Source organism: Mustela putorius, unplaced genomic scaffold (assembly GCF_011764305.1).
Source record: "Mustela putorius furo isolate JIRA1106 unplaced genomic scaffold, ASM1176430v1.1 tig00003834_pilon_pilon_pilon, whole genome shotgun sequence".
Classification (NCBI taxonomy): Eukaryota; Metazoa; Chordata; class Mammalia; order Carnivora; family Mustelidae; genus Mustela; species Mustela putorius.
In genome coordinates, this window is record NW_025421987.1 from 17818986 (window position 1) to 18107343 (window position 288358).

Here is a 288358-nt window from a genome sequence, read left to right on the forward strand (position 1 = left end):
TGATTTCTGGGCTCTTAATGTGAAGGTTAAGAAGATATAAAGTATAAGAGTGTGTGTGTGTGCATGTGTGTGTGTGTGTGGTGTGTCCATATGTATATGTAGAGTAGGGTAAAAATAATAGACAACTATTTCTTCTAGGTATGATTCTATTTTCCCCAGCAAGTTCTGAATTACTAATCAAACCTCATAGCTCTTAAAGTTGAAGTAACTTCCGATTTCCTTCCTATCTTTTGTGAGGCTGATTAAATTTAGCACTCATGATATATAGGCTTTTAAAACAGAAGAGCATATTTGACATTAAGCAATTAGACTAGGAAACACTGTATAGATTTCTTTCCTCACATTTTTTCCCACACACACCTGCGTTCTAATTTCTAGAGATAGATATCTTTTACTGAAAGGGCTCCATGGGCCGTGATCCTTTATTGAAGAAACAGTGAAAGTGATGGTATTGACCCCTCCTGAAGCTGACCAGGGATGACTGGCTTTCTGGTTTTTCCTCTTGGGAAAAGGTCCAGATCAGGACCAAGAGTCCTGAGACAATTTAAACTTCCACTTAAATGACAATAGAAAGAAGTTTAGGCCATATTAGTGGATACTTATAAAATACTATATATCCGAACATCAAGAAATGGATTCTTTGCAATTGCACATGAAACATACACCAAGCACAGACAATAAATCAACTCTTATAAGTTTAAAGAATCAAAATTTCATGGAATATGTTCTCTGACCATTACGCTATTAATTTAGAAATCAGTAGCAGAGAGATATCTGGAAAATCTTCACATATCAGAAATTAAATAATCCATTCCTAAACAAATCATAGATTTGTAGAATAAAACTCAATGAATATTTAAATGGTGTTTCTTTTTTTTTCCTTTTTTAAAATTATTATTGTGGGGGTTCCCTTATACCTTTTTAAAAATTCAATTAGCCAACATACGGTATATCATTAGTTTCAGTTGTATTATTCAAAAATTCATCAGTTGCATATAACACCCAGTGCTCCTCACATCACATGCCCTTCTTAACGCCCATCACCCAGTTACACCATCCCCCTACCCACCTCCTTTTCTGCAACTCTCAGTTTGTTTCCTAGAGTCAAGAGTCTTTCATGGTTTATCTTCCTCTCTGATTTCTTTCTATTCAGTTTTCCCTCCCTTCCCCTGTGATCCTCCACACTGTATCTTATATTCCACATAGCAGTGAAACCATATGATAATTGTCTTTTTCGGATTGACTTATTTTGATATATCTAAATAAATAATAATGAAAACTCAATATTTCAAAACTCAGGATTCCCAATTAGTCAATGTTTTGAGGGAAATAGATATATATAAGTATATATATATATATATATATTTTTTTTTCTTCTTAAAGATTCCATCCATTTATCTGACAGACAGAGACCACAGGTAGGCAGAGAGGCAGGCAGAGAGAGAGGAAAGGAAGCAGGCTCCCCACCGAGCAGCGAGCCCGATGCAGGGCTGAATCCCAGGACCCCGGGAATATGACCCAAGCCAAAGGCAGAAGCTCTAACCCACTGAGCCACCCAGGCACCCCAGAAATATATATATTTTAAATGCTTCTATTAGAAAAAAGGAAAGATGCAAAATCATGCTACTACTTTACAAAGATATTTTACAAAAAGCAAAATTAAACAAAATTAAAAGAAATAAAATAGGGCACCTGGGTGGCTCAGTGGGTTAAAGCCTCTGCCTTTGGCTCAGGTCATGATCCCAGGATCCTGGGATGGAGCCCCACATTGGGTTCTCTGCTGGGCAGGGAGCCTGCTTCCCTTCCAATCTCTCTGCCTGCCTCTGCCTCTCTGCCTACTTGTGATCTCTGTTTGTCAAATAAATAAATAAATAAATCTTTAAAAAAAAAAAAAGAAGGAAAAGAAATAAAATAATAATACCAGAAAAAATAATAATAATAATACCAAGGATCAATGAAATACAAAATAGATAAATAGTAAAATCAATAGCCAAAGTTAGTTCTTTGATGCAGTTAAAAAAATTATTAAATTTCTTGGAAGACTGATCATGAAAATAAAAATGAGAGAGAGAGAAATATGCACAGTACCAATATCATAATAAGAAGGAATTTTATTAAGTAATATTAATATTTAAAATATAACAATATTGTACCAATAAAATTGATAGGTAAAATGTATATATTCCTTAAAAATCACAAATTACCAAATCTGAATCATAAAAGCAAAAGAGGGTGCCTGGGTGGCTCAGTGGGTTAAGCCACTGCCTTCGGCTCAGGTCATGATCTCAGGGTCCTGGGATAGAGTCCCGCATCGGGCTCTCTGCTCAGCGGGGAGCCTGCCTCCTCCTCTCTCTCTCTGCCTACTTGTAATCTCTCTCTGTCAAATAAATAAATAAAATCTTAAAAAAAAAAAAAGCAAAAGAATTCTAAGTAGCCCTATATCTGCTGTTGAATTTTTTAGTTGAAAAAAAATAAATACAGGGGTGCCTGGGTGGCTCAGTTGTTAAGCGTCTGCCTTCAGCTCAGGTCATGATCCCAGGGTCCTAGGATCAAGCCCCACATCAGGCTCTCTGCTCAGCGGGAAGCCTGCTTCTCCCTCTCCCACTCCACCCGTTTGTGTTCCCTCTTACTGTGTTTCTCACTGTCAAATAAATAAATAAATAAATAATCTTTAAAAAAGATTTTTAAATGCCAAAAATTAAAAAAAAAATCCAGACACAGATAGCTTTGCTGATGAATCATACAAGGCATTTAAGGAAGATACAATATGGTATCATACAAAGTTTTGGGAAAACCATAAGAGGAAAGAACATTTCCCAGCTTGCTCTTTAGAAGCCCACTTAACCTTGAAACAAAAGTCAAGCCTTTTACAAGCCAAGACAAATGTAGACTGATATTCTTCATGAACATTAAAAAAATTACTAAATTCCAGCCAACAATACATAAAAAGGATAATATATCATGACCAGATAGGTCTTATTCCAGGATTGTAAAATGGTTTAGCACAAAAATCAATGAATATTATCTGCTACCTATATTTAAAAATCATATAATGACATCAATAGATACAGGAAGCATCATTTAACAAAATTCAACACGATTCACAATAAAAACTATCAGAAAACTAAGAAGAGAATTTCCAGATCAAAAAGTAGACAACCATAAAACAACCTGAAGCTCATATATTATTTAATGGGAAAATATTGAATACTCCTACATCTCAATATTGAGAACAAGAAAAGATGGTCTCCTTTTAACAGGATTTATGTCACATAGGTGAATTATGGATGTCTGGTGATGAAAAAGTGCAGCTTCTCTGGTTTTCTAAAATCCATGTTAATGGTAAACGATCTACAAGTTTAATATTTCCCATTATCACATGACTAGATCAATAAGCCTTTGCAAAGCACATCAAGCTTTATATAATTATATAATTACAACAGTATTCAAAGGAAACAGGTTAAAACTTTATAATCTCAGTGAATTGGATTTGAAATCTCAATGTGATACAAGATGGTAATTCAAAACATGTGCTTAGAGTATAACCATTTGAGGAGATATAACAGGATATTTTATGGCATCTGTGGAGTTTTATAATTGCAATTTTACAAAATATTATAGGGAGGCATATAGAAATCTGAGAACCGATGTGGCAACTATTTATTTTATAATAGCAGGAAAAGTTCCCACTGACAGTCTAGTAGGAATCTAAAAGGAAAGAAGGCGTTTGGGGGCACCTGGCCCAGCCAGTTAAGTGTCTGCCTTAGGCTCATGTCATGATCTCGGGGATCCTGGGATTAAACCCCACATGAGACTCTCTGCTCAACTGGGAGCCTGCTTCTCCTTCTCCCTCTGCTGCTCTCCCTGCTTGTGCTTCTCTCTCTCTCTCTCTCTATTTCTCAAATGAACAAACAAAATCTTTACAGAAAAATAAAAGGAAAGAAGGCATTTGAATAGCATTCTTCCTCTCAGATGAAAGAAGAAATAAATACCATACATAAGAAACAGCCAATAAACATTAATTGTAGTGCCTTTAAATAAAATTTGAAGAATAATTTGAGTTACAAAATATTGTGCTAATGAATTGGAAAGAGTGAGCAGTTTAATTTTCTGAGTGTGCTTTCCCAGTCTGATTAGGGTCATTCATTCATTTTCCCCTGAGCAATTAGTTATGGAGAAACAACCATATGCCTGGTACTGTGTTTGGTAATGGAAACTGGAAATAGAAAAGTAGAGAAGACATGGAATTTCTGATCCAGTATAAGAAATAGAGGAGACAATTGGTAAATTATTATACCAACACCATGTAGTAACTGGTGCAATTATATAAACAGATGTGGAGTATACAACATCTAGTTAACTCATGACTTGAAGAGGAAGGAGCAGTGTTACCACAGATGCTTTCTTATAAGCTTGTTTTCAAGTCAGGGTTTGCATAGAAAACTGGAAGTTTGCTATATGAGAAGGGGAAGAAAGTTCACTCCAGGCAGAGAAAAAAAAAAAGAAAAAACAAAACAAAACATTGCATTATTAAATGTTACCTTGCTTGTTTGAAATGTTGAAAAACTCAGAGAGATGGGGTCCATTATCAAAGGGATGAGACTGAGACAAAGTGAAAGTTATGCAAAGCTTTATTCTATGCCAAGCATTAGAAATCAGACCTACCCTCCAAAGAGAGCAACCTCGTCCTGATCTCACAGGCTGGTTTTATAGGGCATAACCACAGACCTCAAGGTATGTGGTTTTGGCTAATTGGATGTCTCTTACCTGTCTGGCCTTATTTAGGTGTGTGTTTTAGCAAAACGGTTACCCAGAACAGATACCAGTAACTGCTGAGGTGTTTATTAAACAACAAAATGGCTATCTAGGCAACATGGAGTCACTCTGGCTAAGCAGGCCCAGGCAGGCCCTAGGGGTTTAACAGGGTTTAACAGGTTTTAACGTGGAATCGGCCCCAACAAGAGTAGTGGGATCCCAGGTTGTACCTTGTAGCAGACAGGTGGAGAGGCTTGGGGAAATAGAAAGGAACAGGAAGCTTTAAAGAGAAGCTTAAGCAAGGGGGTGGATCACGTTATAGCCTAAGGCAAGGTGGAATTTTTTTTCCCATAGACAGCAACAAGGGAGAGTTGCTTTAAAACAGGAAGTTACATAACAAATTGTGTTTTTAGAAAGACCTTAAATGTGGCAATTTCTCAAATGGATCTGACTAGTGAGAAACTTACAGGATGGTAACCAGTTGGGAAGCTAAAGCAGTATTTCAGGGGAAAAAGGAGAAGCTGGACTTGTAGAGAGGTAACAATGGCATCTAAAATAGAATTCTGTCCTATTGCTATGTAGATGAGAGCTGCTGGTTTTTGTAATTAGGTACATTGCATAAAAACGTCTATGACATCTGTAATCCTTTTAGACGGTTTCTGTCTTTGTTTCTTTAATAATTCCTCTCTTTCCTTTCCCTGTAAGGCTAACCACGCATCCTTCACGCTAAAAGAGCGTAAAAGTGATCTGTGTTTGATTCCTCATTGGTGCATCTGAATGATTTAAAAAAACAAAATTCTAGATGGAGATCCTGAAATTTCTTTAGCATGTGCAGAAGCACTTTTTAGAGATAAAAATCCCTAATAATGCCAATTTTCCTCTCATTCTCTATTGATTTTGGTGAAGGAAGAAAATAAGAGGTTTATGATTTTCTCTGTAAGAATGATCATTTTATGCTCTTGCAAAAACAGTAGGATATATGTGTGTATTTGCGGAGCGGGGGCTTGCTACTGTTCATCTTACCAACATAGAGAAGAGATGAGATCAAAGATCCCAGCATTGAGGTCTGTTTTTTTTTTTTTAATTTGCATTTTTAAACCAAATTTTATCAGAAAAAAATTATATATCTTAAACTGCTGAAGTCGGTTTTTAAAAACTTTGCAAAGCACAATGCTTGGCAAAATGAATTGTATATAGTGATGGTCATGTTTGATGAAATAGTCTGTTTTATGATGAAATTTCAGCAACACCATACTTTGCTCAGAATTTCAATAGTTTGGTGGTCTGTTCCTCTCAAATTCCAGCAGATTCTCAAGTTGACAAGGGACTTAGGTCTGCTATTTTGCAGGGAACCACATTTAAGTCAGGTAGACCTGTTTATGTGCTCAGAGAATGTGCTATTCCTGGGGGTGTGTACAGCCCTCTAGGTAGAGATGTGAAGGATAAGGGAGAGAGGTGCATTGTCCCACTGAGGCTTATGACAGGCTGCTGTAACCTCCTGCTAGAGAGAATTGGCCGGTTCGTGCAGCCTGGTGACAACCCTTAGCCTTCGCATATATAACAGCTCAGTGAGAGTAGGGGAGACATCTTTCCCTTCTATGTATCTTACCACTTAAAATAGCCATGAATATGGTAGACACTTAAAAACTTTATTCAATCAAATGAGTCTAAATGCCCAACATGCTTAACGGATGGTACATTTTCCCTATCTTTCCAATTACAAAGTTATGTGAAAAGGGTGCCTCAAAGGCAAAACAAAATCCGTATTTTTTTTTCTGTATTTTTTTTCAATGTATTTTTTAATGCAGCCTTTGAGGAAAGTGTGGGGGAAAGCTGGGCCATGATAAACCTTTGATTTAACTATGAGTCCTGCTGCATACTAACTAAAAGCAAGTTTCCTAGCCTCACTCAACCTCACTTTCCTCACATTAAAAGTGAATGGGGGTGCTTGGCTGGTTCAGTTGGCTTGATGTCTGCATTTGGGCTCAGGTCATAATCCTGGAGTCCTGGCATCAAGCCCCAGTCGGCTCCCTGCTCAGTGGGCAGTCTGCTTCTCTTTCTGCCCCTCGCGTGACTCGGACTCCATCTTTCAAATAAATAAATAAATAGATAGATAGATAGATAGATAAATAAATAAATGTGATTCTTCCATCTCTTCAATGACACAGTTTCCTGGAGATTATGAATTGTGATCACAGACAAGGAAAGAGGGAACGTTAGTTTTGGGTACACACACATACACACACACACACAGAGGAGTATTTAACCGCGGGATGCTTTAAATAATGGAACTTCTACCTTCCTCCTACATCTCACCACCCACTCGCCTACTTCTCTGCCACAATGAAACATGATTCCATTAAGGACGGAAGTGCACTGGTTAAGATGATCACTCACCTCGCAAGGGACACAAAGTCAGCTCTATCCAGAGGCATAAGCTTCCATTCTCTTTGCTATTTCTGCATCGTGATTTTACTCTTCCGTCTCTTCATTTTATATCCGAATAAAGGTAAGATGGCTTGCGACATTGAAGATATAATTTGGCCAAGTATAAACAGAGCACCAGAAATTGCTGAACATGGGGATGATTACCCTGTCAGCTGAGATACGCGGGCAGGTTTGGGGATAACAAGTAATCACAGCAGTCACAAGCTGAACCTCCTCCTCCCTTCATAAGGAGCAGCTAGTGACATTTAACTTGTCACTTTGTTATGTCAACACTTATGTATTGGGTTTTTTTCAATGGTGACATGAAGTCTCTTCACCTTACCAGTATATTTTCACTTTATATTATATCAAAATTATAAAAACTGCTTATGTTACAGTTATTCTTTAAATTGGAATGCTTTACGGGTATACAGAAAAAAAGCACAAAACCAATGTAGATGGTACTTGCGAATGTATTTTTAATAACGGTTTTTCTGCCAACAAAGATAACTAGCAAATAACTATTCAGTGCTTTTAGAATCAAACTCATCCTGGAAGCCTCCACAAACCCGCTGTCACACCCTCAAGTCATGATTGACAATAAAGTTTCTAGGCGCTACTAGGACGTCTAAGAACTAGAAAAGTTTCTTGCAGCTTTTCAAACTATCCAGTTTCAAATCACAAATATTTATTAACACTAGAGACACTAGAAGTCTAGGGGTCTCCTGTGTCCTGGAGAAATCTCTGCAAAGAGGTGGTCTGCACCTGTGTTTCTCAGAATTTAACCTGTGGATCCTATTAAAATGCAGATTCTGGCTTCCTAGCTCAGGGATAGGGCCTGAGTCGGAAGCTCTAACAAGCTCCCAAGGGAAGCTAGTGCGAATGGATGGTGGAACACACTTTAAGTGGCAACCGTATAGACTCTTCCCTCCCCAGGAAACACTAACTGCTGGTGTCTTGCTGCATAAACCACATTAAAGGTGAAGTTGTGGAGGCCTCTTTTGGCAGGTGCTGTATCAAGTGATTATCTCTACTAGCATAGTGCCTGACATAAGTAGGAATTATTGCTTATTTGCTGAACGATTAATCTAGACTGTGAAGTTTGATCCAAACAAGGGCCCTGTTCATGTAGCTATCGCAACTACAGGAATGTCTGAACCGTGTTAAATAGTAAAGATAATAGTAAGGATGTGAAGAAGTGAGGCATTTTTTTTTTTTTTTTGCAATCTCTAACAAAATATCTTTTAAATGGAAAGAGTCACAAGATATTGTTCTCCGATGAATTCAGGCATTAATTCATACAGCATTAGGAGAAGTAAACTGAACTTTTGGAGTATGAGTGTGGAGTCTTTCAGTTATGAACTTATTTTAAATTTCTGTCATTTTGTTATGCAAAATGATGTGGCTCATGTTCGGTGTTGCCATGTGATTATTTTTGAATATCATTTAAATAAATATATGAATTTTTTTTTTAAGATTTGCTTTACTTATTTGTGTGTGTGTGTGAGAGAGAGAGAGAGAGAGCGTGCTTGAGTGCAGGAGCAGAGGGAGGGACAGAGGGAGAGGGAAGAGCAGACCCCCCCATTGAGCAGGGAGCTTGTGGGGGGGTAGCTGGATCCCATGATCCCAAGATCATGCTCTGAGCCAAAGACAGACACTTAACCAAGTGAGCTACCCAAGTGCTGCTATATGTGAATGTTACATACCACATTAATGTTATTAGTGGATCAACATCTAGGCAAACAGGTACTTTCTAGTTTTATTTCCATTTTTTAAAGAAACAATTTATTAAACACATTACACTCTATCAAAAGAGAATTTCCAATATACTCTCAGAGTCACCAATAAGACAAGCCATAGTTCTTTGGGAGATAGCTAGAACATAGCTTTTCATTTGACCACATAATGTGTATGGGGGCTATGAAAAGAAATCTGCCCCTTAATGTTAGTATAGTCTGAACTTCTTTTTCTTCTAAACAACAAGGTTAAGGAGATTAAATAATAATAATAATAATAATAATAATAATATGAAAAGGAGCAAATACTGGTATGATAGCTGTGTTCACATATTTTTTAGTATCATTGGCATTTCATAAATTTGAGGCAAGATTAAAAATAGGATGCATTTCTTAGTGAAGAACAACAACAAAAGGAATTACAAAAAACTTGATTTTTAATTTGTTTTGAAACATAAAAAGAAGTCAAACTGATTTAGGTGGTTCTTAATCAATTAATTAATTATATTAATTTAAAAAGGGACTGTAATTGACTTTAGGATTCTGCAGCAATTACTTTCATGAGCATCCACTACTGGTTCGACTTTAGACTGTAGAGAATGGCTCCCTCTACTGGTCAAACAGTTGGTGATGTATATGTGAAATAACTTGAATGACCCAAATTCCAAAACACTGAGTATGAAAAACATTTGGCACTTTAAGAATAGCTGTTGACTAAGTTAGTGTTATTTTAATGCTCTGAAAACAAAAAGAATTAGGTGTGCAGTAATACCATAAGTTCTTAACTTATTAAAAAAAAATGTGTTCTGTTTCCTATTACAAATTAACCAGAAGAGTGAAGATAGTTCTGAAAATAGTAAAGATAGATGGATAGCCAAAAACATTTATTTAAATATAAAACACTATATTTTGCAGCAATTGTACCCTCTTTATAAACTAAATGATATCACAGAATACCTACTTTTTTCTGAATTCAAATGTCTAGATTGCCTCTAACTGAATAATATTTAACTTAGACCCATACAGTTTGTCTTTCCAGCTAAATTATGCATTTCCTGAAAGGAAGAAATATTTTCCATATTCCTAACTTAATAGTCAAACTTTTAATACATTTAAAAGCCTTTTGTGACTTTTGAAAAATTTAATCTGGTTGGTTGCAGTTTTTCTTCTTTCATTTCCAAATTCTTTACAAATCAATTTCAAACCTGATGAAAAAAGAGACTTTCTTACTTCAGTGCTAACATATAACTACATTTTAGATCACATATAGAGCGTACTAAAGGAATTATTTTAAATTACTCTTATAGTGTATCATTTTTTCTTATAGTTTTCTCTTTTTAAATCTGGTTTTCCATAAACATCAAGATTTTTTAAAATTATACTAAAAAGTTAACAACTTAGTTATACTAAAAACTTAATAACTTGGAAGATCTCAAGCTTTTGTTCTACTTGCCAGTAACAGTGATCAAATTTTTTTTTATGTTGAAGAGGAAAAAAAAAAAAAGCACAAGCATGTGAAGTTATTGTCCCAGCAAAATTCACATAGTCATTACTTGGTAGATTGCCTCTTGAATGTCAAATCAGAGCTCATTCAAGTAGAACCATCTCAGTGATGCCTTTTAAGGTTTATAAGACCAAAGTTTTGCTACACCTGGCATCTTTCAACATTACCGCCACAAAAGGTATTTCTGTACTCAAATCCAGATTTTGAATTCTGCCTATCTTTGTGGAACTAATAATTTTCTTTTTGAATTATATTATTTTTTATTCTTTTTATTCTAGTTATTTTGCAATCCACCAACAGCTAAACTGCCAGAAAATTAATACATGTATTTTAAATTGAATAACATTTTCAATACAATCTTCTTGAAACCTTATAGATTCAGAGTTCGTGTCTTTCTCTAATCTCTTAAAAATATTATTACGGAGATTTTCACACTCTTCTCTTGCATATAAAACATTGACAACTATTCAAGTGAACATATCACATTAGGCACAACGTAAACTCATTGGTGTGAATACAAGTCAAAGTTGTAAAAAAATAACAAAATTGCAAATTCCTCCATTCACAATAAAGAATTGGGTTTTTTTTTAACATCACCCTAATAAAAGGATGTGAAAAAAACTGTGTTTCTATGTATAGATTATAAATCTATTTTAAATTGGAATGATCTTTGAGCTTATCTAAATGTAAAAGTATTACTATAAACTGTTCTCAAAGTGAAAAAGTATGCAAATGAAATATGTCTATAGAATTAGAACTTTGGAAGCAGGTGGCTAGTGGTATGACAAGTTTAACTGACGCTGAACATTTAACAAGAGAAGTGAATAATCTTACTTTTTTCTAAGCGTTTTCTGATGGAAGAGCAGGTTTAAAAGCCAAAAATGGCCTTTAATTTTTAATTAAATATAAACCTAAAAAACATGTGACTTAAAGACACTATGGAAATGACTTAATACCCCATTAATACTTGTCTGAATTTTGTGTTTCAGTTTTAGATACATTAATGGAATCCAAAAATTATCTTTAAAATATATGTAAACAAATTGATCTAATCTTAGCATTTTGAAGAATCCCAGAGGTCACCTAATGCAACCTTTAGTTAGTACATCAATCTTACACCATTTCTAACAAATTGTTATCTAGCTCATGCACAAACACTTTTATCAGTGGGTTGTGTAAAAGTTTTTGATAAGAAATTAGTAGGATGATACAACTTTTTAAAAGTTTATCTATTGAATGGGTAAAAATGTGGTGTGTGTGTGTGTGTATACATATATATATATATATATAGAGAGAGAGAGAGAGAGAGAGAGAATGGAATATTACTCAGCCGTCAAAAAAAAACAACAAAAAAACACGAAATCTTGCCAATTGCAACAACATGGATTGAACTAAAGGGTATTATGTTAAGTGAAATAAGTCAACCAGAGAGACAATTAACATATGATTACACTCATGTGGAACCCAAAAAACAAAATAGAGGAGCATGGAAAAAAGGAGGGAAAAATAAAACAGGATATGATCAGAGAGGAAGACAAACCATAAGGGACTCAACCATAAGAAACAAACTGAGCATTGCTGGAGGGGGCGGGGGGAAGGGTAACTGGGTGATGGGCATTAAGGAAGCTATGTGAAGTAATGGGCACTAGGTGCTATATACATCTAACAAATCACTGAACTTTACCTCTAAAACTAATACACTCTATCTTAATCAATTGAATTTAAATTTCCTAAAAAAAAAAAAAAAAGTTTGTCTATATATTATCTGAAAAAAAAAAAGTCTCCTTTTAATTTCTACCTATTATTTCTTTTTCTGTATCTTGGAAAGTGTTGGTGGTTTTTACTCCATAATTTCTCATATGACATAATCACAAAGTATTTTATTCTGAATACCTTTTTCTGAATGTTTCTTAGTTTGCTATTATTTTCCTAAAAGTCTACAGTCAAGAATTGATCAATTTTGGGGGGGTGCCTGGGTAGCTCAGTATGTTAAGTGCTTGCCTTTGGCTCAGGTCATTATCTCAGGGTCCTGGAACAGAGCCCCATGTCAGGCTCCTTGCACAGTGGGGAGTCTGCTTGAGATTCTCTTTCTGTCTCTCTCTTTCTTCCGCTGCCCCTCTGCACCCATTCATGCTAGCTCAAATAGATAAATAAAATCCTTTTTTAAAAAATGAGCAATTTTTCACGTAAAGTTAAAAAAATAGAACATATTAGAAAAATGGATTCTTCATCATCACAAAATATTTAATGTACATACATTATATATATTTAAATACTAAAATATATTTATAGCATTTTCTTATAAATTAAAAAATAAATAATGTCAAAACTTAGAACAGTTTATTGGTTATGTTTATAACATTCCACAAAAATTATGTGAAATGCGGGCTGTTGGGACAAAGCTGCAGAAATTGATAATTATAAAAGGTGTTGTGGGATTATTAAAGAGCTTCATCATTTCTTTTAATTAAATATGAGGCTCCAGACACACCATCTCCTTCCCAAAGTTCACTTTGACCAGTCCTTGTGCCTCCTTCCTGAAATATTGTAGCTACTGTTGCTTTATAAAAATGTTTTCTTTCATAAGAATAAGTGTTATATAATTGTGCATGTAAATATAGTATATGACGATGGGGAAAGAGGAAGTGGAATTATTTTTGCTATTTGAATTGCTTTCACTTTGACATTTAATAACTTCATGTACATAAGAAATAGTACGTTTACCTTTTAGCCTTTTCATTTTTCAAAGATGGTAAAGATAAATCTGTTTCCTGCTGGGAAAATTTTCAAAGAAGTTATAGAGTTTTCAAAATAGCTATAGCCAACAATTCTGAAGATTTCCTCCTCAAATAGTATGAGGTAGTTTGCAAACTAATCATTTGATAGAGATTATAGTTCTTTTCTATAGGAAATGGGTTTTTAGATTTAAATTGTCAGGGTTACACTGTCTTTATTTATTACTCTGATCATTTATAGATATTACAAATGCTCTCAGATGAAGAATTTCAAGAAGAGAGTAATAGTTTCACAATGAGTGGATGGACTTACAACTAGAGCCTCTAGAAGATTATATATACTAAGAAATGTACTTTGCTGAATTGATTTTATCCTTAAATAATTGTTGTTGAACACAACCTTTTGAGTAAAAAAGTGCCAAAAGTTACTCCTAATTTTTTGTTCAGTATTTACTCAATTTTATATCTAAAAGGAAGCTAAAGTTAATTGCTACAGCATGAAATGTCAAATTACAACTTTACATGTGCCATTGAACGTGTAAGATCGAAAAGATTTTCCTGATTTTTTAGATATTAGTATTGAAGACTTACTTTTTTGTTAAGCTACACTATTTTACCAGGATTTCTGTCTCTGTAATATAGGTAAATCTTGCTAGAATCCTCTTTTTGGAAATGGATACTATACATATTTATACAAAATTAGTCATTATATCATTGTTTTTTAAAGTAAACATTCATAATTTTTTAGTTTCTTGTAATTACTTTAAGGTGTTGTCACTATGTGAAGCTTGATTTTCATATGTGTGAAAAATAAATGTTGCTCAAAATGGATTATATACCTCAATGTAAAATGTAAAGCTAGGAAACTACTAGAAGACAGCACAGGAGAAAACTTAGATGATTTTGGGTATGATGATGTTAATTTTTTAGATACAATACCAAAAGCAATGTTCATGAAAGAAATCATTAACAAGCTAGACTTCACTAAAATTAAAAATGTCTGCTCTGTGAAAGACAAGAGAATGGGAAGACAAAGTCATAGACTGAAAGAAAACCCTTGTTGAAGATGCAGCTGATAAAGGATTCTTTTCTAATAGATACTAAAAACTCTAAAGACTCAACTATAAGAAAACAACCCAAATAAAAAATGGGCAAAGGACCTTAAGAGACACTTCAACAAAGATTTACAGATGGCAAATAAGCTAATGAAAAGAGATCCCACACCATATAGCATCAGGGAAACGCATATTAAAACAACAAGAAAATACTAATACACACTTGTTAAGATGGCGCAAATCCAGAACACTGACAACACCAAATGCTGGTCAGGATGTGTAAAGACAGGAACTCTTGTCCATTGCTTGTGGGAACGCAAAGTGGTAAGGCACTTTGGAAAACAGTTTGGCAGTTTCCTCCAGAGTGAAGCATACTCTTACTGTGTGGTTCAGCAATTGCGGTCTTTGGTATTTACCCTGAGGAGCTGAAAATTTATGTCCACACAAGAACCTGCACATGAATGTCTATAGATGCTTTATTCATAATTGTTAAATCATGACAGCAACCAAGATTTCCCTTAGTAAGTGAATGGATAAATAAACTCTCTGTACATACAATGGAATATTATTCAGCATTAAAAAGAAATGAGTTATCAAGCCAGAACGTTTTGTGGAAACTTAAATGCATATCACTAAGTGAAAGAAGCCAATCTGAAAAGGTTATGTAACTATATGATACCAACTAAAATCCTATTGTTACTTAGTTATAAAGCTTTAACATATTTAAAGTTCAACACAGGAAAATTATTTGAGAGGGGTTCTATCTAAAACTCAAATTAAAGTATCTATTTTCAAAATTGATTTTTTTTATTAAAAAATTTCCCCAAGACTAAAAATCCCTTTCATTTATAAAATCTCTTTTATTTATGAGGGAATTAATTTTCTTTTCCTTTACATATAATAGCAAAAATTAAATACTGACAAGTTGAAACATCACAAGAAAACCAATATTCTTTGAGTAATGTCTTCCAACAACAAATGGTTATGTATAAAATCCAGAAACTATATCATGTTAAATTTCTGAAATGATAAAACATTATAACTCTAATTCCTAAAGTTTACACTTCTATATTCCTTTGAGGATATGTATGAACATTATTATCCCTTACCTAAGAAGAATGGTCATTTTGAGGAAGATAAAGAATATCCATATAATAGGAAAAATCCTTCTTTAGTGGGATTTTTCCATATCTGATAATTATCAATAAACTAATAATTAAATTACCATCATTATTACCCATGATGAAAACCCAAGCTTAGAACAGGAAGGTGCAATAACCTCATACACTGCTTATCTTTGAGTGATTCATCTCACTCACTGTATTAATAACTTCATTTCTGGATGTATTACTTTCCTTGCATGAGCAGAGCTATAAGTGATGATCAAAGGCCATTGCAGTGCTAAATTGAGGAAAAGTTTTCTTGTATGGTCTTTCATTTTTTAGCTGATTTTCTCATGAAACCTGATGTCACTCCCTAGCCTCTCTCCAGAAATTAATTCCACATGATTGGAAACTCATCAGCATTTTGCATTAGCTGGGGCATGCCTGAGAATATTAACTATGGAAATACATATTACCTTTTTAAATCACTACCTTTTCTGTCATTGCAGTGAACACTGACTTAGTAGAATTCTCTCCTTGGGACTCTTAAAAGGCACTGTAGATACATAGGGAACCAAGAAAATTGTAAACTGAAAAGCTTCATACCTCTAACACTGCATATGAGGTGGCAGCTAAATGAAGGCATTTCTGTTCACAGGAGTAAGTGATGTTACTTGAATTATAGCTACATGGATGATGAGACTTCCATTTCAAAAACAGGTGTTTAAGTGTCTGCTGTGCTTGTTTTTGTTTTTGTTTTTAAATCCCTTCTTTTGGCAAGATTAAAAACATGGCTTCAGAAAATCATTTGTGTGGAATTTTTCAAAAGTTTTCATCATATGTATTGACTCGCATTTAGAATTTTCTAAATATTTGAAGATAAAGGGGGACTATCATTTGCATTATTCATGGGTACAGAAAAGAAACAAATTAAGATGCATGAATTCTGAGAAACAGGGAAGGAGACATTCAAAAGATTATAACATAGCAGTGCTAAATTTAGAAAAATTGATAGTATATAAATTAACTTTGCTTTTAAAATAAGAAGGAAACATCTTTTTCTCAGACTTCCCTTTAAAATGAGAAAGCATCAAACATTTATAAGAAATAATTTATGAAGATGATACTTCTTTAATAATGATGAACAACACTAATATTTGCCTTAAGATGCTCATCATGCCATAACCAATTTTTTTTATTAATCTATTTTGTTCTGGCATACATGATTTGCTTTTCATGATATATGATTATATAAAGGAATAAGGCATATTTTAAGAGACATTTATTATATTTCCAAAGTAAACTTTGAATACCATGTCAAGATAGAAACTGATGTAGTGCAGGATGAGTAACAGTGTAGCACAAACAAAATAACTATTTTGGCTCCAAGACTTTAAAAGTCTTTGAAATAAAATTTGAAGTTAGTTAAATCATAGGCTTATAAGATTTCAAGTATGTTTTACAGACAAGGCAAGTGTTTTTACATTTTTTTCTTGCAAATGTAATTTAGATATTCAATAGGGTGTAAGAATATTAAGTACTTATTTACATGGAAGAATTCACTAATAGTTTTTTAAAACAATTTAATAGACTTAAATTATTTTGGCTAATTTTAGCAATGTATAAGAACTGATGGTATGAGACAAATCAGAATATTTTAATTTATAGAGAGCTGAGCAAATCACAGAGCATTGTAAGGATATTTTTATTTGTACAAAAAAGAATATTTCCTATTATTAAAGCATATTTTTTGTCTTTAATGGACTATATGACACAAAAAATTATACATACTACACTGATAGGAAAAACTGAAACAGGGCAAAGAACCTCCATTAAATCCCATTTTGATAAACTTTTACCAAAAAAAAAGAAAGGCACACATTCCTTTTTCTCTATCTCTATTTCTCTCTATTAGAAGAGCTGAAGAGATTGATTTCCATCAGTAACGTCCACACATATCAAGATAATCTTTGTTATATATTTGGATTTTGGTGATGAATTGGGCTGTTCTAAAAATTATGTATTTGCGAGATTTTTCCCTCATTCAAAGGTCAACTATCTTATTCAAAATAGAAACACTAATTTGAAAAGTTATATGCTCCCCCGTTGTTATTGTGGCATCATTTACAATAGTTAATATACTGAAGCAACCTAAAAGTTCATCAACAGATGAAAAAAATAGATATGGTATTTATATATGTGTGTGTGTATACATACATACCATGGAATATTACTCGGCCATAAAAAATAAGATCTTGCCATTTGCAAGAACATAGATGGACCTAGATGTTATTAAGCTAAGTGAAATAAGTCAAGCAGAGAAAGACAGGTGTCATATGGTTTTACTTATATGTGGAATCTAAAAAACAAAACAACAACAACAACAAAAGCAGAAACAAACCTGCCACTACAGAGAACAAACTAATGGTTGCCAGAGAGGAAGGGTATGGGAAGATAGGAAAAATGGACTAAGGAGAGAGGAAGGTACAGGCTTCCAGTTATGAAACGAATAAATCATGAAGAGAAAACTACACCATAGGGAATATAGTCAATGGTACTTTGATAGTGTTGTATGGTCATGAATGGTAGCTATACCTGTGAGCATAGCATAAATTATTTGTTGACTCACATGTTGTACACCTGAAACTACTATAACAGTGTATAACTATACTTCAATTAAAAAAAATAAACAAAGAAGCCAGCTATCAGTTTACTTCAAAATGGTTCTAAGTGATTAAAGTCTATTAAATATCAGGATGAAATATTTTTACACTTGTTTGAATTCAATTTATCTCATTATCAAGAAAGGGATGTAGGATACTTAGGCTAATAGACTCCCTTCATCTACTTTAAAAATGTTTTAAAATAAATATTTAAATATTAATATTAATTGAATATAAACATCAAACAATTTTAAAAATCTTTTAAGTAGTTCAGCTTTATAGCACATTTTTTAAACAGTATGAGAGAATCTCATTTAACTCAAATTATTGACTGAGTGTACAATGTCAATGGTATTTTTTACTTCAGAGAGCCTTGCACACACGTCAAGGTTTTATACTTATACTTTCTTCAATTATGATTATACTTTCCTCAATAAATTCCATAACTTTCAAGGATTTCAGTTTTAAAGACAGTTACCTATGGAGAGCTTGACTTAGGTCTATTCATATATGCACAGTAGAAAAGGAGTCCTCTTATGATAGTTTCCATTTGAACAAAAAATGGATGCTGAAGAATGGTATTGACAGAAGGATAGTACAAATAATTATAAGATACTCTGGTTACAATCAAAATAGCAGTATGGTTAAAAAACAAACTCTGGAACCAGAGTCAGAATTATATTTTTAGAGTTCTGTGTCAACTTTGACCATCCACACTTCTAATCTCAATCACTTCTTTACTCTGTGACTTTGGGCAATCATTTAACTATCTGGAGTTGGTTTTCTCATTGATAAATGAGAAAAATAATAATAGTATCTATATTATAGACTATTTACAAGGACCAAAGGAAAGAACTTATATCGGTACCTGAAATATATTGTGTACTTAATGGTTTTAGGATTATTTTCTCCAATTCTGTTCTGTTTTGTTTTTCATTCCACCACCCTGAAAAATTTACCTAGGGAAAATGCCAATAAACTGCAACCAAAATAACAGATATCTTAAGTATTATTTTACAATGTACTTTAGAAGAGATTGCTTTATTGTCCTTTACTTGAAAAAAGACATCCTTAATATTAATTAAAAGTTATCATATATATACATAACATATGTATAATTTATATTTGGTACTATCCACAATTTCAAGCATCCACTGGGGGTCTTGGAACATATCCTCCATGGATAAGGGGAAAACTACTATATAAATTTAATTTAATAAATTAAATTTATTATTTATAAATGACAGGAAAACAATAAAGCTTCAGTATCATTAAGAATTCAAATAATAAATTATATTTGCCTTGTTCATTGTTATTCATATCATTAATGTGATATTTCCCGAAGTTATTTAGTTTCATTACTTTTACTGCTATTCATATAATGTCATCCTTTACTTAGTGTTATTCTGTCACAAGTGATTTTAACAATATGGTATCAATTACAAGCTATTGAGATTTTACTACATGTAGAAACTAAGCTTTTCCTTCATAAGAGGTTTATAAAACTAAAATTATAACATATTTTGGAGTTTGATCTACCTTCGATTCAAATAATAGAATATATGTTCATTTTAGTTATGATATCCAAGAGATTTAGTTATTCATTCATTCCAGCCAATCTACCTGGTAGTTTCACTTGTGGTGAATGAAAGAGATTTGGGATGTGTGATCTAAAGTTAGAATCCAGATGTGGGATCTGGATTGGGTTGCAGCATTAAAGACTCACAGTGAAACTGAAATAGCAGTTGCCTTTTAGCTCAACAAATTAAATTGTCAAATATTTAGCTTAGTATGGATTAACTATTTCCAGACTATATGTAGTTTTTTTTTTATTCCTCTTTCTCCCTTCTTCAACTCATCCTTTTAGAGGAAAACATCCATATTTGGAACACTTCTTAAACCTTGTCTGCCACATTGTACAGAGGGAGAGACAAGTCCTATCTTCTTTTCATACCTTGGCCAGGCTAATAAATGGAAATTTTGATGGTTAGTACCCATGTGAACAGGACATTTCCTGAGCTATGATTATGACTGATGTCATCACCCTTAAAAGCACAGGATCAGAGCACACCTACAATGGTACCATCTAATACCTTTAAACATTCTTAAATATCAATGATCTATCCCCAGACATTATCCATTGTCTTTAGATAATAGAGTTCTGAAGGCAGTCTTACATTTTTAATGAGAACCAATCAAGAGCTGTTTGATATAGTTTAGGAGAGTTTCTTTCTTTAAATGTGCTTAGAGCCATTTGTAATTTTCTTTGAAAATCTAAGTCACCAAAATAATTTAGCATAAGATAATAATATATACATATATTTACTTATAACAAATACATTTATATGCACACATATATGAATTATATATAATATATGCTTATAATGCATATATAATATATAATGTATAATACATAATGTATACATCTATGTGTTATATATTTTATTCACTATACATTTATATATGAATATATTCATTATATATGTATATGTATATATATATGAACTGAGATTTTAAAAAAACATTTTAAATATAAATTCCATGATTGTGCATCATATCCACTTATTCTATGTCTATAGTCTTGATTTGTGAAGGTGAATATACATAAAATGCAGATAATAAAGTTTATTATCCACCCTGAGTCCATGGGAGTCAGAGCCTAGGTCACTCAGTCAGTACTGCCTAAACACATACACAGGTGGATCCATAGACACATGTCTTTCACATAGATAAAAGTGTGTTGTGATAGTTACAGAACATTAAAAGAAGAAGAATAGCATACTTTTGAAGAATAATTAAATTTGGTCACATTCTCCTCCTATGGAAAAGTTATTTCTATTTTAAATATAAGGTTGTGGGGCACCTGGGAGGCTCAGTGGGTTAAAGCCTCTGCCTTCAGCTCGGGTCATGATCCCAGGGTCCTAAGATCAAGCCCCGTATTGGGCTCCCTGCTCAGCGGGGAGCCTGCTTCTCCCTCTCTCTCTCTGCCTGCCTCTCTGCCTACTTGTGATCTCTGCCTGTCAAATAAATAAATAAAATCTTTAAATAAATAAATAAGTATAAGGTTGTGATAATCCAGGCTGATCTCTTGGCTTCTGGTTGATGTCATTTTTAAAGATAGGTATAAATTCTCTGAAGAGTAGTTAGTGCTTAAATAGTAGAGTGTAAGCTAAGATGTCACTTAATGCAAGATATAACCAAGTAACTATCTTCATTTTTAATATATATCATGTTTCAATCACCAGGCCATCTGCCTATGAAAATCAGAGCTTCTGTAAGCATGTCACATGGCATCCTTCTCAATGTAACACATACTTAAACAGACCTGAAATGGAAGCTGTTTTTCTTAGTGGAATCTCCAGGGATATATTGTGTCCTACATACCTGTGGAGCCAACCTACATATTTGTTTAAATGTTCAAGAAGGCCAGATTTATCAGCAAATATAACAATCTTCAAAATGATAGAAAGTCTAGCTGAGAATTCATTTTTATTTCATGTATATTTAACGCTATAAAATTTAAAAATTATGACATGGGCAGGGTATGGGATAAGGAGCCATAAAATATGCTTGTTTTTAATGCTATTGTTACATACTGGAAGCACATCGTACTTCTCTAGGAATAGGCCACAAAGAATCTTGTCTAACTTTTATTGGTATCCTGTGCGTTGGGGCCAGTGCTAAACAGTGAATGATTCTTTTTGTCCCAGTCTCTTTGATTTGTACAAGAAATAATGGCATCTTTCTGCCCATAGACTACGAACTGCATTAGCTACTTGTACACATTATCTCACATAATTGTTAATACAATCCTATAGGTGTTGTTATAAGAAGAAAATAATATTCCAAGATTTTAGAGGACACAGATCAAGGTAACACAGCAGTTACAAGTGCTAAATTTGGGATTTGACACTCAAAGTTTCTCTTGTGCTAGATAGTATTTTTTTTTTTAAGATTTTATTTGTTGATTTGACAGAGATCACAAGCAGACAGAGAGGCAGGCAGAGAGAGAGAGAGAGGGAAGCAGGCTCCCCGCCGAGCAGAGAGCCTGATGCGGGACTCGATCCCAGGACCCTGAGATCATGACCTGAGCCGAAGGCAGCGGATTAACCCACTGAGCCACCCAGGCGCCCTGTGCTAGATAGTATTTCTAAGCGTTAATTTCTTTTTTCAGAGTTCTTGGTTGTCATATAGTCATCTAGTAATGCAACAAAAAGTCATGGGATAGAGACGAACCTAAACTTATATTTTAAAACTTTAAAAAAATTTCCTTAAGGGAATAAATCTTTCAATAATTGGCCTTTATTGATTGTCAATTATTTTATTTTAACCTTTATCCATTCAACAAGTAGAGATCTACTATATTCTGGGCAGTGCAGTATACACAATGATATATTTTTCTCTTAATAAACTTTATACTTTAACAGGAAAATTTTAAAAAATGACACAATGGCATTTTGTGATAAATGCCATGCTAGAGGTGTAGGTAAGATATTTAAGAGCATATGAGAAACTGTGGAGAATCTTTGAATCATTAGGATGTCAGTTCTGAAAGAAGAGTCCTTAAGGAGCAATAGGAGATAGCTAGATAAAGGTGGGAAGCAGAACCTTCCTGACAAAAGAGTAACATATAACAAGGACTCGCATTCAGAGAACAAGTATCATGGGTTATCTGGAACCCAGAATTTGAGTGGGTATGGTGAGATACAAGGATGCCACAGTGCTGTGGGGGGCGGGGGTGGAGAAAGAAAGAAAAAAGACAGAGAGAGATAGCAGTTCCATATTTCTCATCTTGATCCTTCGCTCTTGCTAGAGAAACAAAATAATTGGTCTAAGACAAGTTTTAAATTTTCAAATTAATGAGAATATATGTATTAGCAAGTGAGAGGCACTGTTTAGTTCAATGGATCTCGGCCTAGACAATTTTTTCCCCTAAAGTGCTTTTGACAATGGAATATTATAGAATAGAATGACAGAATTATAGAATGATTGTTAGGGAGAATGAAAAGAGCACTAAAGAAATCTCTGCCACAATGGATGATGATGATTTATATATTCATTCAATAATAACATATTAAGAACATAGTATATTCCCAGTACTAGGAATAAGAAAAGCAGGACAGAAAACTATAACTCAAAAAAAAATGTTCATTTTAGAGGACAAAAGCCAAAAAGTAATTACTATATGGCTAGTGGATACTTTAACTTACCCAATATCTGTATCTTCTTCCTCCATTCTAAACAGAACCCTGATTTCATTTTTTCCTCATCCATTAAGTAATGACTCCTGATGTTCTGATTAGAGTAACCCAGTGCTTCTCGGTTGGGGGAGATTTGTCCCCATGGGACATTTGACAATATCTAGAGATATTGTTGATTGTAATGATTTTTATGGGATGGCATCTAATGACTATAGGACAAGAATGCTACTGAACATCCTACAATACATAGCACCCCCCCACAACAACAACAAATCATTTGAATCAAAATGTCAATAGTACTGAAGGTGAGAAACCCTGATGTAATAGTTAAGAGCATAATCTGTCTGGTTTTGAATTCAGCTCTACATATGCTGGCTAAGTGACCTAAACCCTGAACAAGTTTCTCTTTTTTAACAACTTTAGTAAAGTGTAATTAATATACAAAGAACTTCACATACTTACTGTGTACAATTTGATGAGTCTGAACACATGCAAACACCCATAATACCAATACTCTAATTAAGGTTATAGATGTACCAACACCTCCTGGAGTCTCCTTATATCCCTTTGTGTTTGTTCGATTTCGCTTTTGTGGCAGAAACACAATATGAAATCTACCCTTGTACTGTTAATTATAGCCTCTACATTGTACAACAGATCTCTAGAACTTCTTCATCTAGTATTACTGAAACTTTATACCCACTGAATTTCTTAATGATATACTTAATATTTTATTGCTTTATTTTTCTCATCCCCCAAATTATAGTAATAGTTCCTATTTCACACAATAATTTTAAGTGACTGGCATACAAAGCACTCAATAAATATCAGCTAGTATTAAGTTCTTCAAGAATCAGGGAATGGGTCTATTTACAAAATGGTTCAAGGTTGTTTGAAGCATAATGTGCCCTTGACAAGTCAGGGTTTGTTTATTTGTTTGTTTGTTTGTTTGTTTTTGGTTTGCTTGTTTGTTTTAATATTTTATTTAGTTAGTTAGTTGACAGAGAGAGAGCACAAGCACGGGGAGTGGCAGGCAGAGGGTGAGGGAGAAGCAGGCTCCTGAGGAGCAAGGGAGCCCAATGCAGGACTCGATCCCAGGACTCTGGGATCATGACCAGAGCTGAAGGCAGAGGGTTAACTGACTGAGCTACCTAGGCACCCGACAATTAGTTTTCTTATTTGCTTCTCAAGGTCCTGGCCAGTATACTTGCTTATATTTGAAGTTTACATTTTGTTGTTTGTCCAATTTTTTTTTTCACTAGAATATACTGAGTATAGAAAAATCTACAATTTTTACTCATACACTAACTAAAGTTTGCAAGTACACTTGAACTAATTATTTTGGACATTTAAAATTGTGACTCTCTAGGGCTTGGCCTAACTATATCTTTCACATAGTAAGAAAAAAAAAGTTTGCTGATCATCCAAGATATCACTGGAGATATTCATATTTTTCAGGAGTTAAATTTTTCAACTTTTTAAAAAAAAACCTTGATATAAAATAATGTGCCAATTACAAATACTTCATCTATTGATCTATTAAAGCAAAATATCAAAGGACTTCTAGAAAAAAAGCATAACTTCCTTCCTATTCTTTATTAATTCAACATTAAAAAGACATTTCCCTGTATTATACATGAAATAGTAAATAGGAAATAGTAAATCTCTGCTTTACCTAACCAAGACTTTAACCAGAAAACAAACAGCTACGTGTATGTGTGTGTGTGTGCGTGTGTATCATTCTTTATTACCAATTTTGCAAAACAAATTTTAAAAGTTATCAAATGCAGACAGATGCTAAATAGTAACACTCATAATATCCTTACATGTATTCAGTATCTAGACATTAAAACTGTTATATTTTAACTCATCCTTCAGAAACCATCAAAATTAGATTTAGAAAATATTAAGAGTTTACATATAAACATTTGTATGAATATACTATTGTTTTCTGTGAGTATCATAATATTATCCAGAGAATTTAGTTTTAGAAATGATCTCAAATTACATTAAAAAATTTGGATTCAACTGTCAACACTGTCACTAAATAAAAGTAATTGTCAGTAAATAAAAGTAATTGCATAAATATTCTTTTTGAAACAAGTTTCAAACTTCAAGAACCAAAAATTACAAAACAAAACTGTGTGCCACTTAATATTTTTAACACTCTGAAATAGAATAATCATTTTTTGAATTTTAAAATTATAATTAAAGATCTTCGTACACACAGACACATATAATGATGCATAACTATATAAACAATGCTGAATAGCCATGCATTTTTAAAAGAATGGTTTTTTCCTTCTTTCTTCTCTTTTTTGGCTTTGCTTTTTTGTTCTTTTTTGTTATCTTCAAAACAGCACCATTCTGCACACTGCCTCTCTCAAGAACTTGTTAATCATGTAGTATGGACCCTTCTCTATTCTCTTCATGCTTAATCTTACAATAATAGGGATATGCTGTAAGTTTGGGCATGCATACACATACACATACAAAGGGTTTGGGGCCATTGGGTGCTTTAACACAAACTTGTATACTTCACTCTCCTGCATGTTGCTTTCTTCACCTGTGACTACTTTCTAGTTAACTCTTTCAGACTACTGTTACTACATTTGTCTTGTTTAATGGGCCCATAATATAGTTGCACCATGAATATTCCCTAATTTACTTCACCTTTTCTTACAGATGGTCATTCAATCTGTTTCCAGGTTTATTACTACCTACATACACAAATGTATATACTTGTATTTACCCGATACTGTTTTGTTTTCTACAACATAAAATCTCAGGACAGTGAAAACTAATCCAGAATTATTTAAGAGAGGTGTCTGTGAATATAATGAAAGTATTTACGAGAATTATTGAGCTGTCCTATGGAGTAAGAATGCTACACAGCTTCAAATAGATCTTAAGTAACACACACCTCACTGTATTCACAAAACAAATAACAAATGTGAGAACAGTGAAGTTAATCTTAAGTCTCTCCTTTAAGAAACTAGAGAAAACTTTCATTTGTCTTGTCTGTCTGGGAACAGTATTTCTGAGTCTTATGTTATCCACATTCTGCTGCTCCACTGTTCTGCTATTGGGGCATCCCTTTGGCTGTACCTCCACCCCCAGGATCATCTATACCAGTGCATTCTTTTTTTTTTTTTTAAAAGGGAGGAAATTCTAGATAACTTTTTTTTTAATATTTTATTTATTTATTTGACAGACAGAAATCACAAGTAGGCAGAGAGGCAGGCAGAGAGAGAAGGGGAGGCAGGCTCCCCGCCGAGCAGAGAGCGCGACGTGGGGTTCGATCCCAGGACCCTGGGATCATGACCTGAGCTGAAGGCAGAGGCTTTAACCCACTGAGCCACCCAGGTGCCCCTGCGCCAGTGCATTCTTACATTATTTACAGAAAATCTATGGCCTGTGTTTATATAACTGCCCAATGGTCATGCTAGGCACCTTACCTCTAGGCTGACATTTTGCCTCCCTTTAATACGCTCAGCCAAGCATGGAGGCCAGTTACTTCGGCTGAAGAACTTCCATTGCCCCTTTCGCCTCCCTTCTGCTCCCCTTTCTGTGCCTCTCTTACTCATTGCCTCTATAGTCTGCTTTTGCTACTGTAAAGGGAGGTATTCTCTCCTGCCAGCTTTTTACACAAAGAGTACTATTTTCCAGGCGGAGTCTGGACTGAATGATTTCTTGGTCAGACACAAACATGGGCTCATGCTTCCTGTGTACCCCCCATTACACAGGCCCCATAGCTGTTGAATGAATTTATGCTTACAAACTACATCAGCTTCACTTTCACACAATTTTTTAAGCTTTCTACCTCCTCCCGAAAAAAAAAATAATAATAATTTTGCCTTTTTCTTGAGTCGATTGGATAAGAGCAAATAATTATTTCCGGAATGAGTAAATGTTAAACAATTGTTTATTTACCTTTTCACATAACCTCTACCTGGGTTCTGTACTTAATAGAATAAACCTGTAATCTAGTAAATTAAGTGCCAAATCTGAACATAGAATCCTTTGCTTTTATCAAACAATGTCACAATTGGACATAGGATTACATTTTCTTACATTGTGTGGACGCTCAAAAAATGCATTTTAAAGTTCCATTAAATGCTGGGATTTCTTCCCAGCACTGTTTTAAAAAGACTGCAAGTGTGAGTGTGTGCGTGTGTGTAATTGTATTGAAAGATACAGAAGACTTAATATTTATTTTTATTCATAGATTTCAACCTGTACAATTCCAGAACCAGGGCCTTTGTAAACTTTGAAATTAGACTAGTATTGAAGTAATTTCCTAAAAGTACTAAAATTGATTCATAGGTGTGATGTCTTTGAGAATCTCAGATTATTTTTTAAGGATGGCAGTTTTACTCATTATTTTATCCTTGTGCATAGGCCAATATTGAGCACATAATAAACATTCCTTGAATGTTGAGAGGAAATTAATGAATACCATGATTTTGAAGGCTTGGATTAGCCTCTGAAACCAATTAGAAGGAAATTTTAAAGACCAAGAAACAGAACTTGGCATCTTCTCTCTTACCCATTTGAAGGCAATACTAAAGAAAATAAGATATACTCTCTGAATTTGTCTTTCTTACTGCTGAGATCAATTTCTTTCTTTAAATATCCAAGAGTCTGTCATTATTTGTTCTGTGGGCACACACAAAGGGGTGTTATGGCATCTACTGCTAACGCAAGTTAGAGATTGCTTAAAAGAGGCAATGTCCTCATGTTTTTTTTTTAATGCTTTTAGGGCATATGTGCCAGGCACAAATGAAATTCAATCATAGTCCTGTTACCTTTGCAGAGGCAGGTTCAGTTGGCAGTTTTCTCTACCAGACCCATGAACTTTCAGATTAATAGCAACTGGGGCAAAAATATTTCATGAGAATTTTACAAGGCTACATGATTATTTCTTTTTGTAGTATTTATAATTTTTAAACTTTTTGATACTTTTATTTATAAATACCACTGTTTTCCCCCAAAAAGACATAACCAGAAACAAATTATTAGCTGTTCTGTAAGAACCAGAGGTTTGTATGATTACAAAGGAGAAATAGACCAGGAATGTCACAAACAAGTTTTGTATTCATTTATAAATTACATTTATAAAATAGATGTATTTCTAAAAAATAAATATATGAATAAAATTTTCTAAATCAAATCATATTTTAATGCTCTTAAGGTTCTTGTTATTAGAGGTTAGTCAGGAATGTTTTTGTAGCGCTGATTATTACTTCACTTATCTCCATTTATAGGTGGATGTATTTGTATACTAGATTTCATTAAAAAATAAACATGCTTATACATTAAGTCTTGCACCCCCCAAGTAATATAATTGTTTTATGTATTATTTTTAGAAAATATAATCTCAGTATAATCAGATTAATTATATGTTGTTATGGCCTCATGATTTGATTATATTAACTTCCTTACAAATCCATAGTTTGAAGCCAACTACATTGTAAGATCTAAAAGTTGATGGACTATCATAATTCTAGATCTCATGTTGCATAGAATGATAAACTATACTTCGTAGGTGTTTATTTCATATTTGAGCTAAACTTTATTTTACCTTCAGCAGCATGTCTGGTTCTTTCCCATGGCTTGGAAAAATAGTGACTCAACTCTCAGACTGAGGAGAGTAAGCTATCATACTCTAACAGTTCAGAAAAGAGGGAAGATCTGCTTGTAACCCTATCAAGGTCAAGAAAAACAATTCCTGCTTTTCTTTTAAAAATCTTGTTTGCTTTTTTTTTTTAAATTTTTTATTTTTTATAAAAATCTTGTTTGCTTTTGATGAAGTCCCAAAAGTTCATCTTCGCTTCTGCACAGCAAAGGAAACACTCAAGAAAACAAAGAGGCAACCCATGGAATGGGAGAAGATATTTGCAAATGACAGTACAGACAAAAGGTTGATATCCAAGATCTATAATGAACTTCTCAAACTCAACACACACAGAACGGACAATCATATCAAAAAATGGGCAGAAGATATGGACAGACACTTCTCCAATAAAGACATACAAATGGCTATCAGACACATGAAAAAATGTTTATCATCACTAGCCATCAGGGAGATTCAAATTAAAACTACATTGAGATATCACCTTACACCAGTTAGAATGGCCAAAATTAGCATGACAGGAAACAACATGTGTTGGAGAGGATGTGGAGAAAGGGGAACCCTCTTACACTGTTGGTTGGAATGCAAGTTGGTGCAGCCTCTTTGGAGAACAGTGTGGAGCTTCCTCAAGAAATTAAAAATAGAACTTCCCTATCACCCTGCCATTGCACTCCTGGGTATTTACCCCAAAGATACAGATGTAGTGAAAAGAAGGGCCATCTGTACCCCAATGTTTATAGCAGCAATGGCCACGGTTGCCAAACTCTGGAAAGAACCAAGATGCCCTTCAACGGATGAATGGATAAGGAAGATGTGGTCCATATACACTATGGAGTATTATGCCTCCATCAGAAAGGATGAATACCCAACTTTTGTAGCAACATGGACGGGACTGTACGAGATTATGCTGAGTGAAATAAATCAAGCAGAGAGAGTCAATTATCATATGGTTTCACTTATTTGTGGAGCATACAAAAAGCATGGAGGACATGGGGAGTTAGAGAGAAAGGGGTTGGGGTAAATTGGAAGGGGAGGTAAATCATGAGAGACTATGGACTCTGAAAAACAATCTGAGGGGTTTGAAGTGGCGGGGGGTGGGAGGTTGGGGTACCAGGTGGTGGGTATTATAGAGGGCACGGATTGGATGGAGCACTGGGTGTGGTGAAAAAAAGAATGATAAGTGGCGGGGGGTGGGAGGTTGGGGTACCAGGTGGTGGGTATTATAGAGGGCTCGGATTGGATGGAGCACTGGGTGTGGTGAAAAAAAGAATGATTCTGTTATGCTGAAAATAAATAAATGAAAAAAAATTTTTAAAAGATACAGAAATGGTCAATAAATACATGAAAAAAAAATCTTATTTGCAACAGTGAGGACAACAAGTTGAATATGTCCATTTTGGGGGATCTATTTATATTTGTGGAGAACCAGTATGACTTTGAGAGGTAAAATTTGATATATTCCATCTTCCTTAAAAATATATTATATTAAAAAACAAATAAAATACTGAAAACTAATCACAATTATGTGAACTAAAAGGGTAAGAAGATTAGGAGAATAACCAGAGTCTGTATCCTTGAGAAAATTTACATTCTCTGTGATTTTTATGGTGATGTATGCTGTCATGTTTTGGAATACTTAGCTCATGCTTTAAACCTGATTAACCCCATAATATTATTGACCCCTTTGGCTTAACTCTAGGAATAGAGCTAAGAGATAAATCCATATTTCATATTAGAATGATCTCTGAGGGTTCATTGAAGCATTCATTTCTTTTTTTCCTGCTGTTAATGACAGGCAACTAAGAGCACAGATTTCTAGAAACATCTGCCATGAGGCAAAACTTTAGAACAGGGACCTAGAATCAACTTAGCAATTCTTTAGAATATTGGAATTGACCAGAATAGACTTTAAAATTGTGTCCAAACTTGAATTACAAAAGTAGTTCTAAAAATCATTCAAGGAAATTATTGAAGGAAGTAATTGAATGAAAGTTCAGAGAGAAGAAAGATATATTCTCTTTGATTGAAACAAGCAAGACTCTTTGTGCTATTTTTGAATAAATGAATGAAAAAAGGTGAATAAGCAAATGAAACAATATTTAGAATCAGATGTTTGAGAAACCAAAGAAATAACTCATGCTGTGATTTTGAAGAAACTTCTTAATAAAATTAATGAGTTTTCTTATCATAACTTTAAAAATCTAAGATGACAAAAATAAATGTTCAATGTGTCTTTAAAGAAAATAGAAGTATGTAAGGTTAAACGCAACAAGAGTATGAGATATTGAAATATAATGAGTTAGAGCTTTGTTAGATTTCTTGGTATCCTCAAAGGACAGTGCTATTCCTAATGATGATCCCCTTCCTTTAAATTAAAACTCCTCTGCAATGGAGGCAAATTGTTTTCAGTGAAGTTAAAGAAATCCTTTTAAAGTAGTAAATTTGGGGGAACCAGAGTGGCTCAGTGGGTTAAAACCTCTGCCTTCAGTTCAGGTCATGATCCCAGGGTCCTAGGATTGAGCTCCGCATCGGGCTCTCTGTTCAACAAGGAGCCTGCTTCCCCCTCTCTCTGCCTGCCTCTCTGCCTACTTGTGATCTCTGTCTGCAAATAAATAAATAAAATATTTCTAAAAATAAATAAATAAATAATAAAGTAGTGGATTTCTTTTCTATAATACAGTATTCAACAGGCAACCTCTTGATCTTCACTTATCTGAATAAATCTTTCACTTGGAAGGGACAATGGTGAGCAGATGCCAAGTTCTCCTACCCAGCTGTAAATTATTAGCATTCTGGCTTATAAGTCAATCTCTTTTAAGTATGATCACCAAGAATGAGAGACTGATCACACTTGGATGTACCAACAAAGTGACCAGCTGAATCAGGAACCCGGGTCATGGTGAATCTGTGATAGTGTTAACTCCCCAGCAAGTCCTGGCCTGAAAAATCAGCTGATTTGAGACATCACATTATTATCTGGAGGTCCAGAGAGCCTGCAAATTTCAAAGCCATGGCCTGGATTATAGAATGGTATCGAAACCTGTCCCACACTGTGGATGTATGGAGCTAGTAGACTACAAAATTTTAAAGCCCACAGCTTAATGAGCAAAGTAGAGATTGGAGGGAATGCATAAATGAGCACAGATAAATATCCATGGATTGCTTCAAATGACAGATTATTAAAAGCTTTTAGAGAGATTTAGTGAAGATGATGGCATAGAAAGACCCTGAGCTTACTTCATTCCACGAACACAAATCTACAGTGACATGTCAAACAATCCCCTCTCAAAAGAATCTGAAAGCTAGCTCAAGAGCTCCTCTGCAACAAAAGGGAAATGGGCCACACTGAGACAGGTAGAAAGAGCAGAGACATGCTCTTGCAAAAATCTCACTCCCCACAGTGGGGAAGGATCTCATATTGTGGCGCTTGTCCCTGAGAAGCAAAGCATTTGTGTCCCACATCAGGCATCCCAATCCTTGGAACTGCACCAGAGAGATGAACCTCCAAAGTATCTGGAATTAAAAAGCTATGAGGCTTACTTCCAGGAGAACCACAGGGCACAGGGAATAAAAAATTTGTTCTTAATGGGCATACACAAAGACCCACTCACCCTGGGATTCAGTACAAAAACAACAGTTTGAAAAATGCCTAAAACATAGGCTAAGGCACTTGTTTTCTTAATGTGTCTGCTGAAGAGGTAGGAATCTCTTGGGACTGTCTCTGGGGCTGGAGGCAATAGTGGGCACCATTTTTTGCATTCTCCCCAGCTTTCTTGGTGCCAGTAGCTGGAGGATGCCATTTTTTGCACCACCCCTGACAACTAGCCTTAGTGGAAGTCTACCCCCACGCACCACAGCTGCAGCCTACACCCTCACCCCAGCCAGCAAGCACCTGCAACCCACACAGGGCATGATCTATTAGCACCTGGCTATTGTGGCCAGAGAGGATTGTGTTTCTAGAGTTCAAGGGTCTAAAAATAAACACGGAGAGAGTCATTGGCAGGTTACTGTCAGGGCACTACACAAACATTAGACTGAAACATACCCCCAATCTTCATGTGAAAAAGGCCTATTTTCCTGTCCTGGAGTTTCAGACTGAGGGACAGCCCTAAAGTCAGCCACACATCCAGACACTAGTGAGGCACCTCTGGCCCAGAGAATGTGGGCAGGGAGTCACCATATTAGTGCCTTCCCTCAGTCTCTCTGCAGTTTGCTGATACTTTCCAGAAAGGGGCTAATACACACAACAAAAGTCACAATTTTTGCAAGTGTCTCCCAAGGGACATTTCCACATCTCTTGGTCTGGAAGTTAGAAGAGCTTACAGTTGCAGACTTCTACTTTAAAACTACTGCCTGAGGGTCCTGCTTACAATTAACCTGAAGCTAGACACTGTCTGAGATTCTTTCCTTCAGAACAATGATAGCACTTGGCATACTCTCAACAACTGAGACCTAACAAGAATAGATCAGACTACTTTGAAAATCACAAAGGGCCAAGAAACAGCAAAAGCCAGGGAAAGGTTGAACAGTAAGTTTGGAAGATAAGGAAGGTATTATATAATAATATATACACACACAATGAACTACTACTCAGCCATAAAAAAGAATGAGACCTTGTCATTTGCAACAACATGGATATTAAGGGTATTGCGCTAAGTGAAATAAGTCAGGCAGAAAAAGATAAATCATGAATGATTTCACTCATATGTACAAACAAAACAAATAAAACAAAAACTCAAAGATACAAAGACGGGTCCAGAGGGGAATAGAGTTAGGGGGACAGGCAAAATAGGTGAAGGAATTCAATTTCAAGGTGATGGGAGGTAACTAGACTTATGGCAGTGATCTCTTTGTAGTGTATACAAATATCAAATTATAATGCTGTATACCTAAAACTTATTTCCTATTATATGCCAATTTACCTCAATTAAAAAAGAAAAAGGCTATGAATGCCTGTGGGATGGATAACTTGTGTAAAGAAAGAAAAGCAGGACATTAAGCACTGAGTAATAAAGAAAGCTGGTTTGATTTTAACATAATTCTAAATATCTAAAGTTGATATTTTTTTTTCTTCTCAATTCCCTGATTAAGGCAATTTACAAAGTCATTTTGAATGCCCTAGTACATTCAGTTAGATTTTTAAGTGCAACATTTTCTATTTTAAAAGATTCTGAGGGCACCTGGATGGCTTAGTTGGTTAAGTGTCTGCATTCAGCTCTGATCATGATCCCAGTCGAATCAAGCCCTACATGGGGTTTTCTATTTAACTGGGAGACTGCTTCTTCCTCTCCCTCCCCGCCCTTCCATCTGCTTGTGCTCTCGCTCTCTCTCAAACAAATAAATAAAATATTTAAAATAAGTAAATAATAAAAGAATTCTGTACCTAGGCTTTCCATTCTGATCATAGAAAACAAGCAAGCAGGGGCGTCTGGGTGGCTCAGTGGGTTAAAGTCTCTGCCTTCAACTCAGGTCATGATCCCAGGGTTGTGGGATCAAGTCCCACATCGTGCTCTCTGCTCTGCAGGGAGCTTGCTTCCTTCTCTCTTTCTGTCTGCCTCTCTGCCTACTTTTGATCTCTCTCTCTCTGTCAAATAGATAAATAAAATCTTAAAAAAAAAAAACAGCAAGTTATTCTTTTTAACAACGATGATGAGAAAGTTATTGATATGATATCTCTCCTGTCAGTTCTTAACAGTGTTTACATAAAACAAAACAGAATGCTTTATTTTGGGTTGCAAAATCTAATTATGAGTGTGACTCCATAGTTCTATGAGAAAAGTATAGATTTGGTTTCCAAGTTAAAGTCACGTTAAGAGTGACATCGTTCATGTTCACTGATACTTAGACACAAAGTTAATCTAGAGAAGACACTATAAATTTCACACCTCATGTAAATAATATGATAACACTTCAGAAGTGTTCGGAAATGATCATTTAATGCTATTGGACTGTATATTTTGAACTTCAAACAGGCTACTGCTTTAACCAAAAAATATGACACTGTTTTGAAACAATTCAACAATAACTTTTAAGAATGATTATTTTTCTATTTTAACTATTTAGAGCATATGGTTCAAAGCCATAGTGATATAACAAGAAAGTTCTTGGTCTTCTCCAAGCACAGGTCTAGCATAAAGTAGGTACTAAATTAGTGTTTGTTGAGTCAATAGATATGCCGTATTTGAATTTTGATTTGACCAGTTTGTGGCTCTATGTGACTTTGGGAATCATGATACTCTATAGGAGCCACCATTTTTCCATCTGACAGTTTTCACACTACATGGAAAGAATAAATAAACTTACTACATTAAACTACTTTGAAAACTATGAAATTATGTATCTATATATTTGAATATTTTCAAAATGCTATCTTTAAATATTTGCATACATTTTAGAATATACCTAAAAATAACTACCTATTTTGAAAAAAAAATAGAACCACAGAGGTTCTGTGATTTTTATTTGTCATCCTGTTGACATCACAGGAGATTGGTAGGATTCAAACACTTAGGGTCTCCCTGCTTCATGTACTTCTCTTCAAAGCTTCTTCCTTACCTGAAGTGAGCAATGAATTTTTTTTTTTTAGAAAATTTGTACAGTGTCTTTTATACTAAATATAGCAGACATCTAGCTGCATTCTATGTACAAAAGCAGTGACAAGTATGATGTATAGAGCTAAAAGTTCACCCCCTGGGTTGAAATCTGTGCTCTTTGTCTTATCATAATAGTCTAAATTGTCATGCAAGTAGTTGGTATGTGGACCTAAGGAGGGAAGATTTTCAGAAATAGGACACCTCTTGAGGATACAAAAATCTGTTTTTCATTCTTTGGTAGTGGGGGTAAATGGAATCTGGTATATGCTCGGAATTGTCACAATGTGAGAAGATGACACAGCCGCTACAGGAAAAAGCTTTGGTTGTGATTTATTATTTAACACATTTGATATGGTTGAAGAGTCAGACACAGTTACATGAGTAGAAAATAAAATAAACCTATGGAGGCAAGAATGTGAAATCTAAACTAGGTCAGAGCATGGAGCCTGGCCCGGATGTGTGAGAGGGTAAGACCCAGGAGATCAGCCCACCTCAGAGGCTGGGCTGAAGTTGTGTCTACAGGTGCAGTCCAATGGTCCCAGAGGTACTAAAAGGGGAAGTTCCAGAACACTGGTTACCAACGGCAGTGACATTTTCATTACATAGAAAGCCCTGTGGTGTTCAGTAAAGGTTTGGACAGGGTAAGTTTAAAGGTCCTTTCACATCTATAAAGTCCATATTAATAATAAATAATCTCTCCTAATATTGTTTCTGCAAGACACAGCTTGTATCTGGAAGGTCTTTCAATAAATAATCTCTCCTAATATTGTTTCTCCAAGACACAGCTTGTATCTGGAAGGTCTTTCAAGTAGAGCTTCTATGATCAGATTTGTACACTACATCTGCATACGTATCAATCCTGTCAGTCTCTAGCATTGAACCAGGGGGAAAGCACAGCCTCCTATCTGAGCTTTCATGTATCCCATCTACTCATAAGAGGTGCACATCTCCATGGCAGAAATGCCACCCCAAGTGTCAGGTCTCATCAAGACTGATCCAATAGAAGGACATGTACAAAGTGGATGGTCTCACATCTCTGAAGTGGTGCTGCTGCTCTAGCCACAGAAGACTGATTTTTAAATTTCAAAATGTGGGTATCTCACACAATAGGACATTGTTTATTTCTATCTGTCTTTCTCACTCTTTTCATGAAGTTTTTCACTAGGCCATGAAATAAAAGGATTGTGCCTAATGTCCTATATTAGTTTCCTGGGGCTGTTGTACCAAGACATCAAAAACCAAGTGACCTTAAACAACAAAAATTTATTGCTTTACAGTCCTAGAGGCAAGAGGTCTGAAATCAAGGTATCAGCGGAGCCTTGCTTCCTCTAACAGCCTAGGGGAACATCCTTCCTTGTCTCTTCTGGCTTCTGATATTTGGAGTAATCCTTGGCATTCGTTGGCTTATAAATGCATCTCTCCAGTCATAGGGCTGTCTGCTCCCTGTGTGTCTCCCTATCATCTCTCCTGTGTGGATGTTTGTCTGTGACCAAATTTCTCCTTTCTATGAGGACTCCAGCAATACTGGATTGGAGCTTATCCTATTGACCTAATTTAACTTGAGCTTTACCTCTCTAAAGATCCTATTTCCAAGTAAGGTCACATTCTGAGGCACTGGGGCTTAGGACTCTAATATATCCTTTTGGGGGGGACACTAATCAACCTAAAAGAGCCCTCCATGCAATTTGTGTACTTCTATGGTCATATGCTATTTTTGCACACTGGTATCTCACTTTGTGGGTGCTTTTCACAAGATTCCAATGTGGTAAAGTAACTGTGATTGAGTTTAGGAAACTTCTGCCTGAGGATTTACAATTCCATGGGTAAAGACTGACTTACAGGACAGAAACACATTTTTTTTTTCCTCTCTCATTTGGCTTGTGAAGGTCCAGAACACAGTTTGTATTTTTTCAGGGTGCTATACTACCAACATACAAGTCAGTAAAAATAATGTTTAAGTCACAAGATATAGCAAAATGAAGGAGGAGACAGACTATGAATAAGGTTTGTTCAAGGAGTACTTCTGTCATTCTGTTCTTACTGTGTTGCTACTCAGACAAAATTTCTCTTTTTGCATCAATTTGGCACCTTTGCTCAAAAAGGAAGTCTGACCTGACTTTTAAAGTTACTATGAAGAGAACTTTGTTTTATGTTATACAAAAACGGCTCTAATATTAAAAGATTAATCCCTTTTGCCTCTAAACATATGATTAACCATAAATTATCACACTAGACCTGATCACATCTTTCAAAAGCCTATTAAAAAACAAATTAACCTTTTCTCTCTAGTCTGAACTCCCTTGTTAATATGAAAATCAGGAGCAATTCAGGACTCTCAGCTTTTGTTATCCCAACCATATTCCTTTGTGTTTTTCAAGTTGAGTTGTGACTGGAGAGTGAGTCATACCAGCTTAATTAATTTAGTTAAGAACCAATTAAAAGCAGTATTTTGTGCATGAGAAACCTTGTCTGAAGTGTTTTGAATTTCATCAGGAGTTTGCTCATTACCCAGGCTTCCATATAGATAGCTGTGCCATGGGGTTGTGGGGGAAGGTGGTGGACACACTTCCATACTGTGTTAGACTTCCTTTAATTCATACTCATAAGTGAGTTTTCAATTCTAAAGCAGGTACAATTTATATTTACACTCACAAACAAATTGCACACATCAAAAATTATTACCAAATTTCTTATTGTGATAATAATGTAGCAAGGTTTATGAGAAACTAACTCATATATTTTCTTCCTCCAGTAGACTAAATGATCTAAACATGCCCTGTAAGAAGATTAAAGGGAGATGTGTTCTTTCTGTATCCTTCCCACCTCATTAATTTGCAGAGGAACAATGTGACATAGTATATTTTTAAAGTAATGTGGTTTAAGAATAGTGAAGTTTAAAGCAGTCTGATCTTCAGATTTTTGCCCTATGGAAGCAGATGTGTAGACAAAGCACTAACACATGAATCTTTTTAGAAGTTCTCTAGGTCTCTGTGTATTATTTGTACCTATTTTTGAGGCAAATCCAGCAAACAAAAGCTGTGTATTTGGAAAGAGTGGGAAAAGTTTTGGACAGTGAACTGGCTGATTTAATGCAGGAGTCAGAAAATGTTTTCCAAAAGGGACTGACAGTAAAAGTATTTTAGGCTTGGTGGACCAGATGTCTCTGTATTTGTTCTCTGTTATAACTAATCAACTCTACACTTGTAGCATGAAAACAGCCTTTGGTAATATGTAAACTAATGGACATGGCAATGTTCCAATAAAACTTCATTTACAAAAACAGAAGAAAGACTGAATTGGACCTGCGGGCCATGGTTTTCCAACCCTTAATGAAGGATATAGTAATGGCACTGACCCTTAATGGGTGGATAAGTCTCCTCTTGCTAGTGTTCAGTTTCCTCATCCTAAAATGAGGTTAGACTAAGGAAGTCAGAAGGACTCTCCAGCTTTGCATTTCTAGGTTCACATAGAGAAATGGTCTCTAGAGATACTTCCAAGCATAGCTCTAGGGTTAGGAAGCTGATTCTCCAGTGTCCTCTTTGCCAGGATGGAGGGGTGGGAGGGGGTATGGGGAGGGGAACTTCTCAATAAGAGAAAATATAAAGAAACTTCTTTTCTTTGTGTTCTTTGTGTATGGGTGTTACCGAGATTAAACATGAGAAGTGAAAATGGTTATGCCTTTAATACTTTTGAGTTCTTTATTCTCTAGAAGCCATAGCTCTGCTTAGGATAAAAGGTAGATATAACTATTTAGAAAGATTTCAAAAACACTTGCTTTGGAGTTAGTTAGCTGTGGACCTTTCAAACTTGAAGATGACAATCTCAGTATTAGAGGTTTCAGGGCTGGTAGACCACAGGCTAAAAAGTGGCTTTCAGAAACCTTTTTTTTTTTTGAAAGGGTAAACGTCACTGGGAAAATTCTCTTTGTTCGAACACCTCATTACCCAGCAATGCAGAATAAATGGGGCATTGCTCTCTATTGATTTGCCACCACAGCCTCTGTAACTAAACATGACCTGAGGCAGTTCTCCAAACAAGAGGTTCTCTGTTTAATTGTTGCTTGAATAATTTTTCATTATCATTACTCGGGGATTAGAATTTCTATTTTTACTTGGTGTTATTTTAAGTGTACCCTTTGTGTAGTGTATTTTCCAGCATATTAGAATCAGTCACCTATTACAAGAATATCATCAAATGTACACACTGAGAGTAATTCCACCGCAGTGTTCTCAGAACTATAAATACACAAATAATCAGCCCTCATTACTTATTTCCACTGGGTTAAGGTAAGTGCATGTATAAATTTCACATGTTTAGACTGTATTCACCTTTATTTTGAACCCCATTCTTAATGAAGCCCCTGTCCTAGCTCAGAGGAACAAGAATTCTATATATTTTATCTGCAGGTCTCCACATGAGCTGGAACTGTTCTCAATGAAATTATTCAAATAATGGCTCAAGTGGAGTCCATTTGCAGAACTTTTCCTACCTTGGGCTTTCCTTTTTCTTTTTCTTTTTTTTTCCCTTAAATCATTTCGAGGGATACAGCAGAGTTAGTTATGTAATTTGATCTATCTCTTTATATTTGTCAAAAGCAGCATATGTAAAAACAAATTAAAATGTAGTTACTAGATACTTAACCAGACCAGTAAATACTGAGTATTCATGGTATCTTGAGTTTTCACAATAAGGAAGAGATACAGAGAATAACTGAATTACATGGCTACTCTATGGTTTGTTTTTTGGATAAGGTTAATGTGACTCAATTATATAGGTCACAAGGTTTGGTTCACCTCCCAAGCCCTCAAATATTATAAAATTTGATATCATTGCCACTTTATCAGATAAATGTCTCTGGCCAAATCTAGATCCTTGTTCTAGCAGAAATTTTTCTTTAATTTTTTCTTTAATTGATTTATTTAATTTATCTTGCTAATACCTTCGGCTTATGACTGCTATCTCTGGTAATACTTGAAAAAGTGAGATGGTTTATAGGTATCTACTCAGCTACTTGTTTCATTTACACAGCTGTTCAAAGGCTTGACTCCCATAACCTTAAAACCCTGGTTTTTTGGGGTACCTAGGTAGCTGAGTGGTTAAGTGTCTGGTTTCAGCCCAGGTCATGATCTCAAGGTCCTGGGATCAAGCCCCGCATTGGTCTCTCTGCTGGGCGGGAAGCCTGCTTCTCCCTCTCCCATTCTCCCTGCATTTATTCCCTCTCTCACTGTGTCTCTCTCTGTCAAATAAACAAAATCTAAAAAACAAAAACAAAAACAAAAAAAACTTCTGGTTTTTACTAACGTCTCAGATGTAGGACAAATATAGGCAAATTTATAAATTTTGAAATCATGATAAAATATTGTATCTCTGTAAAGAATGTCAAGTTATTTGAAAGTTATTTAAGAGAGCCTAAAATTCTTCAAATTGTTCAGTCCATTTTAATTTTATAAGAATTCTTTAAAGATTGTAAATTTCTCTTGAATATCCTATTAGATGGAGAGGGTACTGTTAAAGTAAAAATAGATGAGAGATAGATAAGAATTACAGTAAAAATTGAATCAAGCTAGCAAGGGGAAAGTAAAACAGTAAAAGTAGAGTGAGGAAAGCCTCACCAATTTTTTGTTAAGGAATGTCCTTAATATTGTCCATGAAAGCAAATTTACTTCAATTCACAAATCTATTCATTCTTCCTCAGCTTCATAAAAAGTAGTGACTTTGGCCTGATTATATAATTACATCATATAATAATTGTTTTGTATTTTGATATACCTGTAAATAAACCACCTTCACACCCCCAGAGATTTTAATAATCCAATATTTGAAAGAAGGAGAGAGAATAAAACAAAGGGAACAAGTGATTCAAAATTCTTATCTTCTAGACATCTCTAATTTTATACTGCTTTAGTGTGTGTATGGGCTTGTGTGTGTGTGTTAATCTTTCACAGCTTTTAGCTGGTAATCTATCTGGCACTCTGACTGAATTGACCAAAAACTGTACACAACCATAAATGGAGAGGATGAAAGGCAAAGTGAGATTTACAGCCTTGATCTTGAAGATAAAACCAAGGAGGCTGAGAAAAAATATTGTCTGTTAGAAAAGGAATTATTTCTTTTGGAGTATATCCTTTATAAGAGGTATTTTTATTCTCTCTATTAAAATTGTTCATCACCAATGCTCTTTGGGATTATATCACCCGAAAAAACAATGCTCGCGGCAAAAGGTTGAAGATTTTCTTAACAAGAAAAAGGCACTATGAGATTTTCAAAGGAAATACAGAATGTTTCTCTAATAAACACATTAATAACTTGCAAATGTGTTGTCACATTTAGGGCAATAATTTATAGTACATTTCTCCCTAAGTATAAGATTTTCTGCATTAATTTAAGGAAAATGTAAAGAAGAAATAAAGCAAAATTACTTGAAAACAGTTTTAAACTTAAAACTTAGTTGATTCAGTTCTTATACTGACTACATGTTGACAGTTTTTCATAAACTATTCAGTTACTTTGCACATATGCATATATCTTAATTCAGCTTTTTGAATTATTTTATGTCCCTTTTTTAACCTTTTCATTGTTATACAGCAGTTGGTTTATCACCCAATTCCATTGTAAATTTGCATAATAAAAACTTGCTTATAAGCAATTCAGAGTATCTTACATGTTGACACATATCATCATACTATAGAGAAAATAACTCAATTCTAATACTAAAAAGTAAAAATAAATTAAAATTAATAATAATCATCAGCGCTAGAAGGATTGCTGCTGCTATGACTACTTCGTTATTTTTCGGAGGCATTTAAAATACTGTGTGTGAAGTACACATTAGGAGAATTTGGGTTGCAAGAGTCAAAAACCAAAGACAAGCAGGATCAAGAGCAAGTGATGTATACTGAAAGGATAACAGTATGGAAAGGATTACTAATGGTTGTTTAGAGTTTCAACTCTGCCATTTACTTTCTGTATGACTTCAGACAAGTTAACAAACACTCTGTGTGCCAATTTCTTCATGTGTAAAATGGAAATAATAGTATCACCTATCTCATAAAGTTTTTGTGACCATTAAATGATCTTGTTTTTCAAAAGATACAGAACAGAGCTTAGATGTTTAGTGCTATATGATTGTTTATAATAAGTTCTTGAGCTATTCTTGTTCTTGTTAGGGCATTTCTAAAAATCAAGAGGGGAAGTATGCAGCTGGTCTTCCAGAAAGAAAGCAGGGTCAGGAGTGATACAGGAGGACCAGGAGTGAACAGAGCACTGTCTCCTACTTTCTGTCTCTCTGCACATCTATTTTAATCTAGCAGATGTTATTATTCCCATTTTACCACTGGGAAACTTGAAACTTACGAGAAGCTTAATACCTTTCCAAAGTCACCCACTAAGTGCTACAGATGGGATTTGAAGTCCTGGTTGTGTAACTCTAAATCCTTGTTACTAAAAACTACACTAGACACATCAATCAAGATTTCTTAAAGTTTCAAGTAATATCAAATGAGGATTTGTGTACTTTTTCCATTAGTTAATCTTTAATAAATTGTTAAGTACTTACATAGGATATGATCAGATCTTCATTAGTAGGACGTTCAATTTAGTTAGGTTTGCAGGAAGGAGATGGATTTGTATCACTGCATGAATTCAGATTCTATCTCTTGGTGTCTTTGATGCCACCGGTCTTTGCTGTAACAACATAGTCATCCCATTATCTAAAATAATGAAGGAAACGTGGCTTTTAAGGATAAAACACACATTGTACACCATATTAAAACCATGTTATCTACCCTTAATCTAAGGAAGTTAGGATATAGGAAGATGACAAATTGGCTAAGAAGATGAGAGAAATACCTAACTTTATGACCAAAGGATCCTTGGCACTTTCGACAAAGGACAAAGAAGAATTAAAACATTATGAAGAAAAAAATTAAGTGATCTGTCAGAGTTATAGAGAAAAACAAATAACAAAACCCATCATTTTAGAAGGTCTTTGGAGTGGATCTGGGTCCCCAAATTTTTAATTTTAGTCTTAGAGAAATATTAGAAGATTAAGTAAAGTAGAACCTTATAGAGAAAGATACATGGATTTCTCAATACTCAATACTAAACCATTAAAGAACTTGGAATCAGCTCACTAATTAGAAAGTGACTTTGGAAACCCACAAAGGGGAACGAAAAAGGGAGCAAAAAAATAATTCTTTTTAACATGGGCTAGGTAAAGAGGTATAAAGATCTCTTCATGTTCAGTTTTCCCTCCAAGATCTATCCTTTTAAAATAATATTTATTAGATTTTTATTAAAAGAATAAATATATTTTCTGGATATTTGGAAAATATAGACATGTAATGCTTTAACATTAATTTAAACACCAAACAAGGGAAGCAAAGAGAAAAAGCCATTAACATCTTAAAGACTATCAATAAAATATATATCAGTAATTTATGACACAAATTTGCTGTCTTATCATCAGGTAAGAAGCCTTAGGCAATTTATTATATTAAAATTAAAAGTTGCTTATTACATATTAAAATGCCAATTTGGGAGATACTTACCTGTTATTTAAAGTGCAGATAGCATATCTTCTGATCGTTTTAAGATTTTTTAGCTTTGTGTTATAATATTTAATATTTTAAAATATTAAACTTAATATTTTCAAATAGTCAACACATTTGACATTATGGTTATTTTAAATGTTTCTCTAAAATGTAAATCAATTTAGACTTTGTAATCCAAAGAGACAATGAGACTTTAAAATTTTATCAGTAATCTTAACATAGTTTTTTATTGCTAATTTGGTTCTGATATATTAAACTACATAATATTTCTATATTTTCTTAAGATGCATTTCCAATGTGTTTTTTAAAATATTTTAAAGTAAGCCCTAGTGGAATATAACAAATGAAAAATATTTATTTAAGAAAATCTTCTGGGACGCCTGGGTGGCTCAGTTGGTTAAGCAGCTGCCTTCGGCTCAGGTCGTGATCCCAGTGTCCTGGGATCGAGTCCCGCATCGGGCTCCTTGCTCAGCAGGGAGCCTGCTTCTCCCTCTGCCTCTGCTGCCACTCTATCTGCCTGTGCTCGCTCTCTCCCCCTCTCTCTCTCTAATAAATAAATAAAATCTTAAAAAAAAAAAAAAAAAGAAAAGAAAATCTTCTAAGTCTTTATGAGAACTACAAAAGTCTGCATTGTTTCGAACAAATCCTACACTCTCCAGCCTCCCAGCTCAACAAAACAGAAACTCCAGTTGGTATAGCCAAGAACACAGGGCTCTCTCTCCTCCCTGCTCCCAGTCAGAGGACAAACCTCCTAAGATAGGCGGGGCATCAGCAATTCTCACCTTCCCCCAGCTACCTGTTAATGAAGCTAAGTTCTGTGCCACTATAGCTGAGGGTTAGGGCTCCCTTCATCCACACAGCCCTTACTTGTAGTTAAGCACTACTTTGACAACAGCACTGCCAAGAACAGTGGAGTCCTGAAAGCCCTTGACCTGACTAGTGGGATAAGGGTGACACACTGGGAGAGGCAAACAGAGACTGGGCGCTGCTGCCGCACCCATCTACCAAGTGCTCCTGAAGTGGGATGTCACTCAGAGAAAAGTATACCATGGTTCTCATTACCAGCATCAGGGCAATGGGTCAGAAATTTTGCTCCGGGAGGAAAAGCAAACTGTAGAAGAGAACCCCAATCCTTCCCCAAAGAAAGTGGACTTAATTTACAATAGTACATGGAAAAGATCAACCCTAAGGACACTCTCAAAAACAGTGAAAGTTGTAGTGAAAAGCAACCAAAGGAGATTGATCAGCTGTAGGCCTGTGAGTCTGTGGAAAGAAAGAATAAAAGAGATGGATGAGAAGAGCCTTCTTGGGGTCAGATAAATCAGAACCACTGACCTCAGAAACTATCCCTTCAAAACCTGGATCAGTCTCTGAATCAATTTGTGCCTAAAGGCATTGTTGAAAATAATAGAACAATCAACCAGCAAATCTTGGGTTTAACTGTTGGGTATGGTCAGGGGGAGGGAGCTCTGAGACAAAACCAGCCCAGTGAGGTAGGGTAGAGTGGAGGTCAGAACACAAGGTTGTTGATTCTCATCATTCATCGTAGTTATATTTCACAAAGTCACTGCAAACACTGTACTGGTGAATATGGAACCTTTTGCTCATAGGGGAAATACAGGGCTAAATTCCTGCACTTTCAGGCTCTTGTCACAACATTTTTGTCAATGCATCAATTCACAAACTTATCATACATGTGTTTCTGTTTAAAGACCCTTTATTATATATATATGTGTGTGTGTGTGTGTGTGTGTGTGTATATATTTAATATCTATTTTTGATTCATAAACATTGAACTCACAACCAACATGCCTGACCAGAGCTTATCTAACACATGTATTTTCTCCGTAAGATGCATCACAGCCTCCTTCAGCACTACGCTTGCAGCCATTTTAAGAGCAAAAATCACCAGCACAAAGCACAATAACAGCTCTAAATAGATTCTGAGAAGGACACTTGTTTATAATATGAGAGTGGAAACAGTGAAGGAAGAGCATCAATCACCTTGCTCAACCTCAATTGGGAACACGCACATTGGGTGACTCAAATTTTTCACTGCCCTGTGTATATCCATGAGTGATCACAAAAGCACAGTGAATATTGATTTTAGGTTACAATAAATTTTAGTGAAAAGATAAATTCACAAATACTGAATCTGTGAATAATGAGGATCGACCATTCATCTAAAATGCCCATTTTCCAACAACAAAACAATTGTAAGACATACAAAGAAACGAAAAAGTATGTCCCATACACCAGAAAAAAAGCAGGCACTAGAAACTGCCTGTGGAAGCAAACAGATGCCACATTTAAAATACAAAGCCCTGTAAGCCACTAAAAGTATGTTCAAAGAGCTAAAAGAAACCATGACTGAACAAGCAAAGGAAGTTGTGACAGCAATGTCCATTAATACTGGGTTGTAACTGAGCTGAAGATAAATACATGTCTGGATAGTTTCATTTTGTTTGCTAAGAATAAGTTATGTTTTAATTTGTAGAGCAGATCACTGAAAAACCATTCATTGACATGAATTTATTCCAAACAATATATGATCTAATTATATAACATATGTGAATGATGATTTTTTTCATTAAGCCTAATGAAATAAAGCGAAATAATTCACAATGTTGTAAGAATGCATCACTATGCACATTAATATAGCATGAATAAAATGTTGAAATGGAGCCTGTTTTCGTCTGTTCAGGCTGTCCTAACAAAAATACCCTAGACAGGGGTGGCTTACACAACAGACATTTATTTCTGACTATTCTGGACGCTGAGAATTCTAAGATAGAGGTACCAGCAGCTTAGCTTCTTAGTAAAAACATCCTTCCTGGTTTGCAGAGGGACACCTTGCTGTATCCTCACATATTGGATAGAAAGAAATCATCTTTCCAGTTAGTAACTCTGCCAATAAGGGCACTAATCCTATTCAGAAAGGTCCACCCTCATGACCTAATTATGTCCTAAAGTTCCCACTCACTAACACCATTAGGACTTCAAAATATAAATCCAGTTGGAGGAGAGACACAAATGTTCAGTCCTTAGCAGAGACTATCAAACATCCTGTAGAACCAAGGAAAAGAATTATGATGACAACTTAGATGATAACCCTTCTAGTCTAGAAACAGCACACATGTACACACACAGACTGAGAGGGTCTTAGTTCCTACTGCATTCCAAAAATATTGCTTAGCTTTAAAGTTGCTAATGAGAAAGAGATTATCTGTTTTCATGGAGCTTTTAGTTGCCAGGAAGATAACCATGAAGGAAGTAATGAGTGTTATACATGTTAGGAATCCTGCAGGGGAAAAAAAAAAAAAAAAATCCATTAAAAAAAAAAGAATAAGAATAATTGAATTAAAATTTTAAAAAGTTAAAAGAAAGAAAGAGAAAGGAAAAGACTGGTATAAAGGCTTCATCACGTCCCACTAAATAACAATTTATCACACTCAGATACAAAATATGCATCTCTCTTTTTTTTTTTTTAAAGATTTTATTTATTTATTTGACAGAGAGAGATCACAAGTAGGCAGAGAGGCAGGCAGAGAGAGAGAGAGAGAGGAGGAAGCAGGCCCCCTGCTGAGCAGAGAGCCCAATGCGGGACTCCATCCCAGGACCCTGAGATCATGACCTGAGCTGATGGCAGCGGCTTAACCCACAGAGCCACCCAGGTGCCCCAAAATATGCATCTCTTATATACCATATGCAGATCTTATATTTAACACCAAAAATTAGTGTAATAGGACAAAATTAGACTTGTCTAAGTTTTCATTGAATTTCTCATAAATACTAAAAGAAAATGACCACATATTTTCAGGGATTTGAGGAAAAAAGTTTTGATCCAATAACTTACTCTCTTTGTGCACAATAGAAAAAGATTCTTAAATATATAAAGGTTCAATAATTACTACCACCTATAACCCCCATTTTAAAAGGAACATGATATGGGGGCGCCTGGGTGGCTCAGTGTGTTCAAGTCTCTGCCTTCAGCTCAGGTCATGATCCCAGGGATGGAGCCCCACATCGGGACTTCCTGCTAAGCTGGGAGCCTGCTTCCTCCTCTCTCTCTGCCTGCTTCTCTGCCTACTTGTAATCTCTGTCTGTCAAATAAATAAATAAAATCTTTAAAATAAAATAAAAATAAATAAATAAAAGGAACATGATATAAACATAGCTAATTGAAATATATATTTAATCTATTAATTAAGAATTGGAAAGTTCATGGTATAAGATAAAGTCTTGTAAAACAGTATGAAATTAAAATATTATATACCTGTTCATCTTATATATTCAAAAAGTTTTAAATTACCTGGGAATAATAACAAAGTCTAACAGGTATCATAACTTCCTATGTGCCAGCTATTGTGCCAAATATTTTACATGTATTATTACTTCATTTAATCTTTATACAACCTCATTTTGGGGTTTCTTCATTTTACTTTTTTTTTTAAAGATTTTATTTATTTATATGACAGACAGAGATCACAAGTAGGCAGAGGCAGGCAGAGAGGGGAGGGGGGAAGCAGGCTTCCTGCTGAACAGAGAGCTCAATGTGGGGCTTGGTCCCAGGACCCTGAGGTCATGACCTGAGCCAAAGTCAGAGGCTTAACCCACTGAGCCACCCAGGTGCCCCGCTTCATTTTACTTTTGAGGAAACCAAGGCACAAAGAAGTTAAATAAATTGTTCACCCATGAATATGGTGTTTGAACAAAAGTAATCTAACTCCAGATATCTACTCTTCACTATTTCTCATAACAGGCTAGTATGTGAGAAAAAAAATGCAGAACACATTACTGTACATATCATATAATTTCCATATCATTTATTTAAACCAAACTTGATGTAGACCTGCAAAGAGTCAAGTACAGTGGCTATCACATTTTAAATTTTGTACAATTAGAATATGTTAACTGAGAAAATGTTTTAAAATAAATGTATTTATAAATACATTTATATTTATAAATGTATATAAATATAAATAAATAAATAAAAATGTATATAAATATAAATAAATAAATAAAATGAATACATGTATATAAATAAATATAAATTTATTAATTTATAAATAAATGTATTTATATTAAACAAAAAAGTATGGTACAAAACACTTTGAAAGCTTGTGTATCTGTCGTAATTAAAAGTGATTATCTCAATTCTAACTTTATATAATTTTTCTTTAAAATATTACAAGGATGAATACCTACCATCTGTATCAACATGGATGGAACTGGAGAGTATTATGCTAAGTGAAATAAGTCAAGCAGAGAAAGACAATTATTATATAGTTTCACTCTATGTGGAACATAAGGAGTAGTGCAGAGGATCACAGGGGAAGGGAAGGAAACTGAACGGGAAGAAATCAGGGAGAGAGACAAACCAGGAGAGATTCTGGACTCTGGAACACAAACTGAAGGTCACAGAAGGGAGGTGGGCGGAAGGATGGGCTAACCAGGTAAGGGGTAGTAAGGAGGGCATGTGATGTGATGAGCACTGCGTATTATGAGCAACCAATGAATCGTTGAACAGTACATCAAAAACTAATGATGTACTATATGTTGACTAACTGAACATTAGTCAACATATTTTTTCTTTCTTAAAAATGAAAAAATAGGGGTGCCTGGTGGCTCAGTGTCATGATCTGCCTTCAGCTCAGGTCATGATCTTAGGGTCCTGGGATCGAGCCCCACATTGGGGGGCTCTCTGCTCAGCGAGGAGCCTGCTTCCCCCCTCTCTTCTCTGCCTTGCCTCTCTGCCTACTTGTGATCTCAATCTCTCTCTGCCAAATAAATAAATAATAAATAAATAAATCTTTAAAAAAATAAGTAAATAAATAAAATTTTAAAAAAATAAAATAGAATATTACAAATAATCTTTAACTCCATTCTTCCCAGTAAAATTTTAATTCTATCTCTCCATAAGGATGAGGAGAGAGGGAGAGTTGGGCAGTCATACTTTAACGTAATACTTTGTAATCCTTGTATTCATATTTTGTCTATATGTAAATATTTCTATAAATACAGAGGGATTGTTTACACATTATAAAACTACATGAAATCCTTCTGCAGCTTGATCTATGCACTTACTTCATTTTCTTGAGATATAGCCAAGTTGATGCATGTGAAACTACTTTATTTTTTAATTTCTTTGTACAAAATATTAAAAATATGCACTATTATATTCTATCCATTCTCTTACTGATGGGCATTTTTTAAGTCATTTCTAGGTTTTTTGAACTTTAAAAAATGCTACAATGAACAACTTTGTACGTACATTCTTGGACACATCAGGAAAAATTTCTCTAGAATATAAATCTAAAAGTTGGATTTCAGGATCATCAGAGACATGCAGTGTTTTTCAGTTTATTACCTATTGCTCATATCTGGTTTCCAACTCCATATATAAGGATCCTGATAGTCACCACTCCATCCTAACAGTAGGTTTAAAAAAAAAAAAAAAAGTTTGGTGTACTGAAATATCTACAATCCTTGGATTCATAAAAGAACAGAGGACACAGGGCGAGCAATGCCGCTGAGACTCGAGTGACGTATACACAAATACAGGGAGGCATAGCTTACCTGGAACAGAGACTCATGAGAAAAAGCCACCTTGGGAACAATCCCACTGCAGTAGGAAAACCTGAACTCGTTTGACAAATAGCTGGAGGCTCAGTGTGGACAGATTTGAGAATTAAAAATTCCAGGGAGACCAAGTAATTTAGAGACCCCTACTATACTGGAACATTTATCTCCAGAATCTGGACCAGGTTCCCATAGTAAATACCTGAAAAATTTCACCATGGGCTTCTCACAGGGGCCAGGGACAAGGAACCATTTTGAAATATGCCAGAGCCCTCTGCTTTTCTTTTCCAGGTCTACCTCCAGGGGAAACTAGTTAACCAAACCCTAATGCGCACTATCAGAGCCCAAGTGACCTGAGGAAAGAAAATCACCAACTCCAGCTGGCTCTAGTCTTCCAGGTGGAAGGAGGGAAAACCTACCTCCAACTCACTCTAGCCGCTTGTCTCTCACCTAAGTGAGGTGAAAAATGAGAAATGCTTGTGAGACTTGCAGTCCAGAGACAAAGGAGACAAAGGCCTAACAAAGGATTACAGAATACTTTCCTCCTCCACCACCTCACCACATTGTTAAAAGGCCTATTTATGGCAGTTTCTTTGCCTGATCGCTCATGTCTGGTTATAAATACATAAATAAATACAGGGTTTACCAAAGACAAAAAACATACTTTGAGGAAAAAGAACAAGTATCGGAACCATACATAACAAGGATGTTGGAATTATCAGACCTGGAATTTGAAACAACTATAATTAATATGCTAAGGGCTTTAATAGATAAAGTAGACAGCAGGCAAGACAGATGGGCAATGAAGCAGAGAGATGGAAATCCTAATAAAGAACCAAAAATAAATGCTAGAGATCAAAAATGCTTTAACAGAAATGAAGAATGTCTTTTTTATGGGTTTATTAATAAATAATACTGGATACTGCTAAGGAAAGAATCCCTGATCTAAAGGAGTATATATGGAAAGAATTCCCAAAAATTAAAAAAAAAAAAAAAAGAGAGAGAGAGAGAGAGAGAGAGAGAAGGAGAGAGAGAGTGAGAGAACAAAGACTAAAACAAACAGAAAACAAAAAACAAACAAAAAAAGAGAGTATCCAAAGACTATGGGATAACTACAAGACATATAAAATACACACAATGGGAATACCAGAGGGAGAAGAAAAAAAGGAACAGAAAAAAAAATTTGAAACAATAATGATTGAGAATTTCCTCCAAATTAATGTAAGACCCTAAAACACAGACTCAGGAGGATAAACGCCAGTACATACACATATACATATACGTATACGTATACATACATACATACATACATACCTAAAATTACACCCAGGCATATCATTTTCAAACTGCAGAAAATCAAAAATAAAGAAAAACTCCTGAAGAAAGCCAGAGGAATAAATACCTTACCTAGAGAAGAAAAAAGATAAGAATTGCATCTAACTTCCCCGAAACCATGCAAACAAGAAAAGAATGAAGTATTTAAAGTGTTGAGGAAACAAACAAGCAAACAAAAAACTCTGATGTAGAATTCTGTACTCTGCAAAATTATATCTCAACAGCAAAGGAGAAATAATGATTTTGTCAAACAAACAGAAATTGAGGAAATTTGTTGCCAGTTGACCTGCTTTGCAAGAAATATGTAAAATTCTTTAGAAAGAAGGACCTCTATTATAGGTCAGAAACCCAGATCTATGTAAAATAATGAATAGCATCAAGAAGAAATAAGTGAAGGTAAAATAAGAACTTTTCATTTTATTAATCTAGCATAACAGTTTATTCAAATTAATAACAGCAATGATGTATTTGACTATGCATGCTTATGTATATAACTTATGCATATATATTATGTGCATACATACATATATATGCTTACTTGTGCTTTTATATATAAATGTAATGAATGATAGCAATGTTTCAAGGGACGGGAAGGAGGGATAAGAATTATTTTGTGATTTTAAGATATTTGTGCTAACCGTGAAGTGGTATAGTTTTATTTAATATAATACCTTAAATGTATTTTGTAAATTCTAGGACAACCACTAAAATAATGCAAAGAGTATAAATGATACCCTAAGACGGGAGAGAAAATAGAGTCATAAAATGCTTACTAAAAAAAAAAAAAAAAAAAAAAACACAAAAAGCAGAGGAAGTGTAAAAAACAAAAATAGAAACTAAATGCACCAATTAAAAGACAGAGACCATTAGAGTAGATCAAAAAACAAGACCTAACTATATGTTGTCTATAAGAAACCCACTTTAAATATAAAGACACATCTAGACTAAATGAACAGTGATTTCAGACAGAGCAGACTTCAAAGCAAGGAAGTTGAGATGGAAAAAGAAGCAATATCACCAATGAGTTTAAAAGTTTGTGCCAGTGTAGATACCCACCAAGCACTAAGTCCCAGTTCTCTGGGTTGTCAACTCTGGGTAAGTCGTAAGTCGTACTTCTAGATGTTAAAATTTAATCTTTTAAAATTTTCTGTCTTTTTAAATATGCATGAGGTTGAACCTCATTCTATGTACCTACTAGCAGTTCCAATTTCTTCTTTGAATAACCTTTTCAGTCTGTTAGTCCACTTGTACAGGATCATTTCATCTTAATTCTTTATTTTTGGAATTCTTTAGACATTGTGTATACCAATTTTTGGTCAAAATATCACAACTGTCGGGGCGCCTGGGTGGCTCAGTGGGTTAAAGCCTCTGCCTTCAGCTCAGGTCATGATCTCAGGGTCCTGGGATCGAGCTCCACACCGGGCTCTCTGCTCAGCAGGAAGCCTGCTTCACCCTCTCTCTCTCTGCCTGCCTCTCTGCCTACAAATGATCTCTGTCAAGTAAATAAATAAAAATCTTCAAAATATAAAAAAGTGGGTTAAAATATCACAACTATCTTTTCTCAGTCTAATTGTTTTAATTTTTTTAACAATACTGCCATACAGAAAACTGTAATTTTGTTGTTATGCATGTTTTATATTATTATAAAATTATTCATGTTTTTCTATATGTGTTATCTTTTGAATGGGAGGGTGTCTTATTTCAGGTTTTTTTTGTGTGGTTTTTTTTTTTTTTCCTAACCTGAAATCTTTCTGCTACATTTTCTCCTACGTTAGCTGTAAGTTTGACATTCCTTTGAAAGTAGTGTATTTCTTTGTGTATGGCTCTGACTTTATTTTTTCATGGAAAGCCAATGGACCCCAAATTATTGATTTAAAATTCCTTTTTGGGGGCACCTGGGTGTTTCGGTCATTAAGCATCTGCCTTCAGCTCTTGTCATGATCTCAGGGTCCTGGGACGCAGCCCCACATGGGACCCCTTGCTCAGCGGGGAGCCTGCTTCTCCCTCTGCCTGCCCCTCTTCCTTCTTGTGCTACTTCTCTCTCTCTGAGACAAATAAATAAATGAAAATCTTTAAAAAAATAATAAAATAAAATTGTCTTTGTTGTTGTTCTTGCAATTCCTATACATTTGGACATTATCCATGTAATTGCAGATTTGTTCCTAAGATACATTTTTCATTTGCTCCTTGAGACAACAGTACCCTGTTTTATACTATACGTCTCCATATCTGATATCGCAAATTTTTCTTTTAAAAATTTGTGAATATTTATATTCCTTCACTATTGTACCAGTGAATTACCTTAGTCACAGACAACGGAAAACTGAAAACAGGAATTATCAGAGATATTAGATTGTGTATGAGATATCCAGAATGAGCAGGCAACTTCACTTGGATATGCACAACCAGAAGTAAAACAGTCAGGGAAAATGTCTCATTAATGTTTTTGTTTGTTTTTTAACCTTGGGTTAGACTGTGTCACTCATCTCCCAAAACTTAGTCATGGCTCTATCAGAAATACTGGATGCTTTGTACCACGATGTTTGCTACATAGCCAATCCTTTTCTGAATAGTTGACTTCACATGTTGTTAACTTAGATATTTTGTGCAGGTTTGGCTGCTTGTGGGTCTTAAGCTTCTAATAATTTTGAGCTAAATAGTTCTGAGGTAAATAATACTGAGGTAGGGACACCTGGGTGGCTTGGTGGGTTAAGCCTCTGCCTTTGGTTCCCTCTGCTTAGCAGGGAGCCTGTTTCCCCCTCTTTCTCTGCCTACTTGTGATCTCTTTCTCTATTGCAAATAAATTAATTAATTAAAATCTTAAAAAAAAATAGTACTGAGGTAAATAGTTCTTAGCTTTCTAGTCTTCATAATAATGTATGACTATTTAGAAAGAGGTTAATATTCATGCAGGCCAAGTCTCCTTTATGAGAACATAGAATGCATTCATAGCATTTTCTCTCCTTTTTGAGGTATAATATAGTAAGATACATGGATCTTCAGTGTATAGTTTGAGGAATGTTGACAAAATATATTCGAGGGTGCCTGGATGTCTCAGTCCTTAAGTGTCTGCCTTTGGCTCAGGTCATGATCCCAGGGTCCTGGGATCCAGCCCTGCATCAGGCTCCCTGCTCAGCAGAAGCCTGCTTCTCCCTCTCCTACTCTCCCTGCTTGTGTTCCCTCTCTTGATCTCTTTCTCTCTGTCAAATAGATAAATAAAATAAAATATTTTTTAAAAAAATATATTCTAAGTAGAACATTCTCATATCTTAGAAATTCTCTCAAGGAAATTTCCACTTAATGCCCCTACCCTCAGGGCAGAAGCATTCACTATTCTGATGCCAATCACCATAAATTAACATTGGTTAATTCTGAAATTCACATGATCCATGTATACTTTGTGTCTGGCTCCTTTCTGAGATCACTTTTGCTTTTTAGGATTTATCAATGTTGATGTTTATATGTTATTATTTTACTGCTGAATAGTATAAATTAATGTGCCCAAAATTTTAGCATTATGAATAAAGCAACAATAGGCATGCTTGCACAAGTTTCTCTCTTTTTTTGGTAAATATATGCTTTTATTTCCTAAGTGTTTTGATGTGAAATTGCTGAATCATGAACAAGTCTAATTTTATTAGGAACTAACATTTTCCAAAAGATTTGTATACATTTTTAAATACTGATAAGTGAAAATTTTAAATTGTGATTGATCCTCTCTAATATTTCACATTTAGCCCTTCATAATTTGATCTACTTCATGTGTGTATAGTTATATCTTATTGTAATATTAATTTTCTTGATGATTAATGATGTTTAGCAATTTCTCATACACATTTTAACCAGTTGTACATGCTCTTTTGGGTGTAAGTCTTTGGCCTGTTTTTAGTTGCATTGTTTGTCTTTATAATTGTGATAATTATCTATATATTCTGAATGTGAGTTCTTTGTCAGATATATGTATTTTTAATATTTCTCTGTTTTGATTTTATTTTTATAAGAAGCTTCAAATAAGTAGACTTTTATGTAGTACAATTTATTTTTTTATTTTTGAGATTAGTAATTTTTGACTTCTGAATAAGACATTTTTTTTGATGAGACGAAGTTCCCAAAGATATTCTGAAAAATTCCAAAGACTTTAAGTCTACAATTTATCTCCAATAATTTTGTGTATGTTTACGGGGCTATTATCAAGTCTCAATTTTTTTCCATTTAGATTTTTTTGTCTGTGTTTATGGACTATTATTGTCATTTTTTTGCCCATTTGAATATTGTTCCAGTGTATTTGTTGGAATGACTTTTTGTTTGCTTATTGCATTGTCTTGGTGATTTTGTGCTTCTGGTCTTTTGAATTATTTGTTAAATTTATTCCTAGGTATATGTTTTTCTGATATGTTCAATGGTCTTTTTTTTTTTTATTTAAAGATTTTATTTATTTATTTGACAGACAGAAATCACAAGTAGGCAGAGAGGCAGGCAGAGAGAGAGAGGAGGAAGCAGGCTCCCCGCTGAGCAGAGAGCCTGATGTGGGGCTCTATGCGGGGCTCGATCCCAGAATCCTGGGATCATGACCCGAGCAGAAGGTAGAGGCTTTACCCACTGAGCCACCTAGGCGCCCCTCTTCAATGGTCTTGATAGAATTCACTATCTGGATTGACAGTTTTGTGCCAATTACCTTTCAATGTACTGCTTCTCATCTTCTCAGGAACTATTCCTGGCCCTGCTTTGTGATGTGGAGCTGGACCTGGAAGCCATTTCTTCTTAATGGAAGAAGTCCAAAGTCTGGACCAATGTCAGACTTTGCCAACAGAGTATGCTCAAGGACACTATAAGGCACAGTAGTGGAAGGGGATTTTTACCCTGGTTTCGGGGTGGTTTTCCTCCTTTAGTGCCAGAGCTGCCTGCCCCATGCAGGAAACCTGGTGATACTCACGTTCCACTGAGTTTTTACTGCACTGCAAAGAAGTAGCTTCTTGTGGATCAACTCCGAACTTCTGGCACCCCAGTGGGTGAATTCCTGTGCACCCCAGGAAGTGGCTAATAGCAGAGGAGCTCTTGTTTGTAGTGCCTTAGCACACTTCATCATCCTGTGAGCTACAGTCATACTTTCTCCAAAGACGTGAATTTCAACCTTGTGGGAGCCCTACTTCCAAGTATTTGCTTCCCTTGATGTTCTTCCTCTGTCCTTGAAGTAGTAGCTGCTCCCTACATTCATTATGCCTTACAATTTAGAATCCTCTTTTATACCTTCTTAATAGCATTATCTCCTTTTGCCAGTTAATACTGCTTTATATTTAATTTTCTATGTTCAAATTGCTAGTAGGATTTCTGTCTCCTGATTGGACCCTGATGTCCAGTATACTTCATTTGGAAACTTTAGTTATGAATTTAATGTCTTTATAGATATAGGGTTATTTGGATTTTATATTTTTTTCATGTGTCAGTTTTTTAGATTTATTTTTTGATAAGTTTGCATATTTCACCTAGATTTGCATTTTTATTGTAAAATGACTTAAAATATTCTTTTGTTATCATTTAAATGCCCTTGAATAAGTGGCAAAAAGTATTGCTTTCATTTCTTAAGTTGAATAAAATGACCAATTTTTTCCTGTTATTTCTATGTTTTTATACATTTTTGATGGTATTGTTGGCTGTATACAATTTTATAATTCTCACCTTAAATTCAATTTTGATTGATTTTAATATTACCATAAGAGCTTTATATTGGTTAGCATTTGCTGGTGAATGTATTTGTAACTTTTACATTTTCATATTTTCTGTTAATTACATATTTGTTTAGGGTATATCTTTAGTAATCATTATGTTGTTTAGATATAAAAAATAAGTTCTGATAATTTGTTTATTTTAATTAATAACTTAAAATCTGTTTTACCTTGTGATTACTCGTATGTTTAGACTCATTTCTTTTATCTCCTAATATGTTTTATCTTTATTATCATTTTTTCCTTAGATGTCTTTATAGACTACTCTTGGATTTTTTTTTCTTAACTGATTTGGATATTATATATTTTATCTACTATATTTAGCATTTTATCAAACATATTTACCTTCATAATTTGTTGGATTTAAGGATATTCAGTACATCAATCCCCCTCTTAAAAGATGTGAATCTTATCTGTCTTTAACTCATTATCTACTAAGTATATTTATTATTATTATTATTATTAAATTCCTATTTTCCAGCTTCTTCTGACAAATTTTTAGCTTGCATTGCCTCTGAGTTAAATTTTTAGATTCAGGGTACCTCAGTAGTTCTTTTTCTGGAATCTGTAAATGCTAAATTATACCTGAAAATGTTGCCATTTTTTAAAATGGGTGATAGTTTAGCTAGGATTTAGAAATTAAATTGACTGTTATTTTCCTTCATCAATTTGGAACTATTAATCCATTATTTTTCTGTAATAAATTTTTACTAAGAAAAAATCTATTGCATAAATGACTTATTTAGATTATCTTTTTTACCTCCTGAATAACTTTTTTTTTGTAATCAATTATTTTCAATGCAAAATTTCTGAGTTTAGATGTATTTTTACTTTTTTTCCTTAATACTGGATGTGTATTTTCTCTTTTAGGATTTAAATTTTCTTCCAATTCTTGAAAACTCTCAGGCATTATCTTCTTGAGTAGCACCTCTGTGTTCTGTGTTTTCTTTTCTACTTCTGAAACTTTTATGAGACATCTGTTGGGGCACTTTAATCGCCTCTTCATTTCTCAAATTTGTTTTCATATTTTAATTTTCTCATCACTCTTTATAATTAATTCTGTTTGCAGCTGTGACCAATCCAACCTGTGTCTCTTCTATCATATTAATGATGAATTTATATCTATTGACATATAGATAAGATAGACATAAATAGATATGTCTGTATGTATATCATGTCCTATTTGCTTCTTTTCATTTTTCTCTGGTCTTGATTTATGTCTACTTTTAATTGCTTTATAAACTGTGATTCTCTTTTTTTTTTTTTTTTTGGCTATTATTTCCACTTTTATATCTTTGGGTTCATTATCATACTTATTTTATGTCCTTTTCAGGTGGTTCATTGGAGTTAAGGCATTGGAGTTAATTCGTTGGACTGAATCAACTCCCCTATTGAATTAGTTGGCTTTTGTTCTTTTAGTTTTTTTAGTATATTATGAAATTTAGATTGCAAGCTCATCTTGAGAGTTTCTTCTCATTCTTCTTTCCTTCCTCTTTTTTATTAACTATTTCCCTCCAACCTCACAATATTATGACATCCCCTTCGTATCTAAAAGAATGTTTTCCTCCACCATATAAGTGTGGTTTTCCATTTCAAAATCTGACTTTATATTGTTAATACAGGGCTCTCATTCTATGAAGATATTATTGATCTAGTTTTTTCGACTATACTTGGCATGATGATGAATGGTCCTCATTGTGTGGCTTTCCCTACTCTTCCTGTTACTGGAGCAGTGGCTTAAAACTACATAGAGACCTAAGCAATAATTTTAAGTAGTTCATGTCCTTCCATAGACAGAAAGAACATACACCAGCTCCAGCTCTTCCCAGTGAGCCTGGTTCTCCTCCTCACCATTTGTGAGATGTTTCTGCATTCTTTTTTCTAATCTGAAGTGTAGCAGATCTGTGGCTTCTGCTGTTTCTCACTGTTCTGTGTCTTATGTAAACAAATGTATCTTATTTTATTTTTGACCATGGTAATGTATTTTTTAAAAAATTCTTTGGCATATGTTTTAGCTACCACTGTTATAATTTTTCAGTACGGGTTTCGGGTATTTCTCTGTGAATTCATAATCTTGACAGGAAGTGTGCATGTTTTTATAATAGAGGTGCAGTGGCAATGGCTAGAGAGAAAACTAAAAAAGATATATGATCAGAAGGCACAAGGGTTCATAATATTTACATCTCTACATATGTTTTCTCTTTTAAATTGTACACTCCTCTGTAAATTATCCACCAAGGAAACTATTGATTTCAGATTTCATTTTCTAAATTATCATCACTTCCTGGTATAATATACGATCTTTTGCACAGCAAATCATTTTAAATGATAGAGATTAAGGAATAGAATTTCAGAATATGTCACTGTACTATATTCAATATTTATTGTCTTTGGGTTTTTATTTCTTAACTGTCTGTTCTTTTCAATGACACAAGCATCAGTTTTAGAAACTTGAAACACATTTTCAGTTTATCAAGTAAGAGTAGATTCTGATGAATAGTTTCATGCAAATAAAATGTTAAAATAAATGATTGGTTAATTATCCAGAAGAATTATGCATTAATTCATTTTGAAAACTGTAATTGCAAAGTAGACCAGAAATTTGTATCAACTCATTAGCTAGCACACTTCTTTCTGATTGGGAATCCAAATTAAGATGAGGAAACTGTTAAGCCAGTAAATATTTATCAAATAAAATTGAGGTTTTTACTTCTTTTGTTTTACTTGTATGATTAACTGCCAAGCATATAACAGTTGGTTAACAAATATTTTTCATTGTCCTTATTTCACCACAATCATTTAGTTTTTAGAGTTTACATTAAAGTTCAATAATGATTATCTAAAAAGTCAGATGACACAGCACGAATAAAAGAAAACACCAGGGTCAAAAGAGTTTTGAAAGTTTGTCTATCTCAAGTTACAACCTGCCATCTTGAAATAAAATGGCAGCCCAATTTTTTTGACAGTTTCTAGTAAATTTTAACTTTTTAATAAACTTTTGTGCTATATAGATTGCAGTGATAATATGATTTCTCCTTATGGAGTCTCTAGTGAATAAGTCTGATAGTTAAAAATAGGAAACCAGAAAGTTTTAAGAGACATATGGTGGCATAGTTATCCTTCCTTATCCTATCTAGTAGTTATACTTTTTAAAATTACATATGGGTTCTACCATTTTTTTTGAGTAGTGTTAAAGTAAAAACATAACAATACAGAATAAAAAACAAATTCTTTGTATAAGATTTGCATAAGCTTACAGATGGCATTCAAAAATGTTAGATAAGCTATTTATCATCATCATTTGGGTTAGAAGTCTGCCTGTGGTGTGTTAATTTATACAGATAGAAGACTTCTCTCCTCTAATATTTTCTTCATTTCTTTTTTCTATTACCCTTAGAATTGATTCACATGAAGTAATTTTGTTACCTTAATTTGTCAACACCAATTCTTTGGAAGAATTTGCAGTAGAATCTCACAGTTACACATACAGATTATTATAAACTATGGACCAAACCATGCTTCCTACCAAAATACGATATTTGCATGGCTCGAGAGCAGATATGTGAAATATATTTGCAAATAGTGTGATACCAGTCATATTTCACTGATCTCCACTATAAAAAATGTACTTGTTTTATATTTTTATTGAATGTTGAAAATTCAAACAGGAAAAAAACCTAATATATTGCAGAAAAAAAATTTTGAATACAACTTATTTTGTTAATTGACACTAGTAAAAAAAATTACTTTAACATTTGGGTGGGTTTTGTTTCTTTGATTTTTTTAATCTCTTATTTTAGACTCAGCAACCTCCAGATTTCATAGAGTTGATTGCTTATAATTTCCTAGAGTTAAGGTCCTTGGAGAAAGATATCATCTAAAGATCAGTTTCTAACTATATGTTTCCCATAGCCATCAGTTGGAGGGGTATTATAATGATTACTACTACAAATACAAAAAACAAAATATTGTAATTTACCACTGTATCAAAAGATAAGATTTTCTAACTTAAATGCATGTTGTGTTGACAAGTTCATAAATTTCTGAGACATAGAAGTACTGCCATCTTTAATATGTTAATTATTAGATGAAAAATAAATTCCTGCTTTTCTATGTCAACCGACCATATTATCTGAAGAAAAGGAAATGTCTCTTTCATAAAGGAATGTTAAACTATTTAAATAGACACAGAAATAATCTCTTTGTCTCTCGTGTCCAGTTTAAGAATTTCTTCTTCAAATTCTAATAAATGATCATTTAATGTGTACTGGAGCACTTCCAGAGATGTGAACTTACTAGTCTCTCTCAGATAGTAATTTGAACCTCTCTCTTTATTTTATAATTTTATTCCCTGTGAAATATATTAATTTACTCAACAGATATTTATAGAACACTGCTCTAGCAATAAATAACTACAGAGTTTGTTTGTAAGCATCTGTAGTCAAGTGGCAAAATTCACTCATTGCTATTAATTTTGATCACTCTATAGATGTAGTCTTATGGCATTTAAAGGGATGTGTGCACCTAAGTTCCTCTGTTCTAAGCTAGAAATCTATGGGTCAATAAATTGTTCCTTGAGTGGCTATTTCTAGATATCATTATCTTTTGTAGTGTTACTTTAATGTTTCTGGTTTGGCCACCCTTTTTATTAGACGTGGAGCCAATACTTAGTCTTGGAACTTGAGTTGTGTACGCTCATGTTGTAAATAAGTGGAAATAGTTATTGCTTTGATTAGTTTAACTGGGATATAGACCCTTATATTTTCTCCTTTAATATATTCAATATTATTATTTTGAGTCTATTGTTTTATATGACCAAAGATATTTTAATTTATCTCCTCTGTCCAGAATAGGTCATTATAGTTTTGCTAAATTGTTTTTTATTTATAATTTGATATATTTATACAAACAAGGGAGGGTCAATGATAAAACCTAAGCTACATAATTATAGATCTCTCTTGATCAGGATGTGGAGCCTATCGGGGAGCAAAAATGGTGCATACATTTTTTTAAAGAAGGTTATTTGGAACTTTAATATGATATTTAAATGGACCTTGAGACTCCACCTATCCCCAATATATTTAAGAACCTACTATTTAAAAAATAAATCAATAATCAAATACATTGTATCTGAACTTAAACTAGTATCAATCCATCTATTGTATTATATGGCTTTCTTTGAGGTATGATTTTAGTATTATATTTACTACCCACAGAAAACAAATGCCTTACTTAAAAGTAAAAAGTTTCACAGAAAAGAAACACAATGTAGAATGATTTGTTTAAAAACAAAGAAAAACAAAATAAGAATACTTACTCCTATAAGGTATGAAAGTGCTTTAATTAACCTAAGAAAACCTGTTTGAACTAATGGATTCATTTATACATTTTTAATGAATCCATGCCCCCTTAATCACAAGATCTGAAGTTGGAAAATATTTTTGTTTAAGTTTTATAATATTCTTTCAAGAAGATATGTAACATCTCAGTAATCAAAATCCTCAGCGTATCCTTATAAATTTTACAAGTAGTTCTGTATTTTAATTTTAAAATATACTGTTTTGGTAATAAAAGCCTAACTTTGATGCTAATCTAGGTTATTTACTCTTCCTTATTTGATTTTTTGTTTGTTTGTTTCCATAGAAACTTTCTTGTTTATTGTAGTTCTTAAATCTTGTTTGTCTTCTACTTTTAGTCTATATGATCTATGATGTCACAGACTATTTTTACCTCATTCTCTATTATATCCCCAAATAGGAGCAGAGAGTGTAGCATATAATGCAAGAACAATCAGCATTTTTTATTGGATTTCAGGACAATATGAATATGAAAGATTTGGGAAACAGAAAACAGAGAACTTCAGGTCACTAAGTCTTGATTTTGGCTACATTTCCTTACTGAGAAAATGACAAAGGTAGATGAAATCATTTCTAAGGTGCAACTCAGGCCTGGGGTTTTTATTACTTCACTTGTGAACTAAGAATTGGTGTACTAAAAATATGTAGAATGTCCTCTACCCAAAGACTTCATTAAATTTTAAGCCAAGCTTGACAGACATGGGTGTTAGGAGAGCCCAGGTGCTGGCTTCAACCCTATATCCCTTTTCAACAATATATGAGCTGCTTTCCACTGCAAGGAAACATACTACAGCCCTTCACAGTCATCTTCCCACAGCGGAGGGGCGGCCGGGCACTTCCTGGAGAATGAGCCCAAACTCTGCATTGGGCACAGGGAGCTGGCTCAATTCTATGGGAATTAGGAGTAGGTACAGTCTCGCTGTGTTTAAGGCATAATGGATTCCTTTAATTACACATCTCCAGGGCTTCCTTAGCTGCTAGGAGACCCCACTCAAGTGTTCAATGAAGGAAACCCTCTTGATTCAAAGATTCAGGATATGCGGATTTGAATACCCACTGCATCCTGCCCCCCTGGTGCCACTCTAGCCCTCTGTTGCCTGCAGATGCCCGGCCTGGCAAACACTTTCCTTGTTCAAAAGGAGATTAGCAGGTGTTAAAGACCACTGGCTCCTAATCAAGGATTTCCCCTAATGTAATCAGAAAATGAAAGAACATGGGAAAGGAAGGTTACACATAAAGAGTAAGCAGCTGCTTGAAGCATTTTATGTAGGAAATAGATACTCATGGATTTTTGATGCACAGAATCCCTTAGAAGCCTTTCTGTAAAGACAGGACACTTCCTGTAATCTGAGTATGAGACTTCACTTGCCAGGTCTCTTGTCCCCCTGAATTAAACTATTGTACAATTATATAGGCTAGCATTCATGTAAATATAAATTGGCAATAGGATAATCAGCAAAATTATTATCCATTTCGGGTATCAGAATTGAATATCTAAGCAAGAAGAAATGCAGAGTTATTCAAAGTAGACACCTTATCTAAATGTAATTTATTTGAGACTGAATTCTCTGAGGGTGTTAGGATTGTTTGCAATGATAATTTGCAGCCATACCCAAGTAAAATACAAGTAATTTATACCTGGCATTACCTTTCTGTTTACTCTTTAAAATATTAAGACTCTCCCCCCAAATATGCTTTTTCATACACCAATGCATCTTAGAAGTGTTTTTCAGGTGAAGAGGAAATTTTGCTTTGGCTTAAGAGAATGCAAGTGTATTTTCAGAAAGGAGCACTTATTTTTAAGACTCTTATAATTAAATAATAGAATGAATGAGGGAAGACAGTTGTTCAGAATCCATACTGCTCCCCACCGGCAAATCAATATTCTTCAAGTATTCTTTTCACAGTGATGTTCTCTGAATATGGTTTATCAGTATTTCTCTTTGACAACCTTATTAAATTAAGCTCATCTTCTTAGCCCACAAAGCTCTCCATAATATGACCTGTTGCCAGCTTTTTAACCTTAGTCCTAATACATTTTCAATATTATTCTTTTGCTCTAGTGAAATTTGCTCCTTTCCATTCTACACATTACGGTCATATCCACCAAGATAATTTAAGAATGCCTGTGGCATAGCTTAGAGGAAAATGTGACAATTTTTTATTCATAAACGAAGGATTTAAAATCATACCAAATATATTTTCTTTCTGCCTCGCTTATGATGTTTGATTCTAAGATCATATATAAAGAAGATTAAGATAATCAGGAGAGAATCAACCTGGTTCTGATATGCTTCTGGTAGAATTCATGACAGAATGTCTTCAAAAAGGTGACTGACTCTCATATACATTGTGCCTCATGGAGAACTGCAGAGTAACATTTCAACTGTCACTTGTCCACTTAGGGAGGCTTATGACACAGTTGAATAAATTGTGTGCATTCTACCTTTTAAGTAGACAAAGAACCACAAATCACATTTTTTAATAATTTAAAAAAACTTTTCAATGTCTAACACATAACAAAATTTCCTGTGGGAAAAAAGTATTTTATATTTACTTGTTGCCACTCATTTTGTGATTATGTGCATTTCTTTAAGAATATATTATACAGCGTTTCTTCATTGTGAATAGGTCATTTTTTCAGTGCATATTAGATCCCAGACATTTCTTTGAGGACACTTATTTTAATAGTCATATTTTCTGATGTTGTAGATATTACTATACTCATTTTATAGACAGAAATCATGTTCTAGGAGTTGATGTAGATTGTACATGTTTGCCTATTCGTTAAATGTCAATGCCATGATTAATGTGAGTTAACTCCAAAGTTTGTATTCTTTTCGATATGTTAACTATTAACATTAAAAACCCTGGTTTTATAAAATAGAGTTGATTTAATGTTATCAATAGAAAGAGTTGATCTCAACCCTGCTGAGTAGAAATGTTTTGTATTTTATGGCTTAGCTTCTATTTCTTGATCTTATTCCTTAAAGGAATAAAATATCATAGCTCCATAAAATGCAGTGCCATCCTATGGCGATTAAGAAAAAGACTTCAGCAATGCAAGAATCCCATAAACCAAATAAACATCTCCATGCATATACTGTTTCTTCTGTTATCTAAAGACATTGTATGCTACTTGGTTTTTTTAACTGTGTGATTAACCATTTCACATGACAAAGAATAGCACATTTCATGGTTACCAAAGTGCACATATCAAAATTCTCTTTCCATGGAAATAGCTCTACAAATTTTCTATCAGTCAGTATTAATATTGCATCAAAAGTAAATCCTACTTTTCTAGACAGTGGTATTTAGGAACATAAGTCAATACGATGACTGTCATCTTTAAAATTTGTGTGTGTGTGTGTGTGTGTGTGTGTGTGTGTGTGTACACGCACCCATGCACAGGTGCACCCACAGACATGTGCACATATCTATTGTTATTCTTAGTGATTCTCTAGACAGCTGTTTGATGACTATACATATATAAAATACATTGGAAATACGTTTTACCCTATATATGATTAAACTATGAAACCTACTGAGAGTCTGCTCAATCTGTATTTTAAATGCTTCTTTTTTGAAATTAGTAGATAACTGTGAATAATGGAATATTGAGAAAATCAAGAACACAAATGTGTCATTAATGAATAAATCTAATTGTTAACAATACCTCTAGTCATAATTGTGTTGGTGTTTATTAACAGAGAAAAGGAAAGTGATATTTTTAAAATGTTCTTTGTAAAAAATAATAATAAAATAAATTTAAAAAATAAAAAATAAAAATATTCTATGTAGTTACTGAAAATGTTAGAAGGTATCAGTCAATGGTGATATCTCCTGGATTCCTGATTTTTTTTGTTGCTGTTGTTTTTAGTTCATCTGTACCATTAAATCTTTTTAGTAGCTACTAGGCTTACGTTTTGACAATATTTCAATAAACCTAATAAAATGCTAAGACCCCACTACATCAGATAGTTTTTCAGTATACTTTTTTCAGTACACTGTTTTTCAGTAAACAGTGTACTGTTTTTCAGTATACTTAATTATTTTCTTTTTTTTCTTCTTTGTAATATCAACTTATTCATTATAGTTTGTTGTTCTTTAACTCTGTAATATAGAGCCTCTGTATTTCTCTTGAAATAAATAAAAAGTAGATCAGATGCTTCCTTTTAAAAGCATGAAAATAAAAATCCTATACCTCAATAAATAGCAATCACTTTCAAGTCCTGTGTCTTAGTCAGTTTAAGCTGTCATAATAATTTGCCATTGACACAGTGGCTTAAATAATAAACTACTTTTTTCATAGTTCCAGGCACTTGGAAGTCCAGGATCAAGGTGTTAGTAGACCCCATCTCCGGTGAGGGCCGATTTCCTAGTTTGCAGATAACCGTCTTCTTTCTCATTGTATCCTCACATGGCAGAGAGCAGACAGAGAAGCCAATTGTCTCATGTCTCTTTTGACAAGGTCCCTGATGCCATTCATGAGTGTTTTACCTTTATGACCTAATTACCTCCCAAATCTCCTAATATTATCACACAGGAGGTTAGTATTACAACACATAAATTTTGCAGTGTACTAAATCTTTAAGTCCATAATGACTGTAATAATAATAAATATCATTTTGAGGTTATTATAATTATGTAACATTTAAAAGTTCAAGCTCTGAGGAGCATCTGGCTGGCTCAGTAAGTGAAGCCTGTGACTCTTGATCTTGGGTTGTGGGTTAGAGTTCCAATTTGGGTATAAAGATCATATAAAAATAAAATTTTAGAAAAAGAAATAAAAGCCCAAGCTCTGAAATTTATGCCAGGGTTCCTTTCTGGATTTGTAATTTACTATCTTGGCCTTGGACAAGGCACTTAACCTTTCTGTGATTTAGTTTTGCTTTCTCAAATGAGAAGTATTAAATGAGTTAATATGAATTAAACTCTTAGAACAGTAATTTTGAAAAATATAAGCACTCAATAAATACTTCTTATTATTACTTATCATTTCTAATTTTTTTTTAAGGAGAATGAGGGAGAAAAAAGGGGAAGTGACTGGCCTTAGTTCCCATACTGGATACTCAATTAAATAGTTTGTCAAAAATTTTATCAAGTGTTGTCTAAAACTTGGGTCTACAGTGGCAAAATGAATAAGTAATAAACTGAAATTGGGTATTTTGGAAGCAAAATATCCTGATTCCTCTTGATGTCCATCATATATACATTTTTGAATTCTGTATCATTCTGTAATATTCTGTGTACATAAGTTTATACTATCAACCTCAAAAGTAAAGGAGCCAGTTATTTTGCCAGTAAAATGCTTTTGTCAGGAGTAGCAATTTAAGACATGCAAGTTATGACAAACCAAAAGTCAGTCTGGAGATAAAAGGAGGGGAACATTTTTTTTACAGAAAAAAAAAAAAGGAATTTAGGAAGGGCTCTTCTGAGGGAAAGTCCATTGAAAGAAAATGAAAGTTCAGGATGGTGGTGGTTTCTCATCAAGTCATGACTGAGGTATGATATTTTCTTATTGGCTAAGCTTGTTGCTGGGCAAAAAGAAACTCTTCCTTTCTCCTACTGGAGCAGTAAAGTAAGCTTCCTCCTGTTGAGAATGCAAGGTACATCCACAAGTGGTAGGGCATGAGAGCACCTCTTCTGGCCTCCTGTCTCCATTTTAAATGAGGTTTCCTTCATTCAGTTTTATAAACTATACTGATGAGATCAATTTCAATGCTCTGATCTTTAACATCAGAAGTGTCAGTATGGGGGCGCCTGGGTGGCTCAGTCGTTAAGCATCTGCCTTCAGCTCGGGTCATGATCCCAGGATCCTGGGATCGAGCCCCATATCAGCAGGAAGCCTGCCTCTCCCTCTCCCCACTCTCCCTGCTTGTGATCCCTCTCTTGCTGTCTCTATCAAATAAATAAATAAAATCTTTAAAAAAAAAAAAAAAAAAAAGAAGTGTCAGTGTGTCAGATGGAGGCTTCCTTTGACTGCTGAATGGAGCCAACTGAGATACGTTTATATTAGAGTAAAAACATGAAAGTATGGCCTATATATGGAAGTCAGTATGGAAAAAAAGAATGAAGGTGAATGTCATTAAACAAAGTAAAGGCTGTGTGGAGGACTCACAATGGTATTCCAGAATGAGGCAGCAGAGTTGTAACTAAAAGCTATATCACCTTACAAAACAATGTGAAAATTTAAGGAATAATAGCAAAACAATATCAACTAGATTTTTTTATATCTCACTATAAGTTAGTCACTGGGCTACACACTTGTTTTACACTCAATATTTAAATTTTCCTTCCTAGTAAGCCTGTGAGGTAGCCATTTTATAGACTATGAAACCCAAGCACAGAGGCAATAAATGGCAGAAGTGAGATCAAAATCCAGGTTAAACTAACATCAGACCATCTCAGATACTTTAAGACCACAGGAGTAGGTTAAAAGAAATGTCTAATTGAACAGGTCAATTTCCAACAATGCAGACTTACAGATGGGACATATAAAAGGTCAATCAATGGTCAATTATCAAGGTAAGCCAATAACTGGAAGATCAACTTTATATCAGTAAGTGTATTTGTCTCCTATTGCCACTGTAGTAAGTTTCCACAAATGTAGTGCTTTAAAACAGTACAAATGTATTATCTTATAGCTCTGGATGTCAGAAGTCTGAATTGGGTAGCACTAATCTAAAACCAAAGATCTAGAGGCTCTCAGAGATAATTAATGTTATTGTCTTTTCTAGCTCTTAAAGGTTTCCTGCATTCTTTGAATCATGACACCCTTCCATCCTCAAAGACACCAATGGCCAGTTGACTCCCAACTCTTATCCAACACTGACTACTGTTTTTCCCTATTCCACATTTAAGGATACTGTGATTGTATCTGATCCTGATATTCTAGGATAATCTCCTGTTTTTAAGGTCACCTAACTAGCAAACTGGATTCTATCTCCTACCTTAATTCCCCTTTCCATATAACATATTCACAGACTCTAAACATTAAGATGTGGACACTGTTGGGGGCATTGAGAAGAGCATTAATCTTATTACCACAGTGAGGAAGTCACAAAACACCATGGGCAGCAGTTGCCAGGACCCAGGCCTCAAGAAACTTAAATTGGTTAGAATTCAGCAATGTCATATAGGCCAATATAGGATATTCAAAGGGTGCCTCCACATTTCTCTGGGGTAAGTGACTGAAACACAACTATTACAGCTTTGTTTGAAGACTGAAAGAAAGATTAGCAAACTAGAAGTCACCAAACGTGTTCTGTTGTGTCCTATCAACACTTCCACATTCAGGTTTCTGGTTTCTCTGTTTAACTGGGATCTGTGTCTACATTTCTATAATTCTCTCACTTTGTTTGAGCTGAATAACGATGGCTTCCTTTAGATGGAGCAGGTACTTCCTCTGAGTTCCTACTATTCCCCTACTGTTTCCTGAAGCAGTGGCTCTGTGTCAGTTATTTGTGATCACTCTTCTTACATTTACATTTGTATGCAGTAAAGAAGTTATCTTCAAGAGCAGAGAAATGTGGAGTGATCCAAGAAAGCCATGTGTCTCATGAAAAATGTTAGAGCCCATTTCTCTATCAATAAAAGTGAATAATAAGCAAAGAAGACGTAACTTACAGCCAGTCTGTCTCTTTCTTCTTCTTCTCCTTCTTCTTCTTCTTTTCTTTTTCTTTCTTTTTTTTTTTTTTTTGTTTATCTGTTTTTGTCATCTTTGTCCTAAGTGATATTGTTAGCTCTTGTTCAATGAGACCTGTATTCCATGAGAATGCTGTTATCCCTAAGATGTGAAAGGTTTTGGACAGATGATTTTGTTTACTTCCTCAAGAACCCTAGGGAAGTAAATGTTCTGTTTTATGTTGATTTCTTGGCTTGGGTTTCTGCACCATACTGTAATATTAATTTGGAACCTGCAACTCTGCATAATACAGGACTAGACTTCAATTTCTCACCAGTGATTTATTTCTCCCATACATGGCTTTGATAGATGTTAAATGTCTTTGTTGTTCACCTGGCCTACAAGCAGAGCTTTACAAGTCACTTTTCATGGTGGGACAGCTTCTCAGAATATAATTGTAAGACCTGGCAACCATTTGCCAAACTGAAGATGCATGCCCTGTCTTGGGCTAAATCCAATAGGGCCTAGGCTCAAGTGTAAGATTCACTGGGCCTTCCTGGCATCAACACATCTCTGGTATTGTCTTTATTCTTTGTTTTGAAAGCTGTGTATTTCCATTTATTTTCTCTGAAAAATGCATTTAAATGTTGATTTATTTTTTTCATAAATTACTAAGCATTACTATTAGTGAATGAATGGGCCTGTTTATAGCAAATGTAATTAACCAGTTGCTGAAGCTCCTAATCTTGTTGATTCTTATTAATTTATATGTGTTTTTGAGCTACCTCCAATAAGTTAAATGCTTCTGGTAATTAAATTGACATTTTATTTATATACTCCCATTATAATTATTTTAAGAAAGAGTTAATATAATTCAAGAAATGAAGCAGTTGTTTTCTTAAAGTTCTGACATATAATTTATTAACAGTATTTTGATGTCCCTGGAGCCAAATATATAATGATATAAACTCTTTCTGTATCAAAAAGTTCTATGAGATACTGTGTGACTTGCTTTGATATTCCCAGAACAATAAAGAACTATACAAATTAGGACTCATAAAGAGTCAATGAAGTTGCCATAGGTAAGTGGCAACACTCTATGATATAGGCATCAGATTACTCTGGTTTACTGATAACAAAGATAAATGTAAACTGTAACTTTAACTCTTAATCCTTCAAAAAATGTATAAATACGTGCACATTCATATATCTACAGGTAGGTCTTGGAAAGACAGATTTCCCACACTCTCTATAAGTAGAATGCTCCTATAAAACTTTTGTAAGGAAAATGGTAGAAACAGAGAGTATCTCCTGCTTTCTGAAAGTTCACATTATGCCACTTTGCTTTTATAAAAGACCTACGTTAATATCTGTTTTCAATAACCTAAAGAAATCTAAGAAGGACTTTTGCTTTTAAGAAAAAAAGATCTACATTATTATGCTAATGGATTTTTTCTTAAAAGTGAAAATCCTCTTCAGATTTCTTAGGTTATCGAAAACAGGCAGAATGTAGGTCTTTCATTAAGCAAAGTCTCATAATGCAAACTTTCAGAAAACAAGGAATACCTTCTTAATGGAATTGCCTTAAATCAGCATTAATTTTTTTTGGGGGGGTGGGGTTTTAGAAATATCAAAGAAATGTTGTATTTGAACTTTAGACTATTACAACTCTCTTCCCATTTGTATCATTATAGAACTTCCCTTCATTTCAAACTCTAGTCAATTTTCTAATAAATGATGCTCATTTAGAAGCTATGTTATATATCATATAATTAAACTAAGTTTCACATAGTTAAAGCATGATATGATTTAAGCCAAGTGTACTGACAGTTAATTGTAATACATATTTTTAAAGTAAGTGTGTCCTTTTTCTTCCTCTACTTTCCCATAAGTTTAGACAAGATTAAAGGTAAAAAACAAAAACAAAAACAAAAAAAACACTCAGAAAGCTAATTGGAAGAACTATAAAGTAAACCAAACCCAAATTCTTATTAAGTTAGAAGTAGTCAAATCTCTCCATCTAGAGAAAAGACTAAAGGCTAAGTAGAGGGATCTTGAAGTACCCTTGACACTAAGATGCCCTCAAGTTCCAGGGACCAAGGCTGGGTCCATGTACATAGATGTAAATGTTAAGACCATTACAAGCAGATTTCTTGCCATACAAGAAAACCTTATAAATCACTTAACACTCCTTTTTATATAACCCTAAATATTTTTTAATACTAAGAAGAGGTTCAAGCTGAATTAAAAGGCTTTATTTTCCTCAAATCCAGAGATAGAATAAAGATTAAACAGTTTAAAAATGACTGAAGCAAGTACCTATATATACACAGTTATTTGGATTTCTTCAATTCTCAATCTAATCATGCGTGGTTTCATACATATGGTGATAGAATGTCACTGAAAAAAGAAAAAATGATGTCACAGAGATATGTTCTTTCAAGTTTTATTTATATAGAAAAACCATCAGCAAAAAGAATGCTATGTTAATCAAATTATTTGCGTATCATCCCTGATAATTTTCACTCCACATGCATTAGTCTTCAGGTTTCTGAAATTATACACACACACACACACATACACACACGTATTATAGCATCTCCTGTATGCATATGAGCTTACTAATTAATAAATTTGAACAGGTCATGACTTCTTTGAGTCTTATTTTTTGTACAAGCATGTCTCATTTTACTGTGCTTTGTTTTATTATACCTCACAGATACTTCATTTTATACAAATTAATTAAACCTTTAAAGGTTTGTAGCAACCCTGAATGAGGGAAGTCTACCACTGACATTCTTCCAATAGCATTTGCTCACTTTATATTTCTATGTCACGTTATGGTAATTCTTACAACATGGTAAAATTTTTATTATTATTATAATTGTTATGATGATCTGTGATCAACAATTTTTGAGGTTACTCTTGCAATTGTTTTGGAGTGCCACAAGCCAAACCCATATAAAACAGTGAACTTGATCGACAAGTTCCAGCCTTCCCCCACCTCTCTCCTTTTCCTTGGGCCTCCCTATTCCTTAAGACACAACAATATTAAAATTAGGCCGGTTAATAACTTTATCATGGCCTCTAAGTGTTCAAGTGAAAGGAAGAGTCACATGTCTCTCACTTTAAATCAAAAACTAGAAATGATTAAGCTTAGTGAGGAAGGCATGTTAAAAGCTGAGATAGCCAAAAATTATACCCCTTGGACCAGTTAGCCAAGTTGTGAATGCAAAGGGAAAGTTCTTGAAGGAAGTGAAAAAGTGTTCCTCCAGTGAACATACAAATGATAAGAAAGCAAAATAGCCTTATTCTTGATGTGATGAAAGTTTGAGTGGTCTGGGTAAAAGATCAAGCCTGCCACATCATTTCCTTAAACCAAAGCTTAATCCAGGGCAAGGCCCTAACACTCTTCAATTCTGTGAGGGCGGAGGGAGATAAGAGAGCTAAGGAAGAATGGTTTGAAGCTAGCAGAGGTTCATAAAAATTAAGGAAAGGAGCTGTCTCCATAGTATAAAAGTGCAAGGTGAAGCCATAAGTGTTGATGTAGGACCTGCAATAAGTTGTCCAGAGACTTAGCTAAGATAATTAACAAAGGTGGCTCACTAAACATAACAGATTTTTCATTTTGGATAAAATGACCTTCTGCTAGAAGAAGATGTCATCTCCAACTATCACAGCTGGAGAGAAGTCAAGGCCTGGCTTCAAAGTTTCCAAAATACAGACTGACTCTCTTGTTAGGGCCTAATGCAGCCAGGGACTTTAAATTGAAGCCAATACTCATTTACCATTCAAAAATCCTAGGTTCTTTAAGAATTATGCTCAGTCAGGGTGCCTGGGTATCTCAGTGAAGACTCTGCCTTCAGCTCTGGTCATGATTTCAGGGTCCTGGGATCAAGCCCCGTGTTGGACTTTCTGCTCAGCAGGGAGCCTGCTTCCCCCTGTCTCTCTCTGTCTGCCTCTATGCTTACTTGTGATCTCTCTCTCTGTCAAGTAAATAAATAAAATCTTTTAAAAAAAGAATAATTATGCTTAGTCTACTCTGTGCTCTATCAATGCAACAACGAAACCTGGATGACAGTACATGTCTTTACATGGTTCGCTGAATTGCTTACTTCAGCAGCACATATACATGGTTTATTGAATATGCTAATCCTACCATTGAAGTCTACTCAGGAAAAAAAAAATTCCTTTCAAAATATGACTGTTCATTGACAAAGCACCTGGTCATCCAAGAGCTCTGATGGAGATGGACAAATGGATGAATATTGTTTTCATGCCTGCTAACACAACATCCATTCTGCAGCCCATAGACCAAGAAGTAATTTTGGCCTTCAAGTCTTATAATTTAAGAAATACATTTTATAAGGCAATATAGTTGCCAAAGATTGTGATCCCTCTAATGTATCTGGGAAGGTCAATTGAAAACTTTCTATAATGGATTCACCATTTTGGATGCCATGAAGAACATCTGTGACTCACAGGAAGAGGCCACAATATCAACATGAATAGGAGTTTGGGAGAAGTGAATGCCAATCCTCATGGATGGCTTAGAGGGGTTCAAAACTTCAATGGAGGAAGTGACTGAAGATGAGGTAGAAATAGTAAGAGAACTAAAATTGGAGTTCAAGCTTACCTAAAGACGTGATTGAATTGCTACAGTCTCCTGATAAAACATGAGTAGATGAGGGTTGTGTCTTACAGACAAGCAAAATAAAGTGGCTTCTTTATAGGGCATATAAATATATCTCCCTGTGAGATGCTGTGAAGACTGCTATTATGACAACAAAGGATTTAGAATATCATACAAACTTAGTTGATGAGGCAGTGGCAGAATTTAAGAGGATTAACTCCAATTTTGTAAAAAGTTCTACTGTGGGTAAAATTCTATCAAACAACATCACGTGTTATAGAGAAGTCATTCAAGAGAGAAAAGTCAATTGATGCAGCAAACTGTACTATTGTCTTGTTTTTGGGAATTGCCACATCCACCCCAGCCTTCAGCAGCCACCGACATTGAGGCAAGACCCTCACTAGCTAAAAAATTCCAACTCACTGAAGGCTCATATGATGGTTGACATTTTTTAGGAATATTTATTAATTAAAGTTATCTACACTGTTTTTTAGACATAATGATAGTGAACACTTAATAGACTGTAATACAGTATGACACTTGCTTATACTAAGAAACCAAAAAAATATTCATTTGACTTGCGTTATTGCAATATTCACTTTATTCAAGTGTTCTGGAGCTGAACCTTCAATATCTCCAAGGTTTGCCTGTAACAGATTTCTTAGCTTCTAATTCATGAGTAGCTAATATATTTCACCTCTAAGATTTGATGTGATCTCTAATATTCAAACTGGAGAGTAATCGCTGAATTCTTACTCATGATCTTTCACATAGTCATGGCGTTTTTCAATAAATATCAGTTGAATGATTGAATGTTAGGCACCGTTAGATATTGGTAATCAGACATGAAAGATAACCTCCTGCTCTAAAAAATCCTAGAAACAAATGGCAGAGGTGGAGTAGTAAACAATCTTTTACACTGTGATGGTTTCTACAATAAGGAATGTATAGAGAAATGAGATCACATTAAAAAAGAACTTCACCGAGACTGTGATAGGGTACCAGGGAATGAATAAGGGACCAGTCTTTATCAAAAGTCTCTAAGAGGAAGAAATTATTAAACACAGACTTGAAGGCAAGTAGAACTTTGCTAAATAACAGAGACAGAAAGGAAGTTTCACATAAAAGAAACAACTCCTAAGAAAGCATGAAAAAGCCAAGTGGGTTTCTGTAAGCGATTCTATGTGGTTGGACATGGGGAGAAGTATGAAAATCAGAACAATGGAATTGCAGACATAGGCAGGAGGCATATCACGAAGAAGCTGATAGATAATAAATGGGAATTTGTTAAATGAATTCATTAAATTAATTTTAAAAAAGAATGACAAGATAAGACTTTTAATTTGTAAAAAGATAATTTTAGTTGCAAAGCACAGACTTTAAATTTAGGGGAAAAATAAAACTGGAAATGGGAAGCAACAGATTTTAGATAATCTTGGCAAGAAATGACAAGAGCATGACTAAGGCAATGGCAGGAGAGACCACACTATGGATGGTGTCATAAGGGCTTAGGGAGAAAGGAAAGACTCAGTTTTCAATGCCTAGATTGCCGGTAATGCTATTCACAAAATATGGGATATAAGAGTAAACAGAGATTTGTGGTAAATATACTGTATTAATTAGAATTATTTTTGGTGGGTCGTGAGTGAGGGCTCAACACAATAGTGATTTAAAGAAGACAAGAGTTTGTTTCACATCAAAGTCCAATCCTATATCCATGGCTGGCTAAGTTTTTCACAAGGGTGAGAGATTAAGACTCATTTGATTTAGTTGCTCTGTTTGCACGGCCTGAGTTTCCACAACTATCTCATAATCTAGTATATTTATCTAGCTCCATGTCCAGCTATGAAATGTGCATTTCAGCTAGCTGGGAGGAAAAACAGCAAGGTAAGGGAAGGCTTGCCTATGTTGTTCAAAGACATTTCTGGGAAGTTACACACAATTTCTTCTTCCATCCCATTGTCTGACACCTAGTTACAAGGCTAAACCTTTCTTCAAGAGGGTCTGGAGAATGTAGACTTTATTTTTGTTGGTTCCATGTCCAGATATAGTCCAAATATTTTTATTACTGAAGAGCAAGAGACAAGTCACTATCTTTACCCCAGCTAATCAGTTCACCGAAATTTGACGTCTTATGGCAGTCTGGCACAAGATTCTATAAAGATGCCTGAACATGAAGGTCCAGAAGTCAGGAGAGAGATCTGGGATGAAGATAACATATATGTGGTGGTTGAAGAGACAGAAGTTAAAAAGATAACAAAGAAAAAGTGGGAGAGGGATGTTGACAAAACCAGAGAATATTAGCTAAACAAATTTCTTTGAAATTCTCTAAAAATTTCTGGGTCTCTGTTTTCTGCTGGTTCTCTTGGCTTAGATTTCTTTTTCTTAATCCTATCTTGTTTGTTGAGAGTGATTGTCCCAGAACTTTCAGTGCTTGACTCTCTAATCTTCTTCAATTACATTTGTTATGGTGGTGTGTATACTCGAGTGGATTTAACTACCACCAATATGCTGATGACTCTCCTATTTCTATCCCCATTGATATAATCCTCTCCTTCAGAGGCTATGTAACATCTGCCTAGGATATTTCTATTCAGATCCCTCATCTCCATCTGAAATCTAATATGCCTTTTTAAAAATCTTTTTCTTGTCTGTCTCAGCATATAACATCACTTCCCTAAACTATTTATAGCCCATGCACAATTCTCCTCTAACTTTGTGTTTCAAATAATTGTAATATTCCCTTAGACATTAATTTTTATATCTTGCCAAACAAGTTGAAAATCCCTGTGGGAAGTGGGGAGAGTGATAACTCTTATTTCATTTTAGTCTTTAATAGGTTAAATATATAGCACATACACAAAATAAATACCAATGATTATCAAATAAAATGACACAAACATGGATCCTAAAACATTGTACAAAAAAGAATAATATCTGGTAAATTTCTATCTGAAATCACCGGGCTGTCATAGTAGAAATAACATATATCTCTCAGTAATTAGTTCATCTGGGATTCACATTTATTTGGATTCATTTTTCATCAATATTAATCCATCTCTAAACATGCACTGAGCATATATAAGCTTTTGCATAAGAGCCTAGGAAGAAAGCCTTACTAAAAAACCCTCATACTTTAGGAACATTCAGTTTGTGTAAGAAAAAAAAGTCCACAGGGAATATAACCTTAGTTTATGGTGAGAGATGTATACAGAGTAAGTAAGGCAACAAATTGATGGAGAAAGTAATCTCTGTGGGTTACAAACACTTAACCAAAATGTGAGGTGGAACTCAAACTAAGGTTTTTGTTTGACAGGGATTGCAGAAAGGGTCTTCCAAGAAGGACAAACCATGTGAATTAAAATGTGAACACAGTAAAGGAAACTAGTCTGGGAAGAGTGACTCAATGGAGAGGAAGTCATGACTGCCATTTTGTGTGCAATGTTTAACCAAGAACACCAGTTTTTTAAGATTTTAGTACTTTCATCTTTAAATCAATAATGACATTTCTTTGAAAGAGGACAGCTTATACAGTCTGTGAGAGTCTAGAAGGATTTTAAAAAATAATGTTTTCCATACATTTATGAGTTTTCTTAAACATATGTTGTGTGTGTGAGAGAGAGAGAGAGAGGGGCAGACAGACAGAGAGTACGCCACTGCATCATTTGTAATGAATATTGGGAGACAAAACTTTAAAAAATGTTTTCTTTGCCTGATTGTATGGCATCAGAGAAAAAGAATGATGACACATCTGAAATACGGTGAGTGCACATCAAAAATACTTAATTATGGAAAGAGGCCATGCAAGGTAATAAATACTCTTTAAATGAAAATATTAAAGATATTGTCAGCCAAGTTTCATTATTAGTTAATTCCACATGACTCTCTGGCAAAATCAGCTACTCATGTGGAACGTCTATTAACTTTAGCAGGTGTTATGCATAACTAGCTTAGGGCAGATTCTAGTCCACTGAGTGCAAGTATAACTCTTAAATTGATAAGCCCAAGTGGAACTCCTTGCCATATTAAAAGGGATTTATCAAAATTAATTAGAAATTTCATAAAAGGGCTCCAGAGTCCAAGAGATTGTTTTCTTTTCCCTTAGTTCAAACCAAACTACATGTACATGTAGTATTTTTATAAAAATGCAAAACTCATGCCTAAGCAGTAATGTATTTCTATTCCTATTTGACCATAAAGTTCCTAGAGCTAATCTCAGTTAAAATTGATTCAGCCTTTTTTAGGCTTTGACTCTTCCCCTACCTCAGTGATAGCTACTATATGAGTTTTAGTCCAATATCACCACCCAACATTTTAGCTTTGCTTCTTAAAATTATCAAAGTGTTTTGGTCAAACATGAAAGGAGACACAACACACTTGGAGTTGAACAGTTTTCATGATTTTCTAGGCTCTGTATTTAGTCTGGAAAGACATTGACAATATTTGCAATAGGAGGCTGGCAGATATATAAGAGAATAAGAATACAATAAGATAGATTTTATATGTGACAAAGCATACATAATAAATGAGCTATTTGTCCTGTAGTTTAATTAAATTCAGTCTCCTACATAATTTGTGTTATAATTTTTCAAATTTTCTATCTCATTTTTTCTATTGCTAGCTGTTAAGTTATTTATTGAATACCAGTTAGCTTTAAGACACATTTGATCATATGGAATCAATAAAAGAAATATAATACAAAATCTATTTCTTCTGGAAGTTTAGATATAGATGGGAAACCAAGGCATGTATTTGGACAAGTTCATTTTGGTGCTATTATAAAATGCAGTGTGAGAAAAAACTGCTATGATTATAGAAGTTATATGCATGTGGATGTAGGAAACCTTGATTTTATTTGCCCTAGCATAATTAAAATTTATTAATTTAAAGACAATTGCAGCCTATTTGCTATTTTATAAATCTTGTTCATTTTGATATTATTTATCTACATTATACATTAATGGAACAATTTGAGAGCAGTTATTTTTAAATCTGAGTTTTAAAATAGCAAATTAAATAGCTCTTTTAAATATCTCCGGCATTTTTTCTCATGTTTATAAATTTAGGTTCCAAAAAATAATTGCAACCTAGTTTTTATTTGGCCGTTTTCATTTATTATGTAATATCTTCAGAACTGTTATGCTTTAATGCTAACTTATTTTTCAGCTGAAGGGAAGGGTTGAGCTACTTTGTTAATGATAAAAAAAAACTATGATTATTTTGCATTTTTAAGAAGTGCATACAAATCTTTTAATCTCTGCCTACACCCATCAGAACAATTGCCTTCCAATGTAATTATATTCAAAATGCAAGCGAGATAATAAGTATCTTGGAATTTAACTTGATAAATATTCATTTGCCTTATAGGGAAAAGTAATGAACATTCTGATATAATTAGCTGCATATTTTTAAACCATGCTTTTATTGAGTTTTTTTAGGTATATTTTATGTATGCAAATCTGCTAATTTATAAGGTAAGGGAGGTAAAGAGGATGGAAAAACAGGAATCAGAAATCTCCATTCCCATTCTGCCATCCTTTCTGGGGAATAGATTTCCTCATTAGAAGAGAGAAATCATTCCTTCCTCCCAATTCAAATGCTTTGTTTTAGTGAACCTAAGCCGATCAGAACCCTTAATTATAAAACCAGACTTTTCTTCATTGCTATAGAAAATCCTTGCCTTGGCTTTTTCTTTTTCTTCTTCTCTTTCTTCCTTCCTGACTTCTCTCCTTCCTTCCTTCCTTCCTTCTTTCTCCTCTCTTCCTTTCAACTCTACATGCTTTGAAATCAGACACTAGTAAGAGGAGGCCCCTCCAACCTTGGGAGTTGTCACAGGGGCACACAGTGTCTTCAGAGATTTGAAGTCCACAAACTTCCAGCCGGCACTTGCAGATGTGCTGGTAAGCGAAACTGTACATTCTCTGACCTAGGACACGACTATTAAGACACGAGTGTATTCTCTTTCTCAGTGGGGTGAAGACTAGACATATGATATTTCATAGTTAACATTTTTAAAGCGTTAGCAGTTTGCAAACTGTGTGTGCGCCTGTGATCAGATGATCTCCCAAGCGGCCAGGAGGTGTGTTTACCAGAGGGTGCTGAGTGGTTGGATGAGTAGCCAGAGAACTCACCGTGGGCTCGATGGGACTGACGGTCCGGGTCCAGGGCTTTCCACAGTTTTTTTCTCTCCGGCATTGCAGCACCAAAATATTCTGTGAGAAAATTGCTTTTACAAAAATTGCATCTATAATTAATCAATTTCTTATGAAATTATGAAAAAATGATTTCATGGGGAGGAGATGAATCTTTTTATTTTCCAGATTTTTATAACTTCTCCTTCCATGAGCTCTATAAATGTCTCAATTTGCTGCAGCTTTATATTTCAACTGTCCTCAGATCTTATTTTGCTTTCACCAGAGTTATGACTGATGACATTTTTAGCACCCTCAAAATTTGATTAGAGTTATCATCATAATAGATAAATTGACGGATATGGGGCTTGTAGGTATTTATTATGCCTAAATTATATTTTATGAGATCAAATTAGTTATTGATAAAATAAATTAACATGAACTATCTATGTGCATATATTATAGATTAGGGTTAATTCTGAAATTATAATTTAAAGAGTATGTACCCTAAGAACATTTTATTAAGCTCTTTTTACTTGATAAAAGAAAAATAGGAGTCTGTTTCCCGGTAGTATTTCACTGTGGAAACTTAAATACTCTCCACCCTGAGTGGATAGAAAATTAGTCTCAGAAAGAGGATTCCACTACTGTATTATAAAGTGTCTGATTTTAGAGGATTGCACTCTCAAATTCCAAGCTTAAGCTCAGAGATTGTTGGCTTTTACTTTTAATGAAAAAGTCCTTAGAAGGCTTGTTTGTAGTGGTGGTGAAAAACAGATTGGACTAAAAGTACTTTATTCCTGCCGAGCTGAGATCAGCACATGCATTACTCTACCCATCTATCCAGAAAATGATATGTCCTACTCAGTCCTGCAACTTAATAACATTCCCTCCCTTCAGCCCCATCCCCACCCCTGTGGCTTCCTGGGCACCTGAACAGGTTTCAAGCTCCTTTTATCAGCCTCTGCAGTTAAGGCGCTTTGGTGAGACCCCTCAGAGCCTAATGAGCCTGAGAAGGGAAGCTGTGATTCCAGGTCGAGATAAATGGAAATATTTTCAGACTATGAGTTGCAGTCAGAGTAAATGCCGCAAACGAACAAAAGAGTCTTCAAATTGACAATCTTCAGGGTGGGAAAGAACACACTTTAAGGGTGAGATTTCATTTCTACTACTACTTGGATCTGCTTCATTTTCTCTGACATTTTCACACAGTCTGCAGTGACATCTGCTTGTTGCAGTGGTAACAATGGTCGCTGAACCGCTCAGTTAAATTGCACAAACCCGGCATTGCCTCCACGCGCTTTCAAATAACATGGCTGGAATCTGCTGGAACTCAGGAGATTGCTGTTCTTATGACAATTATTATTATCATTATTGTATGTGAAAGTCATAACTTTCAAAGGCTGCGCACACAAAAACGCAAGCTGAACGCCATCTGGAGTACAATAACGCAGAAGTCTCTAATTTTTCTTTACATTTAAATCTTGCTTAAATGTTCACATTTCTGACATACAGCTTTTTGTGTTATTTGTTTTCATGCTTTTTTAAGAATATTCATTATTGAGAAATTTGACAAGAAAGGCACAGAGGAAGAAAATCATTCCTAATCCCACCACCCAGAGATAGCAACAAAGAGTTTTTATTTTTATCCTTCCAAAGATTTTAACTAAATGTTATTTTCCAACTTGGACTCACTCTTTGTTTAAAGAAACATATTTGAAACTTGTGAATTACACAGATAATTTAGTGCATTTGGTAAAGAGCGGGAATTTGGGGACATATTAAATGGTATATTAATTATAATAATATCAGAAAAATTTCTTAATAAGGCATTTTACCTATAAGGCAAGTCCCCTTGCTCTGATAACAATTCTCTATTGCTTACAGTTTTGCAAGATATTTTACTCTATAGAAGATAAAATGTTCATCTCTTTTTTCCTTCTTTATGATAAGGCCACATAAGACTATATCAAATAATCCTTGTACCACTACATTAATAACAATTCTGAAACAGCCTTCAAACAATCTCACTCCCTTGGTACCTGTCAGCTATTTCTGTTTCTTTTTCCTGCTTCTCTCATAAAAAGGCACTACTCTTGATATGTGGAATGGAGGATTCTAGAAAGAACTTGAGAATTCAGGAACTCAATGCCTCCTCTGTTTTTAGGGGTAGGACCTCTGTTATGCCTATAGGGTAATTAAACAACAACGGACGAAGGAAGGAAGAAGGAGAGAAAGGAAGGAAGCAAGAGGGAGAGAGAGAAGGAAGGAATCCCTTAGGGCTGCTGAAGGAAAGGGCCCCCATGTGAGCTCAGGTCTTGGCAGGTTATCTCCTTGGCTTACTGGAATTTCCAGACTGAAGCTTCCAATACCAGTGACCAGCTACTGATCAAGCTGGGTAGTTAGCAAAGGTTGGCAGCTTGAGGACTCCTCTTACTAAGGCTGCACTCTTAACTACCTTCTATAGGAACAGTCATCAGACCCACTCTTCCTGCAGCTTCGGCATCTGCAACTCTCTCTACCTGGACCACACTTTTCTGAGATTCGCATCACCTACTCCCTTACCTAGTTCAGGTCTCTGTCAAATGGAACCTCGTTGGGAGGTTTTCCCAGCACCACTAAGATTTCAGCTCTCTTCTGTTGTCACTTTCTATCAACCATTCTTGCTATATTTGTCTCTTAATTACTAAAATGTATCTAACCTACATTATATTTAAGTATTTATCATGTTTACTGTTTTTTTTTCCAAGAAAATTTCTAAAGGCAAAGATCTTTGTCTATTTTGTTCAGTGCTATATGCTCAGAGTTTGGAAAAGTAAGTCGCTTTAGAATGAATGAATAAGTAAATAGGATTTTATGCCTCATTCCTCTGAACGCATACCTACAGTTAACTTCGTAATATTGCCACCAAAGTGCCACAATTGTCTTTTATTTTAAGCAAAATTGAGATTAGTTAAGGAATTATCAATGAATGATTTTTGTCATAGGTTCTTCTTACAACCTAGTCCTATAAAAAGTTCAGAAAGTCTCTTAAAGATTGAGGCACATACTGGGGCGCCTGGGTGGCTCAGTGGGTTAAGCCGCTGCCTTCGGCTCAGGTCATGATCTCAGAGTCCTGGGATCGAGTCCCGCATCGGGCTCTCTGCTCAGCAGAGAGCCTGCTTCCCTCTCTCTCTCTGCCTGCCTCTCCATCTACTTGTGATTTCTCTCTGTCAAATAAATAAATAAAATCTTTAAAAAAAAAAAAAAAAGATTGAGGCACACATTTGGATGGTTATTCAATGACCCAGGAAAACTAGTACTATACAGCAATTTAAAGTGGAAATATCAAATATTCCTCCTAAATAGTTATTGTGTATCCTCATTAATATTCATTATTAACTATTTTCTTCCTCCTAAAACTGAAATGTTACCTGCCAATCCAGTCATTTACACTCATCATCACCAGATACGTCATTAAAAAAAGGAATGAAAATAACCAGCTAACAATCATTATAGGTCAAATCTAACCTGAATTGAGTTTGCCAGTATGCTATTCTCTGTGCTAAACATACACACATATACACACACGGACCTTAATCCACACAACAAATACCACATTAAGTGAGGCTATTATTATCCTCATTTCACAGCTGAGGAAACTGGAGTTGAGAAAGATTAGGTAACTTCCCCTAAATTACCAAAATGCTCAAGAAGCAAACTGAAGGTTCGAACCCCAGGGTCTGACTCCTAAAATTCACACTTCCTCACCAGGAAATACATTAAGTGATTAATATGTATTAATTCACTTCATAAACCTATTTTCCCGATGATGTAGATATATTCCAGATGAAATTGAGAATTCAGAGGCATTCATTAATTTGTATGAAATTACATAAATGAGTCTGCTTTAGATCTGTGTTCTTTTCACCACCACACCACGCTAACTCTAGGGGGAAGAGGTTTCTAGCACAGTCCTAAGTTTGTGTTCAGCCTGGAAACCAAGGGAGAAGAAATTTCGTTACTTGTGTTTTATGAAGCTCTTTACTTCTGCCCCCGCTGGTTTTTCCCACTATGTTCTGCTGTGACACTAGCACCATCAAAACATCAGCATGGAACATAATTCCTGCTTTTCCAATTGTTGTGAAAGATCATGGGTGTGAGGATGGCGTCCCAAAACAAGCACCTTGTTTCCTTCCACAAGAGTTGTGTCCAGGAGTACCACTCTATTCCAAGCCTTCAGAGAAAAAAGAAATACCTTTTTCGGGCCTGGATGCCATCATACTATTCATTACCGTTAGATTTATATTGACTTTTTCAAGTGAAAATTGCATACTTTGGAGAATATTATTTTTAGAATCATGTATTATGAATGCATAACTGACCTCAGGTGGATGTTCAAAGCCTTGGTGAATTAGAAATATTCCATGAAGTTAATGCCGCTTTGGGCACAGTAAATAATTCATGATATGTTTTAATAGTTAGTTTTCTCTTTAGCATGAATATTCATAGTGTATATGATGGGGAAAAGAATCAGTTACATTTACTCAGACCTCCTGGGAAAAGTAGATAAGACGATTGTTAGAAAGAGGTACTAAAGCATTAATTCCTCCATTATTTAAAATAATTATATAGGTTTAAGTGTTGGTGAAATCATCAATACTGTAAGTCAGGATATCTGTCACTGTCATCAGTTTGTTGCTTATAGCTTAGTTGTTATCAACCTTAATTTTTTAATGGGAAACACTAAATGTTATTTAAAAATCATTTTATCTAGCTCCTTAAAATAATTTCCTGAACTAAAGTGTTATGAGAATGTAATTTTAGATATTTGAGTTTTCTCTAATGTAAAAGATAAATAAGTAAAATTTTTATATTGGTACATTTTGTGCACACACACACATGCACACACAGCCACGATGTAAAAATCCTTACTTATAAAAAATTAAAAAGTTTACTAGCCGCTACCACAATTGTGATTTTATTGGACAAAATAAAAATCTGTGTGTGATTTGATCAGGATTTAAAAATGGGAAAAAGATGGGTATTTGTTTTGTTTTGTTTTGTTTTGTTTTGTTTTGAAGTAGGTTCCATACCCAGTGTGGGTGTGGAGCCCAAGTCAGGGCTTAAATGACCCTGAGATTAAGACCTGAGCTGATGGGGCACCTGGGTGGCTCAGTGGTCATGATCCCAGGGTCCTGGGATTGAGCCCCACATTGGGCTGTCTGCTCAGCAGGGAGCCTGCTTCCTCCTCTCTCTGCCTGCCTCTGCCTGCTTGTGTGATTTCTGTCAAATAAATAAATAAAATCTTTAAAAAAAAAAAAAAAAGATCAGAGCTGAGATCAGATCTGACACTTAACTGACTGAGCCACCTAGGCACCCCAGGAAAAAGGTTTTGATTTATAATTTGATTAAACCAAACTTCATAGGCTATTTATTAACTTCGTGGTATTTTGTGAAACACTAAGACCATCTATATGAGTAACAAATACCACCTATCCAGAATCAGCTTATGTTGATGACTACTCGTTTACTCCGTTGAGAAGATCATCCAATAAAAACTGAAAGAGACATAGATATTCACAAATTGTAGATTTATCAACCTAGTTACAAGTAACCAATTCAATATTGTCTACCAATTCTTTAGTTATTTTCTTATAGATTCAAGAACCTTGCTTTCTTAAAAAATATTTTTACTTAAAAAGTACTTCAATTATTTGTCTTTCTACTTACTCCAGTCTATTCAAAATCTCAGGAGAAGCTCTTGTAAAAAAGATTGAAGTGACATCATGACATATTGGTCTCATAACTCCTTTTATGAAAGAAATTCAAATGTTACCTTTTATTTTCATTCAAAAACACTTGCTAACTTTATTTCACTTCGATTGATCCTTATAAAATTTATTCTAAAACTCATATTGTCACTATCATTTTCTTTATTAGTTTTAAGACCAATTTTTTTAATGAAAACAATTTGATCCCAATTTAGATTTCTTATCAGTTACTATTATTGGCATTGCATGAATTATAAAGATATACAAGAGATTTTAAATAAATACTAACTAAAATTATAATGAATGGTTGCATTTTAAACTATGCAGGACTTAAATAAAGTAGAACAAAACATGACTGTGGTGAATTTTAGCCTCTTAAGGATATAATGAGAAGGGTATAATTTCCTTTTGTCTAATAGTAGAATTGCCAGGCAGAATTAAGTCATTTGAGATAGCAAGATAATTCCGAATTCTCTGAAAGTGACACAAATCACTATATCAAGCAGTGCTTATGGAATGACCTTTTGTACTAAGCACCTAAATATAGTATTCATGTTAAAAAGCATTCATCCAAAACTAATCTGAAAATCTATTCCATGGAGCACACAATGTCTGTGCTCATTCTTCATGTTTTACTTCAAAGCGCACTTGGTGAAACCTTATTTAAGTAACATTAGAATCAGGAAAGACTGAAGAGAAATCTGAGTGAGCATAAATGGGATCTATTTCATTTTGAAGTATGACCTCCATTTTCCATTCTGTTTGTATTCTGAGAACATTTCCCTGCATACCAATTATATGATGTTGTATTTATTTTATCTTTTTTTTTTGAACATGTATAAATATGTGCAAAGTACCACTCCAGGATTTTTTTAACTAAGTATTTTATAAACTCTGTTATTGTGTTATGCATTTTATTAGCCTGTACCTTCTGGTCCCATCAGAGGTTAGTTCATGGTCTACCCCATTTCAGCATGAGTGAAGCTTCCTAGATTAGGTATTAGCAACTGACTCATCTGGAAATATGGATACAGAAGTGGCAGATATTCTTCAGAGAATGGAAGCAAACTTTCAACATGTTGTATAGAAGACAAGAGAATGAGTAAAAACCATAAACAAATCCATTAATGATTTCAGATTCAATAACTCAAGTAGTTAATAGAATAAAAAGGATGAGGTATATAGGATATTTGGTGTGTCTACAAAAGTATCCCCAGTTTGTTGTAATAAAATCTCACTCAGCTACAAGGATATATAAAAGCCTCCACAATATGTTTGAAGAGATATATTTCACCAGTGAAAACAATTGAGAAATAAGGGGCACTGTTGGGAATTCTATCTACCCTTTAAAATTTCCTTACAATTTCTTAGCATCTAGATATGTCATCTATAACGATTCAAAACACCTCTAGGTGTCTGTGTCCTCAAATTCCAGTTTCCAATTGTGTTTCCCCCACTGAGTAATTTGGATGTTTTTTTGTTTTTTTCTCAGAAAATATATCATTTTTTAAATGGCTTAAAGCTTGTCCAAGGATGATGAGAAAGCTCTTACTCTTCCATCAAGGAAGCTTTGTTTCATTTCTCTTTTCACCTGGGTCACTGGCCTGAGGTCTGTAAAAATGACTTTTTTTTTTCTTTTGTATTTGAGGTAGTTGAAAAAAATCTGACATGAAACTTCTAGGATCAGGAAACAAAGAGTGTGTGTGTGTGTGAGTCTATAAACATGCATAGATATATCTAATAACACTGTACACATATATGCATGTTGTTTTATTCATATTCAATTTATTGTAGTACAGGTAAATTAGAATCTTGCTTGCAAGTTTTTAACATAGTTGCTCCTAATTAGAATATTAAGTGAAACAACTGAATTTAATGATTAATTTCTATATGCTTTCTACCTGGATTGTTGGGGGGACAGGTGGAATTTATCAGTTTCCCCTACAATTGTCTCTCTTAACAAGTGAAATTTTCAAAGACAATTTTGAGTTATTTAATAATGTCATGACATTATTATTACTACTTTTATTTTGTCTAATTTTTAAATATTTGCTTCCCACATCTTTTCCGTGCAACAGTGGATTTGGGGGTACTTTTTATTCTATAATTATCATGAAATCACTACTCTCTTGGGGAAAAGTCCCAAGGAGGTCCAATTTGTTATTATAGAGCAAAGCCTTCTAAATTAAATTTCTTTCATTGATTTATCTTTCAGGCTTAAAGTGAAGCAATGTCAATGACATCCTACTAGGATGCAAATTCCATACTCACCAGGAATTCTGTTTCTGTTTCTAAATCTCAACACCTAGAACAGATCTGTGCACATGGGATAACTAATGATAAACAGTAGTTATATTATTGAATAAAACTTTAGATCAAAAAGCTGTATTCTCCAGAGGGAAAAAGAAACAAATATCAATTTGTTGAAATTTTCAAATTTCCTCATTCTCCTCTTCAGCATCTTAGAGAGAGAGAGAGAGTGTGTGTGTGTGTACTGAGTGTTTTCAGTTTCTACTTACTGATGAAAGCAAGATGACATTTACCATGATCTCCCATATTCTTTCATCTTTCATAATCTTTGGTATTTTTACCTTTTGCACTAGACTTTCCTTCACCTCCATGGATTCTAGCTAGCTAAATTAATCTCTCTTCTGGTCTATCAAAATAGCTCCCTAACTAGTCGTTCTGCCATTTCAAGCTTAATTTGTGTGTTAAAATATTTCCAAAATAAAAATTATTAATTATATACATTTCCTCATTAAAAAGATGTTTTGGTTCTCCAATGACCACAGTATTATGTCCAAAATACAAATGACATCAAAACCTCTCTTTCCAGATTGCCCACCTGTCTTTCTCAACCCATGCTCTGATAGGTAACTAACCACGGTTTCTGAATGAGTCATGCACGTTTGTTGTTTGTTTTGTTTTGTTTACTTGACCACATGGAGGTATACTAGGTACCCTTTAAAATCTCAGCTCTAATGCCACTTCATCTGTGGCCATCATTCCTTCTTATACTCCGTAATACTTTTACATACTCTCTGCCAGCACACCTCACAATGTCCTTTACATTGCTCTGTGCACCAGATTATATGATGGGTCCTCTGGGCAACCTAATGGTCTATGACCCAGGTCTCATAGCTTATGGGTGTTATATATTTGTAGAATCAGTGAAAATATAAATGTATTTTATTACATATGTTAAATAAAGTATACACAGAAAAATTTTTTGTGTATTACATATAATACTTCTAATCTATTCATATAAAACATGAACATGTTTTATGAAAGCATCATGAAAGATTTATAGCTTGTTATTTCACCTAAATCCAAGCATAAAGAGAGGACTAGGAAAAGTCACATGCTTCTTGGTTGATGAGGCAAAGTTGCATTATTCTAGACCCCTTGCCTTCAAAAATTTACATGTTGTGGACTCCTTTAACTTTAACTAATATTTCCAGCAAATCCTTTGAGACAATTTTTAACACCAAAAGTATTACTGTCTTGGAAGCAACAGGAGAGAAAATATATGACTTTAATTTTCCACTTCAAGCAAAGGCAAGGAAAATGTTCATGGGTTTATTGTGGGTGAGGTAGGGAAACCAGGTAAACAAGTAAAGAAGCAGAGATACTTGTTGTAAGGTTTGTCATTTTAAAAAATGCCTACAAATACATGTACACAGCATATGTGCACATGCACACACACCCCAAGCACAGAGAAGAGTTGAATAACTTACCTGAATGTAAGTTTCAGTTAAATGGATTTGGGGATGATAAAATATTCAGCTTTCTTTTTATTTAGAGATAGTAAATGAATCATTACTTACTATTACTATCTGCCCCATCTCAATACAGGCTCAGCAAAGTCTTCTGATGCCACAGTGGTTCATGCGTTGCTAGCCACCACAGATTAAAAGGGATCATATGCAGGGCACAGCCTGAAATAATGTGAGGCAAAATCATTACCTTATAACAGCCATGATCCAGTCCTTCTGCACATATACTGTGAGCGGGGCTAACTGGGGGCATTCATTTGTTACAGTGGCCATTCCTTGGAAAACTCAAGATGTTGTACCAATCTTAATATTCTTCCCTACGGGCAGAAGCAGTCTGTGCGGCTGAGTAGGACACAGAAGCTTTAGGGAGAACCAAAGACTAATACATTTGTCTTTGAAGAAATTGTTGACAACTTCTCTCACATTACCACCTCATAGACTATGTTCGTTTTAAATGAACTGCTTGACATTTTATCAAATGACAGTTTTCCTAAAGACTTATTATTCAGTATAGATAGAAATTTACTTTTCTGTCTGTCACTACAGTGATATTTATTTATGGAAAGTGGATGAAGTTTCTCAATTTCAATGAGTAAATTCTCAGGAGTAAACCTTGTCCTGTGTGTTTAAAATCACAGACCTGTACCCCTGGGGATAAAAATATATGTTTATCAAAAATAAAAAATTAAAAAAAAAAAAGTCCTTGAAAGTTTTCTTTGGAGTTAGTTGTTAACCTATTTGATAAATTGTATTAATATTGTGTGATTATACTTCAAAGATTATTATAAAATTTATATTAAGTCATTAAATAGAGATCAGCTTTCATATAAGCATGAATGATGGCATGTTAAATGCATGTTCATGTTGATATTTACATTTGATGTTCTACCACTCAATTGCTATATATATCTATAGAAGTAATCCATATCCATTACTTATACATGTATATAGGTAATCAATTGCTATATAATTAGAAGGCCAGGACTCTGAGCATAAATGTGGGAGGTCTGAGAGAAGAGGTAAGCAGGGCAGCCTGTTGTTAAACATTTGCTAGCATACCACTGAATGTGTCCTATTGAAGAGTTTTCTCAAGTTGAGAATCACTCTATGTTATACCATATTATATTTTGTCACATTTTGTTACATGTTGTTTTAAACATAGTATTTCAAATCACACATACACACACACACACACACACACACAATTCTTAAGTATCATTAATACTCACTGTTTTGAAGGGTCAATGCCAGCAGCAACCTAGAAGAATTTCCTGAGCACCAGCCACATTCTGGACCTCAGAGACACACGTTTTGTATTTGTCCACAAGGATTTGATAGTTTAGTGAGCAACTGCAATTTACTTCAAGATTCTAATAAATTCCCTGGGTAAATATTTGGGGAAGGATGAGCTTTCTAAAACCAGAAATGTGCGTGAACATCAATCTATCCAAATCTCAAAAATGATGCCTAAACCAAAGGTTTCCCTTTCAAGAAGTATTAGGTAGGATTTTGACTGACTCTAAACCATAAGTCAGTTTGATTACCATAAGTCAGTGTTTTCTATTTGTTGATAGTAAATTGTTTTAGGGGCACCTGGTTGACTCAGTCGGTTAAGCATCCAACTCTTCACCTCAGGTCAGGTATTGATCTCAGGGTCATGATTTAAGCCCTGCATGGGCTCCACACTGGACACGGAACTCACTTAAAAGTAAATAAATATATAGTAATAGTAATAATACAGCTTTATAGTTACACATACAATTTAGAAATAGTGTGTTGACATGTTTTAAAGTTAGCTTTCATGGAAAGATCACCAAATAAATCGGAAAAACCTATACCTCAGATACAACAAAATGGCATCATCAAGACTTCAGCAAAGAATAATTTTTAATAACAGCTATGCTTTTCAAACAATATAAATCATTCAAGACATAATAAAAATGCTCAAGCAGTTCTGTTCCAATTCTCTTTAGTATTTTGTAAACATGTTCTCAGCATTTTGTTTAATGCTTAAATGTTATATTATTTTAGAACAAATTAGGATTGAAAATAAGATCAATTTCTTATAACATCTATATACCTTTTTTCTTTTAATTTTAACATAATATTCTATCACATCTTATAAATTCATTTTAATTAGAGTTTAAAGATAGAGACAATAGGGGCACCTTGGTGGCTCAGTGGATTAAGCCTCTGCCTTTGGCTCAGGTCATGATTTCAGGGTCCTGGAATCAAGCCCCTCGTCGGGCTCTCTGCTCAGCTGGGAGCCTGCTTCCCCCTCTCTCTCTGCCTGCCTCTGTGCCTACTTGGGATCTCTCTCTCTCTCTCTTTCTGTCTCTCTCTCTCTCAAATAAATAAATAAATAAATAATCTTAAAAAAAAAAAAGAAGAGACAATAGATCTGTCCTTTGACATGGTGACAATAGCTTTGAGCAAAGGATTAGAGGCTTAAGATCATTCGTTTTAAGCACTATTCCTCTGCATTACCAAGCACTTGAGAGCATTGATCTTGGGCACATAAGCTATTTATCTATCTGTTTATCTATCTATATGTATTTAAAATATGGTATAGCATGGCATCTCAATAAAACTGAGGCAAATAGAATTCATTAATGAGAAACAGCAAATGCATTTGTTTTTTTTATTGTTTTTTTAAAATCTGAAACAAAGGGAGGTATATCCCTAGAATTTCATATGTGCAATCATAATCTAAAGTATGGGGGGAAGTTAATAAGAGACAATACATATTAATATGCTTTTCCCTGTTTTTATTTTTGGAAGAAAAGAAACATAAATGTTCAAGATATTCCTACAATATGTCCAAAATGGAAAGAAGTGGTCAGGGTGTGAAAGGGAGAGAAAACATTTAATTCATTCAAGCTATCCTTGTGAAGTTAAAAAGAAAATTGATCGTGGTTTATTAGTGCTTTCCAATAAACACTCAAGAGTTCAGCTAACTGAAAGCAATTGATACTAGTGGAATCAATGGTGCAGGAGAATACCCTAATGGGTATTGTTGAAACTTTTCATTCTCATTATGTAGTTTATTTCTTCAAAGGTTATTTGATAGAATTATTGTTGATGAGTATATCTGAAGCTTTGCTGTTTAAATAATTGGTTTATTGAGTGACTTTGCCCTATTTTAAATCAATTTACAGATGTCTGCTTTGTGATTCATGCAAAAATATAAGCACAGGGGTGGGGGGAAGCACATAACCTACATAGTGCTTAAATTCCTTTTGCTCCTTTCTAATTGATGGAATACATCTAAGCTCCAATGACCATGTTTCATTAAAAGTGATTGTAATTAAGAATTTCAGTAGGCTAACTTGAGATTGAATCACTCAATGAGCTGCTTGTATGTCATGTAAGATTCAATCCAAACTGTGTTTAGTTACACCCTCCTTGTTTGTATTTTCACTGCCAGTTATTTAAAATGAATTAGAAACAAGAGTTATCTTTTATAATTCACATATACATATCCCCAGCTTCATCTTTCTGCTTTGAAACAACTGTACTTTTAGAGGTAAGAATGCTTCTGTATCAGAACAGGCAAGAGGAAAAATTACAGAAGCAGCCATACTTAATGAAGTTTGAAAAATCTTTAAGAAGACTCAAAGAGATGCATAATTTACTCTTTCTCACAGTATGCTTTTATTTAAAAGTAAATATACACACACATATCTGTGTATATACATTTTTAATTAAATATTTAAAAATAAGCTGTTTAACAATTTCTTAAGGATTTAAATGACTATAGAAGTTTAACCTAGTAGATTTGTATATTCTTACTATCCTTCCATTAATTCAAAGACAATCTGAGGATATCAAGGTGTAACTATAAGGTATCCTTTGGAGAAAACTGTGAAACCTTATAATTTTGTTAAGACTATCCTCCTCAGATTACTTTACCATTCAGAAAATGAAGCCCATTCAATCTGTCCTTAGGTGATGCCAGGAATCCCCTATTACAGGAGAAGTGAAAGTAATAGTAGAAAGAAATCCAGGCAGGGAATCAGAAGATAGGGAGTTTTCATGTTAGCTGCACTGGTTATTACCTGTTCATCTCTGGGCCACTCACCCAAGAAAGCATCTGTATTCTGGGAATCACAAAGTTCTCAAGATCAAATAAAATCTTATGTGAATGTGCTTTGAAAACCTTTGTATTTGTGTTAAATGGTAGTATTTTGTTATTAATATATTAGTAATAATTTACAGGGAAAAGAAAAAGTCTTCATATTTCTGAAGTGTGACTATTGGCTTGGTGATTGAAACAACAACATGACTTCTAATATGTCTGAGTTTGGGATATCATCCTATTTTTGGCCTCGTTTTCTTTTCTGCAAACAAAGGTTAGTGCAGGTGCCAGCATATTGTGAATAAAATATGCCTGATTTAAATTGTGAAATTTATATTGTTTAAATTGAGAAGAACACAATATAAAGATTTTATTTCTAAATAGCATTGGTATATATCTAATAATTAAAATAAAGATGTCTAATGTGCTAAAACAAGCTCAATATTTAACAAGAAAGACATTATCATAGGTATTATTTACTGAGTCCTGGCCACATGCAAGACACTATGGTGACCACTTATGTGCATTTTTTTATTTAATCTGCATCATATCCCATTGATGTTTATAACATAATATATAACCTCATTTAATATTTATATTAACTCTATGAATGTGATAGTATCATTATACCAATTTCATAATTATGAGACCATAACTTAAAGAATCTAAATAACTTTCTGAAGGTTATAAGGCTAAGGTTCATTTTGAGTATAAGTATTTATGATGCAGAAGCCTAAAATCTTCTCTAGAACTAAGGTCATGAGCCCTTGTCAAAAAAAAAAATAAAAAAGAGAGAGAAGGAGCTGGATGACTGGGACAATTTCAAAAAATTTCAAAAAATTCACCTTATTTTCTGTGACAGGTAACTTTTACCAACTAAGAAAGCATTTGATAGGATAAAAATATACTCTTTTTTACCAATCTAGTATGTTAGTATTCAAATGTAGTAATAAAATACAGGAACAAGATTTAAGTATGCTGAAATTCATTTTTTAAAATGCTCTCGTGTAATCAAGACGGTGTGGTATTGGCAAAAGAATAACAAAGTGGATCAATGAAATATAATAGACTCCAGAAATAAACTCATGTAAATATAATCAACTGATCTTTGGCAAAGAAGCAGAGATAATACAATAGCGCAAAGATGGTCTCTTCAACAAATGGTACTAAAACAATTGGACCTCCTCATGGAAAAAAGAAAAGAATCTAGATACAGACCCTATACCCTTCACAAAGATTAACTTAACTGGATTACAGACCTAAATATAAAATAGAAAACCATGTAACTCCTGGAATTTAACATAGGAAAACATTTAGGTGATGACTTTTTAGATGCAACACTAAAGGCATAATCCATAACAAAAGAACTGATAATCTGGAAATTAAATTAAAAGTTTAAATTTCTTCTCTGTAAAAGACCCTATCAAGTGAATGAGAGGACTGAGTCATAGACTAGGAGAAAATTGCAAAAGATACTGACAATAAAAGACTGTTATCCAAAATAAAACAGGAACTCTTGAAACTCAACAATAATAAAACAATCTGATTCAAAGATAGGACAGAAACCTTAATAGAACCTTTCTAAAAAAAGATGTACAGATGGCAAATAAGCTTATGAAAGAATGCTCCACATCATATGACAACAGGGAAATGCAAACTAACACACTACTACACACCTATTATTATACCCCAAATCTGGAACAACAACAACAGCAAATGCTGAAGAGGAGTTGAAGTCCCATACATTGTTGATGAGAATAAAAAACAACACATCCACTTTGGAAAACAGTTTGGTGGTTTCTTACAAAACTAAACATACTCTTACCATACAATCCAGTAATTGTACTTCTTGGTATTCACCAAAAGGAGTTGAAGATTTATGTACACACAAGAGCCCACATAAGTATGTTTTTAGCAGTTTTGCTCATACTTGCCAAAACTTGGAATCAACCAAAAGGCCCATTAGTAGATGAATGGAAAAAATGGAGATATCCAGATAATGGAATATTACTCAGCACTAAAAAGAAATGAGATATCAAGTCATGAAAACAAATGGAGGAAACTTAAGTGCATATTACTAAGTGAAAGAAGTTACTCTTAAAGGCCTACAAACTCTATGATTCCAACTCTATCTCATCCTGGGGAAGGCAAAACTATGGAGACAAAAATATTAGCAGTTGCCACGAATTAGGGATAGAGAGGAATGAATAGGCAAAGCACAGAGGATTTTTAGGGCAGTGAAAATACTCTGTATGATATCATAATGATGGGTACATATCAATATATACTTGCCCAAACCCATGAAATTTGAAACTCAGGAATGAGCACCAATGTAAACTATGTTTTGGATGATTATGATGTATCCGTGTAGGTTCTTTGATTGTAATAAATATGCCACTCTAGTAGGGAAAGTTGATAATGGGAGAGGAATGTCTAGAGGAAAAAGATATATGGGAAATCTCCATATCTGCCCTTTAATGTTGCTGTAAATTGCTCTGAAATTTAGATTAAAATATTAATTCTTATTTTTTTAAAAACCTTAGTAAAAGTATTGTGTAACATGCATGACATGAGAAAGAAAACCTAAAATTTGGCTGAAAGTATCTCTCATGATATACTTTCATACTGACTAATTTCATTAGATTCAACTTCTCAACAATGTTTACATCCATGCAAGAACATTTTTTTTTTAATTTTTTATAAACATATATTTTTATCCCCAGGGGTACAGGTCTGTGAATCACCAGGTTTACACACTTCACAGCACTCACCAAAGCACATACCCTCCCCAATGTCCATAATCCCACCCCCTTCTCCCCAACCCCCTCCCCCCGGCAACCCTCAGTTTGTTTTGTGAGATTAAGAGTCACTTATGGTTTGTCTCCCTCCCAATCCCATCTTGTTTCATTTATTCTTCTACCCACTTAAGCCTCCATGTTGCATCACCACTTCCTCATATCAGGGAGATCATATGATAGTTGTCTTTCTCTGCTTGACTTATTTCGCTAAGCATGATACGCTCTAGTTCCATCCACGTTGTTGCAAATGGCAAGATTTCATTTCTTTTGATGGCTGCATAGTATTCCATTGTGTATATATACCACATCTTCTTGATCCATTCATCTGTTGATGGACATCTAGGTTCTTTCCATAGTTTGGCTATTGTGGACATTGCTGCTATAAACATTCGGGTGCATGTGTCCCTTTGGATCACTACATTTGTATCTTTAGGGTAAATACCCAATAGTGCAATTGCTGGGTCATAGGGCAGTTCTATTTTCAACATTTTGAGGAACCTCCATGCTGTTTTCCAGAGTGGCTGCACCAGCTTGCATTCCCACCAACAGTGTAGGAGGGTTCCCCTTTCTCCGCATCCTCGCCAGCATCTGTCATTTCCTGACTTGTTGATTTTAGCCATTCTGACTGGTGTGAGGTGATATCTCATTCTGGTTTTGATTTGTATTTCCCTGATGCCGAGTGATATGGAGCACTTTTTCATGTGTCTGTTCGCCATCTGGATGTCTTCTTTGCAGAAATGTCTGTTCATGTCTTCTGCCCATTTCTTGATTGGATTATTTGTTCTTTGGGTGTTGAGTTTGCTAAGTTCTTTATAGATTCTGGACACTAGTCCTTTATCTGATATGTCGTTTGCAAATATCTTCTCCCATTCTGTCAGTTGTCTTTTGATTTTGTTAACTGTTTCCTTTGCTGTGCAAAAGCTTTTATGTAAAAGTGGAGTTTCAACATTTTGTTACATCTCAAATAAAATTCCAATTTTCTGTAATTTATCTAATCTTAATCCTCTGGAACTTCATTCCAGATGCACATGTAAAACAAAACAGAATTTGCTGCCAAATCTTTTTTTTTTTTTTTTAATCTAATCAGAAATGAGCCTATCCTGGGAGGCTCTATTGAATATACTGTCTATATCTTGGTTTTTGGTTTTGCCTGGCATCCATGGAATTCTAAAAATTGATCTAGAGATTCTACACTGAAATAACATTAAGTATAAGTAAAATAATCTAATCCAGATAGCAAATAACCCTATGGGCTCTTCTACGCCAACTCTGAAAATCTGGAAAACAATTAATTTGCCTCAGCCACACCCATTATTATTTGCTCTGAATCCCTCAAGTTTCAAAGTTTGCCTTATCCATGGAGAGTATGGCTACTGAAAGCAGTTGGCCCGTGCAATGGTTATATAACAACTAATTCGAGGCAAGAGAAGAAACCAGAAAGAACATTTGAAAGGCAGTAATCAATTGAAATCTCTTGGACGTCATCTTCTCTCCTTCTCACTTCCTCTTTTCTAGCCATATTAGCCTCCTTTCCGAGCCCGGGGAACCCAGCAGGCCACACCAGCCTAAAAGTCTTTGTACTTGCTTTTCTTTCTAAGATACACTTAACCCAGAAATATATATGACTTTTATATCTCGTTTAGATGTTTTTCAAATATCATTTTAGCCATTCTGTCTCAGGTACATTCCAGATTATTTCTGTGCTCTCTATTCTTTTTCTGTTGCCTTACTTTCTCCAGCTGCAACCATGTTACGTATTATACATTCTCCTAAAGCACTTGTTTATTATCTCACTTCCTCCACCAGAATGCAAGCTTCATTAGGGCAGGAATTTTCCTGCTTTATTCCCTGACTTATCCTCAACACCAAGAATAGTACCTGGGACTTCTTAGGCTTTTATAAATATTTATTGAGTGATTGAGTGAAAGATACTAGCTTTACAAACATGGAAAAGAAAAAGTGAATGAATCAATATTTCCTTTTCTGAAAGTTTGATGCTATATTTAATGAATCTGGCTCTTCGTTACATACAGAAGTGAAATGTGATATTCTAAATTATTTGTTTCCTTTTTGCTCTCCATAACTTCTACCTCAAATACAGATTTTTAAGAATAGGAAGTTGCAATTACTCTTAAAATCCTAGAAAAAATAAAAAACAAAAATAAAATCCTAGAAATGTTTATAACAAATTATCAAACCCTCCAACATTTAAAAAATTACTTCCCAATTTTCTTCTATTAACTATAGTAACTTAAATGTTAACAGAAGTTTATATATCATATATATGCGTTTATATATAAAATATACATATAATTATATATGTGTATATATAACATGTGATATATAATATATATTGGAATATAATATACATCCTATATTCAAGTTATATTCTCTTTAAGAACACCACGAGAGCAATACATTTATATATTTTATATAAACTTTTTAATATAATCAAGTTGATAACCATTCAACTTGGAATTAGTACACTTGTTTTATACTTATGACACTACCACAAATTATCTATCCTCAAGCAAATCACTTAACCTCTCTGAATTCAACTGACTCGTGTAAAATTATAGAAACAGAATTAATTTGCAACATCTTCCAACCTAAAATGCTTTGAGTCTATCTAGATTATTGTGAATGACTATATTTTATAATTTATTATGTTTTTTAAAGATTTTATTTATTTATTTTAGAGATAGAGAGAGCAGGGGGGAGGAACAGAGGTAGAGGGACAAGCAGACTCTGCAGTAAGCACAGAGTCCAGTTCAACGCTCAAGCCCAGGACCCCGAGATCATGACCTGAGCCAAATTTAAGAGTCAGATGCCTAACCGACTGAGCCACCAAGGTACCCCAATAATTTCCTAATTAAACCTAAAGCATCATAGTGTAGTGTATTTCTAAAAGTAAATGCTAATATACAGAATAAGGTTTCCATGCTGTCTTTGTTGTTTGTTTTTGTTTGATTCATATGCACCATTGTGAACAGAAACTTTAAGTATTTTGTCAATTATATTTTGAAAAGACTTTTCAGAGTAGAAATTATCTATCTGCAATGATCACCATGGAATAAATATTTGTAACTAGATATTGACCATTGTATTCAATATGACACTGCTCTGTTAATTTGATCTAAATGTATTTAGCTTTCTAAACAATGTTCCTAAAGCAATCAAGAGAACAAGAAGTCATATTGTACTCTTGAGTGAAGACAAACAAGCAAAAGCAGCAAATAAACCCCAGAAATACTGCTAATTAGTTATGGAAATAAAATAATTGTTATGGGGGCAGCTGGTGGCTCCATCCTTAAGCCTCTGCCTTCCACTCAGGTCATGAACCCTGGGTCCTGGGGTCGAACACTTCATCCGGGCTCCCTACTCGGCAGGAAGCCTGCTTCTCCCTCTCCCACTCCCCCTGCTTGTATTCCCTCTTTCACTATGTCTTTCTCTGTCAAATAAATAAATAAAATCTTTAAAAATAAAATTTTAAAAAATCACTGTTATGACTTTATGTTATGTCTGACTCATTGATCCAGATGTCAAAGGAATGCATGTGTCAATAAGACAGTTTTTTCCTTCTACTTTCAAGGTCCCAAATTGTCATTTCTAATTCTTTATCAGTTTTGTTGCTAATTAGTAGTCCTCAAACCATTCTATAGCACATTTCTTCATTCATTTGCACAGATATTTGATAAGTAACTGAGTTAAGGTGACAGGCTCTGAATCTTTATTAGTTGTTTAACTCCGCCTGAAGTTTTGTAAAGAATAATAATGGAAGAGAGCAAATAAATTAACTCAACTTGCAAATTTAAAATGTATAAAAAAGACTTCCTTAATAAACCTACAGAACACATCCCAATTAGCACCAGCGGAAGAAGAGAAGCATCATACCTTACTTATATTGAAGCAGAATGACCAACAAATCAACAGCAGTGTTACACCTATGGCCAAATTGTAAAACAACCCCACTCCCCACTGATAGATCAATGGTATAGACAGTGATTCTGAAGCTTTCCAGAGCTTCAGAGTCACTTGGAGGGCTTATTAAAACCCAGATCACTAGGCACTGCCCTAGAGTTTCTGATTCAGTAGGTCTGGAGAAGGACACAATATCTGTCTTTCTAGAAACTTCTTCAATGATGCTAATGTTGCTGGTCCAAGAATCACACTTTGATTATCAATAATTTGAGTTGTGCAGTCATGGCTTTGAAAAGATCCTAAAGGTATTTCATCTAGTTCTGTAATTCAAATTTTAATCATTCCTGATGGTGAATTCATTGTTACATATAAGCAACTACCATGTGTTAGGTATTGAGCTAGACGCTAGTAATACACTGGTTAATAGTCCCCTTTAAGAGGTCCATGGTCTTGGGTGGGAAAAGCATATGCAGAGGTTATTATTATGCAATGTTTTCATAGAGAGAGGCACAGAAGATTTGACCCTGAATATCTGTGTAACAGCAGAGCAACATGGTCAAGATTGAATTTATAAATTTATCCCTCTGGTCTGGTAGGAAGCAAGGAAATGAGTTAGAAAATAATCACAAAAATCCAAGTCAGAAACAACGACGGTGTGTAAAACCCTTCAATATTTCCACACTGCTTTTAACATTAAATCTCACTGTTTGAAAATGGTGAAAAATCATTCTGAATGATTGGTACCAACACAATCTCATCTCCTTGATTTTGCCTGTACTCCACACTTGATAACAACACAATATTTAAATTAAGTCCTGTGGGATCTTTTTTAGTCCCTCAAATTCACAGTTTCTCTCACCACTAAACTTTTTTTTTTTTTTTAATTTGAGAGAGAGAGCGGAAGAGAGGGAGAAGCAGACTCCCCTGATGAATGGGGAACCTGACCCCAAGACTCCAGGATCTCAACCTGAGCCAAAGGCAGACCTCACCCAACTGAGCCACCCAGGTGCCCCCATACCAAAACAACCCTTTGTCAATCTTTTCACCTAATCATCACTAATCACTAGGAAATCACCAATTTTATTTCACCGTATATGTCTCATCTGTATGGATCCATTCCTCATCCTAAACCTTCCTATCTCCCTGGTGGGTGCAAGAGCACTTTGTACATTTTTTCACGTATTTCATTACAGAAGCAGCCTCTCCAGGGCAGAGGCTGGGATCTTTATCAGTATTTTCCAGAAAGCCCAACTCATCATAAATGCACAATAAATAGAAGCAGGTTTAGTGAAGGAATAAGAGCCTGTTAAGGGGACAAAGGAATGGGAAGTCAAAAGAAAACAGTCGATTGCAGTATCATGGTAGCTAAAAGTTGGAAGGAATGATTAACGGGTACAGAAAAAATATGGACTTAAAAATATCATGTAGTTTTATCTATGAATGCTGTTGATGATCTTATAGACAGGGATAATAAAGCAGGGTTATAAAGACAAAGTCAATACTAGGAATTGGAGATTTCTGCACATTTTTATGTAACATTTAGTTAGTTCAATATTTACAATAACTGTGTGAGATAAAACCATTAGTATAATTTTACAGATGAAGCAAGTGAAGCAGAAAAATACTTACTGGCCAAAGTTTATAAAGCTAGAAAATGGCAGGGAACCCTGCTGACTCAGTCTGTTAAGTGCCCAACTCTTGATTTTTGGCTCAGGTCATGATGTCAGGGTCATGAGATCCAGTCCCGCATAAGGCTCCACATTCAGAATGGAGTCTGGTTGTCCTTCTCCCACCACTCTCACTTAAATAAATAAATAAATAAATAAATAAATAAATGAAGGTTTTTGTTTTTTTGTTTTTTTGTTTTTTTTAATAGAAAATGGAAGGGTTGAACCTGGAACCTCTGATTCCAAGAAGCAAGCTTCAGTCTAATTTGTGCAGTTTTCCCCTCATCAAGCATAGACATACATACACACACACTAATAAATAAAGGAATAATGGAAAGGAGACACAAGTACTCATACTGAGCCTATTACTTGGCACCAGCTACAAATTTCATTCAAACCATCATGGATTGCATTAAACAATGAGGGTAAACTCCACGTTGCACACTGACTTGTGTTTGACGGCTGCATCCATGCCTGTGAACAAGGGAGGTTGTTACACTTTGGATTCATTCAGCATGTGCACTAAGAGGACTGTAGTTTAAGTTATTAATTTATTTGTTCTCAGATTTGGAATTGAATAAAGTGTACAAGCATTAGACAACTTTTGCAATGTTAGCATGGTTCTAGAGTTACGTTTTGGATGGGTTTTATAAAACAGACCCTTACTTCTTAGAAATAAAATGGCTATTGTGGGTATTAGAATCAAAAGGAAGTTCTTTCCTTCTTTCTTCTTCTTTTATATGGCAAATAAAATAATCAAAAAAAAATCTAAACTCACAAAATTTTTCAGGATCCAACTACTGAAATGATTTTAGATAATCCTATTCACACATGGGTGGGAAAGGGGGCTTCAGGACAAAGTTGGGAGGAGAGTGTGAAGACAAGCATGAAGGCCTTTTGTACTGCGATCTTTCCACTAGACGTCCAGGGATAACGGAAAGGGAGGTTGTGTTTAAAAGTAATCTTGATAAGTGATTTTTTTTTAATTGGTAGGTGGGGATCATTGAGAATAAAATGAAAAATCACTAGAAAAAAAGCTACAGACTCTTGGTGGAGACTGAGGAAAATATAGTCAGTGACCAGAACACAACAGATACCAATAATATTAAGACCTTGAAAGAAGGTATGCAGCCCATGAAGCTCTGAAAGATGAAAGGTTCAATCTAATCCCTTTATGAAATCAGACTTTCTACAGAGAGGAGATTTTAGTCCTGGGAGAATGAAACTTATATAAAAAAAGAAAATGGTGCTATTTCTCCTTATATTCTTCCACACCATTGCCCCACACTGTACCCTGAAGATAGGTAAAATCTCTGAGAACCTAGGTAATATCTAACATGATATAAAAACAAGGTGATATAATCAATTAACATCTTTACTTTATATTGAAAAAAAATACATTTTCCAACATTATGTTCCATCATGCTCACCATTTAATAAGTAGTTGAGACTTTGCCTAAAATAATATTGCTGGTAAGAGAGAATTGCTAAAAAATAGTACACTTCAGTATCTGTTTTCAAAAATCCTTTGCAAAGTTAATTTCCCACTGCTCTCAATATGAGCGACATTCACTCGACCACTTACTACCCTTCAAATAAAAGTTGACACAACTTTATTTGCACAATTTTTATATTGAATGATATTCCTTTCAAATCAGTCTTTGCTCTTCCAACTATTCTGTAATCACAAAATATTTTTTTTTTTCTTTAAAACTCATGTGACTCACAGTGACACATGGGTGGCTCAGTCAGTTAAGAATCTACCTTCAGCTCAGGTCATGATTGCAGGGTCCTGGGATCAAGTCCTGCATGGGGCTCCCTGCTCAGTGGGGAGTCTGCTTCTACCTCTGCCTGCCGCTGCTCCCCCAACTTATGCTCTCTAACTCACTCGCTCTCTCTCTGACAGATAAACACATAAAATCTTAAATAAATAAATATATATATATATAAGAATAAAACTCATGCTCTCACAGCCAGAACCAGTCATTGGGCAAGTAGAAAGTAGGACTTGTATCATCAGTTACCTTCCAATGTCTGTATCCCATATTCCAGTCAGAAATCCTTAACCCCAACTTTATTAGTTGGTTAGTGACTTATAATTAAGGAGCAATGAAATATTATATATTTTTTTAATTATTAATTTTTTATTATTTATAAACATATATTTTTATCCCCAGGGGTACAGGTCTGTGAATCACCAGGTTTACACACTTCACAGCACTCACCAAAGCACATACCCTCCCCAATGTCCATAATCCCACCCCTTTCTCCCAAACCCCCTCCCCCCACCAACCCTCAGTTTGTTTTGTGAGATTAAGAGTCACTTATGGTTTGTATCCCTCCCAATCCCATCTTGTTTCATTTATTCTTCTCCTACCCACTTAAGCCCCCATGTTGCATCACCACTTCCTCATATCAGGGAGATCATATGATAGTTGTCTTTCTCTGCTTGACTTATTTCGCTAAGCATGATACGCTCTAGTTCCATCCATGTTGTTGCAAATGGCAAGATTTCATTTCTTTTGATGGCTGCATAGTATTCCATTGTATATATATACCACATCTTCTTGATCCATTCATCTGTTGATGGACATCTAGGTTCTTTCCATAGTTTGGCTATTGTGGACATTGCTGCTATAAACATTCGTGTGCACGTGCCCCTTTGGATCACTACGTTTGTATCTTTAGGGTAAATACCCAATAGTGCAAACATTTCTGCAAAGAAGACATCCAGATGGCCAACAGACACATGAAAAAGTGCTCCATATCACTCGGCATCAGGGAAATACAGATCAAAACCACAATGAGATATCACCTCACACCAGTCAGAATGGCTAAAATCAACAAGTCAGGAAATGACAGATGCTGGCGAGGATGCGGAGAAAGGGGAACCCTCCTACACTGTTGGTGGGAATGCAAGCTGGTGCAGCCACTCTGGAAAACAGCATGGAGGTTCCTCAAAATGTTGAAAATAGAACTGCCCTATGACCCAGAAATATTATATTTTAATTTGATTTTAAGAAATGCTTCTTTTGTTAGATTTCTTTGTCTTTCTGTTCTAACTTAAGGATTTAGACTGAATGCTTGTGTTTCCCAAAATTAATATGTTGAAACCTAATCCCCAATGTGATGGTATTTGGTGCTGGGGCATTTGGGAGATGAGTAAGTCATAAGGCTGATGCCCTCACAAATGAGATTTGTGCCCTTATTTAAAAGATGTCAGAACATTCCTTCCCCATTTGACATTTGAAAACCTTCTATGAACTAGGAAAAGAGCCCTCAGCAGACACTGAATCTGCATCATCTTGTTCTTGGACTTCCCAGCCTCTGAACTATGAAAAATATATTCTCTCTTTTATAAGCCTCCTACTCTATGGTATTCCGTTACAGCAATCCAAAGAGATGCAAATAGAATCTAAAGAATGACTTGTTAACTTTTACATATTTATTTTAAACAGTAGCAGAACTTAGAAATTGACATTGGTATAGTCCAGTGACTGTATTCAGATTTTATTAAATTTACATGTACTCATTTACATATATGTATTGTGTGTGCATTTAGTTCTATGCAAATTTATTACATATGTAGATTTATGTAACCACCACCAGAATCACGAGATAGAACTATTTCATTACCACAAGGATGCCTTTCGATAGCCATATCCTTCTCTCCTTCCACCTCTTAATTTCTGGTAGCTACTTATCTACTTAGTATCTCTATAATCTGATCAGTTCAAGAATTTTATAAAAATGGAATCACACACTATGTGGCCTTTTGAGATTGGCTTTTTTCACTCAGCGCAATGCTGTTGAGTTTGAGCCATCATCGAATACATATGACACAAAATTCACTTTTTGTTCAATATAAAAATAATAAATAATATTACACAAAAATTCACTTAAAATTGATCACAGACTTAAATATCACACTATAAAGAAAAGAAAGATAAAGATAAAATTTGGGGGAACTCAGGTTAAGTGAAGAGATCTTAGACTTGACAACAAAATTGTGTTCCATAAAAGGAAAAAAAAGATTATTTGAACATCATCAAAATTTAATACTTTTGTTTGGCAAAGATCTTGTGAAGAGAATGGAAAGACAAGCTACAGACTGGGAGAAAATTATACAAACTGCGTAACTGACAAAGGCTTTATATTTAGAAATTACAAAGAACTTTAGAATTTTCAAAGCTCCATAGTAAAGAAACAATGCTATTAGAAGATACCAAATTACATCAACAGATATTTCAATGAAAAGAGTACACAGATGAGAACTAAGCAGTGAAAAAAAGGTATTCACTCAACAGTATCAACCATTAGGTAAAACCACAAGAACATAAGACTATGTACTTATGAGAATGGCAAAAATAAAATCTAGTTAACTCCAAGTGTTGCCAATGATGAGAGAAACTGCATCATTCACACACTCACGCTGGGAATATAAAATGTTAAAGCCACTCTTAAAAATAGTGTAGCAGGGGCACCTGGGTGGCTTAGTGGGTTGAGACCTCTGCCTTTGGCTCAGGTCACGATCTCAGGGTCTTGGAATTGAGCCCCGCATTGGGCTCTCTGCCCCATGGGGAGCCTGCCTCCCCGTCTTTCTCTGCCTGCCTCTCTGCCTACCTGTGATCTCTCTCTCTCTGTTAAATAAATAAATAAAATCTTAAAAAAAAAGTTTAAAAAAATAGTGTAGCAGCTTTTTTGGTATTTTTAAACATCATAAGACATTAATATTATATTTTAGGACCAATATACCATTAATATACTCATATATTTACTTTCCTACATTGTTTTTTGTTTGTTCCTGAAAATTCTATTTTTCTATGAGATTGTTTTCCTTCTCTCTAACAAATTCCAATTTGGATTTCTTTTCTTTAGTGCCTATCAGCTGGTTAAAAAATCCCTCAGATTTTTTCCATTTTTTTCTAGAAATACATTTTTTTAAAAAACTATTTTTGAAAGATATAGAATTCTAAATTGGTTTGCTTTTTCTTTTGACATATAAAGTATCAGACCAGCTTCTTGAAAATGTTTGTTAATATCTTTAGACAATTTTACAGAATTGTCAGCCTTTATCTCTTCTATTAGAGTATGCCTCTCTGGCACTTTTTCTGTCTGTCTTTGTCTCTCTCTCTCTCTTTAGCAGACCTATTTCACTGGAGCAAGGCAGTAAAGGAAACTGTTTCCTCTGGTGCTCACACAGTTGCAGCAGTAGTGATGGTTCCTTCGAAGGTCAGTTTTTAGATATTGCTCCTTCAAATTTTGTCTTGAGTCTACTTCTCCAGTCCTCCAAACAATTTTGTACCTCCACAGTAGCCTTTTAATGAGATAATTTTTTATTCCATTCAGCTGGAAATATGTCTTTTGGCTTCAAATCCATTTCATTCCATTCAGCTGGAAAGATGTCTTATGGCTTCAAATAAAAATCTTTATTGATACCATTTCAATTAGCCTCAGAAAGTTATTAGGTGTTTCTTTCCCCTCTTGAGATGTCTCTGTTCTCCACCCATGCTTCTCTCATCTTACCACCTCACAACCTAGTTAAGCCCACCTCAATTTCAGAGCAGTGTATTTGACACTCATTTAATGATCTTCCAGTCTATTGATTTTCCTTTCTCCAATACACATGATGATTTATAGCATATTTACAGTACTTTGATCAACTTATTCAACCTCTCAATAACTGTCACTATCTCCTTGTGGAAAACAATAATCACCATATATATTACCTACCACATGTTCTTTTTTTATGATATATTTTTTTCATGATTTCACAGGTGTTTATGGCTTTTTATTTCATTATTATTATTATTACTATTATTACTCCTCTGTATGTTCTTCTGGATTTTAAAGTTGTTTGGTACACCTTTTCTCAAGACATGTCTATTTTTAATTTCCTTGGTCTTAGGCTTTCCTCGGATTCTTAGGCTTTCCTTGGATTCTTTCCTTGAATTCACTAATTTCCTCCCCTCTATCCACTCACTGTGCAAACATATTGAAGTTTTTAAAGTGCAATCCTAATTATCAACAAATGTAAAATTGATATTTTTGGTTTATGTAGCCAATAGCAAAGAATCTTATAGGTATTACACCTAATACTAAAAGATGCTAGAAAGTGACAATAGATTTTTCCAAACCCTTTCTCAAATTAATTTTATTTATAATAATTCTAAATATAAGTTTATTATTTATGTAACTGATAAAAGTATAAAATCAATACCCATTGGATTAGACTATTAGAGAAACCATTTAAATAAAAAATATATAGATAATAATGGGGAATAAAATAAATTATACAACATATTTTGAGTATATTTTCAAATGATTTAAAATAAGTTCTACCTTTTTCATGAACCTCATTGCTTTTCGCTTTCTCTGAATTTGTCACCCTTGGATCAATACTCTAAAATTTAGCATTTGATTATGTACTGTCTTACTTGTGGTTGTTTTGCATGTGTTAATTTCATTTGATTTGAGGAATAGAAAATAAGCTATTTTTCTTCAGTTACACCAAAAGAACTTGAGCTAAAACCAAATATATAGTAAGAATTAAGTAAATCCTTGCTGATTTCCAGGGATGGTGGGAAAGCTAATTAGGGAAATCCCCCCTAAAAGTGACTATGAGTATTCTAACAGTGAGATAATAAAATTACATTCATGGATTACTCAAGTATAGCCTTATGAACTATAGGAAAATAAATGTGGAAAGTAAGTAAACAGTGTTTGGATAAGAAAAATAAGTAAACAGTATTTGAATAGAAAGACAAAGGATTCATTAAGGAAAATAATTAGAGATCACAAAATTGTTTTCTCTTGTAAGTATGCTTAGGATTAGTGGGAAACATTAAAACAGACAAAGAAAGCGTTAAGGTGGTAAGAACAATACAAGGCAATTTAGGATTCAGAAAAGGAATATGAAGTAGATGACACACAAAAAAAGAAAATTCTGATGAGCTGAGCAAGGTTACCAAAGACATACAAAGAACAGAATTGAGAGATCCTCCAAAGAGGTACTAAGACACATTGAAGGTCAAGCACCAAATAATTTTTACCAATAGATACGCTTTGATTTAAAAGGAGATGAAAAAACAACATGTAAGATCACTACACCTTCAAAGGCAAAAGGGCTAATTAGAAATAAGGCAATGGAAAAGTCATAAATAATAGGAATACTTTTACATATTATTAAAATACGATAGCAATGGGAAAATATTTCAAAGTCCCCTTAAGATAGTATTAACAAAATATAGAGTGTCTTTGTTCCTCAAATAATTGCAGAGAACTGGAAGATATAAAATGGAACTACATGTTTCTGACAAGACAATTTAATTTCTTAATTTAGAAAAAAAGTTTAAGTGATCCCAACATTGAGCTTTTAAAGTAAAAAAAAAAAGTACTATTTTTTATATTTACACAAAGTAGGAGGACTCGACCATTAGTGACTGTTAAAAGTGTTGAAAACACTTGTTCAATAATTACATACTATTACATCAGCATTGAATTTATAGATACATTTTTTCAGAAATTTCTTTTTTTCCATTTACAGAATTTTCTAAGCCTCATAATTTCCATTGCTACCTGAAACAAATAATTTTACTTCTTACATAAAGTTATTTTTCATCAGATGCCTATAATTTTTACACAAATGTAACATATGATATGATCAAGAACTAAATTGCCTCATCTGTAATAGTTCCTTAATCTGTGCAGCAGCCTAATCTTCAACAAAAGCTTGCTTTTTTAAATGGCATTCTGAAGTAGACCACTAGATGTCACTCAAGATAAGGTTTCCCCCTTTAATACCCCAAACACCCCTTCAGCTTTTAATGAATTCTTGGTTCAGTCTACTTATTTGGCAAATTTTATGTTTGCGTTTGTACCTATTTAAATTTCATTAATTTTTGTCATTTTCATTAATGATTGATAAATTCAGATGAATATTTTTACATATAAAAAATAAACTAGTATTAATAATAATCTTGATTATGTATGAGGTATGTAAAATATTATAGGGAAAATAAGATAAAGATCTTTATTAAGGTGAAGGTTCTATGGACTATGGAATTATCTGGGGTATAATTTTTTAACTTCCAGTTAGGTTATTTGATTAATAGAAATATTTTTTTTAATTTTATTTTTAAATTTTTATTCATTTTTACTGGGCACCTGGGTGTTGTCGGTTAAGCGCCTGCCTTCAGCTCAAGTCATGATCTCAGGGTCCTGGGATCAAGTCCCGCATCAGATGAACAGGGAGTCTGCTTCTCCCTCTGTCTCTGCCTCTCTCTCTCTCTCTCTCTGTCTTTTATGAATAAATAAATAAAATCTTGAAAATAAATCATTTTATCAATTGTTTAGTATTGTTTTTGTTTTGTTCTGTATTATTGATGAACAAATTTTATTGTTGCATACTTCAATATTTCATGCTTTACTTAGTTTGCATTTTTTAATAGGGATAATCCTAAGAGAGAAATTACCGAATTGGTGTAGATTTATATTATTTTCTTCTAAAATTTACTTATAAAATAATCTCCTTTGCGTGCACAAGTTCTTCACTTTCTTATTTCCCAGTAGAGTGCTGGGCTTATTGCTTAAGGAATGGAAGACATGGTTACAAGTTCCCATGCTGGTGTGCATCAAGGAGGGCTTGGGTAACAGGCAACTTTGCTTATTTTTACTGTCTTTAAATTAAAATTGCATATAACTTTTTGTAATTATAGCTTGAAAAAGTGTATTTAACAGTAAGCATGGAACTCACCCTAGAGCACTCCATGATTGATAAATTTGTCACTATTATTTGATAAATATCTCTTGGAAAAATACTTTGCAGAGAGGGAACATTTTATTTGTCTTTCATAAACTTATGATTTCCTTATTGTGTCCTAATATGAAGACTTTTTTATTAAAGTGCATTCTCCCAAAACATGACCTAATATCTGAGATTAAATTTGGCACTTGAAAAACGCATTAATTCTTTGAGTCACCAGGGCATCCAGCAAAGTGAGTGTTTCATTGTACGAAATTGTACTCTGGGGACTGAGTTAGTCCTCTATACTGCCGAGTCCAAAGAAAAGCCTGGTGCATTGTTAATTGTAACTGTGCAGGGTCAAGTTTTACTAGGGAAATGGAAATTGGGCAAGTATTCCAATTTTACCTATAAACTTAGGATACATAACTTCAGCAATAAAACAGCACAAAAAGAAAGAGCAGACTACAGTCAACTGCCAATCTGGGAAAAACATACTGACACACATGAGACAATCACTCCATTAAATAAATAAATTCTCCAAGGCCGGTAGTAAAATAGTAATATAAAACAGTGAACAAAGATGAAGAATAAATAACTCTTAATTTTTGGACTAATGATCTAAAGCTTATAGTACATGAGGTTGCCCAAATTTTTAAATGTGACCATACCTAGCACTTTTGAATACTAAAATAAATATGCATATGGGTCTTTTAAAGAAAAATTTTAAAGAGCTGCCACAACTGGTAAAAACTATTAACACATTACTTATCAGTCTGAAATAGAGTTTCACATAGTGCAACATGGAAGGCAAAAGCTGATGAGTGTGCTTTCATGAAGATAAATGATTAGGTAGAGCTGAGGTTTCAACCTGGTGTTACATTGTCACCTTCCTCTGCTTGACCTTCAGAGCGTAAGTTATTGTTTCTGTACTTTCTGGAAGATATCATTATTGCAGTGGAGTTAGGGGTCAATTTTTTTTTAAAGGCTTTTATTTATTTATTTGAGAGAGAGCCAATGAGAGAGAGAGAGCACAGAGGGAGCGGGAGAGGAGATTTCGCACTGAGTCCAACTTGGGGCTGGATCCCAGGACCCTGAGATCATGACAGAGGCCAAACACACTTAACCACCTGAAACACCCGGGCTCCCCTAGCGGTCAATGTTAGAAAAAGGTGTTTTTTTGCTCCAATATTTCCCGCTTTCTGGAGGCCACTATTCCATGTTTCATGGTCTGGTTTGGTTTGATATCATTCTGCATTTTATCCTACCCCACAAAAACATTTACTTTCTTGGCTGCCTGCTCCCTTTAGTCACTTAAGGAAATTAACCTGATGAGATGATGTACATGAAATGGCTGAGGGAAGAAGGTATTGTTCTTTTTGAGACCATTTGTTTCAAAATGGCAGAATTTTGGTTGCCACCAGAAAAAATATTTGAGGGCAGATGAGTATTCAAAATCTCTCTAGTACTTCAACATAGCTTATCCTACAGCTATTTTCTTCAAAGGTAGTAAATGATTTATGGCAAGCAGACTTTCAAAGATGACAGAAGATGGCACACAGGAAATGGTTTAAAGAGTAAAACAACATTTAGATGAAAATACAAGAATCATATAAGAACGAAAATTACTATCTTTTTTTTAAAGATTTATTTACTCATTTTAGAGAGAGCGTGTGCACGCACAGGATCGGGGAGAGGGAGAGAGAATCCTCAAGATGACTCTCAGCTGAGTGCAGAGCCGGGGACCCCGAGATCACCACCAGAGCCCAAGTCAACAGTTGGACATTCAACTGACTGAGCCACCCCAGCACCCCAGAGAATTGTATCTTAAAAAATTTCAGGAGCAGAATACAATACAGTGCTGAGATACCAAAAAGTTATCGCAAAAATGAAGGCAAAGCAAAGCTCACTACTTGATGATGACAGTGATGTGTTTCCAGCTCTGTAATTGAAGTTTCCCCCTAGGGACAAGAGTACATGCAAGACCAGCAATGATGAAGATTAAGGTAAAATATTTCTGGTTCCGGTGCTGAATAGTTCAAGAGAAATGGGTAGACAGCAGAGAATGTTAGAATTCTTAATCCATGGATGACATCATTGTAATCTACATATACAAAGGATGAGTTAGAATTGCTTTTACTTTCCCACCTTCAGTGAAAGACTAATGAAGGAAATAAATTAAACATATTTGTTTGTTGAAGCTACTAAAAAATCTTACTTGAAGTTTGCTTACTTGAAACATACTATTACATTTTTAAGTGAAATTTAAATTTGACATTTGAGTTTTCCTCCTTATTTTTTCAATTCAAAGATTTACTTTCTGCATTGTAAAGTTGGCATTTTTAGGCTTTTGCTATGATTGGTCACATAAAGGAATATAGTAGCTATGGGTTTTGAACTAAGATGTTTTAATTAATTTGAGATGCTATTTGAAAGTGTCTGGGAAGGACTAATGTTTCCAGAAAGTGTTTATAGTTATCTTCTAAAATTGTTTTCTTTTCTCAGATTTTGCAGAATGATACATTGCTGAAGTCCAATAACTCAAATGTTTGGGCAACATTCATCAAGGCTGAGCAAACCCAGCCTCTGTTCTCGGCATTATCAGGATCTTCATGGAACACATCACTTCCAAGTTGTAGTTGTAAATGGCCTTGGTAGAGGCAATTTCAGGGACATCAGTCAAGATTTTGTCTTGAAACATAATGGTAGGAGATTAGAAATAATGCATTACCCCAGTCAGGCACTCTACCCGGTTTTATTAATAACACAGTTTTTATAAGGCAATTTCCCAGTGTTACAAAGACAGCTAAAACCCATATGCACCGGGGTGTGAAAAAAAAAAAAATGTCTAATTGGTATGAAGACTTGAAAATAGGAGAATTTGGGGGAAAGTTTCAGAAATATGCATGTGAAAAAGCAAAGACTTAGTTACAAGCATCTTAGAAACAAAAAAAAAAAAATATATATATATATAGTTAATAGAACTAAGTGTGTTAGAGCTCCAGTGTGCCTGCTTATAAACTACAGATATACTATTAATGAAAATCGAATGGTACAAGGTCTCCAAGCATGTCAAAGTGAGCTTTGTCATCATAACCTTCTGTAATAAGTGTAGATTTAGGGATTTTGAAAAATGTTAGTTAGCCCCCATGCAGAAAAATGCATAAACACATAAGATGTGCATACCATAGCTCAGAGCAAGCATTTTGAATAGGGTCCAAATTTGTTTGTGAAAGAGAAATACAAATTTTAATAAACTAAATAATAAACTATCTTCCTATTCATTCCACAGAGGAATTAACAGAAATTCATTGTAGTAATTCTACTCATTCTACTCAAGAACATGTCGTTCAACTAATGATTTTGGGCCTCTTTCAGTTACAACGTTTTCTGTCCTCTAGATTTTGCTAGTAACAAAAAATGAGTTTAAGTTATAAATATTTATGAAGGTATATTTTTAATATGGTTTAGGGAGAAAATTTATAGATGCATGATGTAATCTATTTCTCAGTTTTTAAATACCTGCATATTAATAATGCTGATATACCCACTGTTAATTTTAAATATCAGGCAAAGGCATATTTAGCTAATAATAAATAATCTTTTGGCCCTTGATAAGGAGGATTTTTCAAAAGCATTTTAAATTATTCATTAGGAAAATACCTTGGCATGCTAATGAAAATATGAAAATGAACTATAATTTCATCCATATATAGTTAATTTAAAAGTTCATATTTTAATTGTAGGACATATCCATGGTGAATTGAAATTTATTACAAGGCAAAAAAACTATTAACTATTTTATGATCATACTTTAGTTTATCTAAGAAAACTTAATGTGTCCCAAATAATACTTCGCTGCAAGGACAAAAGATGAATAAAACTAGAATCTTGTTTCAAGTTACTTATATTTCAATCATGGACACTGACATGTAACAAATGGTTAGATAATGGGGGTTTAACGAACAGTTAGATAATGGAATATAGTGAGATCACAAAGAAGGAAAAACTAGGTGTTTATGGGAGGCTTCCTCTCCCCCTCAAAAAAAAAAAAAAAAAAAAGACTCAGAATGAATTGTTACATGTATTCCAGATAGAAAACTTTGGGATGGGGGCATCTTGTTATTCTAGGAAGACAGGTAAATCTGATTGACACAAAGCTGGAGAGGGATCAAAGAGAGGCTGAAGGTATATATATATTGGAGACCTCTATATTCTGCCCAGAAATTTTGAATTAGTTATATGAGAAGTGGGAAGTTACTGAAGATTTTCAAGTTGGCAAATCACCTATATCTGTAGTTCTAGACAAATAGTTGTGATGCTGTGGGAAGAATTAGATGAGGAAAGACATGTTGATTCTGGAATATTTCAGTTTAGGGAGAGGCAATGCAGAAGAAAATAATGGGATTTGTAGCTGGGGATTCTGAGTTTGCAATCTGGTTTAATAATTGACTAGCAGTGTAACCTTGGGCAAATCCTTAGTCCGTCCTTTTGCAACTTACATCGTCATGTATGAAATCATGATGAATTGGACCTACCCAAATGGTTGTCGTGAGGGTTATCTGTAGAAAATTAATGTGTTTGTGCCAGGATGGTAATTAAAAATTAGTTTTCTTTCCTAGAAAATTATCTCTCCACTTTAACTACTAATCTGTAACTGAAATAATAAAATTTATTCACAGTTTTAAAAGATTGTTAAAGGATACCCTATAGATGGGGAGGGAGACAAACCATAAGAGACTCTTAATCTCACAAAACAAACTGAGGGTTGCGGGGAGCAGGAGGTAGGGAGAGGGCAGCTGGGTTATGGACATTGGGGAAGGTATGTGATATAGTGAGTGCTGTGAAGTGTGCAAACCTGGCGATTCACAGACCTGTACCCCTGGGGTTCACAGACCTGTACCCCTGGGGCTAATAATACATTATATGTTAATTAAAAATTTTTTAAAAATTTTAAAAAGGATACTCCATAGCCACAGGTATCCATTACATGATTTAATTATAATTATTACTGTTAGATATTTTTTTCTAACAACTAAAGCCAAATACCTTATAAGTAGCTTAATTTTATTTCTTCTTTTTTATCATTGTTGTTTAGTTTTTATTACATAATCATAAACAACTCTGAAATACAGCTAGACTTGGAAGGGAGTAAGGAAAATATGGAATTACTACAAGGGCATACAGATTATAGGATCTTTCAAGCAGATGGGGGTTAGGAGTGATCTCCTGAGCTACAGAAGAAATGGTCTGGTAGCTAAGATAAAACACAAGGCAAATTTATTAGATTTGTCCATAGTCAGCAATGATGATTTTACTGGTCTTGCCATTCCTGGACCCAAACTAATCCATGCTGCCACAATATTCCTACCCTCTCTCACCTTGCCCAACACCCCGTGCTTGCTGTCCAACTACTCAGTTGAAAAATTGGGAACCAGTTGTGCTGGGCCCAGCATCCACCATGGACTACATGCCAGGACCCATGTGTTTCAGGATGAAATTCTCATCATCCAATTTCTCCCCATAGATGAACTTGCTTCCTGAGCCATGATGGCATGGGAAGATACCACCCAGGCACAGAAATCCCAGAATAATTCTGGGAAAGCAGGAGACTTTATAACCAAACCCTTTCTCCCCACTGCTCAAAGCAAGAGTCCTCTGCTGTCTTTGGAACTTTGCAAACAGCTCCAAGGGGACTCAGCCCAAGGGCTCACCATTTATGGCAATGTCCAAGAACACATGGGGTTGTCCCTGGCTGTGTAGCACCGCCGGTCTAGAACAGTGGTATCTGCAAGGTGACTTATTTCTTCTTCTTTAGTTACAACAGAGAATGAAGAAAATGATAATGATCCTTTTCTGTGAAAATTTATTTATGGATGTGAAGATTTAAAATTTTTTCTTATAACTTCATATCTGGGGGCCTAACTGTAGTCTTACTGAATCAAAATACCTGAGTCTGGGACCTTGATATTGTATGTTTGGCATATTAATAATTTTTAACATTCACCTGTATTTGAAATCCACTACTCTTTCTCCTCCTTCTCTTCTTTTTTAAATCTCAGAACTTAGTGTCTATATCTAAATTCATTTTATGGATTTCTCCTAGACCCCTTTAATTATAACTCCTTTAATATTATTATTTATAGCAGAAAATACACAACTCAGCTAATGGACTCAGCCTCCTGTTTCACAGATGGGAAAGAAATGTTTGCATAATCTTCCACTTTATAGAGCACTCGCTATAAAAAGGATGATTCGGTAGTCAAGAACCGTTCTTCTGGAAGGGAAAATAAAAAAGGGTAGCACCTTGACTGCCCTCATCTAAAATGTTGCTAACTTTGTAACAAATTAATATTTCATTACTAATTTTTAGTCCACCATAGTGTTTAAAATGTCAACCTTATAACATGGAGTTGGAAAAGTGGCTACATTTAAAATTTTTTTTTAATTTTTAATTTTTATAAACATATATTTTTATCCCCAGGTGTACAGGTCTGTGAAAATTTTTAATTACAACTTTCAAATTATATAGTTACAGTTTGCTAAGGATCTTGAAATACTGAGCCACCTAATAACGAGGGAATCTAGGTTGTATATTTTCCATTTACTATAGAGTTTAATATGAAAATGGAACTCAAATTACTTAGCACAATTATCTAACTCTCTTCCAACAGGAAATTGGGTTAGAAATGTCTAATTCAAAATAAAAATCATCCTACACTCTTCAAACTGTTAATATTAATTATTCTTATACTTCTGTGTTTCCCTAATTAGAAAAACCAAACTCTCAGACTTGTGCTTTCTAAGGTCATGTTGTTTTAGATTTGGGGACTAAAGCATCTGATTTTGTAGTAATCCTAGGCTGTGTCTTTATCCTGTCATCATTTGCCATTTGTTCAAGTATAACTTTTTCCAAAATAGTTTCATTTGCAAAATTCAATATCTCTCCAAAAGGATTTGTTTAAACCACTCTGCTTATCAATAAGCAATAGCTTGAAAATGTATTGAAACAATGGCTTATATAATGTTCCCCCCCCTTCTTTGTGCTCATTGAGATTTTCCAAGGAAGCCTGTGTTTTCATCAAAATGAAGCAAAACACTGTGATTTACTTTTTAACTTTAAGAGTATCAGCACACACTCTTCCACGTATGAATACTATCTTATTATGCATAACATGTTATATATCTTACAGAATACATCTTCTAGGTTCTAGCAATCTGCTAATTAAAATGTTACTGTGTATGTAAACTGGCTTAGGTTTTTTTCCAAGAATTAAAAGAAAGAATATTTCTTAAAAGGGAAGGGAGTGAGGGGAATTGCAAAAGTAGGTCATATTTCTCTAATCTTGTATTTGTGTTTTTAGAGGATGCAGACAAAATCAGAATAGAGGCAAAGCACACACTTGTTCCATGAATCACAATCCAGACTCAGAACTGGCACAGAGTTGAAGAATGTGCAGGACTCTTATCCAAGCCATGTCTGGTATTTATCCAGGTTAAAATTTTCTTTTCTTTCTTTCTTTTTTTTTTAATGTGAGAATGCAATAAATAATACATTTTTCTTTTCATTTCCCAGTGTTCTAGTTAGAAGTTCATTTGAGTTGCATTTATTTAATTCACTTTATTTCTTGACTTCGTGAGCTTAATTCCTGGCAGGCTTTGAAAACATGGCTGAATAAATTTATGAATGAAAATTGCCAAGTTCTAATCCTGGCCCTTACCATTATTTTTCACAGTGTTTAGAAGAAAGTCAATCCTAGGTTTTTGTTTTTGTTTTTGTTTTTTTAACATAGTTCTCTTATTCTCAAATTCTTACAAAGTGTTGGATGCTGTAGTAAACATATATTGACATGTGAAATGTTACAAGAGCTTCAAGCATGGTTTTCGTTAGGAGTTGCAAGTAGCAGATGAAAATGTTTAAAAAATAACATTTTTTTCACTTTTATGTAAGTAACCACAATGCTTTGACACACATTTATAGATTGGATAAGTTATTTGGAGAAATAAACAAAACCCTTTCTAAAAAAACAAACAAACAAAAACAAAAACAAAAAACACTTTATGTCTCTTTCACAGTTCTCCACTTCCTTGGAAAAGAAAAATCTTGATTCTTGGCATAAAATCGTAGATCTAACACCAAGCTGGGCTTTTGTATCCCTTCACACCTTCTTATTCAGTCTCCAGGACCAAACACAGCATATCATACAAAGTATAAAACACTGTAGAGGGGCGCCTGGGTGGCTCAGTGGGTTAAGCCACTGCCTTCAGCTCAGGTCATGATCTCAGGGTCCTGGGATGGAGTCCCACATCGGGCTCTCTGCTCAGCAGGGAGCCTGCTTCCTCCTCTCTCTCTGCCTGCCTCTCTTCCTGCCTCTCTGCCTACTTGTGATCTCTCTCTGTCAAATAAATAAATAAATAAATCTTAAAAAAAAAATTATATAAAAAAATAAAAAATAAAAAATAAAAAAAAATAAAACACTGTAGAATAATCTTTTTCTCTAGTTATGGTAAGGGATTTTATGACAGTTTCATAATTGCCTTAAAATGTCTTAAAATTATTTTATTTTTTAAAAAATACACAACAATTTGGATTGTGAGAAAATTCTTATTCTAGTTCAAAGATTTCCAAAATAAATGATACAAATGTAATAGTATAAAAATTGATGCAGGTAACTGTAATCCAGAAACTTTCTCCATATGAAATAAAAACAACAAAAAGACAAAAAAAAAATACACAACATATTTATATGGACTCTGTGGTGACAGAAGAAAAACTTAAGAATCATTGAAGTTTAATGTTTAAAATTATGTAAAAAAATCCAAATACATACATTTATAATCTCTTCATTTTGTGAGATATTATAGATGATTTGCCAACCTTTATATCTTCTTGGCTACTTGCTGTTATGGGCTGGATTGTGTGTTGCCTAGTTCATATATTGCAGCCCTAACTCCCAATGTGACTATCATTGCAGATAGGACCCTTCAGAAGAAAATAAAGGTTAAAAAATGTCCATGGGGTGGGGCCCTTAATCTGATAGGACTGAGTTCCTAGTAAGTAGAAGAAAAGACACTCCATGCTGTGTATACACAGAGTATATGCCAAGAAGAAGTCATATGGGGACACAGGGAGAAAGTGGCCATCTACAAGCTATTAAGAAATACCTCACAAAAAAACAAACATGTTAAGTCCTGAAATTGCACTTTGAGCCTCCAGAACTGTGAGAAAATACATTTCGTTTATTTATTTAAGCCACATAGTCAGTGGCATTTTGTTAGGACAGCCTGGGCTGACTAGTTCACCTGCCTACAAAGCTGGTGCTAAAGCACTTCCAGTTTTTCCCAGGGATCAACTGATTCTCATGAGCTTTGTTGAGAAGGAAGCTTTCAGGGAAGAGTTAGGAGAAGCAGTTAAATGCTACTGGTTAAATTCTCTAATACACAGGAAAAGTCAAAGTCATTTGAAGGTAGGGGAAGAATGTTGATAACTTGACTAATTCCACTACGTGTTTTCTTTTTGTGCCATTTGCTAAGTTATAAAATGTATTTACACTATCAATGACTTCTACTTTATTGTCTGCAGCAGTCTTCATAATTAGAACTATTATTCTGAGGGTGTCTTATATACCACTCACTGAATATTTAATATTTTACTAAACATTACAGCAACTTTTTAATATAGATATTATTAACCCATTTGGCAGATGAAGAGTCTGAAGCCCAAAATGGTGAGGTTTTTTCAAGATCATGCTGTTGGAAAAAATCTGTTTTGAACCAACGTGTGACCCCAAAGCTATCACTGCAACTTATTACAATGTTTAAACGAAAGAGAAATATGCGGAAAAGGCCTCCTATGATTCTGATGTAGTTAATGAATATCTGAAAATATTTTTTCCTTCTCTATTTAATCTTAATTTTTCTTTGTTTTCTGAAGAATCTAGATTTATTCTCTAGCCAATTATACATAGGCTTGGGTTGGTTTTGTCAAAAGGAACTTTATTCATAAATGACCCTATTGTAGCCACCATGAATCTAAGAAAGAGAGCATAGTTTTATATTTTTAGTACAAGTGTTTCAAGAAGTCTCACCTAGCCACACATTCTTATAAACCACTCATAGAGCTGGCAGTGGTAAGAAAACAACTGAACACTTTGGATGCAGCAGGTGAAAACTGCCAAGTGATATTATAGTGTTAATGGTCTGACAATTAATGACAACCTTCAGTGGAGTTCTTTGTGTCAACAAGAAAAAACATGATGAAGTATATTGCCTATTACACCTTTTACTTTCTTTTTACTTAAAATTTTGAATTTTTTATAAAAACTTTGAAGAGACTTGTTTGTTTCTTTATCAATTCATTCCCTTAGCTTCCCACAGAAATTAGTGGAATCTGTTTTTAAACCACTAGCTAATAACTCTTTAAGATTCTGTTAAATGTGGTTATAACATCATATCTAAAATAGTTCCTCTTGGGGCACCTGGGTGGCTCAGTCACTAAGCATCTGCCTTCTGCCCAGGTCATGGTTCCAGGGACGTGGAATTAAGCCCAACATCAGGCTCCCTGCTTGGTGGGAAGCCTGCTTCTCCCTCCCCCACGCCCTCTGTTTGTGTTCCCTCTCTTGCTGTGTGTGTGTCTCTCTCTCTCTCTGCCAAATAGATAAATAAATAAATAAATATAGTTCCTCTCTTTGTCCTCACTGATTTTTATGTTTTTGAGTTGGAGTTGTTCTTATTCTTTTCTGTCAGTTTAAAAGGAAAGAAGCCAAGTTCCAATTTGGCCATCAATGATAGAAAAGAAAGAATTTGAAGCCCTGGAATCAAAGAGGTATTTCAGTACATCTTAATAGATTTTATGCTAATCTATAAACAGAACAATAGTCAGGGAAATATGATTTATACACACATTACTTGTATACTACTAATAATGCTACATCAGTTTTTACATTTTAAGAAAGACAACAGAGAAGTTTTATCCCCTTTAAGGAAAGGAATGCTTAGCAGGCAGACACATGGTCAAGTGCACTGAACATCAAAATTATAAAGTTTGGATGAAAAAATGAAAGAGGTAATATCTTCTGATGAATGTCACCATATGAATACGTGTGATTTTAGGTGGGTATGTTACTATATATCACTTGTTTCTAACAGCTGAAGAAAGAAAGTTTCATTGAACAAGGTAGGATATAAACAACAAATTGTTTTAATTTGGTGAAAAAAAATTAATAAAATCAACAATATAAGTTCTTAACAGAAATTATAAACATAAGTTTTTCTTTACCTTTTGTTTAAAGATTCTATGTTTGCAAAAATAATTTCTTTTGTTTGTCAGTCTTTGGTTACTTAAAAATAACTGAGGCTTCATATTAAAAGAGCTAAATTTTACTCACAACTATGTAACCTTTTATAATTGCCTTTGATATCTTTTGTTGTCACTTTGGTTTAATGGATAATTAAACATTGTCTTATAAAAATAAGTTCTTATCAGAATACACACCACACACACATATATATATAAACATATACACACACACACGATGATGATGATGATGATAAAATGAGAAAGAGAGAGAGATTTTGTAAACCTGGACTGACTCTTGAACAATTACTTAATTATTTTGATATTAAAATTATACTTAGTAATTCAGGTTGGTTAAGATGACAGGGCAAAAGCAATTCAAACCGTCTACTAAATCCATCATATAACTGAATATTTTGAGTCTAAAAGCAGTCAGAAATGATGTGAGAAGACAGCAGTATAAACATAGCACAAGACTTAAAAATTAATGAAAGGTCAACTGTTCAAATGGAAAACTGAGAACATATCTGTGGAAGGAAGTAATGCTTCAGACAGATATTTCACCTGATGTAACTGAAGACTTCCCTATGTGACCTGAATCTACCTGACAGATTGTCACATTTTGAAACTTCTTCTTTTACATTTTTCATGTTTCTTTTCTTATCTTTGTCCTTATTGTGTTTTTGTAAAGATACATATGTTCACTTTTTCAAGTAGTTTTTCTCAAGACAGTGATTTAATTTTCTATATATGAATTTGACAGCAAAGAGGAAGGGCAAATTAAAGCCAAATGCATTTTCTTGAGCACACTTCTTTTGGGGATAAAAAAAAAAGGGGGGGAGACTGTGAACTTGAGGTTTTAGAATTACTTGCCCAAGGTAACATAGCTCGTGAGTAGTGAAGCCCGGAGTGAAGCATAGAGAGAGGCACTGTGGCACCAGAGAATCCATGCTCCTGACTACTTCACTTTACTATTGTTCGAGAAAAATCCATAGACTTTAGGGAAGAAACAATGCTTGTGATGATTACTAAAAGACTATTAGAAATGTTTTAGGTTGGACAAAAAATGAAGCACATTCTAGGCTGAGGCATTAGTGTGTGTATGGGAGAGCACGATGGAGTCACAGAACTCCAGATTGTTTAGAATTAGACTATAGAATAAGCAGAAGAGAGGTATGCGATACAGTCGCAGAAGGGAGTTGCTACACATGGTTGTGTCACAGATCATGATGAAGAGCTAAGAATCCACTGTTTAGATGGTAGGTCACAAACTGAGTATTTTGCGGGAGAAGAGAAAACCAAAAATAAGCATTCAAGGAACATTTTTGATCTATGGCAGGTATATGCAAACTTTTTTTTTTTTTAAACAAGGCCAGATAGTAAATATTTTAAGCTCAGTGGAAAAGAGGTAAGTCAAGGATATTACACTGATCCTTGAACTAAGGAGAAAAGCAAAAACCTGAAATAAAGCAATAGTTTCTGTAAGGTTGATGTTACTTGTGGCAAAGAATCAATATTGGATCAAGAACCTATTGGAAGTTTGAATTTCAATATTTTGTGATTGACTGAATATGGAACTTAGAAAAGAAGGAGGTGTCTCTGAAGATTATTTAGGGAGTGTATTTTTCCTCTCTTCCCCCCTGCCATAAGAATTCATGCCTATACACAGAAGAACACATGTATACACACACATTTGAAATGGAATATTGGGAAGATAATAAAATTAGTTCTCATTGATTTCACTTTGACTCTTATAAAAGTTTCTCAAATGCTTCTTCTGATATACCTCTTTTCTGTCCTGGCCTCAGTGGTGTTGTGTTTTCTGCTGATCTCTGAAAACTACAGTATATGTGGTTTGAGATGCATAACCACTAAGGTCCCTTCCACATTTACTTAATACTGATTCAAATCAAAGCAATAAGACGAGTCAGCAAGCACAAACTCTACTTTCAAGAAACTTGGCAATGATAAAAGTAATACTAAGCAAATAAGGACATTTTTAGTAAACTAGCAAACTAGAAATCCAGAGATGCTTCCAGTAAGAGTATCGGTTTACTGTATGAAATTATAGCTAACTGGAATAGAAAACAAAAATGCATGCACATACACACATACACACACAATTATCTTCTTTAATTGTACAATGAATTATTGGAGAAATTTATAGGGATCAAGACAAAAACAGAGTTTTGCAATAGTGGCTCTTGTTTTTTCTGAGTGACCTAGAGCCTGGCCTTGTTCATATGAGAGAGAGTTTATGAAACTTGAACCCTAAGCAAGACAGAATGCTAAATTAGAGATCCCAGCACTTGGCATGTATTCTCAAGGGCCATTAACTTCAGAGTGTGAACTAAAAATATAAATCCTGATCCACATGGAATTGACAGAAATACTTGCTTATCTCTCTGGAGAGACCTCTGTTAAATTATGCTGAAAAACCCTCTGAAATGAGGTGCTCCTTAATCGTCATGATACATGTAATCTTCCCAACTTAAATGTCATTGTAATTAAGTCTGGAAAGCTCAGTGTCCCCCATTCATAAACACCTTTAAGAGTAATCTACAGGAAGCCATAAGGAGGAAGCAGAAAACAACACATTAAGCAGTGAATCGGCAAATGTCTTATGACGGCTCTGAATTTCCAGTAATTTTAAACATCTCTCACATGGATACAATCTTTCTAATGATTTGGAGTCTGTGGAAGGTGAAAAACAAAGCATTTTCCTGACAACAACTCAACTTGTTCCCAAACCACCTGGTGTATGATTGTCAGTCTTAGTCAAAGTTGTGAAAGAGGAGACTTCCTATCCAGTAGTCGTCTTCTGTCTTTTCTTCACCGGCATTGTCATCACAACTCATCCAGATCACTGTCAGATTTTCTTCACACATCCTCAGCTTTTCCTGACGATTTAAGTCAATAAATCTTAACATCAACATCAGTATAAGCTGGTATAAAGGGTTAATTGTGTTTCCCTCCCCTCAATATTCATGTGTTGAAACCCAAATCCCCAGTACCTCAGAATTTGACCATATTTGGAGATAGGGCTTTTAAAGATGTATTAAGTTAAAATGAAGCCATGAGAATGTGACCCTACATAACTACTTTAACTGGTGTCCTTATAAGAAGTGTAAATGAGAGATAGCAGTAAGCTATATCCACAGAGAAAAGAATTTATGAGGGAACATCAAAAATGCATTCATCTTCAAACCGAGAGAGACCTCAGAAGAAACTAACCCCACTAACACCTTGAAGTTAGACTTCCAACCTCCAGATCTATGAAAAAATAAATTTTTGTTGTTGAAGCCACCCAGTCTGTGGTATCTTGTGATGGCAGCCCTAGCGAACCAATACACGGAAGCTTATTAGAAATGCAAACTCTTGAGTCTACACAGAACCTATTGAATCAGAAATTCTGGAGATGGAGTCCAGCAATTTTATTTTACCAAGATTCTCAGATGGTGCTGATACATACTAAAGCTTAAAAATCACTGATTTATTCATTACTGAGGAATGAATTAATATGATATGATCCCCAACTCAGGTCATTGCAATAAAATTCATAAAGGGTCTCATTTCCTTCTCAGTATCACCACTTATTTCTTAGCACTTACACATCAATAAATGTTCATAGGGGGGTCAAGTACTTATTGACACCCAGGTGTTTATGGAGAATAAAAACATTTATATAAAACACTCCAACATCCAAAGGCAAAGATTTACCAATACAAAAAAAAAAAAAAAAAAAAGAAGAAGAAGGAGAAAATATAATAAAAACTAATGCAACACCTAAACTGCAGGGGGTTGTTTTATATTAGTTTCCTTTGTATTTGGAGACTGACGCAGGAGAGGAGAGGCTGGGGGATGGAGGTGGTTTAACTTGGTAGGTAGTCTATACCTTTTTACATTACATAAAGTTAAGGAGGAGCAGCAGTATACTAGTGGAAGGAATGAATAGTGTAGCTTCTGCAAGCAGTTGTAAGAAGAGAAGTGAGAGCCAACAGAAAGAGCTTCCAATATTCAAAGATGTAAAAATTTGAGTGAAAAAAATGAACTAGTATTGATTATAGTCCGAAGTATAAAATAAATATCCATGGATCCATACTGATATAAATAAATAATTGAATGAATAAATAAATAAACGTGGGACAATAGACAAATCGCCCACACAGGAGAATTTCAAATAATTTGCGTAGCTACTATGCACTCAAGCAGGTGGAGCATAACTCCCTACTCCTTAAGTGTGGGCTCTCCATGATAACTTCCATTCATCGAGAATAGTGTGGAAAGGGAAAATTAGTTATTTCTGAGCTGTTGGACAAACTGACAAAAACTCAGTCAAGTGATCAAGATTAACACCAATAGTGATGTCATATTGAGAGTAGGTACACTTACTATGATTTAAGATGGTCCTTTACCTGTGTGTTCTTCTTCCAAAAAACTGTAACCCAAGAATAATCATGAGGAAAACATCAAACAAATAACAACCAAAAGACATTCTATCAAATATCAGATCAGTATTTTTCAAAACCATCAAGATCACAAAAATGAGACGTCTCAGAAATTATAACAACCAAGAGGAGGTTAAAGAGAAATGAGGACCAAATGTCACGTGATAGCCTGGATAGGATCATGTAAGCAAAAAAGGACATTGGGTTAACATCTAAGGAGATTTTTTAAAATTGGGAAATTTGAGTGAACCATAGCTTTAGTTAATAATAATGTACTGATATGGGTTCATTTATTGTGAAAACTGTACCATATTAGTGTAAGATATTAATGATAAAGAGAACTGGGTGTGGTACATATAGGAACTGTCTATGCTGTCTGCAATTTTTCTGTAAATCTAAAACTATTTTAATGTAAAATATGTATTAAAAAAGAGAACTAAGAATTTAGCATGAGAAATTGTTTTGCAAACAGAAAAGCAGTGTATGAAATTTAAGGGATTCTTAATATCAAGGGCCATAAAAAATTAAAAACAAAAATGTCATAAACATGAGGAAGAGAACGGTCCAGAGAAGACCTCATGGGGAGAAGTGGGGAAACTGGAGGTGTGGCTATTTACTAGTTGTATGACCTTGTACAGGAAACTTAATATCTTTGAGGTGTCATGTCATATAACTTCGTTCATGATGTCTTTCATGACTAATTTGGAAGGGTACATTTTAGAGAAAGCATTTGGGAATTGCATATAAAATTTGAGGTGATGCTATTATTGTGATTTTTAAAATGTTGTTGTTAATATTATTAAAAATCCCAATGGAAAAGTAGCGTATTTGATGAATGAAGCTGGGAAAAAGGCATTACATGTAGGGAAAATTGAACAAGTCTGAAGGAAGGAGGGCTTAAAGAGCAATGATAAGTCCATTCTGGCTATTTTGGGTGAATTCTATATAGTCATCCTTAACTGTATTCAGTAATTTATTTGTGGAAATTTTACATTCTATATTTAATATTTCTGAAATTAATTTATGCATATGATGGGAGGTATGTGTTCTTGGACATCATCCTAACTGTTGTGTGAAGAAGGCATGGGAAGGGGCAAGATTGAAGGTAGAGGGACCAGTTCAAAGCCTGAGATGAATACAAGAAATGAATGAAGTCTCATCCACATTTGTGGCAGAGGAATCAGAGAACAACTAATGGATTTGGAATATATATTGGAGGTGGAGTTGGTGAGATTTGGTAGTGCATTGGATTGGAGAGTGAGGACAAATCCAAAGTCAAGAGCAAATACTAGGTGCTGTCATTTACTGAGATAAGAAAGAAAGAAGGAGAAAAAGAAAAAGCATACAGAGAAATACAATATGCGTTTTTAGATATGCTGGCTTTGAAATGTTTATAGGACATTCAGATAGAACTGTCTACTATGAACTTTTACCTATAGATCTATGTATGAGAGAATGTTACCAGCCAGAGATATACACGTGGGGGCCTGTGAACACATAGAATAACTAACAATTGAAGTTTGGATGATGGAGAGGATCATCGTAAGAGGCTAATAGTGTGAGACGAAAGAAAACCAGGCTCTGTGAGACAAAACCGTTGCCTAGATAAACCTTGACTCCCGGTTAAAGCCTCGCCTATTTAGCATCCACAGGATTGTCCCATTCAATTTTGTCAAATCCATCTCACTAGTTCTCATGCGAAGATGCAACATAAGCCAGACAAATGTGTGTCAAACAAAAATGTCCTCTTCTTACCCCTTGCCTCAGCATTCTTCTCTGTCGTCTTGGAATGTCAATATTCTTCCAGCTAGCAATTCCTGTATCTATTCACATTTTTATCAAGACAACCATTTAGTAAGTGGAATCTCACTGAGGTGATTCCGTAGAAATGGCACTGGGCTCTTCAGAACTCATCTCATACAGCCACTTCAAACCACCTCAGACTCAGTAACATCTCTTTCAAGTTCACAGTCACTCATGCTTTAGGGTTACCATTGACTCTCAGTTCATCTGTACTGCTGGAACACTCAGGTGACACTTAACTCCATTCTGCTTTTTACTGCTCTTCCTTTCCGTGCATGTATGTATGTCTTTAGGTAGATTGTAAGTACCTACACAGCTGTGAACCCCTCCTATCTACATGCCCTAGCAAACTGTCTTGCCATTAAGACTTTGTGGTTTCACTGGTTAACTTCCTGACTAAACCCAACAAAAAACAACAAAAACAAGTTTTGCTCACCGAGAAAAAGGGAGAAGCATGTACGAGCTTGAAAGGGTTGTTTGCAAGAAACAAGTTTATAATGATTTATTTTTTCTGATGGTGATCAAAATGGTGATAGTAGAGTGGGCTACTTTCCTTTGTTAGCGAAGAGTAGAAATAAAGTCTGTTTTTACATGACAAAACATATTTTCTATTTTTAGCTTATAGCACGTAAAAATAGAGTTAGTCATTTTAAAACTGTGTTTTGTTTTGTTTTTAATTTTTCTTCCAATAACCACAATATATATAATACCTTTTGTCTGCATACTTTAGGAAGATTTTCTGTGTCTGACTTGATGGCAAGGTGCATTTTCCTTGCCTTTAACAGGTTTAGAGAGATATGGCCATCAATTTCTAACTTCAAGTCAGTCAGTACATACACAGAAAACTCTCATATATGAAACACCCTCTGGCTCTGACTTGGTACAAGAAGTGGTTGGTCATAAAAACCCAACCCCTTCCCAACAAAAAGGAACAATCTTTTCTCTTTTGAAATGTCTCCAAACTGCTCCCTTGCAGCCAACCAAGGATTACCAAATATACCTGAAGCCTCCAATACCAACTTTCTCCAAATCTCTTTTTAATAGAATAATCGCTGCAATTAGAGAGGCTTTATCAATATTTCCTTTTTTGATTTTATAAAATGTACTCTCCTTGCTACTACCTCTGAACCACTGCGGCAGAAGGGTTCCCTGGCCACACTTATTTGTGAATAATCATTAATTGCCACCTTTGTGTCAAACTTATTTTGTCTTTGACACAAACGTAATAAAAAAAGTTAGTGTGCTATTCTGTGTCTTATTTTAAATCATCCAGGTGAATATTAATACAAATAGTTGAGAAATCATCATTCTTTCGAGAAAAGATTTTGACGATCCTTTAGGTTAGGGAACATCTGGTTACGCATTCATCGAGGTGCATTCAGGGTGTCTATTACATATTGGATTAGGACTAAGTTCATAGTTCTCTAATCATTTGCAACACAGACAAAATATCATGGTGACATTTTCCTTATACTATATCCTGATGTTCCTGAGAATATCTCTGGTGCATTTTCGGCCTTTCGATGAGCCTGGTTACAGCCTCAGATAATGGTTTTCTTTTTGTCTAGAGATAGGTTTCCAGGCTAAACCTTTAATTTTGTAGCAATTGAAAGGTGAACACCTTTTGTTAAGCAACAGAAGAACTATAGTGTGGTAATAAGAATCCACGGCGCCTCCACTGGGTAATGTCTAAATATAAGGATCTTGACATGTCAGTTGGCTGGTGTAGAAGTTAATATGAAGGAGTTTAACACACATTTATTCTTTTTGTTTTCTCTTGCTTTTCAATTGTATCCCAAACAGCAAACTGTTAACCTTTCAGGGCCTAATCTATAATTCGTATTCTGGCCAACAGCTGATTTACTTGACTGAAAGTCATGCTGATGTAAGGAGCAAAGGATCAGGCATTTAATGGATACATAACAAAAAGCTCAACTCCATGAATTTAAATCCATTTTACATTAGAAGAACTTATGATAAGTTTATGGCAATAAAATGTCAAGATGTTAATAAGAATTGGCATATTTCCATGTGATTAAATGACAGAATTACAGCCCAAAATGCCACCTTTTTGTTGAAAACGTAAGAAACACATTGAACAGATGCATTCAGAAAGATAATCATTGTAAAGACATCTGTCTACACTCTATAAATTATTCCTTATAAAGTCATTGGTAATTTATCTCTCTACAATGAATCTTAGGCCACTTTGAAAATAACAGCATCAGAAGAGAGTAGAGTTTTCAAACAAGCTTCCTCATTTGATTTTAATGGTATTCCCACCTGAAAAAAATGGAATACCTTGCAGATACTATTACATTATTTGTTTTTAATTAAAACCTTTAATATATAAAATATAGATACCCCTTCTGTATCTTTTGATCGGCACAGACTGATTTTTAAGGTGTATAGTCTTTCCAAATTTATTTTTCTAAGACTTTATTTATTTGAGAAAGGAAAAAAAGAAAGCACATATGCAGGGGCAGAGAGAGAAGAAGAGACCCCTCACTGAGCAGGGAGGACCCCGGGGTCATGACCTGTGCTGAAGGCAGATGCTTAACTGACTGAGCCACCCAGACACCCCAGTATAGTCCTTGTTAATTTAAATCAAGGGGATTATTTTTATTATTCAGTGACTCCACAAATCTGCCCTCTGCTTTTACTGTTTACAGTTTGTGTATTCAGCATTTATTGCTTTTAGTTCTTATTACTTCATTAGATTAGAAGCTCCATGGTGTCAGGAATCTTGATTTATCCTTCACAGTGTCTTAGAGAATCTACCAGAGAATTTAACACAACCTTATTTTTTTAAGTAGAATGGTTAATTAGATAAAGGAATTTTAAAATATAAATAAGTCCTTTGGCACTGTAATGGTATACTTGTGTTCTTACTTACATGTTTATGTAAGTGGCTCCCTACTCTTCATTTGTTTGATTTTATGTTCTAGGATGTTAGTTTTTGAAGAGGATACTTCCATTCTGAGCACATCTATGTTTACTTGATTTCTAGCCAGTTGGTTTATTTAAAAAGAGTCAAAATGCTTGATATGCTGTCCATACAACATGGAATTAAATGTTTAATTTTCCCCACTACTTTCTAATTGACAGTTGTAGATTTGCATGAACACAATCTGACCAACCCCATCAGGTTAACAGAGCCATCAAGAGAGGCCTAGTCAGGACCCAGAATCCTCCAAGGCCATTGTCTGATGATTAGCACAGAACAGTTTGTTGCTGATATTGTCAAGAGTCCTCTCCACTCCCTCAACTCAATTTCTCGCTTCATTGCTCTGAACCCCTATGGGGCAGCAGCAGTTTAAGGGATGTCAACAAGAATACTCTTGTTCTCTCAGGAATTCAGTACAAGAGGATAAACAGCTACACAGCTGGGCAAACTAATAGGTATAGAAGTGTGTGACTTAGTGTTTAATAAATGCATGAGCATTTTACAAGACCTAGTGGACCTTCCTCGGAATTACTGAATTTGATTGATATATACAGAGTTTACTTGAGGTAATTTTTGCTTAAATACACTGTTATAGATTTTTTTTATTAGATGTGACAGACATCATATGGAGTTAATTAAGAACCCACAGATAAAGCCATATTTTGTCAAATATTCCCGTAAAAATATGAAAATAATTAAAGAAATTTCAGAGAAATGTCTCAATTTTATTCTATATTGTATATATGTGGCAGTGTTTATGAGTAGTTTAAGGTCCACAAATAGACAGAGGGCTCTACATTTATTTTCTGTACTCCTTTTAATATTGATTTGTTTAGACAATGAGTGTTGTCCTAAGGGCTCTTCATCCTTTAAATAAGGAATGCATCACCACTTCCTCATATCAGGGAGATCATATGATAGTGGTGATGCAACATGGGGGCTTAAGTGGGTAGGAGAAGAATCAATGAAACAAGATGGGATTGGGAGGGAGACAAACCATAAGTGACTCTTAATCTCACAAAACAAACTGAGGGCTGCTGGGGGGAGGGGGTTTGGGAGAAGGGGGTGGGATTATGGACATTGGGGAGGGTATGTGCTTTGGTGAGTGCTGTGAAGTGTGTAAACCTGGTGATTCACAGACCTGTACCCCTGGGGATAAAAATATATGTTTATAAAAAATAAAAAATTAAAAAATAAAATAAAATAAATAAGGAATGCAGAACAGCAAACAACCTATGACTTGAGGAGTGGAAATTTATGGAATGCAAATTTGCTCTTTCTATTCTAGAGTATAACTAACTACAATTTATCTGGCAGAGCACACAGCTATTATATCCAGCCATTGAATGGATATTATTTTAATGTCACAGAAATTTTCACCTGAACCCATAAGAGGCTCCAGTGGTTTAAATGAAAATCAGCATGGCTGATTACTACTTCTGCACCAGATCCGCAAAGAGATGATCACAGCCATACGGCTGGGATTGGGCTTTGTTCTATGAATTGTGGTGTGAGACCCATACACACGTCTTTTAGACAGGGTTCATTACTCATATTTCAACGACCATTAATTTTTCCTCTTTACTTCTAACAGTAGTGAAACTTATCCTGAAAGATGCAGGATATATGACTAATTAAAAAACAAATAGAATGTGTTAAAATCTCCATAGGAGGCTCTGCCTTGGAGAACAACATTGAAATAAAAAATTAAAATGACAGCATTCTGCCACTGCCACTTCAACTGTTAAAACTGCCTTTCGAAAATATAATAAGAGTGTTGATCCCAAAATATGAAAAATCATCTATTTTATCAATTCAAAAAAAGTATTTTTCAAACCACAGCTGGTGAATATTATGTGAATACTATTTTATACTAATTAAACCCACTGGCAGCAACAGATTCCTTTTCTCTGGAATCATTGCTAAAGCCTATTTAAAGTATTGGAACATTTTATGAGGTCAGGAAGAATTAGACTGTATATTTTTAGTTTCCTCACTCCATACACGCTATTACCATTACTGATAAAAATCACATAGACTATGTCTAAAATACTTAAGGCAACTTACTTATGACTTTTGTTTACTGGTGTATAGGAAAAAAAAAAAAAAACCTTTAAGCTTCTTAAACTACAGTTCCCTCCTCATTTTTAGAACAGTTTTGAATTGGGTCGAGTCCTGAAATTAGGAAATCGCCTAGGACCAGCCTTAAGCAAAATTTCTGATAAATGTAAAGCTTTTCTCTTGCTCTCCTTTCTCCTTTTCTGATACACTTTTCCAGTAACTAGTCATTTCTTTCCCTATGCAGTTTTTTGGCTCCTCCAAACCCAGGCCTAATTTCCTGTGATGGGCTCCATTATCTGAAAGGACCACTCCTTCCTTTGGCTGCTTATGATCTTCATTAAAATGTTCGTGTTTTGAAACTATGTTTCAGTGAGTCAGGAGAAAAGTAATTGGATTGAAAAGTGAGTAAAAAGTGAATAATCTCTTGAAGTGTTTGAATTTAAAAAAAAATTCAGGTCAGATTTATTTATTTATTTATTTATTTGCCACAAATGATCTCTCAGCAGTATGGGTAGTAACTCTCTTACAGAGTTGAACTAAATTACTTTTTAATGTCCCTTCCTCCACAAGATACCAGAAGAAAAAATAGTAAAGTGAGCTATTGAAGAGTTTGTGAACATAGTTAGGACAGAAGGCCAGATGAAGTTTAATAGGCATTTATTATAATACTCAGACAACTACCCAGGTGCCTTCTCATGAAACCATCGCTCCTGCCTAGTGTTTGGTGATTAAAAACAAACAAACAAACAAAAAACAGACAGACATCAAATAGGAAGTAGTCAAATTTTGAACTAGAAAAATGAAAGTGAATAGTAAAACTTCATCAAAACACAAATAGTCCTCACATTAACATAAAACATTTCAGTCTTGAATTACTAAGGCTTTGTTTTATCTAGGTTTTAAATTTGGGTTCCAAAGATATGACTTCTGTTCAAAAATATTTAAATGCTTCTCAACAATGTTAAGAGTGCCTGTTTATCATGTATTTTTCCACACTACGTTCAAGGTGTAGAGAGTGATCCAGCTTAATTTAATGTTAACAGTAGCTTATCCGTATTAATGGAAGTTTTTCACAGTAAGGAAACATAAATTCAGGGATTACAAAATAAATATTACTGCTTATAAGCTTATTATTAACGTCACAGCTGTTGTAACACTATATGTAGGGAATAGTGTTACAAGGGAATAGTAAAATTTTGTACTAGTAAATCTGCCATAGATTAGTGATACAAATAGTACATTATAGCTTTTTAGACATGCAAAATAGCAAACCTTTGACACTACTGATGAATTTTAAAACCAGAGCACTATATCTCATATAAAATCCACAGCTGAATTGCTTTTTTTATGTATTTTCAAATCTTCATACCCCACCCCTGCCCATGCTGTCCTGCTAGGCACAAGACATTCATGCTTAAATTTGCATGGAGAAAAGAAATTTTGCAATTTGAAATCATAATTTGCTTTGATTTCTATTAAACACTGGAATTAAAAATAGTCCCCTATAGGTCTGGGTAAATATTTGGTTTGTTACTTAGCTTCCAGTTTTCTGTTTTTGCAAAAATAAATAAATAAATAAATCAGAATTTTGTGTGTTCTAAACAATGGATTAATTATGCATAAAAATACTTAGTAATATATGAGAATTATTGTTTAACTATACCTTGGTGTTAGTTCAAAGTTGCTTTTTCAAGTACTGTGTTAAGAACTTCCCAGAAGAATTTATTTAGCATTTTCTCTGTTTGGGAATACAATCACATACTGCATTAGTTATCAAAATTATGACTTAATTGTTTGATAGTATTTTCACATCTGTTGTACTATTATAAATGGTTTGTCCTGTGTAATGCATTGGGTTTTTGTCCATGATAAAATAGAAACTAAAACTTTTTAAAGCTGGAGCATCCTAAAATCATCATATGCAGTTCTTTAGTTAGACAAGTTGGATTTCATTCTACTTCTGAATCTTTTGACTTCTTACAACTCTATTTTTCTTTCAACTGTTACATGAGAAAAATAATACTTATCTTAGGTCTTCTAGTGTTATTGGAGATTTTTAAAATATAATGTGTGAAGAGTTTTTGTGACGTGCTCACAAAAATTAGCATCAATAGTGTCCCATTAGAAATAAGGTATAAAAGGAAGTCACTTCCTGTCAGTGCTCGATATTAATCTAGAGGTAACAGTGCTCAAGACACTGTTTAACGGCAGTGACCAAGGGAGGTGGAGCCTTCCACCAAGAAGCTTACATTAAGATGAAAAGATCTAGAGATACCCACACTACAATAAAGTTAAAATGTATGTCAGTGAATAACAAATGTTATATAAAATAGAGTGGTGTGGCTATTTATTAATGCCTATGAAGTAAAGGTATTACTGGTTTGGAAAAAGCTACCCAAGGTATAGCACTTTGCACTTTGGTGGTCTGAAATTGTATGCTGCTAATTTCATCTATTCCTACATGCTTTTACATAAAGAAATGAGTGATCTGAAATTCTCTGTGACATATCTATGAATGTCATCACGCCTTTTCCCCATGTTTTATAATTGAGGACTTATGACTTTTGACTCACTGTGTCTAATCCTCCAAGGTTAACACACTACTCACATTTTACTAAATATCTAGAATGATTAAAATCTTTTTTTTTTTTTTTTAAGTATAATCTCCTTTTGGTTTGTTTTTTCCAGAGAACAGTTTTTCTTCCATCCTTAAGGACTTAGCTCCTACATGAACTTTGGTGGAGGTCATAGAGTAGTACCCCTGGGCCTAAATTGAGGTGGGGGGTTAGGTCCTTCTTGGCTTCACCAGAGCAATTCCTGACCACGTTGCTGTAAATGGCACACCTCACACAGTACTAAAGTTTCACATACAGCTTGGGAAGTACATAGGCCTCAAAGAAACTTGTGCTTTGGAAATTCCCCTGATGACAGTGGCCTCTATTATGGTCTGAAGAAAACTTCTTAATGGCCTTGGTCTTGGGCACACAATGGGCACAGCTAGTGCAGTGAATAGGCTGCAAGTGACCAGGAACCTTTTTGGCACGACCATTATTCCCTCATTTCTTGGTCATCTTGGAAGTGTGACCCAAGAAAGTGTTTAAAATATTTAAAATAAAGATTCCTTCTGGATATAACTTGTAATATTTATAATATTTATTGGAGTGATGGCTATGGAATCAGGATTAATTCTCTCTGTATCCTTTACCAGAGAATGTTGGAAGACTTGTCCCAAATTTGCTCATTCACACACTGTCTGTTACATATTTAAGAGCTCTCCTAACTAATAACACCAGGGACAGAAAGAAAAGTGAGGGCCAGATACAGACATTTGGTATGATTTGTTAGCACCTAAGAAACAGAGACTATAAGAATTCCAGTATGAAAAATATGATTTAAGTTGGCCAGAAATGAGATCACCTGCCTTCTGGGAAGATTCATAGCCTGTTGCTACACCTAAAGAATATGCTTTGGGGACCTAATCAGTTATCCTGGATAATTCATGCAAAATAAATGAATAAAAAAGGAAATAAAACTCTATACTGTGTCAGTTGATAAATTGTTCAACAGTCCATCTGGGAAAAAGGCATATATATAAATCAACTGGAATTTGTTACACCTTGTCTTTAAATGTGACTTTATAATACATATCCAATAAACTATAAGCGATGCTAAATATGATCCATTTATAAAATTTTTGTCATAACTATCAAAATTAAACTTAATATTATATTTTTTAATATTTTTATTTGAAATAATAACATTTGGGGGATGGATAAAAATATATAGCATTTTTCTTAAATTTCTCATTTTGTTATATTAATTCATCCTTTCCTCATACAACTTTTATTGGCCATTCAATTCATATTTGTAAAGGAAACTTCCCTATTAGTATTTTTTAGAAACTAACACCAAGAAAAAAATGATCTGTCTAAAATTTTGCCATTCCTCAAGTGTGTTCTCAAAAGTCATTTTTGCAGGCTCAGCCCTCTACTTGCCAAAGGAGCTGTACCCTAATAAATCTTATTTTGGGATTATAATGTGACAGAAGTTCAGTACAAAGAAAATTTGAGCCTCATAAAAATCAAATCTGTAGTGAGGAGATGAAGATAGTCTTGTAAATGGCTGTACACACAAAGAAAAATGTAGATCTGGAACACTTCAGCAGCCTTTTTGACTCTTGTTTTTAAAGGTAACATCTTTGCCAAACAGTTTCCTCAGCAAAAAAGGAAGTGTATATTGTAGGGCTGGGGCTTTTTTTTTCCCCCATTAGCCTCAAATCAACTAAATAATTTTGCCCCACTTTGTCTTCTTCCTTCCCCATTTCGAAGACAAGTATTTTCATTTTTACTTGCAAAAATAAAAATGCAATGAACAAGATTCCTTTTTAAGGAGAAACATATCAGTTCTTTCTAAAAAATTTTTAAAAATATAATAATTCTAGTTAGATTCCAATGCTTAGTAATGGATAGTAAAATCCACCATTAATAGAAAACCCTATTTTCATTCTTCAACTCTATAATTTTTTTACTTCTCTGCAATAAGAATGAAAATATCCAATGTTTGACAATAACAAAATAGACTGGAATTCTAATGATTTATATTATGCATATACCCTTCCCTCAATGTTGAGAGTGAATCCAAAAGGATAAGTTGATGACTTTGAGGACACAAAAAGATAAATACTTTTTAATTTTTTTTATTTTTTATAAACATATAATGTATTATTAGCCCCAGGTGTACAAGTCTGTGAATTGTCAGGTTTACACACTTCACAGCACTCACCATAGCACATACCCTCCCCAATGTCCATATCCCTACCCCTCTCCCCCCAGCAACCCTCAGTTTGTTTTGCGAGATTAAGAGTCTCCTTTGGTTTGTCTCCCTCCCGATCCCATCTTGTTTCAGATAAATACTAATTTTTTAAGATTTTATTTATTTGCCAGAGAGAGAGAGAGCAGAGGGCAGAAGGGGAGGGAGAAACTGGCTCCCTGCTGAGCAAGAAACCTGATGTGGGACTCGATCCCAGGGCCCTGGGATCATGACCAGAGCTGAAGGCAGACACCTAACTGATTGAGCTACCCAGGTATCCCTAGATAAATACTATTTAAATAAATTCTATATTTATATGCACTTATAAAACTCATAATAATGCCCTAGCTAATCTATGGGGTGAAAATGAATTTTTACATAAGCCATTTACTTAATGCAATGTTGTATACCTGCTGAATGAAGGTTCTGAAGTTATGATGTCTATTTAAAGGATGTGCCATAGAGATGCTATCGGGTACATTTCTCTCCCTGTGGGGGTTCTTGAACAAATCTGCACATTGAAATGGTTGAGATATTTCATTCAAAATTAATATTGTTTACCATCATATAATGTATTTGTGGCTTGAACTACCACCACAAAGTATGACAATATGTCCCAAAGAGAATAGACCAGAAAATGTGCTCCACCTCAGACACACTTGGGTGAAGAGGATGGTGGCAAGAAAATAAACTTGAAGTACCTCTTCTATACTCTAGGAGAGCTATTGCAAAATGCCAGGGATAATATAAATAGCTTGAGCCAAGAAGCTTCATATAGCACAATGTGGCCTTATAAATTATATTCTGTCAATGAAAAAGAAAAAAATAATTAAGAATCAGAATATTAAAGATGGAAGTCTTCAGCAATTATCTAGTCCAACCTGCTCATATTAAAGATGCAGAACCTGAAACCAACAAAAGAAAATGGAATCTCATCATCCCCTCAAGAATAGTTAACTATTTTGTTGACCATTTATTATGTACTAACACTAAGCACTAAACACAGCACTGTCAAATAAGATTTTTGTAGAGGAGAAAACTGAGGCTCTTTAAAGTTAATGTAAGCTGTCCAAGGTCACACAGCTGTTATGGTGCACTTAGGAATCAATCTGGCCCTGCTTGACTCCTAATCTTATAATCTTTTATATATATATATATATATATATATATATATATATATATATATATTGCAAATTTCTGTAGCATTCTAATCACATAGCTCCTGTGCTACGATGCTCAATGATACATGTGGGTTAATATGCGACTGACCCAAATGATTCATACTTGGGCTTATGCACTAATGTCAGTGATTTTCCTCAAAAGCCACAGTCAGGTGGAGTTATTAAGCAAAACAAAGAAAAAGAAAAGAAGAAATTAAACACAGACATTCAGGTAGTAAGCAGAAACCCTGTCACTTATTGCAAGCTCATTTTAAACAAAATTGCCGTATGTATTAATTATAACATTATACTAATGTTGAAATCAAATAAAGTGACACTATCTCTGCTCTTCACCAGATAAACCTCTACATTTTATCTCATTGATGAATTCTGAGGGAAAACTATTTTCTATTAACACTAGGATCTTTACCTTTCTTTTGTTTTGTGGAATTTAAACAGAATCAAAACCATTTAGAAAAAGTAAAGTATATTTCTTTCCTATGGGTAAAAAATGGTTTAGTTATTTCTCATCAAATTTGAGTGAGATCAGTCAGATTGACTCCCATTTGCTGACAAGAAAACGGGGGCATTAAAATTCAAAGAATCTTACTATCTAATAGCTCCCAGAGACTTTAAAGGTTATTTAATCAGCCACCTTGTTTTTTTTGGATGAAGAAACAGACTCAAAGTGATGAACAAATTATTTTCAATTATTTTCACTCACAATTATAGTTAGCGATAGAGTTATTAAATGACTGTTCAACTCTTAACACTCGGTCTCATCCTGTTTTCATTGAGCCATATTCCTCTCTATAATACTATAATTTCTATAAAGCACTCTTCACAAATAAGAGTTTAAATAAGGAAGGAAATAAGACAGATGACCAGAATCCAGAGAATCAGGATATCCAGCCAACAAGCAATGCCATTTTGCAAAGTTTAGAATGTGGCTACTTAGAGGCTTTGCAGATAGCACTTCCAGGGTCAAATGGAGAGCTCTAAGGAAAAGCTAAATTGAAAGTTTGCAATACTATTCTGTGATTCTGGCATTGATCACCCAAAGTTAGCACAGACTCCACAAGTTAGTGGTATGGTCCCCAACAAGAATGCCCTTATGTCAGCTACAAATTTGGGGATCTCCTATCTACTTGCATTTCTGATTAACTGCTTACAAATCTGAGGCATAATTGTCTTAATGTTTAGCCACATGACTGAACTCAATCCCCCACTCTCTATCGTTCCCAGGTGTCAGGAGATCAGGTTGTTGTTATATGAGGCTCAAAGCCCCAAATCTCTAAACACATAGTTAGTCTTTTTAGTATGACCAGTCTCCATCCTGAATTATTGTTAGCATGAATTCAGATGTGGTCCAAGGGCCCATCACAAATAACAAAACCATTTCCCTATCTTGGGAAATCCCAAGGGTTTTGAAGTTTCCTCCCAGGAACTGTGAACACAGATCAGACAAATTCTTCATTCTGCAAAAAGGTGCACATATTGATTTAAGGGGATAGGTTTTTCTTGCCTCCAAAACCTACCATCCTGGTGAGACAAACTATGTGACCCATGGTAGCCTTAAATAAAGGATGAGTACTGTTCTACAGACCTTGTGCAATTATACATACAATAAGTACTTTTTTAGTATTGCCAGTCAAAAATTGCAAACACCTCAATAAATTTCTTGAGTTTCCATCTATTAAAAAACAAGATGTTAAGGATTGGGTAAGTGGCATTTAGTAATAGTCTCACACATAACTGAAATAACCAAGCACTTAATTCAAAGACACAAACAGCCCTTCAACCACAAACAAATCTAAAGCCTGAATCTGACAAAATCCATTAGCTGAGAATATTGTAATAATCCTGCTAATTAATGGACTGCAAAAGGCTTCCAGATGGCATGGACAAATACACTTAATTATAGTCCATCATTCTTGCTTCTACATAGAACCTCCAGCATTGTAGGACAATTCTGAAATTTATATGGTTATGAATTATTGTTGTGCCATATGGAAATGCAATTTTGATAGAATTGCACATTTAAAAATCTACTTATTCAACAAACATATAACTTTTAAAATTCTTGTGCTTATAAAAATTTTAAGTCATAAATTTCTAAACCAGAATGTTAATGGACTTTTTAATCTTCTTGCACAAATTACTTATTCAAGAATCATGTCATACTTAGTAAATAAAGAGCAAACAGCAGTTTCATTTATAGAACTCCACAGTATGTTCACAAAAAAAAAAAAAGGCTAAAAAACAAAACAAGACTAAAAGCCAAAGAAGCTCTTTGAATTTGTTTGGTGTGACCAAGTGAATGTGTTTTTTCCTTGATAACACCTATTTCTCATGTTACATTAATTGTCATTGTTATTAATGTACCAAAATTATCCTCCCCCAAAAGAGCTATGGCTTTCTTTGAGGGCCAATTATCTTTTAAATACATTTATGTAAGATGTTTTGGTAGCATCTGTGAGAACAAAATATGGTGAAAAGACTTTGTGACTTTTGATTTTTTTTTTTGTTAATCTCTTGTAAAAACCAATCTATAATACTTTATTGGAATTATACATGAGGAATGATGGGGTTCATCATAATTATTTAGAAATACCATCTGTACTATTGTTATTAGGCCACCTGATGGGAATAAAACAAATGACACTTAGTGCATCCTTCACTCATAACCAATTCTACCACCGTTGGTAAACATGAGACAGGCAAAGATCTGTGGAGAAATCATAAGTAAGAATAAGCCATCAAAAGTATCCTGTATGTACAGATACTTTCCCATCTGCATTTTGATATTATTCATTATTAGTTCTAGTATTTTAAAAAATGCTTGAGATGAATTCAATACCCATTTGAAACAAGGCACTTTGTAAGTTATCTCAGGCAACCAGTATAATTTGAGATCATTAAAAACATTAGATGGCCATCAGGGAAATGCAAATCAAAACTATTTCACACCCTCAAGGATGAATATAATAAAAAAGACAGACAATAACAAGCTTTAGGAGCATGTAGAGAAATTGGAAATTTCATACAATGATACTAGAGACATAAAATGGTACAGAGAAAAACTTTGGAAAATAGTATAGCGTTCCACAAAAGCTTAAACAGAGAGTTATCACATGACTCAGTGATTCTACTCCTAGATATGTATCTAAAAATAAAAACAGATGTCCACATAAAAACTTGTAAACAAATGCTCATTACATTCATAACAGCCAAAAAATGAAAAACCCAAGAGTTATCAACTGGTGAGTGGATAAATAAAATGTGCTATATTATACATTAGAATATTACTTGGTAATTAAAAAGAAATGAAGTACCGATACATGTCTACAAAATATAGACAAACCTTTAAAACATATGGTAAGTGAAAAGATGCAAGACATTTAGTTTAACATATAGTGCATTCATCAGTTGTATGTAACACCCAGTGCTCTCCTTAATGCCCATCACCCAATTACCCCATCCCTCCACCTACCATTCTCTCTAGCAACCCTCAGTTTGCTCTCTATAGTTAAGGGTCTCTTAGAGTTTACTTCTCTGTTTTTATCTTATTTTTCCTTCCCTTCCCATGTTCATCGGTTTTGTTTCTTAAATTCCACATATGAGTGAAATCATATAATATTTGTCTTTTTTTTACTTATTTCACTTAGCATAATATCCTCTAGTTCCATCCATATTGTTGCAAATGGTAAGATTTCATTCTTTTTTTTTTTTAATTTTATTTATTTGACACAGAGAGAGAGAGATACCACAAGAGAAGGAACTCAAGCACTGGGAGTGGGAGAGGCTTCCACCTACAGAGCAGGGAGCCTGATGTGGGGCTCAATCCCAGAACCCTGGGATCATGACCCGAGCAAAGGCAGATGCTTAACAAATGAGCCACCCAGGCTCCCCAAGATTTCATTCTTTTTGATGGCTGAGTAATATTCCATCTCTCTCTCTCTCTCTCTCTCTCTCTCTCTCAAACACACACACACACACACACAGACACACCCCACATCTTCTTTATTGATACATTTGTTGATAGACATCAGGGCTCTTCCTATATTTTGGCTACTGTGAGCATTCCTGCTATAAATACTGGAGTGCATGTGCTGGGTCGAATCACTATTTTTGTATCCTTTGGATAAATATCTATTAACAAGCAGCCCTTTAGTATTTTCAAGCCCTTTTTGCCTTTCTTTGCATATAATAAATACATACTATACTCTGTCCATGAGAAATACACTTTCCCAGGTATTAGAAACCTGAAAATATGTTAGCCAATAGATCTAATACAAAACTGTCCAAAGTGATTTTTTTCCCCTTACCCACTAACTTAATTCCTTCAACTTCTATATTCAATCTATCAATATTTCCTATGGGTTCTATCTTGAAAACACAGCCAAAAGGTAGACATTTCTCACCAGCTAATACAAGCTGCCATCATACCCAGCTGAATTCCTGAAATCACCTTCTATATTATGCAATCTTTATCCTCATAGTAATGATTTCCTTATATTTAAATACAAGTCACATCATACTATTTTTCTTAAAATCTTCCAACTACTTCTCATCTTTCAATCCTCTAGCTATTTTTGAAGGAAATTGATCAAATTAAGGCACTGAATTTTTTTCTAAAAATTCTTAAATTCAAATTTGTTAGAAGTATCAGAAGAGCTCCTCTTAATTTTGTACACATTTGGAAAATTGCCCAATACTATTTAACCCATTGTTTTATTTGGTCCTGAAAAGCACCATTCATTAATGTTAGCTCTTTGCCATGGTATACAATGTCCCAGATGACATGGTCTTGTTCCCATATCTTTTTTGTTTCTGTTTTTGTTTTTAAGAGGGGGGAGAGGGGGAGAGGGAGAGAGAGAATCTTAAGCAGGCTCCACACTCAGAACAGAGCCAGACCCCAGGATTTGATCTCACAACTCTAAGATCATGACCTGAGCTAAAATCAAAAGTCAATGCTTAACCAACTGAGCCATGTACCAAGGCACTCCTGGGCTTGTTCACATCTTAGACCACAATTCCTTTGGAACCAGCCACACTGGGCATGTTGGTGTTTCTTCAACAGTTCAAGCGTGTGCCCTTATCAGCTTTCTCAAAATCTTTCTCTCTGACCTAGAGAGCATTCCCTCTAGATCAAATTATTATCATTCCCGTACAGAGTACCATTCTTTCACTCAAAAATATTTATTACATTCTGTGCCAAGCACTACAATACATGAAAACATATCAATTTATTTACTTCCTGAAGCTTAGATTCTTTTAGCAATAATAAATAGTCATTTAGTACCTCTCTATACTTCAGTTATAGTTTTCCTCTTAGTAATTCCCAAGTATTTGATAGATGCTTTTTTTGCAATATAATTTCAAAATTTTAAAATTTTGTAAAATTTTTAAAATTGTAAAATTGACACTAGTCAGTGTAAGCAAGAGTTTGGTTCTATTTTTGGTGTTTGAACTCTGACATTTTTCATGCGCACCCTCCCTTTTCTCCCTTCTCCCAACATGTGTGCATGGTGATAAGCCTCCCTTGACAGTACAGGGGATATTCAAATTACGTAAATCCTGGCCTTCTTGGCACCTTCAAACCTCAATATAAAGTAGAGCCACCTGCCAGCAAATCCATTCCCCCTGCCCCTTTTGTTTCTACTCCAGGCAAAACTTGAGCCCTTCTCCTTAGAGAATTCTTTGGTTGTTAACTATTTTATTTTTGTTGTTGTTGTTGTTGTTCATTGATACTTATCTGTTCTTCATCCTGACCTCCATAAATTCTGTAGAGGGGTGCTGCCAAACATGATGTTAAGTATCCTAATAAAACAATTGGTACTATGAGCATGATGCCATGGCAATGTTCACTGATGTGAAGAATCTTTAGTTTCTCTCTCTTGACTTACTAACTGGGCCAATTACACACAGTTCACTGGGCTTGAATAGGATCAGTTATTGCTGTGCTTATATATCTGTGCTCTGGGTTATGCCTCTTTATGTTTGGTTGGCCAGGTTTTACCTGTCTTAAATTTGTCTAGCCTGAGCTGACCTTTGAGAGGGAAAAAGTGGCAAAGAGCCTAATGTTAAGTAGGGTTAGAGAAGCAAAAAGGAAATGGAGGCTGATTTGCTTAACAAGCATGGTATCACTGTGATGCATCTAATGAGGCACTGACTTCTATATTTCAGGAATGGTGTGCTTCAAAGGATAGTGGATCTCCTAGGTGGTCACTAGCCAAGATGTGGCATTCATATCCCAGTGGTATGGAACTACAGGGTCAAATATTGAGATTGCTATTCCCCTTGATTTCATAATATTTTTTTTTGATCCACATTTGGATTCCCTCTCCAAAATTAATAAAATAAAATTTTTCCTAAAATATATGGAATTACAAAGTACAGATAAAATCGTTACAAGTTAAAAAAAAAAAATTGCGATAATGATCCAAATCTGGTACTGCTAAATAAGAATCCTAGGAAGAAATACAAAGTTTATGATCATTTGCATAAGAAAGGAAAAAGAGAACTGTCTTTATATCTAAAATTCAAAACAGATACAATAAATTATCTGTAAGTTTAGGATGTTTCACATAATAAAGGGGAATCAATTGACCTCACATCTATGATTCAAACTAAATATAATAAATTACCTATAATTAATTTTTAGCCCTAAGGGTCTATCTTATTAAATAGGATGCTTTAAATTTGCCACAGCAACCCACAATAAGTAATAAAATCTATGAAATTATAACCCAAGCTATAAAACTTTTTAAAGGAAGGAATAATTAGTCCAGTGTTCTTTTTTTCCCCTTTAATAGTCCAACTAGGACAAAATAGAAATGAATGTTGCCTGACAATGAATTATCATGTAGATGTTTTCTATAAACATCTAATTTCAAACATTATTAAAATAACAAATCCATTCAATTGGTCACTGGAAAATATTTTGCAATCATATTTGGTTAACATGATCTGTTCAGTGCCCCTTTCAATAGTCTCCTAGTTGCAATTTGCACCCTCTTTCAAAGGAAAGTAGTACACCTTGATGTGGCATCCCACAAAACCCGAATAGTCTACACATCACACATAAACACTGCAGACAAGACCTTCGTTACATCTAGTTGTCCCTTGGAATACAGGTATGACATTTATTGATGATACTTTATACAGACAAACACAGACATATATATAGATAGATAGATATACATATATGTGTGTATATATATATATACACACATAATATATAAACATATATACACACTGCATGTTTTAAAGACACTTGTAAAAGAACATAAATTATTTTTCTCTAGTGGTATTGAAATCAAAAAAGTAAAAATCAAATTTCTGACTTGCTATTTCTTTAATTTTGGATTGAAGTAGTTTTTAAATTAAGTTTCATTAAGATGAGCTCAGTTCTTCCTTCAAAATAATGACTACCCTGCCAGGAGTTTTACTGAGTTGACAGATGTCTACAATATGCATAACCGGATACATACATAAACATTTAAAACTTCTATAGAAGTGCAATTGGAGCAGAGAGAGGAAAGAAAATAAAAAAATAGCAGATTATTTCTTATTAAACTCATCCAAAAAGGGCATGAATTATACAACTTTAGGGTGCATTTGCCACTCAATTAATGGAAATTTATTCACTAAACTCCCTAGGAACAGAGTTGAGCACATACTATTTACATTTTTCATTTTACATATTATAAGTTTATACATGTCGATAAGTTAGATACTTAAAAGACCAGCAGGCAAATTGTTAGTAAGAAATGATCTTTTGATCTTGTTTTGATGTTTAGTTACATGGGGAGAAACACAGGAATTTAAAATGTTTATATCAAACCCAAAAAGTTATCTCGCATGAGACAATAGAGACTACACTTATTAACATCTTGATGGAAACTGTAATTTAAGCTAAAATTGTTACTTTTATTTCTATTGCAAATATTGTCCTTATTATTATTATTGATGTTGGGGAAGGGGTCTTCTGTACTGGTTCTTCTGGATGTGAAACAGTTCAGGAAGTCCTTTTAAAGACCATTTCAAATATTTTCCCCAAGATTTATTTTTTTAAGATTTTTATTTATTTATTTGACAGAGAGAGACACTGCGAGAGAAGGAACACAAGCAGGGGGAGTAGAAGAGGGAGAAGCAGGCTTCCCACTGAGCACCCTCGATCACAGGATGCTGGGATCATGACCTGAGCTGAATGACTCAGCTGCTTAATGACTGAGCCACCCAGGCACCACCAAAGGTTTTTTTGTTTTTGTTTTTGTTTTGTTTTGTTCTTGTTATTTCGTTTGTTTTGTTTTGTTTTGTTTTAAGATTTTATTTATTTGAGAGAGAGGGAGAAAGCAAGAGTCTACCAATGGCAGAAAGCAGCAGAGGGAGAGGGAGAAGCAGACTCCCTGCTGAGCAAGGAGCCTGATGCGGGGCTAGATTATAGGATTCTGGGATCATGACCTGAGCCGAAGGCAGATGCTTAGCTATGAGAGCCACCCAGGCTCTTCTCTCCAAGATTTTTAAAAACATCTCTAGTTTTTCTCCTACTTTCAGTATTACCTATAATATATCAAAAATTTCTTCCTTACAGAAAAGTTAACAGATGAATGGAAATATATTTTAAATAAACACCAAATCCTAATGATGTTGAAATCAAAGGAACATTTGTTGTATAAAAAGCTTTGATGAGGGTGCCTGGGTGGCTCAGTGGGTTAAGCCTCTGCCTTCAGCTCGGGTTATGATCTCTGGGTCCTGGGATCAAGCCCTGCATCGGGCTCTCTGCTCAGCGGGGAGCCTGCTTCCCCCCACCCTCTCTGCCTGCCTCTCTGCCTACTTGTGATCTCTCTCTGCCAAATAAATAAATAAATAATCTTAAAAAAAAAAAAAAGCTTTGATGAGTCCAACATACAGTAATAGATGGGAGAGGATTTGTTTGTTTTCATTTAAATTCAATTAGCCAACATAAAAGATGTTTATATGTACATTTCTATCTTGTCAAGAGATGTCTAATACTCTAACATTAAAATTGATCTGCACATTAGCAAAAACACAACAAGAAGTTGTAATAATCATTGTTGTAATAATAGTTGCAATAATAATACTATTACAATAACATAATTATTGATTATTGATATATACCTATGATACCATTTCAATTTGTTAAAGTATGGTTCTAATGACTCCAAACCTATCAGATTGATCTTGAAAATTAGAAAATGAATTACAACTTCTTACCAGTCACCTTGGGAACACAAGTAGAGGTGGAAATTGCTGTTTAAGGAAAAGACAGAAGACTGTTATCAGGATTTTGTAATGTCCTAGGAGGTAGCCAGCTGAGAAATGTCTCATATCTGAGAGGGTTCAAGATAGCAGTGTTAGAAGACCCTGAAGTCACCTTTTCCCCCAGACATAACAAATTTAGAGCTATGTATGAAATAATTTTCTTGTTCAAAAGACATGAGAACTAGATGAACAGTACCACCATAACAAAAGACAAGAGACCCATCAAGAAGGGTAGAAGAGGTAGACACAGCCTTATCTGGGATGCCACTCTAGAAATAGTGACCCAGCAAAGTGGAGGCAATTCCCAAAATATGGAATACTCCCTCAAAGGATAAAGGAATTGTGCCCCATAGCAGTCATGCTGGCCCTGGAGGGCAGTACTGGAAATATAAGCCCACAAAATAGCTAGTTTTAAAATTCAACAAGAGTCAAGACCAAGAGAATTGCAGAACTAAAAGGAACAAAGAGCTCACTCTCATCAAGCTCACATGCAAACCCACCTGCCCTGAGATCCAGAGTTAAGACCAACAGAGTGAAAATCACCTAGACTATACATGAAGGAAACCCACTTACTAGTTTTAAAGTGGCTGCTGGAGAGGCAAGCACATGCAGGAAATTTATTCAGGCATAGAAGTGCTGGTGAATGCCATTTTTACAATTTCATCCTAACTTGCTAGTTACAGAACAATAGTGCCATCTCTTGAGACTGCTGTACTGGAGGGCATGCTCTGCCCACCCTGCACTACCACTCCACACAGAGACTGAGCTACAACCAGGATGGGGAGCATTTCAATCCTGACTTTCCCATGCATCAGATGAGCTGCAGCTAGGCTGGGCAAGTGCCCTGAGCTTCATCCTCCCCACACACCGACAAGCTACAACCGGAATATACTTCTTTTTCAAGTGTGCATAGAACGTTCTCCAAGACAAATCACGTTAGACCACGGAACAAGTCTCAATGAATTTAAGGATATTAAAATCGTAGTAAGCATCTTTCCCAAACATAATGGTATAAAAGTAAACATCAATTATAAGAAAAAAGTAGAAAAAACACAAACACATGGAGACTAAACTATATGCTATTAAACAATAACTCAAAGACGACATGCTACTAAAAACTAATGAGTCAATAAAGAAAGCAAAGAGGGAATCAAACATACCTTGAGACAAATAAAAATGGAAGCATAATGTTCTAAAATCTTTGAGATGAAGCAAAATTTTGTTAAAAATAACAAAAGTTATTCATAACTCTCAAAACAATCTAATTTTACATTTAAAGGAACGAGAAAAAGAAAAATAATTTCAAGAACTAAAATCAAATTTAAAATTAAATTAAGTATTTCCTTTAAATTTAAAGAAACTAGAAAAAGAAAAACAAACAAAGCCCAAAGTTAGTAGAAGGAAGGAAATAATAAAGATCAGAGTGGAAATAAATGAAATAAAGACTAAAAACAAAACAAAAAACAAAAAAGATCAGTGAAACTAAAAGCTGTTCCTTTATTTTAAAAAAAAGAAAACTGTTTCTTTATAAAGATAAATCAAATTGACAAAACCTTTAGCCAGACTCATCAAGAAAATATAAGAGAAATAAGTAAAATCAAAAATGAAAGAGGAGAAATGCAAATAATACTCCAGAAACACAAAAAGTCAAGGGAATATTATAAAAAATTACATGTCAATAAGTTAGACAATCTGGGAAAAAACTCCTAGGTACACAAATCTTCCAAAAATGAATCATGTAGAAATAGAAAATCTGAATGGACTGATTGCTAGCAAAATAATTGAACAGTAATCAAAAACTCTCAAGAAACATAAGTCCAGGACCAGATGACTTCACAGGTACATTCTACCAGATATTATTTTTAAAAATTGAAAAGGAAGGAACACTTCCAAACTCATTTTTCAAGGCCCACATCACCCTGATACCAAAACCAGACAAAGACTCTATATAAAAAATTACTGGTTAATATCCCTGATGAACATAAATGCAAAACTCCTCAACAAAATAGTAGCAAATAGAATTGAACAGTATATTCAAAGAATCATGCTCCATGACCAAGAGGGATTAATCTGAGAGATGTAACGATGATTTAACATCTGCAAATAAATCGTATGATAAACTGCATTAACAAAATGAAAGATAAAAATCATATGATCGTCTCAAAAGAGGCATAAAAAGCATTTGACAAAATTCAATGTCCAATTTTAATGAAAACACTCAACCACAAGGGTAAAGAGGGAACATACCTCATCATAGTAAAAGCGATATACAGCTGACATCATCCTCAATGGTGAAAATCTAAAACATCTCCCTCTAAGATCAAAAACATTCTTGCCACTTTTATTAAATATTCAAAGTCCTAGACATAGCAATTAGGCAAGGAAAAAAAAGGCATACAAATTGAAAAGGAAGAAGTAAAACTGTCATAATTTGTTGGTGACATAATACTATACATTATAAAGCATATAACCCATCCAAAATTATTAGAACTAATAAATGAATATACTGAAGTTGCAGAATACAAAGCTAACATATAGAAATCTGTTGTGTTTCTATACACTAATAACAAATTATCAAAAAGGAAAAATAAGAAAATAATCCTATTTATAATTGCATCAAAAGGAATAACGTAGCCAAGGAGGAAAAAGAATTGTACGCTGCAAACTATAAGAGCTTGATGACAGAAATTGAAGATGACTCAAATAAATGGAAAGATATACTGTGCTCATGAATCGGAAACATTGATATTGTTAAAATGTCCATTCTACCTACAGCAATCTATATATTTAATGTAATTCTTATCAAAATACCAATGGCATTTTTCAAAGAATTGGAACAAAAAATCCAAAATTTTATATGGAACCACAAAAGATCACAAATAGCTAAAGCAATCTTGAGAAAGAACAAACTGGAAGTATCATGCTTCCTGATTTCAGTCTATAAAAAAAAGCTGTAGTAAACCAAACAATATGGTACTGGCACACAAACAGATACACAGATCAATAAAACAGAATGGAGAGCCCGTAAATGATCACACCCTTACTTTATGTCAATAAACCTATGACAAACGAGGCAAGAACATACAGTGTGGAAAAGATGTCTCTTCAATAAAAGTGCTGGGGAAACAGGACAGCTACCTGCAAAGGAATGAAACTGGAACACTATCTCATATCATGTACAAAAATAAATTCAAAATAGATTAAAGACTTAAATGGAAAACTTGAAACCATAAAACTTCTAGAAGAGAACATAAGCAGTAAGCTCTTTAACATTGGTCTAAGCAATATCTTTAGTTTGGGCATGTGTCCTTGGGTAAGAGAAATGAAAACAAATTTTTTTTTAAAAATTAGACTACACCAAACATAAGAGCTTTTGCTTTTATGAAGGAAACCATCAATAAAACCAAAAAGTCTGGGAAGCCTTGGTGACGCAATTGGTTAAGCGGCTGCCTTCGGCTCAGGTCATGATCCCAGCATCCTGGGATGGAGTCCCACATCAGGCTACTTACTCAGCGGAGAGCCTGCTTCTCCCTCTGCCTCTGCTGTGACTCTGCCTGCCTATGCTCTCTCTCTCTCTCTCTCTCTCTCTCTGACAAATAAATAAATAAAATCTTAAAAAAAAAAGTAACCTACTAAAGGGAAAAGATTCTTGCAAATGAAATGTATCTGATAAGAGATTAATATTAAAATGTATTAAGAACTCATACAACTCAATAGCAAAAAAAAAAAAAAAAAAAAAAAAAAAAAAATTCAATTTAAAAATGGGGAAAGGACCTGAACAGACATTTTTCTGAAGAATATATACAGATGGCCAGTATGCACATGAAAAGATGTTCAGCATCACTCATCATCAGGGAAATATGAATCAAAACTACAAAGAAATATCACCTCACACCTGTCAAGATGGCTAAAATTAACAAGACAAGGAACAACAGGTATTGGTGGATGTGGACAAAGGGGAACCCTCTTGCACTGTTGGTAGGACTGCAAATTGGTGTAGCTACTATGGGAAATAGTATGGAGGTGCCTCCAAAAGTTAAAAATAGAACTACCCTATGATCCAGCAATTGCACTACTAGGTATTTACCCAAAGAATACACAAATATAGATTTGAAGGGGCACAGGCTCCCTGATGTTTATAGCAGTGTTATCAATAATAACCAAATTATGGAAGCAGCCAAAGTGTCCATTGACTGATTATTGGATAAAGAAGATGTGGTATATAGAGAGAATGGAATATTACTCAGCCATAAAAAGTGAAATCTTGCCATTTGCAATGACATGGATGGAGCTAGAGAATATTATGCTAAGCGAAATAAGTCAGTCAGGGAAAGACAAATACCATACGATTTCACTCACATGTGTAATTAAAGAAACAAAACAGGTGAACATAGGGGGAGAAAAGAAAAAAGATGGGCAAGCCAGAAAACAGAGTCTCAGCTATAGAGAACAAACTGAGGATTGCTGGAGGGGAGGTGGGCAGGGCTATGGATTAAAAGGGTAATGAGTATTAAGGAGGGCACTTGTGACACACACTGGGTATTATATGTAAGTGATGAATCCCTAAATTCTACACCTGAAACTAATATTACATTGTATGTTAACTAGCTGGAATTTAAATAAAAACTTGAAAAAGAAAAAAAAAAACATTCAATCAGATATCACTTCTTAACTGTCAGAATGGTTACTATCAAAAGGACAAGAATTAGTGTTGATAAGTTTGTGAAGAAAAGAGAACCCTTATGCACTGTTGGTGGAAATGTAAATTGGTGCAGCCCCTGTGGAAAATGGTCTGCAGTTTCTCAAAAAATTAAAAATGGAACTACCATATTATCCAGGATTCCACCTCTGGGTTTTTCTCTGAATAACACAAAAATACTAATTTGAAAACATATATGTACCCCTATGTTCAATGAAGCATTATTTATAATAACCAAAGAATAGAAGCAATGTAAGTGTCTATTAATAGAAGAATGGATAAAGCGGATGTGATATCTAGAGACAGACAGAGATATAGACACACACACACACAATGGAATATTACTCAACCACAGAAAAGAATGAAATTTTGCCTTTTGCAAAAACATGGATGTACCTACTGGGTATTATACTAACTGAAATAAGGTAGAGAATGATAAGTGCTGTATAATTTCATGTATACATGGAATCTGAAAACAAAACAATAACAGACTCAATACACAGAAGAAATTGGTAGGTGCCAGAGGAAAGGGGAGTCGGAGGACAGATGAAACAGGTCAAAGGGTTTAAAAGGTACAGTCTTCTAGCTGTAAAATAAATAAGTCATGGGGATGTAATATATCACATAGGAAATGCAGGCGATAACATTGTAATAACTTTGTATGGTAACAGATGGTAACAAGACTTATCATGGTCATTTTGTGAGGTATAAAATATCAATATATCAATATCACTGTCTTTCACACCTGACACTTGTATAATACTGTATGTCAATTATGATTCAAAAAAAAGGAAACTTCTCAACACATGGTGACAGTGAGTCATCTTTGAATAAGGGCAAAAATACATTTCTAAGCAGCTGTAGATTATTTCTTAGTTAAGATTCTTGTATTAAGAACGCAGTTTTCTCAGTTGCCTGCACAAACACTAGAATCCTATAACTCCTGTTCAGTTAATGCTTATATATCTTAATTTAAAAGTTGAAATATATATATATGTATATATACATATGTATATATACATATTCCTACAAAGAAATATGATAAATGCACTGTTGCGATTTGTGGTATTTTATCTGAGCAAATAGTTATATAGGCTTTCCCTTAAATTTCATGTTTCAACAAGAACTTCTAGTAAATCTTACTTCTTAACATTTTAATGGAAGAAAAAGAAATGGGTTTTGTGGGTTTCTGCTTGAATCAGAAGATATTTTGACATTATTCATGTGGAAAATATTTATGTGCAAATAACAAACAAATAAAATTAAACCATGTTGTTTTGGTAACCACTTCAGTGTATTGTATGACAGTGTGTGGTAACTGATGTATTATGTGCCAGTTGTTTTTTCCAAACAGCTAAATATTTTCCATATATTGTTTCTTTTTCCAAATAAAAAATGCAGACAGCTCTAGAAAGTTTGGAAATTAAAAAAAAATGTTTTTGACCTCCAGATCACACAATTTTATTAATATTCAGTAACACGAACATCCAAAGAACAGCCATCAGCACATTTCCTGCATTCCCCTGACTTATTTTATGTGAATAAAAAATCAACCACATATTCAAAATGGATAAAACCTTCTAAAATATTACACGCTTTTCTTAACACACAGATAACTGAGAAAAAGTACATTAACTAGTAATTCTCCACTCTCTATAAAAACAATATTACAATCTTCTCAAAAATAGTCTTTTAGGGGACCTGGGTGACTCAATTAGGTAAGCGCCTGCCTGCCACTCAGGTCATGATCCCAGAGTCCGGGGATCCAGCCCCACATCGGACTCACTATTCAGCGGGGAGTCTCATTCTCTTTCTGACCCTCCCCTCTCTTGAACACTCTCTCCTTCTCAAATAAATGAATAAAATCTTAAACCACTGTGATACTTGGTTAATAAACATCTTAAAATATTCACAAAGATGCTCTCAAATTTCAAATGCAATGTATAAATTCTCCCAGGCCTACATAATCCTCAGCTATTTACTCTGGCTCTCTCCTAAGTAGAGAAATTATCAACAGCCCATAGAATCCAATGTCAGTATTTGATATACTTTTCAGAAGTCACACTTTTTGCCTAACTACACACAAAGTGTGGGATCGAGCCCCACCATTAGGCTCTGCTGTGGAGGTGGAACCTGCTTGAGATTCTCTTTCAGAACCTCTCGAAGAAGAAGAAGAAGAAGAAGAAGAAGAAGAAGGAGAAGGAGAAGGAGAAGGAGAAGGAGAAGGAGAAGGAGAAGGAGAAGGAGAAGGAGAAGGAGAAGAAGAAGAAGAAGAAGAAGAAGAAGAAGAAGAAGAAAGAAACAAACAAACAAACAAACAAAAAACAAAACCTCCAAAAAACGTGGTTGATGACATTCTACACCAGCATCACAGGCTAGGAAGCACAGGCATTAGCACCCAGAGGAAAAAGGCCTTATCAAAAAAACACATTAAAAATCATGTTTTCTTAAAGCATTAATAAAAAGTCCTGCAGCTCGTCGGGTGACTAATATTTTAGGAATCAGGTGTATCAAATCAAGTGTGTTCATTCACTATCCTTCAAAATTTAAATTATTCAAATTTAATATTATGTGTTGAACAAGAGTTCCTATTCACAAGGACATTCTTAGCTGAAAATGGTTACAGAGGGACAACTTGAAGGCACCTGCCTTCGGCTCAGGTCATGATCTCAGGGTCCTGGGATCAAGTCCCACGCCCCTGCTCAGTGGGGAGCCTGCTTCTGCCTCTGCCAGCTGCTCCCCCTGCTTGTGTTCTCTTTCTACTTCTCTGATAAATAAATAAATAAATAAATAAATAAATAAATAAAATCTCTAAAAAGAAAATGGCTACAGAACTACAAACAGTGTCTCTGAATTGGTGGACTGAAAAGTCAACAATGGCTTGCAGAAAGCAGGAAAATTGTGTGGGGGAGGGGATAGGAAAGGTTGGTGGGAGTTAATTCCTAACGCTACTGTTAATGAGGAATTATATTACATATGGGTCTATCCTATAGAATAAATTAAACCCACAGGTATGTTTTCTTTGTAGTCACAGTGTTGTTATTATATCTGCGTGTTCCTTATTTTTGAGTTAAATGAAAATTTATTTCAGAGAACCATATATTAACCAATTTGTCACTGGCCCCACCATTTCCTGCTATCTTACATACAATCCGATGTATACAGTTATGTTTTTTATCATCTTCTCTGGCCAAGGCTCTACATAAACTATTTGACCTCGTATTTGAAATATTGTTCTCTGAAATCTGAGAAGTTCTTTTTACCCAAGAATTCAGGTTAAGATTGTTTTGGAGTTCCATGTGTACATGAGTCAGTTTATACCTGATTTGCCTACCTCATTGCTGTTTGCAATGCCACAAATTGGAAATGTGTACAATTTCATGCCTCATATTTTATGGTGGACTATAATTTAGCTTCTCTAAGAATGGGAAGCTTATATTCTTTTAAGACATGGCTCAGATTACAAACAATAATAAAAATGGTCAGATAACCAAAATCTGAATGTATTTGACTCTGAAGATTATAAGCATCACTGTATCTCAGTTGAGCATATAAAGTAGGTATTTGTCACACTGGGACTAGAAGCCTTTTATTTGGATTTATGAAAGTCAGTTGCCCATGAATATCCCTTGGACACCCAAAACTAAAGAGTTTAACCAATTTGCTGTTTAAAATTGAAATACTTTACCAATAGCCCCTGCTGTGAGTGAAATTAACTTAGATTACAAAATCTACAGTCACAGCAAGGTTCAAGGGCAAATCACATCACCGTCTGAGAGTGTCTCCTGCGAGCTGCAAGCCAGTATGAGAAGAAAGCAGAGAAGACATGAGGGCACAAAACAAACCACCACAGAAATCTCAGAGGCAATAACTACAAAAAAATTACATGTTTGCAGCCTTTAAATTCTGACTCACCGGAGAGATTGCTGACATTTAATTACAACCTGATTCTTTATTTGTGTAAGATTTTATTTGAGTAGTCTTGTAGAAATGGCTATACTTATAAATTTCAAGAATTTTCTAAGACACTAATCACTCAGCTTTCAGTATTTACATACCTCTCATAGTAAATTAAGAATAGAGACACCAGAAGGAAATATACAACGTGTTTAATGCCTTCCTATTGATAATACAACAAGCAAAAACAGAAACAATTGTACTAATTTATTTTCAAGGACCCCGGGAGGGCAATTGCTTATGCACGCACGTGTGTCCACACACATGTAAACACACACGGAACTTGTTTTGATAAGCGATATTGCCCCTCCGGACACTAGTTCTTAGTTTTAAAGATTTTATGTATTTCTTTGTCAGAGAGAGGAGAGAGAGACAGAGTGAGCACAAGCAGGGGGAGCAGCAGGCAGAAGGAGAAGCAGGCTCCCCACTGACGAAGGAGCCCAACTCAGGACTCAATCCCAGAACCCTGGGATCTTGATCCAAGCAAAGGCAGATGCTTAACTGACTGACCCACCTAGGATTCCTGGACACTAGTTCTTATTGATAAATTAAAACTGAATTTTATCGTTTTTAATGACAACTTCCTGTTTCAAACATCATTTCACTAATAGGATAGATATGCTTACCATTGGACTAAAAAGCTACTATCCCTTTGTTAGATAAGTACTATAGCTTCACCATCTAGCTGTTCCCAGAATTTAAGTGCTATTTCCAACAGCAAGGCCCAAAGATCACACACATCAGAATCTTCTAGAATGCTTACTGAAAAGGCATTTTCCCCAAACTTCCATATCACAATCTCTGCAGTTAGGCAATGAACACGCCATGTGATCCCTGTAATTTGAGAATCATGTTTTTTTCTAAAAAACTGCAGAAGAAAAACAGAATAGCTATAATTCTACCATTCATTAGCTGAAAAAATATGATGACAATAAGCAACAATGTGCCTTCAGGTAACATTTTAATGTCAATTTGTCATAAAACTTTCATTCATTCATTTATTCATACTATTATGATGCTGATACTGGTCATTTCATTGAGTTCCCAGTTACATTGCATAAGTGTATGAAATACATATTTTTATCTGCAGATACTTGATACAACTATGAATATATTTTTTTAAGATTTTATTTATTTGACAGAGAGAGATCACAAGTAGGCAGAGGGGCAAGCAGAGGCGGGGGGGGGGGTGGGGAGCAGGCTCCCTGCCTAGCAGAGAGCCCAATGCAGGACTCGATCCCAGGACCCTGAGATCATGACCTGAGCTGAAGACAGAGGTTTAACCCACTGAGCCACCCAGGCAGCCCATATCTATGAATATATATTTTTTTAAGATTTTGCTTATTTATTTGAGAGAGAGACAGAGAGAGAGAGAGAGCAAGAGGGGGGAGAGGGCAGAGGAAGGAGGACATGCAGACTCCCCACTGAGCATGGAGTCAGACATGGGACTTGATCCCAGGACCCTGAGACAATGACCTGAGCAAAAGGCAGATGCTTCATCAAATGAGCCACCCAGGTACCCCTCGATCCATAAATCTATACAAAAACTCTGTATCTCCCTTTAAGTGTCTTGGGTTGCAGTTTAGGAACTACTGTTGCAAATTATAAGTAGTTCCTTGACCATTTTTCACCAAATAAGAATATTTATCCTTTTCTAATATCTCTTACCAGTCATAGGTATGCAATGTTCATATAACAGAAAGGAAGAAAGATGTTCTGGGATATGTTCATCTATGAGTTCTCTCAAATCTAGGAAAAATTATCAGGAGAACAAAGTCAGGGCTTCTCCATTGCATACATTGATTTTTAGAATTCTATTTTGCTAAAGACACATATAGTAGATAATTCTGGAGTCAAATGATTCTGTTTTGGAAAAGGTAGATTTGCATGATTAATATTTTAAAATAAAACTCATGATACATTTTCCTTGCTATACCAGTCCATGCTTGTTTATAAATTTTTTTAGTAGAAATAAATGCAAACAAATAAAATAAAAGTTGGTTTCTATCCCCACCTCTCAATAGTGACCAATGTTATTTTGGTGGATTTTCTGGAATTCATGTATTTTTTCTTTACAAACTGTGAACATATGATAAGGATTTTTTACTTAATACTATATATCTATATTTTCTATATTATAGATTCTTTGTTATTATAATGAAAATGACTATATAATATTTCATAAAGAATATTCTACCACAGTTGGCTTAACCATTATAGCATTTTTAAATATTTACATGATTTCCAATATTTCAAAGTAATAAAGGACTCTGAAAGGAATTTTAAAAAGCCTTAAAGCACTGTATAAATTTTAGATTATTTCCTTTAGGTCAATTTTTAGGAGTTGAAATATGTAATCAAAGGGCATAAAATATTAAGGCTTTGGATACCCACTTAGAAAGTATTTCTCAGAGTTTTTACTAACTTTGTGGATAACAATAAGAAAATACATGTCAAAATCTTTAAAATGTCTTTTTTTATTGAACTTGCCTACTAGATATTTGTAATAAAAATAATATTGAATAGGCTAAAATATTTAGAGTTATTTATTGATTTTAGTACAAAAAATAGTAATATAACATATATGTATTTATACTTATATAAGCTGTATATATGTATTTGCATATCAAAAACAGATATTATAATTAGGAAAAGCACATGCATAAATTAGGAATACAATTTTTTTAGGAATACAGTTTTGAAAAACCTTTTGGAAATATGTTACACCTTAGATACATGATAGTTATCACTTAAAAATATGGTATATTAGATGGCATTAATTTCAGTGCCTAATTACTAATGTATATTAGACCATGCCAATATAAACTAAAATCCATTGATAAAAGATCTGTATCAAATAGTTGTGAGCCTAACCTCATGCCCATGAATAAGATTTTATGCTGTAAGCATAAAGTTGAACATGGCAAATCAGCTGTTTCATTTTTCATTTTGAACTTAGCAATTGCAACTACTTTTGCTATGTTCTTGGAAAACAACTGTACAACTTTCAATAACCCATCTGCTGTTTCACTTTGGAGATTCTCAGAAGCACTAGTAGAGGTTTCCACAGACAATGTTCAATAGAGTATCACTTATCAAAATTAGTATTTCATCCAGTTTTGCATATAGTTTTATAAAAATTGTGCTTTTCCTTCAGGATTCATATAATGGTATAAAAATTAGATTACTAATTATAGGTAAGTGGAAGAGTCATTTTACAAAATATAAGTAGAAAAACTAATAAGTAATGAGTAAATTGACCTAGTAATGAGTAAATTAACAAGAAAGTGTTAACAATCTATATGTCTACTTCTCATTTTTCATAATATTAAGACAAAGAAGCCATGTGTTTATGTTCTTTTTATAATGAATTACTTTCTTTTGTACAATATGTGATATTAATTGTCTCCATGTTCCAGGAAATTCTAATATTTGTATGAATCACTTCGCATTATATTAAGAACAGTTCTTCCTCTTAGCTACATACAGATCACAGTGACAACTCAGGGAGTTTTTCATATGCACCAGTTTTTGTTCATAAAAAAGGTTTGGGGAATAATAACAAGCTCTTTCTACTGGGCAAACATTTCAAAGGAAATATATTAACTTGTCAATATCATCCTTAAATATGATGAGCATTTTAAGTACTACTACTCAGCTTCTCATTTCGATATACTTTCTTTTAAAAATGCATGACATTCTCCGTCACTTATGCTGAAGCCACTTACAACTGCTTTCTCTTGCTGCTTCCCCTTCACTAAAGAAAACAGACTCTACCCAAAACAAAAGAGCTTAAGCACGCAGCTAATAGCCATTCTGCACATCTAAGTTGTACGGCTCTAAATCACTTCAAATTGTTTTCTGATTTTGGAGGCAATTAACATCTAAAGTTAGTGTTAAGACAACAAATATTTAATGATGTCAAATACATTTTTATTCAAGGTAAACAAATAAGTAATAGAACTTGTATAGGTGTTAAGTGCTTTGAAAAAATCTGCCACATGGTAAGTGCTGTAAAATTATAAACACTGAAACAATGTGAGACAGCTAGTTCAAATTTTAAAGGCTCACATTGTAATATTTTACATTTAGTGCCTTGGGTACTAATACTACTTGGGAGTATAAAAACTACTAATAGTACTTGGGAGATTACGACTCTAGAGCAACAACCATCTCTAGCTCACTCTAATGGGGAGATTTCACATTTTGTAGAAAGCAGAAGAAGCCTTGAAAAATCTTGCAATTGATTAGATAATATAAAGGTACCATCCACTGAATATCCATTTCTGTTTATTCACAACTTTTTACTTATTAAGTGACCCAAATCTACAATTCCAATTCACTACACTGGCCTTTCAAAAAGGACAAACTATTAAGTCTACCACTAGATGGCAGAAAAAGATCAGAAAATTTCCATTATATAATCCTAACATTGAAAAGTATGTATAGTGCACTTACATAATATACATTAAATTATACTTCTAATTACCAGCAAAACACATCTTATAAATTTTATACAAGGAATAAAATATCCTCTGGTAATTTTTAACCTTTCCTTGACCAAGAAGAGCCAAATTTTTGTCTAAACAGAAAATTAGGAAAAACATCAGATGGAGCTGTTAAACATGGGAACCAGCTTTATCTCCACAACAGATCTGCTCTGTGATCCTTAGCAGTCAACATCAAGATGCCAATGGGTGAAAAAGAGTTTGATGCCTGCAAGTTCTCATGCAAGAGAGGAGAAGGACCTCATTAATACATGAGTGATTTTCTTCTAATTGCCCATTTTTAGAAAAGCTTAGATGAAATGGTGGTGTGATTCAATTTTACTCTATCATAACCTTGCTTATTTACTTTAAGCCTGAATTTTTAGAGAGTCCCCTTACATTCCATCTTGCCTAATTGTTCTACCTTTCTTCTCCTCCCGAAACCTATCACCTGTTATGTATCTTCCCTCCTTCTCTCTTGAGGGAAGAGATGGATGAGCTAGAGCATAGGATGAGGTGAAAGAATCAAAAAATTACGATTTTAGAATTACTTGAGGAAGTGGTGCTTCGATCTTTCTGAATTCCTTAGGAATTTGAAAAAAAATTGAGCTTATCGACTTAAAATTGGGCATAAATAAATTATACTAGATGTAAGTATGATTCTTACTGGGAGGCTGAGCAGAAATGTGGAGTCATCTCTAAAAATTTTTCTACAAGCAGGTTATTATTTTTCTCAAATATCTACAAATACCTATAATTCCAAGCCAAATAGATGCACACCTGCCTACCCACATATGTGCATAAATTTGACTCTTTAAGTCCTCAATTCTGTGAATGATACACTCACCTCAAGTAGGTTAAATACTTTTTATACCTATGTTTACAAACACTGAAATATGTCTTTAATCATAACAGCACATTATAGACAACACTCTGAAGTCTTATAGTTAGTTCTTCCTGTTTATGCTACATCTTTGGCATTGCCAGTAATGTGTTTAAAAAATAAGTATTTTTTAGGTATTTTTCTAATGAGATAGTAGGCACTTTGTGGGCTGGGGCAGTATCTGAGGCATTTTCAATTTCTAGACATTCTTATCATAAAGGCATTTAATAAATATTTATGGATTGATTACCTTATTATATAAACTGAGAAAAAAAATTCTTCTTACCAACCTTTTAGAAAGTATGATGGATACCCATTTATATTTTCTAACCAATGTTTCCTCTAACCTTAGAAGTTACCATGGTCTTAGTATTTATTATCTTGTTGCTACTATCTTTTGGCACTTCAAGAATTTGAGAAACATTAACAGAATTCTGACTTAAAGCTGTGTCGTGCCTAACCATAACTAAGAGTGTCCAACTTGAACCCTCATTCCTTCTCTAATCTCCAGAGATTCTTGGGGTTTCTGTTTAGATTTTTATTTATTTATTTTTATTTTTTTAATTTTTTAAAAGATTTTATTTATTTATTAGACACACAGAGAGAGATCACGAGTAGACAGAGAGGGAGAAGCAGGCCCCTTGCTAAGCAGAGAGCCCTATGCCAGGATTCAATCCCAGGACCCTGAGATCATGACCTGAGCGGAAGGCAGAGGCTTAACCCACTGAGCCACCCAAGCGCCCCCTGTTTAGACTTTTAGAAACGTCTACTGTGTATTCTTCAGCTAGGAGCGATGACTGGAGACTATATATATACACAAATGTATATTTTTATAATCTCCAGTAGCCTTTGATTTCTAGGCTTAACAGGGACTTCTTCCCTAGCTCCTCAAACCAAAAGTAAGATACAGATTATTTATATATTCCCACCAAACTGCATCTGATTATATTTTTAGTCTACTGTTCAATCCCCACTAGGGATTGTCAATTGCCTGGTAGTATTCCATACAAGAACACATTTCCCAAATCTGTGTGATACATGTAAGCAAGCTCCTAGGGTCCAATAATTCTATCTCTCAGAATGTGGGAATACTTAAAAATACAACAATTATGAATAACAACAAGATGATGATGACAACAGTTTATTAACATGAACTGATCTAGTGTGGGAACTTAGTGGGATGTAACAGTTTTTGCCAGTTGTTAAGATAACAACCTCAAAAAGTTGAACAACAGGTTTTACGGTTTTATGTCACTGTTTTACAAGTAAGCTGCAATTGGGTGCAGTAGTATGGCACAAATCTTTTTCCCTTGGGTTTCAGGCTAAAGAAGCAGCCCTACCTCAGTCATTGAAAAGGGAAAAGCAGTAAACCTCACATTTTAATGGGGGCATATTTTCATGATTTAATAATCTCTGATATATAATCTGTTTTTTCCTAATGTTTTGGATTTGCTCCCTCAATGTGTTTAGATTGCTCCTATAATCATCCTAGGAAAATTAATCCTTACCGCATATCAGTTTACCAACAGCTGGAAAAAACCCCCATTCATTCTTTCATCTCAAAGGAAGAACTTTCAGTGAGGAAAAACCATAGATATAATCTACCTAATCTTTTCCTAAAAGATCTGTCAATGGTGTCACTTTAATAAGAATAACCACAACTTTCTATGGACACTTCTTACGTTTTTTCCAGATAAAATGAATTTTGAGAGATTTGAAGAAAGCAGAATGGAAAATTCACCAACTAAAGAAACTATATTACTCTCCTGCCAAACTTCAAATAGTGTGCCTGGATTTTTGTTGTTGTTGTGCTTGAAGTTAGAAGGAGTTTAGCAACTGCAAACTTACCATTTTAAAGATTATTCTATTTGAGAAACTCCTACTTTCCTATGCTTTGATAGGATTATGAAATTAGAAAAGTATATTCTTAGCATCAGTTAATCTTATGCCTACTGTTTACCTCCCAAATTTTATTTGATGTCCTCTGAACTTTCCACATCTGCTTATAACAAGAAACTATATACAAGAATTTATTAAGACTCTAATCTTTAAGAGAAATATTTTCTTTTCCTTCAGATTCTATATTTTCTATTAAGATATTAATATTAAGATATCTATTAAGATATTTGCTTTCTTAAAACACCATTGCTAAGAAATATATTGCTTATGGCCCACGGCAGTCCCAATGTCATTGGTCATCAATTGTCCCACCGTTGCGTCCTCACTTTACTCTCACATAATACAGAGCAAATATGGCAAATATTGTTCCCAAACATTTTGTCTTTTATTTCCCTATTATACATTATATGCTTATTGATATTTCCTATCATTTGACTTTCAAGGAAAGTTCAAATTCCATTGAAAACGAAGGTAGTCGTAATGCTAGCCAAATGGTATTGCCTACTCACACACACACAGTGTATCTTAACGGCTTAATCATCTAATTCTGCTTTGAGCATTTATCAATCTAGGAATTACCTCTTATGAAATATTAGCAATCTGCTTATAATTCCTCCAGATGTTGAAGAGAATATAAAGGAGTGTTGGGATAATGTCCTCATCCACAAGGAGGTTAGAGTTCAACAATGATACGATATTCCGACAGAGAAAAGTTATTTCTTCCTCTTTCTCTTATTCCCTGCCAAGTTTTCCTCAGCTGTTGAGAGTTTCCATGGCTTTCGTCCAAAGAGATTTTGCTACATAATCAGTGCAAAGCATCCTCTGCAGAGGATAGAAATATATCCCTATGAGAACCGTTCCTGAACAGTGGTCAACAGTTTCTTGATTGCCTTCCCCTTCAGAGAAGAACACTTGAGGCAATACACAAAAAGGATTACTAAACTCAAGCTTAAGTAAAGGTGTCTGGTTGTTATTAAATCGACATTTGTTGTTATTTAATTGGATTGGCCGTGAAAGACTATCCTTTTAGAAACCTTCTCGTTTTTGTGGTAATTCATCTGATGTCTGCCATAAGGTTTAAAAAAAAACAAACCCCTGCACATTTTTGAGTATGAAGATTAGTTAGAACATCTCTTCAGTCTGCACAATGGCACTACTGGATTTGGCGAAGGGCAATGCTTTGTTCTGAGAGGCTTCCTAAGCATTATAGAATATTTATTTAAGATTTCGATTATTTGTATGTCACAGAGAGAGCACGAGCGGGGGGAGGGGCAGAAACAGATGGAGAAGCAGGCTCCACATGAGCAAGGAGCCTTATGCAGAGCTCAGAACTCGAATCCAGGACCCTGGGATCATGACCTGAGCCAAAGGCTGAGTCTTAACTGACAGAGCAACCCAGGTGTCCCTGCAATGCAGAATTTGTAACATCTCTGTCCCCAAGCAATAAATGCCAGTTGCTCCCTCCTCCTGGTGATTGCTACCACTAAAGCATCACAACTATTTTACTACAGCCTCATGGGGTGGAAGAGACATTACATGCCCGGAGAATAGCTATTATATGATTTTTTTTATTAATATTAAAATATGGTACTGTATGCATTACAAATTCCTATATTTGTAACATATATGCAAAATTAAGCAGAGAATAGTTCCAAGAAAACATAAATTCCTAAACTTTATTGTTAAAATGCTCAGATGTGGTCAGACTTGGTTTCTAAGCTTCTGAAGAGGGGTATTCAAAGGCATGTTCACTTTAATACAATGCCTAAGATGTTTCTAAGAAGTGAGAAGTGAAAGAGCCGTATGTCAAAATGCTTTTTAGTAAACAGCCTCACCTAATCGCTCAAATTAGGACTATTTCAGTGTTCTAACACCACTATAGCACCTTAGGGAAAATTTGTTTTTACAGAAAAAAATATCCTTTGTCTTCCTTTCCATTCTAATTGAAATAAATGAAAAGCAAACAAAACTTTCACACATTAGTCTCATTCTCAATGATGAATGCAATCCAAACTTCTTTGGCTGCTGATACCATCTTTTAATTGTGGTATTCTGAACTGTTATAAATATCTCTTTATACATTTTATTTCTAATAACCCACTAATATTAATCAAGATAATCAGTTCCTTTAAACACAGTTGAATATAAAGTAATAGGTATTATATGATCAAATAAAACTATTCATGAAAGAACAATGACTTTGAGCTAGAACTCATGAAACATGACATGTTTCCAACAGGTTTGTTTTTAACGTCTTACTTGTAATACAATGCCCTCTTGCATGGAAACAGATCTTTAGTGAAATTCAAAGATATCACTACTATTACAGTGAAACTTGCCATTGCATCACAGAAAGAATAAAATTAGACAGGCCAAATTTATTCTTCACAGAGCTTCACTGTTTATACTATCTTACTGTTTACTCTTTTTCTGTTGTTGTTAATATCAAATTGATTATTGAATAAGCCAAGGAATCAAAACTAAACTGTCCAAGTTACGGTCATATATTCTCCTTTTTTATTATTTGTGAAAGAGAGAAGCTGCGTATGCTGCTTTTCTATTGTTCACGAATTTTGACTTTTTTACTCAGTACTGTAATGAACCAAATTCCTGACTCTAGGAACTTTAACTTTTACTGTTTCCACTTTACTCATATTCCCTTTCTAGTAACTCCTACTCTTTCCTACAAAATTCTATTTGGAAATTAATCAGATAAAGTTGCTCTCAGAGTTTCTCACTTGTGATATGACCTTTCCTTTTCTATTTCTCATGTGAGAGGGGGAAAAGGGAGACATTGAAAACCTCCACTAATACATTCCAAGTTTTCTTATTCCCATTGCTTTTTTTCCATTGCTTTCTTTCTTTATTTTTTTATTTTATTTATTTTTTTTTTTTTTGCTGGGATTAATTGATATTCACACTATCTTCATTTCACCCTCCATCCTCAGTCTCTGGAGATCGGTGTGAGCCCTAGTAACAGATTGGCAGCTGGAGGAGCCGCTAGACAGATATCAGCTTGTCATTCTGCACATTAAGCGTGAGTTAACCAAGGGTGGAAAATCTTCCCAAATATGTCTGAGAGTATGAAAAATGTGGTTCTTTCATGCTTGAATAACTGAGAGGTAGCCAAACTACTTCTATCAAACTTTGAAAGAATCAGACTGAGAATAGCATGATAAATTTTGACTCAAAAGTTAATTTATTCAAAAGGTTACAGAGCACTTGAAATCAAGGAATTTAAATAGGGAATGCCTCTTGAACATCTGAAGTATCCTTGCAAGAAAAGTGAAACAGATAAGGAAATATATGAGAAAGCAAAGAGATATCCGGTTAATTATAAATTCTGTTCAGATAGGTGGGTATATGGAAATAAATTTCTCTTATCTTTTTGTACCTGTATCAGACTCACTTTCCTCTAAAACTTCATTTTGAAATATGTCAACTGTGCAAATGTCCTTTCCAATACCCCATTTTCTATGATTTCCCCAGTGTATTTATTAGGTGACATGAATAAAAACATTTTAAGTCCCTGTGGTGAGTTTTTAGAAATACTTGGGGTTTTTTTTTCCCCCTATTTTGATCTATTTTGAGGAAGATTGTCTATTTGTTGTCTCAGGAAACATTTTCATGCTCAGCTGCCATTCTGGAGGAAACAAGAGTTTGTGGTTTTACTAATACAAAATTTCAAAAGATTACAAAATCAGTATTATATAATTTCATAGAGAAATCACGTACCTTTACTAGACGCCATGTGCAAATACGCAAAAATAATTCTATTTCCATTGATTGTGGAAAGTATTTTTGGCTTTGCAACTTGTTATCTATTCCTTCATATGTTTCCATATGCTGAAACAATATGCATAATGAGCTGACTGGAAAGTTAAACAATCAATTTAACATTGCAAATAGGTGCCAAATAAATGGCTCTTGCTCAAAAAAATAAGTGAATTTCCAGACCTCAAATCCTGAGGTTAGATACTTATGCAGGATAAGTGGGGTCTTGGGAAAAATCCAACTGCTGAGGTTGTATTACTCCTTCACCTCCTGTTTCCTTCTCGTTGCAAAATAGATTCAAATTCATAATGCAAACACATACTTGACATTCTAGTTTTATATCACGATAAACTGTCCAAAATTTACAGTGAAATGCTTTTTAACATAAAAAGAATGAATAGAAACATAGACACAAAGAGTAAACTTGTTTATGCCTCAGGCTTAGTTTGATGTCTGAAACATGTGTGAAGTACTCAAGAGCCTTGTAAACATTGTTACCTCCACCTCATAAACTCCATCTCCTTGTCCTCCAAGAAAAATGTATCATAATGATCCTCGTTGTTAGCCCTTACATTTCGATGGTTAGAACGTTAGATAAAAATTAGTGCTACATTTAGAAGAACTCTATAATACAGATATTTTCTATTCTACTTGAGATAAACTAGAATTTTTCTTTCCAAGAAAAAAGTTCAACAGGTGTTGCCTTCGTCTATGTGTTTACTTTATTTTCAATAACTGAGTACTACTGTTTTCTAGAGAAATCTCACATTTCAGAACAGTAGTGTGTCTAGTATGGACCTCAAGTGTAAGACTTACAATAACTTCTGGATAAAGGTGCAATCAAATGTTAGCAAATGTTATCTTCCTAGTTAAAATTAAAATGTATTAGCATAATAATATATTTAAAACATTCAGATTTAAATTATGGATGTCTTTTATTTCAATTTCACTTTCCCATTTTTATTTATATTATGGGGCACTGACATTTTGTTTTTGTTTTGTTTTGTTTTCATTAATGTGAATATCAACTGTGATAATTGAATGTACCATAAATGTTATGGCCATGTTGTCTGAATGTCTATATTCTTTCTATATTCTTTGGAACTCCAACTACTGTTGAATAACCACATACCTGTTGTTAAGTTAGTTTTTAATAGTCAATAATTCTGGGGCGCCTGGGTGGCTCAGTGGGTTAAGCATCTGCCTTTGGCTCAGGTCATGATTTCTGGGTCCTGGTATGGAGCCCCGCATTGGGCTCTCTGCTCAGCGGGGAGCCTGCCCACCCTGCCTGCCTCTCTGCCTGCTTGTGATCTCTCTGTCAAATAAATTAAAAAAATCTTTAAAAAAATAGTCAATATTTCCAATACTGAACATACCTGTACATAACTTCTACCATGCATTTCTGACTATATCTTAAGGATATATCCCAGAAGAAAAATTATTGAATTAAAACATGCTAATGATGTCCCAAAAGTTTGACCAATTCCCCTACCATCAACTAGCTTCCCAATCCTTACCACAAGACATCATCACTTTTTAAAGATATTAATTTTAAAATGGATTGGAGAAATAAATGGTAATTCATCCATTGTTCAGAGAAATCTAAACCATTTAGTCCCTTAAAAACAAAAAGGTAACAAAATGCCAAAACACTTCTAATTTCTCTAATTTAAATACGTGATTTCTTGAATTTCCTTTATTTAAATAAATATTTAATTTCACTGTAATATCTGCTTCAAAGAAGGGTTTTCCGGTGTAGTCATTCAGTAAACCCTGTGCCACAGGTTAATAAAAGTTAATGATTACACAGCTTACAGGGATAGAGAAATATAAGGTTTTCCAAAACTTCTCATTTTATGGTTCCTCTATTTATTTATGCATTCAGTTATAATGTGTTGAGTGACCTCTATGCCCCTAAAGGTAAGACCCCATGTGCAATGATTTCTACAGTTTACACTAGAAGAATCCGTATGTCCCCGAGAGTAAAATTCAAAGTATGGTGGACTCCCTTAAGTGGAAAAATCTTCGCCTTTGCTCATATATTCAAGTTACAAAATTGGAAAAATGTTAGGTCTTAAAGGAACTGATGCATTGTTGCTATCACTCTCATAATTTGCTTTTATGCAGAAGGCAAGTGGGTCATAAGGTAGTAAAACAACACAAGCGAGGTTACACCACAGGCTACAGAAAGCTGGGGCACAAACCCGGATGTCTTGACTTCTGATCTGATGTTCTTTCTGTTACTGGACTAATAGCACAGCAGCAAAGAGTATAATTCTTCTATGGGTTAATTTGAATACTTGAACGTGCTAAAGTGTCACTTTATAGGACATACATAGAAGATGCCGGCCTTTAGACCCTGATTTTGTTGACATTATTACACTGTGCTTCTTCAGCCGATAGATGGCACACTTACTGCTTATAGTTGTATGACATTCTGGTCACCTCCAGAAAGGCTCCATTTATGGGGACTAAACAAGCTGTGCTTCATGAGAGGACTATGTAAATTTTTTCACTAGTTGTTTAAAAAAGCCAATCATCTATCAATGATTATAATGATATAAGTCAAATAAATATCTGTGCCAACTAGGAAATGAAATTTCCTTCTGAATATGCTCTACATATGTGTATGCTCTATTCATATCTTCCATATTCCTATAGAGAGAAAATATTAATATAACAGTACATACAGTACAGCTATGAATGCTTGGTCCTTTATAAAATAAGTCTTCTTCTTACTTCCAGCTTTTTCTCTGGGCCTACTTTTATGCACCTCTGCTATACATTTTTAAACCAAAGAATAATCTGTTAATAAGGTGATTAGAATTTACTCCTCAATGTAACATGTATTCTAATCTACTTCCTCAATTTTCCAATTTTATAACTAAATCAACTGTATTACATAGCTATTTCTTAATTTACTGTCCACTTTTTTAAAACATCCATTTAGGAGAATTTTGTACTCTAGACTGAAATCATTTTAATTTTTAAAACTATACTGTTTGAACTTTAGTTATGAATTACAAAACAAAATTTCCAAATAACAAGCAAATACTAGATAGTTTCAGAGGAAACCCTCTAATTTTGTCAAATAAACCAAAGCAATCAGAATGATCCATAAATGCACATAGGTGCCAATAATTCTCAGCTTTGATCAGAAGCATTTTTCTCAGGCATTCTGATATCACATACAAAGTCACTTCAACATTAGTAGTTCATGTGTACTGTTTAGTGGCATGATAAGCCGAATTTATTCATCCCTAAGAACTAAATTATTAGCCTACAGCTTCTAGAAAGGTAGAAAAAGACAGTGCTCTTTTTTTTTTTTTTAATATTTTATTTATTCGACAGAGAGAAATCACAAGTAGGCAGAGAGGCAGGAGGAAGCAGGCTCCCCGCAGAGCAGAGAGCCCAACACGGGGCTCGATCCCACGACCCCGGGATCACGACCTGGGCCGAAGACAGAGGCCCCAACCCACTGAGCCACCCATGCGCCCCAAAAGACAGTGCTCTTAAGATACAAAACCATCCCTCACCCTTTAGCATTTTGAGTGAAAATGTGCAGCGATTCTTCTGGCTTATGATCATTTTTAGCACTGAGCTCCCTGTTTTCTCCTTTGCTACTCCAGTTACCATTCTTGGGAACTCAACATGGATCCCACATCTTTGATCTCTTCAACTTCTAAGGTTATTCCTTCCTAGATCTTGTCTTCATTGCTATGAATCCTGCCTCAAAAATCTGAATATTAAGGATCCCATTTCACCACCACATTCTAACTTTCTTGTGTCCTTACTGAGGTAATTAGAAGCTAGCTACGTTTCAACCTTTCACAGGCCCCCGATAGTTGATTCTACTTTTCCACTCTCCAGATCTATCTTTTTTTTACCTTCCTCCACACCCCTGTCCTTACTGCCTTCTTCACCCAAAAGAGATTCCAGAGATTCCTTGGATGACTGCACAGCACTATGACCCATGCCTTGCTAACGCTCTTGTCCTCCACTCCCTCTGACCTACTTGCTGGCAAACCCCCAATTGTGGTTCAATTCAACTATTCACCCACCCATGTCTTCAGCTGTATATGGCCGGAGGAAAAAAATTCTCTCTTCTGTGTGGACTGATCTCACTTTAAATTTGTGTTTGCAAATCTCACACGGACACACGTAACAATTCCACTACACTTTCCCAAGCTCTTAAGGTTCTATTTCACACAGTTTTTTCTGTCTCCAGACACTCATACCTAACCTCTCTCACTCTACACCCAAGATGCTGTATCAAACATCATTGAAAACACCTTGTTACCCTAAGAATGGATCTTTTCTTCCTCAACCAAATTCACTCATTTATCTTTGCTTATGTTCAAATAGTCGTCTTCTTCCTGCTCAAAGGAAGAGATGTCTGCGGTGATCTAAGCCCTGCTTCTTTGTAGGGAGTCTGAAGAACCCCTTCAGTCTCACCCACTTATGGGCTTTGCTTTTCATAATCACATGTACAATTAGCCTTCTTTTCTCTGTATTATCAATTTTTTCTCACTCCTATATTACTTCCAATAGCAAAACAAACAACAACCAAAAAGCCTTAATATCACACCATCTAAAAAAAAAAAAAAAAAAAAAAACCAACAAAAAACAAAAAACAACCTCACATTTTGGCATATGCCAAAAGCAGCCCTACCTTAGAAACTTTGGACTCTTTCTGGATGATTTTTCTTCAATGTTTTAAAGATCTCCTCACCACATAGGTTTAACTGAAATGTCTTCAGAGTTCTTCACAAGTGTGGTAGCTAAATTACCTCCCATGAAGTTTTTATTTCTTCCTTAAACATAGTAGTTATATATTTCTTCATCTGCTTATTGACTGTCCCTCCAGTGTAATATGAACCACATGGGGGACAGGAACTCCGTGTCCCCGCTCACCAATACATCCAGAATGCCTGAAACAAAACTGTTGATACGATAAGCTCTCAAAAAATAGAGATAAAGGCCACCTGTGTGGCTCAGTTGGTTAAGTGACTGCCTTTTGCTCTGGTCATGATTCCAGAGTCCTGAAATTGAGTCCTGCATCAGGCTCCCAGCTACACGGGGAGTCTGCTTCTCCCTCTGACCTGCTCCCCTCTCATGCTCGCTCTCTCTCTCTCTCAAATAAATAAAAATATTTTTAAAAATAAGAGATAAAAATTAAAAGGTAAGTTTTAAACACAAGCACTCCATTGTGCAATCAAATTAGTTTCATTAATGTTCTTTTCTTTATTTATTTTTTAAGTACACTCTATATCCAGTAAAGGGCTTGAACTCACCACCCTGAGATTAAGAGCTGCCTGCTTTACTGACTGATCCACTCAGTTGTATTCATATTTTTTTTAAGATTATATTTATTTATTTGACAGAGAGAGATCACAAGTAGACAGAGAGAGATCACAAGTAAGCAGAGCAGCAGGCAGAGAGAGAGGGGGTGAGGGAAGCAGGCTCCCTGCTGAACAGAGAGACCGATGCTGGGCTGGATCCCAGGACCCTGGGACCATGACCTGAGCCGAAGGCAAAGGCTTTAACCCACTGAGCCACCCAGGCACCCCTGTATTCATATTCTTAATGGCAGAGATTTAGTCTCATGAAAATCATATTTCCCTTAAACTTTTTAGATATTGTATTAATTTGTTATTATCTAAGTACCTTACACTGAGTGGCTTTAAGCAATAGAAATTTATCTTCTAAGAGTTCTGGAGGCTAGGGGTCCATCATCTAGTGTCGACAGCTTTGGTTTCTTATTAAGTGTCTCTCCTGGGTCTGCCAGTGGCCACCTTCTCCCTGTGCCTTCACATAGTCCTCCCTTGTGCGTGTGCGTGTCCAAATTGTTGGTCCTTTTAGGAACACCAGGCATATGGGATAAGAGCCCTTCCTAATGACTTCATTTTAACTTAATTACCTCTTAAAAACCCTACCTCCCGATGCAGTCACATTCTGAAGTAGTAATGGATAGGACTTCGACAGCTAAATTTGGGGGGTGGAGGGACACAATTTGGCCCATAATAGATACCTACTGAGGAAAAGGCAGATCTATGTTCTAATCTAGCTTCCCCAGCATTTCAAACCTTATAGAATTTCCTTAATCATAATAATTCTGTTTCTTTATCACTAAGGTTGTAACTAATAAAAACCATCCCAAAGGATTATTATTAACATTAAAGGGGAAAAATAAGAGACTATAATATGTGCTTGTCACACAAGAAAAAAATTAGTCATAATGTGCTTATCACACAGGTGATCATTTTATATTACAAATTAGTGCTGTTCCCTTGTCCTTGTCTTCCTTTGTTTTTGTTTCCCTAACACAAAGTGTATGTTTATGTATTTCCCCATTATCTTCTAATAACATAAGTGTAAATTCTCTCCATAGGAAGATTAAAGGTAGAGTAAGTACTGCCATTAATTGTGCTGAAGATTTGCTCAGTGTGCAACCACTGTGGCTTGAACACCAAGAGTCCCACTCACAGGCTACAAAATCCCCATGGGCTGCCGTATTCTCCTTTAACAAGTACAGCGTAGGCCTCTTTTGAATTGGTAGTCACATTGGCATGAACAAGAATTTACAGTCATTCAGAATCTCCTATTTTTCTTTAATCTGAGGGATGTTAGAAATGGACAAAATATGGTCTCTGAGCCTACAAAGTAAATAATCCAATTCAGGGGTGGGAAAACTTTTTTTTTTTTTTTTTTTTTTTCTATAAAGGGCCAGAGAGTAAATATTTGTGGCTTTGTGGCCCATGCATCTCTGTCTCTAACTAGTCAAGTCCTAATGAGGAAGCAGTCAGAACAATACATAAATATGGGTGGCTGTGTTCCAACGTGTATTTATTTATGGAAACTGAAATTTGAATTTCATGTAATTTTTATATGCCATGATATATTTATTTTTCTTCTTTTGATTGTTTTCAATGACTTTAAAACCATTCTGTAGTCTGTGGGCTTACAAAAGACAGGTAGTAGACCTCATTTGCCTTGCTGTCCCAAGTTTGTCAACCCCTGACTTAGTTTAAAAAATAAGAAAATGGTTATGTTTTGTGGCATAAACTTTATGTGATTTCAGTGGCCTCATGCTCTTAATATGAACATTAATGATTTTATAAGAGTGTCAAAATGGAGTGTAATAATGGATCCTTGTACCCCCACCCCTTAGAAGATGACTGTGTGATTAGTGAGGACTATCATTAGATCTTTACTCCTATGTTCATACCAGACAAGCCTCTCACTCCCAGCTTGGATAATTGGGTTTACTACATGGTATGGGAACCTGGAAAATGGCAATTCTCAGAGTCAATTCCTTTCTGGCAATCATTCAAGAATCCCAAGTGTAAGCCATTTCTTGTCCCAGGGGGGAGAAACGAAGTATTCAAACCTAGAGAGCAAGAGAAGTGGGTGATGTACAGTTCTCACTGTTCAGGAGATAAGTCTCCGAACCCATAGCCCATCTGATAGGTGAGTTGCCAATAAATCTCTGTGGATAAAAGCAATTGCAAAAGACATCCATAACCGTCTGAGATACCTTCCTACTTCATTCATCTGGTTTGCCAAGACTCCACAATGCTGACCCTGAGGTACATGACATTCTAAGTAGTCTAAATGTTTAGACAAGTGGACACCACCATGAGGCCACGAAGGGCCGCAATTAAATCAGAATGGGATCATTTCTAGTAGAAAGGGTACCTGAGTAAAAGGAATGTCCAAGTAGGTAGAATGATACAATAATTGAGAAATTCCACACACCTGTTCTATTTTAGATCCTAGAAATACTTTGAACTGCTAGAGCAGAGGTGTTTGACTTTTATTAATAAAAAGTGACATTCATTCACAGTTAAAAATTAAAAGTTACTTTTACAGCAGGGAAAGTCCTACATTTGAAAGTATTATCAATTTTAAAGTCATAGAAGCTCTGAAGCATTAATTCATTTTCTAGACTAGGAAGTCTTTCTCAGTTTTCCATCGCCTATGAAATGAATGTCTGCTAAATTCACTTCTCTAATTTATAATGCTATACAAAGGTTGCATCTGATCTATAATCTTTAACAGTAGACTGCAAATCTAGAGTTTAAAAATCAGTTTAGTAAATAAATGACTGATTTAAGTGTGCCTGTATTATAGGAATATTTACTGAAACACTTTAATTCATATGTATCTTCTAATGCCATACAATAAATAATGTCATTTAATATTTGGTCTCTTTAAGAAGTTTTCTATACTTTTTAAAAAATGATGTTATACTTAGTTGTGTGAACTAATTCAAATCTTCTTTGGAAATTAACAAAAAGTATACAGATACAAATAAGAACATAAATTTAATTTTAATTTTGTTCTTCTATGCCCCTGATCTATAAGGCCAGATACAAATATGTAGGGAAAGACACATATCCCATAACAATGGTAATGTAATCATTCCAAAAAACAAAGTTAAAATGCACGTGAATTTCCTGTTTAACAAATTTGCAACCAAAAACCCTTTTTGTACCCAAATGTCTTGGATTTGACTAGAAGTTTTCTTTTCTTTTCATCCCTCTACGGTAATTGCCTTTGCACACAGCAGAATGGCTAATGCCATCACTTGTTTTACATTTGTTTTGCTTCCTGCTGTTGAATGAACAATCAGTGTTTACAGATTAGCAGCAGTTGTAGTCTTCTGACTTTTACTCCTTTCAAACTGGCGAATGAGAAGCATTTTATATTTGTTGCTTTGGCATTTTTGGAGTAGCTAGGACATTCACAGTGCAAACCACTGTTATTCATACTGTTATAATTCCTTTGCAGTTAAGTCATTACGAGCAATCATAGCAGGCTTGTAGTACAATACCTTATATGGGAATGTCATGTGAGATGCCCAGAGCTACACAAAAAATAAAGGCCAACTTGTCTGGCTGAGGAGGGATTTATTGCAAGCCCCCTGGCAGAGGGATCTTTTTGGAAAGTATTATGTGCTTCTGCGGGGCAGATCGTATGAACCTGAAATGCAGCAGGTGTCTTAAGCCTCAAAGGAAAGGTACCATGAACGTCCAACCACTCAGCATTTCTTTTAGAATTTATCAAAATTCCAGCTGCGTCTCCTTTACACGCAAAACTTTAACAGAAATCACATCGATAATTAAAATATTAATCCAAATTAGCACAGATCAGCAAAACCACGAGGACACTTTGGGACATTTAGTGAGCCCCACTTCCGTACATGTTTCCCTGCTTAAAAGCAAACTGGAAAGACAAGTTCACTTTCTTGCCCGTGGACCTCTCTCTCCGAGTGCCTGTAATCTGCTATGAGATACTTTACTTTGAAAGAATTATTCCAAAGTACACGTGGAGTGAGGGCCTTAATTAATCAATCCCCAAAGTCTCCGAAATTTAATTTATGCTACCCCGGGGCAATTTAACACCTGGTCCTGCCTCAGATATAAACCTCATGTCAAGAGAGAATTTTGAATTCTTAAAGTAGCCCCAACAAGGAAAATACTATAGGGAAAGACAGCAAATGCGGAAGTTCTAGAACTACTCCTTGAACCACCTAATAATGTCATTTATCTTTTTCTGTGTGTGTGTGTGTGTGTTTTAATTAAAATGAAAATAATAATACCCTATCCTTGTGTGTGCTAAAACAACAAATTATGAAAAACTAGCATTTGTATAACATCTTATTGCTAACAAATCTAACATTGGTACATTTGACCCTCTCACGGATGTTGTGAGATATGGTGAGAATGGATATGTGAGAAAACAAAGCATAGGAGATTTAGCGAATTGGTTAATTCCAAGAAAAATATATAAAAAAATCACAACTAGGTGTTCTTACTAAATACTAAATAGTCACTACTTTTTTTTTCTTTTTTTAGATTTCCTTTTAAGTACTCTTTATACCCAGTGTAGGGTTTGAACTCATAACCTTGAGATCAAGAGTCATATGCTTCACTGATGAACTAACCAGGCATCCCAGTCCCTCTTCTTTTTAATATACTTACCATATAGTATGAGATATTTAAATTATTTCAAAAGGGAAACAACTCATCTCAGTGCAAAGTGAAAGGTCTAAATGCAAGATAACGTTTTCTGAATTCCCTTAATTGGCAGAATTAGCAAGGATTTCAGAAAGCATCTCCCAAACTGCTGGTTCTACAAAACAAACCAGCAAATTCTGTAGACTTTTTGTAGACTTGATAAGCAACAGGTAATTTCTACACCCTGTGGTAGATGCCAGATTTTTGACTCAGATAATGTTAAAATCTCTGAATTAACTGAATAAACATGAAAGTGAACACCCCATAATGCTGACAAGAATTGAAGCAAAGATCCCGGCCACAATCAATTATAAACACAGTCTGATATGTTTTAGCTCATGTTGCATTGCTGCTCTGAAGTAGACAAAATAATGACCTCTCAAAGATGTCCATACCCCAATCCCCAGAACCCATGAATGTTACTTTACATAGCAAGAGGGACTTTGCATATGCTATTAAGATTAAAGATCTTGAGATGGGAACATCATCTTGGATCATCTTGGTTGGCCCAATCTAATCATGGGTGCCTAAAAGCTTTCCAAACTGGGTCAAAGATAGAGATGTGCCAATGAAAGAAGGGACAGAGAGATGAAGTTCCTGGCTTTTAAAACGGAAGAAGGTAAGCCATAGAAGCTGGAAAAGAGAAGGAAATGGATTTCCCCTAGTCTCTGGAAAGAACACAGCCTGCTCACATCTTGATTTTAGCACAGTGAAAACTTTGTCCATCTTCTGAGCAACAAAAACTAAAAGATAACAAATGTGCTGTTTTCCATTCACTAAATTGGTTACAGCAGCAGTAACATTAATATATGCTCTATTTCTAAAGCTTTGACCTGACTGATTTGAATCTGTGTGATGTTCCAAGTTACATTTTGTTATTTTGAGCAGCATTCAGATATTTGCATCAGAAAAATAATATGAGAAGTACATGGTAGACATGTAGGAAAATATCACAATAGAGCTGTAAACGCTTACCATTGATTTTAACTGACTTTATCCTTTTAATTGCCTTTTTGACTGATTTTTGTTTCTATATCATCTTTGCTGAAGTTGTGCTTTCATGGGTGATTTTTGTATCATCTCTTTTCTAAACCTGAAAAAAATTAATTAAATGAGTGATTTATTCTTTTGATGACTAACATTAGTTTGACAATTATTTTTTTTTTCATTGAGATGGATGAATATATTTTTTTGAACAAGCAACGATTTTGACATATAAGTGTACTATTTCTATAGTAGTGCCAAGGCTAATCATCTCTCACAATAACATGATATAAAGACGTGTGGAATAGTATAGCTGGTTACTTGGTCATTTTATTTGAGTTAAATCTGCCTCCTCTAATATAATGGACTGCTGGTTTTAAATTCTACAAGAACAGTGCCTCTCATGTGAGGATTTTGATAAAGAAGATTCACCTGTCATTTGGCTTTTCTGTCTGAATTTTTGATGGATTATGCTTGTATAACACTTGAGAAGAATATTGAAGATCACCAATGAAATGGGAGGCCATGGTTACATTTATAGTTAATGTTGTGTGTCACATTTTCTATCTTCACATGTGGTTGACTTGGCTGGCTCACTGGTTATATATAGTTCTTGATCCATTTCAATACTGCTTCAACACTGTAATGAAGTGAGCTTAGATATTTTATATGCCACATTTTCAGCAATATATACAAACACATTAAAGGGTTTGTTCCAGGACATTGAAATAACACTCATACTCCTTTTGCTTACTCCTTACACTGACGAAATTCAAAAACATGTGGAACAACCAACTGCTTCTGGTAAATTCATGTGGATTTAGAAAACTATCATTTAATAAATTATTCTTTTTTTTCAAACTAGAAATTCTATGGAAGGGCCATAGCCTCAATTTAGAGACAGTTCAGTTATTCCTTTATGCTTTAAAAACTAATATATATATATTATATATAATATATATATATATTTTTTTTCTGCTGTTCACCTGAAGTGCTCCTACTTTGGGGAATTATTTAATGGTAAGTAAATTAACAAGAACATTTATGTATAAATTAGGATGTCAGTGAATTAATAGACATTGAGAAATGTGCCACCTTCTAATCCGCAATAATGAAATTGACTAGTTAGAGAAGTCTATCTCTAAAAGATGAAGGTCTTGGAAGGAAAAGCAATGAATATGAAAAGGATGTTTTAGTGAACACAGTTGAGTCTTTTTCACTGACAAGACCTCTTGAGGCTTCTCTGGCTTAATCCCATAGATAGGGAAAATCACAGTCCAAAAATGTTGAAACTAGAGTATCCGGAAGTCCTGGGTAAACAATGTTGGCATTAAATATTTTTGGTAGCTGACTCTTTACAAATAACCAAGTAAATAATACATTTAGAGCTAATCAAGAGTTGAATGAGAATGAACCATTATAAGAGCTTGACATTGAAACTGAATAAATGACTTCTAATGCGCAATTCACTGAGCAAAGCATGCATTTAGTATACATTTTAAAGATTCTTTCTCAGAGAAAAATTTATTAAAATCTATATTGATGATCATGATAATGATATAAGTAATTAGAATCATTTACATTTGTATACTGAATTGCCTAGGATCACATACCAGTTAATCTATATCTGTATCTGTTACTCAGCTATAATAAAACAAAATTAGACTGTTTTATCTTACTATCTAGTAACAGTACTCTTAATAGTTTGTCCTGTCTATTTCTACCATGAGAATATTCCCAAGGTAGATCAAGACACTTTCTTGAACTACACTGTATAAACTTAGTATATTTTTTCATGTTCCAGATTCCAATATGTACTTATACTGCTACACTATGTAATGTGTTACCCTTCCAATCACATCTTGTTTCATTTTTTCTCTCCCTACCCCCATGACCCACCCCCCAATCCTGCCTCTCAAATTCCTCATATCAGAGGGATCATATGATAATTGTCTTTTTCTGATTGACTTATTTCGCTTAGCATAATAACCTCTAGTTCCATCCAGATCATTGCAAATGGGCAAACCATAAGAGACTCTTAAAATCAGGAAACAAACTAAGGATTGCTGGGGGTTGAGGGGGAAGGATAGGGTGGCTGGGCTATGGACATTGGGGAGGGTATGTGCTATGGTGAATGCTGTGAACTGTGTAAGACTGATCACAGACCTGTACCCCTGAAGCAAATAATGCATTATATATTAATATAAATAAATAAATAAATAAATAAATGTAATGTCTTACAAGTAATTAGTTCATAGCTTACCTCGTAGTGGTTTCATTTTATTCTTGCTGATGTGAGATTTCAAAGAAAGCAGAACCAGTTTTCTCAATCTATTGTCTATTATGCCCTCTTGAGATTATAAAATGCTCATTCTCCTATCGCCTTCAAAGACAGTGGTAGGCCAAATTCCATCTCTATTCCCTGTCTTTTTAAAATTTATTTATTTATTTATTTATTTTTTAGTAAGGTCTACATCCAACATGGGGCTCAAACCCACAGGGGGCCCAAAATCAAGAGTTACATGCCCTACTGAAACAGTTAGCCACCCCCCCACACTCTTTCCTGCTTCTATTCATCACTAAATATGCTCCCAACTGCTACAAAGCTATTTTCAAGTTTTAATTTTTCCATAGTTGAATTTCCAAAATAAATATTTTGTAAATATAACACTATAATATTAAATCACACATATATATGCTGTCTGAAATGGCATTTGTAAAGAGGTTTACTCCTACCAGCATTAACATTTGCCACTATTAGTGGTAGCTTAACTCACATTTCTCATGCTCTAAACCTGTGTCAAATTATGTATAAACTTTACATGTATTTGTTTATTTGTTTTATAGATGAAAACTAAAACATTTAGAATGTTGAGTGTTGTACCCAAGAGTCAACTTGGAACTCAGCAGGCAATATTCCAGTTTGGGGCTCTAATGTTTATTACCTAGGATAACCCTCTAAGCAATACAAAGAATCACATTATAAGTCAATTCAGCTAAATGAAAGCAATGATCTTTCCTCCAGATCTTCCAGGGGCCCTTCAAGTCCCTTAGAGATGGCCTATGTACATTCATCTTCAAAATCCTCTGCAATCTGGCCCCTTTACTATTCTGGCCTCATATCCTACTACACCCAGCCATGTTACCCTGTTCACTATACTCCAGTCATGCTGGCCTTCCTGCTGTTCCTTGAACACAACCAATATTTTCCTGCCTTTTCACTGACTGTCCTTTCTACTTGGAATATTTTTTCCACAGATACTAACATGGTGAATGGCCTTAGCCTCTCCTCTAACTCTGTGACCAAAGATAACCTTCTCTGTGATGCTAAAAATTCTATTTAAAATTACAACCTCTCCCCATCATCTCCAAGTCCACCACCTCCCAGTTCTTGGAATACCCTCTCCCATATTCTTCTCCATTCATCATAGTACTTACTGTTATATCATTTTTAAAACATTTACTAAAATCCACACTGCTAGCGTTAGTATACAAAATAAAAGAACTTACACAACTCAATACCATAAACAAAAAAGGTCTGATTTAAAAATGGGCAGAAGACCTGAACAGACATTTCTCCAAAGAAGACATACAGATGGTCAAAAGAGACATGAAAAGATCTACTGTGGAAAACAGTACGGAGGTTCTTCAAAAAATTAAAAATAGAACTACCTTATAATCCAGTAATCATACTACTGGGTATTTACACCAAGAATAGGAAAACATTAATTCAAAGGGATGTATACACCCCTATGCTTAATGCAGCATTATTTATAAGGGTCAAACTATGGAAGCAGCCCAAGTATCCACTGATAGGTGAATGGATAAAGATGCAGGTGTGAATGTTGTGTGCATGTGTCTATGTCTGTGTGTGAGTATACATATACATGGAATATCATTCAGCCATAAAAAGAGTGAAATCTTACCATTTGCAACAATATGGTTGGATCTAGAGAGTATAATGCTAAGCAAAATAAGTCATCCAGAGAAAGACAATTACCTATGATTATACTCATATGTGGAATTTAAGAAACAAAACAAATGAACAAAGGAGAAAAGGGAGGGCAGAAGCACCTGGGTGGTTCAGTCGGTTAAGCATCTACCTTGGGCTCAGGTCATGATCCTAGGGTCCTGGGGCCGAGTGCTTTGTCAACATCCCTGCTCAGTGGGTAGTTGGCTTCTCCTTCTCCCTCCATCCCTGCCCCCAGCTCATGCTCTCTCTCTCTTTCCTCTCTTTCTCAAATAAATAAATAATTTTTTTTTAAAAAGGGGGGGTACAGACAAAAGACTATTAACTATAAAAAACAAACAGATGTTACCACAGGGGAGGTGGGTTGGGGGAATGGGTTAAATATGTGATGGGGATTAGTAGTGCACTTGTCCTAAGGAGCACTGAGTAATGTATAGAATTATGGGATCATTATATTGTACGCCTGAAAGTAATATTGTACTGTATGTTAACTATACTGGAATCAAAATAAATATAAATAATAAACTCCCAAAATGAAAAAAAAAAATCCACATTGCTCTACTAGATTGTGAAGTCCACAGGGTCAGGTTTGTTTGCCTTTTTTTTTTTTTTTTTGGAGGGCAATCTGCTTTGTTCACTTTTAAATACCAAACGCCTAAGGTACATAGTAGGCACTCAATAAATATTTGTTGAATGAACGAGTAATGAATAATGTCTCTGCCTCTTTGCTCCATATACTTTATTTCCTGTAATATAATCAAAAGCTTAACAGCATTGAGTTATACTATGTTTTTTAATGTTTCCATCAAAGATCCTCCCACAGATTCATTCTTTATGATCATTTTATCATTAAAGGATCATTAGATACAGTGATATCATCTAATTTTTTTAAAGATTTTTGTTTATTTATTTGTCAGAGAGAGAGCACAAGCAGGGGGAGTGGCGAGCAGAGGGCAAAGCAGGCACTCCACTGAGCAAGAAGGTTGAAGCAGAACTCAATCCCAAGATCCTGAGATCATGACCTGAGCCAAAGGCAGATGCTTACTGACCGAGCCACCCAGGTATTCTTAATACCATCTAACTTTATGCTGAAAGTAAGAATGATAATTGGAGTTCTGCATTAATCTTCTGTGAGCCAAGATATTGTAAATTTTGCCTTGTCTTTTTTTTTTTTTTAGGTCATATGTCATTTATATAAGAGGGATTAAAACAGAATTTATAGATTGTACCAAATATTGTGGAAAACAAACTTGGCTGCACTACTCTACAATCACAGATTGAGTCTAACCATAATCCGTTGTTCACATAATATATATGAAGACTTCAAGAAGAATCTGCCAAAAATGTTAAAAGAATCCTGAAAAAAAATCAAATGCTATAGTAAATCATATAAGGAGAGTTTAGAATGGACTATGTTTATCTATCCCACGCAAATAAATTCAAAGCTTCTATTTTTTTCTAAAGATAGCAACCAATTCCATGTGGACTGTAGTATTTTACTGTAAGGCTATTTGGGACCATGTAGAGTTTATACTACCTACTAACACCAAAAAAGTGTGGTATACTTCTCAGAATTCTATTTAACTCACTGTTAGTAAATCATTTAAGGATTTTGTTTTTTAAGTAATCTCCATACCCAACATGGGGCTTGAACCTACAAATCAACAAGATCGAGTCACATGCTCTACCAACTGAGCCAGCCAGGCTCCATCATTTGAAATCATACTGCCATGATGAGAATCACTTTTAATTCCAAATACCATTAATTCCTATCAACGTTGTTATTTTTTCTGAGTTGAGTTCATTCTTTTTTTTTTTCAAGATTGCTTTCATTACATAGTATTTCATTTCTCACAATGATCATAAGCATTTATTATTTTTTTGTCATCCAGCTTCTGACCCATTTTTAGGAGTGAGATATTGATTCCCCACACTCAGATTTGAAGATGTTAAAAAAAAAATGGTAATTTGACTCTCCTGATGTGAAGATAAAGGCACATGATCTAGATTTTACCCAGAAATCTGTAAACCAGACTGTGAGTGTGAAACAGTATCAAGGAAGTTCAGGTATCGTATTGGTGAAGAGAAGCAGAGTTGGTAGCAACAGTAAGCTACTTTGATTCCAAAAGCAGTTATAATAACAGAGGAAGCACCAGAGTCTGGAGTTGGTAAGGGAGGCAATATTTGAGTGTCCAGAGCCCAGTGGCAGTGACTGGCATTATCAAGAGTCTCTGAATAATGGGTGAGTAACCTTCAACCTTGTTCTCTGAATTTTGCCAAGCTTTTTGGAGCCATTCCATGCCCTCTCGATACTTGTTTTTTTTTTGTTTGTTTGTTTGTTTTTAGCTCAAACAAGTAAAATCCGTTTCTATTTCTTAATTCTAAAAATCTAGCTGCTATCCTAATAAATGTGCATTATAAGTATAATCATTAATATTTAACAGTGATTGATTCATATTTCTATGTACTAAAATATTTGTACACTGCATTTATGTCTTCCCTAAAATTATAAGCATGTTCTATTTAGATATAACCTGGTAAAATTAACTGACTAAAGCAATGTACAAAAGATGTAATGTGTGATTAGCAGTCTGAATGTATCACCAATGTTACTGTGGAGCAAACTCAATCTTCATACAGTTTCATAAACACACAGCTGTATTGGGAAATGGGAATTTAATTCTCAAAAGTGTGATCACTCTTAATGGTGTTGACAACTAGCTTTCGTTGTCCTCGAATATCAAGTCTTTGAAATGATGGGGAAGAAACTGGGACTCAGGAAATATTACTTTTAATATTATCATTATTATTATCATAAACCAACTTCCTCCTTTAAGGAAAAGACCTAGAATTATTAATGTATAAATTTCCCATGAAGTATCTGTCAACAAATTGGTCTTGATTTACAGTGTTAAAATGGTTTCTAACTTAAAGTAAAAATATATGGAGAAAATATTATAAAATGCTAATATTTGTCAATCTACTTTGTTGAGTCTCTTACATGGAGATCTGTTGTATTTATCTATATATTTTATTTGTAATAATTTATGTTGAAAATTTTTAAATATTTTAAAATAAACTGAGTAAAAGAACTCATACAACTCAACATCAAAGAAACAAATAATTCAATTAAAAATTGGGCAGTTGGGGCACCTGGGTGGCTCAGTGGGTTAAAGCCTCTGCCTTCAGCTCAGGTCATGATCTCAGAGTCCTGGGATTAAGCCCAGTATCAGGATCTCTGCTCCATGGGGAGCCTGCCTCGTCCTCTCTCTCTCTGCCTGCCTCTCTGCCTACTTGTGATCTCTGTCTGTCAAATAAATAAATGAAAATCTTAAAAAAAAAAAAAAAAAAGCTGGGCAGATGACCTAAATAGAGGTGTTTTTTGTTTGTTTGTTTGTTTGTTTTAATTTATTTATTTGACAGATAGAGATCATTCGTAGGCAGAGAGGCAGGCAGAGAGAGAGGAAGGGAAGCAGGCTCCCTGCTGAGCAGAGAGGCCAATGTGGGGCTCCATCCCAGGACCCTCGAATCGAAGGCAGAAGCTTTAACCCACTGAGCCACCCAGGTGCCCGTAAATAGAGGTTTTTCCAAAGAAAACATGCACGGGGCCCAGAGGCACATTTTAAAATACTCAATATCACTCCTCATCAGGGAAATGCAAATCAAAACTTCAATGGGATAGCCCTTCATACCTGTCAGAATAGCTAGTATCAAAAACAAGAAATAACAAGTGAATAAAAAGGAACCATCATGCACCATTGGTGAAAATCTAAATTGGTACCACCACTATGGAGATTTCTCAGAACATTAAAAGTAGAAATATCATACAATGCCATAATTTCACTTCTGGGTATTTCCTCAAAAGGGAAAAAATACTAATTTGAAAAGATATATGCACACCTATGTTCGATGCAACATTATTTACAATAGCCAAGATATGGAAGCAACCTAAGTGTCCATCAGTAGAAGAATGGATAAAGATATGGTATATAGGGGAGTCTGGGTGGCTCAGTTGGTTAAGTGTCTGTCCTCAGTTCAGGTCATGATCTCAGGGTCTTGGGATCAAGCTCCATGTCAGACCCCCTGCTCATCAGGGAGTCTGCTTCTCCCTTGGCCTCTGCCCCACCATGCCCTGCTCAGGCACATTCTCTCTCTCTCTCATTCTCTCTCTCTCTCTCTCTCTCCCTCAAATAAATAAGTAAAATCTTAAAAAAAAAAAAAATGTGGTCTATATAATGGAATAGTACTCAACTAGGAGATTCCCCAAGAAATTAAAAATAGAGCTTCCCTATGACCCTGCCATTGCACTACAGGATATTTACCCCAAAGATACAGATGTAGTGAAAAGAAGGGCCATCTATACCCCAATGTTTATAGCAGCAATGGCCATGGTCGCCAAACTGTGGAAAGAACCAAGATGCTCTTCAATGGACGAATGGATAAGGAAGATGTGGTCCATATGCACTATGGAGTATTATGCCCCCATCAGAAAGGATGAATACCCAACTTTTGTATCAATATGGACGGGACTGGAAGAGATTATGCTGAGTGAAATAAGTCAAGAAAAGAGAGTCAATGCTGAAAATAAATTTTTAAAAAATCTTAAAATGTGTCACCACTTCCTCATATCAGGGAGATCATATGAGTGGGTAGAAGAAGAATCAATGAAACAAGATGGAATTGGGAGGGAGACAAACCATAAGTGACTCTTAATCTCACAAAACAAACTGAGGGTTGCTGGGGGGAGGGAGGTTGGGAGAAGGGGGTGGGATTATGGACATTGGGGAGGGTATGTGCTTTGGTGAGTGCTGTGAAGTGTGTAAACCTGTACCCCTGGGGATAAAAATATATGTTTATAAAAAATAAAAAATTTTAAAAAAATCTTAAAATGTGGATTATTGCAGACCTTACTACTATTTTATTGCTATTTCTCTCTTTAGATTTGTTACCATTTGTTTCTTGTATATATAATGTGCTCCTATATTAGATGCATATATATTTACTATTGTTATATCTGCTTGATAAATGGATACTTTTATCATAAAATAGCCTACTTTATCTTTGTTAGTGTTTGTCCTAAAGTCTACATTGTTTAATATAAATAAAGCTACCCATGTCCAAAAAAAAAAAAAAAAAGAAATTTTGCCTTTCACACCTACATTGATAGACCTGGGGGCATTATACTAAAGGAGAAAAGTCAAATGCCGTATGATCGCATTTCTATGTAGAATCCAAAAAACGAATGAACAAACAAAACACAGAAATGGACTCATAAATACAGAGAAGAAACAGGTGATTGCGGATAGGAAAATAGGTGAAACTCCAGTTATCAAATAAATCATGAGGCTGAAAAAGAGAGGAGAGGAAATACAGTCAATAATACTATAAGAGCTTTGTATGGCAACAGATGATCACTATGCTTCTCATGGTAAGCATTTTGTGATATATATAATTGTTGAATCACTATGTTATGCACCTGAAACAAATATAATATTGTATGCCAATTACACGTCAATAAAAAAAGATGACTTCACAGGAAAAATCTTTGTAATATTTCATATTAATACAAATTTAAAAGTAATTCAGTTTTTCCCCACAATAATGCTAATTGTACAATTAAATTCAGTACACACAACAAAAACTCACACATTGTTAAACTAATTTCTTTTTAATTTCTTACATTTTGTAATTCAGTCCATTCTGTGCAAGCATTACATCAGAAGCTATATGATAGACATGAGTTACAGATAAAGATGCAAATGTGGGTATAGATATAGGTACAGATATGGGTTTTTTTTATGTATACACATTTAAGCTATTTTCAATAAGGCTGATAAGGTTGTTATTGCTATCAGTGCCTATGAAAAATATGTTGGAAGTAGTATATAATCGCTGAGATTCAGGCTTTCCAGGGGTTGTTCAGGGTAAAATCTCTGATTTAGTTTGGTTCCGTAAAAAGCTTCTTCAAATTGCTATTTCTTTTTTCTTTCTGTCTCTCCCTCTCTCTCTCTCTCTCTTTTTTTTTTTCTAAAGAGATAGAGGACTTTCCCCTCAACTTTATTGAGATAAAATGGATATATACAATTGTTTAAATTTTAAATGTATAATGTGGTGAGTTGATACACACATACATTGTGAAATCATTACCACAATAACGTTAGTTAACACATCCATCAATCCATATTGTTACCATTTCTTTTTTAATTGTGGTGAAAGCATTTAAAGTCTACTCTGCTGGCAACTTTCAAGTGTATAATAAAGTATTGTAAACTATAGTCACCATGCTATACGTTAGATCCTTATAATTTATCTTAAAACTGGAAGTTTGTATGCTTTGACCACCTTCATCAATTTCTCCCACTCCCTGCCCCTGGTAATCACCAATCTACTTTCTGTTTCTTTTATTTATCTTTACTTTCAAGGTTTAAATGTTAAAATTTGTAACACTTTTCTCACCTTGTAGTTAAATTAGAAAAAAATGATATCAAGAGATGAATATAGGTGAATTATCCTTTTTTGATTGATTTTTTCTGCATCAGCTTCCACTTTAATATTAATCTATTTTCCAAAAGCAGAAGCTGATAATTTTGCCACATTGTGCCATGACTCTATGTCACAGAGACAGCCTAATCAGGTATAAAATGGAATCTAATATAATTTCACTTGAATAAGCTCAAGTAAAATTGGCCTCTGCGCAAAGAAGTTATAAATTAAACTGTTGAATCACATAAAATTATCCACACAAAGGATACTTAAATCGGGGGAGAAACATTTTTCCAATATAAATGAGGACTACCGAATTGTGGTTTTATTCAGAGTCAGATGTAAAAAAAAATGATCTAAAATGTTACTGTGCAGGAGCGCCTGTCTAGCTCAATCATTTGATCATCTGATCTCGATTTCAGTTCAGGTCATGATTTTGGGGTTGTGATAGAACCCTGAGATGGGCTCCCTGCTCAATGAGGAGTCAGCTTCTTTCCCTTTCCCTCTGTCCCTCCCCCTCCTCACATACACTTTCTTTCAAGTAAATATATTTAAAAAAAAAAAGAAATGTTATTGTGTATATTCAAAGTCTGCTCAACAATGACAAGAATACTTTTCCAGTAAGTATAGAAACATTTCCCCTATTTAGTACTATTACAATCAATTAGTTTAGCATGATTCTTTATAAAATTTTGATCATGCAAGGACCTCTGCCTATAGACTTCTTTCATTGCAAACTAGTGCATCTGATTCTCTTTGGTTAAGTTGTATGGCTAGGATGAAAACCAAAGTGCCTACTTAGAAATACCTCATAGGAAAGTGCTAAGATGGTAACTGTACCTATCATATATGTATATGTGGCATGTTACATAACATATTTGATTACCACGTATGTGATCATCTGTGACATATTACAAATACCACTTCTCTTGAGAAATTTAAATCCTTTAGTAGATAGGTAACATAAATTTCATGTGTACTCTCATCAAAGACTGTCAACTCCAAATATCAATTCAGGAACTTTAAAACAATTTTTTGAAATATTTTTCACTGAAACTGAACTCACTATTAATTTTTAAAGAGGTGATATTTTAATGTTACTGACCTTACACCCTGGAAAGATCTATGTTTCTTTTAGAATTATCTATTATTGGTTTTTGATCTTCTACATTCAATATTTATGTGACTCAAAAAAGCATCTTGTAATTTTTGTTTTAACAAGAGTTAAGGTTACAGGTTTTAGTTTTTCTATGATAAAAATGGCATTAACTTACATCTATATACAATAGTCTGAAGAAAACAATCAGCATTAAATTGTAGTCAAATAGATTTATTTGAAGGGTTAAAGGATTGGCTATATCATTGAATTCAACTTTTGTTTTTTTAATTTAATTTTATTTATTTATTTGTCAGAGAGATAGAAAACAGCAAGGGGACTGGCAGGCAGAGGGAGAAGCAGGCTCCCCACTGAGCAAGAAGCCTGACGTGGGACTTGATCCCAAGACCTTGGGATCATGACCTGAGCCAAAGGCAGACACTTAACTGACTGAGCCACCTAGGCGTCCCTCAACTGTTTGTTTTTAAAAGTCCAGCAGTAATTTTAAGTGAAATTGATGTGTCTTATTGGTGTCAAAATCTAATCTCATAATAGAGCATTTTATTTCAGTACTTTAAAAAAACTTTTGTGAGGCAAAAATAAAAGAAACCTATAATCACTCCTGCTATATTATATGCTTTACATTGTTTTAATTTTTGTGAGTATTCTAAGCACAATATTTTTTAAGATTTTACTTATTCACTTGACAGAGAGAAAGAGATCATAAGTAGGCAGAGAGAGAGAAGGAAGCAGGCTCCCTGCTGAGCACAGAGCCTGATGCAGGCCTTGATCTCAGGACCCTGAGACCATGACCTGAGCCGAAGGCAGAGGCTTAACCCACTGAGCCACCCAGGTGCCCTAGACACATATTTTATTAAACAATATCATGGGTTAACATATTTTTTGTAACATCATCAATATTAAAAAAAAAAACTACTTTCAACATGGAATAGATGCTTATGTCAACAATTTTCTCTAACACCCTGAAGACAACAGAAGATTTATGTTTGGATAAATAGTAGAAAAATTAGATTTATTAATGTATTTTTTATTTTTACTTTTTCAAGATTTATTGAGATATAACTGACATATATCACTGTGTAAGTTTAAAGCATACAACGCATTGATGTAATATGCTTACAGCTTGCTAATGGATGAACACACCAGCATTAGTTAATGCTTCCACCATCTCACATAATTACCACTTCTTTTTGTGGTGAGAACATTTATTAAGATCTATTCTCTCAGCAACATTCAAGTTTATGATACTGTATTATGAACTAAAACCACCATGTTGTACATTATATCCCCAGAACTTATTTATCTTACAACTGGAATTTTGTATCCTTAGAACAACTCTTCTGACAACCATCATTCTACTCTGCTTCCAAGGTTCTATGAGTCTGGCTTTTTTAGGTTCCATGTATAAATAATATCACAGAATACAATAGCCTCCTTTTATCCAGTTTCACTTTTTAAGTTTTTAGTTAACCTGTGTTCAACCATGGTCTGGAAGCAGATGATCCTCCTTCTGATGTGTGGTGAAGTGGGTCAGTAGTAACATAATGCTAAGTCACAGTGTCTGTGTCATTATCTCACTTCAACTTGTCGCCCAGACTTTTTATCAGAAGTGTGAATATCGAATGATATTAGGAGAGCAAGAGACAGTTCACATAGCTTTTGTTACAATAAGTTGTTATAATTGTTCTATTTTATTAGTAGTCACTGTTGTTAACCCCCATGCCTAATTTATACGTTAAAATTTATCATAGGAATCAATGTGTAAGAAAGGACATAGTACATACAGGGTTCAGTACTGTCAGTAGTCTCAGAGTCTCAGGCATTCACTGGAGTTCTTGGAACATATTCCCTGTGGGTAAGCAAAGGACTACTATATTTGTCTTTCTCTGTTTTATTTCACTTAGCATTATGCTCTTAAGGTCTTTCCATTTTGTCCCAAGTGACAGGATGTCCTTCTTTCTCATGGTTAAATAATATTCCATTCTCTTTATCCATTCATCTGTAGACTGGTTATTTCCATAACTTGGCTATTATGCATAATGCCATAATTAACATGGGAGTACAGATATCTCTTTAACATCTTAATTTTGTTTTTTTTAGATATGCACCCAGAAGTTGGCTTCCTGAATCTTATGGTAACTATACTTTCAATTTTTTGAGGAACCTCCATACTGTTTTCTATACTGGCTGTACCAATTCACATTCCTACCAAAGGTGCACAAGGGTTCCTTTTCCTCCAAATTGTTACCAATACTTGTTCTCACCTGTCTTTTTGACTACAGCCATCCTAACAGGTATGAAATGATATCTTATTGTGGTTTTGTTTCATGTTTCCCTGATGATTGGTGATATTGAACATATTTGCTTGTTCCTATTGGTCATTTGTATATCTTCTTTGGAAAATGTTCCTCTGCCCATTTTTAAATCAGATTATTATTATTATTATTATTATTATTATTTTGCTATTGAACTTATGAGTTCTTTATATATTTTGGATTTTAACCACTTACCAGATTATGAGTTACAATACTTTCTCCCATCTTATAGATTGTTATAATTATTAAGCTAAATTAAAGATACTTTAACTCTCTATATACCTTTAAGGTAATAGCCTGTTATTACCAGTTAACTGATAAGACAAATCAGTGTTAAAAATACAGTACATAATGGATGGTTAACTGTGTTACATTTAATTTACATTGAATATTTCCATAAGATAGGTTCATATAGGTCTATTTTGTTCCAGGATGCTCAAATAGGCCACATACAAAGAACAAACAACCATGCAGAATGGGGATATTTCACAGTCAAATATTTTGAGCTTCATTTTTATGTTATTAAACAAAAATATTTAAATTATTTAATAATTTCTGATCAACATGTTATATTGTGGTCAGACATTTTGTCCTCAAATTCAGAAAGTTGGTTAACTTTATGGTTTAAGTTTCCTCAAAGTTAAAATAATAAAGTTAGTTTCATGGATCTTTAAGCTTCCTTCCATCTCCAGAACATTACAAATTAGCTGTAGAATTATTTTATGCTTCTCTTCTTTCCACCCAAAATTAAATTAATTTTATGCATAGTGAAATATTGAACATTACTGAAGTGAATAAATAGGTAATATCAGCACAATAAAAATAATTTAGATATAAAATTAGCTTCTTCAATATCTTCTACTTTGTATCTGTTACTTACAGATAAAAGCAATGTCTTCCTGTTATAACATAATAATCGAGATACTATAGTACTGTTTTCCAAAAAAATCAAGCATGGTTGAAGGATCAATGAATCAATGAATATTCCTTTGAGAAAAAGGAATATATATGTTTTCCTGTTACCTGTCCCTAACAAAAAAAGAACTCAATATTCTTATCTTGAAAAAATAATTTATATATTTTATAATTTTTGTTTTAGCACAATGAACAAAATTGTCATTGATCTGGTCAAATCAATTTTTCATGATGACTAGAGTAAATGGAATTATATATTTGCCATCTTTATTCAAAAGATGAACGTATTTGTATGTATTTGTTTATTTAGGGACAACAATTTTTGATAACACTACTAAAATCATAAAATAATTTTAATATATAAAGTAAATGACTGAAATTTAAATAGGAATTTTGGATATTTGGGAAATCCACTTTGCATTTTTGTCTTGTTTTGTTTGTTTTCCTAATTCAACTCTAATCAGCCAGACCAAAAAAAAAAGTGTTTAAGCAACAAAAAATATAATTTCAGTGATAGATTCTACACTTGCACAATGAGAATTTTTTTTGGCTTTCTACAGTGTTCTTTATTTTCTACAGTCAGTGCTACTTAAGATTTTTAAAAATCTTCATTTCTGGGTATATGCAGTACTGGCTGACTCAATTCATAAGGTCAAATTTAGCCTGAAATAATTAAATCAGCTTATACTAAGCTCATCCCAAGGTTAATAAGTAATCAAATGACTTTTGTATTCATGATAGCAGCGTAACATAGCTCAAAAATACCTTCTAGCCTAAGAGTATTTTCAAACTAGTTAACATTTTGATTTATGACCTGATGATGATAGGTCTCTAACATTTTATACTAAATTTGAGATAGAGTAGTTTCCCCAGATCTCCATGTACCAGTTTCCTGGGTCAGTGTGAAAAGATTCTTGGGACAGATCCGCCAAACGAGGCATGAGGGAGAATGTTAGTTATGCGAGGCATTCACAAATGTATGCAGTGCCACTCATTGACATCTACAAAGAGTCCATTTTATAAATTGTCAAAGAAGCCATTGTGACAGAGTGACACCAGAGAAGAGCTGTCAATTCTATTATTAAATTGACAACCCGCACATGCGGCTTTCAGATGGAGACCCATGATGAACTCAGCCTCCTTCTTTTTCTCCCTGCACCATTTAGTGTCTTCCTTCTTATCTGCTCTTCAAGTAGACATCGGTTTATATTGGTGTTGGATAAGTGAGCTGCGAAAGAGGCCATCTTTCTGGTTCATTGACAAAATACCTGCGAGAGTCTTCACAGCCTCTCTGTTGCTCAAGAATACTACAATGATTGCTACAGAAACTATGACATCTCCCAGGGTATTGTCAATCAAGCATCTGAGGATAAAAACAGGAACAACAACAACAACAAAGAGTGTTTTAAGCAAGATAACAAATAGTATGGTAATCCTATTTGTGAAAAGGAACAAGGCATTGTCTTAATCTGTAGAGCAGGACACCCAGCACTTGGATGTTTTTGACAACGTAAAGCAAAGAGCACATGCCTTAGCCAAAACTGAGCATTTGCTACAAGCTGGTTGTTAATTCTCTTGGGATCTCCATTATTCTCCTAAAGACTGGAGTCATGTGTGCTAAACAGGCACCCAATGAAGAAAAGTCCCCTACCATCCTTGTTCATTTGTTGAATGCCATTCTTACTGTTCTGTATCCCCGAGCTTGGATTTCCCAGGTAGCCAATCTTGCTGTCCTGCCTGCTGTGAGTCTTCTATGAAGATGACAAACAGGAAGAGATAGCTAACTTTTGTTCTCAGGGGTGTCTTGTCCTGGATATCCTGTGACTGACAGCTGTTGGGAAGCAGGACAAGGAGATTTTTACATCTGTTTACTGCCTAGAAGTTTCCCCATTCCTTCTCACATTGACTATTGTCATTCGAGGAGGAACAAGAATTCCTACCCTTCCAGTGCAGATGCCACAGAGCTCTGGAGCTGTAGGGCTATGAAGTGGTTGTTATATGAGAAATAAGAAGTGGATTGGGGTCACTGGGAGTGGAATGCTGTGACAGTTTATAAGTTAGAACATAAGCATTCCTAACATTAAGATATTTCATCTTACATTATTCTTTATACGAAGCAGAAGTCTTTAACACTGTATATTTTCAATATGACATTGGTAGAATGAGATCTAAATTAACAATTTTCATTGTGTCCCAACTATGTTCCTTTAAACTTTTTGATTTCTTATCACAGCTAGTGTTTCTTATTATAGCTACAAAAACTGGCTGAGTGGAATTAAGATATCTCTGGCAGTAAACTGACAGATTTACCTATGAGTTTTGCATTTTCAACAATTATTTTCCTTTCCCTTTTTTTTTTTTTTACTTGTTTGTTGCCTAATTGTTGGGACTGTACGTTCCATAATTAGTTGCTTGACTATCATCTATAATTTTCTTCAGATATGATGGTGTAATAAAATCTGAGGCTTATACCAAACATCAGCACAGAAATTATATTACAGAACTTTCCTGAATGAAGAAACCAAATTGATGGAATTCCCATGCCCATTATGTGGTCTAAAACTTTCTGAAAAATGTTTTACTGTGGCATATAATTTACTCAATGTAAGTGGTTTCTATAGAGTTATTGAAAAGCCTTTCTGTCACTTACTGGCTTTATGATGATGGGATTTTAAGCCCTTTGATCCAGAGCCTATGTTTCACAGTCAAGACTAAAAGCCAAGACTAAAGCATAATTGAACTTCCTAACTTAAAAAAAGGATTGAATTATGTATAGCCTGAGGGGGGAAAAATCAGTATGTCTTCAGACGCAGAAATATGTGCTAAAGTGAATATGAAACCTTGAAATATACATGTCAGCTAAAAAACCAAGTCTCAAATTTAGTACATCTACCTATCTTTTTTCTAAATAGCTACATATGTTATTCATTTATATACCTATATTAAATATATAAAACAAAATATTTTCTTTCATGTCATTTCACAGTAAAATTATCTAAAACACCTTATTCTGCTTCAGAACAAGAAAACTTTGAGTACTTTTATAAGGGAGGAAAAATTACTTTTCCTACTACCCTCCTAGGTTTTCTGGCTGTGGTTCTTTAGAATAGACTGTCAGAAGGTAGATTAAAAGGGAAAAGCATACAAATGTATTTACTAGAAGTTTTGCATGATAGAGCATCTTCATAAGGAAACAAAGTCCTGAAGAAAAGGTTAAGTCTGAGTCTTTTTATACCAGTTTTGATGAAAAGTGAAAAGTCATAGAAAAATATGATAAGACAAAGAGGTATGAGCTAAAGGTAGTAAATGGGGAAACAGCAATGCCTGTGCCTTCAGATTCCTTTTGGCAGCCCTTCATCTTTGGAGATAAGGATGCTCCTTTCCTCCGGGTATAGAGAAGGAACCTCTCACATGAGGGTCTTATGATCTGCTTCAGGGGACAAGGTGGAGGTCAGACAGTTTTCCCTGCACTTGCCATTTCTCAAATTCCTTGAACTTAAAATATTCTATTGGACAAGTTGCTATATTTTGGAGTAATGTGTTCTGAACCTCTTTCAACATAATAATTTTAAGTATTTTTAATTTTTTAAACAATTTTGATTTTTTTCTTCCTTTTTACCTCTCAATCCCACATGACTTGGGATAAAATATGTGATTGACATCAAGATATACTACAAAAAATTTGACATGATTGCAGGGTCATCTTATTATATAGATATAATGAGTTATGGAAAATCATGAGTAAGAATCTTATAGTTTTTGTCTAAGTGAAATAAGAATCATTTCTAATGCTGTATGATCTGTAACATTTTATGATCCATCCCTATAAGTGCAATGGATTTTTGACATAAGGAATCCAATGTTGCTCATTTTAGAATACACTTATAGATAAAGCATAAATTCAATGCAATTATAAAATTAAGAGTCAGAAACTTCTAATTTTTCAACATTTTGAATGTCTAATTTATACAAATCTTTTTTTTTTCAATTATCTTTTTACTTAGCAGAAAATAAAATGACATAGGAGTTATGTATTATTGGGGATATAGCAAAAAACAAACAAAATGACCAGCCCTCATGGAGCTTGCATTGAGCCACAAGGAGACATTAATTAACTATTAATAAGTTGTATTAATATTTAGGGGCGCCTGGGTGGCTCAGTAGGTTAAAGCCTCTGCCTTCAGCTGAGATCCCAGGACCCTGGGATCAAGCCCCACATTGAGCACTCTGCTCAGCAGGGAGCCTGCTTCCCCTCTCTCTCTGCCTGCCTCTCTGCCTACTTGTGATCTCTGTCTGTCAAATAAATAAATAAAAATCTTTAAAAAAAAAGTTGTATTATTATTTGATAATAGTAAGTAAAATACAGCATAAAAAGAAGCAGTTATTTTAAATATGGTAATCAGGAAAGGCTGAGAAGCCTATTACCTTCTCCGGAAAAGTGACATTAAAAGAGAAAGAAAGAAAAGAAAAGAGGCACAGAATCAAGTAAGGGACTGAGTCATGTAGGCATTATGTAGAAGAAGTATCCAAGAGAGGGAAGAACATGTAAGAGCCCCTGAGGCAAAAGTATATCTGGCTTATTTCCAGAGGAGGGTATGGCTGAAATAGCAAAAGCTAAGATAAGAAGCATAGAGAATAAGGTCAGAGATATAAAGAGGTCAGGTTATGCAAGGGTTTGTGGAGCATTCTATAAACTTTAAACTTTACTCTGAATAACACAGAAAGCCACTGGAAAGTTTAAGGCAGAAAACTGAAACAATCTAATATGTGTTTTTAAACCACTGATGTGCTGTGAGCAAACTGGAGAATTAGTACACCATGACCTGAAGCAGGTAGATAAGGTAGTATACTTCCACTATAGTATAGACTAAGATGACGATGACTGCTAGGTCATGGCAGTGAAAACGAGGAACAGCTCAGTTCTGGATAGGTTTTAAATGTAGACCAAGAGGATTTGTTAATAGATAGTACATGGAGTTTGAAGAGCCATGTGTTTCCCCCAAGATCCTTTACCTGAGCAAGGATAGAATCAACCGAGACTGAGCAACTGTGTAAGGAGAAGGTTTGGTAGGTAAGAGGAGGAAATTGACTGTAGACATACTATGTTTGAAATGCCTATTAGATGATTAAGGATATAGACAAATAACTACATAAAACATATTAATGGGAAAAAGCTGGTTTAGGAAAACAAATTTGGGAGTTTACAAATCATATATACTATATAGTTGGTATATAAAGTCCAAAGACTAAATGAAATCATCTAGAGAAAAAAAATTGTATATAATACATAAAATCTGAAGACTGAACCCTGGGACATTTCAAAGCTCAGAAGCCAAGATAAGAGGAATCAGAAAAGACTCAAAGGGTATAGACATTATAATAGAAGAAAAAAATAGAAGAGTAGGTATCTTGGCAGTGAAGTTAAAACAATGAATTTTTGAGGAAATGCTTAGAAATCTCAGTAAGAGTACAATTCCATATGAATTTAGAAGGAAAGGTAGTAATAGGAGTACTTTCAAAAGAAAATAATGGGGAGGTATCTGGCTGGCTCAACTGGCAGAGCATGTGACTCTCAATCTTGGGACCATGATTTTGAGCCCCATGTTGGGAGTAGGGTTTATTTAAAAAATAAAACAAAATTAAAAAGAGCAACCAAAAAAGAAAAAAAAAGGGGCGGGGAATGTCATTGGCTTTGGAGTGGTTTTAGACTTCCCCATTAAACAGTCATAATAACTAAAGTAGCAAGACTAAAGACCCACAGACAATGTCTACAATAAAACCCAGTAGTAAATTCATTTGGAAAAAAAATCAAATAAAAAATAGAAATCATCCGTATTATCACATTCTAGAAATAACTATCACACAATATGCTTACTTCCTCTCTCCTTTCAAAACAAATAAACTCAGCAATGTGGGTTTCATCATTTCACTTTTAAAATTTAACTTCTAGATAAAATGAGATTTATTCTGAATATGGTATGCTATAGGAGTATAATGACTGGGATAATACAATATATTTTAAGTAAAAATGCTGATTGCAAAACATTGCAACCTTTATTTAGTAAACAAAATATATAAACTTTCAGAAGTACACTTGGTATGATTAGTACCAGGTGTGTTGTAAGGAAGTGTTGAATCACCATACTGTACACATGAAACCCATATTACACTGTATGTTAACTAATCAGAATTAAAATTAACACTTTTTAAAAAAATAAAAATATATTTATGAACTAAAGATATAGTAAAAAGCTAAAATATTAGTAATAGGCTAAAAATATAGACAGATGCATATATGGATGGAGCTGGTGACGTAGAAAGGAATGTTAACAGTAGTTGGGTTGGAATGAGAGGATAGTGAGTAGGTATATTTAATCTTGTTTACTTTTCTACATTTTCCAAATTTTCTATAATAAATATAGTTTTTCTAATAAAAAAAAAAGAATGTTAGAGGATTCCCATTGCTCTAAAATAAACTATAACTTCTTTCTCATGAGACCTACCCTCCAGGCTCCTTTCACACAACTCTGCTTTCTTGGCCCTCAAAACACTGTCTGTGCTCCAGCATTAATGAACTATTTTTAACTTCCTGAACCAAGCATGCTGCTTCACGTCCTGTGCCACTACAGATACTAGTCTATCAGAAATGTCCCCTTCTCCCTCATTTACCTGGTGAACTCACTCAGTGAGTCACCTTTCAAGACTCCCTTCAAATATTTCTTCCTCTGAGAAACATTCCAAGAGAGAACTCTGACAATGTTTTTTTTTTTATTTCCTCTCTTCTGTGACTTGTTTCTTACTGCTCTAGAATTTGAAACAGCTAGTTCTACCTACTTCATGCCACCCACATGTGTCAATCAAATTGGGAACACGAAAGAAGAGAAAAAAGTCTATTTATCAAATTCATTGGGAAAAGTCATTAGTGGTATCCATCATTAATTACCCTCCTTTATTTCTTTTTCCTGGACTCTTCACCTTGGAATGCATATGGCTGGTCAACGCATAGAGACCTTTTTAAAACAATGACTTGAGTTTCCTTGGTCTGTACCAGAGGAATTAATTCCGACAAATTTCAAATATTAATAGGCTAAGACTGAACATATCTTCTTTACAAACTGCCAGGTACTACGACAGTCTGGTTTCCTAACCAACTCTCATACCAGAAACAAGATGTGATTCACAAAAGTCAAGCTCCACCACGCTTGTATCAAAAGTGAAATTTTACTTCCCTTTGGTTTATTAATGCCCAGGATGTCTGTTAAGAAGTATTTAATTATTATTTGTCCTACTCTTTTAGCTTGCTTTCAGAATCAATATTTAGGTACATGTTCAGAGAAAATATTCTCGAGTTCAATTCTGACTCATTAACATTTAAGAGGTGGTTTTGCTTGTTTTCTTATCTTAGTACTTGCTCTGCTGTAACAAAGAATGAGATGGATAAGGAAGAAAAAGGAAAGTGAAAGCATACACTTGCTCTGTTTTCTCATGGCCTAAGGCCAGAGAAGCATAAACAAAATATAAAGGAGATACGCTATCTGTGTGCAAATACGTCTATGATCGCAGTTACAATTTTGCATTTTTTGTAATTTATCTCCATGCATTTCTCCACTCTTGAGCTGAGATGCTTAGGATAGGAACAAAGTCTTACTCACTTCTCTATTCTTAGACCTAGAAAACTATTACCATTAAAGAAGTGTTTAATAAAAATTTTTAATAAATAAATGAATATATGAATGAATACTGAAATGTTAAGGGGTAGCTCCTATCTTTAGTGTAGCTAAAGGTGCAGCTCAAAATTATAGGACCTAAAACAAATGTACATATAAATATAAGGCAAAGAAAAAAAATGTTTAATAGCTACAGATAAAAGTACAGCTATATCTCACAAATTATCTTTCCATGTGTTACCCTAATATTACAAGACAAACATCGCGATCTAAACCAAATTTCTATCATCCTGTTGTTAAATGTTAATACAATAATATATATGCAATAGCAGATAGCAGATATAAGTGAAAAAAGTAGGGATGGCCAGACCAAAAAAAAAAAAAAAAAGGAGGGGGAAATGGTGGCATTGAAAAGTGAGAGATATGAGTTATTTTAGAGGATATATACTGGCACAGGCATTCTGTATAAGTACCGCGCGCTAACCGATTGCGCCACTGGAGCTCCGGGCACAGGCATTCTGGAAGTAAATGATCGTACTTAGTAAAATTACATATGAGTATGCCCTTTGATCTGGGGATCCTGGTTCTGGATGCATGTCTCAGAGAAATTTTCACATGGTCTGTATGAGGGTAAGAAGGCAGATGTTTACTTCTTTGTAAGGACAAGAAGCCATAGGCAACTCAAAGAGTCGGTGAATAAAATGTGGTATACACATACTTGTGAAATACTACACACCAATTAGAAACAAGATGTGCATGTAAAAAAACATATGGTTCCTGGGGTACCTGTGTGGCTCCGTCAGTTAAGTGTCCAACTCTTGATTTTGGCTCAGGTCGTGATCTTAGGGTCATGAGATCGAGCCCTACTCAGGAGAAGGAGAGAGAGAATCTTGAGAGCCTGCTTAAGATTCTCTCTCTCCCTCACTCCCTCTGCCCTTCCCCTAACTCTGCCCCCCTGCGAGAGAAAAACAGTTCCTAAAAGCAACATTGAATTAAACAAAAAATAAAAAGCAGACCAAGACTTATACCTCAAGACCATATATGAAAATTTAAAACACATAAACATTAATGCTACGTATTTTATAAGATTTTATGAATATTTAAAGACATATCAAACATGACAGAACGGGGTTCAATTGATGGGAATGAAAGTAAAGCTGAGGGGTGAAGGGAAAAAAGAACAAGTGCAGACACTAATGGGCAAATAAGTAACTCAATTTCTTATGTATGAGAGGTATTGGTTTTATAAGTGAGGAGAAGTAGCACAAGAACAATTTAATAGAAAATTTGCAAATAAAATTCGAACCAAATGATATTTAAAATTATTACAAATTTGAGATGCATTTTTAAAATATTTATACTCGTTTATGAAAATTAAATTTTACCTAACCATCCTATAATCAGGTTAGAGAAATCACAAATCTCTTCTTTAGGAAATTTGCATTTCTTCACTTTTTTATATTTTATGGTTTTGTGAAATCTCAGCTATTGTTTAATAGGCACTGTTAATGTTGTGATAATGAATCAATTGCATGAGGAATATTTTAAAAGAGATCTAAAAATAGAAAGTAGTGTGAAATTCTAAGATACTATTTTCTAGAAGTCATGTCTTGAAAATTTACAAATCTATATTGGGAAAGAAATAGACTATCTGTTGGAGAGACCATAAATGTGGTAAAAATTCATAATATAATAAAGTACAGCAAACAGTCTTTATGGAGATATTAAAACCTTAAAAAGTATAATCACCCTAGGTGTTGATATTTCACTACTTTAAAAAAAGTTCTGGTCAAAGTAATATAAGATTATAGAAGAGCTTAAACAGAAAAAATACATATAACTAATTCCTAAGCACTTATTTATGATCGAGGGTATCTTTGTATGATTGAGTGATAATATTAAGTGCCCAGAGACTATTATGGAAAGAATATTGATTCAAAGAAGGTGTCTCAGTTATCTATGCAGCTCCTTGTGATTCTGGACATTTAATACATGTGATAATAGAATTCTTAACGATTAAATAAGTTAATATATGTAAAGAGCTTAGAATCCTTGGTACAAAGTAACACTATAGACAGTCATTATTCTGTGAGCCTTTGTTTCTTCCTTTTTAATATGGGGATGATACCTGTGAACTTTTTTACTCAATTTTAGTATAGAATCATAATATCTAACACAAGATTGCCAGGAGAATAAAAATGTTTACTGAGCATGGTCTGGGATGACTTCATTAAGAGGGTGATGTTTCAGCAGATATCCAAAAGTAGAGCAGAAAGCAGACCTGCCAATATCTTCCAGAATAGTAGTCAAGATAATAGCAGCAAGTATATTAGTCCTGAAAGCAGGAGATTTCATGGTGTATTACAGTGACAGCAAAGAGACCAGTGTCGCTACAGCAGAGAGAGTGAAGAGGGAGTAGGATGAAATCACAAATGTTGGGGGTCAGAAAACATGGGGTTTGATAGATCATTTCTCTGAGAAAGACTGAAAGCCTGGAGAGGGTTTTGAATAGAAGATTGACATGACTTACTTGACTTTCAAAAGATGCATTCTAATGTCCATTTTGAAAATAAACCAAAGAGGGCCAACCACTGAATTAGGGAAAAACCGGTACGCTCAATAATCAGCAAAAGATGAGGAAAGAGATGGAGAGAAGCAGAGGGATTTTTTTTTTTTTAATGCACTGTGTGGAAAAAAAACAAGAAGATGACTTCATTTTAAAAATGTAGAGCTGAGGAAATAACTCAGGCTGTAGAAATAAATACAAGAATTAAAAATGGTCAGGAAATCTGAGACCTGAGAATTGTGTTGTGTATAGCAATATGAATATCTTTGGAGATGCCTGACAAGAGAGTTTCCAGCAGAATGATGTGGTAAATTCTAATTAGACCCAGTAAAGAGTGGGAAGAAGGGAATTAAAGAGAGATAGTATAGATAAATATTTAAGAAGATTTGCCATAACAAAAAGAGGTGGGTGTAGTAACAGTAAGAAAATTTAAGGTCAAGAAAAAGTGTTTAATGTTGATACATTTTTCCACATTGACAAGATTTCTCAATAGGGAAAATCTGATCATCCTAAGGAGTTGAGGGAATTTCTGGAACTATAGTCATGGATAGGCAAGGAACATTGAAATGAAGGGCAGTAGTGGAGAAGTTAGTCTAAAAATCATTATAGATACCTTATAGTTATAGGATGGAAGGTGGAGTGTGTAGTACACATGTGTGGTCATAGCTTGAGAAAAGTCTTTTTGATTGCAAATTAATTTTCCTAGAGGAATAGGAAGCAAGATATTCATCTATGAGTGAGTTTGGTATTGCAGAAGAGATTTAATGAGAAAGGAGAAATTTTAAATTATGAATTAAAAGTTGTTAGAAAATAAATGGACAAGGAAAATGCATATGTAGAAGTCATGAATTTAAAGCATGTTAAGCTGGTATCTTCCTAGCCATATTTATTTGCAAAGGCAGAGTTGAATTCAGCAACATTGAAAGTTTTTCCAGGAGAGCATCAAAACCCAAAAAGGAACAAATGAGTTAAAAGAATTTGCAAAGAAGTGATCATAATAATGATCTTAGGATCTAGAGAAATAAGAAAGTGAGAATATGAAGGGGCTGATGGTGAAAAGTTGGATATAAGACTGTAAGTCCCAATGAAGTTGAAGAATAATATGAATTGGGATATTATATGGAATAGGCCAGAAAGACAGAAGCTAAAGATTAGAGGGGAAGATGTTCAAAATTTAAATTATGGGTCATCATAAAAAAACTAGTACATAATCATGGGAATGAATGGCTGAGATAGAGTGGGGGACAAGACAATTTTGGCAATAAAAGTCCAATAACAGAAAGGCTAGAATAGGGGTGCCTGGGTGGCTCAGTGGGTTAAAGCCTCTGATCCCAGGGTCCTGGGATTGAGCCCTGCATGGGGCTCTCTGCTCAGCAGGAAGCCTTCTTCCTCCTCTCTCTCTTTCTGCCTGCCTCTCTGCCTGCTTGTAATCTCTGTCTGTCAAATAAATAAAATCCTTAAAAAAAAAAAAAGCCTAGAATATTCAAAGTGCCATCAGCATAGGTATTAAAATTGCCAAGAATTAGGATAGCCCTAATGAGGAAGTGACAAGAAATGATGTCTTCAAAAAAATAAAGGAAGTGACAAGAATGTGGCATTCATGTTACGTTAGACTATGTTACAGGATTTTTTATTTTTTATTTTTTTTCAGCTCACAAGGTCACTGACATGATATGCACGTGGCTGGTGGAGACAAGGGGAAGGGCACCCTGCTCCATACCATCATTCAGGTAGTCAGGCTGCTGGAGGTTCTCCACGTTGTGGCTGCACCATACAGATCACAGGGTTCTAAGTTTGCACCAAAGGGGAGAAAGAAAACTCAAGGAGTCCCTGACAGAGCTCACTATCCTTTGGCATAATCCATAGGCCAGGACTAATCACGTGGTCTTGCCTAACTGAAAAGCGATAAGAAAAGAATGGGAACACATGGCTACTTCGCGAGCAGCAAATGTCAGACACCTGGTAGAGGAAGATGGCTGGTATAAAGCCAGGTGGTCGTTGGCTTATTTCCCATCATGCTGCCAAAGTAATCTTTCTAACATGCAAATCTCACTACATACCCTTGGCCTAGAGAATCTTTCCATGAGTATATCTCACTCTATGTAAACTTTATCTCAATTTAAGGAGGGGTAGGAAATCCGTCCTAGAGGCTCCTTCTAAATTTTTGGATAAATTTCCAATTCCTTATCTTGGCAAATAGGACCTTTTGTGATCTGGCCCTTGCTTACTTCCCTAGTTTCTGTTCTCTCTCTCTGCTTCACAACATAGTAGTGGTTGGAACGTCCTTGCCTCATTTACATTTATCTTCTACTGCGTCAAAATTGCATGTAATATAAGAGTTTCTGGAGAGACTCCACCGCCCCCCCACATGTTCCTCTGTTTGAAATTCTGTGGAACTCTAATCCTGTACAGCACTGTCCCAGGCCACTGTCGATTCACCTCTCTCTGCCTCCCACCGACCCCCTCAAGGGCAGGACCATGTATAATTGGACTTTGTATACTCTGGGATTTAAAGTTACTGGTACACAAAGCAGGCAGTTAATAAACATTTGTCGAATGAATGAATGAATGAATGAATATGTATGTGTCTTTGTTTTGGCTTTATTATTCCTGTGGCTTTTCATGAAATGCAGATTTTTAAAAATCTGTTTTCCTTTTTTAAAAAACAGCATGGGTTGTTGTATCAAATGTTATCTTTTATTCCTCAGCATGTCCAGCTCTCTGAGCAACCATTTCTCTTTTTGTAGAGCTTAATCTATCTTTGAATAATTAGTATTTAAACCATTAAAGTCCTTCTCTTGGCAAATTACCATGATAATAATAAAACCACAAAAAAGTCTTTGTTTTTCTGTGCCTTAATAAAACACAATTAAAATTTAATAAAAGCTCTGGATTCCCATTTATCCAATTCTGCACATCCGGAGAGAGGTAACAGAGGTGTTACAACCAGACCAATTAAATAGCCAGTTGTGGTTAAACTCTAATTCACAGAAAGGTGAGTGTAATTCTGTACTTAACATTCCAGGGTGGCTCATGGCTTTTTTGAACAGAACGTTCATTTTTATTCAATCCTGTCCATATTTCAGTATGTTGCAGAGCTGAGTTTTTAGTTCATTATATTTGTCAATATTACAATGAAATTTCTATCATGTTTTCTTGGTCATCCATTTCCTTCCAACAGCTTAGTGTCTGAATACCATCGTTTTAAAACACATTTCCCTTTAGATCATTTACCACCATTGTCATCACAGAGAAGAAAAAGAGAAAATCAGAAGTGGAATATATACTTTTAAATGGCTGGAGATCATTTTAAAAATACAAGCAGCAGCAATATTTTCCAAATATCTGTAAAGTATTCTTGCAGAAGTATGCAAACATTTTCCCTTTTATAAGATTTGAAAAATATATTTTGAAACATTAGTGAGAATGGAATTAACATATGCTACCTGCATTTTGGCATCCTCCAAAATGACTGAGGCCCTCTCTTCATTTTATTGAGGGCAGTCATAGGATACTTTGTCAGATAGTTTCTGATGTAAGTCTCCTGCACTAATAGTTGCTATAGGAAACATATATATTCACATAAGCCTGAACGTTTGCTTGGTGTATCAGTCTGGCTAGATGGAAGTTTTAGAAACACCTCTGGAAAGTGGAAAGAGGCAAGTAGAGACTGTGAGATTATTCCCTTCCCTTATCTCCATTAGCTGGTGGCTCCTGAGAGAGGGCGAAGTACCCCACATACTTGTTTTGCGCTTTGTTTTGATTAAGTATCAAATATAACTTACCGTTGCTTAATAAGATATTTAAAGTTCCAACATGAAAGATATGCTTCATATTTCAAGCCCAATAAATCACAGTTACAGCTTTCGATTGAGGCATTTGTCTGGCAAACTTAGAAAAGCCAGCAGAAACCCAATAGTAGTTGTTGCGTTTTTTAAAATAAAACTATTCGTGGCCAGGAAAAACAAAGCTGGTGTTTTCAAAATGTAATCTTCATAGAATTGTAGTGATAATCCACAGAGTAGATTTTTTTTTTTTTGAAGGTCATACATCGTTTAAGGGTTCTATAGTCAAACCTGACGCCATTTTTTTTTTTTTTTTTTGGTAGTATTGTCACCAATGTTCTTATTCCCTGAAAAGACTAAAGTTTGAGGGGCGCCTGGGTGGTTCAGTGGGTGAAAGCCTCTGCCTTTGGCTCAGGTCCTGATCCCAGGGTTCTGGGATCGATCCCGGTATCCAGCTCTCAGTTTGGGAGGGAGCCTGCTTCCCTTCCTCTCTCTCTGCCTGCCTCTCTGCCTACTTGTGATCTCTGTCTATCAAATAAATAAATAAAATCTTTAAAAAAAAAAAAAAAGAAGAAGAAGAAGACTAGAGCTTGAAACATTTTTAAAAAGTAGCTAGAGGGCATGGAACATGTGTTGGTGGTGTTGTTTTAGTCTTTGTTTGTCAATGCTATGAATTTTATTTCTTATAAGTGCTGATATTATTGAAGAGGCATTGTTGACAGATTAATACATTGGAAGAAAATTACAGGTTATTTAGAAACTAAAGAAAGCATTGCCATGCCTTTATAGCCAATAAAGTAATTAAAACTGTTTCACTTGCTTTCGGTTTTTGTTTTTAATGTGCCATCGAAACTTTTAATGTTAATTCCAAAGAAAGGAAAATATTATGACATGCTTTTTACTGCTTTTCCATCTGACTAAAATTATGTTAGAACTGGTTTAACTATACCATCTAAATAATACCAGACTAAGTCTCACTCGGGCATTTGTATTAGGTTCTGAGTGCTTCATTTTGTATTTACATATGCTGAAATTGCACTTTGGCTCTGTTTATATGTATACCTGTCTAACATTTTAACTACATTACCTGCATTCCTAAGTGAACATGTCAGTTTACTCAAAATGGTTTAACTACTACTCTTTTAGACCCAGGATTCCTATTTGGGAGGAAGTAGGAAAGGTAATGGAGCGCTTGCATTTTCAGGACCATTTGAATGGACACTGTTGCATACTGAAGTAATCTATACTTCCCTTACCATTAGCTTCTAAATTGTCATTATACACCTTTTTGACATTTTCCAATACAACAATTTCAAAATGAGACAGATTTCTTTGCTTGCATTTTGTAGGAGTTAGGCAACTTGAAATTTTCCAACTGGCTATTTTTTACTGCAATCTGGTTGTTCTCAGTCTTGGCTGGGGAGCTTTGAAAGCAAACTGAAACCCAGGCTTCACCCCGCACCAAATGAATCAGAGCATCTGTGGGGCGGGGACAAAAGAGAGGTACTAAACAAGGCTAAGAGTGTTTATGTGTCCCCAGCTAGAGAACCAGAGTTCTATAATCTCTGCTATATTTTCTTGGAAGCAGCAGCTCTATCAACATGTTTGCATGAATAGTTTCTGATAGCTATTTTGGTTTTCAGGAAGAGAACCAAGCCATCTCTACCACAGATCAATGTTAACAAAATAATCATGTACAAAATACAATAACCATAACAGAATGGGTTATTTTGTTGTAAAGGAAAAGATTTCAAGCAAGCATATTATGCCTAATTGTCCCTTTGCAAATTCATTGCTCTAATCTACAGAGTTTAAGAGATATCTGTAATTCCTATAAATGTCTTATCTGTAAGGAATTTGCTGTATTTGGGGAGAAAAGACTATACTGACCATTCTTGGTGCCCTGATCGTATCTCCAATAGTTCTTACTGGTTCTGTACTAATTTGCTAGTCATGCTTCCCAGCTGGGACAACATTCTTCTGAGGATGGACTGCAGACCTCCTGGTTGTTCCTGAGATTTTATATCGTCACCATCTCCCCCCGCCCTCCTTTCCACAGCCCATAGATGGAATAGTGCAACATACAAAAGTCCAGCTCTATAAACATTGAGTACAACCACCTTGGGAGAGCCATTTATACTCCAGAACTCTCACTGGGATCAGGCTGAGGCTCAACTTCATCTATTCATACCCCTGTTTACCTTCTTCTCTTTCCTCTCCTGCCTGCTTGAAGCCATAATCACTTGCAGAGGAATAAATCTCAAGCTTGCCTTCTAGCAAGCCAAACTAAAACTGTAAGACTATCTCACATAAACAAACACAGAACATGTAAAGAACACAATGATACTGATAACAGCTCACATAAAGTGAGTAGCTACATTTTACCAAGCACCATGCAAACAACTCTAAGCAGTTACCAATTACCTTAGTACTTAGAATAGCTATTATTAATCCCTGCTTTCTCCCCCTAACTTATAGATCCAGAATCTAAAGTTTTAAGTGGGCAAGTGATATCCCCACGATTCCCAGCTAGCCAAGGGACTCAAGCCTACAGCTTTAACTTCTCTATAAATTCAGTTCTTAAAAACTAATCAGAATAGATTCATAAAACATAGAGATCAGTGGAATTCCTAGGTATAAAGGGCAGAGGTTGGGATCCAACAGAGCTACACTCTTGCCATAAACCAACAGTTACGGGCTGTACTTAGGTCCACAACTGCGATTATCTCTACCTTGTCAGATTTTTAAAAATTCCACAAGACAGATGAATGGATCAAGAAAATGTGGTATATATACACAATGGAATACTATGCAGCCATCAAAAGAAATGAAATCTTGCCATTTGCGACAACATGGATGGAACTAGAGCGTATCATGCTTAGCGAAATAAGTCAAGCAGAGAAAGACAACTATCATATGATCTCCCTGATATGAGGAAGTGGTGATGCAACATGGGGGCTTAAGTGGGTAGGAGAAGAATCAATGAAACAAGATGGGATTGGGAGGGAGACAAATCATAAGTGACTCTTAATCTCACAAAACAAACTGAGGGTTGCTGGGGGGAGGGGATTTGGGAGAAGGGGGTGGGATTATGGACATTGGGGAGGGTATGTGCTTTGGTGAGTGCTGTGAAGTGTGTAAACCTGGTGATTCACAGACCTGTACCCCTGGGGATAAAAAATGTATGTTTATAAAAAATAAAAAATTAATAAAAGAAAAAAAAATTCCACAAGACTCTTATTTAAAGCTCTTAACATAGGTGTTACTGAAAATAAACAAATAATAATGACAAATTATTGCAAAATTACAAAAAATTGCACCCATTTCTTGGAGTCATGGAGTAGCTTAAAATTTTAGTTATGTGGCCAAAGTAGTTAGATATATAATGTTTCTTGGAGAACTAAAGTTTCTAATCAAGAGATTTGGCTTATACATCAATATTAGGAAGGAAACACATACACACACACATATGTATATATGTAATCTTACACACACACACACACACACACACTAATATGGTTATGGCTAGAATTATATAAATTAATGGATACTTAGTTTGCACGGGTGCCAGGGCATAAGAAACACTAAATGATGTAATTTACTTTGCTAAAAATGGCTTTATTCATACTGACATAAATGATTACAAAAAATAAAGTGGGATAAATAAGCCTTTTGTACAGAAGAATTGCAAAGAAGTTACACAGATACTCCTCTCTCAAGGAGTTTTCACTCATTAAATATTAATTGCACTTAAGGATTTGCTTCCAAAGAATATAGTATAGAAATAAGGGGGAAGTAGCTTTATAGTGGAGAAAACTGGCAAACACCAGTGTGTTGACAGTGGAGAAACCTTGCAAACACTACGTCAAGCCACATGATTAAGGTTAACATTATCAACGATAACATATGTTGATAGTCTATACCCTTGATGTGATAAGAACAGCACTTCTGGAGTTTTTCCCAAAAAAATCCATAACCTTAGCCTAACTATGAGATAAACATCAAAATACCTGAACAGTATTCTGAAAAACTACCTAGGTCTTTAAAAACAAAAAGAGTCTGAGAGTCACAATCCAGAAGGAGACATGACATCTAAATGTAATATGGTCTCCCAGATGGAATACTGGAATTGAAAAAGGAAATGAAGTAAACACCAAGGAAATCTTAAGAAAATATAGACTTTAGTTCATAATAATGTATCAGTGTTAGCTCATTAGTTCTAACACATGCACTGCACTAAGTGTTAGTAACAGCCAAAATTGCCTGGGAGGCAGATAGAAACTATCTTTGCAGCTTTTCTGCAAATCTGAAACTATTATAAAATAAAAGGTTTATTTCTTTAAATAAGAGATTTAAAATATAGATAGAATTTTCCAGAAAGAAGTCATTGGCAACCATGAAAATGTAAAAGGCACTTAATGTCACACATACAAGGTAACATTCAGCCTTAAAAAGAAAAGAAATTTTGACACATGGTATAACATGGAAAAATCTAGAAGATACCCTTGGTGAAGTAGGCCAGTCAAAAGAAACTGTTCCTAGAGTAATTAAATCCATCCAGACAGAAAGTGGAAATTTGTTGACAGGAGTGAAGGGAGAGAGAGTGGGGAGTTCCTGTTTAATGGTTACAAAGTTTCAGCTGGGGAAGATGTTGGAGAAGGACCGTGAGAGTCCCACAACACTGTGAATGTACTTACTACCATAGAACTCTACGATTAAAAATAGTTAAGAAGGCAAATTTCATGTTATACATGTTTTTGTTTTTTGTTTGTTTTATTTGTTTTTAAGTAGGCTCCACTCACAGTATGGAACCCAACACGGGCCTTAAACTCACAACCCTGAGATCAAGACCTGAGCTGAGATCAAGAGACACATGCTTAACCCACTGAGCCACTCAGAAATCCAATGTATGTTTTAATAAAAAAAACAATAAAACAGGTGCCTAATGTCAAAATCAATTCACACTTATGTAGAACTCTAAGTTCCTTGAAAGGCGGTATCATATATTTTTATTCATTTTATTATTCAGTATCTCTCCATGTCAACAATGGCACCTGAAATATATCAGGCTTTTCAGGATGAAGACATCAGGAAGTGATACTAAAGATTTAATTAAATATGAGGGAAAGGTGTGATTTCACAGGAAAATTCAGCATTTAATTATATTATCACTACTAGTTTATTTGATTATCACAATTTTTAATCGTAATGGAGACAGTGGTTTCACACCTTGGGAAGAGTCGGGTTTTAATAGGTGTGTGTAATTTTCTTTAAACATTCTATTGGAAAGATTAAAGGGGCTCTTTTAAAAGTTGCCCTTGAAAATTCTTGAAAGAGAAACATAGTTTCAGAGGTTTAAAATTTATACATTTAACATAAATGCTACGTTAATCCAAGGCAATTCAACTTTTTGAGTAAATTTGAAATTCGTATACACCCTGTTACTATATATTATTTTGAAGCATCCACTATCACTTAAAAATCCACAAGTTTCATTTCAAGGCCTTTTTGGACTGTGTCTGGCCTCTAGTCCTAGATGTCTATTCTCTACTGGGGCTGGAATATCCCTGGGAGAATCATCCACTGCCCACTGTGTCTGTGCTTTCACAGAACTAAAATTCACAATGGACAAGGTTTTTTTCCTGCTGAAACTCTCTGCATTTTTCCAGAGGGCCTCGCCTTACAATATCAAAGTCTTTGGGATACAGTCATGCATAACTTTTCTCCTTTTGTGTAAGGTTGTAAAAACTGCTTTTACAAGCAGTATCCCCAAATGTCAGATTATCGAAAGTATGTTAAGAGTCATTAGTACTATTACAAGTTGACTTATAACTTGAGCGTATCATTTTGCTGGTCAGTATTGAGAATGAACAGATAATATTGGAAGAGGATACAGTCAATAACCTCTTCAAATGTTTTGTATTAAATGTTGAAATTTCTTTGAAAATACCTAATGTAAAAAAAATGAAAATACCTAATGTAATACTTTAAACTGACAATACCTTTAATTGACAAAGTACCATGTGCCAGGCATTCTGCTACTCCTTTAAGTTATTATTTGGTTTAATCTCAAAATAACATCAATAAAGATTATTATGCCAAGTATATGAGGAAATTGAGGGGCCTAATAATTAAACATCTACCTCAAGATTCATGTGTCCAGTAGGTCAAGAAGTTTGATTCCATTCCAGTCATTATGCGCTTTCTATTTCTAAGGAAGATGCTGAGCATGGAACAGGAATCTCTTAGGACACTTCTTTAATTTAGGGGTATAGTCAATAGTTGAAATTGTGATTTGACATTTTTAAGCTGTAGACATTTCAACTGTAACAGTTATAGTTTATTTCTGAATTGTAATTAGAGGCAGAGATTTGTTCAATGCTGAAAGAGCATAATGGCCAAAAGCAAGGGACACCCGTTTCAACATTTTTTAAAACCATATCCCGTTCCTAAATATGTCACTTTTTCTGTAATGAAAAGTCATCCCTAAAAATCATGCAAAGGACAAAGGAAGGAGTTGGGCCAGTTGCCAGACTGCTTTTTGGTGGAAAGATTTGTATCTGCCAGGATTGCCTTAAAGATGGTATAATGCCATAGGATCATTCTCTGCCTTCTTCCATTTTCTCCTTCCTTCCCCCTCCCCTTCCTTCCTCCCTCCCTTTCTTCCTTCTTCCCTTCCTTCCTTCCTTCTCTTTTCCACTGATGGGTCCTTCCCTTTGTCTCTTTTTTTCATTTTGTTGTGTGTTTTACTTTTACTCACTTTCCTTCTTTTGTTTCTTTTTCCCCATTACCTACCTGACCTTGGCTATTAGTTTCATTGGCTCTTCCCCTCCCTTAGAAGAAAAGGAAATCATCCCTGGAACCTGGAGGAGAGTTTAGAATGAAGCATTTTAAGATATACCTCTCCACCTACCCTTTTGTGAACCTTTTGTGTAAGCTAGGTCTTTTAAATATTTTTTTGGCTCTCAGGCTAAAACAAATATAAAAATCCATTTCAGTCCTTTCTCACCTCATCTCCTGCAACATTTTCCTGCCAAAAATATTGGCTATATAGCAATAACACCTGTATTTGCTGTTGGATCAAATTCACATCATTTTCTCCACTTTAATAGTTCTTAAATAATAGCTCTCAGTTTTGTTTATATATATATTTTTAAAGATTTTATTTATTTATTTGACAGAGAGAAATCACAAATACACTGAGAGGCAGGCAGAGAGAGAGAGAGAAGGAAGCAGGCTCCCTGATGAGCAGAGAGCCCGATGCGGGACTCGATCCCAGGACCCTGAGATCATGACCTGAGCCGAAGGCAGAAGCTTAACCCACTGAGCCACCCAGGCGCCCCTCAGTTTTGTTTATATTTATCAGCCAATGACAATGTTAGCTACTATGTAGCCATTAGAGAAGACCACTTTCACTCAAAATAAAGCTTAAGTGAAGTTATTTACTCATGACTCTGGTTTAGACTATAGTTTGTCTTGCTGATTTAAAATAGTTTTTAAATTTTTTATTCTGATATTCTTCATTTCACATATGATGGTTATTACTTTCAAAATCATATATTAAAAAGTAAGTTAATACAGTAACCTACCAATATACAATATTAACGAGGATCTGATTGGACATTGAGGAGATAATTAAGTCTTGGAAAAACTTTAAATTGCATCTATTAGGACATCTTTATTCATATCCACTTGGAAAGACGGGCATACATTTATACGTACATACTATATGAAACAAACACGTACTTATCCAGTGATATAATATCCGGATAGTCCCTCAGTGAAGGGTTTGCTCCTCAGCTACCAGAATTATGTCAATGGTCTTCACAATGCTCTTCAGGGATCGCATCAGACCCAGAGCCCAGCTTCTTGAGGTCATCTTTCCCTTAAGGTCATGTTCCCACTTCTGAGTAGCCCATATTACCCAATGACTGATAGATGAGGAAATATAAAGGTCTGGCCATCTTGACCCAGGTCAGGGCAACTCTGAAAGGCACTGAAGCTCCAAACCCACTTGTGGGGTCAGCTGAAATGTGTTATAACCTAGCTTTCTCCTCTGCCCAATCCTGCTTCCTTTCCCTCCTTTCCCCGTGAGTAGGGGTGGTTAGGTCTGCGCTGCAGTTGGCGTCTTCCTCTGCCCAACCCTGCTTCCTTCCCCTCATTTCCACAGATGTTGGGCTGGGAGTTCTCCATAATAAAGATCCTGCATGCTCAACACTTTTTAAGAGTATGTTTCCTAGAAAACAAATACTCCTAACATTTTTATTCCTTCATATTTAAAGTAATTTAAGGAAATTATTTTTAAAATGCTATAGATACTTTATTGCATACAGATACTTTGGTTGCATTCAATTCTGTGGCTTTCACATTGTTCAAGGTAATTAAAGAGACGTCTTGGTAACCTATAAAAATATCAACCAATTCATGCTCACACAGAAACACTTTTACCCAGGAAGACAATAATTCCATGAAAATAAAGTCTGGAAATGGATAAAGTCGTGGGGAGGGGGAGAAACCTACAGTGAATCTACAATTCAAAATTAAATGTTTCAATTAAAATGAAAGTTATTTTTTGCCAATAGAAATTGGAACTACAATGTATCTCCATCTTTCAGTTAGAAAAGGGAGAAGAAATCAAGATGAATGGGAGCTGAACAACAACAACAAGAACAAGTGAAAGTCTGATGGCAGGAACTCTCTGCTCTATCATCCTCAACCTTCAGCTCCAAATGGGCAGTAAACCTTGACACTCCAGCCCACCTCAAGCAGGCAGCAGCTGTTCCCAAATAACTGCAATTTTCTACAACACAGAATATAAATTTCTCTTCAAAAAACATTTTCAGAACCAAGTAAGTAAAGTTGCTTACGTCCGTTAGTGAGCCCAGAAATGAAGACCAATATAGAGAAAATAAAATCATGACAAGAGTAAGGATGGAGTGGAGGTGGGGAGACCTCTCTTCAAAACAACAACAACAAAAAAATCTAAAACAGTATTGTCTTTGAAATTCTAATGCTTTTCCCTAGCATCATGATGTAACCTAACAAAAGTGTTCATCCAGTGATATCCCCACGGACATCATCTGTTTTGACTTTTAAGTTCACTCAAAGTATCTAAGTGTTTCTAGAGCCACTTGGAATTACAGAAGAACAACAACAAAAACAACTCTTGGGAGAAATAACTAAGATATTATAGAATCCTTTAAAATGGTTTTGCATTTGGAGTCCACGTTTGCCCCTGACCCCGCTCTTACTGATGCTATAGTAGGAATCATGTCAAAATCTATTTTTCCTTCTTAAGATGCCCATTTGAACAGCTCTCTCAAAAAATAAAAAAAAAATACTGTGGCTGCTCTGAAAGACTGATGAAAATGAATTCAGGTATGGCCTGGGCCACATTGTAAGTAGATTTTGACAAATGGCGACAAATTGGAAATACTTTATTGATTCATATTATTATTTAGTAACAGAATTAACAATACTGACTGAACTTCAGATTTTTATGCTGGTATTTTATAACAGCTTTTCTGTTATTCATTTTCTTTGAGCTTCTTCCTTCATCTGCCTTTCTCACACCCCATCTCTATTTAAATAGCTGAAGTAAAAGGTACTGGCAAGTGGGTACTGACCAGGTGCTGATGGTCTTGGAGAGAGGAGAGAGTTACAAGGCATAGTATTTGGGGGAAAAATTGGAGCTCAATATTCAGAGAGTGAGAGAGAGAAACTCACTGTTGTCTGAGTTCAGTAGCCAAGGTATTTTGATTCCATTTCACATCATTAAAAGAAGATTAACTATACTTTCTATTTCTATAAGTATTTTGGAGGAAAAAAAATGAGGATGAGAAGAGCAGAGAGAGAATGGAATAGAGACAAAGAGAAAAGAACAATCAAGAAAGCCTAGATTCAGATGTGGCAACATAATTTAGTGGTTTAAACAAGATTTTTTTTTTTTTTTAAATACCAAAAGTCCATCAGAAATTGGGAAAGTGCTCTTCCCGTGCCATCTTCATCCAGGGAAGAGCCTCCACTCTTTTTAGAAAAGGGATAAGGGAAATGGCACCTCAGCTCTTAAATGCTTTGGCTTACATTTCACTGACCAATGTAATTCATGTGGTCATGCCTAATTTCAAAGGGCAAGCTTCCTATGTGTTCAGAAGAAAAAGCTAAAGTCTTTAGTGAAAAATTTAATATCTACTACAGCTTATTTTCAAATAGGAATCTGAGATTGCATACACACACACACACACACACACACGTTTAGATTGATTGATTGGCTGGTTGGTTGGAGATGAGCTAAATAGCTTGTTAAAACAAGAAAACAGACCCAAATGGAGCTGCTCATGCTAAGCCCACATCACCAAAACAAGAGTCTAATTACAATTTGGCTCTCCCAGGAATGGAATCTTAAACTAATCAATCAGGAATCGCCTGATCTGCACTAGTGAGGTCATCTGACGGCTTGACTCCCACATTCCACGGAAGGACAGTGACCTTGCAATAGCCAACCTGCTTTTTTGTCTAGAATAACTTCCTTGTTCCCTCTCCCTTCTGTCTATAAAAATCTGTCATTTTGCTCAGACCCTCAGAGCACCTTTCTGTCTGCTAGATTGGATGCTGCCCAGTTGGAATCAATGTTTGCTCTAATAAACTCTAAACATTTTTAATATGCCTCAGTTTATCTTTTAACAATCTAAATTCATTTCCCTGCACACTGCAATGGCAATCGCTCTAGGATTATTATCTAACAGGAAATTTGGAAAAATATGTGCTTTTTTTTAAACTGTAGAGTACAAAACAAACAAAACAAAAACGTCCCTGTAGAGGAGATTAGAGAGGGGTGACTTGAATAGTTAATCACGTTATCAGTATATTTCAGTTGAGTGGCTTTTTATAGAAGATATCTTTGTAGCCTCCCCCGCCCCCATCTTAGGTCAAAAGAGAGTGAGTATCAATATATATATTTAAATAGATTCTATCTAAAAGTAGCAATTCTGAGATGCCAGGGTGGCTCAATCAGTTAAATGTCCAACTCCTGATTTTGGCTCGGGTTACAATCTCAGGGTCATGAGATCGAGCCCTGCCTTGGGCTCTGTGCTCAGTAGGAAGTCTGCTTGAGAGTCTCCCTCTTCTTTTGGCCCTGCCCCCACTCCACTTGTATAGTAGCAATCTTACAACCTTCTCTTTTAATACAAACAGTTTTATAGTTCTTTAGTGTAAATGTTATTTTTCAATATTTCTGTTAACATTCTCTGCAAATTTAGCAATGCATTTCTGCAATATTTAAAAAATTATTTTTAATCTTTTACTGTGATAAAGTTCATTGATAATACATTGATTAGTTGGGGCTTACAATATTGGTAGAAAAGATAAAGTGGAATTTGAGGGAATATAAATGTCAAGAGGAAAACAGGGAATCATGTCAATTTTTTTTTTAATTGTTTTGTTCTCTGGCACTTTATTTATTTTTTAAGATTTTATTTATTTATTTTACAGAGATCACAAGTAGTCAGAGAGGCAAGCAGAGAGAGAGAGAGAGGGGGAAGCAGGCTCCCTGCTGAGCAGAGAGTCCAATGCAGGGCTCGATCCAAGGACCCTGAGATCACGACCTGAGCCAAAGGCAGAGGCTTAACCACTGAGCCACCCAGGTGCCCCAAATCATGTCAATTTTTAAACAATTGGTAGAATCAAATGGCTAGTTCAAGTGGCCTACATACTAAACTCTAATTCATGAAATCTAATTTTTTATTATTTCAAGAGTAAAGCTTTATGTGTGTTTATCCCTTTACCCCAGAGTCTAGATAATAGGGAGAAAAAAACTATAATTTTTTAAAAGTTTTTACTCATTTAAGTAATCTCTGTACCCAACATGGTGTTTGAAGTCATGACCCGAGATTAAGGGTCACATGCTCTTCCAACTGAACCAGCTAGGAGCCACAAATATCTATACTTTGAGCAAAATAGATATAAGTTGGGTGTAGTTAAAAGGTTATTCTAGAGTATGATTGCAAAATGAAACCTGTTAATAAGATTTTTTAGGATTAAATTTACTTTGAATTAATCCATATGTGAATAATTAAATCATAGCTCTGAGACACTAAAATGTAAGCCCATAAACAAACCTGATTTACTTAGTATATTCTTTGCTAAGTAACAAAAATGTGACAATATTATTTTAGATTTGATAAAACATAATTATGAAAAGAAAATAATTCATTGTAGTTTTCCATTACATTATCCATTAAAAAAAAACCACACAGAAATTATACATTCAGAATATAGTGTCTAAATTTGAAGAACGATTAATTCTTGGTAATTTCATCTGTCTATTTCAGTGAAGCAATCATGAAAGAAAACTTGGAGTTATTGTGGCAAGCATCTCAAAATCAATCCATATTTTCCAAAAGTTAAGAAAACAATATGACCAGGAAGAAACCAACTCTGACCAAATAAGTATTCTGAATCTTTAATTTGATGGTATCTATGTCTTGTGTGTTAGACAATTTATATGCTAACAATGCATGTTCCTAAGCTTTCAAGAACTTCAGAATGATGAAACAATCTACTTTTTTTCCTCCTGCAATCCTCTCTCCCCCTATGCTGACTTTCAGATTTTGAAATCCAGTCCTTTCTTCTGAGCATCTGGCATAAATCTCCATCAGACTCAAAGAGGAGGGGCAAATTCTGTGGTTTGCATGAGAACAGCCTGACAGCTGCCAGTTTAATCCCTTGACGAAGCAAAAATTTCTTCAAGGAGGGAATCCCACTTAACATGCAAACAGTCAGGCCTGATAGAGTTGGTTTCTTTCCATTTTAGTGATATTAATTAGAATGAAACAAAACAGCATCCATTTTTTAATCTTTTTTCTGAAAAATAGTTAAAATTATAGAAAAGGAATTTTATGTCAGCATCAAGATGACTCAGATTTATATGGTAAATTTGAAATTACATTGTGTATTTACAAAGTGCCAATTATTGGGCATACTACCTACTTTGAACATACCATAATACAATAGTTTGGTAAAAACTTTGAGGAATCCTTAAACTTAAGACCCTGAATATAGGATGGAAATTGGAAAAAAGAGATGGGCTATGGGTGGACAAAGGATGATTTTCATGCTTTCAGATTTGTGCTTTTGTTTTTTTCCTGAAGGATCCCAGATCTTAAACCAGATAATCCTCACCACCAGGGCAATGATTGGCCCAATCTTGTAATTCTGGGCAGAACTCCATATACTGGAAAACTTCTATGTCTTGCTCTCCCAAAGTTATAGCTATTTGTCCTTTAATGTGCTATTCCCTGAATCCAGTCTTCTTCAGTTATGCATTCCAGCAATTCACAAACCTTGGAGCCAGAAAGAGACACAACTAAATGGAGACTTCCCGAGAGACAGTCAAATACCGTCTCCCAAGTATTGTTCCGGCATCCGTTTCAAAAGCATGGCAGAATTATTTCGCTCCCTGCAGTGGTCAGCACCCCTGGGTGCATTGGTCATAATCCAAATTCGAGTTGAGCCTGTTCTGAAATCTCTCTTTGTGTCTTGGTTGAGAAAAAAAAAACTTGTAAGAATTGACCATGTCTAGTTCCCTTTTTGTGTTTCTAATCTATTAGAGGGAGTTGTAATTATGTCTCTGTTTAACCCATGACATCAGAGACAATCTTGGGACAATTAGAATCTCATTACAGTCATTATCAAGTACAACTCTTTATTTACAAGTCTCATTCTTATTTTACATCCTCCCCAGCCTGCCTCGGAGCACTAATAGCTCACATAGAAATTATTTACCATCCTTGGGCACTCTTCTAAGTGCTTTACACATATTTATTCATTGTGTGAAGCACTCTGGACACCTTCTCAGATTTCCCTGATGGCCTATCCCACAGAGGCCTCCCAGCCCTGGCTCTCCTCCCTACTTTCAGACTCCCGATGAGCCTCTCTGCAGGGTTTCTCAAGGAAACACAAGGGGAGCTGAATGGCAATCTGGACTCCTAGGAGAACTAGCTTGACCTTAAAGTGAACTTTGAACGTTGACCAACGGGAAAGAACTGATGAGGGATCACAAAGGTAACTTCCCCCTCCCTCCTCTTCTCTGTAGCTGTTCCCTATTGCAACTTTTCCAGGTAATTCCCAACTACAGAATAAACATGCCTGCCAAGAGACCTGCTTTTTCTCTAGGTGGTTTGCTGTGAAATAGCTCCCGATCAACAAATGTCACTTCACATCATTCCACCTTCTTCATTACTGCAGTTACCTTTTTCTCTGACTCTTACCACCCTGGACTGTAACCACCAAAATAAAAACCTAGCCTCTTAGATCTTCCCTCATGCTATGTTTTCTGGAAGATCTGGACTAAGGTTCTTATTTAATTTCCATAAAAATCTTATAAGGTAGGTATTGTAGTTTTACCTATTAGATAAGAAAAACTGAAACAGTGTGATTAAGTAACTTACTCAAGTTAGCACGGCTAGTAACTAGAGGCCAGGATATAAATACAGGCCCCAAGGGTCCAGAGATGCATGTTCTCGAATCACTGCTGTATGATATCTGCATCAGGAGGCCAGTTTGGAGCCAAATCTCTGTTAACTTCATCTCTACAAGCACAAAGAATGATTAGGAAGATAAAAAAAACACTGGAAATAGTTGTCTTGGGTACTGGAGCAATACCATGGAAAATGTGAAAATAGACAATACCACAGTGTTAATTAGATCTGCTGCCTAATTGAATAGCAATGCCAAGGAGTATTTGCTAACTCACACATATATATAATGTAATATAATATAATATAAATATATATGATATTATTTTGTTTTGTTTCAGCACCATCAATGCCAGAATATTCTAGAAATACCAGAAAGCTATGTGAATAAACCTACTCTGGATTACTAAATTCTTTTGAATAAACCTCTGAGGAAAATCCTACATCTATCCCTTCCTTTGTGAATTCCTCATGTACTAACTAATGGCAAAATATATCTTTATTAATTGTAAATAATACATAATATATAATTATATATTATGTAATTAATAAATACATAATTTAGGAGTAGGCAGTTATTAATGGTTGTTATCACTAAGTTTTGACTGCATATCTATTTATTTTTTGAAAAAATGTAATTATTTATTTGAGAGAGAGAGAGAGTGTGTGTGCACAAGCAGGGGAGGGGCAGAGAGAGAGAGAATCTTAAGCAGATTCCCCACTGAGCACAGAACCCAAAGTAGGGCTTGATTCCTCAACCCTGAGATCATGACCTGAGAGAAAACCAAGAGTTTCATACTCAACTGACTGAGCCACCCAAGACCTCTCACTTTACCCCACCAAGGGTAGAAAAGGGTCAGGAGAAGGGCAGAGGGAAAGGGAGAGAGAGAGAATCTTAAGCAGGTTCCAAGCCCAATGTGGGCCAGACAAGGGGTTTGATCTCATGACCCTGGGATCATGACCTGAGCCGAAATCAAGAGTCAGTCACTTAACTGACTGAGCCATCCAGGCACCATTTGACTGTACATTGTTTCATAGCAGAACTTTCTCTAGGAAATCAAACCTAGGACACCTGGATGGCTCAGTCGTTAAGTGTCTGCCTTCCGCTCAGCTCAGGCTCCTAGGATCTTGGGATCAAAGCCCACACTGGGCTCCCTGCTCAGCAGAAAGCCTGCTTCCCCCTCTCCCACTTCCCCTGCTTGTGTTCCCTCTCTCTGTGTGTCTCCCTCTGTCAAATAAATAAATATAAACTTAAAAAAATAAAAAATAAAAATAAAACCTAATAAACCCTCAAATTAATGTAGTAGTGCAGACTTCTATTAGCCAAACCTAAAAATCAGTTGTAATAAAATTTAAAACAGGGAAGTAGATACCTGGCTGAGGAAAGTATAAAATTGAAATGCCTACCATGGGTTAGATTGAATTGTCAACATAAAAAAGTTGGGAAATGAACATTTATTGACACATATATACAATAATAAATCTGGTAACCTATTTATTGCAGAATGGCCTACGGTCTGCCTCAAGCACATATTAACCATGCCATTCATTCCAAAATATCAGTTATAGTCCTTCCAGGAAATTGTGGAGGAGTATCCAAATCCAGTTGAATTTTTTGGGAGTTCAAATTCCAAACTTTGTGTTCTTCAGACTCATAATCTAAATATTATTTTTTAAATCCTCAGGCCTCTATTTCCCACATTCAAATCATCAGATTTTACCAATTCTCCCTTTACAGTATTTTCTCAGCTTTAACATTTCTTTTCCATTTTCAGAGCTGGAGTGCATTCTATTTTCAGTCTGTAATTCAACCAATATGGCTCTGGGCGTAGTAAGTACCGTACTGCATCCCACAGTGTTAGGGAGAAACATTTCCCTGGATGACTTTATGAATTGCATCCCTTCCCCAAATTTGTGATGCAATTCATGTTCCTTTACAATTACAATCCTCCATTTGATCAAAATATCTCTTCATATACAGCTGGCTTCAAATCCTTAAGTCATTTTCATGTGTTCTCTTCCCATTTAGAAATCTGCAACACTGTTCTGTTGATTTTCACAACCTATCACTCAAATCCTTTAATTAAGAGTGAAATCTACAGAGTGGTATCATTGTTATATTTATTTGTATTTCTTTTTTTGATGTTATGTTGAGTTTTCTTTAAGTATGTTGTTTTTATTTTAAACCAGCCAGTCTCAAGCATAACTCCTGGGGTTCTCTGAAAAGGCATACACACACACGTGTGTGTGTGTGTGTGTGTGTGTGTGTGTGTGTACACACATGTTAATATACACATAAACATCCTATTGTATCCTATTGTACTGTATTGTATCCTACTGCATCCTATTGTATCTTATGCATGTATATGTACATATGCACACACTATTTATTTGTTATAAGGAATTGGCTCACATGATCATGGAGGCTCATGAATCCAAAACTCGCAGTATAGACCAGGCTGGAAACCTAGGAAACCCAATAGTACAGAGAAGTCCAAAGGCAATCTGACAGTATGCCAGAGAATTATCCAAAGAAGCTTTTAGAGAAGCTGTGGTCTTTTTATTCTATTCAGGCTTTCAACTCACTAGAAGAGGCTCACCCCCATTATAGAAAGCAATCCCCTTATTCAAAGTTTACTGGTTTAAATGTTAATCTCACCCAAAACACTCTCCAAGTTGACACATAAAATTAACCATCACTCATAATGACTATGTCTCTTACTGCTCTTCTGTGTTTTTTTCCAGGACCCATGCTCTGTTTAGCAGTGGTTAGTTTATAACTTAGGTGACAAGCTCATAGTATGTTTTGCAGAGGTCTGAGAAATAAATTAAGTTGGAAAAGATAATTTTGCATGACAGAATAAAAAAATAATGGGTTAATAAAAATCATTTTTATGATCTTAATTTTTATATGTTATATCCTTAGAAATCAATGGAATTCACAATTAATGCATGTTATTACAAAAGTATTCTCAGTTTCTGACCTATCACATTTTTAGGTAATTCTTTGGTAACTTGCAATACAGGATAGAGGTGAAGCTCAGATTGGAGTCTAGCCTTTTGGGATTTAAAATCCCGGTTCTCTCCATGAAAAACTATGTTGTTTCAGGCAAAGTAATTAATCTCTCTGTTCCTCGATTTACTCACCTATCCAATATTAATAAAATCTTCTTAATAGGCTGTGTTATGGACTAAAAGTTTGTACCCCTCAATATTCATTTGTTGAAATCTTAACCTCCGATGTATGATGGTTGGAAGTGAGACCTTTGAGAGATAATTAAGACTAGATGAGGTCATGAGTATGCCTCCCTCATGATAAGATTATAGCTATTATTTTTTTAAAAAAAGAGGACGAAACAGAGCTCTTTCTCTCTCCTTCATTTGAGGAAACCAGAAAGAAGGCTCTCTCACCAGAACCTGACCAAGCTGGCACCCTATTCTTGGACTTTCCACCCCCCAAAACTGTGAGAAAGAAATACTATTTAAACTACCAACTATAAGGTATTTTTTTTTTTAAGATTTTATTTATTTGACAGACAGAGATCACAAGTAGGCAGAGAAGCAGGCAGAGTTGAGGAGGAAGAAGGCTCCCTGCTGAGCAGAGAGCCCAGATGTGGGGCTTGATCCCAGGACCCTGGGATCCTGACCTGAGCCAAAGGCAGAGGCTTTAACCCACTGAGCCACCCAGGTGCCCCAACTGTAAGGTATTTTTGTTATAACAGCCCAAGCTAACCAAGACAGGTCATTAGGAAAATTAAAGTTCTCTGAAGAATAATTTGGCTGTTATTAACTACTATGTGAGTTTGCTAAATAATAAAAAAACAAACAAAATATTTGTCGTGTGTTAAGCAGGGGTCTTTTCACTGCTATGGATTGACTTGGGAGAAGTACAAAATCAATGTGACTATGTTAGCTAATTAAATTCTCCAATTCACTTAAATAGTCAAAATAATGAGCTTTGACGTAGTTGCTCCAGAAGTCAAAATAATGAGCTTTGACGTAGTTGCATGAGATATTTCCTTTAATGGTCAGATTTATGTGAGCAGGATAATGCCGGATTGCTCTATTAGAGAAATAAAGTTGTCTGTGTCTTTATGACACACCAATGCACATAATGTGCATGCAGATGAGCAGATAGTTTAATCTCTTTGAGAAGTACAAAGTTAGCATGATTAGGGAAGTGAGGCTGTGTGGATGTTTGGCATCATACACACACAATAATTTATTCAGTTTTCCTATTTCAGTCTGCGTCCGGTGGGAGGGGGGTATGTCATGATACCTAAGCCCAGACCCATGAAAATATTCCTGGGGGAGAAGTGGCAGAAAAGTTGAGTCAAGTCTTCTTTTGCTGTCTTTGCTACAGTACTGAATTATAATATCCAATCTCCTTTTATTCTGTTTTTATGCTGTCAGGCAGGTAATAAATCAGGCCATGGTCAAATATTAATACTTATAATTATATGAGGCTGCCTGAAGAACTTTGAGATGCTTCAAAAATTTAAAAAATTTTTTCTGGATTTCTAATATCAAATGCACTCTCTAAAGCAGCTTCTACAGATAAATCCTATCTACTGTGCTGGGTCAAAAGACAAGAGCACACACATCAATCTCCCAAGGCTTAGGTGGGCAAGCACAAGTTGACGAACCAAAGGGATTTCTGCAGCTTCTGCACTGCAGTACATTCAACCTCTGTTTGATCAGCAATAGATGTTGATGTCTGTTTCTAATTGCTGACTGGCTCTCCAGCTCTTGTACTATAAGAGATTGGGTCACAATGACCCTGAAGAGTAAAAACCTGACAGTGAGGTAGCTCAGCGTTTCCACACAAGTATATCCTCTCATGTTCATGTCAGACTCAGGGTCTGATTCCATACCAGGTAGAGCATTTAGGGGCATCTCAACACACAGAAATAGGGAAAAAGATCATGAGAGTGTGGTGCTGGATTTGAAGAACTTTATTATTTTTTAACCGTAGTGGGGAAAAAAATGTAAAGCAGCTACCCTCTCATGCTCACTTTAATCGAGTATACGGGGCTGCTGTGACCCCACATGTTCCTAGCCAAACTTCACATACCCATAGGAAAGCGAGAACAGCCCAAGCAACAGCAAACAGCAATGATTCTCTCTTTCCCTACTTTTGAAAGAAAATTTTCAACACGTATTTCATATTGATTTATAAGAGGTTTATAATATATATATATATATGATATTATTTTTCAACTTATATGCTGAAAATGTAGGCTTACAGAATTTCTGTCTTGTTTTGGGGGCATGTGGATATTAAATGCATCCTTATTTTAATGCAGGTTTAATTTATAGTTAAAAAGGTCTTCTGAAACCCAAATTACAGATTATCTACCCAGGATTTTTGCACATACTTACATGATTTCTTATTTTACATATGATTCTGTTACTGATTTTGTATAAATAGTAAATAAATGTCCATATTTATTGTTAACACCATTTATTGAATTATCCAATTTTTCTTCACTAATTTTAAATATGACATTTATAAGGCATGAAATTGCCACTATATGTTAGTCTAATCTAGCCCATTAATCTATTCCTATGTCCACATTGCTTTTTAACTTATGAAACTGTGTAGTACATTTACTGTAAAACAAGGCCTCATATTTTTAATTCTAATATTCTATTTTCTTATGCTTATTCCTACAGATATCTTTCTAGTAATTAAAAATTTAGAGTAATTTTTTAAGGTTTTATTTTATTTTTAAAATTTTATTTATTTATCAGATAGAGATCACAAGTAGGCAGAGAGGCAGGCAGAGAGAGAGGAGGAAGCAGGCTCGCCGCTGAGCAGAGAGCCCGATGTGGGGCTCTATCCCAGGACCCTGAGATCATGACCTGAGCCAAAGGCAGAGGCTTCAATCCACTGAGCCACCCAGGCGCCCTTAAGGTTTTATTTTTGAGTAGTCTGTATACCCAATGTAGTACTCAAACTTACAATGCTGAAATCAAGAGTTGCATGTTCTACCACCTGAGTCAATTAGACACCCCAAAGTAATTTTTTTCTTTACAGAAGTCTTTAAGAATTTGTGATCAATTACACAGCACTAATAGATTCATTTAGAGAGAATTGAAAAACTGACAAATTCACTATTTTCCTGTTCTAGGAGAAAAAATATATGTCTTTCCTTCTTTAATGATCTTCTGTCATGTAATAAGTTTCAGGGTTTTAATTATATGTTTTCTATATTGTTCTACCATGGTTTGTATTAAGATAATCCGAAGTTTCTTTTTACCTTTTTCATAAAGTTTTGACCATTTTTATAGATAGGAAAGCTATTCAGTTTGTTTCTGGAGGTGCCTGAGTGGCTAAGTCAATTAAGCATTGGCCTTCAGCTCAGGTCATGATCCTGGAGTCCCAGGATGGAGCCCCACATCGGCCTCCCTGCTCAACGAGGACTCTGCTTCTCCCCATGCTCATTCTCTTTCTCTCTCACTCACTGTCTCTGAACTGAACAAACAAAATCTTTTTTAAGAATAAATTTGTTTCTGAGAGGTTTTAAATGAATTTATCAATTAAAAAAACTTCCTAGGGCACCTCGATGGTCCAACCGGTTGAGTGATCAACTCTTGGTTTCAGCCAGGTCATGATCTCAGGGTTATGAGATGGATCCCCAGATCAGGCTCTGTAGTCAGCAGGGAGTCTGCTTGATTCTCTCTCCTCTTCCTCTCCCTCTGCCCCCCCCCCCACTTATACACATACTGTCTCTCTCTCTCTAAAAAACATAAATAAACCTTTAAAAAATTATCTTCATATATTTGTAAAATAATAATAGAGACATTTTATTTCCTCTTTACATATGCTTGGAGATATGTGCAAAAAGAGTTCTCAGACTTACTGTGATGTTTTCAAATTCGTCCAGCACTAAGAGGTCCACAGGTTTGTGGGCAACTGAATCATGACTGTTTAAATTCATTTTTCTCAGATTAGTCTGTAATTCACATTCATATGAGGAGTCTTGTTAAAACATAATTCATGTCATAGAATTTAAGAGCTAGATGAAACTGTAAGACACCATGAAACCCAATCCATTAAATGTTTCCCATACTTCAAATATATTGAAGTCTTTGAAAATAGTGAGGTTGGGGCACCTGGCTGGGTCAGTGGGTTAAGCTTCGGCTCAGGTCATGATCCCAGGGTACTGGGATCGAGCCCCACATCAGGCTCTTTGTTCGTAGGGGAGCCTGCTTCCCCCTCTCTCTCTGCCTGCCTCTCTGCCTATTAGTGATCTCTCTCTCTGTCAAATAAATAAATAAAATCTTTTTTTTAAAAAAAAAGGAAAATAGTGAGGCTGTTTCTTAGTTTTTCTAATGAAAGATAATCATCACTCCTCCATTGTTCCAATTACCGGGCTTCAGTTGATTGTGTTGTATCCCATACTCAGAGAAGCAGATGGCCAACAACCAACTAGAGTGGCAGTTCTCCTTTAACAGAAAATAAAAAGCTGATGTCAGGGAAAAAAAACAAAAAAAACAAAAAAAAACCATTGGTGTCAGCAAGACGATCAATCTCCTCAACAGTTTATCAGAGTCACTGGTTCCCAAAGGTTGGGCAGAACCCAGGAAAACTGTTTATCAGTGTCAAAAAGAGATTATTTGAAGAGACGTGGGTAACATAGTGACCATCTATGATTCAGCAATCTTTCTCTACAAAGTCTTCCAGTAGCAAAAATCATAAATCTTTCTTCCTTAAGTAACAAATGGATCATTATTTTTCTATATCTGCCAAGATATGAATGAGTCAGTCTCTATCATTTATAGTCAAGAAACAGGTCAGATACTAAAGATGAAATCTAGTCCCTACACAGCTGATCAGGAATTAGGAAAAAAGGCTCATATTTTTGGTACAGACTCCTTAGGGGGTATAATTTCAAGTACATTAAAAAAGTAAACATATGATATACCATGACTTCTGCTGAAGAAGCCTTAAACCTTTTTGAAGAAATTTCTTTGAAATGAAAAAGGAGTATTTTCTCTCGTGGGCCATTTGAATGGCAAGAGGCTATTAAAGCAATTTTCTCTTTCTTTACTATGGTCTATGCTTTCAGAATAGCTTTACCTTAAGAATTTTTCAACTTGCTATAAGAATCATGTGGAGTTAAAGTTAATTGTGATTTTAATGTTGCTAATGACATATGGCGAAGTTAATGGCAGCCCATTGTCTCTGTCACACAAGTCACCCAGTTCCTCTTAATAACGCGTGTTGGATTTCCAATCACATCATTGATTTCCTGTTGGCCAAAATGGTAAAGCAAAATCTTCCGTACTGGGCTCTGGATTATCTGGCAACTGCCTTATTCTGGCCCAATACTTGCCTGAGGTGTGGCAATTGTGTTGACTGTGTGATAGGAAAAAAAGATGGATTAGCCTAAGGGACAGAATGGAGTGAAGATCAAGAACTCAGATGAAGTACAAGAAGGCTGTAAACAGGTTACAAATAAAGGCGACAGGCTTAGTCTACATATGCAGGTGGGCAGATGACACCAAGGGTGAGACAACAATCCAGAATCTCTGGCTAAATGTTCAGCCTTATTTCCAAATAGTCTTCATAATGGCTTCATGATCCAGCAACCTATTTTTTTGACTTTATGTCTTTCATGATGTGGCTCCCCTTGGAAGGTCTTTGCCCTCTAGCCAGCATGGTGAACTCCTACTGATCTTTTAAAACTGAGCTCTTTATAAAGCCTTCTCTAACTCTTCTACTACTCCTGTAACCAGAAAACCTGGTACCCACTTCCTGCCAACACTTCAGCTAATATCTACAGGCATTACATGGAGGAGATGGAGGAGTAACTCTAAGAACCTGGATATAATGAAAATAAGATTTCACTAAAAGATTTAGACTACCACATGAATGTTTAATGAATTGCTACAGAAATACACACAGTCATAATGGTCAGAGTAACTTCTTGACTATGGAAATTCCACACTAATAGAATTGTTGATACTAGTTCAGAGTGGGAATAGTGAGGAAGGAATTCAAGGGCAAAGGAATGTGATTCACTCTCTGCCAAATTCTTCAGTGAACGAAGAGGATTGACCTAGAGATCAGGAGAAGAGAAGAAAAAGGAAAGGCAAAAGATAACTGAATAAATGGTGTGAATTTAAATGGAAGAGGACATTTTTTTTTTTTTAAAGCTGTGTAATAATCATCATGGAGCTGCAATGGAGAGAGTAAAAGACACAATCTTGTTTTCCAACCATCCAGAAAGTGAGTAATTCAAGACTGAGAGACACAAAGAAAGTCTTATCCTCAAGAAAGATCTAGTTTTCAGCTAAAGCAAATGTAGAAGAACTAGCTGGTATGTAATCTGTGACTCTTATTTAAATTTAGTCCCAATGATCTCTTGGACATGAGTGAATACTGAACCAATGGGCAGAGGACATGTTCCAACCTGCTTGGGATGGTGTTTGCCGAACGATAAAGTCTTAAGCAAGATGAACGCTGCAGAGATTACATCAGCAAGTCGTTCACCAGGTTTCACAGAAATGGACAAAATAGACTCATATGCATGAGGATCAAGCAGCAAGAGTCCCCTGCTCTTTTGCTCTGTGCACAGATCAGTAGTGTAATAATTCATCTTTTAATACAGCTTGCCTGAAGGGATATCCATTCCTGGAGAATGAATATAAAAACCTATTCTACCTATAATTGTACTTCTTACTGTATATTAATAAATTCATATATACATCAGTCTTTTGTGAATATTTTCAAAGTTGGAAACCCTAAAGGATCATTTCTGGAACACTGACGGGATCACTTTTCAGGCATGGCCAGGTTATAAGCCAACTCTGGATTTATGTCTATTATTGAAAATAATTCCATTAATACTGAATATCTCTGTACTCTGAGGAACTGTATTAAAGAAATATCTCTGTAACACAAAGATAAATTATTTTTCCTATGTGTCTTGCCTACCAGTCTATGAGGTTTGGAGGTCAGAAATAGCCTCTTATTTTCTCTTACCAGCACCAGCACCAGCATCTACTGCAGTGCCTGATACAGACCAGGCAAACATTTAATAGTTTTTGAAAGGAAAGGAACAGTGCTATGAACTGAATGTTTGTATCCCCCTAAAATTCATATTTGAAACCCAATCCCCAGTGGGATGGTATTTAGAGATAGGGCCTTGGGTAGTGATGATGTCATGAGGGCAGAACCTTTATTAATGGGATAATGCCCTTATAATAGAGACCCCAGGGAGCTCTCTAACCCTTTCTGCCATGTTAGATTGCATTGAAAAGACAGCCGTCTAGACAGCAAACAATACATCTGTCAGCACCTTGACCCTATAATTTTTAGCCTCCGGAACTGTGAGAAATAAATTTCTGCAGTTAATAACCTACCTGGTCTATGGTATTTTGTTACAGTAACCCAAATGATTAGATAAACAGTTATTCAAATGGTGGCATTATAGGAAAAGGGAACCTGTTTTTATTGAACAAGATTATAATATCCTTAGAATCTAATAATTGCTTTCTTGGTTGTCTGTGTGGCAGGTTTTTCTCTGTGATAGGATGCATTGCATAGCAGTTGTTCTGTGTGGTGGGTTATACTAAGTGATTAATAAATGTCACTTGTTGAACTATGTGACAGATCTATGTGACAGGTTGTGTCATTAGTCCCATCATGAGGGGGGGTGGTTTAGATTTGTAAAATACCTGATCTCTTGTCCCCTTTTTTTTTTTTTAAGATTTTATTTATTTATTTGAGAGAGAGTAAGAGAGCATAAGCAGGGGTAAGGGCAGAGGGAGAATCAGACTTCTTGTTGAGCAAAGAGCCTGAGGCAGGGATCCCAGAACTCCGAACTCAACTCCAGAAACATGACCTGACCTAAGAAGAAGGCAGATGCTTAACTGACTGAGCCACCCAGGTGCCCCCTCTTGCTCCATTAATTGTGTGATATAGGCAGGCACCATGGTAACTTGCCTAGCTCTCTCAATGGATGTCTGAGAGCCTTTTTTTTTTTTAATTGAATGGCATATTTTATATAGATTTTGTTTAAACTGCCTGACTAATATAGTAATATGTTTGAAACAGAATATTTAACATATGAATGTTCTAGATAACTTGAGCTGCAAACACTAACCATTTTCTTCAAAATCTTGGGATATATTTCAGGGCACCTGGGTGGCTCAGTCAGTTAAGTGCCTGCCTTCTGCTCAGGTCATGATCCCAGGGTCCTGGGATCGAGCCCCACATTGGGCTCTCTGCTCAGCAGGGAGCCTGCTTCCTCCTCTCTCTGCCTGCCTCTCTGCCTACTTGTGATCTCTGCCTGTCAAATAAATAAATAAAATCTTTAAAAAAAAATCTTGGAGATTTTTCATCTGTTTTGCAGCAACTGAACAGTTTCCAGGATGAGAAAAGGTACTTGGGGGGATTTTTAAAATTAAAACACTTTTTCTCCCCCTCGATTCCAAGTAGACTATGGACAGCAAATTGTGTTTTTTTTTTTTAAGGTTAATTTATAGTTTATTGGATTTTTCTTAATGTTTTCTTCCATTGATTATCTTAACAAATACTTTCTTAATAAGATGGAAACAAATGCAAAAACCTATGTAAGACAGAAACTGGACAGAGGACAAGGAATGGTACTCCTAAGACATAAAGTCACAGAAACCAATTGCTAAGCGGTCCACTCCTTCGGATTGAACAGTGAACCAACAGAGTGCTCGGCAGTAGAGCTTAAATGTATAAACCTAGGGCTGAAAACACGGAGATTCAAATCCAAGGGGAATAGAGAAGAACAGGGAAAGAAATTGGGAGAGACACAAGATACCAGAGCCAATTAGTCAAACTAAAGTTAAAGCTCAGAAAATCAGGTAAGAATTATGAGACCCGGCCACTTGATACCCAACCTTGAGCTGTTTTAAAATGATTCTTACCTGGGTGGCTCTGTGGGTTAAGCCTCTGCCTTCGGCTCAGGTCATGGTCTCAGAGTCCTGGGATCGAGTCCCACATCGGGGTCTCTGCTCAGCAGGGAGCCTGCTTCCTCCTTTCTCTCTGCCTGCCTCTCTGCCTACTCGTGATCTCTGTCTGTCAAATAAATAAATAAAATCTTTAAAAAAAATAAAATAAAATGATTCTTACCTTCAGCAAAGATACTGTCTAGTTTGGAGGTAAGAGTAAGGGGTCAAAATTAGGCCATAAAAAACCGGCAAGGGACAACCAAACACTAATCAGTAAAATAATGAAAGGAATTGCAAGATGAGCTCAAAGAAGGAAGAAAAGTATGTGTGGATTTAAAATCAAGAGCTGGAGACAAGAAGGTCCAGACCCCTAACTGGACCTGCACATAACTGGTGTGGAAAGGAGCTCTGCCAACATCCTGTTCTGCACATTTATCTTTTTCCCATCAGTGAACTTATGTCCCCTGAAGTTCTTAGAGAAATGATTAACAGTGGAATTCCCCATCTTAACATTCAGCAGATTCTGATTTTGATGAAATTGTTTTGAGGAGGTTTTGTTTGTTTGTTTGTTTGTTTGTTTGTTTTAATAATCACCAAAGTCACCATCAAAAGGCCCTTCCTTCCCTTCTGGTGAAGCTATCATGTAGAAGCAATCCAAAAAATGATGAACTACTCTTATTAGATAAATGACAATTTGCCAGTGATTTATTAAATAAGAATTGTGCACTTGTACTTTATAGTGTAAATTTTTCTCACTGTTCTCTTTTTGCTTTACTATAAATTTCTTTATATTTCCCTTTCTGTTATATTCCTGAGTTTGATTTATCCAATGTGTTCAAAAACTCATATTAAAGAGAAATGAATTGACGCTGCCTATATCTTAAAACATGCTGGGGAAACAAGTTTTGATGGATAGGAAACATTTTTCTGTCGATCTTGCGGTTGGTTTTCAAAGGTTTTTTTTTTTTTTTTTTTCAACCCAGATTCAATTATTCTCATAAAATGTGGGTTAGTCATATCCATCCAACTCCAGTGTACCCTGATCCAGTAGCATATAGAGCTGGTGAAAGGTATGTCAAAAATAGCAAATACACCTTCAGTTTCTTCTTGCCCATTCCACTTGATGAAGTCCAATTAACCAAAAAGGAATTGGGTCTTCTGGAGAAAATGTCAGTGACTACTGAAGTAAAAGATGATTGCCTCTGAGAAATTTGGTTGGAATAGTTAGTGTTCATTTGTACCTGAAGCTGGATCTTGTATGTCCTTTTCTTTAGTTTTTCTAATCATAAACAGATGAAAATTCATTGTGGAAATTGTAAAAAAAAAAAAAAAAAAAAGAAAAGAAAGAAAGAAAAGAAACAAAAACCCCCAACTTAGAATAAACCATTATTTTTAAGAGACTTTTAAAGTGGCTTTTAATGAATTTTTTTTAAGATTTTTTTTATTTATTTATTTGACAGAGAGAGAGATCACAAGTAGGCAGAGAGGCAGGCGGAGTGGATGGGGAACAGGCTCGATGCGGGCCTCGATCCCAGGACCCTGAGACCATGACCTGAGCTGAGGGCAGTGGCTTAGCCCACTGAGCCACCCAGGCACCCGCTTTTCATTATTTTTCTCATATAATAGCTTATGTCTGATACCAAGATATTATCAGGAATTATGCAAAATCTCTTATATACCATTTCTTGTTTTCTAATATTTTGAAATTAAAAAATCAGAAAAAAAAATAATTGAACTAATAACAGGGTTTTTTCCTAAGAAAACTTCTTGGTAAAATTTGACTGATGTTAGTATTTTATAATAAAATGAGGATTCCACGCCATCACTAAATAATATTTCCCTCTATAAAGATCTAAAAGAGGTTGTAATTATAAAAAAACACCAAGAAGGTCTTGATGATAGGAAAATGCAGGGAATTTCCTTTTCTAGTAGGTTAAGCTAGTTAAGACAGTCAAAGGAAAGTTAGAGAAAGTTCATGGTTCCACTATCAATTTTACGTGGCTGAAAACTGGACTGTGATCCAGTGACTGTGGGGCACGCTTTGTTTCTCCTGCCCTCCCCGCCCCTGTCCTGTTGAAAACAAACATGGCTTGAGAAAATATCTGAAAACAGTGGCCTTCTTGTGCCTGTCTTAGTGCCGTTAGATGATTGAGAAGCACAACATGCTCCGCAGATGTGGAAACCGTGTAATTCTGAGCTTCCTCCAGGAAAGAATGAGCTTTGATAGGCTGGAACTAAAGCTTCTTTAAAGGTGTAAAATAACCATGAATTTCCTATTACCATGGACAACTATTTCAGATATTCACAGCCAATTTGAGCATGGTGGCTAACAGCTGTTCATAATATTGCTGCCTTAGAGTACATGTGCCTTCTAAGAAGAACAAGGGGGTACATTCCTCATTCTTCCTTTTTTAAAAAAAGTTATACCCATATTACTTTTGCTCAACTTCTGGTTCACTCCTTTACTTGACATGATGAGATTTGCAAATGTAGGTAGACCTTTTATTAAAGACATCTAAAAGTACTACATTCTTGTTTTATAAAAGTTTGAATTTTGCCTCAAAAATGCATTTTATTTAGAAATTTAACAAAAATTTATTATTTGCATAGTCTGAGAAGGAAGCTTTCTGATTTTCCCTAATTCTAAGGACAATAATTTTAACTATAGAGATAACTACCCAGAGACGCAGCCCACATAAATTCAAGTACTTGCCCATTTTATTTTAACATGAACAGGACATTAGCTCAAAGACAAAATTGAATAAAATGGAAATGGAATAGCTTTCATAAGACCCTATTAGAATGCTTGTTTTTTGATTGAAGACATAACAGTTTGGATATCTATCTGGAAGTTTTCTATGTCTTTTGATCTGGAAGGAAGTTTTGTAGTAAGCATGCTAAATTTTAATATTAATTCAGATCTGCGAAATTGGCTTCAATCTGAGAAATCCCAATCGCCATAGATAACAAAAGTTTAGCATATAATAGGTTTGTACATATCACTAAGTATCAATAGAAGTATCAATAGAAGAATCAATCAGTAAGAATCGATCTTCAAAAGAAGAAGAAGCAGAAGGAGAAGAAGAAGAGGAAGAAGGTGGGGGAGGGTGTGTATGAAATTTGGGTGCTAGTTGTGACTTTAACATGAATTTATGAAAATATAAATAATATAGTACTAGTAATTTTTCCCCCTCAAACACATTAATTTTTCAGAGTAGAAATGAATTGCCTTGGATTCAGGGGACAGTTTGTACCCATGGTTATTGTACCTGGGGAAAGTACTCATAGACTTAAATAGCTGACTAGATCTACCTGTGTACCTGCAAATCATTTTATAATCAGCACTTCAATTAATCCCCCTTTACATCCAATTCAGGAAAACTTATGAGAATTGAGGCACGGTACATAATTTAGGAAGTTTTCACTTGGGAGCCTTTTTATTGGCTTGTTTTGGGAACTCAGATTGATAAAGTTCAAAAATTTATTGCATTTGCTTGGATAATCCTATTTCAGCATCAGAGTCAAGGAGTATTACTTTTTTTTTTTTTTTTTTTTTATAAAATACACCTAATTACAAACTCCATGATGTAACAAAATGTAAAATGCAAACTTAGATTCACTAAACATGCATTTCCAATTCATTTTCAAAGTTTGTTTTTATTTTGTTTCTTAAAGGGGTATAAATAATGAAAGAAAGATTACCCTTAAAATATTTTAATCATGATGGTTGAGGGGAAAAGATAGAATATTGAGAAATGTTGTGATACTTTAATTTCAAAAATGATTGATGTTGGTGCCCCTGAGTGGTTGGTCAATTAAGCCTCTAACCTTTGATGTCAGCTCAGGTCACGATCTCAGGAATGAGATCAACCCCTGTGTTGGGCTCTGTACTCTGGAAGGAGCCCCTTGAGAGTCTCTCTTCCTCTGGCCCATCACTCATGCTCTCTCTCTCTAATAAATAAATATTTTAAAAAATCATTAGTTTTGTTATTAATATTAAAATGTATATTTTGCAAAAAATGTTAAGGAACATCAGTGTTATTAAAACTCATTAATTTCTCCAAAAATAATTTACTATTTCTCTTATAGGAAATATAACTTTGTGGTATCTGAATTTTAAGCCATCTCAAATTCAGTGTTAAACCTCAGAAATGAAATTCACCTATACTTTCTGGAGTTATGTATATTTCTATATTAGATTAATGATTGATGTATTTTGTCATTTTGATGTGAAAATGTCTCATGATTAAAATTATGTACAAATGTGGGGCACCTGGGTGGCTCAGTGCGTTAAAGCCTCTGCTTTCGGCTCAGGTCATGATCCCAGGGTTCTGGGATGGAGCCCTGCATCGGGATCTCTGTCTAGTGGGGAGCCTGCTTCCTTCTCTCTCTCTCTCTCTCTGCCTGCCTCTCTGCCTACCTGTGATCTCTGTCTGTCAAATAAATAAAAATCTTAAAAAAAAGTTATGTAAAACTGTAAAAAACTATTTAAAACGAAGTAAAATCGTATTATTTTTTCAAGTACTATTTGGATTCATCTCCCTTTTAGAAAGTATTCAATTTATAAACAATAAGCATCCTAAACCTTTTTAAAAGTTATTACTGAATATAAATATACAAAGCTTTTATGTTTACTTTTTTCTCTGATAAATGATAAAATAAATCCTTCCCAAGGCAATAAATTAAAAAACTACAAAGGGGTCTTCTTCCTACACTAATAATAATAACTATCTTCATATAAACAGTACTTACGGTGAACTTGACACTAATCTAGGTCTTCTGTGTATATGTATATGTATGTTAATTAATTCTCACTCTAGTCTTATATGCGGATGACATAATGTTAAGGATGTAATATTACTTTTCTCTGGAATACATTATAGCTCAGATATGAAAAAATCTTTGTGATTTCCTAAATTTCTAAATACCACCACTTTAGCAAGCCATAAATGATACAATTTAAATAAAAATGATATTTTGTTAAGATAGGCTGAATAGTCAGCTGGTCTTCCTCTCACTGTTTAAAGTAATTTGTACCTGATTGCATAATAATATAAAGTCATATATTATCAAATTTATAAATTGTCACTGTTTAGAAACTTGGAGTTACTTGTTCATAAAGAGATATAGCAAAGAGACTATTCTATTTTCGTTGTGAAATTTGTCTGTAAAGAAGAAATCTTAAAAAAGAGGAAAAAATGGTGAGGGAAGAAAAGGAGTTTTTTGTACCTTCTCTTTAAAAACTGTTGTTATTGTGATCATTATACTTTCCACTGGATGTTGTCACAGGGGAGGAAAAAGGCTAAATAGCATGAAAAGAAAATTTCAAAATTTATGTTTTTATGAGACTATCCATTTAGATCAGACTAGAGATTGTCTTATAAACTAGTTCTGCCAAATGAGTCACTTGAAATGACATTTATTTGTTGAAATCAGTGTTTTGAAAATCGGTGCTGCCTTCACAATCCATTTTCAAAAAAGAAAAAAAGGGGGGGGGCTAATTTATTAGTTCTATTTTCATCCCCCAAAAAATGCTTCTACAAAAGGAGGGGACCAGAATGACAATTCTATTTGTAAATTAGTCTACATTTAGGAGTGTTGATAATAGGAGAAGATGGCAATGACAAAGATAGGGTGGTGCAATCCCAAACTCTATGCCTCATTCAGTCTTTTCTTCGATAAACTTGTGTGAGTTATTCTCATTTTTCAGAAATTCCTGACAATCTTAATCTCATTTCCCCACCCTCCAAAAATGGCTACCTAGGCAAAAAGGGCCCAGTCCTGGCTCCAGGGAGTCTAATAAAGAAATAGCAAACGTTGTAAGAAAGCCTAAATGATTCTTATTTTGGTAATCATTAATAAATTTAAAAAATTAATCACTCCAGTAAAAAGAAAATAAAATTCCACAGGGTTATATAAATTGATAAAACAGCTTGGCTGAGACAAGTAAAAAGCAAAGAAAAACAAAAAGCATCTACAAAAACATGGTCATTACTTATCTGACAAGTGAATCTTATCTGACCAATAAAAAGTAATTGATCAATTTAGGATAAAAACACAATGGGATAGGATAGACCTTGCTTTTGAGTCTCACAGAAGATGTGGTTCAAAACCTGGACTCTAAACTTAGCTTTTTTTTTTCCCCATTTTCTTTTTAAGATTTTATTTTTTTTAAGTATATCTACACCTGATGTGGGCTTGAACCCACAACCCCAGTATCAAGAGTTGCATGCTTCACTGAGTAGCCAGCAAGGCACCCCTTATCATCTTTTTAATACCTTTAAATAAAGTAACCTATATCTCAGCCTTGGAATCTTCATAAATAAATAAATGATACACCCTTTATTAGGACTATTGTAATAATTAAATAATATAGAGATTATAAAGAGCTTCACACCAGGGGGACAATGTCTAGAGAATTGTGTTAATTTTGTACATTTGTTATGGGCTGCATTATATTTCCCCCAAAATTCATATGTTGGAGTTCTTATTTCCAGTACCTTAGAACATGACCACATTTGAAGATTGGGCCTTCAAATAGTAAATTAAGTAAAAAATGAGGTCTTTATGTTAGACCACAATCTCTTCTGACTTGTGCCAAAGAAAGAGAAAATTTGGACACTCAAATGAGACAACCGGGTTTCTTGCACACACAAAAAAGACCTGGGGCGTCTGGGTAGCTCCGTGAGTTAAAGTCTCTGCCTTCGGCTTGGGTCATGGTCCCAGGGTCCTGGGATCGAGCCCTGCATCAGGCTCTCTGCTCAGTGGGGAGCCTGCTTCCCCCCACCCCTCTCTGCTTGCCTCTCTGCCTACTAGTGATCTCTGTCTTTCATATAAATAAATAAATATTCTTAAAAAATAAAATAAAAAGAAATTAAAAGAAAGAAAGAAAGACCCTATGAGGACACAGTGGACACAGTAAGATGGCAGCCATCTGCAGGCCAAAGAGAGAAGATTCAGGAGAACCTCACCTGCTGACATCTCAGTATTGGACTTCTAGCACGCAAAACCATGAAAAAAAAAAAAAACATATTTCTATTGTCTAATATTTTATTGTGACAGCCTTGGCAAATTATTACAATATGCATATAAAGAAATAGCAAATTGGGACTCCTGGGTGGCTCAGTCGGTTATGCATCTGCCTTCAGTTCAGGTCATGATCCCAGGGTCCTGGGATCGGGCCCTTCATTGAGTTCCTTGCTCAGTGGGGAGCCTGCTTCTCCTTCTCCTCCCTGCTCATGCTCTTCCTCACTGTCTCTGTCTCTCTCTCAAATAAGTAAAATCTAAGAAAGAAAGAAAGAAAGAAAGAGAAAAAGAAAGAAAGAAAGAAAGAAAGAAAGAAAGAAAGAAAGAAAGAAAGAAAAGGAAGGAAGGAAGGAAGAGCAAATCACTCCAATGTAGGCAAAATGTCTAAAGCTGCATGTCATAGTTGTTAGGAACATGCCTCATGAAATGTTCCAAAAATTACATGTATTATTTCATTTAATCCTCAAAATAGTGATAATGGATTAAGTGCTAGTTTAATGTATGCTTTACAATGAGGAAACTAAGTCACAGAACTTTTTAATAACCTAAGGTCACACAGCTGGCCGGAAACTAGAGCCTCAGTTCATGACCACCAAGAGAAACAGCAAAATTAAATTAAATAAGTAAGCATTCATATGGGCCTGTTGTACAAACTAATATCCTTACCCATTAAAGGACACGAAACCCCACAGCCTTTGTTAAGAAAGAAAGCAAAGCCCTACAGACTTTAGACCTAATTTGGGCATACAGGAGTGCATGTTATCAGATCTATTTTTACAAGAACTTTTCAATGCTCGTTTTCATGAGGAATGTAAATGACACACACAGGTTTTAGAACACTAAGAGTTGCTTTTAGTGTAGCCTAGACTATAATTTTAGAGTCCCTTAGCCCTATCCGTTCCATGTACCCATTGATTAATTCCATGAGCACAAACACAAAGCAGATATAACTCAGAATGGAACAAAAGCTGACTACCTTGTCTGAACCATGGTTAAAGCGCTCATATTTTCAACTAGAAAAATTGTATTTCTTCTTGTTAAAGTAATTTGGTGGAAGGATTTGAATAGGTCAAATATCTGAATTATATATTATTCTTAACAGAAACTTGGCTTGATAATTTAAATTACTGCTAATCAAATATTGATATGGAGAGGCCCTATGGGAGGTAAAATATACTGATACAATGTTGAACATCAGCCACTTATAAATAAATGTATCTAAAAAGAATAAAATAGCATGGTTAGTAATGAAAAACCATCCATCTTATTACCAGGTGCCAGTCACTTCCTTAGATCTCAGGTATAGCAATAAAAGGCAAAAACCCTTTTTTGTATTTTTCATAAATGAGAAAATACCTAGTAAAATTTATTTAATATGATTACTTTCTGTTGAAATGCTCTTTTGTTGTAGATGGAGCAAAAGGAAACTTTACTTGGTAATCTTATAATCATAAATTCTAATATTTAGTTCTGCAAATGCAGTACTTTCGTTAGCTTACTTATCCAACCTCCTCTTTGATGTGTCCTAAAATCTAGAAGGATTGCACTTTAAATGTTTTCTCCTATTATGAGAGCAGTATATAACAATTGTGGAAAATGTTAATAAAACAAATACTAGCACTTGTATTCCCTTCACCTTTGTGGTCAGTACTACTCAGATATTGATCTGATATACTACATTTTGGTTTGGTATTTATGTATATATATGTTTGTGTCCTGGAAGTTTGATTCATGTATTCATTTATTATTTAGTTTAACAACTATGGATTTTACAACCATTCTGTACCAGAGCAAAAGAATATAAAAGTGACAACTATGTATTCTAAGGTTTAGAAATCCATGGATGGATATAAAGACCAGGAATTGGATTTGGACATGTTGAGTTTGAGATGTGCATTAAACCCTCAAATGGAAAATTTGAGCATGGGGTTGGGTCCAGAAGAAAAGCCTGGTCTGGACATGGACCATCAGGGAGAAGAAGTTATTAAACCCAGAAGGCCACATAAAGCAGCAAAGATGTAGAGTGGAAAGAGAACAGAAGACACCAAGGACTGAGCACTGATGTTCTTCAATATTAAAAGCTTGAGAAGAGGGACGCCTGGGTGGCTCAATGTGTTAAAGCCTCAGGCTTCGGCTCAGGTCATAATCTCAGGGTCCTGGGATCAAGCCCTGCATCGGGCTCTCTGCTCAGTGGAGAGCCTGCTTCTCCCTCTCTCTGTGCCTCTCTGCCTACTTGTGATCTCTGTCTGTCAAATAAATAAATAAAAATCTTAAAAAAAAATAAGTTGTTAAAAAATAAAAATAAAAATATGAGAAGAGAATGAACTGGCAAATGCCACAGAGAAGGAAGAACCAGGAACCAGTGAGAGAAGAGGAAAAATGAGTTTATCTATCGAAATAGGGGAAAGTTTCAACTCTGTGAAATTACACTGTTAGATCAAGCATGATAATAAATAGGAACTGACTAAACTTAAAATGAGGACGGCATCAGTGACGTCAATGAGCTGTTTCCACGGAGCATTAGGGAAGAAAGCCAGGTGGAGTGGAGTGAATGGAGAGTGGAACAGAAGAATTAGAGTGAGTGCATGTGGGTCATTCTTGAAGTTTTGCTGGAAGAGACCAAAAACAAAAACAAAAAAAAAAAAAGTGGAGTGGTGTTTCAGAAAGAGATGGACACTAGGGCCAAAATAAGGTATCAATTCTTCTTTTAAAAAATAATTTCTTGTTTGAATACTAACTAAAATCATCTAAAGAGAAGCAAAAATCTGGTGGTGTAAGAAAGACAGGAAAACTGTGATGCCCAGGAGCAAGACAGAGAATGGGAGTGCTTTCCTCAGACAGGTGAGAGGGTGAGCTCGAGGGGTTGGCAAGAGGGCAAAGGTTGTGATGGCAGATGAGGATAGGTGCGTAGTCCCCAGAGTCTGAAATGATGCCATTGGATGACTGAGTAAATGGACTAGAGATGGGATAGTGTAGACATGAATGGTCAAGGATAATTTCATGAACTAATAGTGAGAAGAATCAGGGTGGTGTATTCCCCACTCACGTTCAGCTGATCAGATGCTGATCTGCATTGAGATGGTGTTGGCTGAGCCATGGCATGGCCAAGAAGGTAAAATAAACATTTTCATCAAATTGTTCTCATTTCATATTAACAGATGAGTTTCTTTCCTGTGTTATCAAATATCCTTTAAACATTATTTTAATGCTTATAAATAAATACATGCAACCATGTATAGAAAATTTTCCCTATTTTTAAATTTGTTTTTACTTATTATATATTTCAATAATTATAGAATTTGAGAGTCAAAACCAAGAACGAATTGCAAGAAGAAAGGTGTCTGGGAAAAAAACATAATTGCAAAGGGATTCCAAAGGAGTAAACTGTTTTAGTAAAGATTTATTGCTATATAACAATTCACTCCCAAATTCAGTGGCTTCAAAAACAAGAGCTATTTATTTGCTCCCATTAATACAATTTAAGAATTACATGGTGGGAATAGATTTTTTTCTTCTTCAAAATGTATCAGCTAAAGCAACTTGACTAGAAAAATTAGTTCCAAAGTGGAGTCACTCACATAACTATTGCTGCTAGCTGGTTCTAGGAGCAGATCGGGGATATTGAAAGATTATAACAAATCTTAGAAATCAATATTTCATGATGGATATGAATTTAGATTAGACTGGAAGAGCTTTCATCTATTCCATTTTTTTCAAATATCTTTTTCCAACCTAACCTACTTTATTTTTAAAATTTATTTATTTATTTATTTATTTTAAATTTATTTATTTGACAGGGAGAGAGAGATCACAAGTAGGTAGAGAGGCAGACAGAGAGAGGGGGAAAGCAGGCTCCCCACTGAGCATAGAGCCTGATGTAGGACTCAATCCCAGGACCCTGAGATCATGACCTGAGCCAAAGGCAGAGGCTTAACCCACTGAGCCACTCAGGAGCCCCAAAACTAAATCTACTTTAAAACATAATTTTTGTTTCAATTTTTTAAATACCTCTTGGGGGTATCCGTTGTTCTTGTATGGCTTATTAACTATTTAAATTATTTTCAGTCTCTATTTATAACTGTTAAAATATGTGAACCTATGCTTGTGCCTCTGATATAGTTTTGGATATGCGTTTTACAATGACATCGGTTGCCAAATAATCAACCATCGTAATTTGTTTTCTATTTTATATGGTACTTTTTAGCCCAGATTTGCTGTGCTTTGTTCATTTTCTATGTTTATTTTTGACTTGTTGAGTTTTGTGGGGTTTTTTTTGTTTTCTGGGTTTTTTTTTTAAGATTTCTAATTCTGTTGATTTAATGAAAGAATGGGTTCTCAAATTTCTTCTCTGGGAAGGACATTGAGGTTTTCTTTGTAACATGATCTAAATTCACTCTTTTTTTGGAGAATTTTTCATGAAGTCTTAACATAAAGTCGTATTCTCAGTTTTGGTAGCTTGCTTGAATGTTTCCCCTTTAATGTAACCTAATGATTATTCACTCAAATATTTTATTTTATTCTAAGTATATTATACTGACCAAAGTTTTTTTGTATGTAACAAAATTGTTGCACCAAATTCATGGCTGAAACCATGTTACAGCATTCTCTTTTATAGAAATACACTATTTTCATTCACATTAGTAGTCAATTGTATTTGCCAAAACACAATATGAATAATCCATTCATTGTCAAGCCAGACAAATAACTTAAAAGACTATTCTATTACTTCTTTATTATTATGATATAAACTGGCCATTACCGTCTTACATCTAGAATCATTCTGTTCCCTAATTCTAAATTATATATTGTTTCTGGGTGTTCAAAGTCATATATCTGAATTTTATTTATCTTCTCCAATACTTTAAAATACTTTAAAAATATTTTTAAAGGGGCACGTGGGTGTCTCAGTGGGTTAAGCCTCTGTCTTAGACTCAGGGTATGATCTTCCTGGGATGGAGCCTCACCCCGCATCAGCATCCTGCTTTCTGCTCAGCAGGGAGCCTGCTTCCCCCTCTCTCTCTGCCTGCTGCTCTGCCTACTTGTGATCTCTCTCTGTCAAATAAAGAAATAAAATCTTTAAAAAATATATTATTTGAGTGTATTAAGACCTAAAAAGACAGTTACCATTTTTTTCACAGAATACTTCTCACAATCATAACATCTCGAGTTTAACAGTACAGTCTCTTGTGATAAAGTTTACCTTAAATATTCATACTTTTTATGACTTCATCAGTTGTACTAATCATTTCATCCACCTGGGTATAAAGCAGAGAAATAACTATATAAATCACATGGTTAATAACATTGTAGTCTAAGGGTATTTATTGAAATCACATATCACTTCTTTTGCTATAATTTTGCCAAGTAGATTTCAGGATTTATTTTTACACTGTTATTGTAATTTCATTGAGAAGTATTATTTAGTTCAGTTAATATTTTAAAAATAGTAACTATTAATTAATAATGTTTTCTACAGTTATTATTGATAAGTTAAAACATTGCAATGACGTATCTGTATGTAACATCACAAATGTCATAACTACTGACTTTCATCATTTGCATACTAAGGAAATGTCTCTTACAATATTTCTATGCAACAGAAAAATATTTTCTTTGTGAACTGCATTAACATAGATATTTGTCTGTCTTCGTGGTTTGGAATTACACTTGTCATAACATGAGTAAATTCTATGTGAATTAAATGCTTCCTAGGTGATATAAATAAATATATTCTTGCAGTCAACGCTGACTAATAGCTAATTATTTTTATAAACAAGCCTCTATGGTAGAATTTGTGAGGTTTATAGGTATATTTTAATGCCATTTCAACAAATGTACCTCTATACCCAGAGAATAAGCCTAGATTATGGAAATGGTCTGCTGGAGTTCCAGAACTATATTACAAGATACTCTTTTTTCTGTAAAACATGTTTGCATTTTAAGTTTACTATTATTCTACTATTTGTAACCTTATTTTTTTCTTGTTTTCTTGTTCTAAATACAATTTTTATCTTCAATCTTGAACAGCATCGTTTTCTCCTTCAAATATAACAAAGGACTATATCAGAGAGTGAATCAGTTTTATTGTCATCTATAGGAAAATAATGTACAATACTTAATTTCCCCAGGTAAAGAAATCTATAGGAAAGTTAAATTTTATTACAGCATCTATTCTAGAATATAAAAATGTACTCTGTTAATATTATTACTGCTGGGTTTGCCTGTTTTTAAAGACCCAACATCCATTTGGGAAATTTTGATGTTACCCTTATAATCATACACACACACACACACACACACACACACACATTCACATGTGTGAATATATTAAATACACACACATCTTGCAGAAGATCTCACACACTCTCTCACACACAAGTAATATCTCAGTAATTGCAAACCTAACCTAAAAATATGTCAGCATGTAGAATGTTATGAACTAGATCTGAGATAGCTGATCTCTTGACTAGAACCCAGAACCCTGTGTTCTCCATTTACTACCTACTTTTCACAAGCTACTAAATCTTTCCAAGTTTTGAAATTCTTACTGTAAAATGAGATTTTTACCCAGGACCATACTGAGGATTTAAGGAGATAACATATCTGGTACATATTAAGCACTTATTTCTTGTTAACTATTATTTTTGTTGTGATTTTTTTTGTTGTTATATTTATTTTCATATCAATATAATTTCAAATGGAAGATAAGTATATGCAGATAATTATGTGTGTCATTGTAAAAAAAATATATATATACTATGGCTTAGGGAAATATGTGATGAATAGTATATAATGGATACCACAAGGAAATTTGAATAAGATCTAGATATTTCAAGAAGAGATCATTTTTAATTGATGTTTTCAGGAAAGACTCCACTGAAACAGATCTGCAAGTTTATTTTGTTATTAAAATAAACTCTATGGGTAGTTGATTGGATAATACAGGCACACTTTCAATAATACTAGAATATGTACAAACTTTTTAATTAATTCAATATATATGGTTAATAATTTAATTCTTTACTCTATTTGAGTCCTTCAGGTGTGCTCAAGAAACAGAACAGGTTACAATTATTTTTAAAAGTTACAGGTTAAAAAGTACGTGAAATACTTTTTAGAAAACATTTCAATTGGTTGCTGCACAGATAATAACCTTCAGCATGTGGTCATGAATTAAATGCAAAATAACATCAGGAGCCCTGCTTCAAGAAATAATTAGGCCTTCTGCAGAGTCATTCAGTAAAATTACATTATTGTGTTCAACTGAGAGGAGCTGTGTAGAATTGTATTTGTAAAATATAATTGCAGGGACAGCTGGCCTGAAAAAGGAAGAATCTTAATAATATATGTTGCTGAGGTGGTTGGTTGTTTACTCCCCATTATGAGAGTGGTTGATAAGAAGAACAGTCATTGTTGCATAGGAGAGAGAAATTAATTCAGAAAAATAATGATGTAGCTTCTCATGCAGTTTAACTGAATTTTAAAAAGTGAAATGTATTGTTAGCCATGCAAGCAACATGCCTTGAGGATTTGTTCTCCTTGCTCTGTACTCCTGAAGCTTCAAATTTTCTATGTGGCCTTTCTCAGTTGGCTTCCTCTTTTATTTTCTTAACTTCCCCCTTGTAATGTAAACATGGGAACGAGAAAGTGGTAGAAGAACAAAGGATAAGCATACAAAATAGCAGAAAGATTTAATAGGGAAATGGTACCACACTGAGATTTTATGAAAAGATTGATAATAGTGTGTTCATTTAAACCGAATGGGGAACCACTGTATGTTTTGTCATTCTAAAGTTAATTTCACTTTTTACTTAAAGGCCTTCTCGATTTTTTTTTTCCACCCTTTGTCAAAAAGAACAATTAATTTTATCAACATGACCTTTCAATGCCATTGTAAACTCCCATGTGCTAAAATAAACGTCTTGACACCCTCATGAACATGAATTATACAGATAATTCTATGAAATACTGGGGCCAGTATTTCATATACAATTTACTGTCATGTAAATTAAACACAAATCAATGGAAGACAAAGAAAAATTGTTAGTTGATTAACTCCAGAGAGAACTGTAAGTTTTAATATGATACTTAATAGTAAGCTAATCTTTAAATGGCTTTGGCTATATAAATGAATATTAAGTATATGTCCCTAAAAATAAAGGCATTATTGAGTGTATGTTAATCATTCCTTAAAAAAATAAAAATTTTGGGGGCGCCTGGGTGGCTCAGTCGTTAAGCGTCTGCCTTCGGCTCAGGTCATGATCCCAGCGTTCTGGGATTGAGCCCCGCATTGGGCTCCCTGCTCAGCAGGAAGCTTGCTTCTCCCTTTCCCACTCCCTCTGCTTGTGTTCCCTCTCTCGCTGTGTCTCTTTTTATCAAATAAATAAATAAAATCTTTTAAAAATAAATTTAAAAAATTGTATCTTTAGATAATGTCAGAATACCTTCCTCTTTAAAAATATTAGGGTGACTTATATTTTTACTTATTAAGACCAAGTTTATAATTTTCAGGTAAAAAGACAAAATCTTAACTTCTACAGCAAATATTTGTTGAGACCGTTATATGCCAGTCACTTCTATGCAGGAAACAAAAGAGAGAACACTCAGGAAAGCGATATGCAAAAATGTCAGTAATGATAGGTATAATGAAGAAAAAATAAGCAGAGGAAGGAGATTGATGAAAGACACACAAACAGATTGGTCAGGAAAGACCTCTCCAAAGACGTGAAATTTGAGCAGGTTTCCATCTTTTATTCTGTTTTGGTTTTGTTTTTAGCATTCTCCAATATATTTATTCTGAATTTAAGGGGACAAAATTATAGATCTCTATGCAAGAATTCTATTCTATTTATCACAGGAAACCAAGTAAGTTCCCTCAACTATATACAGTTGTTATTGACAAAAATGTTTTTATTGGCTTCACTTAAATAAAAAATAAATTTAAAAATATGATTGAAATGAAGCACTGGCTGGGGACACCTGGGTGGCTCAGTCTGTTAAGAAGCTGCCTTTGGGGCGCCTGGGTGGCTCAGTGGGTTAAGCCTCTGCCTTTGGCTCAGGTCATGATCTCAGGGTCCTGCTCAGCAGGGAGCCTGCTTCCTCCTCTCTCTCTGCCTGCCTCTCTCTGTCTATTTGTGATCTCTCTCTGTCAAATAAATTAATAAAATCTTTAAAAAAAAAAAAAAAAAAAGAAGATGAAGAAGAAGCTGCCTTTGACTCAGGTCATGATCCTGGGGTCCTGGGATGGAGCCCCCCTTGCTCAGCAAGAAGTCGGTTTCTCCCTCTTCCTCTGCTCCACACCCCCACTCCCACCCTGCTAGTGCTTTCTCTCGCTCACTCTCTCTCAAATAAATGAATAAGGTCTTTTTAAAAATAAAAATAAAGCACTGGGAGATACACAGAGCCTATCTTTAGTTATATTTCACAATTTTATGGGTTCATAATTCAGGCAGAGCTTAGCTGGGCTATTCTGTTCCATGGCAACAGCCACTCTGGTATTCAGTAGCAGGGCTGGTCAGGAAGGTCCAAGGTGGTTTCATTCATACATCTGGGGCCTTAGCGGGATGGCCGAAGGCTAACCTTGGTCAGGGGTTGTCAAGGAGAATGCTGAACATGTCAGTCAGCACAACAGTCTCAGGTAATCAGAATTCTAATATGGTGGCTCAGGGCTGCCCCAGAGAATGTTCCAAGAAACAGGAGGTAGATACTCCTAACCTCTTAAGGTCCAGACCCAGCCCCTGTCCACATGGTTATTGTGGCTGCATGTTATTGCCTAAAGCAGTCATAGCACTCACCCAGACTCAAGGTGGTGACAGAGACTCTACTTCTTCAGGCGGGTAGCGTCAGAGTGTGCAGCTATCTTGAATCTGTCCACTATCTATTAAAAAATTTACTCAAATACAATGACCGAAAGCAAATTCACCTAAAGCATTTGGATCATTCTATAGGATTTTCTACAGTGTGTGTGTGTGTGTGTGTGTGTGTAGTTATTGGATCAAACCTAGAATGATGTAGGTATCATGGGAATATGGCATTTTCCCACTGGGGATTCTGGAACTCCTAGATTAAAATCCAGTCAGAGAAACATTACTTACTCACACATTGTAGGTGGTAACAGGAATCTGAAATGCAGCAAAAGCATATATTATAGCTATCTCTCTTACAGAAAAAGTTTCATAGTTTATTTTCATCTCAAAATTGACTTTAACTATTAATTCTTAAATAATGATCTCTTTATTTTTAACATCCCACTGAAAATAATAATAATTAAATGAAGATACCTATACAATGTCAAAATAATGATGTCCCTATTTAACTTAAAAGCTGTATCATATTTTCTCCAGAATAAACTTGCAAGCCATTTTTTTTTTTTATCTCTCTGAGCTGTCATTCTAATCATTGTGGTTTTTGCTTCTGAAGTCTGGTTGGACAGATTAACTTTAAATTCCAAGCAAATCATTCAATCAATTTTATCTAAAGTAGCAATAAAATTACCCTAATTCTCTAACAATGGTACATTTTTTTAAATTCATTTTCATTCACTAGGTATACTTTAGTAGGACAGACAAGATCACTTAGAGTATCTGCTCTAGTCATAGAAATCTTTAATCTGGGAAAACTTGAAGGACCTATAATAATTGGGATCTAATGGTAGCTGTAAGTTCATTATATTTTTAACCTTATTTTCTATATAAATTTTTTTAACTATGATATTTAAGTTGCCAGATGTTTATTATGATATTGGTATGACTTAGTTAAATTAAGATTTATTAAGTAGAGCACAGGATGCTGGATGGCAAGCCATTGTTCAGCTACAAACTACAAATAGGGAAATCTTTTCCTCATAGATCCAAGCAGAAGCACACAGCAGGCCTTCAGGGGTCACATGGAGAGGTCAAGGCGGGGTACAGGCCAAGAGAGAGGCAGGACCTGGAGTGCATGCTTTTATTAGGGTTCATGGGTGGAGTGCTTTGGAGTTCCTGGGCTAAGGTGGGATCGGTCAATTCAAAATAAAAGAGTAGGGTTTTGGTAACTCCATGGGGTCTTAACTAAGAAGAGCATAAAGGATAGGCCTGAGAGGCAAGGGCAAGTGTCAATCACAGTGGGGGTTGGGTAGGTCACATTAGAAACTTAAACTTGCTTGCAACTCTGAGGGCTGCTGTCTGTGGCATGTGCTGTATGAGAGGCTCCTGTCAGCTTGAGGTCCTGTAGTCTACCTGGCCAGACAAAAGGGCTATGGAGGCAGCAAGACCATGGAGCGTTAATACCAGGAGTTATACCAAGAGTTCAACTTTTGACAGATATCCTAAATGAGAATATGTAAAATTTTAGAGCAGTTTGGCTCCATTTTGTTAGCTCTCTGATTTATCCAAATTTTGGTTTGTTTGGAGAGCAAGATTTATACTTTTCTTGAATTCCCTTGAGATTTAACAAGGATTCTTATTTCTGTATATTCAGGTGAGTCTGAGGATGGCTATGGGCATTTTTCACCTGGATGCAATGTATTTTCTTCAGAGTTGTCCATTTGAAATCTTTTTACGCTAGGAATAACAAGAGCTTATATAATTAGATAGACTCTCTCAATACCTAACGTCTTGTAATTTATTTTTATGGTAACGAACCTGGAAGATCTATGGCTGCCTGACTTGGAAATCAAAAATTCCCCTCGAATTTTTGCTCATTAAGTATATAAAAGTTGCTCAGAAACTGGCCCACGACATTGCCCGTTGAAATAAATTTAGAAAGGAAACTACATTCCATTCTTTTTGAGCTGGTCTCGTGGAATAGTCTCATTCACTCTTTAAAATATGTCTCTGAAGTTTGACCTTAGCCAGGAAGGTAAGAGAACATAGTCACAAGCTGTTCTCTTTGAATTGGGTGGGTCTGTTGGCCTACTTCCCTTTGGGCATTCATGGTCTCCAATTAGTCATGCAATTAATTAATAACCACTTTAATTCCTTTCTTGAAAGGCCTAAAAAATGATATCCCGACATTTAAATGTCCAGCCATATAATCACCTGGAGATGAGACTAATATCTGTCCAGCTAGATTTCACTGTCACAGGAGTATCTAGTTTAGATATCTGGGAATATTTGAAAGCCAAATAACTAACCTGTTTGCTTTCTTTCAGATTGTTTCTCCTTTCTCCGGCTTTTAGCATTAGATAAGCCTAACTAGAAATGATTTGCTAACAAGTATTTTTTCATAGGAAGCACTCATAGCACTAAGTGTCTTACTGGATTTATAAATTTTATTTTCTAGAAACCAAAAGTGCTTTTTAAGAGCGGTGGCCACATTCATGAACATCGGTAATAAGAGCTAACACTTCCTAAAGTGTTACTCCAAGGGCTTCTTCGTGTATTAACTCATTTTATCTTCATGATAACTCTATAAGTAAGATACTTTCCTGGAAAGGAAGGAGTCATCCCTAGTTATAAATGGGGAATCTGACCCAGAGAAGTTCACAAAGTGATTTGGGCTCAGGTCATGATCTCAGGGTCCTGGGAGCCCACCTTGGGCTCCATGCTTAGCGGGGAATCTGCTTGGGGTTCTCTCCCTCCTTCTGCCACATCCCCTCCCCTGTCTTGCTCGTGTGTGCTCTCTCTCCCAAAAACAAATAAGTAATCTTTTTTTTTTTAAAGATTTTATTTATTTATTTGAGAGAGAGACAGTGAGAGAGAGCATGAGAGGCGAGAAGGTCAGAGGGAGAAGCAGACTCCCCATGGAGCTGGGAGCCTGATGCGGGACTCGATCCGGTGACTCCGGGACCGTGACCTGAGCCGAAGGCAGTTGCTTAACCAACTGAGCCACCCAGGCACCCAAATAAGTAATCTTTAAAAATAAAAATAAAGACAAATCCTTCCTTTTGCTTTATAACCTATGTGTTACAGGATTTTTTTTTTCCCCCCTGCAAGATTCTTTGAATTCTTATCCTAAAATACTTTCTTGAGTTAAAAGAAGAAAAGAAAACCTCTCTCTTGAAAATTTTCTCTCTTGAACCACAATTAATGATACAGTATACTTAACAGACCTTTCTAAGAAAAGAGTTGGTTTTCCTTTAAGAAATAATTGCCATGTATTATATCACTTTCAGGTGTACAACATAATGATTCGGCGTTTGTTTATTTGATATTATTGCAAAATAATTACCTCAATAAATTTGGTTAACATCCATCACCACAAAAAAATACATAAAAATAAATTTAAAAAATTAATGTTCTGTGCTCAGGGACCTCATGAAGATATTCCAAAAGTGGGAGGTGGGGAAGGGAGGGTTGGGAAGGGAACATCTTTAAAAAGCTAAATCATTTCATATATTTTGATGTTCAACAACATGGACTATTAAGTGACTGAAAAATTGCTAAGAAAAGTAAAAACCTGATGTCAAAAAAAACTGTCCATTGTGTGTAAATCTTATATATACAACTGGTCATAGTACTTAAGTGAGTTTTGACCCCATGAAGACAAGTATATAAATATATACTAACAGATATAATTGACATAATTTTAGGAAAAATATCTATTGGGGTTAGCAAAATTCACTTTAAGAAACTTCTAAGATAATTTCAAAAATTATTTAAAGGTGTAAGAATATTTTTACATTAGCATTTATGAGCCATGGAAATATCTCTTAAATATAAGACAGAAATATCAAGATAAAACTTTTCAAAGTATCTGTTTTTTCTTTATAACTTGTTAAAACAAAGCCTTTCTTGTGGAATCAGAAATTGAACTCATCAGCAAATATGCTTGCTAACTTTTAGTGTGTGGGGAATGACTAGCGAATTTTATTTAAATTGGTATTACATGCTGTGCTTTTTCTGTTCTGACTATGCAAGGTATGGACTCATTATAGTATAAATTAAAGGAAATTTCTTTGAAAAACATTATAACTAGATCCCCAAATAGGTCTTCCTTATGATCTCTTCAGAAATGCACATTTTTATCCAGATATTATTTAGCTTTAGTTTGGTCATTGAATCAATAAATAGAAAATTTGTAACCTTGATGGATATCTTAAAAGATCTGATGCTAGGTGTGGATGTAAAGGAACAAGCATTTTGGAGACATGATCTTGGCAGTCCTTTCCGAAAACATTATATGTTCTCTGAGGCTGGGACCATATGTTATTCATCTTGAGTCTAGCACAATTTCTGACACATAGTAGGCAGTTAAAAAATATTTATTGAATGGAAAAATGACTGAATGACTGGATGTGCTTAACTGTTCCTGCTTAGCATTTAGAGGCTATTTTTAAAACTGTTGGAGTGACGATTATACTCATTGAAAACAGCAGAAAATATTTTCCTTTCACAAATCTCCAAGGAGTCTTGATAGGTATGTTAGCTCCCCAGTGTGCCAAAAGCTCCAGTCCACTGTTTTCTTTTTAACGCAAGCACGATGAAAGTCTTTGGTTAAATCCTAAAGAACTTAAGTTTGTACTTCCAGTTGTTCTATTTACGGAAGTGTTAATTTTCATGTTGAATTTTCCATTTTAGGGAACATCATTTTTATGCATGATGGCTTATAGTTAAAAACAGTTTTTCTTAAAACAATTCTCCCTTATTAAATACCATGGAACAATTACTTTATTATACCATGAACTTCACAGCAACTCTAAGATGTAGGTATTATAATTATTGTTCCTACTAAGTTAGGCCTAGTTATGTTTAAGAATACTATTCCACTAGTAACAGGATCAGATGTGACAGATTCTAAATTGTTGCCACTTACACTATGGTCTTTATCGAAGCTATTTTTGTTGGCATTGTAAGATGTAACACATTCACTGCCTTAGTGTGCATATATTAATATGTAATTAATCTAATCTTAAATTATATGTAATCAATTTAGAGTTTTTGCTTTAGCAAATGAATTCCTTTATGTCTAGAACCAAAAGTACGTGGCTGGAAATGTTGTTTTGAAGTATTGTATAATAACAATATAATTCACTTTTAATGTTTTAAAATACATAAATTTCTTTCACTTTTTCATATTCCTAAGGACATCTACCCAGAGATATAAAAGCCTAAAGAATAAAGACAAAACTTGCTTATTTTTAAGTACCAGATTTGTTTATCATAAGGTAAGTATTATGGTCTGTCTTCCCACTTCCCAAAATGCATAGATAGTTCTGCCTGGACACAGATCTACTCATTTATGATAGTTCAGTGTTTTTTCAGGCAAACACAGTTTATTTTTTTTTCAGACTTCTTTTATTAATGTAAGCCAATATACCACTAAAATTTCTATATGATTAATTAAGGAACAAATCTGAAACCATATTGTCCAGAAATGAGTAGAAAACACATGTATTTAAATTACCCAAAAATTGCTTGTATTACTTCTTCAATCTGTACAATTCAGATATGACTAGCAATGGACCAGACTCTCTGAGAGCCATAATTGTATTCCTATTATGTCATTTGGATGCTCTTAGCTGCTTTTGTATCAGTGAGCTACATCATGGCCATAGGACAGACTGTTTCTTGCCAAAAGCAGCAACACTGTAACAGTTCTCTGTACAGAGAGAGGCAAAGTATTGCCATGTTTGTATTTTTGCATTATCCTTGTTTTTATAAGTTGCTTCCATTTTCAAAGTTCAACATTCATCAGAGTGATATTATGTCCAAAGCAACAGAAACAACTACATAATTTAAAAGTTATTTTGATTAGTGTAGTAACGTAACAACTGAATCAGTGGGGTCAATATAAAACTCCAATTCTGTTTTATAATACTCTTAGTATCTATATTCCTCCTGTAGGCTGTCTAAATAGACAAATAAATTGACCACTTTACTACACAATTTATTTACGTCAATAAAAATGTATAAATTGAGATGAAAAGACTTTCCTAATTGTATAGAACAGAATCAATTTCTATCTCAGTCCAGCTACATATTTGTTGAATAAATGAGTGAACTAAGCCCATCTCAGCTGTTTGTGAGTAAAATCAAACCAGTGAGGCAGTGAGGCCAAAGTGAGAGACCATGGATGCTCATTTGAGTATTATAAGTAGTAAAGAGAGAAAATCTTTCCTTTTTAAAATTATGGATTTGTAGATTTGAAGATGAGTGATTTGGGAGGCAAAAGCCTAGATGTTTATTGGTTCTGCCATACAATGCTATGTGACCTGTTGCCATTTATTTAACCACACTGGGTCCCAGTGTTTTCATGGAGACCACCACAACTTTCCTTGACTCATAACTTTATAATGACTATCAGAAGATACAAGCTATGGTAAAAACAAAAAACAAATAAACAAAATGTAAATCGTAAAGAGCCTTGCTAATAGATTTTCCTTATTAATATAAAGTTGAAAATTTTCTGAAGCTTGCCTTATTTAGGTGGAATCCCTACCCCCAGTAGCTTGTTCCTTTTTAAATCTTTGGAATTTTCCATGTCTTTCCCAAGAATAGTAAGTGGTATATTAGCTTGATGAGTTTATAGATCATAAAGATAAATAAAGTGTGCACCTGTCATTAGATTAGATGACCAACTGGAGCCATCATTCCAGATTGCTTTAAGGTCTCGTGTACCGAAACCAGCATCAGTGGTCTTATATGTATATGTGCACGTGTGTGTGCACACATTTATATGTGTTTGTATGCATATTTCGTGTGCTTTTATCTTTATAATAAATGTTTATTATCCCTTTGACAAAATATGTAAATTTTCAACTCCTGAATAATCCATTGCATGTAGGAACTATATACTCTATGTCTCAGAGGAAACCCTTCACACAAAGAAAATAGATTTGTGTTTCCCACAGAGCAAAAGAGCAGGAAGACATGATACTGGAGAAATAGCTGGCTCACTTGAAAGAACCAGTCTTGAAAAGACACATTTTATGTTATCATAACATAAAAAATGGTGGATACTTCTCATAAATGGGATCAGATGGCAGTAAGAGGAAGCATATCTGATAGCTACAATATTGGGACCAATTAGACAAATGGGACAGTAGCACCTAAAGGACAGCACACGTTTGTTGTTACAATGTGAAGTACTCCAAGGAATTTGAGGATTACCCAAGAAAGACTAGAGGAATTTCACATGCTTCAACTTAGTCTCAAGTTGATATGTCAGTAGCAGAGATACCGTAAACCTATTTCCATGCTAGAGTAACAACACTCCCCTCCGCAAAAAAAACTAAATATCTTAAATATTGTGATATTCAACAAAGGAAGAAAATGTGATATTCAAGAAAAAATAACTTCGCTTTATAGTAGTTAACCAAGAAAAAAAAATACACTATCAATTTTGTTGCAAAACTAGTCAGTCTTGAAAATTAAAATAAAATTTAGAATACAGTCAGCAAGAAACTAATTTCTGATCATCACATAGATAGGTTTTTTTTTTTCTGCTATGAAAATGAAGAGTGGGGCGCCTGGGTGGCTCAGTGGGTTAAGCCGCTGCCTTCGGCTCAGGTCATGATCTCAGGATCCTGGGATCGAGTCCCATATCGGGCTCTCTGCTCAGCAGGGAGCCTGCTTCCTCCTCTCTCTCTCTCTCTGCCTGCCTCTCTGCCTACTTGTGATCTCTCTCTGTCAAATAAATAAATAAAATCTTTAAAAAAAAAAAAAAGAAAATGAAGAGTGATGGTTTTTAAGTAGTAATGGGCTTCAGTGGCAGTGATGTGTTATTGTAATCAACTAACTATGTTGGAACGTTAGAAAATTTTTGTGTCTATGTAACTACTGGTCAATATACTCAAAATTAGTACAGTATAGCTTTGAAAAGGAAAGCAACTTAGTCTATTCTTTTTTCAGAAAAAGATCATTTTGGAGGGGTAAACTGATGTAAATTGATTTTAGTATTAACCTATTTTTTAGGTTCAGATATACCTATCTACCTTCCTATTGGAATTGGAGTTTTTGCCTAAAAATACATTAATGATCCCTTCTTCAATCAGCACACTTAACCAAATGTCTCCTTTAAAAATAAACCACAACATAATAAACAATATGGTAACTGAGCAATAAGCCCATATTCTAAAACTCCTGATATATATTATTCTCTGATGCTAGGAACAAAGAAGTAAAACTTACATACAAGAAATAGGCCAAAAATTATGTTGCAGTATTTTCTTCTATAAACTTGGCAAATAATGACTTTTACTATGAAACCAATAAAAGCATTTGGTATGCTCTCCATCACATCATTATTTTTTAAGCATGCCTTTAAGTTTCTCTAAGTTATACGTGCTATTTGGAGAAGAGAAACAAAGTCAAATGTAGTGGCACATAGCCAATGCTATTAAAGAGAGTTTGCTTCTGCCTTTCGACTAGTTGATATCAGGATGGTGCTAGAAGGCAGGAGGCAGTGTCTTTAGGTTAACAATATAGGAAAAAGTACTTTTAGGGATAGCAAAGTTCAACTTTTATAATTATTTTTCAGTGAGCGCTTTGAATCAGGGCCTAGGATGTTAATGACTTAGTTCACGTAGGAATTTGACAATTCAGAGGGTTTGGGAGAAAAGAAAAGAAAAAAAAATCACGCTGCACTGAAATATTTAGAAATAATGTCCTTTTTTCCTACAAGGCTCAAGCAACTTTATTTCTGTCTCACTGCTGTAGTTCAAATAATGATGAGCTAAAGTACAGAAGGACTTCATTTGTATAAGTAACAGATGCAGTGAGACTCAGATACATTGATGATGATTTGATGATATGTCTAGCACATATAAAGCACTTACTATTACCTGGAATTGTTCTAAGACACATAGAGAATGGATGGATGGATGGATGGATGGATGGATGGATGGCCTGATAGAGTTACATATGACACAGGTATATATGTAGAGTACATATACACGCAGATATAATAGAAACATACACACACAGAGAGAGAAAGAAACAGAAAGAGACAATATCTTTACCACAATTCCTTATGTGGCAAATATTATTATCTCCATGTAAAAAATAGGAAATCAGCACCAAGTAACTAAGTTGTGGAGGCAGGGTTCCAAATCAGAAACAGGAAGACCTTGAAGTCTACATGCTAAACCTCCACTCCAAAGTGGATTTCACTGTTCATCAAAGACCTGAACTTCTGAGTTGCATCCTCTAAATCTGCCTTCAGGCAAATAATTTTGGTCATGTTATTTTTATTGCTTTTATTGCTTCTCACTCCAAAGTGGTTCAAACACTTGACAGACTTCAAAGTCTGCCATCCTTCAGTTTGAATTCTGACCAGCACATCATTTCCATGTGTGATTTGGAGTTAATCATTTACCATTCCTGAGCATCAGTTTCCTCATCTCTAAACAATCAGAATAATCATTTCCTTTTCCTATTGTATACAGAATTAACCAAAGCCCAATTTTATTGTTTGTGAAGTTCTTGGCATAGAGCCTAGCAAATGGGAAAAGCAGAATAAATGGAATATTAATATAATTTTTGCCACCTTCTTATCTTCCTCCTCCTCCTCCTCTTCCTTCTTCTTCTTCCTCTGGCATGGCGGTCAGGTTTTTTAGACAACTGAATAATATGAAATAAGCATTTCCTACATATATGTTGAATAATGAGTATGTGTTCAGGTTATCCTGCAACATATTATAGAATATCAACTCTATTGTATCAACACTTTTACTCTTTTAGAGGATATTAGCCTTATACATTAAATTGAGAAAGTATACTTGGGATATGTTTGGAATTCCTTAGTATAATTTCATTTGTATTAATATATCCATTTCCAATGTATACCCACCACCTAACATTCCTTCACTGAACCAAAATTGTATTCATAATTATATCCATTAGACTTCAGTTTAATCCCTGATAAACTTCTGTGGTTCAGCCTGTATCTTGATCCAAATCTTTGGATCCATCTTTTTCTGTAATAAAAGACCTAATAACTTCTGTAATTAACTACACTTAAATATGCTTAAGGAAAACTGACATCTAACACAAGAAACACTTTGCTTTTGAGCCATCTTTGAGGAGTAAAGGCCAATTTTCAGGGATTCCAAATTCTTAATTTAGATATCTCCAATCTCAAACACATTTTAAAAAATTATAACTGTATGTGTAAAAAAAAATAAAACTCACCATGTTGGTGATCCTCCTTTAAACAGATTTTATATTGAAATTATACTGTAAATGTAGCAACAAAGACTCGTGTTTTCTTTAATAAGAGAAAAAGAGTTTCTCTACAGATTCTTCACACTTCTTTCCTTTTTTTTAAAAAAATTAGTGACAGCAAGGATACTGATCTTTATATGCAAATTTAAGACCCTGAAAATTTTATTTGGTTCAACAAACACTTATATAGTACCTACTAATAAAATTAGCTATTATTTATCATCCACTTCACATTCAGTAGATCTTTTAATTTTGGAAATAATCCCATAAGGGATCTTATGAGAGATATTACCTCCATTAAAAACAGAAGGAAACTAGGGTACTGGGGTTTAACAAGGAGTTAAACCCCCAACTCTTGATTTCCACTCAGGTCATGATCTCAGGGTCCTGGCCTCAAGTCCCACAGGCTCTATGCTCAACAGAGAGTCTGCTTGAGATTATCTTTATCTCCCTCTCTTTCTGTACCCCCTTACTCACTCACTCTCTCAAATATTGTTTTTTTTTTTTTTTTAAAGAGGGAAACTAAGACCAAGCAGATGAATAGTACAAAAGATACAAAGCTGTCACTATAAGTAAATTTTGCAATCTACTACAGTAGGAGACAACCATTAACACAAATAGCTTCATTCAAGGTATGAAATAAACTAAGCAAAATGTTGTTTATAATTAGTCAAACAAGATGTCTAATTTTGACCTACAATGGTAAAATCCTATGAGTGAAATTGTAATTGAATATAACCCCAAAGGCCTTATTGAGAAAGGACTCATCACAATGGAGTCAGCAGTTCATATTACTGCTTATTGGAGCACTGTAGGATCCTAAGGATGAAATCACTGTTAATATTGGCATAAGACCAAGCTGCTTCTAAGAACAAAAATTAAAGCAGCAATCAGTGCGCCGGTTGTAGTAACATATCAACAATACACCCCAAATGGAGACAAGAGAACAGAGCAACACCATGTGACATATAGTAAAGGACACCACAGGAGACCAAAAAAGGTCTTTGAAGGGTCTCATCTCTGTGAAGATCTATTGCAAATGGTTTATGAATTTTTCACACACTCAACACGGTCTAGCTGAAATAGATAAGGGAAGTTAAAGTCCACCTGTAATCCTCGTACCTTGATGCTTGACATTGAAGCCAGGGTACAGTTTTTACTGGCACAAAATATTCATCAGTCCAAATGGTTCATCCTCTTCTAATTCATCATCCTATCTCAGGAGTCTATCTTTTCATTCAAACGTAGTAAGCCAAAGAATTTGGGCCAATTTATCAGTTCCTGAAATAGAAAAACAACCACAATCATAATTTGGTACTGTAGTAGTAGGTTACACGATGACTGTGAGTAAGTGGTCTAATTCTTCTGGGGGACAGTTTTCTAAAACATAAATTGACATAACTGGAATAAGAATCTCAAGTATTCTTTCATCCCTGATATCTCATAATCCTATGCTTTAGAATAAAGGAAAATACTATGTGAATAAAAAAGAAACCATGAGAGTTGAGACTGAGCAGCTCTGGGTAGAAATCCACATCCAGAATGTTTCCTTCCTGAATGGTTTTAGGTTCACCATTTAATCTGAGTTTTAGTTTACTCATCTGCAAAATGAGGATAATGATTCTTACTTCATAAGAACAAGCAAAACTGAAGAACGATGAGTTCCAACATAAATATTTTGTTAAAGGCATTGAAGCAAAAAATTGCTTCCATTATTTGTCTGCCTGTGGTAAAATAAAGAACCATGCAGAATGAAAATTCACACCCACCCCCATATCAAATCTCTCCTCGTCCAGCATTATGTCAACTTCTCAGGAGTATCCTTAAAGGACAGAAGTGCTATCTATTTTCCAGGAATACTGGAAACATTGTGGGCACAGATGGCCAAACCAAATCCTATATGAATCTTGGCTCCAACACTTGTACTCCAGTAATGTGACTTAGGGCCAGTTATTTATACTTTCTCAGACTTAATTCCCTCATTTATCAAATGTAGATAATACTACCTACTTCTCCAGTGAGTCTGTTGCTTACTAACCAAGCAACCCCATGACAAAATCAATGTAAACACTCCCAGCCCATTAAATATGATAAAGTATTAAAAGTACTTGCATGTAGTATTCATTCAGTAAGTATCACCTTTGTTAATATTAAAGGATAGTATAAAAGTACTCTGGTTACATTCATTTAAGGATATTTACCTATGGATACAATTATTTCAATTATTTTAATACCCTATGATTTTTATCTTTATGAAATTAAAATGTTTATGTTTCTCTCAAAAACTGGGAAAAGTTCAATGAAAATAAAGAATTTTCTACAGATCCTATTCTTTTTCATGGGACATAGGAGAAACATGGCCACTTCAAGATTCACTTTTTCTATACAAATCAAATCCTATTTCTACCATTTCTCAATACTAGTCAATTTATCCAAGTAAGCAAGTATAATAACACAAGCAGCACCTGCCTAAAACACAAGCAGAAGAGGCAGCCATATTTGTGTGTGTCCTGAACATTGTTTTTCACAAATCCCAAAATGATAATGCCCCCACAAATATCCTTTTATCTTCTCAATACCTGAAATTTCGTATTTTTGTGTTTGAATTCAAACTATGATCCCTCTTATTATGTTCAAATACTCCCAAAATCCATGCTTTTTAATATAATCATTGGTTTCCATACTTATTCTCCTATGCAATCATGATTTTGACCAACTGCCTCCCCTGACATAGCCAGCCTTATAAACCAGGTGGCTTTTCTGCTTCTTTTTGGTTGTGTACTTAAAATCCAAATGTTAGCCCATTTGAAATGATTAAATGATCAGTAATTGTATTCAGGCTACAAACTAAACACTCTTTTATTATTGTAAGCAAATTTGTAGGCACATTGTACAGATTCTGAAAAACACTAAAGAAAACCAGTGTTCCCTTCTACTTAGAAATATCTTATGTGACTAGCAACCAAAAACTCACACCCTGCTATTTTCATATATCCTGAGTATTTTCCCTGGTGAGTCAAGTTACTGTTGTAACTGTTCTAATGAGTGTGTAATATCCATTCACACATTTGTACTGTAATTCATTTCAACAACTCTTACTATTGATGCCAAGTTTTTGGTATCATAAATGGCATTACAATAAATATAAATAAGCATGAGAATTACGTCTTATTTTAAAATAGCTTAAGAAAGTGATTCCTGAGCCAAGTTTAATAGATAGAGCTACTTTTGGTAAGTATTTTATTTTACTTTCCAGGAAGAGTGTACCAATTAACATTAAATAATATCACTGTTTAAAATATTTCCTTCTGGCAACAGGGATGCCTCACTGTCTTAGTCAATGGATCATATAATTCCTGATCCTGAGGTGTGAGTTAGAGCCCCACTCATTGGGGAGGGGTTAAAATTTAAGAAGTAAACAGAATATTTCCAGTAACATTTACTTTTAGTTTAATGGAACTATAATTCAAGTTCGTTGCAAAAAAATTTAGAAAATGCAGGAGAAAAATTTTTAAATCTACCAAAAATGTTTATCATTTATAATGAATAATTATTCCCCTTTTCACCAGACCTTTTGTGTGTATATTATACACATATTTTTAGTAGACATTTAGTAGACAATTTTTTTAGTAGACAAATTACAATATTTTTAGTAGACAATTTAGTAGATAATTTTAGTAGACAAATTCTGAGCTCTACTTTTTCTTCTCTATGTTGTATTATGAGTATTTTCTAATGTTCATTTCTTTTTTTTTCCTTCCCTATCTCAATCAACATCACTATATACCCTGTTGTCTTCATCAGAAACAGAGGAATCACTCCAGACATGGCTTACTTTTATCTAACACCAAGAGCTTACCAGTCCTCAAATGTCTACCTTAAAATAACCCTCATGAGCCTCAGGTTTTCTCCAACCTATTTCCACTTTTTCTCTCACTCATGTTATTGTAAATACCTTCTACTTGCTCTATGTCCAATCCAGCTATTTTGTATCCCATACTCTGAGGCTGGAGAGTGTTCTTTCTATTGTTGAAATAAAACCATGTCATTCCCATGTTTGCAGTGATTCATTTAAGATAAAAATCCTGGTGTTTTAATGTGACATTGTTCTCATTTACTACTTTGGCTTCAAGTTGCCCTCAGGCAATGCCAAACCACTTGCTCTGTGTGTCGCTCTTTTATGAGTATGTAAATTTCATATTGGAAGTCTCCCATAGGACTAAGAATAGGGGCTCTGGAGAGACACTGCCTATATTTAAGTTCTGGCTATACCCACTGACCTTGGGCACCCCTCACTTTGGGTAATTTGCTTAACTTCTTTGTATGTAAAATTAGGATTACAAGGGTTCTTAGATAGTTAGGAAGATTCAGTGAGTTAATGTTTGTGACATGCTTAGAATAGTAACCAGCACAAGTAAGTGCTCTGTGTCTATTAAAGGCTTTTATTTTGCCTGTTAATTACTTAGTTTATACAATCTGCTTAACTTTGAGATTTCTCCAAGTGTTTCTTCCAAAACTAGCCTGAGTTGCTTGCTTCTACTTTTTTACCTTGGTCCTGTTGCTTTTGACAGGGTTGATACTGTGTACATCTCTGACTCTCAGAACGAACAGTTGTGTGAGACAAGAGGTCATTTTTTCCTCTCTTCACTGCAACAGCTAGCACAAAGCCTCAGAAATGCCCTGCTGTTTGTGGTCTATCACTATCTGTTTTGCAAATGAATAGTATTTTATAACTGGCAGTTTCCATTAAGGTCTTGTTCACCACTTGTTCCTTTTGTGTGGAAAATGTTTTCAAGAACCTCGTTAATAAAATATCTTAAGAGCCAAACCTCACATTACAGTAAATTACACACATATAAATCTAATTTCAAAAAGAAACTGAGTCAAAATCCACTTTTATCTAGTATTTTGTTATTTTATTTTCATAAAGCAAACAAGTAGCACATGCCACATAATAACAATGCAAACTAACAACCAACCAGCCATATTTCTGGGATCATAAATTGTAGCAGAACTAAGTACAATGAGAAGATGTGACAAAAAAAAAAAAAAAAAAAAAAAAAAAAGACATAGACCTTCCTTTAAAAGACCTCGGGGCTCTCTTTGGTTTCAGCACACACATCTACATGATTTCTTAGGAATACCTCAAGTCCTGTAATAGGCTATAATTCAAAGAAGAAGCAAATTAAGATAATGTATTATCCACAGGTAAAGAAGCCATAAATGAAATAAGCAGGACATACTCTGCTCCACGGTTAAACAGTTTAAGGGAAGTGAGATTTAATTCAGATTTCAAAGTCAAACTAGTATACAAGAATTTTAATAGAGAAGGCTATGATATAGCTAAGGGAGAAGAATAGCACACTTAAAACCATGAAAGTGGAAGTAAGATGGATAAACTGAAAGCTTTTTAGAGAACATAAAGCAATTGGTAAATTCTCTCTTCCTAACAGTCTATGAGAAAACGAAATAGGTGAGTACACTACAAAGCCTGAAAGTCTTTTTTCTACTTGATTCTTCTAGTAATAGGAGGTTAATATACTTTTTAAATAAAGAGGTCATAAAAATATATTTTTACAACCCATTAACACTAATGATCCTATTAAATTTATGACAACAATAATGGTAAATAGTACAACAATATCATCACAACTGATTGTAATGAAAATGATGAAGATTACCATTACATTACTAGACGAGGGGAAATAAGATCGGAGGACAGATGTAGATATTCTAGATTATGCTATTTATATACTTGGAAAACTGAACACCTGGGCATCTAAAAAAGAATTACCCCCTAAAATATGTTATTCCTTTCCTAATAAAAAGAGCTTCAAAGGAAAATAAATAAATTCCAAAGTCTTTTTGGTCTCCAAGTCGCTCTTATACAAGAGGAATTTGATGAGTTAAGTACAAATGCATAAGAAACATGTGGATTGCATTTTCTTTAAAAATACACAAGGGCTTAAAAATTAAGGAGAAAAAGTGTTTGGCACAATGCATTTTTCATGAAGCCAAACCAAAAACATTCAAGATCATTTCAGATTGTAGTATGACCTTCAACATTGTTGTGTTTATATCTGTTAAGTTAATCTAAAAACAAACACTATTTTTAAGTAGGAGAACTGAAGCAATAAAATTAAATATTTGCCAAGCTATAGATTTAAATGAATAATTTCTTAAAAGTTCTGAGTTTCATTTTTTTTTAATAGTCTCCTAACCAGAGATGTTCTAGCAAATGCCCACCATATGTGTCACACTCTGTGTCTATTCCATTATTTCTTCATAATGTTTCTGGTTCACGTAGTAGAGGAGACAACATCTGAATATGTGTAAGAAAAATGTCAACCCTCCCCTAGTGGTAGGATTAACTTAACCACAACTTGTGATCTTCAATTGGTTCAAATGTATTCTCAATTTGAGTCATTTTTTAATACTTTTGGCCTGTGCTTTGTTTAATCTCTGCCTATGTATTTGTTGCAAAGAAACTTTCTGAGATGACATTTTGTTCCTGTAAATAGGCAAGAATGAAATTTGAATAGTTGGGTTGAGTGTCACTGGTGGGTGAGTCAATGTGGTGGAACACACACTAGGACAGGCAATGTCCATCTTGACAGACTGCAACAACAGTGGAAAGAACAATGAAGCGGGAATGTGAAAACTGGTGCTTTTATTCTCATTGTTTGCTGCTGGCTCACCTGGCACCTCTGTTCGAGCATAGCATTTCAATGACTTGAGGCTGTTGCTTTGTTCTTCTTGAACCAGGATTACCTTAATGGACATTTTGCTATTCCTCAAATTACCCGTCATCGTTCATGGTCCTCATCTCCTTCATCCCTTTTATACAAAGCATGAAGTCTTGTCAGTGATTACTTTGCACCTTTCCTCAAAGGCATCCTCTTTTTATTTTCCATTACCAGCTTCCAAAATGGGCCTATCACTCTACCCTTAAAATAAAATTATAAAAAGGGGAAAATCATTCATCTGTCTTCTGCTTCAGGTATGTCCCCATAGTCTATTCACAAGGATATATTTCTAAAAAAGAATTCTTTTTTATTCTACTACTTTTCTGCTCAGTAATCTTCAAGAATATCCTATTGCCCAAAAGCAAATGTTCTAAACCAGAATGGTAGAAAGCAGTATTGACTCAAATATTTGTTGAAAGAATGAATGTATCTCCTCATTCATAGCCCTCTAAATCCTATTTCCAAACCACCTCTGCTACTAAGTCACTGGTAGGCAGAATGGTTCTCCCAAGAAGTCCAACCCCTAATCCTGGGAACTCATGAATATGTTATGTTACATGACAAAAGAGACTTTGCTGATGTAATTAAGATCACAGATTCTAAAATATGAATGATAACCTAGATTATTCAAGTATATTTATTCTAATCATGGCAGCCTTTGAAAGCAGAGCACACTTCCTGGCTAGAAGCAGAAGAAAATGACAGAATGCAAAGTAAGGGATATGTGGCAGAAGGGAAATTCAGAGATATTCCAAACATAAGCCCTTACTGGGCTTATTTGATAAGCCCTTACTGGCTCTGAGATAGAAAGGACCTGGTGAGGCCACTAGCAGCCCAAATAACACAGCCAGCAAAGATACAGGAACCTCAATTCCATAAATACAAGGAACTGGATTTTTCCAAAGCCCTGCATGAGTTTGAAAATACAAATGGTCCCAAATTTATAATGACCTAATTTAACAATGTTCTTACTTTACCATAGTTCAAAAGGGATTCACATAAGGTAGAAACTGTACTTCAAATTTTAAATTTTGATCTGTTCCTAGGCAAGCAATATGCAATATGATACTCTCTCCTATTGCTGGGCAGTGGCCATGAGCAGCAGTTCCCATCCAGCCATGCGCTCACAGGAGTAAATAATGATGTATTTCCAGTCACTCTGTTTTTCGCTCTCAGAGAGTATTCAATTAATTATATGAGATATTCAACACTGTATTTTAAAATAGGCTTTGTGTTAGATAATTTTGCCCAACTGCAGGCTAGTGCAAGTGTTCCGAACACGTTTAACATAGGCTAGGCTAAGTTGCAATTTCAGTAGTTTGGGTGTATTGACATATTTCTGACTTAAAATATTTTCAAGTTAATTTGAGATGCAGTCGGGAGTTTGGGGTAGGGAAGGAAAAAATGAAACAAGATGGGATCAGGAGGGAGACAAACCATAAGAGACTCTTAATCTCACAAAACAAACTGGGGTTGCTGATGGGGGTAGGGAGAGGGTGGCTGGGTTATGGACATTGGGGAAGGTATGTGATATGGTGAGTGCTGTGAAGTGTGTAAGCCTGACATTTCACAGACCTGTACCCCTGGGGCAAATAATATATTATATGTTAATAGAAGTAATTAATAAAAAATATTTTCAAGTTACGATGGGTTTATGTCCTAATAAACTACTGTTTATTGTTTATTGTATATTGTTTATTAGGACATAAATATTTTCAAGTTACAATGGGTTTATTAGGACATAAACCCATCGTAACTTGAAGATGATCTGTAGATTCTCCCCAGGAACTCATGATGAAAACCAAGTTGGCCAAAGTCTTTATTTTAGCCTTCTGAAAATGTCAAACCCCAGAGGAGAGAAATTGGCCAAGTTGGAATCACTGTTGATAATAATGTGTTGTTTTAAGCGAAGATTTTGTTTGTTACAGCAGCAACAAAAAACTAACATACTCTCATGCTTTCTGTAAGTTCCATGCATGTGTACCATTGTCTCTTTGTTTTGATTGGCACTGCCTATCTATGACAGTAACACACTGTTTATATCTCTACCTTTCTCAACCCCAATCCACAAAACTTCTTTTAAAAAAACCTACAATGAGACTATCATATAAAAATAGTCTAATTAAGGTATGAAAAGAATTAAAGGAGCAATATAACGTTGGTTTGACTGAAAAGAATAATATACCTTTTGGAGCACTTGCTATTATACATAAAACCTTCTTTGATTTATGACTATTGGCATTTAAGAAAGAAAAACACTGAGCTGGTACTTAGCAAAACTAAGTATACAGGTGTAACACCTGGAAACCATGTTAAAGTGCACATTCTGATTCAGTAAGCCTACTGAAGGGGACTGGGGAGTCTTCATTTCTAGCCAACTTTCACTACATTCTGCCATTTACTTCTTACATGAGCTTAGGTCAATCATTTCAAAACAGACATAAATTTTCTCATCTGTAAAATGGGCATTGTGAGTATCAATGAGATCATGTATATAATGGAAATGCTTCTCTTTGTGCCCTTTGCCACACGCCCTTGGCCCTGCATTTGTCATAGACAGAGCACATCACACGTATTATACCCCGGATGCAACACCAGCCACATTCACTGCTCCTCTGGTACAGCAGCTCAGATACCAGCAAAAAGCAGCCCAGGAATGCATTCATGTCCATGGACAAATCCATTGATCAGCGGAGCTCGGGAGTTGGTGGTGATGGACCAAGCTCTGGTTCTTCATTTAGAGATACATTCAATGGCCCATAAGGAGACTGAGGCTCACAGTGGGATGAGTCCTAGCTACTTTCAGTGGGATTTAGTCACAATTTGTTCTCAGTAGGAGTAAGTTGTTTTTTGTTTTTTGTTTTTGCCTTTTCCTATGTCATTTTCCTTATCCCTTCATTTCTCTATCTAGGAATCAGCTTCCAAATAAAATACGTTTTAATAAGTCCTTGTCTGAAGCTCTGCTTTTGGCATCACATTCATTACTAGTCTCACCTTCTTTGGAATGGGATTGGGGTAGATGAGAAAGACAACTTTGACTTATGGAGTAGCTCTAACATTTAAACTGGGGACAATGAAAGGATGGTTTTAAAAATCATGGAAATAGCTAACTTTTTATTTGCATCAGAGACTTTGGAGAAATAAAATGTCAGCCTGAAGTCAGCTACCTAGAAACTCAGAGAATGTTGGGAAAGACAAAAGACTTTCACGGACGTTCCCATGCCCCTCCCTGTCTGTCTTTCTTTCTTTCTTTATTTCTTTCTTTTTAAATTGTGTTATATTAGTCACCATAGAGTACACCATTCGTTTTTGATGTGGTGTTCCAAGATTCATTGTTTATGTAAAGATCTTCATTTCCTACAACTGGGAAGAGACACTGCTGATATTCCATCATGGGATTTAATAGTAAAGGCAGAAAAACTGCAGGGAAGAATATGTTTGGCCATAGTGGGTCTTCTATACTAAAATATGGCCAAGATACTGAATATATAGGAACCTGGGATCTGGTAATACGTGACGTACCATGGAAGGTGTGTGGAATAGTGTGGAGAACACTGGCATCTTTGAGAAGCTTAGTGTGACTGTCATCTATAGAACCAAATCACAGATGATGATGATTCCATGACAGAGAGGCTCCTAGTGTCATTGAAGAGGATAGCTCCTGACCAACAAAAGCAAAAGACCTACTCATCAGAAGCAAAGTAAATATAATTACGATAAAGCACAGCAATACTAATATGGCAGAAAAGACGTCTTTCACCTACAGTGTTCTGTTCTGATGGCTATGAGACTATGGTATGTCTGGCAGTGAAATAAATAAGCAGCCCATAAGGGTGTTGCTTGATATGCAGATAAATTTCAAGGCTTCCCTTAGCCTATACAGCAACAACAACAACAACAATCACCATTCTTTGCTCAGTTTCCAACTCTGAGCTAGTCTCAGATACAGGATCTTGTGACCAAAATGGAGCCCGTTCTCTTGAGAAAAGATTGTGTTATCCCACCCAAAGCATATACAATTGATGTTATGCTAAACTCTCCTTAAAGGACCTCTGGCCTTGTGCCAGAATAATTGTGTAAAAAGAACATCCAAGATCTTTCAAGAGGTGTTGAAAACAGAGTCTTACTTAATACTGAAATTAAAGTGACCCTAATTCCTGTACATTATTGCAAGGACAATTTTATTCTATAGAACTTGTGGAAGTCACTTAAAATTAGGAGATGGCTAACCAAAAAAAAGACTGACCCCGGTACTAAAATATACAGATGAAGGGGTGTCTAGGTGGCTCAGAGGGTTAAGCCTTTTCCTTCAGCTCAGGTCATGATCTCAGGGTCCTGGGATCAGGCCCTGCATTGGCTCTCTGTTCAGCATCCCCCCCTCTCTCTGCCTACCTCTCCGCCTACTTGTGATCTCTTGTGTGTCAAACAAATAAATAAAATCTTAAAAAAATAAAATGCACAGATGAAGAAAACAAACATTGAGAGGAATGTCATCTATCACCTTTTCCCTCAAGTAACCCATTGGGGAGCTTGTGCTGCTCACTCCTGCAACGTTAGACTCTGCAGAGTTCAAGGTTTTCAATCCCAGTCGGAAAATATTTCTTCTAGGTGATGTAGTGCAGGTTCCACCAAAGCTTAAGTTTTAACTTTTGCCTAGTCATTTTTGGTTCCTTATGGCTCTAGACCAGCAAGTAAGTAAAGAATTAGCAAATTGATTCTGTCGTGAATTTCTTAATGTCTCTGCCACATAATAAATGCATAGAGGAATTTATTGGAACCTGTAGGAGGTCACTATGGTATCTGTTGATGTCTCTTTTTTTTTTTTTTTTAAGATTTTACTTATTTATTTGTCAGAGAGAGAGAAGGAGAGAGAGAGCACAAGCACAGGCAGACAGAGTGGCAGGCAGAGGGAGAAGCAGGTTCCCTGCCGAGCAAGGAGCCCGATGTGGGACTCAATCCCAGGACACTGGATCATGACCTGAGCCGAAGGCAGCCGCTTAACCAACTGAGCCACCCAGGCATCCCTCTGTTGATGTCTTTATGTTCAATAATAACAGAAAAGAATTTGTAGCAATAATGCCAGATCAGGGGCCCTGTAACCAAAGACTCAGACACCTAAGGCATGAAGGTATAGGTTTCTTTATCAGGTAAGCAGCTTATATGCCAACTGGAGGGCTGGGTAAGTGTGAAGGGACTCTAGAATGGATGGTAGTTGAGGGAGATAAAATATCAGTAACAGACTTGGGACTCCCGACTGTAGCAGGAACCTGTTTCATATTCTTTATTTCAATAGTTCTAGCCCAGCCCTAATTTTTATGATTTATTCAAAAGTGTGAACTTAGTGTGAGACAGTAACTTTTCTGAGCAGGGTGCCCGAGTGGTTCAGTCAGTTAAACATCTGTCTTCGGCTCAGATCATGATCCCAGGGCTCTGGGATCAGTGGGGAGCCTGTTTTTTCCCTCTGCCTGCTGCTTCTCCTGCTTGCTCATTCTCTCTCTCTCTCTCTCAGTCTCTTTCTCTGAAAAATAAATAAATAAAATCTTAAAGAAAAAAAAAAAATTTCCCTGAACTGACCTGAAATTCAACTGCACTTGTGGAACTCCATCACTCTGGCAGCATCCCACCTCAAGGGCCTGCTTCTCTTGTCTGCTTCTGTAGAAGTTTCCAGAAGCTCGTTCGGTGCACACAGGAAGGTTACAATGTGTAAGATAATTAGTTCCCCTGAGAAACAACCCTCAACAACAGACAAGACTTATGATAAAGACTCCAGCTTCCTATCCTTCAAGAAACAATTCTAAGGGTCCCCAGCAGGACTGAGCCTTAGTGGACCACAGTGGAACTCACTCTTTATTGGCATCTCTTTCCGTGCTATCTCATTCACCTTACTTTTCCATAAAGTCTGTCTACTCTCACTACTTCTACAATACTTGTGTCAAACATGGAGTGTCCTTAGGTCCCTTCTCAGAGCAAGGCAGCTGGTTAAACCTTCAGAGAAAGGTCTGCCCCTTGCTAAACATCAACTTTTCTCAGGAACACCTACCTGAATGTAATGTGTTTTTAAATATGTAAACCTATTATAGTCAAACCTGGGGTAAAACTTTTGTTGGGGATGAAGATGGTTAGAGCTTAAATTTTAGGAATTATAAAATTCTAGATTCAAGGTAACTCCTAATTGATTCTATTTAAAACTGAACCACTTATCTCAAGAAAATGAAGTTGAATAAAATCTAAGTAGGTAAAGAGTATGAGTAGGCATGCTGTGATTAATTGATATGAAACATAATCATTTTATCAGACTAGATATGCCCAGTGAATAAATATGAACAGTTAGAACCTTTTCTAAAATTTCCAAAGAAATAATATATTTTTAAATATATTATTTCTGCATATATTAGACGCAAAGACTGTAAAAGCAGTCCTAGGATTATAGAATGTTAAATAGACAGTCCCATAGAGTGGATCTAATCCCATCCTCGGTTGCTTTGTCATCCTTTTGGCTCAGGAAAAACAATGCAGCATTAAGGTTAAACCTAAAATCAGGAGGCAAACACCCCATGTTCTAATCCTGGCTGTGACCAAGTTACCCAACTTCTCCATCTACCAGTTTCTCACCTGTGCGGTGGGGGTGACCATACGAGTGGCCAGTTACAGGGCTGTTGGAAACTTGACAGACTTAATACATAAGAGATCTTAGAAGACTGTGTCACACACTAAAGCACAGTAAATTTTGTTTTTGTTTTTCTTCCTTCAGCAACTGTTTATTGAGTACCTACTGGCAGTCATTGACCAGGTACTGAAAATATAAAGATGATTATCACAGTCTTTGCTTTCAAGATGCTGAGAAGCTTGGAGGAGATGAACACAAGATCGCACATGACAATGGGACAATGAATGGAATGAATAGATTTTCTTGGAGCAGTCTCTACAGAGGAGAGTACATTTTAACCAGCTCTTGAAAATTAGGTCAGAGCTCTCTGGGAAATTGCTGCTGCTGCTGTTGATGATGATGATGATGACAGTAATAATGGTGATTAATAGTACAATCTTTAGGGGCACCTGGGTGGCTCAGTGGGTTAAGCCTCTGCCTTTGGCTCAGGTCCTCAGGGTCCTGGGATCGAGTCCCACATCAAGCTCTCTGCTCAGTGGGGAGCCTGCTTCCTCCTCTCTCTCTGCCTACTTGTGATCTCTCTCTGTCAAATAAACAAATAATATCTTTAAATTAATAATAATAATAGTACAATCTTTAATCAGTGGCTAACATTCACTAGGTCCTTACAATAGGCCAGACAATTTATAATATCAATGTGTATTATTTTGTTTAATCATCAGAAAGATCCCAAGAATTCAGTTTCATTTTTATCTCTAACCCTGAATTTAGGAAACAGAGGCCCAGAGAGATAAGGACATCTTCTCAAGGTCACTGGGTGAGTAAATGGCAGAGCTGCAAAGTGAACACAGCAGAAATACATTTGAAACATTGAGACAAACATGGAGAGCACACCTACTTATGAAACTGCAAGGCATGACCTGAGTAAAAAAAAGAAATTCAGAGTGGCTCTGGCACGGAGTGCTCCAGGTGTTAAAGATGGTGGCAGGAGATGAAGAAACTTGAATATTTTATTAAAAGCTGGAACATAATACAGAAGGACCCAATAGGAAAGGAGAAGCTTATGGAGGCTTAAGAGGGGAGAAACAAGAGTAATTACAACTGTTTACTGAGAAATTTACATCTATTCATTATCTCTATTCTCCCCAAATCTGTGAACCATATAATCATATCTTGTTTCTACAAAAAAAAAAATAAAAAAGGAAGCTTATATTTAGAGAGATCACTTTCCTAAAAAGTTTGCAAAGATTACATGGGAGCCAATGCACCTGAAATATGTCTTAACTAGAGGGGAGGGTAAGATGGAGAAAATGATAAAGTCAAAAGTTAACTGTGGTTTCTGTAATGGGGCATCAAGTAAGAAATGATATCATTAAAGGAGATTTACAAGGGAGTTTAAATTAAATTAAAGTTTACATAAAGTTTACATAAAGATTTTCCATCAATTATTGGATTTCCCAGTAGAAGTTTTTTAAAAGGGTAGTTGAGGGTACCTGATTGGCTCAGTGGGTTAAAGCCTCTGCCTTTGGCTCAGGTCATGATCCCTGGGTCCTGGGATCTGGCCTGCTTCCGACTCTCTGCTTGGCAGAGAGCCTGTTTCCTCCTCTCTCTCTCTCTCTGCCTACTTGTGATCTCTGCCTGTCAAATAAATAAATAAATCTTTTAAATAAATAAACAAATAAAAGGGTAGTTGAAATTAGCCTCTGAATTCAGAAGAGAAGATAGATGAGAATGGCAATGCAGGTAATGATTTGAAAAGTATTGATATATGATTCTTTATTGAGCTTTTCTGCATATATAACCATCATCCTGATTGACCTGAGATCTAAGGCTATAGGCATCACTGGGGGAGGAGAACAGGAGTGTGCTTCCAAAGAAATGTTAAGAGAAAGAGGATGATAATAGTTACTCTATTGGTAATATTTCATAAGGCTGTGATCATAAATTTTGTCACTGCAGAGAAAAATAGGATTAGTTTCATTTCTTGAGTTTTCATTAAAATATATAAGGCTAGACTAGGTATTTTGCAATAATTATGGAAAGCAACCATGTTTTCCTTGAAGTTAGTACAGTAAGGACCATGGTAAATGAAATAACACTTTGCTCTGATCCTGAAGGTTGTCAGAGACTGGAGGGAGAGAGAGAGAGGGAAATTGACTTGTGTCTCAGTATTTCCTCCCTGGGTTTGACCTGAGGATAAGGAAAGTCTATTAGATAATTGAAAGAGTACCAAACTCAAGGACTGTGACTCACTCCTTCAGTTGAGATCAAGTGGAACCACTATGTCTATAAATTTTGCTAACATAAGTAGCCCACTCCAGTAAAGAAGATGGAAGAGTCTGGTAAGAGAGAAACATGGCTGACATTCTTGGTCCTTCCATAGTTCTATAGCAGGGACACCAACTGGAAGACACCTGGTCTATGAGCATCCTTGCTCTAGCCAGATAAGTTGTGTCGAAGCCAGGAAGATGCATGGACAAGAAATGTATGCCTTAGCCAGCTAAAAGTGAGGGTAAGCTTAATTAACTGGGGTGGGGTGGGGGGCAGTGGAAGCTGTGCTCTGGAAGGCGAGTCGCCACCAAAGTTCAGAATCTCAAACTTTGATTTCAGAATAATGTAGAAAGCCCAACTATGATGTAGACAAGATTGACAGGGGAAAAAAAGAGAGAGAGAGAGAGAGAGGTGCTAAGGCATATGCAATAAATAGAGGGAGGTCAGAGGAGGCCAAGCCAATAAGACAAAATTAAGAGCCACCATGAAGAAGGTATACGAAGGACATGTCCTTCTTCTGTTTTGACCACTTTGAGTCTGGCACATTTGAGTGACCTATGAGTGGTCACTGTGCCATCCTGACACCTTCAGTCTTTTGTTTTGAAAAATCCAATTTCCTAGCAAGTGAGGTAGGAGATTAGTTGGACCTACTTTCTATTTGTTGTCATTGTTCTTTGTTCTTACTTTGTCTTTTACTCTTTCTGCCTTTTGTAGTTTTTTTATTTTTAAAGATTTTATTTATTTGTTAGAGAGAGAGAGATACAGAGCGCAAGCACAGGCAGACAGAGTGGCAGGCTAGAGGCAGAGGGAGAAGCAGGCTCCCTGCCGAGCAAGGAGCCCGATGTGGGACTCGATGCCAGGATGCTGGGATCATGACCTGAGCTGAAGGCATCCACTTAACCAACTGAGCCACCCAGGCGTCCCTGCCTTTTGTAGTTTTAATTGAACATTTCATATTATTCCATTTTCTTAGCATATCCATATTTTTAAACATTTTTTTAGTGGCTGCCCTAAAGTTTACAATGTACTTTTACAAGTAATTCAAGTCTTTTTTAAAATAATGCTATCACTTTATGAGGAGTGTACCTTAACATAAAATAACCCTAATTCCTTCTTCTCATTCCTTGTATTATTAATGTCATTCATTTCACTTACATATAAACATGCGTAATATGTGTATGACACACATATAAACATATGTAACTGAAAATTGTTGCTATTAATTTGAGGAAAAAAAAAACCCTCCTATCTGTAGAACAAAAAAGAATAAGAAAAATGAAACCTTTTACCTTCATTTATTCCCTCCTCAATGTTCTTCTCTACATAGGTCTGAGTTTCTGACATGAAGATTTTCCTTTTCTCAATTTTGGTTTTACATTTTTTGTGAAGAAAGTCTATTAGCAACAAATTTCCTCAATTTTTGGTCAGTTGAGAAAGTCAATATTTCTTAGTCACTTTTGAAGGATATTTTCATAGGGTACAGAATTCTACTTTGGTTTGTTTTCCACCCCCTCTCAACACTTCTCTTCTTGTTTGCCTGGTTTCTGGGAAGAAATGTGATGTAATTCCTGTTTCTCTACAGTTAAAGGTATTTCCCACCCCTCAATCTGCAAATCTCCATTCCTTACTTTGTTCCCCATTCCCCCACCCATTTTAGAAAATCAAAGATAAAGAAAAAGTCCCATTAGGAAATGATATGCCAAGGTATAATTGTCTTTTCTTTTTTTCTTTTTTTTTCTTTTCTTTTATATATATATATATATATATATATGTATGTATTTATCTTGCTTTGTGCTTTCTGAGCTTTCTAAATCTGTGGTTTGGTGCTAGACATCTGACATTAATTTTGGGAATTCTCAGTCATTATTGTTTCAAATATTTCTTCTGTTCTTTACTCTTTTTCCTCTTTCTGATACTCCCAGGACATGCACATCTTTTTCAGTTATTTTCCCATGGTCCTCCAACATTTTGTGTGTTTTTCTCAGTTTTTACTCTTTTATCTGTTTTTGAGAATACTATTGATAAATCCTTTAGGTCAGAGATTCTTTCCTCAGCTGTTTCCAGCCTGCTGCTAAGTTCATTAAAGGCTTTTTTTTTCATTCCTATTCCAGTGTTTTTGTTCTCTAGCATTTCTTTTTGGTTCTTTTTTAGGATTTCCATTTCTTTGCTTACACTGCCCATCTAATCTTGCTGCTGTCTACCTTACTGATTCAAGCTCTTAGCATATTAATCACAGTTGTTTTACACTTCTGGTCTGACCATTTCAACGTCCTGCTATGTCTGGTCTTGATGCTTACTCTCCCTCTTCACATTGGGTTTTCTGCCTTTGGTAGGGTTGTGATTTTTCTTGAGAGCTGGACAAGAAGTACAAGGAAAAGGAAGTGCTGCAAGCAAGCCTTCAGTAATGTGGTGGTGAAGTGTAGGGGAAGGGGAACTCTACATTCCTAGGAGTGGATCTTAATCTTGTAGTGAGGGAATGCCTCTGGGCTGTGAACTTCATAAGAGTTTCTCGGGCTTTCCTCCCCAGCTAGGTGGAACAGGGCAACTAGACTGGGCTGGAGTTAAGTACTGCCCTTCTCCCACAAGAAAGACTAGAGGGGCTGGAGCTGGGTATTCCCCTTCCCCAGGTCAGTTAGGCTTTGACAATACCCCAACGTTTAGGACCTGGTTAATGCATTCGCCCTGAGGACTTGTTAAGAAAAAAAACAGAGTGTTCTGGTTTATTTCGAAAGCCTCCTTTTCCCCCTCTCCCACTGTAGGAAGCCCGAGGGGATTTTTCTAAATAGTTACTGTGGGAATCTGGTCAAGCTCCTGGAGGTAAATCTCACAATCTCTTGAGGGCCCATCTCCCACCAAATACACCTAGAGTTTTGAACTCTCCTTGGACTTTCCCACCACACAAAGCCTCCAGAAATCTGTCAGTTGCAGTTCATGTTGTCCTACCCCAGCACTGCTTCCCGCAGTTGTTTTAGCTGTGGGTCTCTGGTCCCTCACCCCTGATTTCCTTTATTCATTCTCCGAACTGGAAACGAAGTCCATCCACTCTCTCTTCCAGCATGCTATCTGCCTCAGGAGAGAAGAATCTGTATATATGTGCATGCTTGCTTTAGGATGAAAGAAAAAAAAAAAAAAATCCCAGCAGCAAAGCCTTCTTCAGGCTCTTCAAAATTAAAAAATAATCTGATTATTATTGCATTCAAGAGGGCTCTCGGGCTGGGAACTAGCAAAGGAAGCAAGAGAGGACACTTCTTCTCCCTTGTTGCATATTCCTGGTCATCTAGCAATGTAAAGAAGAAGAAACTTTGGGGCAGGACCACCAGAAAATTGCAGTAGAGTTGATGCTGACCTCATTGCCTATTCATAAGCTCTCACAGACAGAGCACCAGATCAAAGTGCTGAGAATATAAAATATATATATATATCCCAGGGTTTGTTTGGAAATAAATGTCTATTTGAAATACATACACTAATAAAATCTGATAGAACTATGATCACAAAAATCTCTTTGATATTGTGAGGACTCGAGGCATCACATTAGATACACCTCCTATGGAGGAAACATGTTGCAAAAATCTATATTGGGCACTTAAGATGGAGTTAGTACAAAAAAAAAAAAGTGTATTGCTCAGGGGTCAGATAATGCAAGACTACAAAGCCTCCCAACAGCTAAACAAGAGCAGGCTGAAGAATCATTGGTTGGTAGGAATTCAGTTCCTTTGTTTTGTTCTGAAAAAATATTTCCAAGAACTGCAAATAATGTTGAAATTTCCAGAAGTCTGAACTGAAAACCAAAAGTTCATAAAAATGGTTGGATCATTTGGACTGCTACAGATTTTGCAACTATGCTATCAGGCATGTTCTTTTAAACTCCCTGGGCAATAAGTAGTAGAAGTAGGTGTAAGAAAGAACAAGCCTGTGAAAGAATTTAAAATTCTCTTCCCCATTCCCTAAACAAGTATTTACTTAACTGCCATAAGGGAAAGAAATACTCTTACTTGAAAGCAAAAAATCCTCTCATCCATGCTTCCTTTTGAAATTTAGACTTTGGCTATAGGAGGGCTCCTTAAACAAACAAACAAACAAAACACTCTTTTCCTAAGATTTTATTTTTAAGTTATCTCCACACCTAACACAGGGTTTGAACTCACAACTGTCATGGTCAAAAGTTGCCCATTCCACTGACTGAGCCAGCCAGGTGCCCCAAAAGAGCAACTTCTGAAGAGACTTCGAAGAGAATTTTAACCCTAAATGGAGGGAGTAGAAACTTGTAAACTGTGAGGCCTCGAGATCTTATTAAGGAGAGTGGATAGTAAAAGAGCTCAAATTTATGCTTCCAAGGGTAAATAAGAAGGCAAAAAGCATAATAAATGCTTACATGATGATGGAGGCTTTTATAGGTTACCTCATTTAAATTCTTTCACCTATATATAAATTGGAAGTCTTTGTCCAGCTTAGAGAGGATAAAAATTAAACCCAGTAAGGACAGTATCAGATTCAATAGTCACTAAAAATTAGAGCCCGGATTCAAACCCATGTCCACCTTTTTTTTTTTTAATATATAAAAAATAATTTTTTCAATTTATTGATGCTTCCTGTTGTGACCAAACCAGAATTTTTTATGAGTTCTTCAAATGCATGAGAGAAAATGTCAAATAGCAAAGAAATAGTGAAGACTTGTAGAATTGTGAAGGCGCAATGTACTTTTTAATAAGATGTTATGAGTTAGTAGGCATTTACCATATCTCCAAACCATCCAGTTTCCTCCTTGTATCATTGGCCCCAAGGTGTTCATTTTCTTCTTGAACAAGTTCTCAAAACTCACTGATTCCTTTTTTTAAGTTGAAATGCTTAGTTTCTACATTGCCACTTGGCATTTATTCAGAAATTTATATTCTTTAGTTCTCTGAATCTTGTACATGTGTTCTTGGATTTCCTGTTTTTCTTTTTTTCAGATCCATGCTTCATATTGCCAGAGTTCATGTTACAAATTTAAGGAAGAAAACTGAATTTTTACTTTGCCAGAATGCCTTTGCTTCTCACCTTAATATTTTGCCTGAGGACAGATATCAATTTTTGAAATCATTTATCCTAAACATTTGAAGGCATATTCTATCACCTAGTGTCCAATGATGCTTATGAGAGCTATGATGCCCCTCTTAAAATTGATCCTTTGTAGGTAGCCATTTAGTTTAGCTTTCAGTTTCGTTTTGAATCCTTCTGCAACAGAGTTTAAAAATCTTCTCTTGTTCTAAGTTTTGTGATGTATCTAGCTGCGTTCCCCTCCCCACCCCATCACTGAATGTTGTTTTGTACTTAGGAAGATTCATTCAATCTCAGAAACACTGATTTGTTTTGTTTTGTTTTGTTTTTCTTTTCAGAAAACCCATTCTATTTTCCCCTGATTATTTTATCCTCTCATTATTAATTTCTCACTCCTACTGTAACAAATCGCCACAACCTTGATAGCTTAAAACAGTAGTCATTATCTTATAGTTCTGGAGATCAGAGGTCCTGAAATCAAGGTGTCAGCCCAGCTGCTTAGTTCTGGATGTTCTAAAAGAGCATCACTGCCTTGTTTTTACCAGCTTCTAGAGTCTGCCAGCCTTCCTGCCTGTCAGCCATGGCTCCATGGCCCTTCCTTGATTCATCCAGAATTATGCTTCCCTCATCACATTCTCTGACTCTTCCCTCCCTACCTTTCTCTTATAGAGACCCTTGTGATTACATTGGGTTCAATTGGATAATTCAGGGTACTCTACCCATCTTAAGATCCTTAACTTAATCACATCTGTAGATGCTCCTTAGCCATGTAATCTATGCACAACTTCTGGCAATGAAGACAGAGACATCTTTGGGAGCCACCATTTCTCTACCATACCCTCTTTGTTATCTCTACTTCTGTATTTTCATTTCACTGAATTCTCAGGAAGTGAAATAAATACATGTGACCTCTGTAACAGCTTGAAGTGGAAGCTCTATAAACCTGAAATTTAGTTTCACAATGGATGGATGAAATAGGAAAACCTAAAGAAAATCATCATAAAAGAAATGGGGGCAACTGAAAAGGCAGATGAATAGCAGTGATGGGAAGAAGAAGAAGAAGAAGGAGGAGGAGGAGGAGAGGGAGAGGGAAGGGGAGCAGGATGGGGAAGGGAAAGAGCAGGAGAAGCAAAAGAAAGGGAAAAAGTTGCAGAGAGGCATCCTAGTAGGAGTAGACAGAAATCTTTAATATTTGAAAGAAAGTAATTATATTTGAGATGAAAGTTAAACTGACCTCTTCACAAAAGGATGGTAGGAAAAATAAGCGTAAGGCAGTGCATGAAGGAATAGAGACCCCTTTGATCTAGGCGCTAAATGAGGAAATAAATGTCAAGCACTGGCTTAGACAGGAGCTACAGTGGTTAATACTAAGGCTTTTAGTGTTTTGAAGTGCTGAAGAGTATTTAAGGATATAAATTTTAGTCCAGATAAATTGGTTTGAATTATGTAATAATTCATGTTCTTTGTTAAACATTCAACAAAATACTGAAGTATGTTGCATGAATATCATGAGTATTTTTACCATCAAATAAACATTAGTGTGGTGTTTATTAACATTGTAGATATGGAATTTGTTCAACTGGGGATATGACTTGACCTGTACTCAGTGTTCTATCTACTCTATAAGAGCCAACCAGGTGACATGAACTGAAGACAAACTCCAGGTCATGTTTACTGACAACATGTAGCAACTCCAGCTTTGAAGAGGGAACCATGACAGAACAAGACCTCGTGACAACATCGAAGCATAGCTAAAGCTAGGGATATGGAGGACACTGTGACCCTCTGGATTGTTCCTGAATAAGCATGATTGCCGGTATTCAGCATGCTGATGGCCAAGGACTTCACATATTGCCAAGCAAGAACTCCATTTTACCAACTATGAACTTAGAATGTGACCCATCCTTGCCCAAAACTTGCCACACAACAACCTGAAATACCTAATGACATGGTTTAGTGTGGACCTTCCCCTTGCAAGCAGACTATATGTGTTTGAATTCCATTTCTTCCACTCACTAGCTATATGTAAGCTTGAACATGTTGCTTAACCACCTATGCCTCCGTTTTTCCTTTGGAACAGTCAAGATAGTGACAGCACATACTTCTTAAGGTTACTGTGAGAATTAAGAGGGTCAATATATGCAAAGCTATCAAAAAAGTGCCAAGATAACTAGGCATGGAAAGAATGTAAAGTATTGTTACCTGCGGTGTCTTGTCTATCTTGCTTCCAGGAATAAAGGAAGGGCAAACCAATCGGCATTTCCATCAATAGTTAGTCTTCTTTTTGTTTTAGTAGTCATGAGGTCGACTGATGCTTGAAGTTATATCCATGATGTTCTTGGATAGCCAACAACATTGACAACTTACTCCCAACACAACTGACTCCATGGAAAAGAGCCTACTTATCTCCTTCTGCTATAGCTTCCTTAGTACAGAAATGGATCTGGACCCAATGGCCCAAGAATTGATTTGAGGCCAACCACATATTTTCTACTTGCAGGCTCTTCATTTCATGTTTGGACTTCTATTTTCTTTCTGCCCGCATTTCCAGTAACATTCCTTGTTTAATTCTCAAGGTTGTAAGGGTTAAACTACTTTGTCCCTCTCACTATGAGAACTGCATTGCACTCCACCCTCTTATTGGAAAGGGGCTTGTCCTTAAATGAAAGGCAAATTTGAATACTACTGAGTCATGATAAATGGTGAAACTTCAGCCCACAGAATATTTATCTTTGAACATATTTTTGTTATGACATCTTAAAAATATTACATGATGCAATTATCTCCACAAGTATTTGTTTAAACCACTTTCTATTCCAAATGGGACCTCAGGTTATTACCATTATCATCCCATGAATTCCTACTCTGTGTAAAATATATTAAGGATATGGCAAACACAAAGAAATGTATCACAGACCTTGGCCACTAAGGGTTTAGAGTCTGTTTGGGGAAATTGTACAAGCACAGAAAGATAATGGTCCCAAACAGGATTTACTATGTGGCTAATAAATGTAGCAGGTAATACGTGTGACATACAAAGTATAAAATGGCTGGGAAGGGTCTTAAAAGATGAGTATTATTGAGACAAGGGAAATAAGTATCTCAGAGTACTCTTGACAGAAGGGATGTAGTGAGCACACATTATGAAAGTCATGTGACATGCCTGAGAAACAATAGTAGAACTGTTTGGCCACTGTGGAGAATTTCAATATGAAATCATCTTTCTATTTAGTAAAAACTACAGAGTTCATAAGAGAAGAGGAAAAGAACCCCCAAACATCAATTAAAACAAAATATGCATTATAGCTGTTAGGTGAATATTCTTTTTGCTGTGAGCAAATATTTCTTTTGCATGTCTTTTCCCCTTTCCCTTCCTTTTTGATGGCAACCTAGTGTTTTTGATTTTGACACCAAGCAAGAGCATCTTGAATTTTCCATGAGACAAAGAAATAGAAAATTTAAAAAAAAAAATGGTTAGAATGGTTATCACCTGAAGAATATGGAAACTAAGAAGGGCCCAGATGGTATATCCAGTGTGAAATGGTTCCAATATCTCCAGAAGGCCCCTGTTTCTACTGTACAGGCTAGTTTTTTTGTATTTCACAATACGGTCAAGTCCTGTGGTGTGCTGAACTCCTTGTTCTTTTTCTCCTTCTCTTCAAAGGTTAAAATAAGCAAGAGAAATTGGGTGATGATCATAACAGGAAGAATGTGGGTGTGGGAGGTGTGAGGAATCAGTGCCTGAGGCTTGAGTTGGTTCTCCCTAGAATGACTGGAAGTTACCATGTGGTCTGATGACCAGAAAGTATACCAAAAATTTCAAGTAGAAGCTTCAGTCCAGGCCCAGGGGAACAGTATTCTGCAAGGATGAATCTAATCATCCCTCACTCACATTAGCCAAAACAATTAGCCAGGAGAAGGACATCCCTCTCCCGCCAGGTCCTGTTTCTTTCTCCCAGGATGTAGTATCGCCTGTTGCTAATGAACCCTTATGATGGCCTCAAATACACCCTGACAGCTGCAGGAGATTTTGGTAACAGCCCTGACTCTAGTTTCCCTTCCATCTGTCTGCAGATGTTTTAAATTTGACCCCTTAAAAAAAAAAAAAGTATCTTACCAAGAAGCAATTACTATGCTTGTATATTTCCCATTTAAAAAAATAACGGGACTGCGATTTGCAGGAGTCTTGTAATTGTGGATTATGTTGGGAGTTTGACACTCATTCTGGACATGGAGATTTTTTACACTATTTGGGGCTGGATTACTAATATTTCTTTTAGATTTATTCAAACTGTCAATCATAACGACATAGAAAATAATCAGAAATGTCAGCCATCATGCTGAAGGAAGTTAATCCTTTCAAAATTATTCATTGCTTTTATTTTCCTTTTTCAAAATATCTTTCAACTACAACAGGATAATACAACACCAGAATGTTTCTGTTTATCATGGGCCATCTGGATTTCCTTTATTAATTATATAATTCTACAAAATTTTTCTTCTGAGAATTGCAAAAAACAATTTCAAGGTGTTATTTCAATGTTCATCACACTTCAAGGGGATTATCTTAGTATGAATAATGTAACCAAGATAATTTAGGAGAAATAAAGATGTCAATAAAATCCTAATGTATTTCAAAGAATTATAGAACCTTAGAATCTTTAGGGCCTTAATGCTTTCTGGTCCAAGTCTTTCTTTTGCCAGGTGGGGGTCTTAGGTACAAGAAAGGTTGACCTGCCTGGAGTCAGTCCT